Source organism: Nipponia nippon, unplaced genomic scaffold (genome assembly GCF_047370975.1).
Source record: "Nipponia nippon isolate SJK-2023a ecotype South Korea unplaced genomic scaffold, ASM4737097v1 scaffold_30, whole genome shotgun sequence".
Lineage (NCBI taxonomy): Eukaryota > Metazoa > Chordata > Aves > Pelecaniformes > Threskiornithidae > Nipponia > Nipponia nippon.
In genome coordinates, this window is record NW_028262348.1 from 2,152,043 (window position 1) to 2,370,764 (window position 218,722).

At 44.2% G+C, this 218,722-nt stretch overlaps 5 protein-coding genes and 2 long non-coding RNA genes across 24 annotated transcripts; 3 read left to right on the forward strand and 4 right to left on the reverse strand.

The window, feature by feature from the left end:
* The first annotated feature begins 4,170 nt into the window (after nt 1-4,170).
* On the forward strand, nt 4,171-18,907 carry RAB35 (RAB35, member RAS oncogene family). Its single transcript, XM_087768699.1, has 6 exons — nt 4,171-4,294; nt 7,998-8,048; nt 8,826-8,949; nt 15,711-15,835; nt 15,935-16,059; nt 16,610-18,907. Exons 1-6 carry the CDS (start codon nt 4,243-4,245, stop codon nt 16,736-16,738), a joined length of 606 nt encoding a protein of 201 aa, XP_087624825.1. The 5' UTR covers nt 4,171-4,242; the 3' UTR covers nt 16,739-18,907.
* A 511-nt stretch (nt 18,908-19,418) lies between these two features.
* Nucleotides 19,419-72,713, reverse strand: BICDL1 (BICD family like cargo adaptor 1). The gene is made up of 10 exons (XM_087768700.1): nt 72,375-72,713; nt 67,453-67,668; nt 40,307-40,423; nt 38,109-38,255; nt 36,919-37,098; nt 36,390-36,608; nt 35,072-35,215; nt 31,962-32,092; nt 29,184-29,304; nt 19,419-24,444 (listed from the first exon to the last, which is right to left on the reverse strand). The coding sequence occupies exons 1-10, from the start codon at nt 72,711-72,713 to the stop codon at nt 24,244-24,246; spliced, it is 1,815 nt and encodes a 604-aa protein (XP_087624826.1). The 3' UTR covers nt 19,419-24,243.
* A 10,488-nt stretch (nt 72,714-83,201) lies between these two features.
* On the reverse strand, nt 83,202-92,968 carry LOC148054399 (uncharacterized). Of its 2 annotated transcripts, XR_015707217.1 has the most exons (6): nt 92,830-92,968; nt 92,258-92,355; nt 91,772-91,954; nt 90,364-91,586; nt 88,642-88,909; nt 83,202-83,361 (listed from the first exon to the last, which is right to left on the reverse strand). It is a non-coding gene; the product is annotated as an uncharacterized LOC148054399 (long non-coding RNA). The 2 variants fall into 2 exon arrangements; XR_015707219.1 differs by lacking the exons at nt 83,202-83,361; nt 88,642-88,909 and adding an exon at nt 89,268-89,884.
* On the forward strand, nt 84,082-91,778 carry LOC148054400 (uncharacterized). Its single transcript, XR_015707220.1, has 3 exons — nt 84,082-84,210; nt 90,753-90,914; nt 91,540-91,778. It is a non-coding gene; the product is annotated as an uncharacterized LOC148054400 (long non-coding RNA).
* A 1,193-nt stretch (nt 92,969-94,161) lies between the features above and the next one.
* CIT (citron rho-interacting serine/threonine kinase) lies at nt 94,162-166,527 on the forward strand. 9 transcript variants are annotated; one of them, XM_087768686.1, is made up of 48 exons: nt 94,162-94,284; nt 94,665-94,790; nt 95,555-95,696; nt 96,958-97,133; nt 98,473-98,574; nt 98,789-98,931; nt 99,873-99,966; nt 101,041-101,244; nt 102,455-102,608; nt 110,073-110,253; nt 117,496-117,601; nt 118,473-118,616; nt 119,958-120,077; nt 123,671-123,841; nt 124,114-124,173; nt 124,729-124,782; nt 125,977-126,117; nt 126,448-126,573; nt 129,514-129,609; nt 131,362-131,478; nt 131,923-132,032; nt 134,980-135,154; nt 136,562-136,759; nt 138,958-139,011; nt 146,866-147,063; nt 147,562-147,755; nt 148,262-148,397; nt 148,825-148,929; nt 150,314-150,454; nt 150,629-150,736; nt 151,427-151,589; nt 151,836-152,000; nt 153,272-153,409; nt 153,686-153,866; nt 154,075-154,166; nt 154,463-154,567; nt 155,445-155,614; nt 156,573-156,653; nt 156,850-156,985; nt 158,250-158,389; nt 159,267-159,359; nt 160,918-161,026; nt 161,159-161,287; nt 161,986-162,066; nt 162,656-162,734; nt 162,850-163,032; nt 163,782-164,115; nt 164,553-166,527. In XM_087768686.1, exons 2-48 carry the CDS (start codon nt 94,695-94,697, stop codon nt 164,574-164,576), a joined length of 6,249 nt encoding a protein of 2,082 aa, XP_087624812.1. In that variant the 5' UTR covers nt 94,162-94,284; nt 94,665-94,694; the 3' UTR covers nt 164,577-166,527. The 9 variants fall into 9 exon arrangements, with proteins under 9 accessions (XP_087624812.1, XP_087624814.1, XP_087624813.1 ...); XM_087768688.1 differs by having other exon boundaries at nt 163,812-164,115; XM_087768687.1 differs by having other exon boundaries at nt 124,120-124,173.
* On the reverse strand, nt 166,202-179,080 carry PRKAB1 (protein kinase AMP-activated non-catalytic subunit beta 1). 9 transcript variants are annotated; one of them, XR_015707216.1, is made up of 11 exons: nt 178,958-179,080; nt 177,432-177,606; nt 176,370-176,536; nt 174,529-174,622; nt 173,416-173,530; nt 172,195-172,328; nt 171,614-171,682; nt 168,534-168,717; nt 167,512-167,967; nt 166,417-166,467; nt 166,202-166,318 (listed from the first exon to the last, which is right to left on the reverse strand). XR_015707216.1 is itself a non-coding variant. In XM_087768698.1 (9 exons), exons 2-8 carry the CDS (start codon nt 177,594-177,596, stop codon nt 168,667-168,669), a joined length of 795 nt encoding a protein of 264 aa, XP_087624824.1. In that variant the 5' UTR covers nt 177,597-177,606; nt 178,958-179,080; the 3' UTR covers nt 166,668-167,579; nt 168,639-168,666. The 9 variants fall into 9 exon arrangements, 3 of the variants coding, with proteins under 3 accessions (XP_087624824.1, XP_087624822.1, XP_087624823.1); XR_015707215.1 differs by lacking the exon at nt 166,202-166,318 and having other exon boundaries at nt 166,329-166,467; nt 167,512-167,579; nt 168,645-168,717; XR_015707213.1 differs by lacking the exon at nt 166,202-166,318 and having other exon boundaries at nt 166,329-166,467; nt 167,512-167,579; nt 168,639-168,717.
* A 7,313-nt stretch (nt 179,081-186,393) lies between these two features.
* Nucleotides 186,394-203,587, reverse strand: TMEM233 (transmembrane protein 233). Its single transcript, XM_087768547.1, has 3 exons — nt 203,330-203,587; nt 196,055-196,189; nt 186,394-188,212 (listed from the first exon to the last, which is right to left on the reverse strand). Exons 1-3 carry the CDS (start codon nt 203,516-203,518, stop codon nt 188,201-188,203), a joined length of 336 nt encoding a protein of 111 aa, XP_087624673.1. The 5' UTR covers nt 203,519-203,587; the 3' UTR covers nt 186,394-188,200.
* Nucleotides 203,588-218,722: the final 15,135 nt, after the last annotated feature.

The following is a 218,722-nucleotide window of genomic DNA, read 5'->3' on the forward strand; positions in this document are numbered from 1 at the left end:
CTTGTCCACAGACCTTGAAAGCGGTTCCTTTTTGCAGCAACTGCATCGTCACTTCAGCGTTCTCACCCCTGGATGGAAACAAGTTTAGATTTTCTAAGCCTTTTCTCATAGATTTTCATGTTTTCTAAACTTACACTGTTGCCCTCCCTATTTGTTCCATTCTGATTCACATTTGCCTCGTGGTGTCCGCTGCTGGACCAGGTCTTAGCCCTACGTAACACACTGTTGTCTACCCCAACGCAAGGTCTGGGTGTTCCTTTTCTGCAACAGCACGGTGGTCTTGACGTGTTTAGTTTGTGATCAGCTATGAAGCCGAGCTACAAAATTCCTCTTTGGCTATTTATTTCTAATCTTGTATTTATGCAGTTTGCTGTTTCCACAAAACTGCAGTTCTTTCCAGTTGGTCTTACTGAAACTGTATTCTACTTATTTCATAACATTGATCTGCGTTCTGAAGGTGGTTTTTAATTCTGATTTTTGCCTTCCAAAATACTTGCAAATCTTAAACCATCTTGAAACTGTGTGTTCTGCACTGAAGTGGTAATAATCAAAGAGTAAAAACTCAACTAAAGGCTCTCAAGGAATTGGCAGTCTCAGGGCACTGGACTGAGTTTTGCCTATAATGAATTAGCCGTGTTTTGGGATAACAGAGGAACAGCAGTTAAACCATGCAATGCAAAAACTTCCATGCGCTGAAACATGTACAAAATTCTATGCCATTCAAAACCTGTTAAATAGGTGGCAAAAAGCTCCGTGGTTGTGTTGGAATCACTTCATCGCTGCAGACAGGAAGGAAGGAAAAAATGGCAAGTTTCTCTGAAGAATGGCTGGCTGTGCGCTCGGTCGTGGGCACCTTGGCTTACCTATTTTATCTGGGAGTCTAACTGATGCTCCACGTAAACACGTGAAAGAAAATTACAGTTAAATAGAAGCCTTTTTTATTAACTTGTTAATTTTAGCCAAAAAGATCTTTTGTTATTGAGGGTATTTTGATGGTTTGTATTTCTACCTTATGTAGCAGCAAGTGGAAAAACTCATTCATCTTTCCATACAGCAGCTGAATTTCTGCACTCTGTTTCGTTGTTTCTGAGACGGAGGAGTAAAAGGTAGGAGCTCTCTCACATTTACTGAGAATATGCTGATTTTTCAATTACAGCAAAACACTGAATTTGGATTTTGATAGCTACTTTTCACTAACCTATACACTGCGATATAATACATCAGAGAGAAAATACCCTCATTTTTGCCACAACATGAGATCCAATAAATTGATTGTGCCAACTCGGAGACTAAAGAATTAATTTCTTTCTCATTTCAAATGTCTTAAAAATACCAGTTGTCAGTAAAAGATAATTTTTCCCCACAACTGACTGTAATAACATCATTGAACTGTCAAGCAACTGTCTCTGAGTGACAGCTGAACTGTGTGTATTTCAAGAAGATCAAAAAATAATTTATGAGAGATGTTTAAACTTACAAGGTGCTAAAAATTTCAATGGAAAAGAGACAAATGTGAAAGCATAAAATATTCAAATATTTTGATTTTTTTTTTTGATAAGTCACAGTTTGTACTGTCCATTTTACTAGGTAACATCATACCGTCTCACGCTTTTCACATGATGAGGTTTCATGAGCTTAAAAATAAAGGTAATGGGAGTCGCTGTCATTTCGGGTTTGAGCTGGTGGTTTGTATGCTGGATTCGAGCAATCTCCCTGCAGCTGTGCAGCGCCCTCAGTTACCCCGATGCTCGGGGCACGTGTTGGGTTATAGGATGGGCTGCCCAAGTGCTTTACCGGGGTGGGTGATACGTGGGGGGGGGGGGGGGGGTTGCTGTAGCACTGGGCTAGGCTTGGGCTAGCTGCAAACCCTTTTCTAGCAGGGCTTCTGTGAGCGTAAGTCTGTTGTTAAATAACACACGCTCATGTCTGGTAACACTCCAGCCTTTCTCCCGCTCCTCAGTTAGCTACATCATACATCTGAGGATAATGGAGAATGAGCTGTAGGGTGTGGTGTTTTAAATGCATGAGTTGCAGAGTGAATGTGAGATGGAGGTCATCTAAGTGGATTTCAGGATGTGCAGGATTTGACAGGGGTGAGCTTTGAAGGCTAGAATACTTTTTTGAAGGTTGAGATTAAGGAAAGTTTATAATTAGACCCACAGACATTAGCCATATTGTTGGTCAGAAGTATTTAGAAGGTGCAATTTTATGTGCTAAAAAAAAGAAATCTTCAACCCAGACAGGCTATTTTAGCCACACTGGGTTGGTTTGTTTCCAGATAAATTGCATACAAATTGGACAAATATAACTGTGGAACCACACCACAATATCCTATGCAGAAGAAATAGGAAGTGAGAATTGGTTAGAGACAATTGCCTTAAAAAATATCCTTATTCCTCTTAACCAAACCCTATTGTACAAATCCAGAGAAAAGAGTCTACAGCTTTTGAGTCAATGTCAAGGGAAAAAGCAACACCGCCAAGAACTGCCCGTCATTCTCTAAGAAACACTCACAGCTCACAGCACAGTTGCGGCTGGAAGGCACTTCTGGATTTCAGCCAGTCCAACCCTTGCGCTCAAAGCACGGTCGAGCAGAGCAGGTTGCTCAGGCGCTGTCCAGGCCGGCTGGGCTCCACAGCCTCCCTGCGCAACCTGTTCTGGTGCGTGAACACCCGCGCAGTGCCACTGACGTGGTCTGCACTGGTGACATTTCACTGATCTCAGTCTTTTACTTGTGCTTGGGTCCCACCAAAAAGGTCCGCAAAGTAGGCGCATCCTACTCTTTAAGCATCTTTAGAACAATTAGACTGTAATTATCAAAAGCATTATGGATTGGTATTTTCGAGTTAACTGTCCTTGATTTGTGTCATCTTTCCTTTGCCTGTTTATAGGCTCAGTTGACTGTAAAGGTCTGGGTTCTTCAGTGCTAATACAGCTCTCCCCATTTGAAAGACAAATGCATGTTAACGAGATACTGGTGTCAATGAATTGTAAACTTAGGGATAAAATTAAAACAATCAACTTTAATTGAATAATCATGTCAATATTTTGGTTTGAATCTATGCTAAACTAAAATTACTTTTAAGACAGATGCAATACCTAGCAAGTTGCCTTTTGTTATTGTGTTTTTATGTATGTATTGAAAAGCCTTAATAACTGGGAAAGGAAGTCCTAAGTAATTTACATATTCTACACCAAAACACTGCATTGTTTGATCTCAGGAGTTCAAGTACCAGCAAGAACAAATATTTTTGTAGAAAAATAATCAAAGAGAAAATCAGCACTCTTCTTGTGCCGTGTCTCCACCCAAAAGTGGAGATCACCTACAAAGTGATCACGGGCTCGCAGTTTGTTTAGTCAGTATCTGTGCAACTGACAGCAAAATGACTCGGGCTGTTTGTGTTAGACAACCGCGAGAGTGCTGCCTGAAGCCCTGTGGATGTGGCTGTGGATGGTGCGGGCACAGCTGCTGCTGTGGCTGAGGCCAAGGCCCTGCCTCAGCCATACGTAGCCCAGCTCTGGATTAAAACCCCCGGGAATGGAATTCCAGACTGGCCTGAACCGCCAGGCCTGCGTGACACACCTGGGCGTTTCGTATCACTTTGCTGCGGCCTTCCTCACCTGCAGGCCGGGCTCTGGCGGGAACTGTGCTTGTGGCTGTGCGACTTGCTGCCTTGGTGCACAGGCACCTTGTTGAAGAAGCAAAACGCCTTCCCAGCCATTGCGGCCCGCTCCTGTGCCTTCCCGGGAGCGGAGCTGACAGCGCCTGAGAGCGCTGGGCCTCCCTCACGCCTCTGGCGCTGGCCGGGGGCGGCCTGCCCTTCTGCTACGCCCGCAGGCCTCACGCGGGCGCCTGTGGGAGCCGAGGCGGACACGCCGCTGCCTGCCGGAGGCGGCCCGGCGGCTCAGCACGGGGAGCCGAGGAGCCGAGGAGCCGGCAGCGGAGGGGAGGCGGGCGGAGGCGGGCGGCGGCCCGTCCCTCGCAGCTCCGCCATGGCCGCCGAGGAGCGCGAGCAGCGCCCCGCCCGCCCCAGCTCCCGCGCAGGCGCGGCCAACCGCCGCCGCTCTCCGCCGTCCGCGCAGGCGCGGGGCGCGGGCGGCCCGGGTGGGCGGCGCGCAGGCGCGGCGGCGGCGCTGTCAGTTCCGGCTGTTTGTTCGGGAAGTGGATCCGGCCCGCCGCCGCCGCCGCCCCCCCCCCCCCCCCCAGCTCCGCCGCCCGCGGCCGCTCCCGCCGCCCCGGCCATGGCCAGGGACTACGATCACCTCTTCAAGCTGCTCATCATCGGCGACAGCGGTGAGGGAGGGCGGCGCGGCGCCGGGGGCGGGGGTAGGCCGCTGGCGGGGTGGCCGCCCCTCGCCTCCGCCCGGGCCGTCGGGGGCCTGAGGGCGGCGGAGAGGGCGGCCCTCTCCCGGGGCCGTTGCGGCCGGTGCCCCGGCTCTGCCGGGCGGGAGGCAGGGGCACCCCGCGCCTGGAGCGGGGGGGGCGCGTTCGCCTGGGCCCTGGGAGCTTTCATCGGGTGATGAACCGGGCGCCGCGGGGTGCTGTGGTCGGTGGCGGGGCCAGGATTAGGAGAAGGAAGACGGGGCACGGATGGGTGAGGCCCTTGCGAGCCGCCCCTTCCGAGGGCGCCCGCTAATTCCTGCTGGGACGAGGAGGGAATTCCCTTCCCCTGTGACAGGCGGTTTAAGGCATCGATGGGAAGGGCTGGCTGCTCCTCAGCCCTAGGGACCATTGTTTCCAGCGTGGCAACTACTACGTTTTAATACTCTTTATTATCTTAATTATTCCTTAAGACTCTTCCCGTGCTTCACCCTGAAGTCTCGGTTTTAGAGTTCGTCACTTTTTTTTAATAAATCCTTGAAGAGCTGGTAGCTTTGTGTACTTCTAGCAAAGGATGCAAATACCTAAAATAGTTATGGATAAGGGGTAGTTACAGATTTTTGAAAATAGACCTGTAAATCCTTCTGCAGCAGTTTCAGAAACTTCTGGAGGGCTGGCGTGCAAACTCAGCCTGTGTCTGGTGCTTTAGTCTAGGTACATAAGAACTGGGACTGGGAAGATTCCTGTCTTCAGTCCAGTTCAGTGTTGGTAACGCTCCAACAGCTTACAGTTTAATTTCCATAAGCTGGAGAAGATGGCATCCACCCTCTTCTTTTAATAGAGGTGTGGTCCATAAGGCAGCAGGTCCCAGCATGCAGCGAGGCACGGCTCTTGGGTGAAGGTGTAATGTTGCATGATCTTGGCAGTTGTCACCTCCAGAAGCTTTAGCTGTATGTAAAAATATTTTATTCTATACTAAACTGTGTCTGCATGAAGGGATCTAAAGAGGGAGAAAGGGCAACACCTTCAAAACAGCTTAAAACCCTACGCACTTTTGGGAGCCTGTGGATTATTAAAACCAAATGTTGCATTCTGAGTAAAGCAGCAATTCTGTTGCTTGCTGATGAGTTTCAAAACTGTTCAGGCAAGATAAACAGGATGGTGAAAACTCTGAGGAGGACTTCTCCTCATTTGGAACAATTAAATGAAGTTTCTTAGCTGAGTCTTCTTGAGTCCCTGCAGTGTATCCAGTGAGAGGAAGAAAGCGTTGTGAGAATTGTCGGGTTGCCTGTGGTTCTCTGTTGTAATTAAATCTCACTATGTAGTTTGAGTATTGATTTTTTTTCTTTTTTGTTTTTGTTTTTGCTAACCCCAACAGGAAGGCTTTGTCCCTGCTTTCACAAAACAGTTTGCTTGCCTTGTTTATTGATGTTTATTCCTTGCAGTAGGAAGTAGACTGATACTGGATAGGATGATTATGTCTCATCTGCTTTCCCCTGTAGGCAAATACATCAAGAGGGTACTAGGTTTGTGTGTTTGTAGAACAGGTCATCTTGAGAAGCTGCTGGTGATCTCAGTTGTGCCGAATATTTAAAAATAATACAGATGATCCGTGCTTTGCATGTGCTTCTTTAATTCGCTCGTGCTTCTTTAATTCACTCTACCATTCAGTAGGATATGGGGTTTAGAAACTGGTACGGCCCAGAATTTTGCTTTTAATATTGATTTTGCAAAGCCCATAGGCCTTTTTTTTTGTTTCATTTTGCTGTCTTCAACAAGCAAAGAGGCCCTGCTAGCCTTCTCTTTTCAGCTCTTGAAATAACTCTGTGTAGGAAGTGGACGGTCACGAAGAGTGTGGTTTCTCTATAGGTGACCAGTGCAGGTCAGAGGCAGCGTTTGCTTAGCGAGATGGTTGTCATCGGGAGCGTGTAGACCTTCCTGAGTTCAGGAGGTTTCTCTAGAAGCTGCCCGAGTCCCGGGAGCAGCATCGGCAAGAGCGTGGCTGTGCAGCAGTGGACAGTCTGACGGAGCGGTGGTCCTGTGCGGCCCATGCAGCTCTGCAGCGTAGCCTGGGGCTGACTGACGTTTTAAGAAGGTGGTGTGGTCTGACAAGGCTGTGGGTTCCACCATCTCCTTTCTTTTTATTAAGCTGGAGGCCAAGGCTGCTTGATCAAGAAGCATAGTCCTTGCTGAAACCTTTTTTTCTTTTTTTATACCTTAGTCAGGTGGTATTTTGCAGGGTTTTAGCTCTTGCTAAATAACCAGTCCTCTGCTAAAGTTTAGGAACTGCTCTGCTACCTTTTTTTGAGCTCAGAGGTATTCAGTGTATGCACGCTGTAACTTTGTATTTTTTAATAGCATTCTTTTTTTTTTTTCTTTAAGATTTGTAATACTCAATGAGAAGTGAGCATGGCTTCTTCAGATGTCTGGTGATTTGAACTCTTTGCAAATGAGATCTGGCTTACTGGAATCATGCAGATTTTGAGTTTTGTGCTTTTTTTTTTTTTTTTTTTTGTGCTGGTAGCTATCTTCAGATGTCAGCAGCTGAGAACTCTTGCAGTTCTGTATTCTTTGCACACGCCTTTTGCACAGGTCTTCTATTAAGAAGAACTTGCAAGTTCTACATCATCTAAAGAATTAGTTTAAATAACTTCTACCTGAGAAGATTTAATAGATAATCACCCTGGTGAAGCTGAATTTCCTCTTCATGACATAGCAGACTTCTTTTCTGGAGGGGAAGGGACATTAACAGCAGAGATGTTATGCAGAGATAACAACTTTGAGGCATTCTGATACCCAGATTCCCTTGGTTGGCTGTGCAGGAATGAGTTTCTTACGATTCTTGTCTGAAGCACTGTGAAAAACGCTTCCCTGCAACAGGGTGTGATCAGGGCGCAAACAATCGTGTAAGGAAAACCTGGATGAAGTGCTGCTCAAAGCACTTAGAGAAATGTTTGATGGAACAGTTTGGCAAAAGGTACAACTTCAGAAAGGTATGTGTCCTTCCTGTTAGGTGTGGAACAAGCCTGTTTTGGATGGCAGTATAGAACAATGGTTCCCAACTCCCCTGTTTGGTTTAGGCTTCTGTTAAACTGTGGCCATGATAACATAAGCTTTATAGTAGCAAACCCTAGTCTGATTGTCTAAGTAGTCCAAATTCCACTGCCGTTGAGCACGGCATAAATGAATGGGAGGTAGGCAGTGGTGTTAAGAATGATGTGCAAGTGGAACTCAGTAGAGTAGTGTAGAGCAGTGTCCTGAGTACTTGTTAATTAGCGTGACATACTCTTTTTTGGATCTTTCCTCAGTAAAAGTAAGTCTACTGATCGTAAACTTGCTTTTAGTTATTACTCTTTTATGACCTCTTAGAACTGACCACAGTTCAAAAGCTACTGTTGGAGAGTTTGCCGAGGGCTGGAGGAAGGAGGAGACAAAAAAAACCCCAAACCTGTACTGCTACAAGAAGCATACCAAGTCTTGGAGTGACAGCAGTGTGCTTGATCAGATCTTCAAGGAGAGTACCGAAATGAATAGTCAAGGTGGATGGTACTAAGTTATCGGCTGAGAAAAGATCCTAGTTAGAGTTAAAAATGCAACAAACGGGTAAAATACTGTTATGTTACCTGACGCCCAAGATGACTGTATTCAAAGATCTTGCTGTCTTTGTTTGTCATAGGTGTGGGCAAGAGCAGTTTGCTGTTGCGTTTTGCAGATAATACCTTCTCAGGTGAGTGTTTTGTTTACTTCAGTAACTGAAATGGTCAAGGTCTGCTCCAGTGCTGCTGGTTGGCAAGGAGTTGTTCTTCTGCACTTCCCCACTGCTAGCTGTACGAGGAATACATTCTGTTTCTAACTTTGCTGCTCTTGCTATAAGCTTATACAAGCCGTCCGGTCTGATCTTCGCTTGCAACTGAAAGTCCCACAGTATTTAAATGCTGCCATGGTTCCAGAAAGAGCTTAGGTTTTTTAGCTTATGCTGTGCTCTGTGCAGACTTCCTATTGGCCACTGGGCATTTAGATTGATTGAGTATTGTGGCTAAATAACTTACATTTGGGACATAACTAATTGATTGGGAGAAAACTCTTAGAACAGACTGTGTTCAAAATAAGCGATTGCACAAGCAAGTAAAGCAAAGCTTTGTCTCAAAATTTTCGCAAATGAAATACTTGCATAGTTACTGTCCATTTCTTGAGATATTTGGGTGCTTACTCTTGAGCAGCAATGCGGCAGAAGAATAATTTTATTTTGTAACACTGAATTTTAAATTTAAAGGGTGGCATGGGAGAAATGGCTTTATGGCTAGAAAAAAGAAGCTATTAGCTGCAGATGAAAACATGCAGATCAGCATGACCTGATAGGGCATTTTGAAAGATAAGCAGATAGGGGGAACCTTGTTCTCCTGTCCAATCTGAGAGCTACTGCTAAATAGCATGCAGAAGCGTGCTTTGGAACATCCAAAACAAACAAGACTTAGGTTCTCACTTACCTACGCTTTCCCTTCAGGCAGCTACATAACCACAATTGGAGTGGATTTTAAAATCCGGACAGTTGAGATCAATGGAGAGAAGGTGAAGCTACAGATCTGGGACACAGCTGGACAGGAGCGCTTCCGGACTATTACATCAACGTGAGTATAACTGGGCTTAATGATATGTAGCTTGGTGTATGGATCGTGTAGTTTAGAGTTAAGGTTTGGATATTTTAATGTTGCAGTTGGTTAGCTAACGATAGCTTTGCTGTCTGTACAGTGGGACTTCTCTCAGCTGGTTTAGGACCGATAGCGGTGGTGATACTGTGGTTAGGTTTGAAACTGGAGTTTCAGATTTCCTCACTCCTCTCTGCATTTCCACGATGGCTTTGTCTTATTCCTCTGCTGCTAGTTTCCAAAGGGTAGAACCGGAGTTATTTCGCTGTTCTGCATACGCTAGAAAACTTGTCTCTGAAGCGTATCCAAGAAGGTCATCCTCTGATTGTATGTATTGCAGAAGTACAGAGTGCAAACCCTCCGTCGGTGTCGTATAACTAATGAATAGCTTTGAGATCGAAGAATGGGATTTCCGATATTTAGTTTTCTTTTAGGACAACTGCATTTTAGCGGCTATCTTTGTGTGGAGTTCTGTTGAGGCAGACGCCCACATGAAGTTAACCTTTTCCTTGGTTCGAGTTCAGTTTCATGCTCATTGTCCTTTTGAACAGCTTTTCCTGTTCCTGAAGAAACCACACCCAAAGCTGCAGCAGTGGGAACTAAGAATAAAATTCATTTGTAAACTGATTGCATTAAAGGTGGGACTGCTCACCGTGGCACTAGGGGAAGAGGAAAAAATACGCTTGGAAATGGAACTTTTGTTTCCTTTGGGTATTAACAAAAAATAGTAGTTCTTGAAAGACCTAGGTGGTTCACTTGGTCTTTCATGACTGATTTCTCTTTTGACTCCTATTGGAGAGGAGAATCGTTTTCAGCTGATGTATTGGTTAACTTACTCAGACGTAAAAATAATGAGATTGGATGCATCTGTGTTATGTCTAAAGAGCTAGAAATGGCAAAATCGAACCTGATGCGCGCGCCGCCCCTTTCCTCTGCGCTTCTATACGGATATTACTGGATTACTTCCATTGTTTCTTAAGTGTTTAGCTTGAAAAAAATGGGTTGCCTCTTGTAGGGTTCCTGTGTGTGACATCACTTCTTGTTTCAGTGCTGCAGGTGGCGTGGGGCAGGAAGCGGTGAGGGGCAGGCAGCCGTGCACTGCTGCGGCTCCCATCAGCTGTGCGCGCGGGCTAGTCACAGAGTGCCCCAATTAGTGCTGAGTCAGCACATGGCCTTCCTGTTTTCAGATTCCCTGACACGACTCGGAGCTGCGTTAATGAGCGTTGGTTAGTGGGGCTGATGCCAGCTAGTTTAGAAAGCCGTGGTATCCGGCACTGAGCGGGGAATACCAGGAAAGGAGGCTTCCTTTTGTGAACGGGAATAGCTGCAGATGGGACTTTGCGTAGTGTTTCATGTAAATTTTTTCCTTCGATTAACATTTAAAATGGGGAAGCTGAAATGGTTTGAGGGCATTTGTGCCATGACCTGTTTGAACTCTGCTACTACTTTCTTTTGCATAGCTTTTTACCAAAGTGACGTATATTTTACTCTTGGGGAAGTGAAGGCCCCAGTTTTCCTGCCTTATCTCTGGTGAAGTAGTTACAGAATCTTCCGTGGTCAGGGAAGAAAGATTTGAATTTTGTGCAAGTTTAAGCAAAGAAGTTCCTGTGTCCGAGTGCATTTGAAGGGTTGAGGAAAACTTTGGGAATGCTGGTTACCTTGTCGTGAGGGCTCTTCTTGCTGCTAGGTCAGCTAGCTGTGACGGTCTAGCGTTCGTTGATATTTTTCAAGAGGCGCTCTGGACCTAAACATATCACCTGTAAAAACAGGAGATAAGATCCTGATTTTTAGAAATGGTTCTATATATATATTTTTTTTTATATTGGCAAAGTAATACCGTACCTGATTTGCTTAGCCCAGACTGAGTGACAAATCAGTTACCATGCTAGTAGTTAAAAAAGGGCTTGGTTAGCAAATCGTGGGTGGAGTGCGAGTGCGCTGTCAAAAGTGTAGTAGTCTTTGTCTACTCTTTGACTTGATTGAGGTTTAGATTGAGGTTAAGACTATAAAAGGTGTCCTTCAGTATTACTGTAGGCCAGGAAGTCCCTTCACAGTTAAAGGTAGAGTCCAGATTGATGTTGAGCCAAGCCTGGCAAGCAAGTCTGAAATTAGAGCCCATCTGGTAATAATAGTAACAGGTTGGAAGTACTGCTGTGTAGACCTGGAATTGCAAAATGGTAGAGGTGGTAGGAAGTTAATAGTAGAGAATTCGGAAACATTAAAAGGTCATTCTATTTTGATTTTACTTGACTATAGCTACAGAAGCTGAAAAACAATAAAACTGTGGAGCAACAGAAATCAAGGTGACCTGGAGTATTTTACAGAAACTCAGGAAAAATAAACCACATCAGCATTTCAGACTGGGAAGTATAAAAGATAGCAGCTGGTTTTACTGTCTATTAAATGTGGAAGTACTGGGATAGCTGGTGCCTAGTGGGAGGAGAGGCCAAGTTGTGTGCATTTGGTTGGCATGGAACGTCATACAAACTCTAAATTTGATTTAAATTCACCAGAGATGTAGCACGCCAGGACTCAGCTGTATTAGCAGGAATAGTTAAGATGCGTGAACTTTTGTGTACTTGATTTGTTGTTGTAGGTAGGATGCTCCGTCCTGATTCAGGACTGTGGTTTTAGGATTTAAGCTTTAAATAATAGTTGTCAGATGCTAGCACAGGATGAATAGCGCTAGCAGAGGGACTTTCTGCCATGCATTTGCGTGGAATGGCATGTTCAAGAGAGGGATAAGCTTTTTGAGATGACAGAATTGATGTGTCTTGCAAACCAGATATGATGGTCAAAAGACTAGTCAACTGACCTGTAACAATACATGTGCTTCCAGGAACCTGAAACAAAGATGAGTATGAAAACAGATTATTAAAAGTCTCTGGAACTGGTTAGAATTCTAGAAGAATGAAACATAAGGAAACATGTATACTACAAACTAGTGAAATATTAACAAAGATGCTGGATTAAACCAATGACCTATCTTTCATGTTGGGCAGTTACTTTTTTTTTTTCTCCCCCCCCCTGGAAAAATGAACATACGTGCCCTACTGAACTAATACTTTCTCTCTTCTAAATCCGACTTAGCTACCGTCATGCTTCATGAACCTAGTTATTATAACTCCAGATGCTAATCTTGGGAAGCATTTGCTAGAGGAAATCTGAGCACTTTCTTATTGGTATCTGTAGTAGGGAGTACCACACTGAATGGCAAAATGTTCCCTTCTGCTTAGAACGGCAGCCTTCAGAGAGGCGCGGGGCGAACGCAGATGGCTGAAGGACACGATGGGTTTGGTGAACCGGTTCTGAAGCTTTTCTGTATCAAGTCTTCAGTATTAGATAATGTTTCAAAGGCAGTAAGCTTCTGTCTTTAAGCTTCTTTAAATATAATTCTACAAGTAGAACAAGCAACTTAGGTGTTTATTTCAACTTAAATGTTAACATTCTTAAGCCTTTTCCACACCAAAGCTAAATGTAAAACTCTTCCAACTATATGGAAGCTAGTTGGCTGCTACCAAACATCCAAGGGCGTATACAGGTGAAGTTTGGTTGTCTTTCACCTCAAGGGGATACTTTCATGGGCACTCTAAACATGAATAACTGTTCTATGACTTTTTTTTTTTTTTTTTTATTCCATTAATGTATTTATCACTAGGAGCAGTAGCAGGTAGTGTAGGGCACATGGCACAACGCTCCTGCCAAATAGAGGACAGCTAGCGTCAGTCATTTAGTCCTTGAATGGGAGGCTGAGATTGAGAACTTCATTTCTCTTCTGCTGTCATTTCTATGGTCTCCATCTTCCTTAAAATGTGGCTGGGAAGAAGAGAAGGCATTCTTTCCCTAGTGTCAAAGCCTCAACTACCTCTTGGTTGCCAAAAGCACAAAATTTACACCTACTCCTCCCTGAATGCCAAAAGCCCCATCTGTTCTCTGCTCACCAAAGCCTACAACTTGTTATAAAAGCAATTCTGCACTGCATCATTCTGAAATCTGAAGTATGGGGTTGGATAAATCAGATTTTGTTTTCTGGTACTGCCCTGCACTTGGGGTTGGAGAATCTTTCCTGTACTTGTTAAGCCTAAAATGTTATCTAGGTCACAAGGCTGTATCTAACAAATGATAGAAGATAGCATGACTGGCTTTGTGAGAAAAATGTGTATTATGGGGCTTAAGAGAGAATAAAAGGTAGTCGTGGTCTTATCTCTTGGACTGCTAAAAGGTAATGTCAGCCAATGGAGAAAATGACATTTTAGTGTAGATGAGGGGTTGGCAACCTTTCTAGAACGACGTGCCAGCCAATTTTCCCTTCCAAAAATAGTAGCAGTGTATGCTGGTAGGAACTCAGCAGGAGTCAGGGGTTGCTGTCTTGCACGAAGGAAGATATTTCTGAGGGGTGGTTGGTAATATTAGTGCTTTGTGGCAGGAGCTCCCAGCTCCTGCAGAGTTTTGAATGCCGTAGTGGTCTGTGCTGCTTGGTCCAGCCCACAGCCCTCATCCCTAGGAGCAGACGACGACTATGCTGACGACACGTCAGGAGTGGGATCTATATGTGCAGGGCGCGTGCTATTCTTCTTCCCCGACATCATATGCTTTGCTTAGAAGAAAACCTAGGTGCGTGGGCAAGGTAGGAGCAGCAGGGTGCTCCAGTGGGTCCTCTGGTTCGGATGACTGGGATACCAGGCGTGGTTTTATGGTGTGCACAGCAGACTGAAGCAGCTCTGCGTAGGTGTCACTGAACCACTGCGTGTCTCTAAAGGCTGAATGCTGTCTTTGCAAATACAATGCTCAGTGCTAGGGAGGAAGTGGTGGGTCAGCCTGAATTAAAAGACCATTAGGTGACATGGGAGAGTTTGAAGATTAGTGGCCAGATGTAGAGAAATCTGGTGTGTTGGTAGGATCGGAGATCTTTCCCTTTCTGATGCTTCACACAAAACAGTAGTCATCCAAAACTGTGTGCAGTACATGTTAGTGTCAGAGGATGGATTATTTTTGCAATGTGTGGATTCAGGCTATGGAATACTTTTTCCTCTCAAGGATCTAGGTTATGAAATAAAAGTTGAGCTTGTAACGAAGTAAAGCACAAATGCAGTGCTGTAGCAAGTTCTAAAGCCATTGAAGGAACTGATTGCAAATGGGCTGGAATATTTGAATGTGCAGGATCTCGTATGGGCTGGGAATAAATAATTCTTACCTGAGTTAGTTCTTGCCAAGGAAAGTGAATGTACAGCATAAATTACGGTAAAACATGGCATGGAAGAAATATTTGGTTGTCTTCTGCAAGTGCCCAGATGAGCAAGAGGAGCGGGCTCTCCGACGTCTGTAGAGTATGCGTGGTATCACAGAGGAGTGTTGATACCCGGTGACTGTCACCGCAAAGTGGTCATGAGAGGATAGGGCCGGGGGAGATGCGTGCGCTCTGTACGTGACACCTGCCTGCCCGTGGCAAGTCTGTCTTGATGGTTTATAAAGGCAGGTGGCTTCTCTTACGGCAGGGACGGTGAGGCTAAAGGTGAGGAAGAGAGAGTGACTCGCTCAAGCGCATCAGTAGCAGAAGTGAGCCGAAGCTTTGAGGTCTTCTGTAAGGTAGTGCGTTTGGGTTAGATGAAAAGGCTTTGAAGTTTAAAGGTGTGTTCGCTGAGTGGGAATAAACTATCAAAGAGGACCAGAGTGGTCACAGTGGGCATCTTTAAAGTGCGATGGAAGGGATGGTGCTGCAAGGAGTGCTTGCACTAAGAGATCAAGCTCTAGAAATGCTGTCACAATTGAAAGGATAATCTTTGATTTTGGTATGTTGAATTCTTGAATTTGTTTTCAAGAGGAGGAAATGAAAGGGAAAGAATAAAGCTACACAAAATATTCCTTTTTTTTTTTTTTTTTTTCTTTTTTTTGGTCAAAGCCACCTAATTTGCAATAGAGAAAATACCTGGTCGCCCTGTGAATGTGGCTGAAAACTGAGAAGGTGGAGCTTGCTTTTTATATAGCATTCTCATGGTGCGCATACCGCCTGCCTTTAGTAGGTTCGTGCAGGTGATAACGTTGGAACTTGAATTCAGGTGTTTTCCTTGCATATCAGAATTGCTCATCATCTTTTAAAGGTGCTGGTTGCCCAAGACTAATGGGAATAAACTGAAACGAAGCTTATTTTTAATGGCTAAAGGTAGCAGAGCGCATTGAATGCACATATGGCGTCGATCTGTTGAGTAGGAAGGTGCGATCAGAACACAGTCGCTCAACAAGACAGAAATTTTTGTGAGCTGAAGAGAACTGTGACTGGGGGTTGAGTGTAGCTGGAGATCCGCTGAAATTTTAGCCTGTAGGTGATCTTTCACAGATAACAAACTCACTGCAAAAGCTTGCCGTGGCTCGGACAACGCGAAGGTTCGCATCACAGCCAGTTCTGAGGACGTACTGGGGGCACCGCCACCTTTTGCTCACGTAGCCGGAGGACAGGATTCATCTTTGAAGATCTTGACAACCTGAACAAGGAAGTAAACGGCAGTCTTTGGACTTTGAAGCCTGCTTGTACAGACTAAGTGAGCAGGGAACTCTGTAGGTTTAGAGGAACAGCATGTCATCTAGCTGTTGTAAAAGAATTAAGTGACTCCCAGCGGAAAGAAAATGGGGGCACTTGATTGCTGTAACGTGGGGATTTGTTATGAACCTTGCAGAAGCTAAGGGAAAGAGCTGAGAAGGTGATGCATAGCTTGAGTTAACGTTTATTGCCTTTTCCTGCTCCCTAGGTATTACAGAGGAACACATGGGGTCATTGTTGTCTACGACGTAACCAGTGCAGAATCTTTTGTGAATGTAAAGCGGTGGTTGCATGAAATTAATCAAAATTGTGATGATGTCTGCCGGATACTAGGTAAGTTTCTGATCAGAGAGTGAAGAGAATCTTACTTAGCGGGCTGACCTGCTGCAGTACAAAACTGACTTTTTTTTTTTTTTTCCTTTCCTTTTTTAGTGGGAAATAAGAATGATGACCCAGAGCGAAAAGTGGTAGAAACGGAAGATGCCTATAAATTTGCTGGGCAGATGGAGATCCAATTGTTTGAGACCAGCGCCAAAGAAAATATTAATGTGGAAGAGGTAATATAATATGCAGAAGAGTATAGATAAAATGACGTGGGGATAATGGCTTGGGAAAAAATAAGAATTACATTCTTCCCACTGAGGAAGAAAGATAAAATGCTTTATACCAGTTGCAAGTGAGTAGGTAAAATGTCAAGAAGAGACGTCCAACTGCATTTGGAAGAGTTGGGAAGCGAAATGAAGGAGCCCACGTTGCCTTTTCCCTAGCTTTGCAGCGCTAACGTACTAGGCCTGGTCTCCGGAAAGACTTCTCACTAGGGAGGGTGCTGCTAGGAGGGAGGGCTGCCCGATCTTCACTCCTGGCCTCGGTTGCCAACCTGACCTGGTTTTATTTACTGGTTTGGGAAGGGGGACAGAGGTGTTACTGATTTAGCTTGGGAGTGGGTCGGGAAGGTACTGGATTTCCGCTTGGCCCGTAGTGGGTTGGGGAAGATCTCTGAGCCATTATTGAACTGCCTGGAGAAGTGGAGTTGCTTCAGGAGAAGAGCATCCCACAAAAGCTAGCCTGGGTTCCTGGGTGGTCTGAACTGGCTTGTTTCTCTTGCAGATGTTTAATTGCATTACAGAGCTAGTCCTGCGAGCAAAGAAAGAAAACCTAGCAAAGCAGCAACAGCAGCAACAGAATGATGTGGTGAAGCTAACGAAGAACAGTAAAAGGAAGAAGCGGTGCTGCTAATGCCCTTTCCCTGCTGCAGAGACTCTGCTCTCAGACAGATCAGCCCCTCCAGCTAGACTCGGGCAATTCCACTGGGGCAGGCTTCGGGAGGACTTTCTCAGTTTTGTGCCGTTATTTAAAGATGATTTTTTCTCCATGTTTTCTATCAAGAGGCGCTGGCACCTTACCACTTCAGTGCCAAGAAGGTATCGGATGGAATCTTGCCCCCCTCTCCTCCCCTGCTCATTCCAGTGCGCCTTGTAGACAAGAAAGGACGTTGCCTACCAAGTGGACTAATTAACCCAAGAGTTTGTATATAATGTATATTGCTTTAACCAGCCTCGCCTCCCTGTTGTCGCTTTGGCTTATGCCTTCTTAATGTCAACCAATCATGGACTGCAGAGTTCATCTTTTTAAAGAAACAGTGCAAAGTTCTTAATGCGAGTTGGCCCCAGGCTGGCAGCAGCGGCTTCCTGGGGCCTCCGGCTTCATTTCTGTTGGGCTCCAGGCTGGCGACTGGTGCCCCTGGGGCCTATGGCTTCACCTGGAGTTCCAGGCTTTTACTGGGGCTCAGGCTTTGTTTTTCTAGGTACCAGGATTGCAGGTGTTGCTGCTGGAGCCTGGGGTTTCACTTCACCAGCCCCTGGGCTGGCAGCTGGTGCTGCTGCTGGGGCCTCCAATTTCAGTTTGCCATGGTCCAGATTTGCAGCTGGGTCCTTGGGTTTCACCTTCTTGTGCTGCAGCCCAGCTGTACCTGTGCTCTCCTTTAGTTTGTATCATGATACTGAAAAACAAACTGACCTGCAGAAGTGGGATTTATTTGGGTAAAACTTTTTTTTTTTTTTTTGAAAAAAAAAAACAAAAACAAAGTTTAACTCCTTTGACGTCTGCTTCTGGTTCAGCCAGGGTCCTAAGTCAGGGTCCATTTCTTTTGAGAACAACAAAACCCATGTGAGTCTGCCAAAAACCCCCAAACTTCTCCTTGTTGCCCTGTCCACAAGTAGGCGATCTGAACTTGAATGTGAACTTTGGTGGCGAAGCTTTTGTTTTTGAGAGAGAAAAGGCATGCAAATAAATCCAGCTGTTCTGGATTGATGTCTGAATATGAAAGCTGCTGCAGGATCATTCCCAGGATTCTTCTGTTAGAAGGGAGGACTGCTGTTTAATGTCGAGAAATGGAAAGCTTGCTCGCTTGGGTTATGTGGTGGTGGGGGATCACCCTTGGAAACAAACTGGTCTCGCTATGCTCAGCAACGTTTTCCTGGCCCTTGTTGGCCTTTCTGGGAAAACAAGGGCTCAGTTCATCAGCCTGAATAGGTGTAGTTAAAGGTGGAGAGTGTACGTGCGTGTAACTAAACGATCAAGTGTCTGGGCTGAAAGTACGTGCTCAGCACCTGAATAATTGCCGAAGTAATAATAAAAAAAGAATTTTTCCTTAAAATGACTAAAAGGCACGGAGGGTATGACTTCCTTTGAGACCTTGAAGGTGGACGTACTCGGTTTGTCAGTAAGTGGCCCTCTGGAATTGCTGGCCATGGTTCGGTAGGATGTGATTCACCCGCCTCCGTGAGCGTTGGATCAGCCCACTGCTCTCCCTCCCTCCCCCTCCCCCAGGAGAGGCTAAATTTTAGTCACTTATTTTGCCTGCATTTTTTTAGATTTCATGGGTTGTGGTAAGAGCCCTAATCATACAATCACGTCACAATCAATCACTTTAAAGACTTTTTAAAAAATGCAAACGATGAATGTGTAACACACCTGTTTTTTTAATCAGTTCAGGTGCTGGGAGTACGTACCCAGCTGCCTTCACCCCTCTCTTTTCTTCACATATCTTTCGTTAGTAGCCCAAGACTAAGAATGAGCTGGCATGATATTGCTAGTGTGAGCTCTGATCGTTGTAAGACTTGAGCGGCTGTGGAAAGCGGCGGCTTAGGTGGCCCCGGTCCATCCCGCCTGCTTTCCGACGTCGAAGGTGGTGCGCGCCCAGGGCAGGAGCCTCGAAGCCCTCCTGTTGAAGTGAAGCTGTCCTGTGGCGGTGGCCGCTCCAGATTAAAGGGCCCAGGTGCGTTACTGTGGGACTCCTGTGGTAGCGTGCGTGCGGATCTAGGAGGGAGTAACTTCATAGAGGCAGAAGTAAAGAAAATGTGTGACTTTACTGGAATTGATGCAATAAAATGCGGAAATGGTGCACCCGAGCCTGGAGTGTTCTCTTATATGGGAAGATTGGTCCTCTTTGAGTCCAGGGCTTTGTGGCCACGGCTTGAACTCTGCCAGTCCAGGTGCCCAACCTCCTGGCTTCACGTGGGATTTCTTTTTTTTGTTTGTTTTTTTCCTAGAGCTGGCTGTAGAGGAGCAGTTCTCTCTCTGCTCTTGCCACTGACTTCAATTGGAAGGGGTGGGGACTGTGTCTCTAGTGGTGCTGATGTGAAGTTTCCTAAATGTTGAGCAATGGAATGTCTAACTGGTTTGCTAGGATTATTTCTGTAATGAAAGTTTCTAATTATGCTTTTTAAATAATTTTAAAAAAACTAAAAATAAAGGTTACAAGCTGCCAAATCTTTTTCGAGGCTCTGTTTCCTCTGCTGTCCAGCATCTGGAGGTGGAAGGCGGCAAGCCAGGGGTGAGCTCTCCTGCTCTACGTAGAGGGGCTTTTTCCTGGGAAGGGGGGATTGGCAAAACCACAATTAATGCTTTCAAATGGTTGGTCGCTATTCTAGTTTTAAATGTGAATGAAAGAGTAAGCTGGAACTGGAAACCTTATTTCTGCAGGGAGGCGAGATGCTCATGATTTTACAGTAATCCCTCGTCTTTCTGTTCAACCAAAAGCGTTGGGCGAGCTTTGAAGGCTTCTCCTCAGAGGCAGCAGGGGTCAGACCCGGAGCTGATTACAAAGCATCTGGAGCCTCTCCTCGCTTTCCCAGGAACCGAACGTTTGCTTTCCCGCGTAGGAACGCGCAGCCGTCGCTGTGCTTGCTGCCCTTAGCATTCGCCTACCCCTGCCCGCCCTCGGCGCGCGAGCGGGCTGTGGAAGGCGAGGCCCCGCTTCTGGAGGAGCCTGCCGACAGCTTGCTGTGGGGAGGCGCCGTCCCTGCCCGCGCTCCTCTGGTCTGAGGACGTAGAGGGGAATCCTGAGGACGCGTAGGTGGTCTCAGCTGCAGCTGGCCAAGCCGGAGGTGTTTCATTGTCCGTCTGTTTTGTGTCTAAACTCATCAATGTCTGAATATCCCTCCATCGAAAGGCCAGGAAATGATAGAAATGGCTGGAAGGTAGAGAAGGTTTCCGAGCTCGCCCCTCTCTTTTCCTCTGTGGCAGGAGGGGTAAATGCTTCAAATGTTCTTTCTCTGGGACCCTTCTGAGCATGTGCAAGTGCTTTACGTGGCTGAAGTTGTTGGGATGATGCAGTGCTAAAGATGCTGTTGGGTGGTAAGGTTCAAAAAGTGAGCTTGTTCTGCAGCTAGGCAAGATGAGCAGTGACTCGAGAGCTGAGACGGTATCATAGAAATGATCAGTTTTATTCTGAAGAGAACTATTTACAAAAGAAGTAGAGCATTGTTTTTACTAAAAATATGCCTTTATAGATTTTTATAATATGTATCTTATAAAAACCATACATTTATTTACATTACTGCTACATACAAAAATTACAGCACTGTGGTATATGTACATATCTATAGGTACATTCTTTCTGCTTGTCCCTGCTGTGTGCTTTTCCCCTCTCGATCCAAGGGAATCGTTGCTGCAGCACCCAGACACTTCCTTTCTTGGCTTTTTGGTTAAAACAATCTTGCTTTTTATAGCCGAGCGGGGAGTAGCGAGTTTGCCTGATGCAGAGGCCGATCTGGAACTCACCGTTGTAAGTAGGACAAGTGCATGCAGCTATCGCGTCCTCGGGCGTGCCGCACTGCCTGTCGCCTCGCCTCTTGCTTCTCTGTGCAAAACGATTCTGTTGTCGTTAATTGATCTATGGTTCATCTCGACGGCAAGTTGCTGATCTAAGTTTGGATAAAGTGCTAGTGACTTGCCTTGCGTTTACACTGACGTGTTTCTTGTTTACAGTTGCTTCCCTTGCCGAGTTTACCAAAGGGAGATTGATCCCTTTTCCCGCCGGCTGGCATAATAAACGCTTGCCCGACCAGTCACCTGGTACCCAACTGTGGGAAAGTTCTTTGTAACCTTAATCTCAGCAGGCATCTCTTCTCTGTGCAATATTTGACGAGTGACTGTGCGGCACTACTGTTGTATTTACCATTATCTCAAAAGCAAGGCCGAGTGTTGTATTTAGAGCTGCTGATCCCGCTCCTTAAATCTGCTGTGGGATCCTGAGTACCTGCTGGATTCCTGTGCTCCCTCCATCTCATTCTCTGGAGCCGACGTCTCCTTTACGCTACACGTGCCCTAGAAGTATCCGGTATCGCAAGTGGAGTGTCTTCTCACCCGGCACTGCGAGGACGATTGCGGCTCCTGGCTGTGACAGGATGGAGATGGGCGTTTTAATGACGGCTCAAGGTGAGATAGTCAGGACCTTGTTAAAACACAACGTGACAAATGAGGATGGGAAGGACTGCATTGATGAGGTTTTTGAAAACAAAACAACAAAACCTAGCTGCTATGTTAAGGCAGTTTCTGTTCCTGTTGAGTAGCAGCTCAGCACAAGGAGGTCTCCTTTGGTGTGTTCTCCAGTTCGTTAAACCCAATTCTCTTGTATTTCTGGGTTTAGTAGTGCAACTAAGTCTTTAGGGTTAAGGGGCTAGCTTTAAGAAACCATACCCAACTGGCACCTTACAACATGCTGACTTTCCTCTTGCAATCTCTTCCATCATTGTTATTAAATAAATAAAATTGCAGTGGGATTCAGGTAGGTTCCTCCTTAAATGAAGAGATGCGCCGTGCATTTCAATGGCCTGCCCCTGCAACTGAATGAGTCACTTTCCTCTCGGCAACCGTGGAGCAGAAGGCACCTTTCTTCATCTCCTTACTGCGTCTTCCTTGGATAACTGAAGGCCCTTGCCTTAGGATTGCATCCGTCCGTCCGTCTGTCCTCACGGCGGGAGAGGCCCCCACAGCTGCTGGGCGTGTGGCTTGAAGGGAGCTGTTGGGGCCTGGGAAGTAACAACTGACGGCAGAAAAAAGGTCCGTGAGGACCCAGGTGTTCACGTGGCTCTGCCACAATAAGCAGAGCATCATTTTCAAATAGCGTGTAAGAGAGCTGTTCACAGGCATCGCTGGCATCCGTGAACCCACGCCGAATTTTGCAGGTATCGAGGTTTCTGTTAATACATAGGGGCATATCGGAGGCCTGACAGCAGGAGATGCGGAGCGTGCGCCTCACGTCTCTGCCCTAGGTAAGACGAGAGGACGAGGACTTGGCATGGCACCAAGTCCCTTTCCCTCACTCGCATGAGTGGGTACAAGCAGATACTCAACAGCTGAGCGTCGCCTAGAGAGGAGAGGCCGAGGTTTAGTTTCCTTCCCTGCCCGTGAGACGCCAGGCTCCTTTCCCTGTAAGCAGCAAGCTGTATTGGCGCTTTACCTAAGCGTTTCCCGGAGCAGGCTCTGCAACCCAGGTTTCATTGCTTTCAAGTAAATGGGTTTTACCATCGTTTTCAACCCCAAAGAGTGTTCTGCCCCTTGCAACATGAAGCTACCTCAGCGCACGAGGATTTCATACCAGTGTGGTAGTTTCATGCTAACAAGGAGATACGGGAATGCTCAAATCTTTGTAGGCAGAGAGGATATCCGTACTGAGGTACTACGGGTGTCCTATCCCATAGATAAGTTGAAGAATAATTAAAAAAAAACCAAGCCACCAACCTCTTACCTGCTTCTTAAAAGAAGGTGTTCGATACCTAATTCTAGCAGAAAGCTTGTTACTGTAAATAGCGAGAGCGATAGCAGCTCCCTGTGGGATGGTGTTTTAGCACCTAGGTGGCCGAGCAGGGCAGAGCGGAGCGCGCCCCTGGCTCCGTCTCCTGTGGGACAGCGTAGGTGGCAGGCTCGCTAAAGCAACGGGGAAGCAAATCAGGGCCTGTGGGTATCGTGAGCTGGGAGAACGCGTGAAAATTGCATGACAGCAGCAGGACATCGCTGAGCTTCGGCTGGCGTTCCTCGCTGGTTTATGACGGTAGACTGTGTTAAAGAGAAGAGCTGTAAGGTGCCCATCCAGTGCGTAGGGAAGGTCCCTACTTAAGTATTGCAGGATTTCCAGCACCGCTGTGTGCATACGCCAAATAAGCTACGTTCCTTCTCGTTGATCAAGTCATGCTTACAGCAAAGCCGGCTCTGATCATCTTCGGCCAAAAGGCGATTTGGCTACCTGCTTTCTGAAGGGCTGAGTAGTAAATGACCCACAGGCAGGGACAAATACTCAGCATTTTCATCAGGCCGTAGCTAAGGTTACTGCGTGGGGCACAGTAAGCTGCAGAATTTCCAGTGCTTTGTAGACGCACTAATTGCCTTTGGCTGTAGCGAAGGTAGATGCCTGCGTGCTTTCTGAAGATCACGTCTGCCAACCCAGCCTCAAAGACCTACGGACGTCATTATGGGTAGGCTGTCAGTGAATTATTGGTTCGGCTCTTTGGGGGCCTATCCAGGGAAAATGACAGGTTTCGTACTCTGTTTGGGAGGGGTACATGGCTTTGGGGAAAGGTGTGTGACTTGCTGAAGCTCCACAACTACCTTTGGCCCTTGGAGGGACAGTAGGTGCCCCAGGACTGAACATCCACAACTCTTATCCAGTTTGTAATCCGTTGTAGATGGTCGGTCTCTTGGGGAGAAATCCTTAACATTCTGTGTCACTACAGACTGCAACTCTTATCTCTGCAACAGGAGGGAGCGAGAGAAGACAGTAACATCAGCAGTCTTACAACTGCCCCGAGCTGCGAGGAGCCTGGGCTCCCAGCGAGGGGTGAACAGCTACGCAGAGCTGCAGGGGAGACGGCGCCCCGGCGGGATCCGCAGTGAGCGCTCGGCTTCCACCACGGAGAAAGCGACGCTTGTCAAACCAGGGCAATGCTGGGGCCAGAGCGACTCCAGGCCCCATGAGATGGATGAAGGATATCGGTAGGGCGGTGTCGGTGACTCCCCTCTCTTCTCTTGCATTCAGCCCTCTTCTTCCCCCTGTGCTCGCTGTGCCGGCAGTTCTCAATCCCCTGGGCTGCTTTCTCTTGGGGCTGCTTATTTCCTTCTCCAGCATGAGAATGCTTTTAAGACAATCAGATTATTCTTCACAGCAGAAACTGGACTGTGTCAAAGCGCCTACAATATACCCTGAAGTTTATCACTTCACTTAAAGAATAAGAAAAGTTTCTTTCTATTAGTATCACATTGTCAATTTGCAAATCTCCAGTTCATGTAAACATTTGGTTCAGACCAGGTGCGGTGTAAATAGTGCAGAGTCTCAAGGGTTAACTCCTTTGCCCCCTTCTTTTTTTCTTAGTGGATCAGAGCTGGGTCCATCAGCAAGCTGGGCAGCTGCCCCGCTCCCCATCTTGAAGCAGGAATCGGTGGGGAGGTTTCTCTTTTTCAAATTAATTTTTCTTGAAAAAGGAAAAGAGACGGTTCCCTTCTGCCCCAACGGGCTCGTTCCCCTGCTGCTCCGGCCTGAACACGGGGCAGGGTCTGGCACTCCGCTTTGCGCCATAGCCACTGGAGAAGGAATAAGCAAGCTGGCTCCATTCCTTCGGGTGTTTGTCCATCAGCTGCTGGTCAATGACCCTGTGCATGTCATCCTGCAGCAGAGGGAGAGGAGAGGGTTGTCAGCGGCAGCTGATGCTCGAAGGGAGCTCGCGCAGGGACGCGGCTGAAATGGGTGTGAAACGTGCTGGGATGAGATGGAGGAGCGATGACAAGAGTGGGGACAGGTCTAGCTCCCCGCCTGGCAGCAGGCTCAGCCTTCTTGGCTGCCGTGAGGCTTTTTAGTGAGCGAGGAAGGTAAATTGCACAATTCTGAGGGATAAATTGCTCAGGTGGTCTCGCAGAGGAGCATCACGCCTGCTTGGGACTCTGCGACACCCCTAAACTATGTTTCTGTGCTGCCTGCAGCTTCCAGGTGTCCCCTTTGGGGGGAGAAATAAATAAAAAAGAACAAATGCAGCTGAAAGCAATTGGCAGAAAAAGTAAAGATGTCTGTCCTGAGCAGGTCTCTGCTTGCCACGTGGAGCAGGCAGGCAGGCAGCCATGCCAGAGCTGCCTGCACCGCCACTGCTGGGGCTTCTTCAGGGAAGGTGTCGCCGGGAGCCGAGGGGCTGGGGCCAGGCGTGGGCCCGCCAGACCCCACGTGGGGTTTGGGCCAGGCTTACCAACAGGAACGGTGTGCGTCCCTTAGACCTGCTCCTTCCCCAGGGCCAGCAGAGCGCTGGCAGCTCTCTGCCTGACAGCTTGGCATGAACTGCTCTGGGCTTTTTTAGATGTACCAGAAATGCTCTGGTTTAATCCATGTTTGCAGCACAGTGAAATTGCTCTACGCAAAATAATTAGTCAGTTCTGTTGCTGCTAATGACATGCTAATGTGTTCCTTGAAAACCTGGCTATCAATTCTACAAATTTTAAACCTCCAGATCCATTATTTCTGCTATAAGTGCATATTTAAACTGTAGCTTAGTGAAAATGTGTGTACACAAACTAGCCCTACAGGAGAAATCCGCAGTTCTCCAGCAGTTTGGTCCCTGATGAGGACGGAGGGCAGTACTTGGTGAGAACAAGGACACTCTGGACGGGCCGCAGCGGTGGAAGCGCTGTTCGCTCGGCACCTCGTGCAGGGCAGCCCCCCAGGGCCGCGCGCAGACGGAAGGGAAGGTGCTGCCGTGGCCCAGCGGGTGCCCCAGCTGCTCTGTAGCTCGATGTGGAATAAAACCAGCCAGCTTGGGACTGGAAACCCGAATGATGGCTAATCTCTTGTTGCAGCATTTTCTGCAGGGAAAAGGATTGATAGCCATGGCCTGGACCTGAATTTAGTACGGGGACCTTCCCTGGGGGAGCAGGAGGGTGCAGAGCTACGTGGACTGGGGAAGCTTTGGATCTTTTTAGAGCAGGGCTGGAAAGGGGAAAGACAGAGGGAGAGCTGAAGAGGTTAAGGTAGACATCAGCATTCAGGTGAAACAGGTTTCCAGAGGCGAAGCTGCCGTGTGAAAATGTATGGCACTTGGATTTTGAAGGCACCTCTTCTAGCAAATGAGGTAGGCACTCAGGCTCCAGCATGGCAGATCTGTGTCCTTGGTTAACCACATCACAAGGGATGAGTATGACTTTTATATCTATTTTTATATATATATATATACACACACACAAAAAAAAGATTATATATATATATAAAAATACACTATTGAGAGTGCACTGTGTTTGGGTCCCCGCCTGTCCGACGCGTGCATCAGAGAGCACAGCACTTGGCTGCGGAGGTTTGGGGTAGGTGTGTGCAGCGAGGCTGGGGCAGAGCTGCGGTCCCTGCCTTGGCACTGGGCAGGGCCACAGCGGGAGGACAAACACCAGCGGTACGAGACCCGTCTGATAAAGAGGTCCCATAAAGCTGGATAACATGGTACCGGTGTGCTCTGGGCATTCCAGGCAGGAGTTTCTGCTCTTTGCAGAAGGGGTGAGGCTGAAGGAGGTGCAAATAGCACTTACCCTCTTCGTGAGCTGGAGCTGGGCTCCCTTGCATGAGATGAGGGTTGGAGCTGCCCAAGGCGGCCTCAGAGGCTGGTGGCTGTGGCCGTGCAGGCTGCAGCTCTCTGCTGGCACTGCAGCATTTGCTAACCCGACGGTGCCCCTGTCACTATTGCACCGAGCTCTCATTTCAGAGAAGTAGCCCTCTCCACTTCCACGTTTGCTCCATATTCCTTCCCTGCTCCCAGTAACGCCCCTCCTGCCCCGAGCCGGGGAATGAGGAATACCAGCGGGGGTCAGGTTAGGCACGGGGGTGAGGCACACATCCACTCCTCTGCTACTCCTGTGCTAGGCTCAGGTGTGCGGGATTTTGCTTGTGGCATATTTTATAGCCTGCATGATTATGTGCTTACAGAAAAGTGTAATCTTGTTGATAGTCCTTGGGAAAGCGCACGCTAGAACCGGGCAAGAGCAAAATTGTATCAGGTTAAAGCCTCACTTTATGCCCAGCTACAGCAGAGAATCTCATCCCATTTTATCAGAAACAGTCAGCTTTGCAAAATAGTCCCCAAAATACATAAATCACCTGACTTGTTTTGTGCCTCTGTGGTTGAGCTTCTGTTCTGGGGACGCTAGGTGCTTGGAAACTATTTTGCTACTGCGTAATAACACTTTAGGTCAGTCTGCTGGAGACAACTTTCTGCAGTGCAAGCGGGCCTGAGCCTCAGCTCAGTGAGCCGAGGGGAGCAGGACTGGGGTTGCTGTACTGCTGCAATCAGACGATATAGCGTGAAGTGAGAAAGCAAATGCCTGTTGTTAAAACCCTAAGCTGGGGATATTCCAGCACTGAATACTGAGTGTACTAGTAAGTAGGTCTCAGTTTATAGCACCCATCCAGACTGAAGCAGAACTTGGATACAGACAGCTCCTATGTAGAGCACTGAATGTCACTCACTAGATAACGAGGCTCAGAAGTAAAATCCCCGTCTGGATTTCAAGAAGTTTTCCAGATACTAGATACGCTGAATGCAGAGGACGAATGGTATGTGCGCCTCAGCCTGGCTGGCCTGGGCTGGCCTGGGGGGCTGTCCTGGTTCTGGCTGGGATACAGTGAGTTTTCCTCCTAGTAGCTGGCACAGTGCTGTGTTTTGGATTTAGCGTGAGAATAATGTGATAACACACTGATGGTTTACTTGTCGCTAAGCGGTGCTTATACTAAGTCAAGGTCTTTTCAGCTTCCCATGCTCAGCCAGCGAGGAGGTCCCCAAGAAGCTGGGTGGGAGCACAGCCAGGACAGCTGACCCAGACTGGCCAAAGGGCTATTCCATACCATAGGACGTCCTGCCCAGTATAGAAACTGGGAGAGTTGGCTGGGGAACAGCGATCGCCACGTGGGGACGGGTTGGGCATCGGTCGGTGGGTGGTGAGTGGCTGCATCACTTGTTTTTCCTGGGTTTTGTTCCTCTCTCTCTTTTTTGTTTTACTTTTCATTACAATTTATTATTATTATTTTAATTATTAAACTGTTCTTATCTCAACCCATGAGTTTTCTGAATTTTGCCCCTCAAATCTTCTCCCCCAGCCCACCCGCGGGGCGGAGGGTGAGCGAGTGGCTGGGTGGTGCTTGGTTGCCAACTGGGGTTAAACCACGATGGGGTAAAGCCTCACCACGGGGTGCAGGATGCTGCCCCTCATGCCCTGGCCTGGTGCTGGGGTGGGGGGGTGCATGTGCAGAATATCGGTGGGTGATGGAGACCCCCCTCTGGCCAGATGACGGTGAGGACAGAGACGGACGTGAGTGATGGTGGCAGCGAATGGAGCAGGCGAGGGGATGGCGGTGCTTGGCGAGGGTGCAGGGAGCTCACCTCAAAGGCAGGAGGGGTGTACGACTAAAGCTGTTGGTACAGGAACTGAGAAAGGCCACTAGATCAGAAACCAAAGGAGCCAGATAGTAAAAAGCCCTGAGGAAGCAAACTGTAAGCAGGAGAAAGAAAAGAAGAAAAAAAAAAAAAAAAGAGAAACGAAAACACAGTGGAGTTGAAACAGGAGCGAGGTTGTACGGGAGAGGTTTCTACTGGTCAGGCTGGTTGTTAGTAGAGTCGGGGTCTTGCATGGTCTGCAACAAATTACTATAACTGGCCTGGACCTTTTCACTTGTATCTGCTTGTTTTCTGTTAAAGTAGCCCCCCCTCGGTGCTAGTTTCTGGGAGGAGACAGCTTTGTCTGCGCCCAAGGGCTCTCTGCCTTTGCATGGTTTTCCCCGCGGACCCCAAGTAGAGCATCTCCAGGGCAGCCGCTGAACGGCCCTGGGGTTGGTTTTTTTTTACCTTGGCGGAGAGCTGGGATTTTAGCTTCTCCATCTTGCCGGATCTTCGGAGTTGATGAAAACAGTGCATCCACACCGCGAAAAAATCGCCACAACCTCTCTGTCTCCCGCCTTTCTGCTCCGTTATGGAAATACAAGGACGTGCTGTGCCCACACGTTCCCATGGCTGTGCCTGGCCAGGACATCTCCTGCATGGACACTTTCCCTCCCTGGGCCATGGCAGGTTATTCTGCAAAGCGTACGTTACCCATGCTGCACGCAGCCATGAGATAGAGCTTGCTTCTCCATTTTAAATGGGTATTCCTGTTTAATTAATTAACAGCTCACAGCTGAAAGGCTTTGAGCAGGGGAGGGCCGTGTTTCACCCCCCTGAGCACCCCTGCATCACTGGCTCCTGCAGAGCCAAAAGCAAACGCTGCTATCTATGGATGCTTGGGCTGAGAATGCAGCAAACCCACAGGGAGGGGGGAAACGTCACCCCAAGGTGCCTCCTGGGCCGCGTGCCACCCAGACCCTGCCCTGGGGCGACCGGGGGCTGCTCACCTGCCAGGCCTCCAGCTGCTGCGAGAGGTTCACCTTCTGCTGGATGGCGTCCAGCAGCTGGCTGTTGAGGGACATCATGTCGATCTTGCACTTGGCCAGCTCCACCTCCACTGCGTTCTTCCTGCGGGGAAAGCGAGAAATTGGGGCATGTGACTTTTTCTTTTTGGTTTTAAAGGAAGTGTTAAACATATCCTTGAGGAGAAGTCAACAATTCCTTTCGTTTGCAAGTCCCCACATCCTAAGCTGTTCATCTCCATTGTATTCTGGACAATCTAGTCATCTGAAGAGCGGGACAGAACCGTAGACAACGTTACCATAAAACCAGCAGATTTCTGGCAAGCATGCTATGAAGAATACAAAAAGATACTCTGATACACTGCCGTGTAAATAATGTAGTATGCCTGGATAATGTGCAGGATCTGCCATTAAAAATGGAGATCTAAAATGAGGCAGAATCTACATATAAATATATTTTTTTTCTTCTGTTTACTAACGCATAGGAAAGGAAATGGTATGTGCTAAAACCCAAACTTGATCGGTAAGTTGCAATATAAAACAAACAAACCAAAAGCCCTCAAAGAGCACAGCCCTGCTTTCAGGTGGGACTTGGGCTGAAGGAAGGAAGGAAGGAAGGAAGGAAGGAAGGAAGGAAAAAAGTTTATCACAGCGTATGCGTTTTAAGAATGACAAATTTTTAAAGCTGTTCGAATTAATTGCTATGCTTCAAGGAAAGCTCCCAGTTTCAAGGGGTTGTGCTGGCCATTGTGAGCGCTGCTGCTGTGTTTCTTTCCAGGCATTTGGTGGCCACTGGGCATGTGATGCCATGGCCAAGGTTGCCCAAAGGGCCTGAGTGCTCAGTGGCTGAGGTGTTCCAGCTGCTACTGGCTAGTGGTCTAGGAAGGAGCAACTTCCTAAGCTGCCCAAGCTGGGAAATGCTGCTCGCCGTGCTGGGAGCACACAGGTGAGCACAAACCTTACGTTTTCAATTAACTGCTGTGTGATGGGAAACTGCAACGTGGCTTGCTGGGAACCATCTTTCCTTGCAAACATTTTTGGGAGAAATAATTGCATCTTATTAACTGTAGCTAATTCATCGCCTCCTAATAGCTCCCTTGTGCTCCCCTGCAGAAGAGCAATTTGGGAATTTGTGTTTATATTCCAGGTTGCTTAACACCTCCTATTATAGGGTCCTATTTTCCTATTGCTTCCTGCGTTGCCAAACTTCAGCTTCCAGCTAAAAATTTTCCATGCCAGATGTCTGCCTCAGGCAGTGATTTTATTTCTTTTCAGAGTTAGGGCTTTTTTTTGGGAGGGCTTCAACGAAAGCGACTTAACCCTTGAGGTGCGAGGTGGGAAGCAAATCACGAGCCTCCCAGGCGGCTCGCTGCCTGGCAGCAGCCTGCTCAGTCGGTGGAGGGATGCTTCCATTTCTAGCAACAAGACGCTCTTGTCTGCTTTCACTTGCAGCCGCTTTCTGCTCGTTAATCACCCGCCACTCACCCATGCACGCTTGTCACATCTCCCTTTCTCTGGGCTCCTGCTGCTGCAGGACAGTCAGCCGTAAATATTAGTGCTTTGTCCCAGCAGCGTCATTAACCACCGTGGAGAAGCTGTACCCTTCCGCTCCCGGCTGTGGGTTTGAGCACCTTAAATAGCCTTTTGTTGTGAAGCTCCCCATTGCTGCTCGGATATTACCGGGGGATCTATCACAGCGGCAGCGCGTTGCCATAGCCACAGCAGAACCAGCAGCCCACACGCACTGGAAATGTCAGAACTACCTCTCTGCACCCGGCGGTGCAGCTGGGATGCTCCTGATTTTTGCCAACAGATGGAGGTGTTACAGAGGACAGCGATTGGAATTTGGTAGCCGGCTACCCGAGTGAGAGCAGCATGGATGATTGGGTCACTTAAAAAAAAGATGAAGGGATTGCGCATGATTTAGCTCCCCACATCCTCAGAGGTGCAATGTTCTCGTGCTCCTCCTCTTGCCGAGGGCTTGAGTACTAGGCGTTTCCATAAGGAGATGGACTGGTGGTGTCCTGGCCCATCTGCTTATTGAAGAGATTATCAAATGTATCCCTTCTGTCTAGAGCAGAGGGGGGTGAATGTTTCTGCCCCTCTCCTCGGAGCAAAGACTGTTCAGGGCAGCGCGGCAAGCCCAAGCACAGAGCCAGGGAAGGGGGGCACGGGGTACAGGGTGGCAAAACTGCACAGGTCTGCAAGAAGGATAGGGAAAATAGAGAGTCAAAACAGTGGGAGAATCCTGAAAGGAGAAATAGAGAATTACAGGACTGGAGATGCAAAAAAGACCCTGGAACAGGAAAGGAGAGTGGGTGACCGGAGAAAGGGTTTAGGGAAGAAGCCCAAGCAGGGCTGCAATGGGGATGGGCAGGAAAGCAGGGTTGTGTGTCTGGAAGAGCAAAAGAAGAAAAATATGGCAAATAGGGCAGACCTAGTGTTTCCATTTGGTTCCCTGAAGTCCTCTCCTCCTTGCTGTGACTCAGACCAGCACTAGGGATGGCAAAAACATGGTTCACAGCACCCTCCTAAATGCCCTCAATCCTGCCACGGGGCAGCTCTGGAAATCCGCATCTCCTGCCCTGCTCCCAAGCTCCTGGCAGCACTTCCCAATGCCAGCAAAGCCGAGACTCACTCCATCACTTTGTAACAGCTACTGAAATTCATGGAGGGTGGGAGAAACCCACCCTGGAGGCATCTCCTGCTAGGGCAATCCATAACTGCTAACTCAGCCTGGCTTTGGCAGTTCATACCACTTACTTGGCAATGGCCTCATCTCGGTCCCTGATGGCCTGCAGGAGCCGTTCACTTGTCTCCTTGTCTTCAGCAGCACCTCGCAGCCGGTCCCGCTCCTCCTTCAGCGTCGTCATTTCCACACTCAGCAGCGTGACCTGTGGGCAGAGGGAGGGCGTGAAACCCGGGGTTGCTCAGACAAATTCAGAACAAGTGGAGGGGGAGACAAAGCCACGTGGGCCACCCTGGAGGCTGAGCTCCCCTGCTTGTAGGAGAAGCTGTGTCTGCTGGGAAGGGGCTGTTAGTGCTGGTGCAACCCCCCCATGAAATGTGCCAGCTCCCCCGGCATGCCGGCAGTGCCGGTCTGAGCAAGACGGGTCACCAGGACGGCCTCAGTAACATGCAGCGACAGCACTGAGAGCTGTGCAGCTGCGCGGGGCAGGACTCGCCTGCAACTTTGCTGTCACTATGGCACCAGCGCTGAAATACTGCCCCTCTCCAAGCGGTTTGTCTTGTGGACGCATCCTCTGAGTCTGCCTGTTGTATTCTGCTCTTCCCAGGGTTAAATTATTGCAGACATCATTTAGCAGCAAATAAGATTTTTTGGAGAAGGCCGTTATGTCTCTTCAAGTAGTATGAAGCTGAAGACAAAGGATGTGAAAATTCCCTTTCACGCCATGGAAGGTGTTACTGGCACATCTTACAATTTTAATTAGACTTTAAAATATGTGCGGAGTCTTAAATAGTCTGAGAAATGATCTGTCATTTTGGTCCTGTGCAGAGTGAGTTAATAGGGTGTGAAATCATGCAAGGATTGCATTAGCACAGCTTTGCAATATTTCATACACGTTTAATTTCTTTGTCTAGGGCACACACATGCTCTGTTATGCTACTCTACCACCTGGAAACCCTTCCAGCATTTGATCCACCTCCTTTCTCTAAATGCAGCTCAGCAGTGCTCGAATCCTCAAAGAAATCTTTAAATAGAGGGCAGACAGTCAAAAAGGGCTCATCACATCGACGGCGTGGGAGGATCTGCCGTTAGCGCGGCAGGGCTGGGTCGGGGGGGAGGAGGGTGCCAACGCGCCCTGTCTGCATGCAAGGCTCCCCGCTGCGTGCTGGGGCTGCCAGGGAATCGGGGAGCTCTGCCCGAGCTGCGCCCTCCCGCAGCCCAGCGTGGGATGCACCTCAGAGCAATGACGGGATGGAGAGCAGCGGTGGGAGCTAGGTGAAAGGTGCTGAGCACGTCTGCTGAAATCCCATGGGACAGTGGATCAAGAGGGCCAAAAAGCTGCACTTGGGGATAGGTTTGGGGTTTTAACTGGTTTTTTCTGTGTTTCAGGTAAGAATGGGATGCCACAGAGGGAGGAAACGGACCAGGCAGAAGGTGTGAAACCACTTTCCAGAGTAGGCAGAGGCAGGGGCCATTCCTGCCTCCCCCAGCTCACCTTGCTCTCAGGCAGGAGCAATGAATGTGCGTGCTGCTACAAGGTCCCAAAAGCCGTTTAGGAGGAGTTCCCCCTTTTATTGTACCAATACCAGTGACAGCACAGAGGGGTGCGGAGGCAGCAAAGCACTGCTGCCCGGGGTGGACCAGATTTCCATGTGCATTGATTTTCTTTAGTACTGAACTGAAGACAATGTTGCCCCTTCTATGGGAGGTGAGAATAATTATTAACCTTGAGCAAGTGCGAGGCTGGGTTATGGGCCAAAGCTGCAGGAGATGTGTACTTGCTGCGTGAAGCCGGAGTGCTTCTCCAAGAGCAATGTCTGCTGCATTTGTAGTTATGCCCCATCTTTTTCTATATAACACAGAGGTGTGAGAAGAAAGTAGAACCACAGTCTTCCCTTTGCTCCCTAAATATGCCGAGCTTTGGTAGTCAGGGACCCCTAAAAGCAGACCGGGGTCCAGACTTGCAATCCAGGGCAGGTCCTCTGGTCCTTCCTGCTGGGGAGTTCAGGGAGACCAGCCACAGTGAAGAACACTCAAGTGCTGCTCCCTCCTGGTGTCCTGTCAAGGCCTCGCGTGCCCGGGAGCAGTGGTAAGGAGGTGGTGTACGGATGGTACACTCAAAATCTGTCAATAAGCCTCTAATGGTGTCTGTCAGCACAGGACTATGGCAGCACGACCAGAGGAGCGTCTGGGCTCATGTCTCACTGGGGGCACAAGTTTGCTCCCTTGCTGCAGCCTGCCTCTGTCAGACACCAGGTTGTGCTGACTTTCTGAACAGAGATGTGTTTTCTTTTCTCTTTGCCAAATGGGTATGGCGAAAGGGCGATACAGCACCACTGGCAAGACCAGCCAAGGGCATTAATCCCATTCCCTGCTCCAAAGCAGTTGGTGCTGCACAAGCAGCTGCGCTAAAGGCTGCTTCTGCTGCAGCCTCCAGATCCCTTCCAGCATTTGGAGACTTGCCCCACAGAGAGAGGGATTGCAAAGCATCTCCTTGAGTGCCTGTCTCCATTTGCTGCTTTTGGCATTGGACCTCAGACACGGGCGATGCTACATTCAGTGCGGATGCAGTGTGATTCTGTGCTTTGGGCATGGCCTTGGTTTCGGGGTTGGATCATTCGTTGCTGTTGAGATTGTCTTAGTGTGTCCCTGTTGGCCCCGGAGAGCTGGATGGTGCCAGGCTGGCCATGGTTAAGAGTCTCTAGGTGTGCATTTATGAGGGTTTTGTGACCTTGCGCCACGCACAGCAGAGCAGCACCGTTTTGTCCACCCAGTGGCTGGATATACCCTTCACGATGGCTTAGTGCAAGCAAGATGGGTCAGACTGGATGCCCATGGGTTTCCAGTACCCCATATCAAGCAGCCTTGTACTTTGGGGTCTTCTGCTGAGAAGAATTTAAGCGAGACAGGTTGGCTGAAAAGCAGATTGGGGGAAAGGTTTAAAGGAAGTTTGGCTGCTTGAGATGGTGTCTAGGATGGGCCCCAGACAACTTGTCAAAAACTCTGATCCTAAATGCATGAAGCCTCTGCACTGGGTTTAACAGTCTCCCTCATCCAACCATAACTGGTTTTGGCCCAAATCCTCCTGGGTTATTTATCATGTTGATCTCTTCTATGGAAGGCATGTCTTGGAGGATGAACACTGGTGTTACAAGACCACAGATAAAGTGTGGGAATTGCTAACCTGGCTGTGCAGTCGCTGCAGCTCCTCCAAACTCTGCCTCAGTTTCCCCCGTTCTCCCTCCATTAATTCCCTCAGGGCTCGCGAATCCTCGCTTGTTCGCCTGATCTGTTCCTCTAAGGTGTCATCGTCGCTTCGTCGAGAGCTCTGAGAGTGGGAGAGAAATCTCTTGCTCAGATTTCACTTTAAAAAAGGCAATTGCATTAATTTGACACTGGTTTGGGATGGGGGGGGGGTACTTAACAAGGAAGAAGAAAGTGTGAGTGTGACTTTGGTAGCGTTTCCGTTTTGTTTCCATACACCTCCACAGTAGAAACATGCTCAGCCAAGGGTAATGCTTCGACACATGATAAAAGGAGCATGCAGACATGTTCTCACCTTAGCATAAACCACCTTTACAGAGACCTACTGACCACTTGGTAATATATGACTACAGTCGCCATGTTTGTAGACCTTTTGCAGGCCTCTCTGTTTGTTATTTAACAAATACAACTTAATCTCTATGCTCAGCCTTCTTACCAGCTCCTACAGGTACGAAACGAGGAGGGTGAGTACTCCCATGCAGGTCTGCAGCTGCAGGGTCTGCACCATCTTCCTCACCATGGCATCTCATGTAAGTCATGCTGGCAATGCAACCAGCTTGTGGGTGGCGGAAATAGGCCTGATTTGAGCCATTGTAAAAAGTGAGTTTTCTTGTAATTCTGCACTCCCGTGGGTGCTGAGTGGTCCTCCATGCCACCCCCCCCGCCCCAGCAGCCCCGGGACCATAACCCACAGACACCATCTTGTGCCAGCAAAACCCTTCACCTGTCAACGGATTTGAGTCTGGCAGCTCTTGCCAAGACATTTGTACCAGTGTCAATTTGCGGGGGCAGAACCCACCCACATAGGGGTTACGATGTTTTTGTGATACTGTTGCTAATAAAGCAAGGTTAGGCAAATCCTAAGAGAAATAACTGAACTGTGATATCTAAGACAATCTGCAGTATTTCCACATTGAAACTCCAATTTACTGCAAATCTCAAAGAAGCCTACTTTCATTAATTTTCCAGACTGACTCCCAGACCAATGACGGTTGCATGAGCTTGAAACTTAGGGTGGTCTGACCACTGCAGGCTGAAACCCCATGTGCTGGCTTGGCTCTTGGCTGGCCATTTGAGACACATGGAGCAGGCTGTGCACTGTGACAGCCCATCTCTGTGGGCCACAGAGGTTTTCTCGGAGATCAGGGACTTCAGGATCCAGCCGAAACCTGCAGCAAGCTCTGTGACTGGGCAAGGGGACATGCACAAGCCACGGTCTCTCTGTGCCACCAACTTACCGTGGAGTCTGCCCCATCCAGCACATTTTGTATCAGTCTTTTCAGCTCGCTGAGAGCTGCCCGTAGGCTGCCGGCTGGGACATCTTTGGCTGATGAGGTTTCTGAAGACTCATCCATGGAGGAGTCTGTAGAGACTGCTGAGTCTGCGCTGTCGTTTCCTCTGAGATGGGAGCAGAGATATCGCACTTGGCAATATGCTTCCCAGAGCTGCAGCCTCAGCTGGAACAAGAGAGCCTGACATTAGCCTGGGACATCAAGGCCATGGAGAGCCTCCTTCCACAGTGAAGTGAGGCATGTGATTGCCAAACCTCACAAATATTTGTCTAGCTTGATATGTTGGTTTTGAAATGGATGCAGAGATTTACTTTCATATGGTCAAAAGGGTGTTGAGACCAGAGCTGAGACCGCAACCCCAATTTTCTGGCTCTCAGTTCAGCTCCAGATCCAGATCAAATGCATCAAACTCTCTCTCCCTCTGGGGCTGGTCACAGAGGTCCATGGGCTTTCCCAGGGGCTGGAGGGCAAATACCTGTTCTCGTTCTTGTTCCAGCTCCTCTGCCTCCATGCTCTGCTCTATCTCAGATAGCAGGGACGTGCTGGTTGTGTTGAAATTTTGGAGACTTCTCTCCTCACTGAGCTCTTCTACCTTCCCCTGCAGCTGCCGGTAGGACAGCCGCACCTCCTGGAGCTCCAGCTGGCTTTGGTGCAGCTTGCAAAGAAAATCAAGGAATTTGTCAAGGAAGCAGGAAAAAAAATATTAGTGGAGGTGATATGGACTGGATGAATCTCTTGGTTTGTGAAGGAGCTGAGAGGGAGGAATGGGTGTCACGAAAGAGGGTTTCCAGCCAGGAGGTAAGTACTCTTGGCTGGTATTGCTATTTATTGGAGCTTAATAATCTCCAAATGTCATTAGACATTGTTTAGACTCCAGAATATCCTGAAAGATAAAAATAGCAGGTTAATCAGCACTAAAATGAGGAACATTGTGAAGAAGTTGGGACTCAGGTAAAAAAATTTGCTGAAAACAACACAGCAGGAAGTGAATCCAAAAAGAAAAGTAATACAGACATGTTTTAAAAAAATCTATACACACATATAAATACAAATATACATGAAGAAAAGGGAAAAAAAGATTCAAGGCTGTTTTGGAGAGCTGGGGATCCAGTGGTTGTCAACCCACAGAAGAGAAACGAAAAAATCTTGCTCTCTGCTAAGATGCCTGAAGCCACAGAGGTGCCAGCTTGTTCTTCGGGGAGTGACGTTTGGTGACACAGGGCTGCGAACACCATGGGGCTTGTTGGGAAACCATCTGAGCAGTGAGAGCTACGAGGGCAGTTACTGCCCTCTGGGACAGCAGGGTCTAAAGAAGCCCCTTCTGAAGCCAAGGCTGTTATTAAAAAATTAAGTAAAACTAACTGCCACCAGAGTTCTCTGGTTCCTTTTACATTTCCCTCATTTCCCCAGCACCCTGTCCCACTCCCTTGCTCAGATCTCCCTCCTAAGCTGCTCTTTGCTGTCAAGATGCCCCATTGCGGCTCCTGTTATCTGTCCCTGTGAGGAACACCCAGGACCTTGCTTGCTGCCGTGCTTATATGAGCCATTTTATTCTTCCAGTTGTTTTGTCTCCCAGTTCCTGATTATCTTCCTGGTCAATTTTACCCTCAGCCATGTCTTTTACTCTATTTCCCCCTCTTCCCTGTCCCATCGCTGCCTCCTCACCTGCAGGTCCTTGTCATGGCTTTGTCTCTCCAGGATGAGGACTCGGTCCTGCAGCTCTTCCACGGTTCCTTGGAGCAGGTCGTTCTCCTCCATCATGGCACTAAGGCGATGCTCCAGCTCCCGCTTTCTGTCCGTCAGCATTTTGATCTGCAGAGGAAAGAGAGGTGATGTCGGACCCTGCACTTTCCAGGGAGCAGAGAGGAGGGAAATCACATTCCCAAGAGAGAAATGAAAGAGCAAAAAGCGAAAGTATGCACATACGTATTCTGTACCTGTATGAGAGAATCTGTATCTCTGTGTGTGGTTTAGGAAGGCTGTGAAAGGAAATTCCTCCTTCCCCAGGCTGCAGGGGCAGCTCCAAAGGGGCTGGGTGTGCGTTGGCAGGAGGCCAGGGAGCCGGCAGAAATGTCCCAATGGATTAAGGAGAGACCAGCCCATCCCTTGTACCTTAAAATTTGCAAGACTGGGCAAAACTAGTTACTTCTCCTGGCTGGCCCCGACTGAGCATGGTGACATTTTCTCCTGTATGGGTGCTGGAGACCACAGGGTGAGCCCACGGGATCCTGCTCCCCGCAGGGCTGTGCCACAGCACTGCCCATACGCTTTTCTTAATTGCTGCATGTTCGCCAGGTCCTCACCAGGGATTTTTCTTTCTTTTTACTTGTGAAGACTCCTTTCTGTGCCATGCTTATTTTTAGTCTCCCAGTGATGGGTTGCCTTTAAAATTGGTTCATTTCTTTTAATTGTCAAGGGCAGCGATTTCAGGTGAAGAGGGACAATGTGCCAAGCAAAACCTCTGTGATTCAGTTAGCTGGGAACAGTGCACAGGATGAATCAGCACTAGCCAAGGTCACTTCTTGTTTAACCAAGAAAAAGGAGCCTTTTCCCAGATTAGTACACCCAGGACCTCTGGGGACTGGGTATGCCATTTACCAGTCCAGTATAACCCTAAATATTCCCTATGGCCTCCTTTCAACTCATGGACCATAGACAAATTCAGCAACTTCCCACTGCTTTCTTGGCCTCTTTGGGACCTTGGCTCTTTGCTGCTTTCCAGGTTGCTGGAAAAATTTGGCTGCATGAAGGAATATTAGCAAAGTGCGTGGACTTGTGTTTCTGCAGGGTAAAGGCTGCTGTGGGTATTAGAAAGCTGCTCTTAGGTGACTAATGGTTTCTGAGGTGTCTCTTCCCACCACCATCATGATTTGTGTGGGCTGGAGAAAAGGGGTGCGAGAAAAATAAGAGATATAATACAGAGATTGTAGCAAGAGTTCATATTTGGTATCCAAACCAAATGAACACCCTGTGAATGACTGTGTAACTGAAAAACCATCGCTCTGCTGTGGGCCATACGAAAGGCACAGGGGGAAAGGATTTGGAAAGCAAGAGACGGGAAGGAGGCGAGGAGGCAAGGTGAGGCATGCACAGTGACAGGCATGCATGATGACAGCAACGCACGCGCCGGCAAACCCTTTCCAAGCCTCTATACTTACTTCAAGGACCTGCTGCTCCACACCAAGGGGAGGGAAAGAAAAGGCGAGGGACCAGCAGGGAGCAGGTGGGAGGGGGAGAGAAGAAGAAATTGAGACATTTTAGGAAAAGCTCTTCCAGACAGCTTATAAATAAAAAAAGTGGTAGGGTAGTAGAGTTGGACATCTTCTACCCCTCTGGTTGCTGCCTACATGGTCTTCAGTGACCCTCATCAGGGAAGGGGAGAAGGAGGAAGGTAATATCATTCCTGCTAACGTACCAGAGCTAAAACAGGCAGGGACTGCTTGCTTTCCCATGTGTGTAGCTCAGAGACGGGAAAGGATTGCTGCTTTCCTTGTGAGTGTGAGAAATAGAAAAAAAACCCTTGCAGACCTTCCCACGATGCCCCAGAGTTTAATCTGTACTGGGCAGCAGCCCTGCAAGAGCACAGCCATGGTTTAGCTCCTGGAAGATCCTTCTCATCCATTCATTTTGCAGGAGTGCTTGTGGCCGAAGCAGCGGTGGAAGCTGGCCCGTGCCACCCCAGCCAGCCCTGAGTTGCAGCAAAAATCCTCACTGGGGGAGTCCCTTGCCCCACAGCTACCATCCTTCTCTTCGTTTGCTCCAAGCAGTAGGTTTTGTTTACCCAGTTCAGAGGGGTTCATTATACAATTTAAAACAGCCCTGGCCACCTTTGGAAAGAGTGAGGCCAAGCGTGGGTGACTCACCTCGGCCTGGAGGCTCTCGAGCCGCACGATGTGTTGGCTGCTGGAGGAGTTCTTCTCCCGAAAGTCCTCCCGGAGGGTGTGGACCTGCAGGGAGAGCTGCCGCTCCACCTCCGACGCCTGCAAGGAGACACCAGCTGGCATTATCCCGGGGGTCGTCCCATAGACGGAAGGCAGTTATCTCCTCCTGCCCATGGGAAGATCTGCCCCAATATGATTTCTGCAGAAACTCTGAAGCCTGCAGAGTCTGGATGAGGGAAAAGCTCATCCTGGATGGACATTGAGGAGAGCAGCCATTTAGGCCATGGTGATTTTCCCCCGGGGCAGCCAAAGGGACACAGCCCATAACTTTCTTCCATTGCAAAATAGCATGATGACTCCCATGCCCTACAGGGAATTTAGTTTTCCTCAAAAATAGTAGGCTGATCGGGGTTGAGGAGGAGACCAGGCCACTCGCAAAGGCAGAGCGGAGGCAATCTCCATAGACCCCCAGGAAACACTGCTATTAAATTTACACTTTCCAAACCTCTGAACATCTTTGGCACAGCTCTAAAATAACAAGTGCTCTTTGCCTCTGATTTCTGGCTCCCATCAGGACCAGACGGAGAAGCATCCTCTCCCCATGACTGTCGGTGCAGGATTGCTGGCCTTGGCCCTCTTTCCCATTTCGAAGGAGGGATGCCCCATTTATGCGGGGTGGTTTGAGGACAGTGGAAAGGCCATTCCTACCTGCAGGATCCAGGCTGCAGACAGCTTGTATAAATGACAGCTTAGACATGTTAACTACTCTCCAGGCAGCTTTATGGCTGATTTTTACAGGGTGAACACACTTGTTTAGGCTTGTAAGAGACCATAAGGTTTTTTATGACAAATCCCTAATGAGACAGTACAAATGGATGGTTTTCTATTTAATTAGCCTCCATCAGGTTCCATTACACTTAGGCACAGACCTCCCCCTCCGGCAGATTAGCTGGAAGTGAACTGATCCCCCTTAAGAGGTGGCATTGCCTGCTCGGGGCACACAGAGCTGTATGCCCAACGGCAAATGCCATCAGCCGCCACAACGCCTTAGACAGGGAGGTGAGATGGGAGGGAGGGATGGGGCAAGAGGAGAAAAGCTGCACTGGGGTCAGCAGCTGTGGGCGGGTTTGGGAGTGCATCCTTACGTCTGGCAAACGCGGGTCAGGATTTGACCCAGGGTGCTCTGGCTGACAGGGTGCCCGAGGCAGCAGCTCCACCAAAGGGTGCAATGACTTTGCTCTAGCAGCTTGTGACCTGAGGAATGAACACACAGACCCAGCCTGAGCTGCCCACAAAGGCAACACTACCCCTTTTAAAAAATGGTCCCTTATTTTGCACAGTCTGCAGCAAAGTAATCCAGATCAGAAGCAAGAGGTAAAAGGCTGTTCCAGCTCCATCAAGTGGAGGAAACTGTGGTTGCCCCCAACACTGCTTGCTTGCAGGGGCAGCAGAGGACAGAAGCGCGGCCACTAAAATCAGCCAGGCTCTGACCACTGGCTTCTGGAAAGAGAAATGGTTTCCAGCAATAAGAAATAATCTTGTGTACCAATTGGTTTTTAGTTCCCTTCTTATCCTGGCTTAGCATAACTCGTCTTTTCCCCTTCTTTAAAGCCTCACATCAGAGGCCTTTGCATATCACCCTCACCTCATTTATTTAATAAAGCTTCCTTGCACAGGCAGAGTACACAAAATATGATATCACAGCACTATAGGAAGGGGTTGGTTATTTTTCTTCCCTTAAGCAGCTACAGATTTCAAAGCATCCCGAGCAGCTATTAATTGGTGACACTAAAGAAGATGGATGGATTGTGCTTTTTTTGAATGATTCACTTGCTTTTGTAAAGACTGCTGAAACATCTTCATGCTGAAACACTCTGCGGGATCTATCAAGGATGAAAAGGCACCAGATGAAAAGGACCGAAGGATTTTGCCTGCAAGATGCTGACCACACTCCCAAGGAGCACCAGTGGTACCAGATGAGATGACACACCACTATTTGATGGTTAGCTGTATAACATAATTTACATGCTAGAACAATTCTATGTACAGACAGTGTAAATGTACAATATAGCAGTAAGAAACAAGGGAGTGTTAATGGCATTGTAAAAATCCCTGGTAAGACAACATATAGCTGCTGTTGCTGGTTCTGGTCCCCATGCTCATATTGGAGCAAGTGGAGGGATAGGCTGCAAGGGTGATCCAGATAGTGGAAAGTCTGTTAGATGAAAGGAGACTAAATAAAGGATGGCTTGTTTTATCTCATGCAATGAATGCTGAGAGAGGACTCCCTATAAATATATCATGGATAAGCACACAGAAGGGAGAAGTGCTATTTAAGCAGAAGCACAATTTTGGCAGAAAAAATGATGTGAATAAACTGGATAAGAGTATATTAAGGCTGGGAATAGGAAGATTTCTACATTTCCAAGGAGCTGCAGTAGGCTTCCTCCTCCTGCACCGTTACAGTAGGAGAAACGGTGGCAAAAATTAATTTTGTGATGGAGCTGGATCACTTTATCATGCAGTTTCTTTCAGAGGGCTGCCTACGACAGAAGGGAAATGAATTGACCTCAAAGGTCCTTTCCGGTACTAGATTGCTTGCAGGACTGCAAGGTTGGTATTCACCAGCTTTAAATCATCATCTGGAATTTATCTACTTGCTGCTCAACTTACAGGCTTACACATCTTATTCCTGCAGTTATAGCCCACGGGGAGGGAAGAAAGGATTCACTTATTGTTAGCATTTAGGGCCCTAATGCAGACAGACTGTTACAGCGTCACCTCAGCGTACACCATTCACATCCTATCTCATGCAGTAGAGTAAAAATAATACTTTCTTTAGCCTCATACAGTGCAGAATACTCTCTGTGACCAGACGTTTAACAGAAGTGAACAGAAATGACTGTATCGTGTTTCCCTCCACAGGAGAAGGAGGAAAAGTCTTCATCCAGTTCCTCTAGACAGGGAAATGGCTGATACGTTTAGTCTCACCTTTGCAAAGATTTGATTTTTCATAGACATGAAACAAAGTCTTCTGAGCTGAGCTCTGGTTGTGGAAATCCCCTTGTCATGCTATATTTGTTTCAGAGGTGGTTAATACTGCTGCCAAACTACCCTTTCAAATTGATTATGAAGTCTAAATTTTAACATCAGTTGGCATTATTTTATGGAAAGCCACCTTGACAGTGTCCAGTATTTGCCAGGCTTTATGGCGTATTTTCATACGGCATATACCGGGGTTCTCCACACTGCTGTACACGTGTCCATGTGTGTTTTAAACCATGAGCTCACTACCGATTACTTTGAACGCGCTCTTTTACTTAGTGTCATCGGAAGATGTCACCTGCTATCTACATTTTTCCCTTTATTGCTCAAATAAGCTATGGCTTTTGTTGAATTGAAGCGAGTTTCTTCTGCCTCAGCCAGCCTGGCTCTACTCGCATTATGCAAACTGTAGGGCTTTTCTTCCCCATCAGTGTTTTCCCAAACATTAAAAGCTAAAACCTTTTGTGGTTACGTCAATCATGTAGTGATGCATTGATTTTGCTAGAGAGAAGCAATATTCTTTCCAAAAAGGCAGACATATATCGCCCAACATCATAGCCTTGCTCTGTAGTTAAGAAAGAATTAATTTCCTGGGTATAGGCAAATTAGCCAACACAGCCAGCAGGCAGAGTTTGAAACATATCTGCAAAAGCATAGACATCAATTCACAATTAGATGTATTCAATCAACTGTGAGATTTGTTTTCTGGACTTCAGGCAAGGTTTAGATGAGTTTTGGGCAGTGCAAGAAGAAAGGAAGAGCAGGAGGACGTTCTGGCCTCTGCTCTATTTAAGGGCTTTTTTTCATTGCAAACCTGATTAAGTTTCTCTTGTGATTAATTCAGAAGTGCTAAAATACACAAACCTGTGTAGATATTTGGCAGAAAAATATGGCTTACCAGTTACAATAACTCTGTGAGGTTTAACATCTGGAATACATAAGCAATAAATAAATTAAATTAATGTAAATAAATTGGAGCACTGACACTCCTGTGAAGAGGGGATCTTTGAAATGTTTGGAATGGACTGTGAGAAATGAATGGCCTGTAGCTTAGTCTCATTCAAAGAAAACCCTCTTTTGGGGGAAGATTTGCTAAATAAAACTAACTGCATACAAAATATCCAGCTCTAAGTCATGTCAGAAAGAAAAGGAGAATGGAAAAAGTTTAATAGACTGTAGCTGGGTGAAGAAATGAATGTTTCCGTATGATTTACTTCTACAAACAAGATGATTCAAATTTAACAAAGGATATTCAAGATTTTCTTGCCTAAAATAGCTAAGAAAGAGAAGTCCTAATTAGTGCTAAATTTGTAGCACTCAGGAGAGCATTACCCCTTTTATTAATTTGCTAATAGCTGAGTTCAAGGGACTCCCCATTCCCACTGTGGTACCATTAATGTTTCAAACCACTAATCACTGCCTCCCCTGGCTTCAGGTTCCACGATTCCCAGCTCTTCTCTGGGAGGAAAATATATTTTGCTACTGGAATGCAAGCAAAGGAGGAAACAACAAACATCTTGCTTTAGAATAATAATGAAAAAAAAATACATTAATCTGGCTGCCGAGGGAAGCCCCAGAGGACTGGGATTGCTGCCTCGCCACTGCAGCCAGCACCCCGGCACCCTGGTGCCCAACGGCCATGGCAGGAAGCCTGGTTTTCTGGGCTAGCCAAGCCACGCCAAGAAAGCGGTGAGGCCATGGCTATTTTCCAGCCCTTGGCACGCTGGCACCATAAGCAACCATCTATATTTTTTTATACCTGGAGGTTGCCCAGTTTAGGAATCTTTGAGAGATTCTTACCAAAGCTTTTAATTCAGGTCAACTTTAAATTGTTATTCGAAGAATTAGTCTATCCAGGAAAGTGCTTACGTAATAATGCCGCTTGCTGTTCGTCGCCTTTTGAGGGCTTCAGTTTGCATTTGCTGATTTATGTGCACAGAGGAGGGATTCCCCGATGGACGGCCCTTGCGTCGCGGCACCCTCAGCCCCGTTACGGCAATGCTGCCGCACGTGTGGAGAAGAGCAATGGCACCGTGGTGGGTTGGCCAGATGCCCACCCAGCCGCTCTCTCACCCCCCCCCCCCCCCAACAAGACAGAGGAGACAATAAGATGAAAAAGTTCATGGTTTGAGATAAAGACAGGGAGATCACTTACACAAATCCAGAGGAATTTGAAATAAAAACAGTGACTGGGAGACATAACAGGCAATGCTCGGACTGGTCGTCGCCAGGGACTGGAATAATAGTGGGGATTTTTTTGTTGTAAATTGGTGAAGGGACGAGGGGTGGAGCCGTGCTGTGTATATTGCCTCCCTTTGCGGTGTTGTGACGATGCCACTTCAATTTTGGTGCGAGAAGATTTTTTTTTTTTTTGTGGTTGATGTCATCAGTGAAGTTTGCGAAGGGTGTGCAACGAGTGTCTATTTTAATGACAATTCTTAAACACGCGTTTCACCGAGGCGAGGGGTGGAATTTATCGGTCTCGCTGTCCGGGCACTGGCAGCGGGGCTGCTGGACCTCTGTGAGGAGAGGTGGGCGCTGCCCCACACCAGCCACAGCCGGTTCCAGCCGGTTGCCCAACAGCCCCACTGCCAGGCAGAGCTGAGCCTGTCCGCGACGCCAGCGGTGCCTCTGGAAAAATGCACTTAAGAAGGGACAAAACACTGCGTGACAGTGACGAGTGAGGTAAAAAGTGTGAGAAACAGGCCCGTGAGCACCCAGGTTGAAGGAGGAGGAGGAGGACGACCTGGGTAAGCCTTCTCCAGAGGACCTCTTCCCACAGCTCCCCAGTGCGGCGCAGGACATTGGAGCTGGGGAGTGTTGTGTATCATGGCCGGGGCCAGCATCGTCCCCATCTCTGCCAAATGCTGCGGCGGGGCTGAATCCTCCTCTCCTTGCCTCATCCCTCGCTCTGCTACTGCCCAGGTATGAGGAAATTTAACTACACAAAGTACGTAGCAGCTTGGTCCTGGTGTGAGAGCTGTCACTGTCTGGAGAAGTTGTGTGGAAAAATGAGAATTGAGGAAGCCTGCAACACTTCCCAAATATTTTGGTTGTAAACATCCAACAGAGACCATTAACATTGATCTCATGGGATAATTTTAGAAAAAATGCATTTTTAAGACTGTAAAAGTGCTAGGATAGTGCTATGTAATAGATACCTATCATATATCCAGTAGCTATAAGCAGACTGGCAGGTGGATTAAATACCAGTAGCCAGAGTGAGTATATCTGCTCAGCTTTTGCAGGTAAGATTTACTTCCTAACACAGGTTTCTTTCTGCTCAGGAACCACCTCTGCGACCTGCCATAGCACCCGTCAGCCCCCTCCCTAATGTTCTTCTTGCTTTTGCCCCCCAGCTGCCTGCTGCTTCGTTTCGGTGAGATCTGCGAGGCGGCCATGGTGGGGACATGCAGCATCCAGCCTGAGCTGTCCTCACTGGGGCCTGGCACTGAAGTCAGACATCTATGTGAAATTGTGAGCGGGATGTGGCACGCTGTTTCTCTGTCACCTTTTTCAGTGCAATTCAGGCAAATTACTTCGTATCTGCCATTTGGTGCCTTTGTACCACACACCTTCACACTCAGCTACCTGCAATGGTCTTTAAACCCCTGCAGGTCTCCTGGTTATCCCTTCTCTCTTCTTATTCAGAAGATCCAATAAATCCATATCTGCTTAGACAGAACGGGTTGATTTTGTGGCACACTGCCTGACCTCCTTTGTTACAGCCGGACAGGCTGGTGAGCCTTCCCTTCAGCGGGAAGCAGGCTGACGTCGAGCACACGCCAGCTAGATTGGTTGGGGAGTCCTATATTGACAACAGAGCAGGTGGACAAAAGAGGAAACAAATGAGCATTTATTTAGCACAAAATGGATCTGTCAAGAAAAAAGGGAATCAAAGATCTAAAGGATGAGGACCCTTAATTGCCAAAGCAAGGAGTCTGAGTAATGGAGCAGAGGCACTGAAATTACTCTTTTATAAGCATCAGGCTCGGGACACATTACTGATGGGAAAAGCCTCACGGCTGTAGCGTTAAACCTAGTCTGAGAGGATTCTGTGAGACGAAAGGACAGCAGTGGCATCTTCTGCTAAGATCTGCACTACTTCCACAGTCGTGATATTTTGGAAATATGATACTTTATGGCTTGCGTGAAAGCGAGAATTCTTTGCTGCAGATCTGTTCCCCTTTCCCTTCTGCAGGACAGGTAGGAAATGCTTAGCATGTCCTTTGACCTCACTCCTATTTACCTGAGTTTTAAAATAAAACAAACCAAGAACGTGAGTAGTTTCCTCTCAACGCACCCCAGTCCTGCAGTGGGCTCTTGTGGATGGCAAGGAGTTAATGCCCCATCAGCTCAGATGCCTCACACCTGAGAGGCAGAGGCCAGGGGGGAGCTGGCTATAAGAGAGAACAGGGAGCAGCTGGGCTTTTTTCTGGGTGGGGCTGGGCTTGCACCTGCCCACTGAGGTGGAGAAGTGTTGTTAGGGTGGAGATGTTTAGCTCCTTGGTGGAAACCTCCACAAAACCTGAACCTGCTCGGCCTGAAGCTGGATTGCCTGTTTTGGGGGGGTGAAGCGCTTGCGTTGGCTGACTGGTCCCATGTTTCTTGTGGCTGCAGGGCTGGAAGTGCTGCTGAAGATAACTGCTGTTACTACTCAGATGCATTAAGGTACTGCTACTTTTGTCTTTCCAAGTGTCCTTGAAAAATCCTTTTCATAGTGAACTTTTGCTGCATCACTAAGCAAAGCATGAAAGAGTAGATAGTCAGGGTTTTCCTGGCAATGTAATTGTTCTTCTTTTTCCTTCCTATAAGGCTAGCTGATACGTGAGAACCAGTTTGCAAGGCAAACATCTGAATGCTTCGGCAAAGAGCTTGGGGGAATGAATGCAAAATGGTGGTCTTCATCTTGTTTTTCAGTAAGTGCTCAGGTAACTGTTTGGCTGAGGCCAGAAGCCATTAGCTTGGGCTAAATCATCTTACAGGATTAGGAACTGCTGTTTAGAGCAGAAGCAAAGGCAGTTGTGTGCTATATGGGTGCAACTCTAGCTGGGTGCGATGTCTCTAGGTTCATTGTTTGAATGAAAGAAGTAGCTTCACAAGTGGATGTGGGTTGTTCACGTGTTTTAGGAGGTGCTTAAACACGAGCCTCCCTTTTTTGTGGTTTATTCTTGACCCCTAAGCATTTGGCTCTTGTGGAGAGGAAAATACAGTGTGTGGAAAAATGAGTCAGCCTGCTTCCTGTGGGAGGGACTGCCGGAGGCCCCTTGCTTTCAATGCTGCAATAAATTAGCACTGGAGATAACTCAGAGGACAAAGCGTGCCTGGAGGACACGCGCGGCAAAGTAGTGGCTCTTGCTCTCTGTATGCAAATTCTGCTTGCAGAAGAAATGTGGGAGATGAGACAGCCTTGTGCAGTGGCTCCCAGGGCTGGCATCTGTTGTAGGGCTCTGAATGCAGGCTGCGTGGCTTGCGGGCAGCAGCTTGGCTCTTGGTTGTTGAGAAGGAATAGGGTAATGAAGTGTAACACTAGCAGGCTCTTCTAGTTCTGTGTAGATGCTGCACATGACCTTGAATGAAGCATTTGTTCCTCTGCACTTTAGTTACCTATCTGTAAATGGAAGCAGAAAGGCTTATGGCTTAACTAATCCAGTCGGGTGATGCTAAAGTGGAGCTGAGAGGAACCACCACATCGATTTCAGTGGAGCACAGCCTGGGTCCAGTGTGTTGCGAGGGGGTCTGGGACCTGCAGGTTAAAAAGTCTGTTATCGTCCCCCCCCGCCTGTGTGTCAGACTGCAGTTTCTGAAGTTTTGCCTTGGCCTAGCAGAGGGAACCGGTACAGTTTGAAAGCTGGATGGTCTGTGTTTTGCATCAGTAAGTTCAGTCATCTGCTCTCCTAGATAACTTCTAATGCATTTCTAATGATTAATTTCCATGAGTAAGTTATTTTTCTCTGACAAAAGGCATATTTTATCTTGATAGAGCATTTTGGCCAAGTTACCTTTGATGTGGGTTTTTAATCCAGATTTTTTGACCTTGGTCCGACTTCTTAACTTGAGCTAAAGGATGAAAAATATTTCTTGCAGTAAATGTCTAGTGAGCCATAAGTGTGGGTCAGATGATAGCCTAATGAAATACAAAATGGCTGACTAGTTTGGAAACAGCTGAACTGGAAACATGAAGACTTAACATGGTCACTAAAACCTTCTGAAAAAAGCAGCAGAAGCTTATGATGGTGGAGGCAAAGAGAAATGTAACATACCCTCCTGCTCTGAGAGGCTTTGCTGTCTTCCCCTGGCAGTCAGAAGTCAGGACAGCCAATCTCCATTCTTGAATTTATTTTTTTGTGAAATTGTTTTAGTCTAAGACTTTAAACCTGGAGGTGCTCAAACTCAAATGTCTGTGCCTGGAAGCAAGACACAATAATTAAGCTTCTTGCAGTCTCTTACTCTGGCTTTAAGCACTGTATCTCCTTTATTTCAGAGAAAATGAACTGAGTTCTTTTGGGGATATCTAATACGTGATGGCAGTCTAGCAGCTCTGCCTGCTCTTGAAATCTTCATCTATACACCCTGTTAAGCTCAGAATATACTCTTTTAGGATTTAGTAGTAATATACAAACCAAAAGCTTTCCAGTGTATGTAGACCTGATGCTCAAACTTGCATTTACAGACACATCTGAGTGCATGAAAATACCGGTGTCCCTTCCCATACATGTGAAATAAGTGGATGCCAAAAAAGATGAGGCAAAATTCAAGGAGTTGGCTTAAAATATATTAAACTCTATCAGGAAGCCTTCAGACAGGAAGAGAGAAAACATTTTCTAAAATGTAGATGTATATTTAAACTTTATGGTAGATTGACCTGGGAGGTGTTTATTAGCTTTTTAAATCCCTGCCAAGTCTGACTTGCAATAACTTCCATCAGGCTGCTTCTTAAAAACAGTACTGATGTGTTTGCTTATTTCTTTCACAACTTGATAAATTTATTTCAAAACCCAGAGGAGGAAGAGCTAAGAAGTTGGGGTTTTTTTTTGAGTTTGGCTTGACTAAAGCAAGACGGAAGATGTTCTGTGCAGAAGGCTTATTTCTCACAGCCGATGCAGTAGAACTTGTGGCTGCTTTCTGTAGAAAAGTAAGGAAACCCAAATGCTGTAGTGAATATTGGCCAGGGTGGGAGCTACAGCTTCAAACTATTCCATTAAAGCTTTCTCTTCACTAAATGTTTTTAGCACTGATAGGTGCAGTAAGGTCATAAATGAAAGGTGAGTGCCATAAAAGGGAGCAAGTGCATCACAAAGTTTGGGGGGGAAACAAACACATGGCAGCATGTCGCAATTGCAATGCTTAAATAGAAAGGTCCAAATCTACTTTCTTGAAGGCTTGTTCTGGAGCTGTTAGGTAACATTTTACTTAAAAATATTTCTTGGTCAGCTAGTATGTGATCTGTCATTCTAAACACAACAGAACTGTGCTGGATAGCTGCAGACAAAAAGCTGCTAGAGGTGCCATTTAACTTAGCAATATTTCTTCCCATACTTCCACAGCCTCCAGCTCTTCCTGAATTGTTCTCCCTTGTTGGCAGCATGAAAAGACCTGTTTAGAGCATAAGGTCTTTGGAGCAAACTTTGAGCACAAGGCAGACCTTGCTCCTGGTGATTGCTGACAAAAGATAATTACAATGTGTTAGTAATAACATCTGAGCACTCTGATCTGCTGAAGTCGAATACAGATCTATACTTTGTACATTACCGTATGTAGTAAGTACACGAACGCTTGTCTCCTCTCAGCCCAGCTTTGCTCTGTTCCCACTAAGGTTCAGCTTATGACTCAGTGCAGCAGATGCTTGAACACAAGTAGTTGTTTAGCTTTTTTTGCAGTGCCACAGATGTAAGCACGAAGCGGATTAGGTCTTTAAGTTGTAGATCCTCAGGGCAGGGGCTTGGCCTTCAGAGCTGTCTGCACCTCGATAGCAGTATGTAGTGGCAAATACGAAATAGTAATTTCTAGCATGAACCAGAGCTGCTAAATTAAGCCACAGCAGGTGTATTCAAAGTTGAGGGTAAATTTTCTCAACAACACCTGTAACCCAGCTTTTGGGAAGCTGCTGAGCACTTCTGGCCACGGACAGACCTCCTTATGCATTGTGTCAGCTCGGCAGGTGAGGCGCTCCCCTGAGGAGGCCGCAGGGGTGTTGCTGTGGCCAGAGTCTCTGGATGATGGGAGGGTCCAGAAACAAGAATGTGGATCTCTCCTTGGAGCCTTGTCCTCCTACAATCTAGCTTTTAAAAAGTTCTTGCATGAATTTATTTAAATAACAGCTTTTGGCAAACTCACTGGCATTTTGGTACTTTAAGTCCTACAAAATACTGTGCTTGAAAATAAAAAATAAAGCAAGTAGATGGGGACAGCAAACTTAGCTGAAAAACAAGGTGGGTGCAGCACATACTGTAGGATGGTGTATAAAATATACTATGCTCTGCCAAATCATACACATGCAGGGGAATGCGTTATCAGGGACTGGAAAGAGCCCCTCTCTGTATGAGTTTCAAGCTTTGGTGCATCTGTGAATGTCACTTAAGGTAAAGCATGGATGGTACTGTATGGGGCAAACCACCTCAGTCACAAACCCTTCATTTAATCAGTTATTTTTCTGATGGAGGAAAGGTGGAGTGTTGTCAGAAGAAAAAAAAAACCAAAAAACTGTTGTAGCAATGTCCCAACAGCTGTGTTAGAGTAATGGCATGTGACCCACAGTCCACTGAAAGCATTGCAAAGGCTCTGTGCTTGGCTGTGGGCAGCAAATTTGGCGCACACATGCTATACTTGGGCTTGCATCTATAGCCAAGGTTTTGCAAACGTAGGCTCAGGCATCATTGGATCGAAAGCCCTTTCCCCTGCAGTCCGAGATGCTGCTTAGTGATAAGAATCATTCAAGCTGTGTCTTTTTGGCACTGAGGCTGCTGCTTTCTGACAGCTGACCCATGCAGACGCAGCAAGCTTGCGGAGAGCCTGGGGCTGGGGCATGCAGCAGAGCGGGTGCCAGGCAGACATGGGGACTGCGGGTGATCTGCAGCCCAGGTTTCTGGGCAACCAAGCCATGAGGCTGCCTGCAAGCCAACACTGGAGTGTGGCGACCTGTAAGCACTGCATGAGATCTTAGATTGGGAAACATTGTACTGACAGATGCTGTGAGAATCAGCAGCCTGTCCTGTGTGTCTGATGCTGAGAAAAGATGCTTTTTCCCTGGTGGCTGAAGGTTTGATGGCTGAGGCTTTGTCTGGAAAGCAGCAGTATCCTCGATACAGCTGTCACGGCCAGAGAAAGAGGAGCATGCTTCCTTCCTTCACCAAAATTCCCCATTTCACCCTCCGTGATTTGTCTTGGAGAGGTAGAGTGTGTAAAGGCCTATGGGTGCCCTTTGGGAGAAAGGGGAGAGGGTGGGGAAAATGCTGTTGGTTTTGGCTCTGGAGCTTTTAAGCAAATGTCAGCACTGATGGGTGTCGTGTACCCTGTGTGTGTGCTTTCCTAGGTAACAGGAGACCAGCTAAAGTACACCAAGTAAAACACCACGAAAGTGGTGTGGCAGCGGCTGTTCTTCAGCTTCAAAGTCTCCCTGACAAGTTACTGGGTTGTTGGCGTGTGCTTCATGTTGAAAGCCCTGTTCGAGTGTGCTCATACTTTAACTGCGGCAGCTTTCATTGTTTTCTAGTTATGCTCTTTTATCACTTTATTGTCAGCAGAGAGGGCTGCCTTGCACGAGTGCGTGTGGATTATCCTGCACTTGAGCACGGGCTGATCTGCTGCTCCAGTTCTTAGGCTACTACAGTAGGATTTTAAACTGGGATCTTCCCTAGAATCGCTGCATATAAGTGATTAACTTTCTCTTCCTCTTGCTGCCCAAAAGCAAGAATAATGTGATCAGTGACAGAGGAGATCATAGTATTCAGCTCCCAGCAGTTTTTATTCCTCCTGCTGCTGTAGCTGAATTTCTCTGTGCACAAGCCTGTGGTAGCAATACTAAATCTATGGAGTGCTTGCTGTGTGCAGGACTGTCTAAAATGGTGGTGTTTAAAACTTCTGCCAGTACATAGGCATGCGAGTTCGTTAGGAAGACTTTTATCCTATCTGTGCTAAAAATCACCTGCCTTAAGCCACTGACCCCTTTTCCCCTCCTGTCTGGCATGTCATGAGGTGTGTGCTGGAGTTGGCAGAAGGCCAGGGAGCAAAGAGGTCCACAGAAGCATGCAAGGAAATCACGTTGCATCATTGCTAACCAGCTTGTGCCAAGGCTTGGGTTTTCTTCTGCCTGTCACTACCCTGCCTACACTGGCTTCCCCATCACCGCTTGGCTGTTTTGTGACCTACCTCCTGGAACAATTTGGCAACCTTTTTTCCCTCCTCTCTCAGCTCTCTCTAGTTATTAGTCTAATAGGTACCAGCCATGGCACATTGTTGAAGTCATATATAGACACAATGCTGTGCCAGAGATTTATTTGCTTAATTACAGAAATACTTTTATTTCTGCTGTCATGTGTCTGGTTTTGGTGTTCCTGCTGCTTTTAGCCTCCTTTTCCTTTGTTCTGTTGAATTAGAGCAGATCTCCCCAAGCTGGGACATTATAAAGACTCAAACAGACTGAAGAAGGAACAAGGAGTTTAACTGTGTCACTTGTGCACCACAGGCTGTTTGTTATCACTTAGATACTCCAAGCCTTAACGCTTATGTACAGTGTAGTGCTGCTCGGCTCGCTGCACTGGCACACTCTGCTTTTCCTACATGGGGACAGGTCTCATTTGTGGGATGTTAGTACCACGCGTGGTAAAAGCCTCCTCTGGGTCCCCAGGCAGGCCAAATGGGCTACCAAGGGACAAAAAACTTCTTCACCAGGCCCAAACATGGTGTGGAGCAGAGAAATGCTCCACTTGCAGAAAGGTTGTGGTGTTGGGGCTGTACCTCCTTGACTTGATGCTTTGGTCATGTCTGCTTGAGCAGCGGGGAGGAGTGGGGCATGAGGGTGCAGCCCATAGCTGCTTGCTCAGAGGCAGAAAGTCTCGGTACAACGGGTGTCAGACAGAGTATGCACATGGATTTCAAGTGTTGACCTGAATCCAGGCTAGTTTTCAGAAATTAATAGGTTAAAGCGTAGCATGAGTTTAAGCTCTTGCGGGGATTTGGAATTTCCCAGCGTGATCCTCACTAGCACCAAGGGACAAAGGAGATAAAGATATTAGAGCCCAAGTTTTCGGCACAAGCCTTCTCTTAAATACTGATTCAAAACACAGCTTTACTTGTCAAGTTGTGAAATGCCAAGTATATCCATGTCTCACTTATTTGTTTGGAGGACAAGACAAATGGTACCACTTCAAAAGCTCCATAGTAGTGTTCATCCTTACTCAGGTTTACTGAAAGGTTCCTGGATTTAATATTGTTTATGGAAACATTTTAACGTTACCAGGAAAGAAGAGTGTTTGACCAGGTCTCTTCATAGAGTAGGAATTTACATGAGGGTTGTAAGGCTCATTGGGGCTAATCCCTGCTAGCATTATACATCATCTGACGGTTGCCAAGGAGACAAGGATAATCTCAGTGAGACAAGATATGAGAAGGGTATTTATGGACATTTGCCTAACGATGCTGGTGGAGTGCACCAAAAGTGATTATTTGAGTGCCTTTGAAGTACTGCCTCTTCTGTGGTGAATATGGGAGACTGTTGGTACACAAGCAAAAAAACTTCCCTGCGATATTAAAGCAGCAGTAACTTGGCCTTGATGTTTCCAACTTAACCCACAGTGGCCTCATCCACTGTTGCGCAAAGGGGCAGACAGAGCTTTTGTGGTGTTGCGAGATGGCTGCCCATCTGTCTGCACTCTGCGGCATCAGCAGACTGTGTACGTACAAACGAGCCATTTCAGCCTGTGGTGCTGACACAGGCTTAATGAAAACTGTCCACTTCACGTGCTTGAAATGCTAGCAGGTGCCTCACGGAAATGTCTTGTATGCCAAGTGATGTGGGGGGAGGGAAGAGTGGAGGGGGGTATATGTATATATATATAGGCATAGATGTGTGCCTTGGCAATGGCTTTCCAGCATAACCTGCTGTTTCCTCCTTCCCTGTCCCCAGCGTGAGCCCAGTTGCACCATGGCCAGCTGGCTCTGGGTGCTTATGTCACATTCCCTGAGCGGTGGGAAGGGTTAACATCACGGGCTACTTGGTATGTGAGTCTGAACAGGCATTTTGGTCAGATTAGTCCGTTTTCCCTGACCTGGGGTGGCTTATAGCTCTGCTTAGGGAGATTAAAAGAAGCAGGAAAGCTAATATCTTCATTTGAACAAGTTCATGCTTGGAAAGGCTTCTACATCATCTGTTGCACATAGCAAAATATTTTCTTGGCAGTGTGCTCCCTGGCCATGAGAAGGGGCAGAGACTGATGGGGGAGGCCCATATCTGGGACCAGAGGCACTAAAGCTGTGTGGTCTGGAACTGGCCCACACTGGGCCAATCTTCCCTTCCTGTGTTGAGGTGAGGCAGTGCCCTGTAAGGAAGGGAGAAAGGCTGTGGTCTCCTTCCCTCTCCCCCAACTTGACCTGCTTAGTCTGTGGTACTCTCTCTTGATGGAGGATTATGAAGGATGGGAAGACAGAAGGAATTTCCCAAGTTTTCAAAGCCTGATGCAAATGACTTCTTTGAAAGGAAGGAGCTGCTGAGAGCCAGGCTGCAGCTGATGGGCTGTGTCTCGTGGTGCCAGAGTTAATCTTGGTAAGCAGCTCTGTGCTGCTGGGTTGGATAATGCCTGGAATGGAGGAGGCCTCTTAAATGAAGTAAATCAACCTGTTAATCCTCTGTAGGTGGGTTTTGAGGAGTTGTTTTAGATTGTACAAATTGGTGGCTACAATCTCAGTAGAGGTTTCTGCAGTGACACCTGCCTCCCCTTCAAGGCGTTCAAAGTAAAATGGTGCTTGGCCTGTCTATTCCAGCCAGCCAAGAAAATTGCCTGTGAGCAATGTTTCTGCCTGCCTCCAGTCCTGCTCTTAAACGGTGCCATTCTCTATTTGCTTGTTTTGGAGTCTGTGTCCAGCGTGGGTTCCGTGTGAAGGCAGGGTGCTGCCTGGGAGATCTTGAGGTGCCTGTGTTTACTTAGCTTTAAAAGCACCAGGGATATCCAATTGCATCTGGCAGGGGAAAAAAAAATAAATAATGCTGTTCCCAAGTGTGTATTATCTTTTTCCACCTCTCCCTCTGGGCTGAGCTCATTCCTCCATACCATGAAAACAAGCCAGATGAGCCTGAACGGGTTGAATAGTGGCTTTTTGGGCTGTCTTGCCTTGGCTGGGATGAATATGGGGTAGCTCAGCAGATCTGGGGGTAGTGGTTTCCTGCAGCAGAGGTTGATAAAGCAGCCCAAGACTGCCTGCAGCTCTGCAGGGTAAGGGCCTGTGCCCATGGCACCAGTGCTTCAGGCACAGAAAGGCCCCAGGAAGAGGCAGTAGTATTAATGAAATCATCAATTTCATAAGCATTTGCCTTGAGCTCTTAAAGCTTTGAATATTTATTAGTTAGTCTTCACTAAGATGTCTGGTCCCTTGTGCTAAGGTGTAGAGGGAAATAGAGTGTAAGAAGCACAACATTTAGGAAGAATTTGTGCACAAAGTGAAATACAACATCCAGTGAAGCCTAGGGAAATAAATCTCTCTGGATTAGAGGCAAAAACTACAGAAATAATTTGAGTTGGCAAATCCCTGTGCAACTTAGTAGCTGATCAATAGATGTTATTTGGACAAATATTGTACTGCTAAACTCTACAAGCAATCTCTTTTGAACAAACACGGTCATTTCAGGCTTTCTCATTAGGCTTCATCTAAACATAAATCCGCTGGAAAGCATGACTCCCCCAGTATCTGAGTCTGTTCAAGAGCTCATGTCCAAGCAAAGGTTGGAACCTACTTCTGAATAGTCCCCTATTTACATTTGTTTCCACCCCTCACCAGTTACTTTATGCCCATGTAGAGTGAAAATGCAAGTCTGTTCCAAAGCCTTAGAGATCCCTTATTCCTTGTGAGTATCCCTTCAGGCTTCTCTGCCTCTTTTCCTTCAATATTCATAAATAGTAGGAAGACTTGACCTGATGTTACTGAAAGTCTTGCCTGCATAAAAGAGAGAAACCTCAGAAGTCCTCTTTCAGACTTAACTTTGCCTAGGTCTTCTCATGCCAAGGCAAAAATTGGCCAGCCCTGCCTGACTGGTGACTACGTGGCCACTTCCCAAAAGCTTCCTTTGAAGGAGACCTTGTAGAATCTCTGGGCCATCTGTTCTCCTACTCAGCTAACCTTACAGCTAGGATGTTTTTCTTCATGTCCAGTCTAATTCTTATCCTGCAACTTATACGCATCGTCCTTTACGTGACGGATATGGAGAATAAAGCTTAAACTCTAGAAAGGAGTCATATGTGGACTACTAGCTTTTTCCTGGGGTGGTACACTTTCGGTATGGGACATAGCTTACTAAATTCTAATCCACACTTTAAACAAAAAAACCCTCAGTTCATCCCCATTCTGTAAGATCAAGAGAAAATCTCACTCTTGTGCAGTCTCCCTAAGCGGAGAGGAGATTTTTTTCCTTTACTAGGGTCTTGTTTGTCGGCTTACACTGACAATTATTGCCTAGTCTCTCAGTGCCTCAGTTTTCTGGTGTTGCAATGAAATCTATGCAAAACACTTGCTAACCAAATAAAGAAACAAAGGAGAACTCTAAAACTTGCAGGTGTTCACTTGGTCCTGAAACACTTCACCTGCAAAAGCTAGTGGGACTATGGATCTTTTCTGTAAGTACAGACCCTTTCCTCTAGCAAGTCTTAAGGTTTGTACCTGCCTCGTGGCCCTGGCGTGAGCAACAAAGCTGCTGGTCTATACTTGAGTTGCAGAAGATTTCAGTTTTCCTTGATCTGAGCTTGTAGGCAACCAAATACAGTGGTGCTTTGTTCAACAAACAAACATGAACAACTTAGGCTAAAGAGTTGCCAAATGAAATAGCTTTCTAAGAGCACCTCTGTTACTACAAAACTGTGCCAAGTCTGGAAGTGGTTTCCGGCACAGACTTCCAAGGATGTAGAGAACAAGGGAATCGCAAGGCTGAATTTCCCCTCTTAGTGTACTGAAAGTGGAGGCCAAGCTAACCCCAAAGGAACTGAGGGATACCATGGTCTCACATCAGCTTAAGGAACAAAACTGCAGAGACAACTACCAGCCTGAGGCTGGTGGTAACTTAAGCTTCAACTGATTTTTGACATGTATCTGGGAGGGGAGAAAGACTGAGGGATAAAAGGGAAGGGGGAAGCAGTGAAGACAAAACACAATAGATTTTTCTTTAAGTCAGATGAACTACACAGCAGAACTAGTAAATGGTATTTAAAGGGCAAATTCAAGTGAGCTGGATGCTTTAGGTATGCATGTATCCCCAGATCTTGTAACTGTTCTGTTAGAACTCTGCGTTTATTACACATCTGCGTTACTGTGCTAATCTTGGTAGAATCATAACCCAGCTGAAACTATCCAAGTAATTCTTCCTCTTAAAACTGTTCTTTACATGCTTCAACATTAGAACCTTCCAGGGAAGAACAGTCAGGAGATGGTGGGACCAGTTAACGGAAATGTTCCCAACACTTCTGATCTGGGTGGTCCACCCCTGCCCAGGCACTGCTGGGGATCCTGTCTGTGAAGGAAATCTGGTGTGGATCTCTGCAGCTACAGAGCTGAGCCTCTGTAGGAGGATACCTGATGCAATTGTTAGGCCAGCTGTGTCTCCTCCAAATGAAATGCTCTCTTGCTTTCCTTATAGGCAACCTTTTACCCCTGTCACTCTGTCATGCAGGTCGCTCGATTTATGTCCCAATCTGTCAGTTGGTTCCTGTTGTACTCACCCCTAGGCAGCTGCCTGTTCCCATCCACGCTGGTGTTTCCCACCCCCATAAGTGGTGCTGCCAAGCATAAACCAGCTCTGTATTGCGTTGCAGCAGCCAGTAGAAGTCAGCAAGAGAGTCTTGCTGATCCTGTATCTGTGCTCAAAATAAACTGGGTTTTGCTAAATGCCATTCTAAACAAAATGTTGATTAAGATCTAGGCTGTTTTGCAAGGGGCCTCTATGATATCATGGGTAATCAGAGCACCTAATACAGCTGGCAAAATAACCCTCAGTGTAGAAGAGACGTCCCTCTTGAGCTATTGTCTACTAAATTGCACTTAGAAAAAGCAATCCTACTTAAAAAAAAAGAGGAATTTAAAGACTTTCATTATAAGGTGTGCAAACTTTATAACCTGGAATGGCTCTTTAAAGATCAAATGCTTTTAATTGGGTTTTTCTTATGTAGATATTTGCAAAGCCTTCAATCACGTTTAGCTCTGGTTATAGCTAGTAATGCAGTGGCTGGATGCGAACACCTTCTGTGTCCTACTTTCCAGAATCTCCTGGAGGAAGTGTTTACAGCAAGTGTGAATAAGCAGAAATATTTTGAAAAAATCTCTTCTGCCTACGTGTTCCTACCTCTGAGCTACCGCATAATAAAACAATTCCTATAAAGACTTGGACCCAAACAGAATAGCCACATAAAATTTTTAGTGCAGTGCAAGAGGGGAGGAAGGGACTCATTCAGATTTTTATCTTCTCACCCCAGAACAAGTTCATCTTCAGTTTCATATTGGATTCCTGCTTTCAGATGTTCATGGCTTAGTGGTGCTGTTAATGCCTCAGGGCAGAAGCCTTGCAGAAACTCCCAAAATCTGTTCCAGAACCACTTGCTCGAGGTGAAAGCTGGGCTGTAAGCTGGGCTCGGCTGAAGTGCGGAGAAGAGCAGTGTATGGCTGCCTACCAGGTGCTGAACACTTTGGTATATTTGTCCTAGATAGCGCTCCAGACGCTCGTTCCGTGCTGATGTGCTGCCCAGGGAGTGGGCAGCAGGAGGTGTGGGCTCTGGGGATGTCTCACGCGGCCAGTCTCGGCTGCTCCGTCCAGGCACCACGAGCCTCTGAGGATGTAAGATGAGCCATACGCAGCGCAGAGGTTAAGTGGCTCTGGCAGATAATCGTTTCTGCTGCGCTGTGCTCCCGAAGCCGGACTTGGAGGGGGAGATGCGCTGTGCCAAGCCGTGGCAGAGTCACCTTTGTGTGGGCTGACTGACCCGTTCACAGGCAGTTCTTTTTACCAAGAAAATAAAACATTTACCTTTCCCCTGGCAGGCTCAAAAGCTCATGGTGGGTGGTGCGGACAACAGGCTGCCTTGGGCTGGGAGATCTCCAGGGTGGGTTTTGGGGAAAAATGGCTGTGAACAGGGGAGGAAACGGGGTGGGATGAATTGGTGGATGCTGGGGACGCATCCTGGCAGCAAGCTGAGCTCACGGGGGTGGCAGACGGGCCTCTGCCACCCACCCGCCTGCCTCCGACGTCACAAGTGCGTCTCCCTGCGTGTCTGCTGACTGTCACGGCATTACAAGCAGAGAACTCACACCCAGTTGCCACAGCAACATCACTGGCTGGGAGCATGGTGTGCTGTCACCTAGCAACCAGCAAGGGGTACCCGGGGACAGCAGGGTACCTGCTCCACTGCCCTGGGGGAGGATGGGGGTCCCACCCAGCCCCTGGGACCCATCCATGCTATCCTTTTCCCATGAGCAGGGATCTGTGTAGTTCCACTGCCTTAATAGTAACATTTTTTTTTTTTTACCTTCATAGTAATTTTTTAACCCCCTCCCTAGGGAGGGCTTTGCACCGTGGTTGAATAGCAGTGTGTGCCCCTGTTTTGTTCTGTGTACTGCTTTCTGCCTGTTCCCTCAGTGCTCGCCAGTACTTAAACCAAAGGATGCAAGGGTAAAAATCTGGCATGAAATGGGTGGGTGCAAAATCTTTGGGCAAATGCTCTAGGGGTGCCTCCCCACCATCTTTGCTGAAATTACTTCTTTGGTGTTTGCTGCATTTATGCCTTGGTGTCCAGATGGCCCTGTTCCAGTTGGCTCCTGAAGCTCTGGGTGCCCTAAAATGGGGTTAATGGGTGCTGCAAGCTTGGCCAGACTCTCAGCAGAGGGCTGAGCCTTTCTTCCTGCCTGTCTCCTTTCCCCCAGATGGATGGTGGGTGAATGCTACTCAGCAGTGACCTCGAGATGTTTCTTCATTACCTTCTAGGGCACTGAATCATTTCATTGAAGGACTTTGCAGGCGAGAACACACAGCTGCAGTCACGTCCTATATTTACAGCTTTAGCATAGGAAGCCTCAGCACTCCAGTCTTGATGTGGCATGAAGCTGAATTATTAACAAGTGCTCTCTGCTAGGGGAGAAGTAGCTGGTGAGAAGGAGCCTTTCCTGCGTGTGCACTAATCAGTATTCACTGGGTGATCGGCGATCTGGTTACATAGTACTGGGATCTGCTGATGCTCCAGAGGGGCAGGGAGCTGGAGGGTGCTTGATGTGGTTAATGGGAGGTTTGCTGGCTTCAGTGTCTGGCTGTCTTGTCCTGGTATCTGCTTTCCTCTCACCCCACCATGTGTAACATAGGTGTGCCTTATGCCAGGCACAGAGCATGAAGGAAGGGCTGCCTGCCCGCCCCAAGGAGTGAGCAGCCCTGCCTAAGCTGCCATGAAACGCAGGTACTTCAGCCTCTTCCACAGGAAGGGATGCTGCCTTTTCTCGTGCGATCTCCCCCTCCGCTGAATTTAGACTGCTCAGAGGTGATGCAGATCAAGATTTGCCATGCAGGACTCCATGTGCTATTGAGTAGCTCAGTATGGAGTTCCTTACGGTCAGCTACTCCTTACTGAATGGGTTCAGTAAACACCTCCAGCCACAGCAAAAACCAGAGACTTTTAACAAAAAAGAATTCAGTGTAGTGACTGATGTGCACCTTGAAATGTGGGGCTAGTCAAAAAAACTCTTCTTGAGCCTAGGTCCACTCAGGATCCTCTTCTGTTCAAAAATAGCGCCCCTGAAGCAGCACTTAAATTCAGCCTGACTTACTTGCCTCTGTGCTAAGCATGGAGTTTCCCAATATACTCTGCTGGGCTGCTGGAGACAACTTAATAAAAAAGCAACATAAGGAGGCTTGTATTTAGCATCTGTACAGATAAAATAAGGAATTAAAGACAAGCTAGCTCATAGTGTAATGGCTACAGATTTCTGGCGTGGCAAAAGCAGTGAATCTTGCCCAGCACACTTGTTCCAGTAATGTTTTTTTAATGATTAGTCCGGTTTTCTTAAAACCAACATTGTTCCTATGCTGATAGACCCAACAACCAGCCATTCAGAAAAAGCTCTTCAAATCAATAATTGACAACAGAGCTGCCTCTCTTGTAAGTATGTTGTTGACCACAAAAGGATGCATTTAAAGTAAAAGTGATTTGGAAAGGTGACTATAATATGGTCAGCTCATTCTTGAATAAAAACATGTTTCTCTCCAATCAAAGCCAGGCAGCGCCTGCCAGTTCTCTGAAGCTATGCCGCAAAGTTAGAAACAGAACTCCTTCAACTGAAATATTACTGAAAGGAAGGTTTTGTGGCTAGCAAATAAAACCTCCTTTGGAGACTTGTGGGCTGGCTGATCATTTTCTTGCTGTACCAGAGGGATTGACTGAAACACCTCGTTCTTTGTAGCAGTATGTTGGCACTAGATGCTGAGCGAATATAAGAACTTGGTGATTGAGGGCCCCTCCAAGGGGTGCTGTGGCAGCCGAGCGCTCCTCTCGAAACACAAAGAGCTATTTCAGCGGTGCAAGATGACATGCTTCTTCCTGCCACTGAAAACAGATTTTCATTGCAAAAGCTACCTGAGCTTGACATTGTGAAATTACCTCCTTATGCTCTATGTACCATAGAAGCAGCCCAACTGAACTGGGAAGGATACATCCTCGCCCAAGCTACATGCAGCAAACAGCGACAGGAGCCCAGAGCTCGGTAGCAGGAAATGTGTGGGAAAGCCATCTGGTGAAGCCACTTAGAAACAGTGTGAAAGGCTTTTTTCATTCACTTCCTGACAAAGTAGTAATATGTTGTCTCGTTATAGGAAGAGGGCTGCTTGCTATTATTATTTGCATTAGTAGCTCGTAGAAGCCCAAAGGTGGGGACAGGACTCTTGCTGTGTTCGGTGCTGTGGGCACGTGTAAGAGGAGACCTTTCCCTATACCCATTCCCCCCAATTTTATAATTTAAAAAGGCAAAGCATAGGATTTTTTTTTTCCAAATAGGGAACTGAAACAGATGGGAGAGACTGAAGGAGCTGGAAACAGAACACGTAATAATTCCCAAGCCTCGACTTTCTCAGCAAAACTGTACTTTGACGCCTATGCTTTATCTTTGAGCATTTATGGTGAGCGGTATGTACCTTGGCATACGGCTCATAATGTGCTCTGCAGTTCTCCTAGGTAAAATGGGCATTTAGCTTGGTGTGGACACGCTGCTGAGAGTTACTACATGCTTTGCTGTGCTGAGGCAGGGGGAGGGAAATCAAATCAATATGCAGAAGGGATTTTAATCATCACTTAGCAAATTAAAAAATAAGGTTACTGTGGAGACTTTAAACTTTATCTTAGGCATCTGAATCATGTCTTTCACTATGAGCTCCCAGTCCAGCCCACCTAATTTCCCCATGGTTTAATACTGCTATAATCCCAGGCAGTATCTCCATTCTGCTAAGAGCAGAGAACCACACAAAAGGCTGTATTTCAAGAGGAGGCAAAGGTCCTTATAGCCTACTTACTATTATTAGATATGTAAAGTTCTCCTGTATCATCTCATCTGAAGACCTCAAATCATTTTATGGACCTTATTTTAGCCTCTTGGCGACTCTGAGGCAAGACAGTTATCCCCATTTTTAGAGACTGGAACGGACTTAAAATCCCCATCCTTGAGTTTTCCTTATCAGTCTTTGGCAGAATTGAGGATGGATTTTTTCAGTCCCATGCTTTAATTGCAAGGCAGAGCTTTCCAGGTCCCTTTGCTATCCTTGTGTGGGTGTGCAGGACTGCGTGCTCGGGTGGTTAGCATTTGTGCCAGGTTTAGCCTGGAAAAAAGTATGTGCTTGGGCTGGCCTTTTGTCTCTGGGGAAGGGCAGGGTTAAAAAAATGTCCTAAAGCTTAATTAGTTGGTGAGAACATCACAGCAGCAGGAAGGAGGAGGGGGAGGAGGAGGAAGGGGAAGGAGATGGTGGATGCTGCCCTGCTTTGAGGTAAAAGGGGCTGAAGCCCAGGGACCCTGGGAGGAGCAAGCAGGACCATGTGGGCTGGCAGCTTGTGAGGCTGAAACTGTCATTTGACATGTACAGCCTGGTGCCAAGGGAATACCTTCCCCAGGAGACAGGTGCTCAAGTATTGTGAAATTGGGCCACGAGGTGTTAATTGCTAAAAACTGTAGAAATTCAGATTTAAAGAGCTAGTACCTACTAGTGTAGAATGACTCGTACCAGAGAGCAACCTTTCTTTCTGTCCTGGGAGTGAAGCCTCTAGTAGGGCAGACAGCGTCAGATGGGGCAGAGTTGAGGCTCTGAATAAGGCTTTTATTGCCTTATCACAGGCTTCTCATAACCCTCTCCTCCCAAACAACCTACTGTGATGCAAAATGCAGAACCAGGAACGCAAGGAGGATACCAGCAGCACCTCAAAGTTCACAGAAGCTGTAACAGCGCTTCTTTGTGCTCTCCTCTCCCAGTGCTCAGTTCATGATCCCCAGCAAGACTCCAGCCTGTGGCAATACAGCTGTAGGCAAGCGCATCCATGCAGCTGTATTTGTCCTTTTCCTTTACTGAAAGCCTAAGTAGTAGCAGGAGCCAGAACCATGTGGGTGCAGGGTTTAAGCACTACCACTGCCTCAAGGATTACATGCATAACCTCTTCAGAATAAGAGACCAGACAAATAAGACTGCAGTTGCACTTTGGAGCAGCAAATGTGGAATACTAAGCACCCAGTAATCAAGTGCTAATTTAATGCTGAGATTTTAAAAAGCCTCAACCAAAGCCCTGGGTGAATGACAACAGACCGTTTCCAACTCTGTTTCAATTTGCCCAGATTCTCAGGACCCTAGGAAGACTGTTTCCCCCCTTGCTATATCCATTGCTTATATCTGAGTTACTAGCAAGTTTTGGCCAGGTGACAAACTCACTGAGCACCAAACTGTGCCTCAGCAAGTGTAAGCGGAATCCATCTGTCTGCCTCGCCTGTGTTGGAGAGCAACAGTCCTCTTCACCGCTGGAGCAGGGCTGGCCTGGAGCAGCGAGGGCAGCACCAAGACTCAACGTTTTCCCAGGATGTGGCAGTTCTGAAGTGGGTGCATAAAGACTTTTTCTGGCAGTAATAGGGAGTTAAGGGAACAAAACCCATGCTTGGGCATTGCATGCCGGTAGACCTAACATGGTGGTTCCTTTGCGCAAGGCTTAGCTGAGCAGCTCTCTGAGCATCTGGGCTGCGAGAGGCTCCTGTAGCACAAGTGTCATATGAGGCTAATCCCATGCGGTTTAAAGCCCAAAGCAAGCTGTCTGGTTTTCCTCTCCTGTCTTCTAGATTGGTCTTTCAGTTTGTGCTTATGCCGAGACCATAACAGATCTTAGATTTCCCAGCCAGTGATGGCAATCATGCGTACACAGAAAATCTGAGGGTCACCAGCCAAGTTCTTAGCCCTGGATAAGAAACCTGACAGAACACAGGAGCTCTGCAAGGGCTTGGGTGGAATCTCTCATCCATGTTAAATGTGAAATGTGCTCTGTCCAGAGAAGAGGTGAAAGATCTTCACTAGCTCATCTGCTACACTTGGGAGATATTGCTTTAAAAACATGGGTAAACTTAGCAGTGTTCCTGAGTTAAGGAAGTTGTGGGGGGGTTTGTTGGTTTTTTGTTTGCTTGGGTTTTTTTTAAAGCCCATTAAAAAACAAATCCACAGACTAAGTGGCTTTTTTAGTACTTGAAAAGAAAATCTATAGCAGAATGAGGAATGATTTCCTCCAGTGCCAGTACAGAGTGTTTTACCCAAGACCTGCTCTTCTCACCTCCAGAGGCACAGGAAAACTGCATACCCAGATGGAGTGAAGGCAAGTGAAGAGACCTGTACGCTTGGCCCATTTCAGAGTCTTCTGGTCCTAGTGCTGTGATCGAGGTTTTGACCCTCCCTTAGGCGATCCCTGTGTCAGCCCCTGAGACTCACCTCTGACAGAATCCAGTCTGAAATGTGCTCTTACAACATTAGGTGGGCCTCTTCAGCACGAGTCTGTGACGCGTGTTTTTGTTCTATGCTATTTTGGTGATAAGCAACTGGTGAGAAGAGAATGCTTTCATCTGCTGGAGTAACTGTGTTCTCAAGCATTAAAATTATGGTTCGTACTAACTGTCCAGTGGGGTGAAAAAAAAAACAAGGTTCTTAATTCTAGAAGACAAGTTAACTTCTGGGTGAGGAGGCAGAAATGGTTAAGTCTTGCTGTCAAAACGAAACCCATGCTGGAAGTGTTCTGTCAATTAGGCTGATTTGTAGCAGCCTCACTATAAATCCTCTTTCATTCAGAGGCAAGTTAATCTCTTTGCTGAAACATGCCATTCCAAGGAATTTCAGTAGGTTCTCGCACATCTAACCAAGGCAAAGTTATCTGCAGGGACACGCCATCTTAGAACGACATGGTATGTTCAATTCTACAACATTATAGCCAATATATGTCAAAAAAGGGAGGCCAGCAAAAAGCCTTTCACCTCATTGTCACAGATTAGCCTTTCTTGTGTCCTACACTTGTTCAGCCTATTTGTAAATTAGAAACAGATTTTCTAAATCAGTTTTAGATACAAAAACAGTTGAGAGAGATGTCTATTCAGTAAATGACCACTCAACCCAGAAGTGTCACTGTTTTGCCAGTGAAATGCAGCACTCCTTAAAGGTGTAAAACTCAGTTTAAAGGCAGAATGTTTTATGGGACACCTGTGTAATCTGACCAGATGCAAACCCATTTTTTTTTCCCCGTAAAGAGGAAGCTTTCCCACTCATTTGTCTGAAAGGTGGTTTATAGCAGAGCTGTGAGCCTTTCCCGTGACCAAGGCAGCTGGGTGCCTGCCCTCACCGTGCCGCAGCCACTCACCCTGCTGAGCTGGTCCAGGAGTCTTTGGTTCTGTTCGGAGAGTTCCTGGACGGCCCGCGTCTTCTCACGGTCGGCTTCGCGCAGGTGAACCTGCTGCCTCTCCAGCTCGTCCTGCAGCTGCTTCACATCGCTTTCCAGTTCAGACACCCTTCCTTCCCATTCTCCTTCTCTGTTCTCAAATCGCCTCCTTAGTTCGTGTTTCTCTTGTTCTAGGTGCTGGATAACGGGGGGAGAAGAGGTTAGGAAGGGAGGAAAAAAGTGAACACTGCCTTCTTTTCCTCCTCTGTGCTTAGGGCTGAAACCTTTTGTGCAGGGAAGAGAACGGTATGAGAGCGTGACAATGCCACGGAGGTGGCAATCCCATGTCAGGGCAGGTCACTGGCACTAAACTTGCTTTCCATTTCCAGCAATTGGCCTATCCTTGGCCTCTGGGGATCAGCACATTGAATTTTTACTGAAACAACTGCCAAAAGAGTAAAGCAGGCTACACGTCAATAGGCGGAATATATAGGTCAGGCGGGCCAATTGATTTGGCAGAGCCTAGCTTAACTCCAAAGCAATATTTCAGTGGGCAGTGGCATAATTCTTTTAAAAATTGTCTTTATAATCAAAACTATACAAACTGTATCCTTCCTGCTGATGAGGAATCTAGATGAGGCATCTTTCTTGTCATATGGGTCTTATGACCAACAGTTCAGTCATCTATCCGTTTGCTCCTTCTATTCCTGACCTAATTAGTTGTCTGGTAGTTTGACAGTGCACAGCAACTCCATTGTTTGATGCAGTCCGCTCTGGAACGGCAATGGATGCAATGAAGTAGTTTCTACAGACATTACATACATGCCTGGTCTGGGTTGCAGGTTCTTTAGAAACCACTCTCGGTTCTGGAGACTCTGCTCTGCTTAGGACTGGCTGGAAAACAAGGGACAGCACGAAGCCGGTGGAACTTTTGCATGTTTTACCGGCTCAGTTAAATGAGAGCTTGACTGAACCAGAGCTACAAATCAGGTCAAAACAGATTTATGTTGTGCCCGTTTGAAAGAATCCCAGCTCTGAAACCGAGCTTGAATTTTCCCTGGTGACTGAAGCTATGAGCACACTTGCAGAACAGTCACAGACTGGGGACATGGGCACGTCCCAAGATTAGCAGGGAAACCTGAAGAGCAAGAGCCCTCTCCTTGTTGGTTGTCTTCTGTCCCCCGGAATAACCTGCTCCTACTCGCTGTCAGATTCACCAGCCTTTTAGGAATGTGTCTTAGCAAAGAACAGAAACCCACTGGGCCCAGCGCTGGCAGCGCTCGCCCATTTTTCCCAGGGTATCATCCCCCAGTGAGCAATCCCCATGGCACTTAAGATAGGAGGGGAAAATAAACCTGCCAGGAGGAAAAGAAAATTGCACTGCATTTATGTGAAGTGGCTTTTTATTGCTTGTTAGAAACACAGGCGGTGAGGTGGCTGTTTCCCCTGGGTGCCTACTGCTGATGACACACAGCCTCCCTTGCAGGGTCTCTGCCACCTTCCCAAGCAGGTCTGAATGTCAAAGCTCTCCACTTCTCCAGCAGCCCTCTGGCCTGCGTTATCACTGATCTTCCACCTCTTGCTCTGCAGAAGATGCCATGTTTTCTCTTTCTCGACCTTATCTCCAAATCCTTCCCTATGCTCCTTCCAGTGCAGTGTAGCAGCACCCTGCTTGTGCCCTTCCAAATCCTTCTGCAAATTCAGGACTTTCTGGAAAACCCTCAAATGTGAGGGAATGCTGATTAAAAACACTGGCCCAAAGCAAAAGTATTTCCCTGTGTTTCAGACACTAAAAGCGTGGGTGCCCCTTGCAAATGAGAGAGCTAAGTATTATTATAATTATTTTTTAATGCAATAGGTAGGCATGAGATCCCAGCGCCAGGCCCATGACAACCATTGCGAAGAAAGCTTGTTTGTAGCCTAAGCCTGGCTGGAGCAGCCACAATTTCACTTTTAGCGGCACACTGAAAATGCTGTCTTTTATAGCTCTGTCTCCTTCACTGCTAGGCAACGTTTAGAAAGATCCAGGGTCTTCTCTAAATGGCAGATGAAACTTCAGCCTGCTGAGGAGCAGCACTGCAGCCGAAGTTCCCCAGACATACTCAAATGTGATTTAGAAGCCACTGATAAGCCGTGTCAATCATTTAAAAACCACTTTAGTCCTTTACTGCAAAAGAAAATCCATACTACATACAGCTCTAATAAACAGCCGTCACCCAGGCTGGAGTTAGAGGGAGGCGAAGAATATCAAGTTTATTCTGTTGTGATGGAGAAACCAGAACAGTGCAGTGGGGCCCAGAGAGGCTGCTGCAAAGAGGGAGGATGAACCAGACTGGAGATCCCGACCGATTCCTCCTGCCCCTTCCTCTCCTGCAGCCGTCTCCCCTCGCCCCAGCACCTGCACGGCTGCAGATCTGGGTAGGGGTTTATTTTCATGTAGTGATGACAGGGCAAACTGCTGTCCTCAGTAGGGGAGTTTCTTGTTTTCTGAGTGTCTCTCCATCCACCAGCTGCTCACTCATTTTTATACAAAACTGCTTTCTAGATGATGTCTTCTTCTGAAAGCAGCTTCTCTTCAACTTAACTGAGCTGGGCTGGTCCTCATTTAAAGGGATGGGAGCAAGAGGGAGGTTCCCAGCTGATAAAGAGGGTTCATACTGTAAAATGCTTGGACACGGCAAGCTCCTCTGTGTCAGAGGAACAGAGGCATTAGCTGTTTTAATCCCTTACAGAGGATAACACTGACTAGGATCACATCAGAATTTATTACAGGGCTTCAATTCCATGATTAGAAATGAATTTGAATTCAGGCTGTGAAGTGAAAGAGTTGCCAGAGTAGGTGTATGGCAGGAATGCTGCACTCCAGTAAGGAACCCACAAAACCAGACCACATTTAGTCTTGAGGCAAAGCACCAGAGGAGCAGGCCAGCGTATTGGCTGTTGGGAAACGGAGAGGCGCCACTGAGCTCTTGTAACCAACTTTGAACTGCTAACTGGGAGAAAATCTCTCCTCCTAAATGCTACTTAAGCATCGCGACATCAGGTGCAATTGTCACCAAGGATCTCATCTGAGGCTTTGCTTCTGGTCAGCATTGGAAAGTTCTCAGCGTAGGGAGGGAGGTAACAGATGTGGGTCCTTCCTCCCTGCTCCTCCGGAATGGAAAAGCTCATTGTGAAATTTTGTTCACTTCAGTGGCACCAGGAGGAGGCCGACGTTTAACCTGCAGAGGCTAGGATTACCAGGCTTGTGTTGTAGAAGATTAATGTTCAAGTTTGATTTTTTTTTTTTTTTTTTTTTTGGGGGTGTGTGTGTGAAGTAGCATCATCTTAGATCTGCAAAACCCAGCGGAAAAAATCTGACCCTTAAGCAGATAACACTAACTCCTATCGGCTGGGTAGCCTGAAACGCAGGAATCTGTTATTCAACTGGAAAGCTTGCGTGATAGTAATGGGATGAAAAGATGTAAACAATTGGCTGTGTTTACCATCCCTTCGTTCACCTTCTGAATGGACCCGTAGGAGCAGAGGTAAACATTTGGGGGATGTTATTTAAAATAACATAAAGTCATAGTTTTTCCCCTCTCCTTTTCATCTTTACATTTTGCAAACAGCGAGTGGCACCTGAGACTCCCGAACTCCCCAACAGGCAGCTCAGCGAGCGCCTAAACTTGGGCATTTTTCCTTTAACGGTAGGAAAGGTTCTACTCCAACTCGTCAGGAAAACCACGTCAGCACAACGCTGCATACGTCTGTTCTTGCTTAAAGATCAACCGGAAAACATTCGCTCTGGGAAATTTTAATCTGATAAATAGTGCCACTAAACACAATTTGAGCAAATGTCACCTTCGCTATTGTTTCTATCAGAATAGTAAATGCAGAGAGGTTTCCCTGCAGAGAGGAAGGGATCAGCTAGGGTAAAGTGCGAAGTTTAATAATAGAGAGGAATTTTGTCAGGAGAACAAAGGCCATACAGTAATTTCACAAATCCTCTTGAACTTGAGAGATGTAAGTCCGTGAGGAGGGAACACAGGAATATGCAGGCCTGTGCAGAAAGGGCTGTGACTTGAAATGTGGATGTTAATCCAGCACTGTTCAAACTCTCTCCAGAAAGGTGAGAGAGGCTTTTTCTCAGCCTTCTAAGCAGTATTACTTGCTGGGAGAATTAAAATTTCAAGAGTATCTCTGAGAAAAAGAGTGGGGGTAAGAGTGGCTCTCTTACATAGTTGTGCAAGAGAGTTGTTCCAAAAGAAGCTGCCTGCCCAAGTCGTCGTCTTTGTAATAGCTCTACATCATCCTTAAAAATCAATAAATAGCTCGATCCACTGAGCTCCTGGCAAACAGCTCTCTCCAGATACCTGTAGGTATTTTTCAGAGCAGCCGGCTAACAGAGACCTATCATTAGGGCTTATCTCCTGCCGTGCCTAATGCCTTAGCTGCAACAGCTTAAGCATAAGGGTTACATATGCTCTGTAGCTCAGTACCTGCTGTATAAATTTAACTTCCGAGGCATTTCCGTGACGAGCCAAGCACGGCGCGCGTCTCCTCGCCCAGGTGCTACCTGAGGCAAAGCGGCACCCGCAGCAGCCCCTGGAAGCAGGGTGCTGCAGCCCGTCCCCAGGCCGACGCCCCAGCTCGCAGCCGGGGAGGGCGAAGGACAGCGGGTTTGCCTCCCCCAGGCCTAAGAGGGTTTTCTTAGACCCTGTCTTCCCCACCACGGCCTCGGGGAGTTCCGTGGGCTGCCCGGCAGGGCCCTGCCTGCCTGCCGCCCCCGGGATTTGTCGGGGAAGGGGCCGCTTTCCGCCGGGAAGGACCGCGGGGCTCCCGGGGGCCGCGGCCCTGAGGCGGGGGCTCTGGCGGAGCGCTGCGGGCCGGGGGAGGGAGGGAGGAGGGCGGCGGGGCCTCACCTCCAGCTTGTCGGTGAGCTCCTTGTGCATCCTCTCGTACTGGCGGCTCATGTCCTGGTTGCGCTCCAGCAGCGCCTTGCCGAGCCGCGCCGCCAGCACCAGGTCCTTCTCCTTCTGCCGGATCAGCGAGAGCAGCTCGGGGTCGCGGGCGGCGGCGGGCGGCGGCTCCGGCGGGTCCCCGGCGGCGGCCAGCAGCGCCAGCTCCTCCTCCAGGGCCAGCTCCAGGGCGGCGGCCGCGGCGGCCCCGGCGGCGGCGGCGGGCGGCTCCATGCCGCCGGCGCTGTCCGCCTCCGCCGGTGCTGACCCGGCGGCGGGCAGGCGCAGGCACGGTGCCGACATGGCCCTGCGCGCCGCCGCCGCTCCGCTGCGCCCCCCGCGCCCGGCCCGCGGCTGCGGCTGCTGGGCGGGGAGCGCCGCCGCCCCCGGCCCCCGCCCCCCGGCGCCGGGCCCCGCCGGCGGCAGCTCCCGCGCACCGCGCTCCTGGGCGCAGGGCCCGGGGCGGGCGGCGGGGGGAGGCCCGGGGTCTGCGGGGGGAGGCTGGTGCCTTTCGGCGGTGCGCGGATCCTGCTGGAACCGCCCGCTGCCATCGGGTCGCACCGTTTCTGCTGCAGGCCCAGGCCCAAAATCCCCCCAAAACATGGGGGGGGGGTGGGGTGGCTGAAAAGCCCAAGGAGGGAGCTTGGCACTCCCGAAGGGCCGCAGCGCTTGCTTCCCGCTCGCTACCTGCTCCTCCAGACCCCCAGCGCGTCTCTTTTGGTTACAAGAGCAGCTCTCGGGATCTTTCTACTCAGTGGTTCACCCCTGGAGAGCTGACTACAGCTTCCAACAGCCACTGGGGCTTGCTTTCAATTTCAGATTGTTTAGGATGCTCCTGGATAAAATTCGTCTTAAAAGCAGCCTCAGTGAACGTTGGGAGTTGTAGTCAATTCTGCTCATAGCACTCTTCTCTCTGGGAGGAGACTCTGTTGGGGCAGAACCTGTTGATTTGTCGGTTTTGGCTTTGTTGACTTTCTCCCCCCTTAGATCCAGGCATCGCTTTCCTTCTTGCCACGGGAGGGAGGCTGAGACAGAATAAGGCAGGGTAAAACTGTACTTTGTCACGTTTGCTAAGACTGTGTTTCCTCGATTTCTGATTATGCTTTAATTTCGAGCGAGGCTTTAACAGTGCTTGAACAAAAGCAGTTTTAAGGAAACCTGTGCTTTTGACTCCCAGATTCTGCAGAAAGAAATGATGAATTTTACAGCTTTTCTCTTCCGGCTCTGCTTCCGTGGGGCTTGCTTTCCTTCCTCCTACAGAAGATTCGCTTAGACCACGTTCATCTGTGTGCACCTGCCCCAGCACATCGGTCCAGGGATGCTTTTGGCTGGGACAGTTGATGGCTGACGCGGTTTTCTAGCAGGGCTGGCTCCTGCCTCGTGTCCGACCCAGGGCCCTGGAGAACTGCTGATTATTCGGAATGGTTAGAGCATGAATTGTGGGAATGCAAGCTTCCCTCTGGCCATCTGCCGCTGGGACCTAGCCTTTCGGGGGGGATACGCCCCAGCAGCCCAGCTAGTGGGACCTGTCGATACTTGGCCCTTTTCCTGGCAGTGTCAGTTAACGCCAGTGGTGCTTTTTGTAATGTGAGCCCCTGCTCTCCAAAGGCCAGCAGAGACCTGGTACCTCATGCCATGCGGCCTGCCAGCACCCGTCCCAGGATGCTAACTGTTGGCTGCTGCGCCTGGGATTTCTTTTGCGCTGGTGACCCAGAGGTGACGCCTTCTTTATCTCGTAGCAATTCCCCTAGGCACCGATTTTGCTAGACCTTTTGTCCTTGCAGTCAACTGTCGCTTACGTTGCTGGAAAGCAGGACTCGCCATAAGGCAAGAGGATTTGAACAGTATTGGCCCTTTTAAAAGAATCCCCCTGCCCTGACGCGGGAACCATGCTTTCGCAGATTTGATCATCGTTAATTAAACAGAGGAAGGCGTTTAATATTTAAATTGATTATGAGCACCTTCTGCTGGAAGTGCCTACTACAGCAAACCAAGCCTTCTGGTGTGATTAATGAAATCCATTGTGGCATTAATTTTCATCTCTAATGCTTCTTTCAGTGTATAAAACAAAAATAGATTATACTGAGATGGCTTCAATCCCCCAAACAAAGCCCAAAACAAAACCCATAGCTGCAGCTGTTAGGATAGGGAGTGGGAAAAAAGCTATTGCCTGGATGGAGAGAAAAAGCACGTATAAATCAGCACTACATATTGTAGGCATGCCAGCAGCTCGGTCAGGCACCTACGCAAGCTTAATGCTCATTTGGGGCCTATTGACTGCACAAAACATAGCGGTATCTGGAGTAACCTTGGATTAAAGCTTTGTTCACAGCATGGCGCGTTATTAACTTCCACTTCAAAAAAAATCCATTGTCCTGGGAATTTAATTATTGATTGGACTTTTTAGAAATAGACTAGGTTACTGTGTTTTAAAACTCCTTTGTATGTTACTTTACTAGTATTTTATCTTGTATGTGTTATCCTGATCAAATACCCATGACAAACTGTTAAGAATACAACAGCACGGTTTCTTTACAGTTATACGGTGGCATTATCCATTAGGATCCTAAAGTGTATTTCAGCTGCGAGCTGGGACAGCTGCTGTCCATAGGTGGACACCCAGCTCCCGTTTCTGCTCTCCTTCCCCCGGTTAGGCTTGGTTATGTCCTTTGGAGAACCTCAGCCTAGAAAAAAGATTAATAAGTTAAGTGAAACAAGTCAAACACGAGGGTGTTTTTTAATTGCACTGCTCAAGCCTGATGCGAGACTTCACTGCTCGGGTACGAAGAACTGCAAATAGTGGGCAATTCTTGTGGAGATTTAGATCAAGATTTCAGGAGCTGATGCTCTCGTAGTGCGGAAGGTTCCTGCGTGTACAGTGCAAATTATCTTTCAGCGTGGAAATCACCACAGGGATGACCCTTTCTGAAAATGCAAAAAGGCCAGGCTGATTCAGGCACACAGCTGAGAGCAAGTGGCTGATGCAAGCGATGTCATCACATAACACAAAAATGTCACCTTGTCCAGGACATATGAAGGCCTTCTCTGTGGCATTAGGAAACGAGGGTGAAAATGAAGCATCGCTATAACGGAGTGCTGTAAGATTGCCTGGAAGAGAAGTAATCATTCTTTTCTTGCTCAGGTGAAAAACTTACAGGGCTGCAAAAGAAAAGCAGGTAGCAAAACGTTCTGTCCTGTACGGGGAAAAAGGACAGCACTGACTTTGTTGCTAAGTAATTTCCCCTTCTTGCTTTTCCCCATCCCACAATTACCCAACTCAGTAAACGAGCCATGGGGATGGTGGGAGAACTTCACTCGAGGAGCCATTCAGGGCAATCCGCCAGTGCAACTCACTCTGCGAAACAGGTTCCTAAAGGAGCAAGATACTGAAACAGGCAATCCAGCTTAACCTATGGATATGGCAACCAGTATCGTCCTCCCCAGAGGGTCAAGGAAATGTGAACTCCAAGCTGTGCAGGCTCTTCGAGCCCAGTGTCGAGTATATCGTTAAAACTGATGCTTTGAAATCAGTATTCGGCCTTCCAGGGATTTCACAGGTTGGTCTCTTCCCAAAGGCAGTGTGGCAGAGGGTCTGGACCTTTGGTGGTTACACCGACAAATTCTGGAGTAGGTAGGACTGTACGAGTTAAGCAGGACAAAACATTTTTCACACATCAGAAAAGCCGCAAATCCCATGAATGTCCAAGTGCTTCAATCAATACTTCACCTCAGCTGTGAGGGCAGCACTCAGAAAACAAGCACTGCAAGGGATCATCGTTTTTTATTTAGAGTAAGGGGAGACAAAGACGTGCTGCGGGAAAGCCACAGCCAGACCTGTAAAAGTAGCTTATTGTCCTGTGCTTGTAAAGCTGACTGTGGTGAGAAAGGAATTCCCATCAGCATCCTTAATCTTCCCGTCAGCAGGCTGACAGCCTTCCAGGGGAGGCAGCACAAGCGATCAGGTTTCTTTTGCCGTGCGCGCGCTCTCTTTCTCATCTTTTTGAATGATTAATTGCTTTATTTTTCTCTTTGCTTTACTGCACTTTATTTCTGACAAACGTTTTAGTTATTCTGGTTGTTTGTGTACCTCCGTGCTGAGGTGTTTCAGCGTAGCACAGCCTCCTGCTGCTGCAAGGTGGGCAGCAAGAGGTGCAGGCAGCCTAAGAGAGTTTGCTCGGAGTTTGCAGTTGCCTAAATGAATAATTAAAGGACATATGTGTCTTGCTTTCGAAGCAGGCCAGAACTGCAAAGCCAGAGATAAGACTCATGTGGCCTTTGTTTCTCTTTGCTTCTGTGATGTCCAAAGCTCTCTGGTATGTCTGTGCCCAGGTTTTCCCTGGTGCTGCGTAGAGGAAATGCAAGACGGGAAAGTGTATTTGCAGAGGCTGGTAAGGGAGAAGAGAACTGAAAATTCTGGTTAAACAGAAGGGAGTGTTAGCCAAGCAACATGTAGTAAAATAAAAACCCATCCTGATTCTTCCCAAGGCTCAAGGTGCCCACAGAGTTTCCAGCGAGTTTGTTGCTTCCCAGGGTTATCAATATTACGTCAGTTAGAGAAGAAAAAGCACTCATCCACCAAGGTGACTCATAACACCGAAGTCAGGGGAAAAATCCCTTGACTGCGAAGGGTATAACGCGTGGCCTGGGTGAGTCAGGACTGCCCGAGGACAGAGCCGACACCACGCTGTGCTCACCCTACTGCCTGCATGTGAGGAACAAGGGATGCAAAGGGAAAACAATACGGTAATAGTTTTAACTTGATATATGGCACATATGAGTATTGTGCTGAGGCATCTATGAGTTAGAGATGTAAATACTTTGTATTACAGCTTTTAGTCACTTTATAGAATCATAGAATCGTTTAGGTTGGAAAAGACCTTTAAGATTATCAAGTCCAACCGTTAACCCAGCACTGCCAAGCCCACCGCTAAACCAAGCACCATATCTCTCCATCTTTTAAATACCTCCAGGGATGGGGACTCAACCCCTTCCCTGGGCAGCCTGTGCCAGGGCCTGACCACCCTTTCAGTGAAGAAATTTTTCCTGGTGTCCAATCTAAACCTCCCCTGGCGCAGCTTGAGGCCGTTTCCTCTCATCCTATTGCTTGTTCCTTGAGAGAAGAGACCGACCCCCACCTCGCTACAGCCTCCTTTCAGGCAGTTGCAGGGAGCGATGAGGGCTCCCCTCAGCCTCCTCTTCTCCAGGCTGAGCCCCCCCAGCTCCCCCAGCCGCTCCTCCCCAGCCTTGGGCTCCAGCCCCTGCCCCAGCCTCGCTGCCCTGCTCTGGCCACGCTCCAGCCCCTCCATGGCCGCCTTGGGGTGCGGGGCCCAGCGCTGAGCACAGCATTCGAGGGGCGGCCTCACCAGTGCCCAGCACAGGGGGACAATCTCTTCCCCAGTCCTGCTGGCCACACTATTGCTGATACAAGCCAGGATGCTGTTGGCCTTCTTGGCCACCTGGGCACACTGCTGGCTCATGTTCAGTTGGCTATTGACCAGCACCCCCAGGCCCTTTCCCGCCGGGCAGCTCCCAGCCGCTCCTCCCCACGCCTGCAGCGTTGCCTGGGGTTGTTGTGCCCCAAGTGCAGGACCCGCCCCTGAGCCTTGTTTATGCTCATATAGTTGGCCTGGGCCCATCAATCCAGCCTGGCCAGGTCCCTCTGCAGAGCCTTCCTACCCTCCAGCAGATCGACATTCCCAGCCAACTTGGTGTTGTCTGCAAACTTAGTGAGGGTGCGCTCGATCCCCACATCCAGATCATTGATAAAAATATTAAACAGAACTGGCCCCAATACTGAGCCCTGGGGAACACCACTTGTGGCCGGCCACCAACTTTAAGGTGTGAAGTTTGGAAGCATGCCGTAATGGTCTCTCCAGAACAAAGGTGACAGTGCTGGGAACAAGCAGAACTACTCTGGAGCTAGTGGAGTTGCATGGCCAATATTTCAGGCCAGCTTGATTTGTTAGGGGTACCACACCGGCAGTTTGACTTTGTTTCACACCTGGCCCTGGCCATATGACATACATGCTACTTTGCGCCTAGGGCTCCTTCTTGGCTTACCATGCTCCAGGTAGACTCCAGACACAGACAGGGTCCAAGCTGGCTCCCTCTTACCGAGCCAATCTTCCAACACTTATCCCAGGAGCACTCCCATCCTCACATACTCTTGCACCAGCTGCAAGGATTGCCGTTGTGTGCCTTCAGCGTCGTGTTACAGACATATGCTGCTCAGAGCGGCTGCAGCGCTGCTTCTCACTGCTTCAAGCTTTCTCAGCTGGAGAAGCTGGAAAGAAACAACAAATGTCCCAGGGACGTGGCGAGCACAATAGGGTGCAGAGCAGAGCTGGGACAGGGCTGTGCAGGGTGGGCACCGCAGGCCCACTGGAGAGGTGTTAGGCCTGGGCACTTCCACACAAACCTGGCCCTGGGCTTGCTGCTTCTGCAGTCCACAGAAGGAGTAAAGATGCATCGGCTCCATGGGTAGATGTAGATCTACATCTAGACTAGGGCTGGGTTTTTTTTAATGAAGTAGGTGTTCTCAGCAGCGGGTGTGAGCTACTCCCTCTGGAATCTTACAACATGACAACGTTTGACAAGTCTTCGTGGAACAAACACTCCTATTAAAAAAGAAAACGTAGCCTGTGCCTTTGCTTATATGAAGACACAAACTGAGTGAGATGTTCCTGCTTGTATTTCTTTACAGGAAACCATTAGGTCCTAAAATTACCTGTCATAGTGTTGGCCATGGAGTTCTGCAACCATTAAATGATTAGACGTGACTTTGTGCTTTGTTGTGGGGAAAAATATTTGTTCGCTACCATCTTGCTCTGCTTCTTATGTACATGCCTCAATTCGTAGTGACTCACGTTGGGAACGATGTTCTTTGATCTAGCGTTATTGGATTGTAATTGGCCATGTTGACATGAAGCAATCTTGGTTTTAAGGCAGCCTCCTTCACTCACTGTTGTGGTCAATTATTTCGTGATAATGGCAACTCTGCCAGGTATTTTTGCTTCATTGAGCAATTATGTTGTTATGGAAACTGGTATTCTATAAATTATCTGATGAGAGGCCTGATTCACTTCTTGGGAACAAGAAGTTTGAAAGTAAAAAGTACAGGATAACAGTTTTTTAATTCACTATATATTTATTTGTGTAATTACTAATCCTTAGGGCCTATTAACTATTTGATGCAAATACCAGCACCTTCACTCTGCGCAGGATCTGGTCAGTTGTTGTCCCTCATTAGAGAATGTGTGACCAGCGGATACGCGCAGCTGAAGACGAGCTTGTTCCCGCCGATGTTTAGGTGACCCCACGCCAACCTGGCCGCATTCGGAGGACGTTTCCGTGTTCCACCTGCAGGGCTCGTGAGCCTTGCCCTGGCTGCGCGGTGGCCGATGCTGCATGTGGCTGTGGCAGGAGGGATGTGTCCTTTTGTCTTTGATACCAAGATTTATGGGGGACTGGACACTGCAAGAGATTGATGCAAGAACCTCTTGCTCCTGTTCAATCAGTTAAACATTTCCGAGAGGCTGTGTGTGCAGCAGTTTCCTTCCCATCTACTGCTAGTTTCTTGCCTTAGGAGAAAGGAATGGGCAGCCTTGAGGGGTTTTTGGTTTAGGGTATTTTGTCCAAACAAAACCTACCTTTTCAACTGGTGTGAAGGGATCCCCTTGTTTACTAATCGCAAGCACTGGAAAAAAAATTACAGAGCCTGAACTGTCACATCATTAGGAGCCAGAAAATCCTGCCCAGATGGAGGCATCCTGGATACGTGCAGCACAGAAGCTTTCAGAAGGAGTTTTTGCAGCACCCATTACCTGTGAGAGGAGCAGCCTTTCATCCCCAGAGCTGTTTCTTCAGTGCTTTTCAAGAGCGCGAACTACGATAAACATGTAGGTGGAAAACCACGGAACAGAAGTAATTAAGTTGCTCCTGGTTAGCTGAAGCTCATTCTGCATGGCTGAGGGACCCAGCATTAGCGTGAGTTAGTCAGTGCTCTTCCCCAGCATCCTTCTCCTTTTTCATGCTTTCAAACTGCGGTTTCTTGGCTTCTGTTTCTTTTAAACAGTTCGGTTACTAAAAGGAGCATTGTTACCTTATACGTGTTCATCTTAAGCCTGAAGTGAAATGCCTGAGCTTCTCGGCATCCGGATGCAGGGGCCAGGCGGGGGCAGGCAGGCTGGGCTGTCTGTCAGCGTGCGTTCTGGTAACAGGATCGTACTTGGAAACATTCTTGGTTTTCACCTTGCCCATATCAGTTCAAGCTGGAAAAGCCAGATATTGCTTCTTAATATTGACTAAATACTAAATTGCTTAGTATTTACTAAATTATTTAGTATTATTTATATTTATAATTTATATTTATATATTTATAAATATAATTTAAGTATAAATATATGTATAAATATATTTATTATATATTTATATTTATAATTTATACTAAATTATTTAGTATTTAGTATTTACTAAATACTAGCTCATGAGAAACAGAGTTCTCTGGGTTGAAGCAGGTGTTCGGAAAGAAACCAACACTAAAAAAGGAATGAAAGAAGCAACAGAACTTCTTAGTATTTAAGTCTGAGAAGTCCAAGTGTCTTCAATTCAAAATGCCCATTCCTCCTGAAGCAGCTTTCAGAAAGTGAGGTAGCGTCTGTGGACACCGCAGGGCAGGGGCCGCACAGGGACATCGGCCTCCCTGGGCCCCGGGAAAAGTGGCTCTGCAGGGTGGTCCGGAGCAGGAGCCTCTCCTCCTCTTGGATCTGGAGGGCACCTGGAAATCTGTCTTTCCTCTGCCGGCCTGGCCATGGGGAACACTGCAAGTACTAGGAAAAGAGCTTCCAGAGGATAATTTGTTTCCTTGTCTGAGCAGTGGGGTTCGATTTGGAGGTTGCAATCAACCTTGCTGTAAAAATACCTCCAGAAAAAATCTCTCCAGAAAAATGAAAATCCCGTGTCTTCTCATTCCAGTTGCTAGTTTCCAAATCCCCTTCAGTTTGTCAGCACCTTCCCGCTTCACAGAATGGAGAGCTGCCAGACTGGTGGATCATCTCTCCGGGGCCTGCTGCCCACATAACAGGTAGCACATTCAAATGCAAAATAGCAGGCTTTGTGGAGTGCAGGTCAGCTTCAGCTGGCAGCAAGAGACATTTGGTTTTTTTACCAATGTGGCTGCATGTTGCTGTATGAGAACAATTCACAATGAAATAAAACTTGTTATAAGTAATTTCCATTTTAAGCTCATATTTATGTATAAGAGTTTTCAAGAGAAAAAGAATTGCCAAGTAATAGCTAAGACACACTGTTGAATTATGGGTATTGGTTTGTGTTGTTTAATTACCTGCAGACTGCACTATCCTGCTGGAAAGGCAACTGCAGAACTTCCTATACTTCAGTTCAGCTCTCCTTCATCTGGCAAATGTCTTTCTTTAGGATTAAAAAGTAAATTATTTTCCATCATTTATACTGCTCAAAAAAATAATGCATCTTTTCTCCCCATTTGGGGACCTGTATCACTAGCAGAAGCATGACTTTGAAAGCTTTTTTATTTGTCTGCTTTACTGCTAGCAGAGGAACTCCTCTGTCCAGCGCTGTGCGAATATCCCTGAATGTTACACATGCACGTCATCTGCCTTTGGAGAGGCAGCAAAACCAGACTTCTCCAAAAACTACACACCATCTCTTCCCGTACTGCCTGCTTTCCAAAGAGTCCAAAGCTCTTCCTAGGAATGCTAATGAAGCAAGGCTGGGGGCAGCACTGTCCTGTAATCACTGTTCCCCTTTCCCAGAGGGATGAAGAGAAGCCAAGGCAGTAACTGGCCAACAGTCCCAGTGCCAGGTCATGCACAGATCTCACACTGAAGTTGTGACTTCCAGTCTTAGCCCTTAGAACGCGATTTCTCTTCAAGAGCCAAGTCGCAAGAGGAAAACAAAAGAGATCCCGTTAGTATCTTCCTGTAATGACTACACTTTGGTTTTTGAGACAGACCCCCGAGGATCGAGGAAGGAGACGCTGTAACGCAGCTGAAGTCACAGATGTGCAACAGCGATGGTATTAAAAGAACTGAATAGACCATGAGCGAGAGAGAAGACTACAGCTCCAAAGAGCTTGAGATCAGAACGCAAGACACATGGAAAACATGAAAGCGATTAGTCTTAAATACCAGAAAGGAGAAGGGGAGGGAATGAATCCATATTACAATAATTTTACTGGTCAGTTTTTAAATTGCGAGATAAATTGTGTTTGTAATTTAAAAAAGAAAAAGTATTTCTTTATTCCTGCTGGGAGGACCTAGTTCACACTGGCTGTAAATGTGTTGGGACAGAAAAATCAAAGTGTTTAACTGCTGCGAGGCACTCTCATCATATCACAATGCCTTTTGAAGCGGTAATTCAATGATTGATCAGCAGAGATCTAATTAACTAACTACATTATATGAAAAAAACCAACCATGGAGAAAGTTGTGATCGTCTGGGTATCACATTCATCGGAATCTTTGCTCTGCTGCATGGGCGTGGGTGTTCTATGGAAAAGCCAAACCTTCATTCAATACATGACCTAAAAATAAACCTTAAGATTAAAAGTTTCCTTTGTCTTTCTGTCTTGCCTTTTCCCGTATTATTGCTTTGCACACTTCTAGACATTTTAGGAAGAGCATAGACCATATTTGTCACTAACATATTCAGCATTCAGTTAGCTGCTTAAATCTAATTTCACCCACGCATGAGCTATATGGGGGTGAAATTCAGATATGAACATTACCTTAATAACATATCTTCCATTCTTGTTTCTCATCTTTAAATTTTGCTTGATAGCATTCCGTGCCTGCAGAGGCTAGGCAAGCTCAGTCTCATCGGAAACGACGGTGATGAACGTTTAGTGCAGCCTCAGTCTGCGTTCACAGTCAGCTTCTCCCATGGGGTGTGGGAAAGCAGCGCGGCCTGCAACCTGACAAACGAGAGATGTGACAAACGTGAAGCCAAATATTATTCATGGGGATCGATGAATACTTTGACGTGCTGTTATAAAAGGATATACAGATCGCGTGCATGTTTTGCTTACTTGACGGCCTTTCATCTCAGATGCAGAGACTATGATAAAACTCTGCAGGAATCCGGGCTCTCCAGCAGAGCTCGGTTTGGCTGATGGCCCGTTCATACCTGTTGTGCTTTGGACTGTGATCCTCCTCTCTCTTGGACATCAGGTTGTTTTACAAAGCTTCCAGACCTTTGCCTGACAAGATCTTTTGAACCCCATGAAATCAGCCTTGTTGGGCAGGAAGAGTCACCAAAAGTCTTCCTACGTGCATTATTTCAGTCCTGTGGGCCAGCTTGCATTATCTCCCACATATTTGGGTATCTGGTTTCTTTCAGAAACTTTACTATTAAAAAAAAAAAATCTTAGTTTAAATGAATATATTTTTTGCCTATTTTAATCATCCTCTTTTATGGTAGTGTCAGATGTAGCCTTATTTGAAGAATTTAATTAATTTTTATATTTGCCCTCACTGTTTTGATTCAAGGACATGGCACAAATAGATGAATATTGCTTCCCCAGATTTATGTTTAACTCCAAAAGAGTAACCCGTATACAAATAACGGAAATATTTATGAGTTTGCCCTTCAAGTGTTTTTGTTTGTTTAGTGTTTCAGAAGTTACTCTGCGGGAAAAAGAAGATGCTTCCACATAAAATGATACGTCTGCAGAGCTCATGAAATACTGTCTTACTCTTCGGAGCACACCAACATCCCCCTCCTGTGCAGAAGCCTCCCTAGGAGCTTGCTGTGGGCATGAAGGGTAAGAGCAGGCTACCGTGACTTTTATTGCATCTGCACATGTGTCACCCTTGGTTGCTTCCCTTTTTCTCCTGATGACATACTAGCTCAATAAGGCGTAGCATAACTAACCTGAAGTGCTGTAGCCATCAGGAATTGGAAAATCATTCAGCAGCAGAGTCGGTAGTTAGCCTAAGAGCCTACCCCGGCTGATGGGGGAACAGGCTTGTGGGTGAAGGAGGTTATTTATGGGAATCATTTGCTCAGCTGCGGTAGAATTAGGTCTTGCAGTTGGAAAGAGAATCTGTAATAAAGGAATCCACATCTTTGGAAAAATGCCTTGCTCTGAGCTACAAATAATGCTGTGTTTAAAAAGCTGGAGTTTTCTTTGTATTTACAGAAAATTAAACCAGGGGTTCCCCTGTGCTAGCATATGCTCTGGAAATGATCTTTGTGTCTGGTATTTTAGCATGCTTCTATTTAACTTTGTCTGGCTTTCTGCTACCATTAATTGTATCTATTAGTCATTAGTCTGTTAAACTCTTCGTATATCTCGTTTCTTTGGAGAATAAGAGTAATTTGAAATAGTTGGAGAATGCTGGCTAGGCAAGTGATTGAGTTTATAAAACAGAAACGTTACGTTCCTCTTTATTTACAATTATTGTAAATGGAAAATGCATCTATTGTTTGTGTTTCTCTGAAATGACATACCACTCTTTCAGACACCTGAAGACCCATTATCACCTCCATATTTTTTGTGTTGCTTTGTCTGTGAAAGAAAATGTCCTTTATTGGCCTATCTCAGAAATAGCATCTCATCAGTTGGGAACCGATTTAGCATTCTTTTAATTCAGCAGATCATTAGAATATATATGGCACTTCCAGGGAAAATCAAACCACGTGGAAACAATAAAGACTGGCAGTTGTGTCTGATCAACAGTAATAGTCCAGCATCTAGGGAAAAAATGATGATGCATTTTAATTCTGAAGCCTATCAACATTTAACAAAACTGGTTTTTGTATTTTTAGGCCATTACAAAAATACCAGTAGTTGGGTTTCTTTTTTTTGGGGGGGGGGGGGGGGGGAAGAGGGTGAAAAGACAGACAGCTGCAAGGACTTGCAGCAGATTCTGATTCTTTATTTTGTTTGACCTGATTTAACAAGCTTCCTCTGTTGAAATATCATAGTCTATGTTGGGATTTATGTCAGGAAGCACAATATGTGCAGTGTGGGTGAGTGAGCTTGCATAAACTGTCAATGAAGATCAATTATAGGAATTATTGAATTACACATTAGATAAGAAGCAGATGACTTCTTTTTGCATGCAAGTGCGGTGTTAACTATTTTTGTCTAAATTAAAATATAGCCATACAGGCAGTGAAAATCTGTCACTAAGCGTCACAAGCTGCCCAGGCTTATTGATTATTTCTTTCTTTACGATTGAAGTCCTGCAGGATTTGGCATGAAGCGCTGTGCAGATGAAGCAAGAGAGCATCAATCTACTAACAACGTACAATTTATATGCAGCTTGGGCAGAAATGGCCCCTTACAAAAGACTTGACAGGGATGGAAAGGAAAATGTTAGTTAGCAGTTGCCATTTTCTGCTGTGTCGGTACTCCCGATTCACGCCGTGGGAGTTGTGTGCCCTCCTGCTCATACCGCAGCTGGGCAGTTGACAGCAGGGTGGCGAGACGGGCTTCTTCCTGCACGTTCCTCATTTACAAATACCTTGTATCGGCCTCTTTATTGCCTCTTTTTGGATGCCTAGATGGCATTTTTTCCCCAGGAGGCTACATATAAGGTGGGAAGGCTGGCTCTAGAATAGCCATCCTTTAGCTGGCTCTGCACAGCTGTTGAACACCGCTGCCAGCACTGCCTGTCTGTGCCTCTGGCTCAGCGTGGTGCTGAAGAATCCCAGCTTGTCAAAACAGAAAACCAGTAGGGTTTAAAGAGCCCTTTCCAAGAGAAAAATAGCTGTTCTTATTCACAGGAACTTTGATGCTGGGGTACTGAAAGGCATCAGAGCGAAACCCAGGAGAATATAGAGAGGACAGAGGTGCAACAAACTGCACAGCCTGTGTGCAAATACTCTTTTATTCCAGCATCCTGTATTCTAGAATGTACAATCTTTATTTCCTAATATCTGTTCATGGTGGGTTGAGTTGATGCAGAACCCAGCCTCCTTCGCTGCTTTTACCGCTGTCTTCTGGAGGATTTTAAGTGGTAGCTGGTGCTTTAGAAAGGTTGTTAGCAAATAACAATTACTTAAAATAGATTTTTTTGTTTGTTTTTTGTCATTTTGAGGCTGGCTGTTAGGCTTTTTCTGATAATTGTTTGATATGAAAAGCTGACTACTTTCCGCTTCATGTTTAAAAGGTTTGAGAATTGTAATATTTACTATGCCCCGACAAGTTTGCACCTCTCCCTTCGTTTCCAAGAAGGTAATTGCTGTTTGCTGTTTTCATCCACCGGCACAATTCATAAATGCAGCATCTGAGCCATTTCAATATTTCAGAGACTCAATGCACAAGACTCGTTGCTCTAAGGAAAACTGGATAGCCGAGTGATGGGAAGAGCAGAAAGTAGAAAATATTCTACCGTAGTACTTAGGTAATTCATTCAATTATAGAGGAATTTGAAACAGTAGCATAAACCTGCCTTTTATTAAAAAGTGATTTTTAAAACTTTAAGTCCATCTGCAGTACTTTAAAAACAAAGGAAAAAAGAAAAGTAGCCTTAACCTTTTTTTGCAGGAAGTGTTTATTCCACAGAAACTCATGGAGTTTCCGTTCCTCTTTCAAGACTTGTATTTTAGTAGCCAGCCTTTGGCTAAAAATGGCTACATGCAATTCCTTGGCAGACCATGAACACTGCAACAACCTCCCACCATGGGTTTTTTGTTTTGTTTTTTTTTTTTCTGTTTGAGGAAGAATAGACTGGTTTTGTAGCCTTTTCCTTCCAGGTAGTAAAGGAAATTTAAAAGTGTAAGAAAACAATGTGAGCCAGGCCACTACCACGTCAGGAATGGTGAGCAGTGCTCCAAAAAGAGCGACTTGCCCATGCAGGGACCTCCAGAGCAGCCAGAAATTGTCATTCAGTCCCTGTATGAACATTAAGTTACTTCACTCTTTGTCAGTGTTCTCTCTTAATCACTTATTCATCACAATTCTTAACATGGAAAAGCTGTTTAAAAATCAGAATCCCACAATAGTCACTGTAAAGTATTTCTTGGCCTCCAAGCAAACAGTATAGAACTAATTCTAGAAGAATTAAATAAAGTAACATGTAGGCTGTCATTGCCGAGTTCTTCAAGACAGGAATGAACACTCCCACTCAGAGCAAGAACATCTTAAATCTGTAAAGTACCAAAATCGTGATTCCAAATTAAAAAATAGACAGGCAATCATATCTAAATCTCTTTTAGTCTTACCTGGAAGAGTCCTTCTACATTCAAGCTGTCATTGCCTCATCTGATGCTTTTATTTATACTCTGAACAAAGCGCTACTGTTGTTCTTTTCTACCCTGTTCATTCTTGCCGCCATGCCTATAAGGCTGCAGTGCACAGATCACTGTTTACTAGAATTTTTTGAATAAATCTTCAAACGAAAAAAGATAGAATTTCTTTCAAGTTCAGTTATGTGAAGAAGCCAAGTCTACCTCTGTATCTTCATTCACCAGAGTTAGTGAAAAGTTGTTTGTTTTTTTAAAAAGAGCTTACATAATTTTAACAGACATATTTTGTTTAATCTATTTTAATACTTATTTTTGATGCTTCAGTCTGACAGTATTTGTTCTACTAAACTGTAGGTAAGGGCAAGTGGTTTTATTTTGCTTTTACATAACAAATCTTGGAACTCCATAGTACGTTGTGGCTACATCTGCCAGCCACCGCTGGGCTGCAGGAAAGCACCTTATACTTCCCAATGACTTCTGCAGCAGGGACGACTGGAGCAACTGCCTCAGTGTGTGGATTTGATATGAGCAGGCTCTTCCCCACTAAACTGTAGTTTGTAACTGGCACTGAACTGACCTATTTTTAAAAAAACAAACTGCCAAACATCCCTGTTTCAAAAAGGGGGATGCTTTCCACTCCGGTGGAAAACTGATTTAGCAATGCTTTCCCTCCCCAGATGGCCGCCTGCCATTTTGTTATATAGTGTAGTCTCAACATCAACCTAACCTTCTGTATTCCAGAAAACTCCAAACAATAACTAGACCTGTTCTCCCCCAAATCACAATGCTATAGCGACATATGAACGTCTTTCAACGCCATCTAGCTAACTCCTAAATGAATTCACATTCTTACACCTTTCTGGAAGTCAGCCAAAGAGATTTATGGGTATGCATGGCTCTGCTGCTCATCAATATTGGATAGGGAGATGTCTGTCTGGCACACCTCTGCTTCTGGCCGGTCTCAGGGACAGAGATCCACTAAGAGCCTACTACTTACATTAAGACAGAATGAATCTTTCTGGGCTCTTTCCCTTGATGACGGTCAAATTTCCAGTTTCCGAATATAGCGCACGGACTGGATTGAGTCAGAAATTCTTTCACCACAAATCAGGATACACAATGTTCCGCGGCCCACAGGAGGGTGGGGAATGCCAGGTTTCTAAATGGAATTCCAACACATGGCAACGAAGCGCCGATGACCATCCCACAAGCCAGCAAATTGTGGTTTGTTGATTGAAGGCATGGAGGAGTCCTCCTGTGAACATCTAGAATTCATTTGTCTTAGGACCAATGTAAGATTAAATTCTAATAATAAGTTTTAATTGTGCTCACAAAAGAATTTGGTATCTTCACTATAAAGGTATCTCAGTTCATATCTTCTCCTGCAATCTAGGTAAAATATACTTGGGTGTGGCCATCTTTTACATGATTACCATATCTAAATTCCAGAGTAATCGAGTATTTTGTTATATGCAATTTCCAGATGATAAACCGTGCCTGTCCCATTCTAGGCTTTATCTTCTAAAACAGAGTTCAACATCGCCTTCCTTTCCACATCAATGAAAACATGCAAGTAGTTCTGTAGCTACATTTAAAACAAAACGTTTATTATAGTTGCTCAGATACTTTGTCAGTTTTGCTTTAATTAGGCCCCATCACTTGTTGCTCTGCAACATATAATTCCCATTAAGTCATGAAAAATTTAGTTTTCAGCTGCTCCAGGAGATGTTAATGTGAACACATCAATATTCATGTGTCTTGACAGATCGTGAGGTTTAATAAATTGCTTTCTATAAAACAATTTTTGTGGAATCAGGGGTGTTCCTGTGATAGCACAAAGGCAGCCTAAAGCTGAGATAAGTAAAAGATCATTTGCTTTTCACTGCATCTAAAAATTAAAAAATTATTTCACCAGTAAGTAATGAAGTATTTGTATTAGGATAAGTATTAAAAAAAAATAACGTGGAGGACAATTAGGATTAAAAACCCCCTCATTTTCATGTGGTTAAATGCTCAGTTCGCATATAAAAAGGATTGTTAGTGACCCAATTCAGTTACCATTCCGTTTTGGTCACACCAGAAATTCAGCGTGATTATGTTGGGCCTTAAAGAGCAATTCAGCACAGGGCTGTATGGTGGGAGAGTCTGGGGAGAAACCACGGGTACTCGCTGCACGGCGTGTGCTGCACGAGGAGCCCTCGGAGCTGGGATTAGGCCTGAGGAGCAGCACGCATGTCTGTCTGCATTTTTAGAAATAAGTAACAGATAGATGATGGCTGTGTATCTAATAGGAAGGCTACCATGTGTATTTAAAGCACTTTTAATGGATTTTACTTCTGCAAATATAAAGAAAATAAAAATAAAGTATAGCCCCCCAGCGAACATTAGCACTTCTATAATACTGTTATTAGCATATTGCTAATACAAACAAAAAAGGCCTTCAATATTTCAATCAAAATAACCTTGAAGAATATGATCAGGTGTAGCTCTGCACCTAACTTCTAGTGGAAGTCTACGGAAGAAACACCTAACAGCCTTTAGGTCTTTTACGGTTTCATTTCCTCCCTGCTTATCCTAGGAGAATGATTGCAGAGTGTTCTTTTCCCAAAAATTCTAAGGAGGAAATTAAAAATACTGCAGAAGGGAAGACAATATAATTGTTTTCCTGGCGATTATTTCTCTTTGCCTTCATATCTTCTCTGAAACGGAATTTACTTACCTCTTCCATAACTGTCATTCCTGAAGACGTATTGTGCAAATATTTACATCCCCTGTAGTGCGCAAGACTCTTGCATCGAAGGTGGATATTTTGTGATAGTTTGGGAAAACAAAGCGGAAAAAAATGTGCCTAGGATCTAGGGATTATTTAGCCCTATTCAACAATGGTGAGAGCTGCCGTTAGCAAGGGTTTATGACAGTATTCCAGTCAGCCAAGTTTAACCCTTTATTTTGATGCAGAAGGTGATAACCCAGCTACGATCAGGGTTAGGGCTAGGAAAAAAGATGGAAGAGCTTGGATTATTACAGGATCTTTTAAATACTGGCGAGTTAGAGAAAGGAATAGAGCTGCCAAGGGAGAATTCATTTTTTGTTTTCATACGCATATAGATCAGCTACGGTGAAGGCCAGCCGTAACATTCAACAAAAGAATCACTGACAAACACGATTTATTTCTGGAGTCCCCATGCTCTGGAAGCCTACGTTGCAAACTGCTACCAGTCTGCATGAATGGATTAGCATTAAAAGGACAGAGCTGAAGAGATTTCCAAGGTAGGACAAAAAATAGGAGGGTTTTGGTCATGCTCAGCTCTTAGAATTGTGATAGCACAAGCCTTTTTTATTACCTTCTAGCCGCATGTCAATCTCAGGAAGTTAGCCTTGCTGCTCCAAAGATGGAGATATTGAAAAGTGATGCTGTTGTAAATACGGAAGTTCACAGCCCGATGGTGTTGGGGGGTTGGCATCGCTCTGCCCATTAAAATATGGTGATGTTAGTTTGGATGAGAACCTGAGTGCCAGGTTCTTGGCAAAAAGCTGGCATACCTCCATGCCTGATCTTTTACTTTTACCTTTACTTAGTGGCTTAGACCCTGAGCAAGCCTGAAGGGTGTCACGGTGACACGCAGTCTTTGGAACGCGGTCACCTTGGCGCACTATGCAACAGCACGAGGGAGGAGAATTTTGGCCGAGGAAATAAAAGGAAACCCCTACTCTTACAATAAAAAAATGCCAAACAGATGGTAACCAATTCAGTGCATGGTGAGATGTCAAAACACGTCGAGCACTGTATTGGGCCCTGTTTAGGGAAAATCATAGAGCTATTTATTCTGTTAGGCTTTTGAATGACCTATTAATTTAATAGTAGGGAATAAACCCTTGTTTTGTACAATTGCAGGTCTGCTGCTGATCCTTCAAGTTTAGTGAGTTGATCCACAGGAGCAGCTGCCAAGAAAAAAGAAGCGATATATAATTTGACCGTTATAAAGACAAAGAAGTAGTATCAAGATTGCTCTCGATAAAAATATCAAAAGTAGGAAGGAATCTCCACTTTCACTCTGAAGACTTCAGACCACCAATTTAAAGAAAAACGAAATACGGGCTCTTCGGAAAAGGTATTTATTTTTTACCTGAGACATCAGAAATGGGTACTGAGGTTTTATCGCTGAAACTGCACAGCTTTTCTCTCTCTCCTCTCCTCCCTCCGTCTACCGCTTCAGCTTCTTTTCTTAATGTTTGATAACAGCTCTGGTGCAGCTATACTTTCTTGCAACTATTTCATTTTGCTAGTAGATGTTCTTGTTTATGCGAGTCTTTTACACAGCAAAGAAAAAACAGTAAGTGATCTTCTATCACATGGCTGCTTCTAGCGAAATAGGTGCTTAAGGGCCTTCTTGAAGGGAAACGGATCTAAACTGAGCCCTCACTGAAATTCTGAGGAAAACCAAATCTGCCCCAAAGAATGCTTTTAACAGCCAGCTTCTTTGCTTGCAAGCACTCAACAGTACACAAACAAGGAAATCCTTATTTGGGAAAATTAAGTTATAACCATGAAAATCGTAGCAACTGAACTCATAGTGTAGTCGAAGCTGCTGGGCGGCTGAGAGGCCAGTTACCTGAGGCAGACTTGCTCGCCAAGGAGCGCCGTGCAACGCACCTGGCCGGTGAAACCGATTCGGGCTACGGTGTGGGAGACCCTGAAGTAGTGTTCGTGCTGTAGAAGGGAAAGAGTAACTTAATGCGGACGAGGTGAAACCTTTAATGACCCATCTCCTCGTCCAGTTTGTGATGAGCTGTTCTACACCATCCTGCAGAAAAGATGGAAGGAGAATCAGCCGCACCTTGTTATTTGGACACAATATGGGAAGGAGCTGTCAGAAAGAGAACTCAGCTCTTTCGCTTCTCCCACTTTCTAAATCTAAACTAACGTACAGACACGGTCATTTCTCAAGTGGCATTAGAAACAGCGTGGATATTTAACAGTAATTTTGGCAGTTAAAGGAGAGGGGGCTAATGGCATTTGTGCAGGAGAAGGGGAAGGGCAGAGGAGCCTCAAGTTCCCCTCTTAGTTTGGATGGCAGACGAGACTTGTCCAGATTCTAGCAGAGAGTACCCTTAGACATGGTAGGTTCCAGCTATCAAGGCAGGATGTGGTATTTTACTAAAATGCATCTGCATGAAAACTGACCTGTTTATGAAAAGGAAGCTCTTTATCGCACTTCTTTTTAAGAGCTGATGTCTCCTGTGCAATGCAGTTGCGGATGAGACATAGACAATGACAGTGTCCTGAATGGAATCCAAAAAGCAAATTGGCAGTGCAGGTGGTGGACAATAAATTAGACTTTAAAAATTCTTTCAGGTTTAATAACTTGAAATGAACCCAGATATGTAAGTCTGAGACGAGAAATACACCGAAAATATGTCAGTGTTCCAGGGGTGGACTGGAAGAGGTGGAAGGAAGCACAAATCTGTAAAATGATTTGTATAAAGTCATGATATAATAAATCCGTCAGTGCATTACTTTATCAGCTAGATGCCAAGCCCGTATTAGCATAATTAAAAGGATTGCTGGATAGCAAAACATCTTGTTTTATGTCACTACACAGCAACGTGATTATTTTTAAGGAACCCCATCACCTAGACTTCTGTTGCCAGCTTAAATCCTGCCAAGACACTGTGCAGCAATGAAGTCCACTTTGAAATAGCATCCTGTGTTTTGCAGAGCTGGGATGTTTGCAGATAGCATCACCGCTTCATGCTGATCTCCGCCGCGGACATCGCTGTACTGATCCATTGTTAAACAAGGTCACGCTGCATTCCGCTTAGCATTTTGATGGATGGCATGTCGGCACTTCCGAGGGGATGCCGAGCTGGAACATTTTCACCAATGCTTCACTTGAAAGCTAATTACCCTATATAGGAATAAAACGGCCACACAGATCACCAAAAAAGGGGGGGGGGGATGACGACAACATAAAGGTCAAATAAGCATTTTAGAGAGGAAAATTAAAAGCTGCTGCAAACATTTTTGTTTCCCCTCTGGCTGTCCTACCCGGCAGGTAGCTGCTGCCAACCATGACGCCTAGTCTACGGTTGAACCAGCTCCAGTCAGAACTATTAAGAATGAGTCATTTTTGCCTTTCAAGACCTGGCAAAGAGAAGGGGAAGAAAAAAAAACAAAAAAAAAAAAAAAAAAAGAAGAAGAGGAGGTAAAATACAGGACAAGTGGCGTACGCTTTACGGGAACCAAACCGTGAGAGCAGAGCAGCCCCCGAGGGACGGCACCCGGCAGCCGCGGCCCGGCGCAGCTCAGGCCCCGCGGGGGCCCCGGCCGAGCGAGGACGGCTCCCCCCCGGCCCGGCCCGGCCCTCCTGCGGCCCCGGCCCCCTCCGCGGCGGGCAGGCCGGGCAGACCGCCGACTCGACGGTTAAAACCGTTAACCGCCCGCCCCGCCCGGGGGAGTGACGCACAGCTGACGTCCCCAGGGGGCCTCAGCCGCGCCTCTAGGGAGGCCGCGCCTCGTCACGACTGCTCTTCCGCCAGCCCGCCCTCGGGATTGGCCGAGCCGGGGGCGCCTGCCGCGCGTCATCGGAAGCGATGGTCGCCGGGATACGCCGCGGGCTCCGTTCAAACCTGGATGGCGGTAAAGCGGGGCGGCAGGTGGGGAGGGCGGCGCGGGGGCCGGGGGTGGCTGCGGGCCGGGGGGTGGCCGGGGGTCGGAGCGGCGGCGGCAGCGGCAGCGCGGGCTCCTGCGTCGCGGGCAGCCGCTCCGCGGGGCGCAGACGCCGCCGCCGCCGCCGTCTGAGGGCTCTGCGCCGTCGGGGTTTGTTTCCCGTCTGCGCCTTTCCCTCTCCCCGCCTTGCCCAGAAAACGCAGTCGTTGCTGTTAGGCTCCGGATGCGCTCAAACCTGCTAGCTTTAATAACTTTTGTCTCCAAGGAAATACAAATGTTGCTTAAATTATGCTCCCTTCATCCCTCTTTTTTTATTGTCTCTGCTTGAAAGTCCTGGTTCTCTTTTTCAGGTGATCTTTTCTACAAAATAATCTGTAAAGATGTTGAAGTTCAAATGCGGCGCCCGAAATCCGGTAGAGGCAGGACCGATGGAGCCCATCACCAGCCGAATTTCTCGGCTAAATCTTCTCTTTCAGGTAAAGAGCATCTGGCATGGGATTACCGATCTCAGTTTCCTCTGTGTCCGTACCCGGCGTATCAAAATACAGTTTTGCTTGTTTGTGTGGACACGCAAAGCGTGCTTGTGTGGCCCCTTGGAGGAGGGGGTAGAAGAAGGGGATAACTTGTTGAAGTTCAAAGTGGGAATCTAGTTTGCACAAAGTCCAGTGGATAGTAGCTGGTCTTACGTTTATGTGCATCTGTTAATGTTTTAGCCGGAGTGGATTTTCCCACGTAAAGAAGGAATATTGCGTTCAATGTCCTGTAATCTGCAGTTTTTTCATGGGTGGTGTAGCTGGGGGTTTGCCGTGGGATGGATTTACCTAACCAGCTGCTGTTTGGTTATCTGAGGTTCAGCAGCTTTTCCTTCTAGAGCTAATATTGATACTGATTGCTTAAACTATTTGTACCATGAAAAAACCCACATGGTACAATGTCAAGAAAAAAGCTAGTCAGATCAGAGTCATCAGTAGGATGTAGATAGTTTCAAGAAAGCTGTGATTTGAACTTTAACAATCCTTAAAGGATTGCTTTGTCGAAAAGTAAAATACCTGTAACAACTATTACAGATAGATATAACGAGTTGATATGTTTACCTCACACCTCTGCATCGTTTCTCTAATTTCTGAAGTAGTGATTTTTAAATGGATAATATATAATTGCTCTATACATATGTTATTGATTTGAGGGTTTTCATTGTTGTCTGAGACTCCATCTGCTGTTGCTTTTTTTTTTTTTCCAGGGGAAGCCACTCTTTGTGACTCAACAGCAGATGTCTCCTCTCTCCCGGGAAGGCATCCTTGATTCTTTATTCGTTCTTTTTGAAGAATGCAGAAACCCCGCTTTAATGAAAATTAAACACGTTGGCAACTTTGTCAAGAAGTGTAAGTTTGTTGAGACCAATTTTCAGGTGTCATTTTATAAGGTAGTGCTTAAGGATCTGAATGTTTAAATAATGCTTTAGTTGCTTTGATTCAGTAATGATTGTAAGCCAGGACTTTGAGCATCAGACTTCTTGTGGACAGACTCAGCATTGCAAAGGGGACCTTGGCAATCTTAGTGGGGCTTTGTTCAGGTCCAAAAAGGTCAAATGCCAAGTGGCTTTTGAAGTGCTGTGACTCGAATGTGCATCCTTCTTAGCCTGTACTGTATTTATAGTTGAGGAGGCACTTTAACAGTGCCTGAGTACTGCATAAGGCAAAGCTCCAAGTCCGCACAATAGGATGTCAGAAGTTGAGAGCAGGACAGTAACTAGAGGTATGGGGGGGGGGGGGGGGGATCTAGAAAGGAACTTGGTAATACTTGGCTCTTTCAGCTTGAAGAAATCTTTTGGCTTCCACGTGTTACACAAATTTTGCATGTGTAACTTGTAAATAGTAATTCTGTGCTTCAGAAATATGATTTCTGACAGAGTATTTTACTGATGATGTGCTCAGATTCTTTGTGGGGGGAAAAAAGGGTTCACGATTTTTTCTATTAAGATATACTAGAAAGACGTTTGGTTAAAAGTAACTTCTCATGCCCCCTGTGATAGTTCCATCCAACAGTTTCTGGATATTATTAGCAGAGAGTCATTTTCTGCTCGTCTGAAGAATTTTTAGAACAATGTACAGAGAACAATTGATTATCACAGTGCATGCTGGTTGAAACTAGTCAATGGAAAACTTGAACGGAACATCTGAAACGTCATGTCTACGGTTATTTGTTAGACAATAGACTGGTGCCTCCCACAGGTAGAGGAGGAAACCCTGCCACTTGACTTGTAGAACTCGGCTGGGTGAAGCCCTCGTATTTAGAGAATGCGCTTTGTATTGGTAAAGGATGGTTGGAAAGAAATTAGAAACAAAAGAGGCTATCAGCCTCTGATGTTATGAATGGGACAGAATTATGGTTGCTATGGGAACCGTCTTAACATTTCCTGATTCCTTTGTAGGTACCATATTTCAGTCTTAACTATGCATTAACACAGTCTTTTTCTAGTTCTTATGCATACTGGTTTTTTTAAGAAGCATATTCTGGAATGATTTAACATTTCTTGAGAGTCTGGAACTAAATGTTTTTTTTGTTTTATTCCCCATTTATGATGTTGTGTTCGTTATGAAATGCCAGTTGGCTAATGTAAAAATAAGTGTTTTATTTTTATAGATGCAGAGACTATAGCTGAATTAAGGGAACTGCAACCCAGCGTGAAGGATTTTGAAGTAAAGAGTGTGGTTGGCTGTGGTCACTTTGCAGATGTAAAAGTAGTAAGAGAGAAAGTTACTGGTGACGTATATGCCATGAAGGTGATGAGCAAGGAGTCCTTGTTGGCGCAGGAGCATGTACGTATATTTCTCCGTTATGACAGTAGAACGATAAATTACAATTTATCAAACATTTCCCTTTTGTCACTACTATTAGAATTAAGATAAAAATATATCTCGAGGAGGATCATCCTCCATTTCAGTGAAGTAATATATTTGTGTGTAGTTTTACTGTGTTTAAAAGCCATTGTCACAGACCATGAATCTGTTGGGTGAGGTGCCATCCAAACCAAAAAATGGCCCTTGTCTCAAAGAGCTTACCATCTAATTGCAAGACAGCTAAAAACAGATTAAGAAAATACTGGATCAGTATCGATCAGCTTGATGATGGCTTGAATTTTCAGGCAATCTAGTCATTAAGGTTTTTTTTATTTTAAAGAGCGACATAGAATGTCAAGAGTGGGTGTGAAGGCAAACTGTGGTGACTGGATTTTTATGGAGAGCCTCTCACTAGCTTGAGAAATGTGTTACTTGAAACTTAAAAAAGGGATAATGGAGGTTGTTATCATCGTTTGGTGAGAAACAGAAGTTAATCTTTCACTGACATGAGATGACAAGTAGGACAGAGATACTCCATGAAGGACCTTGTGAATTTATACAGCGATACCTACATCAGTTGTTCCCAATATTTGGTGCAGTCAGGTTGCTCCTGGGATCCCTTAGCATTGTTTGTGGCTATCAGAAATGAAGATAAACTGAAATTATTCTTGCTGTGGTACAGGTTGACAAGAAAGCAAGGTACGATCCTACCCTCGATATGATACTTGCTCAATCTTCTTGCGTGTGGGTCAGTGAAAGTAGGGAATGTTGATCTAAATGAACTGGCAGTATCTCTGTAATAAAATTAATTCCTCGTTGTCTGGCTGCACATCTAAGTAGTTAAATAGTCGCTAGAGGATGATTTCAAGAAAGCCTTGTAGTTTAATACCTTACAATGAATTTATTACTGAATTAGCTGTAAGATGCTACCCCATAATTGTTCTAGCTTCTTTTTTGCCTGTCTGATTCTTTTGAGATTAGTTTTATTAGGGCCAGTCCAAATGAGGTTAACCAAGATTGCACTCCAGACTGGTAGATGCTTCACCAGCTTGAAGGGGGAGCAGGCCTTTGCTGCAGCGACTATTCAGTTGAAAGCAAGCTAGACAACAGAAGGTGGGAGGGGAATGGAAAATGCAAAGGAGTAAAATTACTTCTTTAAATGCGCACATCATAAGGAAATAGCATTTAATATTTTCTGTGTACTTTTTCTGTGACGCGTGCCTTTGGCACAGACTCAAATCGTTCTAAAGCTAGGGGATTCTAGTGTATTCTGACACATTTTCATCATGATATAACTGAACACTTCCTTTTTTCGTAGGTGTCATTTTTTGAGGAAGAACGCAGTATATTATCTCAGAGCACCAGTCCATGGATTCCACAGTTACAATATGCATTTCAAGACAGGAAAAATCTCTACTTGGTAATGCCTTGTCTTTGTTTCTTTTCTCCTCTATTGAACACTATTGCCATTGTTACGCTGAAGAACAGTGTGATGGTTGAAATGTGCTCATCTTCTGTAAATTTTCCTGCGTTACATGCAACTGTTTGATGTGTGTCCAGTGTCTTATGGAGGAGTTGAATGGAATGTGCGGTGTATATACGGACTATATCTGTTCCTTTAAAATTTTATGTAGGTGATGGAGTATCAGCCTGGAGGGGACTTACTGTCGCTCTTAAACCGATATGAGGACCAACTAGATGAGAGTATGGTGCAGTTTTATCTTGCAGAGTTGGTTTTAGCCATTCACAGTGTCCATCAGATGGGTTACGTACACCGGTAGGTAAAGACTGCTTGCATTGCACAGAATATTTGATCAGTATCATTCCAGAAAAAGCGTTCTGGAATGATACATTCCTGATTTTTTTTGTATTTTGTCCTCTTTCAGGACAGTATTTCACATGCTGTATCAGAAAAGAAAATTGGAAAATTAATCAGACTCCAACTATAATTGTAGCTAAAGGCATTAACTTTGATGTAAAGTTCAAACTAATGTCGAGAAAGGATTGTTACATATATTTTCTGGAGGCTTAGTAAAAAGAAACCTTAATGTTGCACTATAAAAAATTTAAATCTTTTCCAGAGATTGTTGCTTTTAGCACCAGGTAGTGTGGGAAATTAGTGTAATTGTTAAAACTTGTTTTGTGCTGATTGGTGAACAGGGCAGTATAGGATGTTGGAGTAGTTAAATATCAGAGAGCTTTCTAAAGATCATATCAAGGCTTGAAGGCTGTTACTGTATGCATCTTCAAGTCACGGTGGTGTTTAATAAGCGTAGTCCGTTCTGAGGCTTTGGAAATGTTATGAAGTGTTTTATGTTCCAAGCAGCTGTAGTGGCTGCACTTAGAGCATAGGCTGTGGCTTTCTAGTGCAAGGTAGCTGCCTGGGTTTGAAAGATGTGCAGAATGAGTTGTGAGGAAATTTGGGAAGAAAGCTACCTAATACTTCACTGTAACTCAGTTACAGCATAGTCCAGGTGTGAAACCACCTTCTCTTTCCATCTTCTGTCAATACTTTTTAACTTTGCATGGAATAAGGGGAACTTTACTACTTTCCTATTTGCTTGGAAACAGAATGACAGTTGGAAAAGATTCCCACTCGTTAAGTTTTATGCAACTGAGCACACAGATGAGTGTGGCTGAAAAGGGATAGCCTGTTACCGAGATATGACAGTGGGGAATGGTGTGGAAAGGTGCCGATTGCTTTCTTCTTCCTTACAGAGATATCAAACCAGAGAATGTTCTTATTGACCGAACAGGACACGTTAAACTGGTGGACTTTGGGTCAGCTGCCAAAATGACAGTGAACAAAACGGTAATAACGTGGATTTAAAAGGACTTGTTTGGATAGTCCAGTCAAAAAGGGAAAACTAACTTTCTATCTGTTCCTTGATTACTCCTTTGTTCTTCTGCCTTTCCTGTCCAATATGGAATCTATTCGCAGTGATATTTTTCCATTTATGAATGGCTTTTCAAATAGGAGGTCGAGCAGCTTTTGCAGCTCTCGGTAGATGTGTATTTGCTTATTAAAATTTTAATACACAAGAAAGGTAAAGGCAAGTCTACTTTCTCGTGGTGCTGTACTGCAATACAAAATCAAACTTCTAGAGATTCTTACAACTGTTCAATGCTGTGTTTAAAGAAGGACATGGATTTATGATTGTTCATAACTGGACTGAAAATTGTGTTTGTTGTAACCGAGGTGGCACAGTTTTGAAGACCGGGGAGCTCTTGATTGTAATGAGTCACGTTCCAGTGTTCTGGTCTTTACTCACCAGAAAGCACTATATTGAAAGCTGTGAATCGGTTGAGGTTTTTTTATAAGTTGCTTGTAAGTTTAGGTAACTGCATACAATTTCAAGTGATAATTTGGAATTAAAATATATCTGAGCGAGAATATGAAGTTCTATACCAGATTCCTGTCTTGTTTTACAATTTTGATTTTTTCATAGCATTTTCTTAGTATTGTGAGTCTTAATATTCTGTTTTCCCCGTTCTTCCCTTTTCAGTGCTTCTCTGCATTGCATTTTTCTTTTAAATTTTTTCTCCACGTTATCTTTTCAGTCAGCTTCAGGTTTTTGTGTTAGTCTGCCTGCTGTTTTGTTTCTTTCTTTATGCCACTGGGTGCAAAAATGATTGCGGTTTTGGCTCCTGAATTACCTTTTCTAAGCACTCCCGAAATTCAAATACTAGTACTCTGCTGATCATGAACACAAAGTAAAAAAAAGTAGGGACGACACAGAATGCAATGCGGGCAGGGAATATTTATGTCTAAATTTGACTAGTTTTGAAATTTAGAAAGAAAAAAAAAAAAAGAGGTATGTTTTATTACCAAGGTCACAATGAACAGAAAGTGCTGTAATTTCACTTGGTATATCTTCGCTTCTAGGTAAACGCTAAGCTACCTGTTGGCACACCTGACTACATGGCACCAGAAATGCTGACGGGCTTGAATGGGGATGGCAAAGCTTCTTATGGTCCAGAATGTGACTGGTGGTCCCTAGGAGTCATTGCGTATGAAATGATTTATGGAAGGTCTCCGTTTGCTGAGGGGACTTCAGCAAAAACTTTCAATAACATCATGAACTTCCAGGTAGAGAGGACTCCTTCCACGTTCTTGGGTAAAAAGGCTGTAACTGAAGATCATGTTGTTACAGTTGAAAAAAGAAGCTTATGGCTGGCTCTTACTTTGTCATGTTCGTAAAACATTTAGCATGTATGCTTTATGTTGGTTTTATGTGTCTCTGTATTGTAGATATCAAGTTATTTTTTGTAACAGGTGTTTAAAAATAACCGTCTGCAATGCCTGAATTAAAAAAGATTTAGCTGCCCGTCTTAGGCAACTATAATTGGAGCATTTCCAAAATAATCTCGAAAAGGGATTGAAAGGATGAATTGTGGATTGATAAAGTTCCTGAACCTTACTAAGTGTTTCTGGATAGTAAAGACAAGGGCTAGCTATGAAGGGCTGCAGAAAGGCTTGAGGATATTGCGCATCTGCATGATTAAAACATCGTGTGAAATTCAGTGTAAATAGATTTAAACTAATGCATATGAAGGGAAAAGTATCCCAATTTTACCCAGTGGTGGGCTCAAGAACAGTATCTCAATGTTATAATCTATGCAAATGTTAGTTTAGTTCTTAGTAACAGTCCAAAAAGCAGCTGATAGAATGGTAGGAGGTAGTAGGAAAGGAAAAAAAAAATCGTGTAGCTGGGAGGAGGTGAACAAAGAATGGTTGCCTCTTATCTCTTCTAACATGGGAATTAGGAGCATCACATGAAAGTAGCCAGCAGTAACTACATTACAAACAAAACCGGATGCTTCATATAGCCCATTCTCATGCTGGGGAGCTCTTCGCTGTGAGTTTGCAGCTACTGGAGTAGCTGTAGTAGTATGGCTTCAAGGAGTGACTGGAAGAATCCATGGAGATCAGGCAAATACAAAGACATCACCCATGGTTCAGAAAATCCTAAGCCACAAATCCTTGGGTGTCTGGGAGAGTTTTCTGGGAAAGTGTCTTGTTTTACTCTTCCATTTGTGGGCACCATTGGCCATTGTTCAGCATAAGATGGTGATCTGGGTCTGCCATTTGTCTGATTGGGTATGGTTGTTCCTGTGTTTTTATCTTTACTGCAGTAAATGCACATCAAAGCCTCTTTGGGAAAAATGCACAATACTTTTATTTGTACACTATAAATATTTATCCTTTGTGCCTTACATATCTCAGAATAATGAACCTTAATCTTACTGTTCTGGGACTGCTTTCCTACTGAGCAGAAATCCTTTTCTTTCTAATGCAGAGATTTCTGAAGTTCCCAGAGGATGTGAAAGTTAGTAGTGAATTTCTTGATCTGATCCAGAGCCTGCTTTGTGGGCAGAAGGAAAGGCTGGGTTATGAGGGACTCTGCTGCCATCCATTTTTTTCTAAAATCGACTGGAATAATATCCGTAACTGTAAGTAGAATAATACTGCATTTATAAACAATTTCCATTTCTTTGGGCAACATGAAAATTTGTACAATGTGAGTATTTAATTGTGTTTGATCTGAATAATTATTCATAATGAGACAGGATTGTGTCCTGGAGCAGGTGTTTTTAACAAAACAATTCATTTTGGCTTTTGGATAGGATATGTTAACATCTCTCAGGTGAAAATTGTAAAGTCAGATGAAGTTTAATACAGTTCTATATGAATTTCTGATGCAATTACCGTATTATTGCAGGCACTAGACTGGAAAATCAAAATGGTCCTTTCCATGTCTTTCCTCAGATTAAAATGCATCAGGATGTTCTTTCAGGCCTTTTCCACCTCAGTTTGCTTAATTTTGGCTTAATCTTATTATTTTTTCTTGTATCTTCAGGTTTCTCTCTACCATTGCTTGTGATCCAGCTTCATTTAATTTTGTTTGTTTGTTTGTTTATTTGGTTTTTTAGCTCCTGTAGGTGATAAAATGTCAGTGGTCATAGGGGCATTGGAGTTTTTCTTCAAAGTTAATGTGGCTAATATATGATTAATTTTTTGTCAAAAAATCTGTTCATTCCACTAGGAATGAAATAAAATCAGTGAAACAGATAATTTTCTATGCAGAAAATTGTTTATAATACTACGGAAGCGATGGAATTTAGTATTTGGAAGTACTGAGGCATCAGCTCCATGGCAAAAGCAAATATTTCACAGACCATCAATGATCTATGTATGAGTGCCTGACTTGTGTTGGATAGTATTTTAAATTATTTGGACTGTAAGATTATCTGGGCAAGGAACATGTCTGCCTTATATTCTTTATCAAATATGCTGTAAGAGAAACGATTGTGCTCCATTTTCCATGATAAATTGCTAAGCCAGTGCTGCTACTTTTGATGACTATCTCGGCACTTCAGCTGTCAGCTCCGCAGAATGTTTACTCGCTTTTCTGTTGATTCATTAATTTTGAACTTGTGGAGCTGCTGTTCTGTTAAATTCCATTGTTTCTGCCCTTTGAGAGCCATTGAGCCTTGAGTCTTTTTCGTCATTCTCGGCGTACGTTTCCCAGACTTCAGCTCACTCTGCCTTCTTTCCCCAGAACCCTGCCTAAGCCACCAGTTTCTGTTTCTGAAATTTTTGTATTGCATTTGTATCCTGTTACCTCAGATCTGGAAAAAAATGGCACGTGAGCGTAAGTTCTGGTGTTTCTTTGGCAATTGTCTGTCCAGTATTCACACAACCGCACAAGTTAATTGAGTGTTTTGCCACTTCGTGTGACAACGGCGATGCTGATGGAGAAGCTGGTAGGCAGCGTCATTATAACATTGAAGTAATCATTCGGGATTTTAAAAATCCCATTTCTGTCTGCAGCTGGCCAGTGGATTGCATCATTCCCTGTAATATCCGGACCTACCTACTGTGGAGATTCATGCAGTTTTGACCCCTGACTTCGTTGTTATGTCTCATGCTTCCTAAACCCCCCCTTGTAACTAGCACAAAACACAGCGGTCGTCTTTGCTTTTAGTAGCAGGTTCAACGTATCACCTATTGCTTTGCTCTCGGCAGTGGTTCTCCATTTGCTGGTTTATTCAGGGCAGTGTTGCTGTCATTCTGTTCAAAACCCTTGTCGGGTTTGACCTGGGCTATCTAAAAGCTAAAAGTTTCTTTCTTATCTTGGCCTCTGCTGACAGTGGTGTTTAACTGGAGCAATGGCAGCCTGAGAAAATTAGGAAACTAGAGAGTGCTGGAAGAGGTCACAGGATTTAGATTTAGATTAAAGAATCTCACTCCCTCAAGTTAATCTGGTCAAAGATTTTGGGGGTGTGGAATGTTGGACTCGATGATCTGAAAGGTCTTTTCCAACCTAAATGATTCTATGATTGTTAAATAAATTCTGTGTCAGCGCAGTCAGACTTTCTTCTAGTCTATCAAAGCAATGATGTTATTTCTATTTCAGACTGAGAAAGGTAGGGAAAAAATTGGCACCATTGCCTTGCAGGTATTAAAATTATCATGCTGGGAGCTCCAGAATAATCATTCTTCATGCACCGATTTTGGTTAAGAATGTGTCATTATGGGGTTTTGCAGTGTTACATTTTGTTGTTATGGTAACGTATGAACCACTTCACTTTTCAACCTATGAAACCCCTTCCCAAAAGGTAGTCGCCTCTAAAAAAGCTCCCAACTTCCTTCGGTTCAAGTGGCGTGTGTCTGTAGAAGCAGCTCTTCAGTTACAGAAACAGAATCCAACCACTAAACCTAAGGTCGGGTTTAACTGAATCTCTCTCAGCAGGTAATTTTCCCCTTCCTTGGAGTATTGTACTGAAACATACGTATAGATTTTGCTCTCTGTATTTGTTGATTTCTGCTATTTAATGACTTCTAAAGCTTCTAAAAAAACACCAAACCCTCAGAACCAGATACCATCACATCTCCCCCCCCCCCCCCCCCCGCCAAACAAAAGAAAACAAAACTTTTGAAAGATTGTGTTGATTTACTTGACAGAATTTTCTGCAAATATTTTGGAATTTATTTACCTAGAATAAACATATTTCTATCTGTGTTTCAGCCAAACAATCAGGATTTTAACTAGAAAGTTGATAACAGAACAATTTGAGTACTTGATAAGTACCTAAAATCAGGGGTAGAGAATGGGGGATGACATACTTGAATTATTGGCAACAAGGCTGCATTCTGTATAATTTGGGAATTTTGTTAATCACCTTTTGTTATTTGAAATCCGTAAATTACATCAGTTGTTTAATTTGGAACCAAAAATCTGCCTGCTGAAGGCTAGCTGAGAGATGGTCAGAAGACTTTTATTGTCATCTAAGCGATATACATGTATAGCATGCAGTACCTTTCATTTTAAGAATTGTTTTGTAACTGCAATCCAAGAAGTCTTGAAAATGGAATGGCATGTTTGGACTTGCATGAGGAAATGATATATGTGAGAAGAAAAGACTTAATGTCTTGTGCAAACAGAAGGACTTGAGAAAGTGTTGAAGACTGATTTTTTAGGCTGTCTTCTGCTATTAAACAGGCAGGAACCCAAATCTCGTTGTTCATAAGTCCAAGACTCTTTCTTAGGAACCCAAAGTTTGTCGTTCAGTCTGTTAACAGGTAACGGTTGTGTTGTTTCATTTAAACGCTTGCCTTCAGAAAAATGTGTTGACTTGTTTCTCTAAGTGGGGACCACTTTCATGTCAGCTTGAAGATCACTTTTATTGACAGAAACGTATGTGTTGGATCATCATCTTGACAGAACAGAGGTGATGTTAAGGTAATGTTGTATAGATTGGTTAGAACTAGTATAATGCCTATTTTTTTAAGTGGTCTTAGAGAAAACATCCTTAAATTACATCACTCGGACTTTCTATTTTCTATTTTTCTTCCATACCACTTTACTCAAATGGGCCTCTTAAAGCCTGAGGAAGAGTAATGCCTAACCTACTTAAAAAGGCCGTGTGGATGCTCTTCCTCAGAACGCATGTATAGATCACCTTGTAGATCAAGAGAAGACACGTTTTTATTCTTAAGAAATGTTCTGTATTTCCTTTAAATTTCCTATTTCAGTTAAGTCTTTCACTGTCCCAGGGGAAATGCAGTATCTCTTTTCTGAATTTGCCTGAAAATATTTTGAAAGGATGGAAAGACCCGATTAAGGCAACGTTCCTTCAACTAGTCAGAAAGACACACACTAGTGCAGAGTTTAAAAAAAAAAAAAGCTCCTTTCCATAAGAGACATTTTCTCTAATCTTAATGATAAACTGGTTAAAGGACTGCAGTGTATGTGTGGTGTTTTTTTTTTTTCTTTTTTTTCTTTTTTTTTTTTTTTTTTTTTTAAACTTAGCAACCTACAACACCCCCTTTTCCTCTGAAAGTCATTCTTTGGAACAGATGGAAGAGGGCTACATCCTTCCACAAGTGGGGAGGTATCTAGGCAAGCAATTCGCTTTTTTAAAACATGCAGTTCTCTACCAGATACTTTAAATGGTAAACAGAACATGTACGTTCGTGTGTAACATATCGGAGACAAAAAGAGGTCTTTATAGCAGTTTGTACAAGTAGAAGCATCGGGTTTACTGTCTTTTTGAGTAATAGTTTTGCCTCCCGTTTAGGTGAGCCTGAAAAAAGTGCAGATTTTTCACCTTGTCAGATGCAATGGCATGGTTTTAACATTTAGTTCTCGGAGGCTTATCTTCACCTCTACTAAAGGATTCTTCCCTTTAAAGAAGCAACTGATAAGCATATCAATGTATTTGCATTCACCAATCTTCATCTTCTTCTGAAAATACTATAGTTGTGTGACAGTCCTCTGGTTTTAAGCCAGAAATAATAATTTAACTAGAGATTATGTCATCATGTGACCCACGCTCGAGAACAAAATGGCTCGTCTGTTTTAGCTTGTTTTTACAAGACTGCTCCGTTCATTCTGTAGATATTTTGGACATTAGACAGAGGATTCCTTAGTCTTAGGAATAAAAAGCCTACGAAGAAGCTACCGATTAATTAACAAAATCAAACAGAGTGTGTCTAGCTTTTTTTTTTCTTAGAGCTATTCCCTCTTACTCCTAAGCGAGTTTTCCTCCAGTGTCCTGAAACTTCTGAAGAAGTTCTGCTTCTCATCTTCAGTCACCGTTGGCAGTTCAGAACGGCTTAACCTCTAGAGGTGTTTTTATTGAATGGCTGTTCTTTCTAAGTTTTTTTTTCAGTTGCTACTATTTCTTGATACAAATATTGTAACAAGGTTGTACTGCAGCGTCGCAGGGTTTTTGGGCTGGTAGTCATGGATTTTCAGGGAATGCAAAACAGAGGGCAAATGACTTTCTCATTATTTTTTAATGTAGTGTTCACAATTTCTCTTCTTCGTTCACATCTTTTATTAAACATTATAGGAAACTGTAGTGTAAAACATTGTGCTCTTTAAGCTAGTTTCCCACCAGCCCCAAAGGTTTGCTCTGTCTCGCATTCAGTTTTATCTTTTTGCATCCATTGTTCCCCTGTTGAGTGCTTTTCATCATCACGTGCATACTGATCTTAGGCACGTTTAAATTATATTTTCCTTTATGCATGTGGTTTGACTAGGAATTCTTATTGTGGGTAGGAGGAAAGACTTGCTTTTTAATTGCAAAGGCTTGAAGATGATTCTTAAGACCTTCTTAGCTAGTTTCTGGTGAGCAGTGAGGCACTAGATCTCTCTTTCAAAGATGAAGTTATCTGTTAAACTCTGAGGAGTTCCCGACAGGTTGTTATACCCTTATAAAAAGGCAGCTGTATTGGGGTTTGCTGCCTCTTTAAGAAAGATTCTAGACTTCCCCAGGCGAGGTGGCCAGTCTGCTGTTTTCTCTGTCACTTTACCTCACAGACAGTACCTGTCTTCAGAGCCGACGTTCAAAACCCCACAGCAACCCCTTCCTGTACGAGACGTGCAGAGGTCCTAAACTAAAAAATACTAATTCCTGAACTCATCCTCCTCTGCTATGAATTAACTGCAACTTTGGACTTATGTTTGCATAAAAGATGATACACTTACAAACTGTTTTCTGTTGCTTCTCTGGTTTTAATCATTAAAAGCATGTGAAAGAGTAGCTGGACATTATCCTGACATTAAGTGAATTTAAAAAAAAAAAATACAGATCCTAATCAACAATCTGTATTCCAAAATTATGTTTACAGTACATAAATGTCAGCATTATACTGGATCTAAATTTATATTATAACCAATAAAATAGCAGAAATTAATAAAGTCATGATATTGACAGAAAACTTAAATGTTCTGGAGCCAGTAAGTAAAATTGCTTACTACAGAACCGATTTAATTTGTATATTTTCCCCATTTATCTCATTCTAATGTACTTGGAACTGCTGTACGTGAGCAGCATCCTATCTGCTTCATGGAATTTCTTCTCGCTTCCCGGCTTGGGAGCGGCGTCAGAATGGCTCCTGGGGGAGCTGCTAACAAAGCCTGCGCGTGTGGTTGTGATTTGGCAGTTTATACAGACAGATTGGGGGTTTTTTGGCTGTTAATACTGGTCTGGTGGGTAGTTTAAGCGTACGTTTGTCTAGAGAATTAAGAGTTAAAAAGCGGGCTGTGAAAGGCTTTGGCAACCTAGAGGGAGCTAGCAGGCTCCAGCCCTGACTCACTCCGCCCGTGTCAGTCAGATAAGCATCAGCATCTGCCACGACTGCAGGCAGGTAGGGTTAACCGCCGAGCATGCAGGAGTGAGGAGCAGGGAGCCTGCACTGCAGGGGTTGTAATGTTTGTTCCCGGTTCTTCAATTCTCATCAGCCCTCCAGCTACAGGAGATCTATACTGGATCCATGGTAACGGTTTTAGCACACTACGCTTCCATCAGCTTGTGACAATGGGCTGTGTTCTCGTTGCTGACTGAAGAGCTGTCTCCTTTACAGAGCAAAAAAGAGATCAGTAGACTTGCACCTGAGCGATGAAATAAATAAATAAATAAAAAAAATCTTAGAAAACGTGATTTAATGAGGTAGAAATTGCACAGCAGGCTTTTGCATTCATTCCTTCCGCACATGCAGCCAAGCCAGCAGGTAGCTTGGGTGCTGCACATCACTGAGAAGAACTTGTTCTTTTGTTCTGTTGGTTAATTAAACTGAAGCAAACACGAGAAAATCAGCTGAAATTAAACAACTGCTTGACAAGTTAAGCGGTACCAATTTAGAAATTATAGTAAGAAATACATTGTAATTCCTGCTATTTATACCTCTCTTCAGAGCTGATTGTATCGGAGCCAGACTGCAGTGGTGTCCCACCAAGAGTTCCAGATCTTTAGCAAGCTCTTTTAGAGAAATAAAATCTTACTGATATTTCTTCTCTTTTTAAAGACCAATGAGCTTCTAGTAGCTATACTTAATAAAGTATAGAATCTTCCGGGAGAAAGAAACCGGTTTGCTGTTGATTAGAAGCCCATGCTGGGAAGATTCCTGGTAGTATTAAAGGGTAGATACACCCCTTCGCTGACTAGCGAAGGATCAGGCTACATTCTCATGTAGTGTCACTAACCGGATAGGTTGGAGACATTTTCTTTTTCTAGATGAATCAGAATTGAATTACTTTTAGCTATATTACAGTAATGATTTTCTTAGCCTGGTGCTTTGATTTGATTCAATGTATGTGTTTAAAATACCCCCAACCTGAAAAAAAAAAAAAAAAAAGCCCCAAACCCAACAATCCTAAATCCCCAACCTAAAACTCAGTTTAATCAGTGTGGGAGATGTTCTGCCTGCAGAGTGGTAGCCATGTTGGTAGCTTAAGGGTTAATCTCTTGTTGCTGTAATACGATTTGAGAGCAGCAGCTCAGTCTGCTTGTGTTAGCAAGATTAAAAGCAGGAGCTGCAGTGCCATTGCAAGCACTGAATGAGTGGGGCTGTTGCAGAGTGAACTGTAGCTGAATTTTGTCTTTTCTTCTTGCTTTTTTCACCAGCTCCTCCCCCCTTCGTTCCTACTCTCAAGTCTGATGATGACACCTCAAATTTTGATGAACCAGAGAAGAATTCGCGGGTTTTATCCTCTACGCGCCAGTTGAACCCAGCAGGCTTCTCGGGTGAAGATTTGCCGTTTGTGGGGTTTTCATTCATCAAGACGTTAGCGACCCTCAGATCAGAGTAAGTAGGAATTATTGCTTAGGTGGATAGGGCTATTGGAAAAAGGCAAAGGTTTGTTACAGTGAGGATGGTGTGAGTGTGGGGAAAAGCTGTTTTAACTGGCCTGTACTCTGCTTTAGGGAAGCTGCCAGATTCTGGCTTTATCTGTTGCTGCTGTGGCTTGTGCATGTCCTACTGTTCTGTGGTTATTTCTGGGATGAGGGGGAGGGAAGGGAATGGAAAGATTGATTCTAAAACAGTTATTGTTAAAATTGTTGTTCAAATACTTTGAATTAGTTGTTGCTGTTAACCAGGGAGCAGTAGGCGATTGCATTTCTGGTGTTGCAGATCCCTGAAAGAAGGAGAATACTGAGGAGTTCAGAGATGGAAAAGGGGGGTTGTTGTTTTATTGGGTCAGAGAGTGGGCACCAAGTGGTGGGGATGTGTAAGGCTGAATCAGTGATCCACAGAAATGGAGCTCCACAAATCTGGGAATGTGCAGTGATGGGTCAGTGTACAAGAGCAGGAGCTTCACAGCAGCTGACTGCGCTGTGGGATCAAGTTAAATATGAAGACTGCTGTATTGTGTGTTAAGAGACTGGAGATTCAGATGAAGTATGCAGGGTATGTGTTTGTGAGGTAAAGGTCTAGAAAAAATGGGTTTCAACTGAAAGAAAACATGCTTGCCGGGAGAACGGAGTCAGAGAAAAAGAAGAATATAAATAGTATGGTATAAACCATTTGGTGTGGTGGGTGGTTAGTTCCTGATGACAGAGCTATTGAAAAAGTACGTTAAGTTGCGAAGTCCTTACCTCAGTGTCATGAGGCCTCTCAGGAATGCAATGGCTTTAGCTGGGTTAGTGACTCAATGCACTAAGGCGCTGTGTTTTTGTGTCAACCATCGTTCATTGCTGCTAGTTAGTTCCCTTAAGGGACTTCGTTGTCAATCTGTCTTAATTAAGTTTTCATTTTTTTGTCATACTGGTTATGATAGTTGCTCTGCGGTAAGTGTGTAACCAAATCTGGTGATACTGTTGACATCTTTGATCTTGCCCACATTGTGAATCAAGGTTATATGATGGTTATGCCGGTAATAAAAAGGGAATCTTTGATTGTGCCTCCTTAGCAGAGTTGCTTTTATGACAAAAGAGGAAGGACGGGAGAGGACATAACAACCCAAAAAGTATTCTTTTGGTGAAATGACCTAATAGTCAGCAGAATTAGAATAAACGGAATGTTATGTCTGTAGATACCTGGGGTTAAAATCTATCTTGATTTAGGAGTGACATAACTTACAGTGTTATCTTTTCTGCCTGGGGAACTGCAATCCATCTATCAAGGCTACATGACCATTCATGACAGCCAGAAGAGGCTCAACAGTGACCGTAGATGTATGGTAAAAATACATATGTAATCGGGGCTCAGGACTAGAACTGAGGAGGAGCATGAGGTAAAGTCTCAGGAACAGTGGTGTAACTGTGCTGGAGGTTGAAGGTTGAAAAGTAATATAGATATAGCCGATTGATTGATATGCTTTCTTTGTGGAGCTAGTACCGAAGATGCGTATTGAAGTTATATTTCAATTTTGGTAATAGATGAGAAGGGATACAGCAAAAGAATATAGAGATTAATGTGCTCTGGAGAAATTTTGACTGAAGTAAAATTTCTGCTTCATGTGGCCTGTTTTTTTTCCTGAGCTGGAACAGAAAGACATCAGGTGCTTAATTTTCCCCCAAATAATTTTAAGATAAGTAGATCTTACTGGTTTCTTTTTTTTGAATGAGATCTCGATAAAGGCACTTTGATATTTTTAGTGGTAAATATGTGCATTTTGTTCTAAGAAGGTGATTTAAATATGGCACAGAGTGTACGGAGACTTGAAAATATCTGTATTTAAATAATGCAGTGACTAGTTTATTGTCAATATCACTGCAACACTGTGTCATAAAGATAACTTCTTACTTACAAAATATTGTGTCGTGTATGTTTTACTTGAGGAAATAAAGTACTGTTTCTGTCCACACTAGCTTTGAATATCAATTTCTAGATGGGGAAGAGAACAGTAAACGGGGGTAGGCTTATCTGTTGTGAACCTCGGGCTGTCTTCTCTGGAAGGTCCTAAGTCATCAAGTTTATCAGTCCAGAATTTTTCTTCTGAAAATCTTTCCTCCGAAAGTCTCACCCTTATGGTTGCTAAGTGATGCAGACCTGTTTTCCTGTGTCTGCAGCATGATAGCTCTAATGCCTCTAGTGCTGCTCACAGTCAGGCCAGGCAGCTGCAGAGTGCCATTACCAAGGTCCTTGGAACTTTCATCGCTTTTAATTTGAGGGCTGTTAAGCTATGAAGTTTAGGGTTATACTCTTGCCCTTCTTCACTGGACAGTAAGAAGCCATAGCTGAGCTAGGAATTTGGAATACTTCAGAGAAAGGATGGTTCAAAAAAACTGGACAGAAGAAGGATGAAAGGAGCTCTCTTCCATTCTCCTCTTTCTCCCAACCACTTAGGGTAAGAAGGGTTCACCTAAGTCACTTAGACCTGTTACAGAACTTACATAGTCGGTGTGTAGTTTAGAAGGGTCCACTGAATGAAAATGTTCTGTATGTTGTCCCATACCACGAGTTTCGGGAAGAATTTGTGACCCTATAACGAATGTAAGATCTAACAAAAGAGCAAAAGCTATGGCAATAATGTGTCATAGGAAGCCATCAGGAGAAATCAAGGGCATTGCTTATGTCATAGGTTCCTGTGTTAGCAAAGTGTTTGTTAAATAAATCTCCTATAGGATTCTAAGAACTGGGATCAGGCTGCAGAGAAGGACCAGCTAAGTCCTTCTCCCATCATGGCCTCTGAATTCTTGATTTAGGGGAGAAATGCCTGTCTGACTGCAAATTTGGCTGCTGGTTTGGCTGCGAGTGTGTGACTGTGACAAGATAACAGGCAACTGAGAGTTTAATTCCATTAAAAGCCAGCCCCACCTTACTCCCTGTCCCTAACTGTGGCTGATCTCCAGTGCTTAGCACAAGGGAGAAAAGCCCTCAGATGCCAGAAATATGCATCAAGTGGTGAAAGAAAATTGTTCTTGGCCTTTGCAGGTGACTACCAGAAGCCCTAAGGCATAAGATAAATACAGTATAAATCCAGGGCTAACCAAATATACCAAAGTACCTAATAAAAATAAGTACCTAATGAAATATACCAAAATACCTAATTAAAAAAATAGATACCTAATTAAAAAATAGCTTATGATATACATTTTTGCCTGCCTCTGTCCTTTTCTAGACTGGAGTAAGGAGCTAAAGGGGCCTGACTACTTACGATACAAAACTTAGGTTAGCACAAAATACTTGCTAAACCAGAACCTAGAGATATTCACAGGCAAGGCTGACAGTGGGACTATACGTAATTCCGTTGCTGATATATGTTGGTTTTGGTTTTTTTTTTTTTTTTTTTTTTTTTTTAATTGTCTTACAGAATATAATAAGTGTAATCCTAGTAATTCTTGAACTGTGGTCTGTGAGGCTTTGGTAGATGGTCCAAATCTTTTCTGTAGGTTCCTAAGAAGTGATATTTCTCAAGATTTTTTTTTTTTTTTTTTTTAAATTCTAAAATGTATTTTAGATTAGCGATTGTCATTATAAAATGCTGAGAGTTAAAATGGGTCATTCTTCCAAAAGGAAGGGCTACTGATTTCTTCCAACAGTTTGTCAGGTTCTGGTAAACTCTTTCACCAAAGATAGATTAAAGAGGAAGCAGAGGATGAGCATACCAAAAATATGCTTTGCTTCAGCTAGCTCTATTCACAGATTGATGGTATCACTGTTTGTTTTTGGTTGGTTTTTTTTAGGCCTGAGCAAGCATTTACGAGGGGGCGGAAGGTACAGATGAGTATAATGCTAAAAAGAATAGAGCATGAGGGACGGGGGATGAGATTATAGGCATGTTGTGTGGGGGCCAGGATTAGGACAGATGGTGTCAATCGTGAGAAGAAAGCAGCACAGGTGAGTTGGGGGTTTGAGAGTGGCATAAAAGGCCAAAGGAAGGTACGAGGTATGATGCGCAAGAGACGTTCGGATACGAGTTCGATACCTCCGAATCATCCTATGGCTTTTCCTATATTAACACTTTTTTCCTCCTTCATCTCAGCCACGTTAAGACCGGAGGAGCTTTTACACAACTAGCACCATTTCTGATAGTTCTGCGGGTTGAGGCTGTTGCTGATCTAGCTGTGAAATCACTAGATAGTCAGCTCTAAGTTAACTTGTTTTTTAGTCATGCAGGCAGTGCTTCTTTTGAAAGTAAATTGGCACAGCTAGTGCTATCAGCGCTTGGTGCTACAGACTTGGCTTTGGGGTTTTTTGTAAATCTTTTATTGCAATTTTCTTGTTGATGTATGCTGGTTACCTTTTGTTAATCTTTTTTTCACGCTTCAGAGGAAACAGGAGAAACTGCTCTGTTGTGCTAAGAGAATTGATCCAGATTTAGCAGTTAATTACATGAAATAATCTGAGATGGTACCAACCCGAATGACAGCTTTGCATCATGGTTTTTGATGTTGGATTGTATGTGTTTAATTTCTGAGATGATGCTGACTGAGGAAGAATGTAAGTGCCCCAGCAATGTGGGTATTTTCCACCTTGTCATGCCGCGCTGAGAGCTTATATCACCATGACAAGGCTTATTAGATTAGTCAGTATTCCATTTCTCTTGATTTCCTCTGTCTGCCCCCTTTCTGATACTTTGAAGGTTGTATGGATGTTCATGAAGTTGTTCTAATACAATTTGTACACAGGAAAGAATTACTGGGAAAGGCTGTCTCTTAAAAACTCTGTGTCCAGTGCTAACTGAAAGCGGCTTCGCTTGGGGAGATGATGTGCTGTTTCCATGGCAGGAGAATCATTGTATCATCAGGACATATATTTTTAAGGAATTTCTTCCTCCCGTTGGACAGGGATGAGGAAGAAAGATTGTAGTTCTATAGTTTGTAGCCTTCTCTTCCCTTACAAAACTGACACCAACCCTGAGGAGCAGCTCCCTCTACAGTCACGTAAGGAAATTCAAACTTTGGTCAGTGCCAGTCTCCCGTGCCCCGTCCCATCCCGTCCCTCCTGGCTGAGGAGCGTGGCTTTGCAGAGCGCGGCATCATCTTGCCTGAATCTGTCCTGTTAATTCCTCTGTTGCAGTGCACATGGATGCTTTAAGCTGGCTTGCTAGGAGAAATTTCTGAAATGCAAAATGGTGCCTGTGATATTAGGCTCTGATTCTTTTAATAGCAAATAAAATAAATGAGTAAAAATAACAAATAAAACTAGTCCCTTTAGGGAGGTGAAATAGAAGCAGCAAATAAAACCAGGTCTGTGAGAACTGGCTAGAGTTTTCTTAGGTAATGTCTCAGATTTGGAAAGAATAAAAGTAAAAAGGTGATGGTTAATGTTGAAACTAGAACTTTAAAAAAAAAAAAGCTTTAGCCAGTACAGTTCAGACCTGTAAAGCTAAATTTTTTATAATAAAAAGATTTTCAGACTTGTCTCAGTACGCATTTGCAGTTATTTACATATATTCGATTAACATTTTAAAGCAGATTCCTTAGTGTCTTTTTTAGTTAATGTGAGCTTTAATTTGTATTTTTAGACCGCCTTTCTCAACTATTCATTTTTAGCCTTGTTTGTACACCCAGCTGTTATGGGATTTAATATGCATCTTTCTCAGATGGCTGCCTTTTCTCTGTAGGAGTATAGACATGCTTTATAAATTGATTTTTAAATATGATAATCTGATGGATTGGATTGATTGGACCAAGACTAAAGGAATGCTTTACAAAAGCATTCATTCTCAGTTTTTCCACATCAGGTTTCTGAAGACACAGTAATATTTGACCTTTCAAGGCAGAATTGGTGGATTTTGCTATGTATGTTTGCTAATATCAAAACAGCATTTCCTAATGACTGCTTAAGGTGGTGGTACTGAAGATCTATTTTGATACGGACATGTTGCTGCAGCATTTTCGTGAAAATCCATGTGTCTCTTTCTGTGACTATCCTGCATATCTCTTTGGATTAAGGAGTAGATTTTTCTCAGAAAATGGTGGTGATGGAATCAAACTTTCCCTGGTGTTAAGAAGAGACTGCGCTGCTGTGTGTGGGTGTATGGCTATATGCAGAGAGCTGCTCAAAGCTCATTTCTCTCCATGGGGATAACTGGCTGCATACCAAACTGTGGCCAGGAGAAGCAGAAAGCAATGTGTGGGCAGACTGTATGATCTTTTATTAGCACCTTCATTGTACTTCTGCGTTTCCATCTATCAGTTAACACTGGTTCCATCATTATCTGCTTAAATATCTAGTTTGAATCATTTTATGCGAGGGAGAATGTGATTTTTAAAATTATGTTTTGATGTGTGTAGTTAATTTTTTGGTTGCAAATTACATATTTAAGACTGCAAAGCACTAAAAATATGCTCCAAAACATTGAGTGGCTTCCTATCCTTTTCTAGAAAGAATTTAGGCTAATAGAAATGGTAAACTTCTTAAATGTTGAGTCCCAATTAGACAGAAAACATGAAGAAGAACATGTAAATATTTTCCCCAAGTTTCTGGAGTCAGATTGTTTTGAATAGTACAGTTAAGTTGTGTCTCATGAAAAAAATTACTTACAAGTGGAACTCTGAAGTTCTGCAGTGTGACTAATCATATTGGTATTGATTGAGTTCGTAGGGATCATATGAATTGGGTTAGGAAAGTTTTTCACTTCAATTTTGATGCACAGAAGGTAACTAAGGATATTAAATTCTTCCTCCTGTGGTGCAGATTATGACATGTTAAAGTTTTTAGGGCTTTTGTACTTTGATGGTAATTTTAAAACCTGTTTAAAAATAAAGTACAAAATAAAAAGCCATTCTCTGAAAATTTGTTATCTTTCCAAGTGGTTACATTGACTTTATGCTTTGTTTTTGTTACACTTATAAATCCGTACAAGTTATGCAAAAATGTTGCTGTGATTCACTGTTTTGCACTCTGACATAAAAGGCACTCATGGAAAATCTTAATATTCTAACTAGAAGTACACATGGATTATTTAATAATGATATACTGTCATCAGGTTTTATGGTATGTTTGGTCTGAAAGGATGGCTGTTAGACTGCAATTGCTGCTCCTTTCTTTTATCCTGGTATAAGTAAGTACCCAATGACTTTACCAAGGCTGCATAAATGCAGATTTCTGTACCTTTTGCCTATATTCATGTGCTGTTTGGCTTTGCTCTTTTAGATCTGTTTTTTCAAGTGTGGATTCTCCAGCCAAAGTCAGCTCCATGGAAAAGAAACTTCTTCTCAAGAGCAAAGAACTCCAGGACGCCCAGGACAAGTGTCACAAGGTATTTATTTATGCGGTTGGCCATCTCCATTGCTCCAGGAATCTGCAACCACTGTATGTCCGGGGATCTGTCAGATGCTGCTGATCATCCAGACTCGTGGTGGGCAAAGTGCTTTTCCTTCAGTGAGGTGGCTTCCTGTCCAGTGCGAAGGGAGATGAATTTAGGCCATGCTTTTGCTCTAGATACTTTTATCTTAACAAGAAGCAGCTCTGGATTTTAAACAGTCCTTTTCTCAGCGTGACACAGACGACTCCTTCTTCCTGCAGGCCGTGCCTCTTCATCGTACGCACAATTACAGCAGTACTGTTCTGAGGTTCTCTTCCTAACTCATCAGCTTCTACTTACATAACTGTTGTCACGTCACTGGTTATGGTGAACATCTTATAACAGTTGCTGTGCTCCAATAAAGGGAACCCAGTGGAGTCTTTTCAAACTTACTGCTTGTTTGAGACTTTTATGAGAGTTCGATTACTTTTCTCCCTTCTCTGTTCTGGATTTGACCATTTGCTCCTGACAAGGAGATGGGGGGAAACCATCTTCTGGTCCAGCATGGATTTGGGATAAGGTTAAAGTGACCCATCTCTGCGAGTCAGGTGAAAAATGATTGTGTCTTCTTTGCTGACTGGGGTTCGAAGAATGACTGAATATGAACAAGCAGCTTGAATGAATGGGGTGACTTAGACTTACTACTTGTCCTTAAGAAGAACTGTGCATTCCTGGAGCAGAGACAATGGTATCGGAATTTAAACACCCTTTGGAGAAACATAGCTAGAAGTCTCTTGGAGACAAATTCCTTACAAACAGAGCTCTGAAAGTAGCAGTTAACAAAGCTTCTGAAGCCCCCTTTATAACCTCTTGATATTTATTGCAGATGGAGCAGGAAATGACGCGGTTGCACCGGAGAGTGTCAGAGGTGGAGGCTGTACTTAGCCAAAAGGAGGTGGAACTGAAAGCCTCTGAGACCCAGCGATCCCTCCTGGAGCAGGACCTGGCCACCTATATCACAGAATGCAGTGTGAGCCCTTACACCAGTCCTTTCAGCTCTGAAGGCCTGAAATCTGGTGGTCTTTGCCTTTCTCTTCCATCATGGTTTCAGCGGGGTAGTTGATGGAGAGAAAATAATATGTGAGAGGATATCTGTTCAATACGGAGCCCTGAATTGTGTGCAGAGGCTTGCTTGGTAGTTTTATTCAAACTTTGTTTCATGGTCATGTGCTTACAACATACAGGAATAACTACTGTCCTGGTCTTGCTGAAACTATTTGTGATGTTTGTCTTACTGGCTGTGCTAGAACATGCTTGGGTTTTGACTTCTTGCAGGTTTCTTAGCCAGAAGAGGATGGGGCCTAATCAGTACCTAGACACAAATCTTCAAGGACAAATACGAGGAGTAGGAAACAATGGTGTTGCCTCCATCTGTGGTAGTCCGAGTTCAGACTGATCCAGTTCCCCACTGTAATGTCAGGGATGATGCTAGGACAGGTGCTACTTTTCAGACAGAATATAAAAATGAGGCCTTAAAACTGTGTCTTCAAAGATCATTTGGCATTTTTCATGGGAGCTGGAATGTCTTCCCAGTTGTCCTGGCAGGATTCCAGTGAGGATATTTTCATTCTAGTTAATAGTCTCTGTATTTTCAGTTGGATATCATATTCTATTTCCTCTCTTGTACCAACAAAAATCCAGATAATACTCTGTTTCAGAGAATTGAAAAGCATTTCTGATGGGTTTGTTTGTTGGGAAGCATATCTTAAAACGGGGCTGAGTGATTTTCCTATACCAGATGCTACTAGGTAAATAAATAAAATGAAGTTTGTACCTTTCTGTTGAAGAATAGTATATAGTTGATAGGAGGACCACTGGTCTGTCCAGATGTGCAGGTAAGGTATGTGGTGAGATACAGAAGCAGCTCTTCTGGTCTTTGTAGAAGTTTAACGATGATTAAAGGATTTAACTTCCTTAACAGCAACAAGAAAAATGAATAGGCTTGTTAGTAATGTGAAGTTGAAGGATTGTATCTAGGTTGTGAATTAATAGTGCTAGTGAAATATAGATAAATGCTGTCAATAATGGATGCCTTTTGTGATCTCTGTTTGGTTTTTGTCCGAAACCTGATGTGAGGAAGTAGAGATTTGAACTAAGATTTCAGTGTAGTAAATGGTATTTGTAAAATGGGCTGCTTCTATCCAGATAGAAGCAGCGCTGGCCATGAATTTCTTTAGGGTTCCATCATGGGTGCCTCGATTCTTTTTGATGCCTCGCTGCAGTCAAGGAGGCATTTGTGTAGCTAAAGATCTTTATTATACAGCCATCTGAAAACCCAAAGACTATGTATTGAACACTTTGCTTTCTGCAGAGCTTAAAGCGAAGCCTGGAGCAGGCACGGATGGAGGTGTCTCAGGAAGATGATAAGGCACTACAGCTACTTCATGATATCAGAGAGCAAAGCCGAAAACTGCAAGAGATCAAAGAACAGGTATACCTGCTTCTTCGGGGAGCAGAGTGGCTATCCACAAATAGGCGTTCTTGGCATATTCTAGCTCTGTTGCCAGGATTACGTTTTATGTTGGTAGGCTGTGATGACTCCCAATCTGTGTGTTTTCACATGGTTTCTTAAACAAAATGGGAAGCAACAAAATCACACTTTTGTCTATATTGCAAGTAAGCACAAACTCCAAAGTTCAAGTTTTTCTTTTCCTAGTCCTGAAAGTACTTTGTCTATAAAACCAGCTTAGGAGAAGGTTGCAATGCTTTAGTAATATGCTGCATTAGAAATGAACTGTCCATTTTAAATGGCCAAGCTATACAAATTTCACAAGTTCATGAATCTTCACCTGGGAGAGAACTGAGCTAGCCTTAGTTTTGCGTTGGTTTTTTCTTTTTTTTCTTTTTTTTTCTTTCTTATCTGGCCATTTAAAATGCTTAATAGTCTTTCAAAACAGAATCTGTGTTCCCTAACTGTTCTTTTCCTAATTTAATCTATTTGCAAAGTAGATCTTCATAATTTTTTTCCACCAGAAGAATGTTGAAAATTCCTTAATCTATATGGTTGTTCATAAGGAAAAAGAAGGTCAAAATTAAATGAAAATATGGTGACGAATGTGGGCATTTTTAGGATTTAAAATGGTCTACAAGATAGAACCCATTCAGTTTTATGAATCAATAGCAACATATTGTATTGAGAAAAAGAAATTGAAATTTGCTGTGGCGTTCAAACAATTCTTTGCAATTATCTGTTGTTTTTCATCTTCAAAGCACTTTACAAACATTAACTGACTAATTTCATAGTGTTTGAGACAAGAAAGCCCAGAAACCTTGGTAATAATTCTCCAGACATGAGCAGCTCTTATGTAAAAAGTAATGAAATGCAAAACCAGCCCTGTGGAGGTAGCAGGCCTCCATAGGCTTCTACAGCATTCTTCTGGGTGGTGGTTTTATGTAATAGAAGGGATCTAAAGCTCATTGCTCTGTGTTCTGGTGCTTTGTTAGCAAAGTTGCTTTTAGATATTGAAATGTGGAACATTTTTGGTGATGATAAATATCAATAGATTCTTAGGCAGTACAGACGCATGTAACAGAGGAGAAATAATGCAGATAGTTTTTAATCAAATATTTTGTCCCAGAATATTTTAATCTGGCTTGTGAAGATTCGCAATGACATAAAAAGGCTGCTTAGGTCAACAAATGAATTTGTAATATCCTGCAGACTTTCATGTCTGGAGTGGTCTTCTGAGCTGTCTGAAACTCATGTGCAAGAGCACCGCAACAGAATATGCAGAGATGTTTTTGCTGACTCACGCCAGCAGGTGGATCTTCGCCATTAAAGACTTGGATCATTATTTTTAAGTCAGAGGGAACTGGGAGGTGAGATGGAGGAGGCCCTTAGAGTTTTGCTGTTGAAAACCTGAAGCTTGAGAGAGAACAAGTAAAATTAACAGCAAATCAGAATCTTCAAAACCCAATAAGTAGGTATTTGGTGTTTTCAGGGCAAGAATGTAGGTTCAACTTAACCCCAGGTACTTGAATAGAAGAACATGGCGGGTTTGTGTTTGGTTTGGGTTTTTTGTTTGGGCTGTGTGTTTGCTTTTTGTTTTGTTGTTTGGGGTTTTTTGTTTTGTTTTGTTTTAACTAAACCTGTGTTCTGGTCGTTACTTGATGAAGGCCCACATGAATGGATGAACTTGCAGCAAATCAGGATCTATATTTTTTTTGAAACGCCCACTCATTTGTATGCAGCTACCCTGATGTGGTTTGCTTCAGGTATATGCCCGGAGCATATGGTATATGCCCGTTAATAAGCGCTTAAGTACATCTTGATAGTTTTAAAACTATGACCAATGCATATGCAAGAGGCATCGTTCTGTGTCGCCTTGAGTGATGCGGCCTGTTCCTCTGACCTGACCATCAGATTTATTCAAAGATAGCCTTGCAAACATCCAGAAACAAGAAAAACTGAAATATTACTAATTATCTCTTCTTCCTTCTTTTCTCCCTCCCCATTCTCCCCCCTTCCCAAACACTCATTTTCACAGTGGCAACAGTAGCCATACTTGTAATTCTTCGTTCAAGTGTTTGCTGATATGAAAGCTGAGTATTTTAGGAAGGCTTAACAAATACGGTTTCTGAGCAGCACATGTACTCCTTCAAGCCATTCTGCCTTTTCTTATTCACAAATACGTTTGTTTGAAATGAATATTTGAGTTAATGTATGCTCACTTATTATAAAAAGGCTCTAATTCTTTCCAGCAAGAAAATAAGATCATCCATAGAGAGACTAACCGGAAGGAGTAGGTCCCCTGTCTGCCTCACAAACTGGAGAACCCATTTGGGGATTGCAAACCAAAGGGCCATTCTGCCATGCTCCCCGTAACGGAGAGTAAAGCCATCTGTTAAAGGCCCAGCTTCTTTAGATATCTGCATGGGCTCTCCATGTTGCTAGAGAATCGCAGGCTGGCAGGAGGGTCAGTGTTCATGCAATCACTTGTCTAACTAAAGACAGCTGGCTGTCTGGAAGGAGTGATGACAAACCTGATTTTGTCATGAGACAGTTACTCTCTTGAATATGGGGGTAGTCAGGCGTATTGTAAGATATTAAAATGGAAAGAAAGATAGACTCCCCCACTGTCAGTCCTTCGTAATCTTTTTTCCTAGCTCTTGATGTGCATGTTTTCTACTTCTTCTCAGCTTCATAAAAAATACTTTGTTCTTTTTTTTGTTTTGTTTAGAGTAATTTTATAAAATGTATACTTACAGGACTTAGTGAATGCTAAATAAACATAATCAAATTCTCTTTTTTCCAGTAAAGATACAGGAAGCAATCTCACGAGCTAGTCTCAGTTTGAGCACCCAGTCACATTGAGACAGTCACTTCAAATGTTCTTTTCTTCTCCCACCTTCCCCCTCCAAACGCCTTATCTTGTAGTGTCCTGCATGGGGAATCATTATTTCTGCCGATATAGGCAAATATGTTTTATGGGCAATGTGATTTTTAGACAGTTTTTTCGAAGTTAATATTTGATTTTAGGTTGTCTCCCATACAGAGCAATATGATCCTTTTTAACTCTGGCAGGAGAAAATAACTGATGGCTAGAAGCCACAGTATGCTACCCCTCTGCTTCTCCTCCTTTCCTTTTACCCAAGCTGTGCAGATCTGTGGTAGTTGTCATGTTATCAGCCTGAGAAAATATATCTTGAGGGAGCATCTGGGCATTTGCTAGAGACATCAACTCAAAGACACATTTCTGTTTCAGAAATTAGAAACGTAAGCAATTTTTATCATTTGTATGTAGATGTATGTATGTGTTTCTGCAGTGAAGCCACTCTCAAAAAGTCAATGTTTTGTCTTTTATAAGGTATCGACTTGAAAATGGCAAGCCTCAAACCAGAACACCATGGATATGTTATTTTATTCAGCTCTTAATGTTTTATTTTGTACTTTTCCTTTTCTTCCACATATTCTTAAATGCGCCTCTTGCCTGCAATCAGTATTCTGGGATCTGCTGCTCCAAGTAATTCCCCTGTTGCCTCTAAAATATAATACCTTTTCCTTCCCTTCCACCACAACTACAGGAATATCAAGCTCAAGTAGAAGAAATGAGGTTGATGATGAATCAATTAGAAGAGGATCTTATTTCAGCTCGCAGGCGTAGTGATCTTTATGAATCGGAGTTGAGAGAGTCCCGACTGGCAGCTGAAGAATTCAAACGTAAAGCTACTGAATGTCACAACAAATTGCAAAAGGTAGTTTAGGCTTCACGGGAGAGGGGACTGATGCTTGCTTGAATTTCTAGTGCTGTTTTATACACACACACAAGTTGTGTTGTGTGTGTGTGTCCTCTAGAGATTAGCGTGGTTTGTACAACTAATACAAAATGTCTTTCAATTGTGCACTCGAAATAATGTAATTTATACCTTGTGTAACTGCTTGTGTTTAAATTACATGTGGCGATGACTGGATAGAAGACCAGTGTACTACAACTTTTCCTGAGACTTTTATATATTTTATATTTAAGTTACAGGTTAAAGATCAAGGAAAAAATGAAGCAGGAGAGTTGTATTCCAAATTGGAGAAGGTATGCTGCTTCAGTGTCCTGGAGTTTGCTTCCTGAATCTTTCATGTTATGCACAGAAGCCAGGAGTGTCTTTGGCTCGTCAATGGCATGCACAGCCTCACATCCCTCCCTATTTTATTTATTTATTTTTAAAAATCTTTTTCTTGGCGCAATTCACTGTTCTTTCTGATTTGATCGTCTGGATATCCTGTTAATGGATTGTGTTCAGAAGCTAGCCAAAGACAGGCCATTCTGCGTAATCTGAGTTTGGAGTTAGGTTAGTGATACATAAGGGTTTTATTTACGAATAAAGAATAGCAAATGAAAAATAAAAAAAAAATCTGAGAGTTCTCACACTGAACAATCTACTTGGTGACTAAAATATGAACTCATCCAGTCGTTAGTAAAATGGGAGTAGATTTGCCAAGGAGCATTTTAGTGTATTGGAATTCGTATGGAGAAACAAAGATTTTTGGGAAGTGAATTAAAATGAATGTGGTATCATAAGTAGAGAGCATTTTTTTTCCTTTTTGGTTTTATGACACTCTTTCCCCCCATCTTTTTATTTAACTGTAGATCAATACAGAGCAGCAGGCCAAAATCCAGGAGCTGCAGGAAAAGCTGACAAAGGTAATGTCTGCGTGGTGAAAGTGAATCTTTCACAAGATTTTTCAGTGAAACGTTAACACAGAGGAGGGATGCACTTTGTTTTATTCTCAAAAATAGAATTAGTCATAGCATGGGGGATGATAAGGAAAAGGGGGAGGGAACTGGTATCTGAAAGCATTGGTGTTCTCAATATGCTTTTGGCTCTTGAGACATGTCAACAGTGTTTATTTTTACAAATGAAACTGAGTCAGAACTGGAGTAGCGTAGAGAAATTCTAATTAAAAGGCCAGTTTGGGTATGCCGTATGCAATGCACTGGTCCCTTGCTTCTGAAGACAGGGTTCAGATGTTTTTAACTCAGTAGTAAAATACATGTTGGACTTGGTTTAGTCTCCCAGTATACTCTGTTTTGAATTGCAAAATCACTTTCCAGTTCAGTTATTCACAGTAAAAAGTGTTGAATGATAAGGATTCACAACAGAATTAAAATACCTTAGCAACGTAAGCTGAAGGGAGTGCATAATATCTCCTGTTTGCAGCTGTGGTCAGTCTGTCACTTAAGAAGGCACTGTAAGGACAGCAGAGGAACTTCTCTTATTGGGATCTTTCAGCAGAAAAGAAAGGGGTTGTCATCATAATCTGCTGAGAGCACTTTTCAAACTTGGCACCTGCTGAGAGAGAGCTTTTTCAAGGGTTAGTGATCTAGAATATGAATAAGAGGCCAAAACTGTGTAGAAATAGTACTTCTAATATTGCAAAACAGTCATGTTTTAATCCTCCCTCCCCTTTTCTCCTTTCGTTAATTCTAAGGAATTATCTGTAGGCCAATAGGTTATTGTCCTAGTGTTTTAGTAACAGTATTTTGTGAGTTCTTTCCAAGAACTTGAGCTGAATTTGGGGGTAGACTTTGCTTTCAGTACGTAGAGACAATTAGAAACTCGCGGTACAGCAAGACAAACATGTAGATCTCCTAGATTTTCAGTTTTTTGTGAAACGGAAAAGAATTATGTAATAGAAGTTAGAATTTGGGTTCCTGCACATGTTTGTAGGTTGTCTTAATTTTACACTGCTAGGCCAAAGTTCTGTAGCAATTTTGTTCAGAATGTTGCCCATCTCGAGGTTATGAACTTTTTCACATACCAAGTTTTTGTGTGTGTTTTTTTCTTATAATACCTTTTTTTACTTTTTTTTTTTTTTTCTTCCTTTGGACCTTTAGGCTGTGAAAGCTAGCTCAGAGGCAACTGAACTTCTTCAGAATATCCGTCAAGCAAAGGAGAGAGCTGAGAAGGAGTTAGAGAAACTGCAGAATCGGGAAGATTCTAATGAAAGCATGAAGAAGAAATTGCTTGAAGCGGAGGTGAGTGGAGAATGTCTGTCTAGAGGAAATTAGTTATTGGGCTGTGTCTCAGTTTAGTAACTATTCATGGGAAAGTGATGTTAGACATGAATCCATTTTTAATTAAAAAGCATGTGTTTCTCTGAAGAAAACAGAGAGGCTTTTTATTTTCTGTGAGGAGTCAATGAGGACATGTGGTTAGCATAAGGGATTTGAGGCATGATGAGGATTTCAAACATGAAAGACAATCACATATTGACTGCTTCAGCTGACTTTTTCTAGAAACTACTCATTGCTTTGTGATAATGCAGAGTTGGTTAGCCTAAATGGCAGTTAATAATTGCTCTACAGGAACGGCGCCATTCTCTGGAGAATCAGGTGAAGAGATTAGAGACTGTGGAACGAAGAGAAAACCGACTAAAGGAAGATATTCAAACTAAATCTCAACAGATTCAACAGATGGCAGAAAAAATTCTGGTGAGCAGAGGTGAAAATGAAAGATAAGGGTAAGAGTTTGTAAGAAAGGGGTAGGAAAGGAACAGAAGACATAGAATTGCACTGAATAAGGTGGAAATTGTTGAATAAAGGGATTTGTTTCTTGTAGCAGTCATACTGGGGAAAGCTTAAGTGCTCAAATTCTGTTTGCACCTTTAGTTACAAACTCACTCCTGTACCTTTAGCCGTAATCCTATTTTGAAATTTTAGTTGTCTCAGTGGGAGCACTTTTAAGTCAACTTTAAATTCATTACCTAACGATTGTTTCAGAAATAAAACTTTCTCAGGACAGGATACTGCAACAATAAAAACATTGATATCTAGCTTTTAAACTAAATTGCAAAGGAATTTAGAGGTCAGATCTACTTGAAATGCTTACATTTTGAAGCAGAGAGAAATTAGTCATCTAAACTGTTCGTCTCCAAAGATAATATTTGTCAGGAATCCATTTTCACCCACATACCTTCTCTGTTGGCAATTTCTTGTTTCTCTCCTTGTTCAACGTATTAAATCTTTATAGCGAGTTGGTACGTCAGTCTACAGCAAATCAAGCAGAGGGTGTTTCTCATACTTTTACCTCCCTGGGGCAGGAAGCATAATTTTGTAGTGGAATAATTAAATTCATTTTGTGTTTCGCATGAGTTCTCTTTCTGTGTTGCCAATATGACAAGGAAATAAAGATTACGTTTTATTGGTAGCGATCCTGAGCATAGATAACCCTGAGGAAGGCCAAATGGCAATGTATAAATAACCGTATTTGGAGTCAACAGATGACCCATGCTTGTTCTGGGTAATCGCTGCACATGTAGACTTTAGCATCAGAACGCCTGAGCGCTCTCAAGAAAAGGTAGAATCAGTTCTTTAGTAGTGCTGTTTCTTTCAAATTGTTTTGATAACATGAGTGCATGGTGAGTGGGAGTCTATGGTTTTGCTGAGCCCAGAGCCAACTTTATGTTTAGAAATAGTGTAAAACTTTGAATTGTTTCATAAGCCTCGTGTGTGTATTTGGGGATTGTTCCTTGGTGTTGATTACGTTCTCTGTGGAGGAAAAACTGGAAGGGAATGCAGAAATATCGACTAATTGTTTTACACCATGGGATATGTTTAGCTCTTCTTATGGATAGTTTCCATGGAGTTCTGACAGAATGTTGGAGAGGCACAGAAGTATTTTATAAAAAAGTCAAACGGGCATTGAAGAAATAATGCTACAGAGTCTTTCCTAGTCCCTTGCAGCTCTGATCTGGGAGCACAGGGTAACAGTTGTCTTTTTTCCTCCATTTCTACCCTGTTTGTTCCCTCAAGTTGATCTCTTCAAACACTTTTGACTTTTCCTGGTATAGAAAAGTAGGAAGGAAGGGAGCTGAAGATACAAAATTGCATAGAATAAGGTGGAAATCATTGAATGAAGGCATTGGTTTCATGTACACTCATGTAGCAGTACCTGAGAAGTACCTGCTGATCTGCCTGTACAGAACTGGATAAGAAGTAAGAAACAAATTAGAGAAGATGCTTATTACTGCTTGAAAGTGTAGCTCATTGCTATGATGCTAATAACAAAGTTAGCGCTACATAGAGAACACTAAGCGCGAACTGGAATGGTAAGAGATTACCTTTTTAAGCCCACACTGGCTGTTAAGTGCCACTGCAGAAACTGGTGAAGCTTCTGCTACAATATGAGCAGTCTGATGCTGGTAGCTTTGAAGCTGCTGCTGATCTGATTGTCTGATTCTCTGCCAGGACCTGAAACGTGTGGGCTTCTGGGGGAGGTGAGTTGTCCCTCTTGTTGCTGGGAGACATATTTCAATTGCAAAAAGCAGCAATCTCCATTCCTTGCAGAAGTGTTGGGTACGAGGCACTGTAGATGACCTACTTTTGGTGAACCTCCTCTTTGATTCGCACTTCTGGAAAAATAGGTCTACTGCAATTACTGGAGCAAAGAAGTCTTCATACGTTTTCAAGATGAGGAAGATCGGAAAAGAGAATATGAAAAGAGCTAAAGTAGAAATATGAGGAAATTCTCCTGTGCTATGCAGGAACGAAGGCAGAGAGTGGACCTGGGTGCATCCCAAAACCTGAACTTGCTGTGCAAGAGTCAACCCAGTGGTAGTGAACGACAGACCTGGATCTGCCTCTTGTTCTAAGGAAATTGTTGGAATGGCAAATATGACAATGAACGAGCATAAAGTTCTAAGCTCAGCTCTTGTGAGGTGTCCTGTTGAAAGGCGATTATAGATATATCCTGGATAATATAGTCAGCAGCAGAAATAGCTAACTTCTGAGGTACAAAATTATTTAAGTCCTTACTGTGCATGGCTCAAACTATCTAATGTGAAGTAAGGAGATTAAAAATATTCTGGCATGTTCTACCATATATATTGCATCCTGCACTTTACATTTTCCAAGCAATTTATAGTTGTTCTGACAACATCCGTCTGAGGAATATAGCAAAGTAAATTCTATTCCCACTCTATGAATGTAGAATGAAAAGCACAGACAGCAGTGCCCCGTTATTGAGGTCTTCTGTGAGAAAACAAGTGAGAGACCTTGTTAAAAATAGATCTGAACTTCCTGTGATGCCACTGCAGCTATGAAGTGTTTATAACTGCTTGTTTTCACAAGCCATCCTTGGCCCATCTTTGGGAATATTTACTGGGAAATGGAAATTTTTACCGCCGAAGTAGAAATCTTTGTCTTTAGCAGTGTATCTGCTCTACAGTAGCTGGGTCAGCAGCAATATGCAAAGCTTAAATCTGCGGCTCTCATAATGTTGTTTGGTTTTTTTTTTACTACGACAGCCCTGGTCTTGGGATTTTTATAGTGTGAAGCCTTAAAAAAGAGAATGAATGAGTGTTTGATACCTGTGTAACACATACACACAGCACCTACTATTTTTTGTGTCTGAATATGAATCTCTGCTTTTAGGAGCTGGAAGAAAAGCATCGTGAGGCTCAGATCGCAGCACAACATCTGGAGTTGCAGCTGAAACAGAAGGAACAATTCTATGAGGAAAAACTCAAAGTAAAAATATCTTCTTATCACCTTCCTACAAGCTTTTGTGGGTAGAATGAGTTCAGGGAAAACCAGTTGCCCTTAGGCTCTGATTGCTTTGTCTTATGAGTTGCCTTCTTGCTTACCCCCACTGAAACGTTCAGAGAGCTTGGTGGAATCTGAATAAGTTTTTCTTCTAGTCTGTGCCATTGGACCTTATCTGTCCTTAGCACTGCACTAAAAGAGGTGGCATTTGAAGTCAGAACTATAGGCAGGCAGTTGTTGATTGTAGTTTGACTATTGCTGACTAAATAATACTTACTTAATGCTATTGGATCTCACATCCTGAAAAAGCTTTCGGTTCCTACTGATGATTTTCTAAGAGTATTCACACAGCCTACCTGCAAGTTTTAAATTTGGCAAATACTAGAGCATTTCCGAAATTCCATCTTCTTGGAGCTGTAACATCTGCCAAGAAGCCACAGAAACCACCCACTTTGTTTTTGTCTTTTCCAGGGTAGCATAAGACTTTAACAAACAGTTAGAAATAGAATCATAGACACCATCTAAAATTAGGAAAAACAAATTGGGAAACAGGAGTATGTGTACTGGCTAAGGATTTTTCTAAAGAACCTGCAGTACGTCAGCCAGTGAATGCATTTTGTAAGAATCTTTGTTTCTACTAAGCATAATCTGTTTTCAGCAATGTTTATCTAGCACGTTTACCTAGGGCTTTAATTCTGTATTTCAGCTTAAATGTGAGAGGATGTAGTATTTAAGAGGAGAGAAGGAATTTCTATGGGAGAAATACGAAGGGAAAGAAGAGAAGTGAGAAGGTTTCCTGGAAGCCCAGAGCATGTGGTAATCAGTAATGAGAGGACAGCGATAGAAAGCAGGGAGATCAGAGGCAGATGTTGGGAAAAGAGAAGTGGTGACATAAAAACCGGAAAAGAGGATAGGGATTGGAAAAAGAATTAAACGAAAAAGGGAGCCAGTGTATTACGGGGACGTATGATACAGGGGTTAGTAGGAGGAGTCAGGAAGCCAGGTGAAAAAGGTTCAAAGGGATGAAAGAGGACATGGGATGTTTGTAACTGGAACCGTAAAAATTACCCTGTGGTGTCCAGACTTTGTGCCTTTGAAAACTTGTCTTTGAAGGAAATGACCTTCAGTTTAACAACTGATTTAAAGCTCCGGACATACATACATAACATGCGTTTTTAAAAAAATGTAACAGTTATTTTAGTCCTGTTCCTAATGACAGGTATTCGTGCCACAAAAAGAAATCTTTTCCTTAGCTGTTTCATTTGGTGTCTCCGACTTGAAGAATTCACGGGGTCTCAGTTGCCTTCTCAGGCGTACTTAGGGAACTTACGGATGACTTCTGTGAGCCATATTGGTAGGGCAGCCAAAGGATGTGCGCTTCCTTGCTTCCTCTACCGTACATAGTGGGGTATAGAGTTGTTCTGGTTTCTGCTGCATTAGTCTGGAATATTTCCTGAACACAGTTTATATGACTTAATAATTAAAAAAATCGACAGTATTTCCATGTCTTCATAAAATTCCATCATTAAATTCAATCTTCAGAGATAACTGAGGGAGTGCTCTTTTTTGGAGTTTGCTCCTCCATGGATTTCATGCCATTGCATCTTGGGTTTAATTTTGCTCGAGATATGATCAATAGCTTCAAAAAAATTCTTTCTTTCTTGATGATTTTCTTTCTGCTTGCCCTTTACCCAGTGAAACAGATATAATTTAGACAAAAGAAATGTCTTCATTTAGGTGTTGGAAAATCAGATGAAGAAAGATCTTGCAGATAAGGAAGCACTTGAGAATATGCTCAGAAGACATGAAGAAGAAGCACGTGAGAAATGTAAAGTCCTGGCTGAACAGAAGGCGGTATGTATAGTTGAATTGGAAATCAAAGCATTTTAAGAGCAGCTTTCTGAGACTCTGATCTCAAGCAAGATAATCATGTCTGAGGTTTTGTAGTGCTGCTGAGCTGTTCTGGAGAAAATCCACCAATTAATACTAATTTTGAAAAACATGGGTTTTTTAATTGAAGGTATCTTCAAGAATATTTCCTTAAAAGTAGCCACGTAGCTTGCTGCGTACCCATCATTTTGTGCATTGATAATGTAATAGTTGCTTTCTCCTAATATTAAAGAAGTAGAAAGCAGTTGTAAATAGCTCCAGTAATTGCATTTGTGATGCTCTTTTGGCCATTTGATCAGTTTTCTTTTACTTTTTTTTGTTTCTGGAGAAAGTTCAGGCTTTTTTTTTTTAAACGTTTTTATAATCACTTCTATTGTGCAGTCTCAAAGGCACATTGCTCTGTTTCAGATGATCAATGCAATGGATTCAAAGATTAGGTCGCTGGAGCAGAGAATAGTGGAATTGTCTGAGGCCAATAAACTGGCAGCAAATAGCAGCCTCTTTACCCAGAGGAACATGTAAGTACAGCAACTGCTATCGTACTGGTCACTACTGAACAGTTCTCAGCGAGATCCGTTCTCTTCATGTAAAAGTGGTTCTTTTTCGCCGGCCTGCTGTGCTCCCTGCTTGTTTTTCAGTGACGCCAAAGTACGCTTGTTCTTCAAATCGTTGTGGTTCACTGCGTATTTTGTGTTTCCTCAAACATGACTAGGAAAATTGGTTTGTATTACAATGTTTACTTTGGAGCCTTTCCTAAGGCTGGTGCTTTGTGCAGGTTTACCAAACACGTTAAATGAAAGCTAATAATTTTAATGTCTGAAATACCTCTGGAGAAGCATATATTCCTTTTTTGATCGTACATATTGCTAGCATTTATATTTTCCTTGATTCCTGTGACAGTTACATGATGTTGAAATTGAAAACATTAAACACTTTTCTTTCACAAACGTTCCATCCTGCCCTGATGGGTGAGAAGACAAGTAAGAAAACTAGATTTTTTTTTTTTAAGCCAAGAGTTTTTTCTGCATGTTTTTGAATTGCTGATTGCGAGAGTGAGATATTTTGTTACTGAGATGGGCAGAAGTAATGTGAAGTAGGAGATATCCCAGCTTCAGAATGCTGCTTCAATTAATTTTGTTTTCTTCCTAACCCAGATAGCACTTGCATATATCTGTTGCCTTCTGGGCTTCAGCCTGTCTTTAGTTCTCATCAACGAGCAGTGAAATAGTTCAGCGTTTTTGGGGTGTCCTACTGGTCAAGGTCTAATGTCATCTTGAATCGCTGTGTAATCAGCAATTGTTTTTGTGGTGAATTGTTATTTGTTAATCACAGAGGAAATCTGTGTCAGATCTTTTTGTCTGCCTGAACTTTATTTTACTTTGGATTTTAGCTGAGATTCCTTGTCCTTATAATGATATTTTTCCTTCGTAAGTGACAAAGGCATTCTACTTCATGTGTAGGAGAAAGCACGGATTGTTTGTTATGTCCTGCAAGGTAGGCCTAAAGTAGTATGTGCTCTTACTGAGTTAAGAGATTCATCAGCTTTGGCTGTCTGCAGAAAGGTTTTCGGTGTCCGTCAAGTGCTGGATGCAATATCAGGTAGTGTCTCTGTGGGAAGCGCTTGGATAGATTCACCTATAATATTGAATAGAATCAAGCAAGGATGAATTTTGGCAAAGAGTTGCTTTGGTTTTTTTCCTTTTCAGTGGTGATTATGCATCCAGATATGTAATGGCTCCAATTTTTATTGTATTTCAAATATCTGGCAAGTTATGTTAGTCTGAGCAGCCAAAACTATTCACAGAAATAACTGAGAAATTTAATTGTGTTGCTTTATGCTCCAGATGACCTCCAGTTAATCACCCAGGAACTTTGTTGAGGCAGCAAAAGCCATAACTTACTGTCAGTCTGAAATAAAACAGAAGTGTTTTCTCACCGTGTACCTGGGAAGTATATGTAAGGTCTAATGTCGCAGTCATTGGTGCTGAACTGAGTGTAAGAACTTAGCTGAGCTAGATGCATCCTCTGAGAGCAGGACACTTGACTGGAGATCCATAGAAAATAACAAAAAAAAAGAAAAAGTTTTAACATACGACTTAGAGTAGATTATTGAGAGACATATTGGCAAGAAACATAATTTTGCAGGATTCGTAGAAGATAGTACAGAATTAACAACGTTTTAAGAGAAAATTGCTTTATTATGCATGCAGATAGCTAATGAATTTGTGCTTATTTTGTGAAAACGTATAAATGTGTTGTTGGGCTGTATTTTGAATCCACAAAAGCTGCAGCTAATCTGAGCATGTTTGAAGAGGAGAACTAGTGATTAAACCCTTCAGAGGAGAGGGGAACTCTGCTAGCTTTTGTTCCATCAGTGTCTGAGGAAACTAATGATTATCAGGTTCCTGAGAAGATAGCCCAGTAAACAGGAGGAAGCGAAATAACACCGTTTGACAGTTCTGGCTGGCAATAATCTGTAGAGGTAAATTAAAAAAAAAAAAAAGAGAAAGGGTGAAAGGGTGGGTTTGTGTGCAATGCACAGAAATGTGAGTCAGAAGACTTAAGTTCTATTTTTAGTTTTGTTAAGTCTTCCTATTTGATCTTGGGCAACCCACATAATTTCTCTGGGATAGGATTAATAACAGCTTATCTCACAGTGAACTTCTTAAAATATTAATTCATTAATATATGTAGAGCTTTGTGAGACTTCTAAGTAGAAAGCGCACTATGACACAGAATATTCCAATGCATGATAAAATGATTCCAGGAATTGTAAATAATGTAGAAAGACCTTTTTTTCCTTTTTCCCCTTTTTTTTTTTTTTTTTTTTTTATGAGGGTATCCATTTCAAATTCTTAGGGTAATAATTAATCGTTGCCAGCTCTCAAAATTCTTATGAGCACAAGTAATTATTTTTGTTCACTTTGTAGATTGACTTTGATCAGAGACAACAAAGCTTCGCGTCGATGTAGGTCAAGTTCGAGGTCCATTACAACTTACAAAAAAACCCCCAGCAAAACAACCCACAACAGACTGCCCCCCCAAACCCTAAACCGTAGGGTTTCTCTTATCTCATGGAAATACATTGTGTGGAAGTGACTATTCTTAGCATTTATTTTTCTTGTATAGAAAAAGATGTAACAAGGAGTTGGTGAAATGGGAAGAATGAATTGTAGCTTAAATATTGTTGTGGATTACCATGTACAAGATTAATTTTTCTGTGCAACTTGCAAACATGGAATTTTAGTGCTCTGGGCATATGTTGATGAATGCACTAGTACGCGGATCTTTTGCAGACAGGAATAAAGAGCTGACTTTTTTTTTTGGTTGGGATGTAGAATTTAGGCTATGAACTTAACTATTCTACTTAACAGGAAACTTGTACATTATGCCTTACTTCACCCCGGTGAGAGGACATATGTTAAGGACATTTTGGGTTTGTCACTTGTGCCTTTCTCCTCTCAGGAAAGCCCAAGAGGAGATGATTTCAGAGCTCAGACAACAGAAGTTCTACTTGGAAACGCAAGCTGGAAAGTTAGAGGCCCAGAATCGAAAATTAGAAGAACAATTGGAAAAGATGAGTCACCAAGATCACACTGACAAGAACCGCCTGCTGGAGCTAGAGACGAGGCTGCGAGAGGTGAAAACTTGGCTTTAATCCCTCCAAACAAACTTACTTGAACGTACCCCATTTTGAGTATTATAGCGAGAATAAGAACTAAGTTGTTTTAGTTCTGTGTGTCATAAAAAATAGTATTTTAAGGTGTATTAATGTAGTTTGGTCTAGCAGTACTTTTTTTCCCCTAGGAGGAAAAAAAAAACCAAACCCTAAAAAAAAAAAATTCAAGTTGCTCATTAGCAGGAGATAAAAGTAAGTATTAAGGATTTGTCATTCTTAGGCCTCACTGAATGTGAGCTTTTATATCATCTTGCTTTCTCAGAATCATGGGTTTTGTACACCATATCCTTATGATGTTGTCCAGCTAGAGTAGCTATGTACAATGACCATCTTAACCGTAGCCTTAGAGTCTACAGAATAGAAAGCAAAGGACACCGCAGAATTGCTGTAAGAAAACAGGAGACCTGTTGCTTTGTGCACATTTTCCGCAAGTATTCTGGAAAGGAAACGTTACAGTAATATGAAAATCTGCATTTTTAAAAATTTGTGGGCTGTGCTTCATTTTTAATTTTGTATCGACTAGTTTGGATCCACTTCAGATCTTCTTTTACCTTCTCCAGTCTCACTCCACTAATTTTCAGCTAAGACTGAAATCTTGCCTTAGGCTACGAGGGCTGGACGACCAACACGTGTCCTTGTTTGACTGGAAGTTGGTTGGGAGCAGGGTAAGATTGCTGGCAGGCTTGTCGCGCATCTACGGCACAACAGACAGATTCACTTGGGATAGCAGGCAGCCTGAAGAAGGTGCTAAGGTTTGGAATTGATTTTGAGCACTGAGATCTGTTCTGCTGCTTGTTCATATCTTATCCGTGTCTGGAAATGACATGTTTATCCCTGAGTATGCCTCAAGAAAACCTTCAGCAGAAGCCATTCGAATAAATCCGGAGCCAGATGATCTGGTTGGTTTACTTAAAAAGAATCTGAAGGGAAAATGAAATATGGAAGTCAATTGCAAAATGTATGTTTGCATACACGTAAAGATTAGTATTGATGTTTATGCCTAAGTTCTCAAATAAAGATTCTTAAAGATTCTCAATTTCAGTGAAGAAAGTTCATTATAAACTTCTTCAACTTTCATGCTTTTTATATCAACGTTTGATATGTGATAGTGGAGTCACAGCTGGAACTACTCTTGGGCACTTGTTTCAAAATGCCGGGTTGCTTTTAACCTTTTTCAAAGCAAACCAGCAGTTTTTAGGTAGTAGACAAAGCTGCGTCCTGGACTTGTCAGTGACTTGAGCAATCTGTCAAGATGTGATTTTTGGGATAGACGTGGCAGTGGCATCTTAAAGTGAGGTCTGAAATGAGATTACACTATCTATATTTTCTTTGTTAGTAACTTAGATTTGGATGCTGCTTTTTCTTCAGGTTAGCCTAGAGCATGAAGAACAAAAGCTGGAACTCAAAAGGCAGTTGACAGAATTGCAGCTGACGCTCCAGGAGCGGGAATCTCAAATTACTGGGCTGCAGGCTGCACGGACAGCCCTGGAGAATCAGCTCCGCGAAGCCAAAACTGAACTAGAGGAGACCACAGCTGAGGCAGAGGAAGAGATTCAAGCTCTCACGGTGAGCCCTAAAATTCATACTGTGAACTATAGATACGAATTAGAATTATGTAGGTGCATGTTTCATAAAGAACTTAAGATGAATTTATACTGTTTAATTTTTAATTTTCAGAACAAGATATGACTTGTGCCTTGTGTTGGTAGAGGCAGGAATGGCTAAAATGTCAAATTTTGTCTGTCTTACTATCTTAAACCATATGAATGCTTCCAAGTAGTGGTTCATTGCTGCCAAAACTGATTGATTGTTTGTAAAAGCATTATTACTTTTGTGATGAAGTGAAAGTTGCATACAAAGTTGTTATTTTTGGGAGTTTTACTCTGTGATTTACTTATTTAAATAATATCTCATGAGTTTGAAAGTACTTGATGATCATAAATGTTTTTTGATGATTTTTTTTTTTTCTGTCAGTTACCCTGCTTTGAGGATACTTATTCGGGGGGGGGAGGAACCCAAATTCCTAGGAAAATAGTGTGGTCAGCACAGAATTTTATCCCAATGCTTATCTAATTAAAAATTGTCATGCGTGTCTTTCAGTCTCTGGTGAGGCGTGTGAACGATATAAAGGAAAAAAAGAAGTTCAGTTCCCCCCCACTCCCAGTAAATGGAATTCTAAATTATATGCCGCTGGTTGCTGTCTCTTGAGTGCAAAAAGATGCTTTCAAACTGCTTGATTCTAAGAAATATTTCCTTCATAAAAGATTCACAGGGCTGTGGGGGGAGCGAGTGGAGAAGTATATGACCTGCTACCAGCTAACCCCCCTTGAGCAGCAGTTTTAAATGACCTTCAGATCCACTTATTTTGAAGTGTTGAAAATGTGCATTCTCTTGCTCCAGTGGCATTTGATCAAAGAACTGTTCCGAATATTTCTGCCATTGCTATTTTTCGGAACGGATGGTGAGCTGAGCTGAGATAGGTGCTTGTCTTTTGTTGATGCTTTGGGAAGATGAATGGCAGAACCGTTCACTCAGAGTTGTTCTAATGTGGGTACATGCTGGGAAAGTGCAGCAGCAACATCAAGGCTTAAGAATAACTGAATAGAACATGGCATCAGTTTTGCTCAAAACTGAGGTGGTCCCCTCCCAGCTGAAAGCTTTGCTTAACAACCGATATCACTGCCAAGGGCATGGCGATGTGCTCGATATCCTTACCCTACACCACCAGATGAATATTTATGACCTGTGTTCACTCAGTTATTGCTTCAGTTAATTTGGCAAAATGGTAGTGCTTTTGGACCAGCTGTTGTAAGATAGTCCAGTTCGGTGGGCTTGGGAGTATTTCTGTTACGGATTTTTTAATATCCTTTTTTTATTTTTCACATTGCCTGGTGCGGTAAGATAGCTTTTCAGCTCTCATATTTGACTTCTGCTGAACAGTTTTTTTTCCTGTTTAGTCTCTTGGCTCCAAGGAAAATGTTCTGAATGAAGAAAGGTGGCTGGATGTGCTAGTGCACTAACCTTTCATTTGTTAAGTTTTCAGATAGCATATGACATTAGACACTTGTTAAATCAGTTTGAATTTTGAGAGAGGCCATGAGGCTGAAACAAGAACTTTTGCTGTGTCATGCTTTGCTTGTAAATTAGGAGGTAAAATGGTGCATGCAATACTGCATTCTTTAAAATAAGTGTTTGCACTTTTCCATACTTTGGATGCTGTCTTCCAAAGAATTGATTATTATGTTTCATTGCTGCTTTTTAGAGAGGCTCAGGATTAAATGGTACTTTGTGGTAGGACTCAGGTAGATTGGCAGAGCTGTTTGGGATAGCTTGCATACTACTTCCTTATAGTTTTTCTTTGCAAGCGTTAAATTGTATGCAGTATTTATTTTATATGAAATACCAATCTGGATATGGAAGTAAAACCAACTCAAAGCTAAATGTCAAGAATGTACAAACTTAACACGGAATCGACGTGTCTTCTGGTGACCATTTCAGATGGAACCTTTTACGTAATTCAGTTCTCAAGTTTGTACATTTTTTCTAAAGTAGTTCAGAATTGGGAGCATAAGTGCATTTTGATTAAGTAGGATGTGACTTTTGCTAATCAGTTCTTTGCCACTACAGAGTGCTTTCATAGCCTGCAGCATCTGCCTTCCAAACTTTGCTTGCTGGTAGATTGTTCTACAGTTTGTTTAGCAACAGCTGTTGGATTCGAATTCTAATGTATGAAAAATTGATGATTAACTTCTTACCTCCTTTAGGCACATAGAGATGAAATCCAGCGTAAATTTGAAGCCCTTCGTAATAGCTGCACAGTGAGTATTAAATACAGATCATTGAATTATTTTGAAATTAAGGATAAAGAAAGAAACAATTTACTGATTTAATCCTTGATGACACTAGTTCCTCATGTGGACTTCTGGCTTCAAGGTGTTAGCAGGAGCTAGACGGATTGGATTTGATTTCCTTTAGGTTTCAGGTAAACCTCAGTTTTGAGGTTTTTGTCTGATCATGAAATTGATGCTATTCTTCTTTTTGGAGAAGAAAGTAAATTAAAATATCTCATTGCAGTGCAGCTAATAAGAATGGTGTAGCAGCTGCAAAAAATGATTGTAGGTGAAGATCTTTTCTGCTCACAAGAAGAAAAGATCTGCCTGTCCAAATCCTGAGCTGCATTGTAGATCTAGGCCAGAGTGGAAGAGCCTTAATGCTACTCTGGGTTTTAAGGAGGACTTTAACACTGTTTCAAGAGGCAAGAAGTGTTATGGTTCCGAATAATACATTGACACGTAGTCATCTGCTCAAAGAGCAGAGGGGACTCTAGGATCTTAATTTGAGATCTTTTGATGTGGTGTTTAGATTCATTTCATCAGTCTAGGAGGTGTCCGAGGGTTTGTCTATCAATAGGGATTCTTGCAGATTAGCACTATCTTCAAACTTGTTTATGATGGTCGATGGAGAGCATCTGTCCTCCAATGACATGAATTACAAAAGTGGTGAATAAGGACCACAGTCCTCTGGATCAGCGTCGATTGCCGATCGTTCTAGGCTTTTTCTCCTTACCTCACCCTGGAAGCAGGGCTCAACAGCTGTTTTTTTAATCTTGATTTTTTCCCTACTTCCAGTGATTTCCTCAAACTTAATTTTTCATGCTGTAGGACTAAGTATCTAATGTACAAGTTTTCATCTTTCAGAAATATCTTTTCAGGATGAGATTACTCTGTTTTCCTCAGTTGTTCTTTAGCACTAAGCAAGGGGATTCTTCTATTCTGTTCATAGAAAACGCTGATATAAAGAAATGAGGAAGTAGAGCTTACCAAAGTGTGGTAATCTCTATCTAAAAGGAATCCTGCACAAGAAACTTTACTTTTTTTATGTAGATGGATCCTCTAGCTCCATATGTGCTGTCATGTATCTTATTTCAATAGCTATCTTCTTTTGTTCTGTCTTGCCCTTCATGCAGAACGACAGCTTTCTATGAAAATGCTTATGTGATCTCCGTGCAGGCAAAAACCAGCTGTGGAAAATCTGTAGCTTCTTTTCACTGCGTGGTAGGCTGCCTTTCGGAGGTTGTAACTCGTTATCTAGCAACACTTTGGCTCTGTAAGTGTGGTGAACAATCTCCAGCAGTGAAGAGGGACCCATAACATTTCAAGAATGTCGAGAGCTTCAAAGGTTCTGCATAAAAGGATCTCTAACAGTGTTGTGCATTGTAAGGCCCTTCAGTGGGATAAGTGGGATCAGACATCCTCATCAATAAGAAATTAATTAAATAGTTCCTAAATGAATAATACGTGCTCATCATACATTCTCTTTCCAGCCCAGGAGAATGCATGTATAATTTAATTGACCATGGATAGAAACTTTCCTGTTCTGTGTAATGAGTAGTTCTAGCTGTCCATCCTGGCTGCTGAGGAGCACCGAGAGAAAATCTAGGACCATCTTCTATTGACAGTGAGGGATCAGGGAACGTTTATTACGGTGCCTTCACCACATGTTTCAGCCTCATTTTTATCTGATTGTGACCAGTATGATGCAGGCTTTGCTTTTGGCTGACCATGTGATGCTCCTTGGAGGTGATTAGAATTTATACGCCTTTTAATATAAGATAACACTTCAAGGGAATAATGGTAATACGCTGCTACTTATGCAGCATGATAATGAGTGGGTTTATTCTTTTAGCAAGTTTTCAAAAGATATCCCTTTTAAGCTGAAACAAACTCCTTGAACTAGTCTGGCAAACTTTGGTATGGAATTATTTTTCATTTAATCTTATTGAGAAGCCCAAAACAGCGTAAGAATTATGAAAATAAGATGAGACGGGAAAAAAAATTGAAAGGTTGAATTACTTCAGTACTTTCATAGTGTCCAACAGATAAATAAAAATACTTAATGTGCTTTCTTTGGTATTTCTTCTGTTTCTCTGGCTTCACAAAGGTCACAGCTTCTGATTGTAGAGAAGGCTTACACCTCAAATGTGTGTCTGCTTTCCTTGTACCCTCATTGCACTCTTGTTCTTCCTTTTGCTGAGGTCTCTGACCACGTAGACATTTTTTAGGTTCTCCTATTTGTTTATTTTGAATTTGCTGTGGCTTGGGATGCATACATAGAGACCATTGCCATGTTGTCGGTCGTAATTTCTGCCTTGTTTGTGAATTTATATTCCGTTGCTCTGATAGCTGTGCATTGTTTCATCTTGTGACATCTCTCTTTGACTGTTGGGGGTCAAAAAGAAAATGTTAGCATTTGCTTTCTCTGTCTCTCGGTTGTGCAAGAAATAAGAGGATACATAATTACAATAAAAATTGTAAATTGTAGTACCTGCTGTACACACACACAGATGCATGTGGGCAAACACGAAGAGCAATATTTTATCATAATCTTCTCACAATGATAGCTGATCCCGCAAATCTGTTGAGGGAGAAGGACTAGTTCCCGACATTTAAAGAATTATTCTATCAAAAATGTGATCCATTTGAGTGTTAAAAGTATTTTCCAGGCAATCAGAAAAAGATCTAGAAATAAGGCATTTTCTTAAATAGGAAAATTTATGTATTCGTCAGTTGTTTCCAACTGCCTCTTAATTATGGCTGCTTGTTGGATCATCAACACATTTGAAGTTAAAAATACAACTAAGTTATCTAAATAATAGTAGAATTGTTTGAAAAAGAAACCATTCAGTAAGCAGGGGGTAAAGTCTATAAATATTTAGAAGAAAAGAATCCTATAAAGTATTTACACTCAGCTTAGTAAAATACTATTGCTATTCCAGCGAACCACCATCTGAATCTTCTCGGTTTTTTCAGGTATGGGCTGTTGCTTTTACTCTAGCAAGGAGAGTGGCATTTCATAATACTAATTGGGTATTGCATTTCCATTTATTCAAGATTTCTCCAATAAAACAAGGTTTATCTTCGCTCCTTGAGGTTCTTTTGTCATCATCTTGTGTTCCTATCGGAAGCATTAACAGGCTTGATTCTGCACTTGCCTATGAGATTGGATATTGAGGCATTAAATCTGCAAGCCCGTTAGGCACATGTATCATTTTAGTCACGCATAAAGTCCTGCTGACTTCGGTCCAAGATCCTCATTCCATATTGGCTCAATGACTTGGCCTACAAGAATAAGCTGTGTTCTTGAGAACTTCCAAAATTCTGTCTAAAGATGTTACCTACTTTGATGCTAAATGATGTTTCAGAGTAAAGGGATCTTGCCCACTTGTAACAAGGCTAATACCCAGGCAAAAACTTTTATATGGCTTTGTTAAATTTGTAAAAGAAGAAAAAAAATGGCTGTGGGGTGGGAGGGGTTATCCCTGATTCTTATTTCACAGAAAACGTGATGGCAGATGCCAGCTATAGGCAAAAATGGAGCTTTGTAGTTTTTGTAGCCTGGCAAAAAGTCAGAGACTTCTAGGGCGTTGATGAGGTGTTACTGTGAGAGAGGCTGATGGGACCTTCACCGTGGACAATGACACCGTCGTCATTTGGGGCTGAGGCTCATGGTTGGCAGAGGCAGCTCATCTTGTGGGAACTAGGACGGAGGAGTGCAGGAGACTGTATGTTTTAATGATGGGTTGGCGTGGGAAGGAGAGGAGTGCAGGCTGTGCAATGTCCTCCTCGGCAGCTCCTAACGAGAGCAGTGTCCCTCAAGCGAAGCCATGATGAGTTTTTGGAGACCGAGATCTCCGTGTAAGGCATGTTTCAAGTCGCAGATGTTGTCTGACTGTGGAAAGGGGAAGAAAGTGAGGAGTTCGTTGGTATATATCGATCAAACAGGTAGAGACACAAGACTGGTATCTGGCTGCAGCGGTGCTCATTAAGAGGCTTCGTATTCTGCTCCGTTAGGATGCTTGGTATTTCTCTGCTAGAAAAGCTTTGTTTCTCGGGTCCAAACGTGAGTAGGTGAAGACGAAGCGAGTCTGATGCCTGCTCTTGCTTCCTCCTCACAATCATTTGGGGCTGAGAGAGAGCTTTTTCTTTTTTCCTATTCACTTCTGACGGCTAGCTTCCTAGTAAAGATTAGTGGGGATGGGGAGGAGTGGAAATGGAGAGAGTAAAACTATGGATTAGTCTGGAAGTTCCGAATTAAGGTTGTACGAAAAATTGCATTAAACTCCAAATAACGTACTGCATCCTGAAACAGTTTACCTTGCTGTGTCCTAGCATTTCCCTGTGTGTTTGTTGGTGCCATCTGAGAACTGAGGAGTCTTCGTGAGGGAATAAGGTTATGGAGAAGTTTGCAAGCTGCAGTTAGCAGTATTCTAAAGCGGCTTCCTTTTCTCCTTTCCCTCATTATTTTGCCTGTGGTTTTGATAGGTAGAGCATATGGATTAAATTTTGTACATTGTGTCTGATATGCACACCTAATCATCAAGGCCCCGAACCGCTTGTTGCCGTGATGTTTAATTTGTGGTCCGTGCCTGGGAAGTTTGTAGGGCCCGGTATAATAGCTGCGAATCTGCGCAATCTCGCAATAGAGAAACACTTTGCTTTTCTGAAACTATGCAACGGGGAGGGAATTGTGTTGAACGTGGTCACTTTGGCCGAAGAGCTGTTGTGCTTGGGTTGCTCTGTAATATCTAAAAATGAGATACAGTCTTCTGGATCAGTATAAAGACAAGTTGTGCGCTTAGATGTGGCATGTAGTGAACAATCTGCCGAGATTAGCGTGGTGTAGTTAGATTATATCTCTATTTTGTGGATTAGTTGTGATGAAGATGTGCATAGATTGAAGAGAAAATTTCAGTTGCGCTGTGAGTGATGATACAGTGGCATAGCTACAGTCGCTGCCCAGAATTGCTTTTCCAAGCTTTCAAGTGTTGGGTTGTTTTATAAACTTCAAATTTGAAGATTTTTGTAATTATATTATGGGTTTCTAAAGGATAAAGTAGTGTTTCTCACAGACTTTCCTTTACTATACTTCAAATTTAACTCCAGAATAGCTCAGTGTTGGTTGGGTGGTTGATTTGTTTGGTTGTTTTTTGGTTGTTTATTTATTTTTTTTTTTTTTTTTGCCTGGGGATTTCCTTAACTGTAAAGAAAAATACCTAAAGCTATTAACTCTTTTCAGGTGCAGGATTCTGGCATAGGCTGCATGTATGTATGTATGCCCAAGACAACATTTCCTATCAAATGTGGTGGTCTGATCTGTGTGTTCTTTCCTCTAGGTTCCCAGGACAGGCATTTATATCACACTATGTCCCATTTTCCTGTGTCAGTATTACCCAGTACTATTTAGGCTTTATAGCATTTATAAACTCTGTAACCCTGTTGAGTTATACATAGCTGCAGATAGCTTTCAAAAATTGGATTTGTCAACAAATTTCCTCTTTCCCCATGCAAAAAATAAAATTGTACTGAGAAGAACAAATTTTTTCTCTTAAAAAAAAAAATAAAAATCTCTCAATCGACATGGATTACATTATATGGGTTATACCATGTTTGGAATTTAAGCCAAGCCAGTTTGGAATTGTCAATAAATATACCGTTAGGAAACTATTCAAGAAAGGCGATAACGTCACTTCTTCTGGAACCCTTCTTTCTTATCTGCTTTGTTATTTGTGTTAAGTTTTCCAGAAATATCCTACTAGATAAAATGGAACAGTGGAATATAAAATGGTCTAGTTTAATTTTAGTGATATTCAGGGAAAGAAGTAAAAGTCTCAGCACATAGAATAAAGGTGAATTGGAGCTTAACTTCCAGCCCTTGAGGGATAAAATCAACTTGAAATACAGGCAGTTTTAAAAAATTAAGTAGTTTGACACGTTAACTCTGCACGTCACCTTCTCGATCCATTTTGTGTTTCCCCCATCTCTGCTTTCTTGTATTTCAAAACTAATTTGATAATTTTTATAGAAAGTGCTTGTATTAATATGTAAAATATATGTGGAAGAAACCATGGATGTATAAAATATATCTTAAAACTGCCTAGACATGTGGTGTGGTCAAACAGAAAAAGAAAAACGAGTAGAAGAAAAAGAGAGATTATCTTATCTGGCAGTTAGAAACCTCAGATGTTATTTGTGAGAATGGTAGGTAAAACACTGTAAAAAGAAATGCTCTTGTGTTCCTTTTTGTTTGTATAAATGCATTTCTAAGGTCTTATCCCTACAGCAATATAGACACTGACACATCCTTATGATACGGTCTGTGTCTTTTGAAAACTCGACGCATACAATACAGAATAAAATGTATACTTTGACCAGGGCAGTACAAGTGCTCAAGAAACAACCACCCCATCAGATTTTCATTAGAAATGTTGTGTTTTAAAGTACGAAGCATTTTGATTTGACCCTGAACATATGGGTAGCAGGAACTCCCCTTCACCCAGCAGGGAGTAATGGCAGTTGGACTTTTTCTGTTGACAGTTTAGAAATCAAATACTGTTAATTTAGATCTAGGAGAGGCATGGTAAAAGGCTGCCAATATATGCGTTACGGATTCTTCAAAAAGAAATGGTTGTCATCTTTCCAGATAGCTGAGAAGAGCTGTATGCTCTGTGCTCTGCTGCTTTAGATATTTAAGTCCTTGGCTTGTGTAGGAAATTGGAACATTTAAATTTGAATGTGTGGCCAACTGTGCTTTGGGATTTTACTTTTTCCCATTTAATGAAGTATCTTATTCACTTTTCTTTGACATCTAGGCAAAAATGCCTCTAGAACATATTTGTAAGAGTTGAATATGAATTGTATGGAGCTTTCCAGTTTCTGAAATTCTCTTTATTAAGCTGATCTCAAGATTATAATGAGGTTCCTTTCTCTTCTGTTGTGATGACATTGTTTTTGAGTTAGGAGGAGGTACAGGTATTCATCCATCCAGTGTTCATGGCCTTTCATTCATAAAAATCAAATGGGACTGTGAAAATGGCCCACCGTGTTCATATTTTTCCTTAAATTGAAGGGGAATGTGGTTTAAAGCATGTAGTGTAATGCTATTCTGATTAAAGAAATGGATGCTTCCACTTCATTAAAGGCAAGGCTATTGTCCTTGTTGAATTTTTGCTTTTCATTGGTTTTCTGTTAGTCTTTTGTGCTGCCACACTTTTTTCTTTCTTCATATGTCCCATGCTGCCATCCATAATGCTGTTACTTTGATAGAATATATTTCTTAATTTTTTTCTGCTTTTCCTGGTTACATAGAGCGTTACATACAGTAATATAAACGATTGCTAGGCAGATTCAGCAGATTGTGCTGCCTCCGTTGCACCCCTTGTTCAGTTTTCTTAAATATCAGGCTTCGAGAGCCTCTCTGAGAGGTATTACCCTCACTTCACTTGAGGGGAAATTGAGGCAAAAGAAGGTAAAGCGCTTTGGCAAAGGCACGCTGTAAGTCAGCAGCAGATCTGAGAATACGAGCTGAACTCCTGGCTCCCAATCCAGTGCTTTAGATGTGACAGTTCTCTCTCAGATAATAAATTGCATTGCAGCATATTTATACTCTAAAAAAAAAGAAAAAAGCTATTTTCTCTAAGAAACAAAACACTATTCCTAATCGAAGTACACTCCTGTGCATAAAATCTACCAGATAATATTGCTTTTGTTTAAATTTGAAAAAATGTGAAAGTCGGGTTGTCTCCTTGCTTGGCAATAAATGGTTCTGTGAGAGGAGAATACTTTTTCAAAGATCTGTTCTCGCTGACATGTAATTTAATTTCTTTTTCTTTGCAGGTGATTACGGATTTGGAAGAGCAGCTGAACCAGCTCAGTGAAGACAATGCAGAACTGAACAATCAGAATTTCTTCCTGTCCAAACAACTCGATGAGGCCTCAGGGGCCAATGATGAGGTTGTCCAGTTGCGAAGTGAAGTTGACCATCTCCGTCGGGAGATCACTGAGAGAGAGATGCAGCTTACCAGTCAGAAACAAGTAAGGCTTTACAAGTCTGGATCACAATCTCTTTGTGAGAGCTAGCACATTAGCTAGCTAATGATCTGAAAGGCAAAATAATTCTTCTAAATCTGGAAACCTATAAGGAATGAATATGCTTCCAGGGGCAATGGCTTAAACCATTTATCACTTAAGCCTTCCTTCCCAGAGCAGTTGAGTGAATGGACATTTTTGGTATTTCCCATTGTACTTTTATGGAATTTTATTTAGAAATTTTGCACTCTGAAGATATTGTAATTTAGAATTATTCATTTTAATTTAGTGACCCTGGAAATTTCAAAATTTTCATAATGAGGTAGAACTGACATTAACGGCAATCACAAGTGAATGTATGGAAGCCTTGAAATAAATGGGTTGTGATTTACCAGCTTATGTTTGCTGCCAATTTGCATGTACTGTAATTTAAATGGTAAGGCTGAAGCTTAAAGTGCACGCTTGATGTGGGATGTGAGAATTGATAGGAGGATTTATTTTTAGACTATGGAGGCCTTGAAGACAACATGTACAATGCTGGAAGAGCAAGTAATGGACTTGGAGGCCCTGAATGATGAACTCTTGGAGAAAGAGCGTCAGTGGGAAGCATGGAGAAGTGTTCTAGGGGATGAGAAGTCCCAGTTTGAATGTCGAGTTAGAGAGTTGCAGAGGATGCTGGATACTGAGAAACAGAGCAGGTCTCTCCCCCCTCCTCCCCCTTTTATTAATTTTTATGAAAATGCTCTATAGAAGCTAGTACAGAAATTATATTTAGAATAGGATATGGGAGTTGGAACTAAATATAAATTCTTGTGAGGTAGTGCTAAAAATGGTTTATTAGTTAATAGTCATTCACCAGTGATATTGTTCCTTTTGTTTCTTTGCAAGTGAGCGATTCGTGGGGAGTGGTATTTATCATTGTAATTTATAAAATGTCTTGATTTATTATCTTCCGCTTTATTGTATGGAATAATGGTCTTTGCTCCTCACTGTTCCTGGGGGGGTCTTGAAATTTTCAGGCTGTAGTTTAGCAGGGCAGGAACAGGGTTATATAATAGGAAAGCGTTGCAGCAAACAGGCTGGCTTTATAAAGTAACATCTTGAATTTGAGGCAACCCCCTGAAAGTTATGGATGCCACTGCATGCTAGGAAGAGGTCAAGCCCAGAAGGGAGTTAGGTAACATTATTTTCCATTTTAATGCAGAGTGAGAGCAGATCAGCGTATTACTGAATCTCGCCAGGTGGTAGAGCTAGCTGTCAAAGAACACAAGGCAGAGATTCTAGCCCTCCAGCAAGCACTAAAGGAACAAAAGCTCAAAGCTGAGAGCCTTTCTGATAAGGTAAGTAACTTTCAACCCTAGACTTCCATAATTAGATGAGATACTTTTCTAGAGATAGTACTTGTAGAAATGTGGTCTTGAGCAGCTTTTTCAAGATGTTAGAGCAAATTAAAAAGACTGGAGGTCGTAGAATAGAATTCTATCTTCAAGCCAAAGACCTCGGATTTCCTTTTGAGAAAGACTAAAGCAGAAAGCAGCCTGTGATGCCTGGAGTGTACAGCAAAGTCTTTCAGTAGCTTGATATCTGCGTTTGAGCCAATGGCGTACCAAAACGTTGTTTGGTTGGTTTTCCCCTTATAGTAAGTAAAGGATAATTGTATCATTTTTCTGTAGTGTGTGCTTGGTGAAGGTGAAGGATTTTAAAATTGTGGAACGCTGTATTTATTAGTGTTTGATCTTATCCTGACCATCTATCCCACCTGCCTAGCTCAATGACCTGGAGAAGAAGCATGCTATGTTGGAGATGAATGCACGCAGTTTACAACAGAAGCTTGAGACAGAAAGGGAGCTCAAGCAGAGACTTCTGGAGGAGGTAACCTTGGAAATTCATGTTATAACTTCAGAAGGAGGTTCCACATCTTGAGGGGGGAGAAGTTGTGTGAATAGCAGCGTTATACACCCATCCTTCTTCTGTATAACTGGGGAGATTAAGAGTTGGGGTTTGTTTTTACTTAAAACTTTGCAAAGTGTGCGGCCGTGTCGGGGAGCAGTAAAAGTGAACTGCTGCTCAAGGGAAGGTGAGCGGGGAGCCAGTCGGGCAAGGACAGGACCTTGCAGCCCGTGGGCACAGTCCCACAGTCCCTGAACAAGAAGAGCAGTGCAGGTTTGGTGAAGGTCATCAGGTTCAGCCAGCAGCCCAGCGGTGATTACAGAAGCCTGTAGTGATGAGGCACGTCCTAGGTCAGGCCTGCAAGGCCAGGCCCGTGCCCGGGCACAGCGTTCTTGGAGCACGGCTCTGCCCAGGCCAAGTGCAAGGACCACAGCTTGAAACCAGCTCTGGAGCCAGTCTGCTGAGGGTCCATGGGTGGTGCCACGGGCTCTTTTTTCATAATTTAGCTTGGTTCACAGAGGTCTGATCCAAGGTTACACACCTGCACCACATCAGTGAGATGCTGATTGCGGGCAGCCAGAGCTGGGTAGCGGGGGAAGAGGTTGCAGAGGAGGATTACAAAGGAAGGGTGCTTCCAGGCAATTCAAGAGGGCAGTCAGAGGCTTTCGGTGCGCTCGGAGTGCTGACAAATTACCCTAGAGTTCAGAACTCCATCATGCATCACAGTGAAAGATTTCTGGCGCTTGCTTTGTAACATATGAGCATTAATGGTTTTCATACTCGGGGACTTTCTCATCAAGAGAGTACAAAACCTGAAAGAATTAGGAGTAGTTTATCATGTGCCCTTTTCTGTTGTTAGTTGAAGACAAAGATGTAAACAACTGGACAAAATTTTCCTTATCTCATATGACTATAGAGGAAGGAGTTTATCCTGGTTTATAGGAAAGATTTTTATTTTTTATTTTTTTTTTATTACAAAGTACTGAGATGGCTTCTGGTGATTGTATAGAGAGCTTGAGAAAATTGCATCGAGAAATTCTTCGTGTATGTGCAGTCTTATTAACCATTACAAGATTTTAAAAGCTTAAAAAAGCAAATAACTTGAACATGCAGTTGAAAGAAATAGTGTTGCTACAAATTAATGTAAATACACTGCACAGAAATGCTTGTTTAGTCATAATGCATTCTGAAAAGAATGAAAACTTCTAGAATATTGTAATTTTTCCAGCTTTTAAAGAATTGTCTGTTTACTTTTAAGTTCCGCAATGATGCATATTTTACAAGGAATGATAACATTTAATAGCTTTTATTTAAACACAAGCAAGCAACAAAACCAAAACACTGGCCTTTGTTTTCCCGTTCACAGCAGGCAAAGCTGCAGCAGCAAATGGATCTACAAAAGAATCACATCTTCCGCCTCACTCAAGGCCTGCAAGAGGCTCTAGATCGGGCAGATCTTCTGAAGACTGAACGAAGTGACCTGGAATATCAGCTGGAAAACATTCAGGTGAGGGTGGGAAGCAGTGGGCCGGACTCCCCACTCCCTGGGGGGTTTAGGATGTGATCCACTGTTTCTGTGTGACACTTTCCTTGTGCTATTTTTTAGCTCTGTTCTGTTATTGAGTTATCTGTTTGTTTCTTCTATTAAGATGAAATTTCTTATCGTGTGTGTGGTTCACAGGTTCTCTATTCCCACGAAAAAGTGAAAATGGAGGGCACTATTTCTCAGCAAACCAAACTCATTGATTTCCTGCAGGCAAAGATGGACCAACCAGCGAAAAAGAAAAAGGTGGGTGAAAAAGGTTTGAGAGGCACGGAATTAAATGATGGTTTTGTGATTAGTTACGTGCTGTGTATTCATAATATTCTGTTTTATCTTTCTTTGTGTAATGCAAATGTGTCCTCATTTAAAAGCATTCTGAGTTGCAAACTTTACTAGGCAGGATGTGTTCTTTGTGGCTTTTCCAGCATTTTGTTATTCCTGCAATACCTAGGTTACAACCCGGTAGCTACACCTGAGTGAGGCTGTAGGAATACAGAATTTTAACCATGCTTTTTTTTTTTAATGGTAAGTATATATGTGTGTGAACACATTGTGTATCTAGAGTGCTTGTCTTGCACTTACAGCATAGGATTGCTTAGTCAGGCGATGTGACCTGTGTCGCATCTTTGTCATAAGCCGTTCTGTCATTTTGAATTAAGTAATTCAATTTTAACCACGTATTTTGAGATCCTCTGTTTAGATGCTTTCGGAAACTCAAGGTGTGAGTACTAACAGGTAACGTACGTCCCTCTTTAAATTAATCCATATCTCAACATTTTTCTCTCCAGTGCCAATATGAACTAAAAATCCATCCTTGCGCATATCAGAATTACCATTAGGCCCTCTGGCCGGACTGCCACTAGCTAGTTTCACTTTGCCTAGTTCAAGCCATCTCTTACTAGGAGTTAGGAGTTGTCTGTGTGTTTCTGTTGCTAGGGCCTGTTTAGTCGGCGGAAAGAGGACCCTTCTTTACCCACACAGGTTCCCCTGCAATACAATGAGCTGAAAGTGGCACTGGAGAAGGAGAAGGCTCGTTCTGCTGAGCTGGAGGAGGCTCTACAGAAAACACGCATTGAACTCAGATCTGCTCGTGAAGAAGGTAGGGTTTAACAGAAAAGGTGAATCTGGAAGGAGACGCACGGTTTTGGTCTGAAAACGTGCCTTTAATTGTGTGCCACTGTAGCAGTAACATAGGTTGTTTAATTCTTATCTGCTGCTGGGAAGGTGCAATAAGGCTACGCTTTCTTCTGCGGGTCGTAACCACTGAACGGTTACGCAGAACCACTGCTATGAACTAGTGTTTCGTATTGGTTATGTTAATGAGTGGCATTTATCTGATCTATAGCTGCTCATCGGAAAATATCAGACCACCCTCATCCATCTACTCCAGCCACGGCCAGGCAGCAAATCATCATGTCTGCCATAGTCCGCTCACCAGAGCATCAGCCTACGCCGATCAGTTTGCTCGCTCCGCCCTCCAGTCGCAGGAAGGAATCTTCCACGCCAGAGGGTAGGTTCTTGCTGAACTTCTCTGTTACTGTTTTTCTGTCTACTATTTCAATGCTATCTCCTTTTTTTTTTTTTTTTTCTAAATTGCAAACCCAGATTTTTTTCATGATACGAATATTAGATGATAAGTTTCGCTTTTGTTTTTGGTTTAAAATTCTCTGTGTGGATTATACAATTTATTTCTGAAAACGTCAGCAATAAAGTAATTATTAGCATGAATTGTTTTAGGAGCATGTTTTTGTCAAAGGAGTATGTTTTCTGTACTACTCTCTGCATTGGTGAAAAGGATTTATGGCTGTTTCCTTAGCAGTTAACATTTTTACTTGTCTAAACTGCAGATTTGTTCTGCTGAGCAGAAAGATTCTATCAAGACTTTTGGTAAAGGGGAAAGCCTTCGGTTAGGCATAAAAGGAAGATACCAGGTCAAAGACGACATTAATATCCTATTAACTAGAAAAGGGGGATACCCTTCTATATCCTCGGGAATGGAAGGGAGAGGATTAATTAAGAAAAAATGAAAGGATTGAGGGCTCTGTTCATTTATTCTTCCAGTTAATCAGTATTGCAGAGTGAGTGTTGAACCCAGAGACTCTGCACTAAAACCTCCAGCCCTTAGCTGGAAAAACCCAGCAAGTGGTGCAGCTGTCAGAGGTGGCTGGGGGGGCCCAGGGTGCTCTGAGGATGGGTGGCAGCGGCACGGGCAGGTGTCCTCAGAGGCAGGGCACGGGCAGGGAAGAGAATCATGTTCATCAGTAAAAGACCATGCCTTGAAGGATAAACTTTGCTCAGTATAGAGCTGCTAACAGGGATTTTAGGTAAGCTTTAAGATACGCTGGCACTGATGGTTAGCGTGAAGGCTGTATGGAGAAGGCCTGCTGCGTATTGATTCCAACAGTCTAGGTGTTGAAGGGTTTGTTAGCTGTAAGCAAAATGGAGAGATTAGTTTAGCACATGGTAAGAATTGGAGCTGAGTGCAGACTTGAAATTCAGATGGTTTGATTGACATAATCTTGCTACACCAAACATTAGCCATTTCAGTTCTGCAGTCTGTTCTCAAGCGGCACATTCTGTGCATCTGTATAAGGTAATTACTGAGGTGGTAATGTAGCTTAAGATTTGCAGATTGCAAAGGAAAACAGTGCTACGTTCAGCAGGGCTTTGATAGCGATACGTAGTCACTTTATATTACCTTGGCCATAAAATGCCAAAACCTGCTATAATTTTCATCCCTATCACAGTTTTCATCCTCATAATAAATGTGGTCCCTTCCAGAGTACAGCCGACGCCTGAAAGAGCGAATGCATCATAATATCCCACATCGGTTTAACGTGGGGCTAAATATGAGAGCAACAAAATGTGCGGTGTGTCTGGATACTGTGCACTTTGGACGGCAAGCATCTAAATGTCTCGGTAAGAGCAGAGCGTGTGCGTAAACAAAGCGTAACTGGACGGTAGAATGAAAAAGCATCAGCCGTCCAGAACAGATTTGCAGTGAAAGCTGAAGAAAGGACCGAGGATGAAGACTTCGAAGCTAGCTGGTGCAAACGTTCTCCATTAGAAAACATTTGATGGTTTAGAGTAGAAGGAGATTCTTGGAAAAGCTGGGGTTTGTGCACTAGAAGTTGAGGCAGCTGTGTCATGATTTTTTCGTCATTGAACAGAAGTTTTTCTCTGTCCTTTTGTCAGAATGCCAGGTGATGTGTCACCCAAAATGCTCAACTTGCTTGCCAGCGACTTGTGGACTGCCAGCAGAATATGCCACGCACTTCTCTGAAGCGTTCTGCCGGGATAAAATGAATTCTCCCGGTCTGCAGCTGAAGGAGCCAAGCAGCAGTCTGCGTCTTGAAGGATGGATGAAAGTGCCAAGGTATAAACATGGATCTTGGTGCCATATCAGGTGCTGAAACATTTGGAACGGTTCCTTATATTATCCTGGCTCTTACAATGTGAGAATTGGTACATGCCCGTTTCAGTTACTGATTAGCACCGAAATTTGTCTTTCTAGGAGTTGCATGCTTGTTTTATTCAGAATCCAAGCAGAAAATCCAACATGGCTTTGTGCTTGTTTTCTTCAGGAATAATAAACGTGGGCAGCAGGGCTGGGACAGGAAGTATATTGTCCTGGAGGGAACGAAAGTGCTCATTTATGATGCAGAAGCAAGAGAAGGTAACTTAGCATTTCTAGGAAGAACATTTTTTTTTGTACTTCAGATATTGTTTGGTGAGTTGAGAGGCTTAAAGATCGTTACTGTTTGCTGTGGCCACACCTAATTTAGCTAAATCCTCTGTAATAAGGCAACCTTGTTGTTTTTCTAGACCCTTAACAGTTTTACTAGCTGGTATGTCGTAATAATCCAGCTGTGGAACATCCAGTGTGTATCCACTTCATGTTGCTGTCACAGTTATTTTCTTGCTATTTACTTGTGTGGTGTTCTTACTTCTTTCTCCCCGTTCTCCCTGCAGCCGGACAGAGGCCTCTGGAGGAATTTGAGCTCTGCCTTCCTGACGGTGATGTGACCGTTCACGGAGCTGTAGGAGCTACTGAACTTACCAATACAGCAAAGACAGGTGAGAATCTTATGTAGATGAGGTCAAATGGATTTCATCTGGCTTGCCATCAGTTGGCATTCTGGTTGGCTGAACAGAATTTTCTCCCTTTAACTGTCACTCTGTAACTGTGTAATTTTGAGGTGACCTCTGTCTGAGTTAGGTGAATAGGTCAGTCATCTAGATTTAGTTACACATGGGCGGCTGCTTCTGTCATGGTAGTTGAACTGTGCATAATATAATCATCAAGCCAAATGGAAGTAAATTTTAAGAGTTTTGTAACATACTTAAAAGCACTCGGTCTATTTAAATTTCTTCTCTCAATGCTCTCTATCAAGTGTGAAGTGTGATAATTCATGCCACCATTGTGCTCTGACCAGAAAGTCATTAACTTAGAAATACTGTGGGGTGTATACAATCTCTCATTCTGAAAAAATGTTGATGTTTCGATTTGTATGTATTGAATAGAACTGATGAAAAGAATATGTATGTCTTGACTTTAACATTAAAGGATACAGATTGTTAAAAACAAAGGTTTCCATAACCGATTTTTACAGATTTTTCTTGAACAGTACAGGGAAAACTTTAGTCAAGTGGCTGGTTTTGCACTTTTTTTCACAATGGTATTTCTTTCCCTTTCGAATAAAAGGCAAGAAATTATTTCTGTTTAGTGGAGCCAGCGTTGTATGTATGGATTGCATACATCCAGCTAATATTAGCTTTAAGTAGCTAGCCTGTGCAGGACCTGTAAAGGAGAAGCCTATGTAGAAATTGCCATGGTAACATGTCATGATAAATACAACTTCTCTCCAATGAGGCTGAAAGGTGTTGATTTTGAGTCCACTGACAATATTCCAAAAACTAATCTAAGTCTTATTCTATCTATATAACATCTCAGATGTGCCATACATCCTAAAATTGGAGTCTCATCCACACACCACTTGCTGGCCTGGTAGAACACTCTACCTGTTAGCACCCAGCTTCCCTGACAAACAGCGCTGGGTCACAGCACTGGAATCAATAGTGGCAGGTGGGAGAGTTTCCAGAGAAAAAGCTGAGGCTGATGCTGTGAGTATAAAAGTTTCATTTAATAATAAAATATTCTGGGAGGGAGCAGAGTTTTGAAAAATAATTTTTCGGTGTTTGACATACTGAGGTTTAACTGAAGGTAAGTTATTACTTCTGCCTTATGAGGTACCACATGAGTACCAGGAAACCACTTCGTCGTGAGACTGGTGCTTCTTATCACAAGACCCTTCGTTAGACTTGGGGAGTGTAGTAAGAGGATCCCAAAATTATACCTCTGTAATTCCAGCGAAGGAAGAAAGAGCAGTTAGGACGTGGGTTGAACCGGTCTCATCATGTACCACATCGAATGAGCAAACCTTGAAAGAAAGAAACAAGCAGAGAGCTCCCTCCTCTCCCGTTCTTACGGAGTCAGGGTTTTCTCTTTCTTGGGGGGGAGGGAGGTGTGTGGTTCTTAGTTTAAGTTTTATTCCTTACAAGAATAAGAGGTTAAATGGATTTGTTTTGGTTTTGGATAGCCTTTTTCATCACTGTTGCACTGATAACCCTGTATTTTCTGATAAAGGGAGATTTGATTCTATGGCATTGCATATCAGAATGTTGCTCTGGAGGCAGGGAATATCTGACTAGCGGGAAATCATCTCTCTTCCCATGCTAGCGTTCCTTTTGTCTCTGAGGAAAATACATGCTCCCACCCACATTTGGACTTCTTTTTATTCCTTCCCCTAGGAAAACTTCACTGCTCCATTGCAGGAGGCAGGGGGAAATGGAAAGGATAGGGGCAGTTTAGGTTAATTCTGGTCGGTTTGCCTGACTCTGTTTCAGGTAGATAAAAGTTTACTGTAGGCGGTATCCCTGCAATTTTTGGCTTTCTGAGATAAAGAAATCTGTGCCAAGCTTTTTGCCTGTCTGAAATGATGACCTTACATTGTTAAAATACCAATAGAGAAAGCGATGAAGATTAACTCAACAGAACAAAAAATCTTGTTGTCATTTGCAGAAATTGCTCGGAAACTCCCTGCTGAAGCTAGAGGGTGAAGACCGTTTGGACATAAATTGCACAATGCCCTTCAGTGACCAGGTACTGATAATGTTCAGTTGGGCCTTTCTGAGTACTGGGTGTTTCATCCATGGAAATGGTACCTTACGAGCAGTATGTGTCAGTTGGTTTGTAGTTCCTCTTCACCGGTAAACAGTATCGTCCAAGCTTGCTCTTGGCGCGTTCCTTGTTCTCCTCACGTAGTGCTGCTTTTGTTTTTTTCCTGTTGTCACTGTAGGTAGTACTGGTGGGTGCAGAAGAAGGTCTCTATGCCCTGAATGTCCTGAAGAATTCCTTAACGCACATCCCAGGAATGGGTGCTGTCTTCCAAATTCACCTCATCAAGGATCTGGAGAAGCTACTCATGATAGCAGGTAGGGGCTAGGTGTTACCATTCGGCCTGCAGTAAAGGCCTGGTAATCGCTTTGTGCTGTGGGAGTACTGCCCTGCCAAAGGGCCGGGCTTTCCTTCAGGTTCCTTACAGGCTTATTTTATCAGTATATTGTCAGGAATCAAATACTGTGGTTAACGCAGCGTTGTCTGAGGCTTTCTGGTAAATGCAAATGTGAATGAAGGCTCAGTTAAACCTTCACCAGACAGTGATTTCTCAGCTTCCAAAGCTGAGGGAGGGAGGAGCCAGAGACAAAATATTTCCAGCTCGGGGGTTAGTTGTCATTTTAAGTTCAGTTTTAAAAGTGTTGAGCTGATCAGTGAGGATAACTCTTCCTAATCACTACTTCTTTTTAATGTAGTTAACCATTTGAGGAGCACAATGTGATCCCTGTGGCCTAGGGCCAACAACTTAACCTCTCTTGCTCTAAACGCTAATCCATGTAACAAAACTGGGACTTCCTTCATGGTTTGTTTAAGATTCCCTTATGAAAGGAACACCAGCTTTAATCTCGCCATCTGTGGTTTTCCGGAGCTAATCCCTCCTACGCTGACGTAGCCATGCTGAACGTGAGGGCGTTGTCTTCCTCTGAAAGCCCAAACTATCAAGTGTCCATAAGACATTTGTAGGGAATGAAAACCAAATTCTCTCTCTTGTTCTGTTTGTTCTGCATTTTTCCACTTGTAAAGATGTAAGCCATCCATGCTTTAGTTGTTTCAGGGTGGTAGAGAAAAAAGCAACTGGAAACAAGAAAATCTTGCAGAAAATTAGGAGAGGGCTACGTTACTGTGTTGCTGGACTTCTGAGAGGACGGGGCTTGGTCTGTACTGCAGTTTGTTGGGGCGCTGCTTGGAAATCCATTGCCAGCTCTGTTGGCAGAGAGGCTAACGCACCTTCTACTTTTAAGAAGTTCTGAAGGGTAAAATAAAACTTCCTGGCTAATTTTGAGTAGCGTCCTAACGAGGCCGCTGTTACTGTGATTTACTAGACCTTAGCAACACTAATAATCCACGCCGAGAATGGCTGTTCTCCCAGCGGATTTACTGCCTGTTGCGTGTTGGGTTTTTGTAAGTTTTCTGTTTCACTTTTAACGGGAATCATAGGGAATGAATTCTACGTGGTGCATTGTGGCTGTTACCACAGTAACAGCCTGTAACGATACGCTGCTGCTTAGGTGGAGGAGGAGGAGACTTTTGTAGAGAATAGGGAGTTTTCCCTTGACAAAATGTAACCGTTTTTGTTTCCAGGAGAAGAAAGGGCTCTGTGTCTTGTTGATGTAAAGAAAGTGAAGCAATCTCTCGCCCAGTCTCACCTCCCAGCCCAGCCCGATATCTCCCCAAATGTCTTTGAGGCTGTCAAAGGATGTCACCTCTTTGCTGCCGGCAAGGTAGGATGCGGCTCCCTCATGCCCCCAGACCACCCTTAGACTGCACCCAGTTTAGTGTGAACGAAATCAGCAGCTTTATTTCACTGGCAACAAATCCAAGATCTGTATTCTTCTAAACCTTTTTCTTCAAAGAAGCAGCGTATAGGGGCTGAAGAGAGGCTGAGCTGGAGGCAGTATGGAGGACCTACTCCTAATATGACTAAGTTCGGTCAGGAGGACGCGATGGTATAGCCTAAACGGCTACATAATAAGAAATACAGCGCAGCATAGTGTAACTGCCTTCTCACGGTTGACTTCAATTTTGACCTTTATAATTAGCGAATTCCATCCACTGTTTGTTCTGGAATGGCACGGAACAGTTTCCAGGCGAGCAAATTTACTTAGGTGTTTGCGTCACTCGCTAACGCTTGATATTTACATTAATTCCCAATTGTAGTACGGAACATTTAGCCACAGCAAAAATCCTCATTAACGATTACTTCTACAGCCTACTTTGATAACAAACTGAACATCGTTCGTTTCACAGTGATGTTTAAGATGACAGTTTCAGGGGTCAAAACTCAGACCTAACCTGTGTGAATTTCTTATCCCTTTTTACAAAACGTTTTTCTGTGGAAAGCCTTTGAATCTTTTAATTCACTTCTTTCAAGTATAAAAGAAGCCATAGGAGCAGTTCAAATTCATGTTCTCTTTTGTGAATGTGAAGAGGCTTTTCATTATTTCACTAACTCACAATAACTACCCTCTTAAAAAGGTACTTGCCTATCTCTGCCAAGTTCTCTTTGTGGCAAGAGGTACTCGGATCCGTTTCACGCGCTCGGCGTGAGGTGGTGCTCTGGATTACCATCCTGAACCACGCTTGTCATCTCCCTTACAGGTTGAGAATGGTCTTTGTATCTGCGCAGCCATGCCCAGTAAAGTGGTTGTTCTGCGATACAACGAGAGCTTGAGCAAGTTCTGTATCAGAAAGGTAAGCTCGCCAATTCCCTTCAGCGGCTAAGGTAATTCACATATTGCGCCAAGACTTTGCTTTGGAGCAAACATCTTAAACCTTTCTGCACACATAAGAACATTTGTTTGTCAGCTAAAGTGGTAGCAAATTGCAACAGGCACTGACTAAAATTAGAGTCGGCAGCAATTTCCTTTAGTGTAAGAGCTGGCATCTTTGGAGAGATGCAGAACAGAACTGTGATTTTTTTGAGATACTGGACTCGGCCGTAATCATACCCTCGCTTATTTACCCCAGGAAGGCTTTCTTCTTAATTATCCGGCAGTTTTCCCTCATCTCTGTTGTCTTTGGAGAAATCCAAATGACACCTCTCTTCTTTGCAGTCAAGGAAGCAATGGGTGTCTGAATTTGTTTACTGTATTTGGTGTGGTTCCGTCCCAGGACAGGCAGCTGCTTCCCATGCTCGCCCTGATACACGGGTGCTGCTTCATTCTGCCGTGCACGGGAAGGAAAAGCAGAACTACGGCGACTCTTCAGACAGCCAGCTGCAGGCAGAGAATGCTCCGAGCATCTACCTGCTACGCCTCTCGACATCCGATGAATGAATAAATTTTATATGCTCATACACATCCAGAAAAAAACCAAAATAATCGGGATGTCTCCTCAGAACAGAGAGTTTAAACACTGCCCGCCTTAGAAGGGGAAAAATAGAAACTCCTCTCCTTTCCAGTTTACAAATTAAGGGATGTTCAGGTCAAACTACATATCCCTGAGTTTCTGCAGGTCACTTTGAAGGCACTGGCTCAATTTACAGCTTGACGGAGGCTTTTACCCCCACTGAGTGCTACACTGGCCCTGCTGTAAGGAAGCAGAGTCGGCACGGTTACTCAGATGCTGGCCTCCTTGGAAGTAAAGACAAGTCTGATGGAGAAGATCTTGGCACAAACAATGTGGATGCCAGGAAGCCTGGAACATCTACAGGCATTGGAGCCGATACCAACTCTCGCTCACAACGGAGCAGCCGTCCACCTCCCTAGTGCCACGTGCCTTGACAAGGGCTTACATACAAAACGTAAAGGCGTGTTTCGGAAGGCAGGTTTTCCTTATCTTCGCTAATCCAGACAACTGAATTTAGATCCTAACTAGATGGCAGTGCGCCCAGAATATGCGCTTCCGTTCTGCCAACTAAATTTCCAGATAAACTAGGAATTATGCAAGGAGTCCTGTCCTCAGAAGATCTGGGGCTCTGTGTGTTGTGTCAGGCCGACCGGCAGCGCTATCCCAGCCGTTCAGTCACAATGCAGATCTCGGTGGGCAACAGATCTGCCTTACCTGGTGCAAGGAAGGGAGGCAGATCGTGTATGATAGTCTTCCTTTTGCTTAAGGAGCCATCAAGCTAATTTTGTAAGTTAACAGTAAAGATACTTTGCTTTTTGAGAGACAGTTAGTGACTTCGAGGTTGCTGTCTCTCCCTTTTAAAGAGATGATTAAATATGGCAATATATAATCTTCTAGAATAAGAAAAATCTGTAAACTGTTATAGGGAACTAATACTGGTCCGTACTGTCCTCTTTTCCAGGAGATCGAAACCTCTGAGCCTTGCAGCTGCATCCATTTGACCACTTACAGCATCATCATAGGAACCAACAAGTTCTATGAAATCGAGATGAAGCAGTACACCCTGGAGGGTAGGAGATGCTTCCTGAGGAACGCCCCGCGTGGCTCCACATTCCTGTGGGGGAGCTTCTCTAAAGCGGTTTAGGAAAAAAAAAAAAAAACATTGGTGCTGATCAGGCTGCTTTTCTCCATTCTCTTTGCAGAGTTTCTGGATAAAAATGACCACACGCTGGCCTCTGCTGTGTTCGCTGCTTCCACCAACAGTTTTCCCGTCAGTATCATCCAGGTGAACCCAACGGGGCAGAGGGAGGAGTATCTGCTGTGTTTCCACGGTAAGCGTGCTGCGTGGTACGCGCGCTGTCAGAAGGCACCCAAGTCCTGCTGCAAAGGAAAGCTGGGCAGAGGTGACTTTTGAATTTTTGTTGACGATTGTGAATCGAACAGCCTTGGAGGATTTGTGGTTTAAACAGTAAGCTGCGCAGGGCACCGGCACTAAAGCAGCACCTGCCGAGGTGCTTTTGGTCAGCTTGCTTCTGCCTGTAGTCGATGCTAAGTGCAAACGGGCATTTGATTATCCGGGTAAAATGTTAAGGGGTTTTCCAACTTGTCTGGTTTCCATACAGACAAGATGTTGTTAATCTTCTTGTGATGAAATAAAAGAGGGTGTTATTTTTTTTGTATAGCTGCTTTTGTTGGCTCTAGGATAGTGTCCTGGAAACGCACGGGAATTCTTCAAAAGCCCACTAGCAGTAATGTTGGGTCTCGTAGCCTTCCCAATTGCAGATTAAATAATGACCTTACCTTAGTTGGTAGAGAGACCTAGAATCGCAGTACCTTTTGGTACTGAAAGTACTCCTACATCGAGCCAGTTCGATGTCAATTAGCGTAATTCCCGGCACTCTAGGATTTGCAAGATAGCGAGCCCCCTGTTCCTGTTAGAAAGCCCGGGGTCGGTTGCCTTTGTCCCTTCAAAAATAACTGAATAAAATTCAGGCACGTGCTCGTGATGTGACACTACTTTTCTTGGCAGAGTTTGGGGTCTTTGTGGATTCCTACGGAAGACGCAGTAGGACAGATGACCTGAAATGGAATCGCTTGCCCTTAGCTTTTGGTAGGTGTTGAGGGATGTTCGCTGGGATTATGGAAATTATTGAAACCGGGAAGCATCCTTGTGGGAGAGGTATTCTTCACTCGGCGCTTCCGCTTCCTCTTCCCTCTCCTAATTCTCCCAGAAACTAAGGAGATTTTCCTGATTTAAGAGCTTTATAAATCCAAATAGCAAACCTCCTGAAGTATAAACAATTTGAGGAACACTAAACCAGTGATTGAACTGGCTAGTGGAATTTTTAATGATGCTTGGAAGTTTCTGAAATAGCCAAGAATATAAAATGCCAGTGTGGTTCCCTCAGGCCTTTCGCGCTACCTAATGGGATTTTGTTCCGTTCATAGCCTGGCGTTAATGCCTTTTTCGTGATGCTTTGGTTAGTAAAATTCTTGAGCTACAGATGGTTCCAAAGCAGCAGTTCTTTAAGCTTGCACCTCCCTCTTTAGTAACAGCGTCTGTCTCTTATTGCAGGAAGTACGTTCCCTTTGTTTTCCCAGGGGGCTGTGAGGCCCTGTTGTGCTCGCTGATGCTTTTTAGAAGTTTTTAATAGAGAATTTTATTTTGTGTTTTTCCTCCCTCTGTGATGCTCCTTCAGCCTACAGGGAGCCCTATCTGTTTGTCACCCACTTCAATTCCCTCGAAGTGATCGAGATTCAGGCACGAGCTTCTCTAGGGTAAGCTGTTCTCTTTTCGTTACGTTGAAGAGCGTGCGCTGCGAGGCTCTGGGTGCTTCCCTGGAAAAGGTACGGTGTTGTCATTGTAAAGGCTTTTTCCTGCAATTTTACCCAGAACTCCTGCACGAGCCCACTTGGAGATACCAAATCCGCGGTATCTAGGGCCTGCAATTTCATCTGGAGCTATCTACTTGGCCTCCTCCTACCAAGACAAATTAAGGGTGATTTGCTGTAAGGGCAATCTAGTGAAGGAGACCAACAACGAGCAGCACCACAGAGGATCGTCTGCTACGCGCAGGTACGATGAAGTCCGTGTGTTGTGGTCCTTGTGCACCTCGTAAGCAAACTTCACTCTGGGTGGCTTTTTTTCCCCCCAAAATGTTGGGTGCCCTGAGATAGAGGCTGGTGTTACCCCATTATTGACCCGCTGGAATGGAACAAGGAGTAGAGTCAGTGGTGGTTTAAAGTCTGGAAGGCAAAGAAACGTTAACTCTGTAGAAATACGTGGGTGATCTCCTCCACAAATGCTTTGCGATCTCCAGCTGGTTTACTTTGATGTCATGGTATAGCTGTGACTTCAAAGCTTGGTGAGCTTAGATGCTATTGATACATCGACACAAAACATCCACTGACGTAACAATCTCTAAAGCAAGAGCCCCTTCCCCCGGGAAGCTCCACTGGGAGCTGAGAAACCGAGGTGCGTAGCTCATCCTGACCTGGCCTGAACATCCTGGGGCCACTGAAAATTTTGTGTGTGAAAAGGCACCTATCAAACTTCAGCGTGCTTTTATAGGGAAAAGGATACTGCTGAAGTAATGAAAAAGCCTCATTTTCTGGCCCGTTACACAGCCGTGACTTACATTGGCAATTCATTAAGGCCCTTCACTAGCGCTGCTAATGTGATGAACACCCAGCTATCAAAGTATCGCTGCGCTTTCATCCTGGCTCGGGGAGGTCTGATGCTGTTTCACCCGAACACTGCTGCGTGTTTGGGGAAAGTTACATTTTGGCTAAAAGAAAATGTAACGTGAGGTTTTTGTCGCTCAGCTGTTCGCGTCCATTATTTTTGAATGACAGTAGCCCTAACAAGAGAGGTCCGCCCACATACAACGAGCACATAACCAAGCGGGTAGCGTCCAGCCCAGGACCACCAGAAGGTCCAAGCCACCCTCGAGAGCCAAGCACACCACACCGGTACCGCGAGGGAAGGACGGAGCTGCGGAGGGACAAGTCACCTGGGCGACCGCTGGAGAGGGAGAAGTCTCCAGGCCGGCTTCTGAGCACCCGCAGAGAGAGGTCCCCTGGGAGACTGTTCGAAGAGAGCAGCCGAGGCCGAATGCCTGTGAGCGGTGCCAGAACTCCTCTTGCTCAAGTCAATAAGGTAAGTCAGGAGCCTCGGGAAGAGGCCCGGACTGCAGAAGAGCTGGTGGTACTGTAAAAAAATCTTGCCCCCCTGCCTCAATGTCTATTAAAACAGAGCACATCTGGGGTAACTCACTGGCCCTTGTGCTGCTTCTGTGACTGCAAAAGCAGCTTGGCTGTGGAACAGGCGAAAGTCCTCCAGCTCTGAAAGCAAAGGTGCCTTTACCAGCAGAAGTCAAGTCACTGAGGACTTGAAGGGGAACAATGTCTGGAGAAAGGAACGTGGGAGCCCGCGGTGTTCAGAGCGACGCTGTCAGTCAGAACTCTGCCGCCTGGAAGCGAGCAGGCACACAGCACTCGCTCAGCGGCAGCAGCAGTAGTTGGGTGCTGCTGGCACCTGTGCGTATGCGAGAAAAGTACGTGCAACCTGTAACTGTCGTTTTATTTCCCCGCCAGGTCTGGGACCAGTCTTCAGTGTAAGTCTCAGCCAGACAAAGGTACTCATCGTGACCCGCAGGAAAAAAAAAGGAAATACACTGAGCATATGCACTCCATATGTCTGCTGCCCAGTTACCAAAACCATTCCTGGGCCCAAGCTAGCTCCGCCTCGGGAGACGTGACGCTTCTGAAGATTGTTCGCATCTCAGTTAATTTCTCTGCACTTTCCTGCACTCCTGTTTTTGCACTTTGTACTACTGTTACTCTTTCGAGCAGTTAATGAACTTTTTGTATTCACTTGGAGTCCCTAGTAGTTCATCAAGGAAATTAAACGGGACTAGAGTCCCACCCCAGGTCTTTAATGTGGTTAGCACCCCTTACCAGAGAATTGATCGTAGTTCTGAGACGTGCTGGGAATTCCTGACGGCCTGGAACCAGAAGGGCCGAGGTGAGTGAGCCTTTCGGTAGAAGGGGTGATTGGATATTCTCTACAGAACGCAAGACAAATTACTTCTGAGTAGTCTGTTCACCTGCCACTTCTGAAAGTTATTTTGTTCTCACTAAAATTGCTCTGGAGCAGCTCTGAGGGGGAGGGAAGAACCCTGCTTTAAAGGATCCCATGTGCCCGGCCCCGAGACAAAGTGCATTACCTATAAGCTACTGGGGTGTAAGACTTTATCCAGGTCTTCTGCATGACAGTTCACTGCATGCTGCTGCACCATCACTGGCTGCTCTCTCCTTTTAGGTTGCTTTGCTGAGTAGTGTAGTGTACCTCACTTGTAAATTAACCGAAACCTTTAGATTACGCTGCAAAATAACCGGTAATTACTCCGGAAATTTGGCAACGAAGAGTTAACAAGCCTTATTCTATGACAAGAATTACAGTCACGCTTGTGTCCTCCTCTCAGCATTGACCACGGTCCCCTCAGAAACGGCCCCGCGGTCCTGCCAGCCCCGCGTCCCCCGGGGCTGGCTCTTCCCGTCACCTGTACCTTGTCGTACAGTGAGACCCAAATGTCACGGCACAAGAGGATACTCACAATGAAGAGCTTTAGCGGTTACCGAACGCGCCTTCGCCTTTGCTTCCGCGTATCTAACCTCGAGCCGTTTATTGCTTTCTATTCTCTTTTGCTGTGAACACGAAGCAGAGAGCAAATGATTTTCAAAGCAGGTTTTGACCACGCAAGCTGCAATAGCAAGGTTCTAAGTGAACAACCATGTTCTTTACAACTGGAAAGAGCAAAACTGCATCCAATCTTCCCTTGGCCACACTCTTTTAAACTTCTGCTAGTCCCTTGCAAGCCTGTGCTAACCTGTTCTAGAAACCCATCATCAAAATTCAAATGCCTTGTCAGTGTCCTTTGGCGAGTTCCATGAATATTGTATTCCGTTCTCTTGTCTGTTGGGTTATTTTAGATCAGATGATTTGGCAGGAAACTGGCTGAAAGTTTGTGTCTCCTGGTCTGAGTATTTGGAAAGGTCACCGAGATCAGTCTTTAAATCTTTGCATCTCATGGAAGATCTTCAAGGCCTCAGAAAGGGGCTTGTTGAGTCCTGGAAGTGTATATCTTGTGTCTCGTTCGTGAAATGCTTCCTGCTATAGAAATAGCTCAAAGGACTGTACATATTTACAAGAAACTTTATATTCGTAACAAAAGGGAATTGAATTGGTTTCTACTTTTTTATTGTAAACTGTGCGTTTTTCAACACTAGCTTTTTGTTTTAATGGTGGTTGTGGACAGCCATCTTCCGACACTGGAGGGGCCTCAGCTTAGTCCTCCTCGCTCCCATGAAGAAATATTGTAACATTAAATTGCAGTCGAAGCTTGTTAGCATAAATGAGGTTTTAGGTCTCTAAAAGTACAGGATTTTTCTTCATTACCTTTTTCTTATTGACAAGGGAGGGAACCAGCGGGACAGTTCAACGCTCCACCTGGAAAGTATTGAACTTTGTTGTTGAACAATAACCAAATAAAACAAATAACTATCTTGACTGGCATGGTGACATGAACGCTTCCTTCTACGCAGAGCGACACTGAGCCGCCCTCCCCCTGCACCCGGCACGAGAGGCTGTGCAATCTATAGGCGTCAGAGCTTACCAAAGAGCTAACCTTGACCAGATTTAGCATTTTAATAGTGGTTATTCCCCGAAAAAGTACCATAAGTGGCTTCACAAAAACAAAGCTTGTTCATATGAACTAAAACAGGTGCATTTCTCCAAATATTTTACTATAGCAGCAGTCGGCTGCCGCCACCTACAGCTAAACTCTGCCCTCGCGTACTTAACCAGTGCTGCGGGCAGAGGCAGGACACGCGCGCGTGTCTGGGAAAACAGTCTCGCCCTGGTAAACCATCTTAATTAACAACAGTGTGATCTAACGACAGGTTTGGGATTCATCCCAGCAGTGTACTGGTAGCAAAGCGGACGGAGAGAAGTTACTCATCCCACCGCTGTAACATGCTGGTGCTTTAAGGCCTAATAGCTGCAACTTCAAAAAAAAAACAAACCACCACACATTCACAAACCAAGTCAGATGGAGTACAACCTGCAGAGTTACTGTACATCTTAACTTACACCTGCTGGGAAAACTTGCTAGATCAGACTTAAATGTAAATACATCTATTTTTAACTGAACCAGTTTTTACAGGGTCTGAAGTATTCTTTCACAGGAAGAGGTTTTTAATATTCACACTGCTGCCTACAGTAACTTAATTTGTCCTCCTACTGTTGAGTGTTTTGGGTTTTGTGCACAAACCCCCCCTTACTCCCAGCACCGGCCCCGGCGGAGGGGGTGTGGGCGGGTTACTAACAGCTCCTCTTACATTTCGGTCTACGTGACATTCTTCATGAAAACGCTCTACATCAACCCGAGCTGCTCGATTTCTCTCTTGTGCCTACCATCCGGTGTGTATGATGAAATGCTAACTTGTTAAATGTTCCTTTCTTTCTATTTTACTGTGCACAACGCATACTTACTCAAAGCTCATTGTTGCAGTCCTATGATGCATGATCAGAATTGTAACAAAACTGAAATAATCCAGAAACTGGTGGAGTAAAAAAAAAAAAAAAAAAAAAATTATTTATCCAGATTTTTGCTTACCAAGAACCCTGCCCAAATCCACCGTCGGCTCGCCCTCCACGCGCTGTGCTGACACGCGGGGGCAGGAGCGCTGGGGGGTGCCGCCTCGACAGGGGCTGTCAGGGCTCACTCCAGAGTCCCCAAACGACTGTGACAAAAGGCTCTGCATCTACCTTACAGGAATGCGCTCTCCTAGCAACAGCCGAGAATAAACCTAACAGCACAGACTGTGGGATGTGGGTGTGGAATGTAAGCGAGCTAATAAATCCAACACTTGATCCAGCTTTTGCCTTCGGAGGGATTTGATTCATCCCGTTACAGTGAGGGAACGCAGATTAACCTACTGCAGTCACCTGTCAAGCAGAAAACAACCTAGCAAAAAAACCCAACCCAAACCAAAAAGACCTCCCCCACCCACAGCAACCCCCCCAACCGGCCCCCCCCAGCCCCCCGCCCGCCCAGGGGGGCTCCCGCTGACGGAAGGGACGCGGGGGCTGAGGGGCAGCCGCCCCTCACCTGGGGAAGGCTGGGGCGGCGGGGAGACGTCCGCAAGGCCACGGGTGCCGGGGAACACGGCCCCGCCGTCCCCTGCCCTGCCCCTCGCCGGGAGAGGCCCCCCCCCCGGCCTCGCTCACCCCAACAAGCGGCGAAGGGTGGAGCGGTGCCCGAATGCGGGCTGGGACAAGCCCCGGGGGGGGTTTGCTGCTCACCGCCGGGGCCCCGCACCCTGGTTTCTGAGGCAAAGCAACCCCGCGTGGCTTGGGCTGCAAAAGCCACTGGCGCAGCGCTGGCTGCACACCGGGTACAAAGGGCCCTGTGCCATCTGGGACAAGGGCTATGTCACACTGAAAACTAACTAACAAACAAAAACCCCAAAACCCCTTCTATAAACAGGTTCTGTCCTGCGGTTCCACCATACCGACACCGATGAAAAGCCCGGCGCGAGTCATGCATATGTGTAACTGGAAAAAAGCCACAAAGCTTAGCAAGAACTAAGGCGACCGAGTCCGTCAGTCTTGCGTACTTTCACCTTCCTTTCTGTTCTCCATTTCTCAAAGTTTCTGCTTCTTTAGTCTTCGGCTTGTGAAAAATTTGTTTTGCAACTGAAAAAAAAAAAACAAAAACAAACCAAACTTATTAAGCTACCTCTAAGTTCCTCTTTTCTTCTAGCAAAAAATTAATTCTAGGTCATTCAAGTAAGAAACCTGTGCTATCATTTCCCTGCTGGCACTAAAAGCCCTTAAGAGGCCTCACGGCATGACTTCTGTCTGCCAATACATTCTCGCATTTACTTTTCTTCGCACACAGCTGAAAAATTCCTTCCAACACCACTCGCGTCTCCGCTGCTGACGCGTACCCTACCACACAGACCCACTCCTGCACGAGGCCTTCACCCGCTTCGCTTCCCCAGCACGGCAGCCGCGTTGTTGGGCATCCTGCAGCGCACCACGCGTCGCTATTTAACGCTGCTCAGTCATCGGGTGTCTCCATGGCAGGGAACTGACAAAGAGCGGCTGCGGCCACACATTTATCTACCAGCATCTGCTTCTGCATTCAAACTTCTAGGTGTTTTTGACGGAGCTTACGTTTCAACAAAAGGCAATCCTGTTAATTTACTGAACTGGAAACGTTCCAACCTGCTCTCCTTTTTCTGCTTTTGACGCATCTCTTTTTATTGCCCCGACGCAACCACAGCTCAAGCCCAAAGGAACCTCCAGGCCTCCCTGCTGCCCTGCAGGTACGCGCACCGACCCCGCACCCCGCCGCCTCTTCCCTGACCGCCTCACAAGTCAGCGTTTTCTGCTGCTGACACAAATTACCGAGGACGCAGGCCGTGGCGCTGCACAGCCCAATCCAGCGCCAGCCACGTGCCCGTGACAGCACAAACCATACGCAACCCGCAGTTACGCGCCATCGAGGAGAAAGGCTTGGGCGAAAAGGCCTGCCTTACGCCTGGCTGGCTGGAGCAGAGAAGCCGCCAGGAAGCTCGAGGCCAACACCAAGGTGTTCAGCCCTCAGGAAGTGACTGATGGAGTTTCCAAGCAACGGGACTCTTGTTCTCCTGTAAAGGTCACATCACCAATGCAAACTAACACCTCCCTCCTCTTCTTCACTGATGGACTGCAAGCAGACAAAGTGTTTCAAACTGCATCTATGAATGGAAAGATCGCACAACCCACCAAGGCATAAAACTGCAATCAATCAGGCAATCACAGGTTATAAAAAAATAACAGCTCGAGGAAGCTGAGGTTCCCAAAGGTGGGAAGGAAAATAACAAAGTGAGGCACCTGCTTTTCTTGAAAATGTTTTATTTGCTTCTAAAGAGGCTGAAAACAAAAGCAATTCCATATTTCAGGATACCAAACACTATCCATAGCACAGAATGAAGAAGGAGTTTTCAGAGAAAACCATTGCACTATACCCAGATCTGCCCAGGACATGCAGCAAGGCTAGCGAACAGAGCCAAGGAGGGCAAGCCACCCTTCCGCTGCGGCTGGTTCCGCTGAACGCTGCCGCTCTTATCCCCCCTCGAACTCCTTACCGATTTGCGCAGCGGGCTCTCCCCCGCAGCCGGGCGGGGGCTGGTTATCGTTGGCACAGTCACCGGCGCTCTCGGGCACCAAAAACTGAACAGCGGGAAGGCCCCAGCGGGTCACCTCCGGAGCTGGTTCCTCCAGGGCAGGCCCGAGGCACGCTGGCAGGCAGTTTTGCATTAATGTTGCACTTGTTTTGGGATAAAACAGGCTGCGCGTACCACGTACAGGCAACCTGGCGTTACTATAATCACTTAGAAAATAGAATAAAAAGTTGCAGAGATCCCCACAGCCCCGGCTGCGGAAGCAGCAGGGATTTTATACCCGGGGTGAAGGCTGCAAGCCGGAGCGCAGGCCCACCTCTAGCCCTGGGCACAGCGCTGCTGTATCCGGCATGCTGCAACTGCTTACGCCACGGGGCAAGTTTGGCCGCTGCGACACAGGTGACTTACAGCCACCTTCAGGCTGCTGCTGAAGAACGAATCCCTAAACTGAATACATTGATTTCCTTACAGCTACCCATCCCAGCTTAAGGAAGTCCTTATCAGTGACAGCAAGAGAAATTGGTTTCAAAAAGCAGATCACTGCAAGACAGATTTACGATTTACAGAAAAATCCAGCCATTAAAAACAATTGTCTTTACCAGAAATTCCACAGGGGAAAAGCTGTATTTCAATTCTCATGAAGAGAAAAACTACAGAGCTATTCACGGCAGAAACAGTGCGCTCCAGTCTACCGTAAAATAAAAATGAGCTTGTCGGTGGTTGTGTCACGGATTTTTGCCCAGAAAGGCTGCTACAAAAAGATCATCAACATTCACACTTATTTCAGCCACGCGAGTTTGGAACTTGCTACTGAAACAATTGCGTGTTTGATGAGTTACGACAGCAGTAACGGGCTTTTGCTGAGCGTTGAGGTCAAATAAGATTCCACGAGAATCCTGAACTTTCTAGAGTTCGGGCTGGCTTTTTTATTTCTTACAAGTCTGCCTCACTGCTCACGGTCTTGAATCTGTTGCCGCCCTCACGTTTTTCAGCCTAATTAAACTGGTGGTTTTTTAACTGAGCTGATAATGGGCACTGACACCTTTGCCATCTATCTAGTTGCCATGAAGCTGCCATCTCCAAGAACTTCCAAGGCGGGACTGGGAAAATAAGGCAAATATAGGAGAACTTGGAAGTCTCAAACAACACGAAATCAGAGTTCATTTGCTACAGCACAGAGCAGGAGTACATTTGGTTAAGAGAAGAATTTGTTTCTGAGACTGCACTGGCCCAGAACAATTGGTCCAAACTACTACGATGTTCATATTGGCTTGTACAGCAAAGTAGTCACGTATTTCTTCTTGTAACGATGCGTAGCACTAAGCACCATCACTCCATCCTACAGGAGATGGAAAACAAGTGAGCATATTACGTGCTTATCTAAAAGCTGCAAGCGTGAAGAACACGCCCTGGCCTCTCACCTTGATAGAAAGCGCGTAGAGGTGGTTCAGCATGACATGGTTGGGTTCAGGGAGTAGAGCGGGATCGCACTGGGAAAAAGAGAAAGTGAGAGAGTGTGAAAATAACAGAACTCACAGTTTACTCATCACAGCTGATGGGTGATAAACACCGCCTGTAATTAGCCAAACCCTTAAACACATCACACTACTTCTTACGCTGAGTCCATCAACAAATGTAGACGAAGTTTCAGAACAACCCAAGATCCGTCCAGGGTGAAACCCTCTGCATCCTCACTGCGATCGTGAAACAGCCCCCAATTATTTCTTACGTGCTTCTGACATTTTAATAGTGTTGCAGTGGGAAGATTAGGGCTTCTGGGAGGAAAATAGCAATCTAGTTTTCTTTTCAATTTTGAAGAGAGCGAAGTAGAAAAATAAATTTACTTCAGATAGATCTATCTGGACATATGTAATAAGGAATTTACCAACATGGCAACTATTCTAAGGTTTTTCCTTGCCTGTCCCCTGACTGTCCCCAGGTTTTTCCCCATCTGTTCCCACCCTCAAGGCCCTTATTCAGCAAAACAAACTCAGGTACTCACAGAAATGCCAGTGTCCTTATTCAGGATGACCTGCAGCAGGTGGGGGGGGAGAATAGGCGGTGATTTAAAGCGCTCCTCTGCCTTACAAACATAGGGCTCCTGGTGGTACGGTCCTGGGGGTGAACTTGACAGCTCTGCCAGAGAGATGTGAGGTATTTATTCTTAAATAGTCTGTAAGAATAGATGCTCTTTATAGGTACGCTTTTACCGGTATTCCAAGTCGATTTTCACATCCAGGAACATACGGCCAAAAGAAATCAATGGGATGTAAGTACAAGAATTGCAGCAGCTGGTGCAGTGCCAGAGGATCAGTCACTGCCCAAGAAGTGATTTAAGGTGTCCAAAGTCTGTCTGACTTGAGACTCGCTGTGAAGACGCGGGAGGTGGCGTTCTGAGGGCCCTACCGCACTCCAGAACTTCACTGTCATCTCTGCCCAGCTTTCTCCAGCAAACACTTAACAGTAAACATTGCTCCACAACGTTACCCCCGAGGGGAGCACTAAAAGCACGGTACGCACATGTAAAAGGCAGGTATTATTCCTGTGCAGGGACAGGGTAATAGAAAGAGCTCTTCAGAGTCTAAAGCAACATAAGGAAAGGCTGTTACAGCACGTGAGGGGAAGGCATCTACTAGAATCTCCTCTTGGCTTCTTGCACTGTCCAAGTCTCACAAATCGCACTCTTTCTCCAAAAAAGCTTTGTCGAGGGGAAAGCGGCATATAGCAAAAATCAACCAAATGCACCTCCTGCCTCAGATTCAAAGGACAGGTCTTCTGAAGGAGGGCTTAAGGTACTGTTTCAATCGTGGTCTCCATCCCTACAAAGGTCTATAAAGAACAGGTGGCAAATCTCAGAGATGACTCAAGCTAAATCTTACCTCTCTTCCGTTACACTGGAATGTGAAACGTAAGGCAAAAATAGCATTTCTGCATTATTCTAAGATATAGATCATTTACACTAAACTGCGAGGATATATCATATTCCTGAGCCTGTGTTAGCACTATTAAGATGCACCTAATTTCTACCTGCACTCTGTCAAAGGATTCCTGCTTTATGCGTTCCACATTCTTCCTTTGTGCATTTGTGATTCCTGCACACGTCCACAGGGCCTGACAAAAGTGGAGATTAATCTACACTGGAGCTTTAACTCCAGATAAAAAGGAAGATGGAAATTTTAATAGCTCTAAAAAGTGTGATATAAGATTATCAGTATGCTCATACCAGACATGTCTGAACATTTTTGGGAGTCCACCATCAAAGCATCGAATACTTCAAAGTCAGTTTTCTTCACCTGTATGATGTTGTTGACGGTACCTAGCTGGCTGGTTACTACTGGCTAGGAAGAAACAATAAAGAAACAGAATAAAAAAAGCTTGCAGGCCTGTCAGATTCTCAAAACCACACAGTCAGCATTACCAAGAACGAGATATATTGCTTTTAAAATATGCTAGTACCAGGTATGAAAAGAGCCCACCGTTGCTCAAGCCAGCGTTAGGTTAAGGGCAAGCGCAGGATTTAGGACTGGGAGGGATGCATGTCAGTTCGACCTGCTAGGTCCACAGCACTTGATAAATTCTTGGGCTATAGATAAGGCTAAGATCAGGTTTGGGCTAAAGTGAACAGTGAGGACACAAGGAGGCAAGCTTTACTTTTAGCTTCTACAGGCCTTTCAGAGCCAGGCTAAGGTCTGCACGGCCTGATGTAGGACAGAGCACGGTTGGTGTCGCTGGTTTACTGCTGAAGCTAAGACGAAAATCTAGGGCAGAGAGTTCTAACAGCTACGTTTACTGCAAGGTAAATTCTGCGAGGTTTGCCGAGATGGCAAGAAGACTGGAACCAGCAACAGTGAACGATTAACTCTGAAGCAGGTAGGGACGGCTGGGCAGCTAGGATTAAAGGTCGTTTTATAGCCGAGGAGGAGGAAAAGGCCTGGTAGATTTTGGCACAATTACTGGACTATGAAAATATCTAGAGCAGCAATAGCAACGTTCTGGCACAGATAGCAAGTACAGCACAGAGAGACTTGGGCTGTCAGCAATGCTACAGTCCTTTAAGAGACAGTTTGGCACCAGACAACAAAAGCTCCCCATCTCTTATAAACCAATACCAAGAGATGTTGTCACCCATTTGTAGCCTCCTGTCCTTTCAGGCTGCCAGTCCGATGCCACCACCTAGGCCAGCTGGGATCAGAAATCTCTCTCTCACCAGCTTACAAAGTCAGTTTCTGTTGTTAACGTTCTCTCTGAAACAGCCAGCTATGGCTAGAGAAACCAGCCAGTTTCTCAGCTTCGGATACCTCAACGAATACATACAGTGAGCCGAAGAAAACATTACCTCTGAAGGATCGTGCGTCCACTGCCCATCCACAAAGAACTTGTATTGGTGCTCTCCTTCTGGCAGGTCCAGGATTGCCACAAAGTTATTGTGACTGGAATTTAAGACAAACAATCAGCCCTGAAACATTCTGAAAAGTACATCAATCTATAACCTGTGACAAACACTGTAACACAGAATACAAGCCTTCTTAACATGCAAAAACTTAAAACATCAGTGCCACATTTAAAAGAATCTCGTGCAATCTAAAGGTAAAGAATCAAACTAAGGTAAATGTTAACGATCATTTCTTCTGTGACAGCAAGCCCAACACATCTAGTATCACATTCCTGGCATCAAGGAACTGGCACTGAGCTTTTGTAAAGTCACATCTTCACATTACTTGTTAGTATGCGAGACCTCATTTTATCTGCGAGACTCCTGTTGATGGAACAAAATCAGCTTACTCATATTTCCTGGCCTTTCAGAACTTGCCATCGTAAATTGCATTTCACAAACGCCTATGAAATAAATGAACAATGACTAGAAGATGAAAGCAGCAACTCAATACTTCTGAGTTACTGTGGGTCTGAAGAGCTGCTGCTTGGTAATTTTGATACTCCCGGGCCGTGAACTTCCTGATTCTTCAGAAGTCTTTACCAGCATCTCAAAGAAGCTGAGAAACAGCTGATGCTATGTGAACAGTTCAAACAGGCCACACAATGCCAGTATCCTTCTTTACTTCTTCTCCGGTAAGGAGCGCAAGCATACCACCACGGAGCTGGATTTGAAATTCCAGTTTGGAATAATGAACTCTTCTACTTGAGCATATTTGATTCAGTAACAGGATTTTATCCAGCCTCTAAGGAGGTGCAAATATCTGCTTTCCCAGAATACCTAATCTGACAAGAGATAAACCTGTCCTTTTTTTTTGGTAAAAAGACATTTTCACCCTTCTTCCAGATTCATTTCACCATTTCCCATCTCCTGGACTTTCTACTTAGAATAACAATACTACTGATGTTCCACTGGCCTTTTTTCCAGCTCCTGTCTTGATCGCTTATTTCACATTGTTCATACACAGAACAATCCTCCCACACCATTTCATCAGGCCACTAGGCTCCTCTCTCAAGTTTCCTAAGGAATTCAGACGCTTCTGCGACAACGACAATGCAGGTAGCCACTCGCTGAGATGAGAAACACCAGAAACTGGCAGGAGACCAATCGTGCATGGATGTGTCATCGTTGACAGACAACAGGGCTCAGATGAACAGTTAAATTCAGACTCTCTAGCACCCATTAATTTTTAAATTTTTGAAAAAAACATTGGTTTAAATTAAATACTTACTCAGGTACAGAATTAAGCAGAGCTTCAGAGCTCTCTGGCAGGAAAAAGCACTTAGTACCTGAACACAGATTTACTCTCTCGTTCATGTAGCTTACCAGCAGGTAACCCAGGCTCAGAATTTCCTAAGCAGAATCTGGACCCTTTCGGCTGGGCAAAAGCCAACGATGTGGTAAGAAAGTACATCTGCCATCAGAGACGCTGTGCTTAAAAGCAGCTTCACCTTATACACCCCAACTTTATCCCAGGTAGCAGACTGTGCAACAAGGATCGTTTTGGGTCATTCACGCATGATGCCTAGTGAACAAATCACTCCTTCAAAACTGACACACAGATCAACTTTCATCCTGTGCGATCCAGGAATCAAAAAGTCAGATTCTCATCAAGGGTTTGAGAAGAGAAGCAGGAAAGTGGTAAATCCAAGCACAGTACCAATCTATCAGCTGATCACCTTTCTCACTGCACTTAGCATTCCCCGTCCATGGGGAATATCGCCGATGCAATGGCAGTTTATTACCTCCTTGTCAGAGGAATTTTACTCCAGTTGTTGAAGGACCCAGATAAATAAACTTCTTTCCCTCCTCCAGTCCAGCGAAAGACTGTTGGTCGAGCTTGAGTGGGAGTTTTATCGTTCACTTCCAGATCTTGTTGCCAAGCTAGGAATTCTTCTTTCTCCAATGGAGCCTACAAGTACAATGTCTTAATCAAAAGGAATTCTTTCCTAGCAGACTTAGAAAACCTGTATTTTACTGAAGGCATTTTTACACTCAGGCACAATTCTCTAAGGTACAAGTCTACAAGTAGTTTTTGCCGGATGGAGATTAGAAACTGCATTTCTAGATGCTCGTCACAAATTCAGTTGCACAAATTCTGCAAAGATGTTGAAGCCTTTAAATTTGCAGAAAGATTGGAAGGCAAAATAATCCCCCTCCCCCCAGCCTAAACTAGGTTAAAAAGAAATGACTTGAGCTCACAAGAGTTTTCAAGATACACAGATGCAAGAAGAGGAAGAAAAATAATTAAGAAGAAATACACTTAAGAAGCATTTAAATCATACAAATACCGTAGGCACAAAATCTGTAGTTGGCAGAAAGATTATGAGTCGTCTGTAGGAAACAGCTCTGTCCAACGGTCAAAATCTAAGCGTAATTTTCTGTTAGATATTCTTTTGAAACATGATACGCAGCAAGACATTTCTAACAATCCATCTAATACTGAGCAAAAATCCAGTTAACAGATCTTTTAATATGGAAAATAATAAACGAGTAAAACGTCACTGGTGACAGCAAGAGCATTAAGGATCCGAAGGAAGCTGGAGCACTGTACCTAGAACTGGGGAAGAGCTTTGAGCCAGTTACATTTTAGTTTTTTTACAATTAATTCTTGCTGGAAACACTAACGTTATACTCATTATATCTGCCTGGATGTCAATGTGGTATCTCTCCTTAGCATGAGAAGCAAGGGAGACAGTTTTGTGCGTAAACTCAACGACAGAATTACTGCAGATTGCTAACAGCACCCCAACTGGACAGCATTCCCAAGCGAGTAATGCTAGAAGACAAAAGCAACCCAGCAATACCTTCATTTCCTCCGAATGGAACAAGTCTGCATCTTCAGGACTGTCCATTAAAATTTTTGGTCTATCACCGTCTTTCGTACTGATGGCTCCTCCTGAGTTGTCACCTCGGGATGCCTTATGCCCATGACGCTCCAGTCCTGCTCGCTCACTGCTTGTGTTCCCCATTTTTAAGGGCCTAAAAGAGCAGGAAAAGCCAGATTAGCACATGTACTTTTGAAGGCAGAACACCAGCAGGCAGGAAAGCCCGCCCATCAGTAGACCTGGGCTCTGCTTCTGAGTTGAAGAGTCTAAGAAACTTGATTACCCCAAAATGCTGGCATCCTAAAATTGTATCACGCTCAGAACAAAGACACTAAATGACAATTTTTAGCTACTCTTAATAACGTGCTACAGTTCCACATCCTAGCATCTCTGCAAGAGCCAGCTACTCAAAAAGTTGAACAAGCAGGTACCCGTCACGGCAGCACACTGGTATTCTGTCTGCCCGAGCTAAGTGCTTGTTCTTCTGTCTTCTGAATACCTGTACATATAACGCTCTACCGCACCAGCTGAAACATCAGTAGAACTTTCTGTCAGCATGCTTCAAAAAACCAGCCTACTAGAAATGCGACTCTGCTAGAATATAAGGTTATCTCAGGTGGCAACCTGCCGGGGGGATCCTTGCAGCAGCCGGCTGCGGCTCTAAGGCAGCAACAGCCCAGCCCCGCTGATGCTCCACTGGATGCTTCCTCCAGCCTCCGCTTCCCTCTGGGAGAGGCAGGGGCCTGCTGTGCAAGAAACGCAACGCTGCCTCCCGCTCCATAACCCTTGAGGCCACATCCACGGGCAGAAGCGATGAGACTGGACGCGCATACTGCATCTTATCTAAAAGACTACTTGTAGGTGAAGAGCGACGACTTAGAGGTGGCCGAGGGGGCCGTGAGGAACCGTACAAACAGGGCCTTGCCGAGCGCCCAGCAGGGTTCAAGTACGGTTGTGGGATGTTGCCCTGTTTCCTGTAAACTCAAATTACGGACGTTGCCCAGCTTTCAACTGTAGAGATCTCAGCTCAGTTGCAACCTGAAACCCGCCTCAGCATGCGTGACTTCACTAAACAAATAAATAATTTAACTGGTGTGATAAAAAATAGGCGTACGTGCAAAAGCTAACTGGCTACGTGAAACTGCAACAGCTTTGAGCGTTCCGTCTCCCCGTTAAAGGGCGACTCGCTGGCTCTGCGAGACGGACTTCTGGGAAGGCCGGAATGACACCGAGCAGCGGCCGAAGCCCCAGCAGCAAACGCAGCCGTGCACCGCACCCGCCGAGCCGATCCGCGCCCCGAGGCGGGCAGCCGCAGCCCCGCCGGGCACACCGGCGGACGGCACAGCTCCCCGGCAGCGCCTTCCAGAGGCCGCCGGGGCTGCAGCCGCCCGGCACCCCCGCGCACCGGGCGGACCACTCGCTCCTGGCGCGGAGGCAAAGCCGAGGGGCGCCGGGGCGCCACAGCACCCACCAGGCCCCCGCCTCTGCCCCGCTCCCGAACCCACCTCCCGCCGCCGCAGCCCGCCGCCGCTCCTCCGCCGCTTCCGCTTCCGCCCGGCAGCGCCCGGGCTGCCGCCCCGGGGGAACCCGAGCCCGGCGCGCAGGTTCCGAGGCCGCCCCCCGCCCCACCCCATGCAGGCGGCCCTCGGGGCCGGCGCCGGGCGCTCTGGGGCCGGGCAGCCTCCGGGCGGCGCCCCCCCGGGCCCTGCGCCGACGGACCGCGACTGCTAAACCGGTGCCTCAGGTACGAGGCCAGTAGCGAAGCACGGTGGCTCTCTGGCGGCCTCTCAGGGCTGCTTTCTCCAAACCACCACCACAAGGAGGTTGCGGGTGAGCTCAGAACTGCAGATGAGCGAGCGCTGGGACGCTGCAACGCGGCAATACACGCGTGTCCCCTCTTCGTGAAAGGGGAGGAGAGCCAGCTGCACGGCTGCTGCCCTTAGCTGGGCAAAGCAGGCTCTGAAAGCACCAGCACACGGCTGTCTCTCCTCTGAGGAAGCACAGATGGAAATTTAAGTCCTTAACTGATAAACGTTTCCCAAATTAAATTACGCTCATCTATTTCTCTAACATATTTCTCTAACATATTTCTCTAACATATTTCTCTAACATATTTCTCTAACATATTTCTCTAACATATTTCTCTAACATATTTCTCTAACATATTTCTCTAAGCAGTCTCGTTTTACCCTTTGCTCTTCATCAGCTGTCGCTGTCTTTCTTCTACTTTTCTAACAGGCAGCCGCAGGCTCCTGGGTCGGCAGTTCTCTTTACAAGGAAATTGTTGGGTTTTTTTCTTAACCAATCGAAGCAACCTGCAAACAGACAGAAGGATTCCTACCACATGGAAGTCTATCCTTGTGGCATGCTGCTATGTTGTGGGAAGAATTCTGCCGGGATAGACGGATTCACCGTGCCTAACCGCGAGCGCACGGCTGGCTCCCGCGCTATGTTTTGAGGAACAGCTGCTCCCAGTTGCTCTCACGGGTAGAATACCTCGGCCCGGGCCAGCGGGGGAGCGAGGGGAATGCCTGTGGGCAGCTCTTCCCCAGCCCCTGCAGAGCACTCACCCCGCTATAAAATGCAGCTGTTGTTATTTTGCTATTTCACACAGCTTAGCACTCCTAAATTCTTTGTCTCCAAACCCGATTGTTCTGTCCTCCCCGGTTCTTTTTTGGCCAGCACCAACGCACGTGCCTCTGCGTGTGCTGGTTCTGCCTGCAGAACCGTCTCCAGCGTAGGCTGGAGATGCACGCTACCACGTCTTGTCCAGCACTTGCCCAGCAGGACCATTGTGACCATCTGCACAACAGCCAGGCAGACTCGCTGCAAGCAACGGTACCTTCCATTTGGGGCCCATCCTCGCTTCTTTGCAATGGTGTTTGTTACTTCTAAAAACCACGGATAGATAATAAACTGCAGGATAAGGACTGCTAATAGCTCATGGGGTTGCAGTAACTAATCTATGGTCGGTCCAAGCATTCAATTCAAAGTTCTGGTATTAAAATGTGATGGTTCCTCCCTCCACAGTGATGAACCACCCATCCATGGCGTGCTACATACCAAAACCTTTGGGAGTTACTGGCCTGTGGACAGGACAGAGGCAATGGACACAGGCATCTCAGCTTTTTGGTGGCTGGGCTTCGCTGTTGCTGCCTTCTCCTCCCTCTTTTCACCGTGACTGCTTCCTCTTCAACCCCGATTCTCGTCTTCCCTCACTGTGTAGTACAGTCCTAGAGCCATCAGCCTGTAACTCTTTTTGTGAGGTGCCTGGTCCCTGTGAATCGTGAGGGCTGGATGACATTACACCAGGAACAACGAGTCTTACGTGGGGGGGCTTACCGCTGCCGCCCACCGAATCGTCACCCTGCCTGCTCACGGGCACGCCTGTACGCGCGGGCCTCGCTGGAGTGCTGTTTTCTCCTGTCAGCTGGAGTGGGAGCTCAGTTCCCTTACAGCTGTTAACGCAGCTGTATGGAAACACCTACCGATGCAGATGTGGGAAGCGAGAGATCAGCTGAAGACATGCCACGAGGGCCTGGCCGAGCTCATCCACCCCCCTATTTTCTGGAACCCTGGAGCTTTGCTCCTCCCTTTAACAGCATCTGTGACTTTTTGCCTCCTTCCACGCTCTGCAACCTGAAGGGCATAAAACCTCCCGCTCTTCCGCTCCATCCAGGAGCAGCCTCCACGTTCCAAAGGAAGACTACAAAATACCTTTTCTACTCCTGTCCCTTTACATACCTGTCTTAACCTTCCTTTGCTTACTGCCAGATGAGGATGTAATGGACGGGGAGCTGGTTCACAGTCTTCCATCAAGACTTCCATGTGTCACAAACGAGGCTCCCGGTTAACTTCCCTAGTGAGAATGCCAGAGGTGTCACTTGCCATTGAAATAACTGATCACGACAACTCTCTCTAGTTTTCTGAACTCTCATCTCTCTCAGGCGGGGCACGCAGCAACAGGCCGCTTCGGCTGAGCCCTCGCTAAGCACTCCTGACATTGGTACCAGAATAATTTGTTCCTTCGTTGTTTAGCTGTGTACATTGCCTTACAATTTCGGGGGATGCCCAAGAATTGTGACTGTAAGCATTTTCAGTGAGAAGGAGAAAAAGAACTAGATAAAAATCTCCTTCTTGCCTCTGACTCTAACTGCCAGCATAACCTTCACGAAGACTCTTAATCACTTTTGCCTTTAGCTATTAGCTTTCCATCACCCAAAGGAAGGTGATGCTAGGTTGGGTGAATATTGCAAAATCTTTTAGTTAAATACAAATTCAGAACTGCAGATTATTTTGTTCTGGTGTATTCAGGACCCTGCTTGTGTTCACTACCCACATTTCCACGGAACAAATACCTTAAGTAAACGCTAAATTTAGACATCACAAAAACAAATACAGAATTTTGTTATTAGCAATCACAACAACAATGTGAATGCCCTAGGATTTGTGGTTGTCTGCTCAGGAAAAAGAAGTGGTATCATGGAAATTGTACGGTGAATCACAACAACAGTTTGAATTGCAAATGGCAGGCTGGAGGGTTAAAGGATCAGGGGAAAATGTAACTGAATAATTTTGAATAAGAAATTCCCTTGGAAAAAAAAAAAAAGCACAGTCCACTTTCAGGCTGTCCACAACCCATAAGACGAGATAAAAGTACTCGATTAAATGCTGTATCAGGTATCATGACTGTGCTACACCACCTCATAGGGCAATGCGAGGTTTTAAGAGGAGATGCTTGTAAAACACCTGCAGGATACAAAGAGCCCCAGTCTCCGTGTTATTCACCATGTCTCTAGCCACAAGCAAAGGCCAGCTCCTTTTTCCCTTACTCACATCTACCTTCTTTAATAAACATGAACTAGACGTGGCCTGACTATTAGAACTCACACAGAGAACCTTACTCAGAAGTTAATTTTAAGGCATTTTGGTTCTCGGCTCATCAGACCATGGGACTCAGCAGAGTCTGTCAAAGTTCTAACAAGCATGACAGAGCACTTTTGGCGCTGCACAGGGTGAGGGGTCAAGTGAAGTGACATCTTACAACTGAGTCATTCTACCCCCTTGGAGATATCACTTACCGTCTGTCTTCAGCAGCTGACTCATTTTTAAGAAAGTAAGGACCAAACAGGATAGATCTGAGGGCAGGAGACACCTGTGTCAGGGAAATGTATGTCTCTGATTAACTGGGGTGAGGAATGGCCTTACAAACCTTTCAGGCACAAAATGTCGAAGCTAAACTCTTGTGCTAGCCCCAAGGAAGGGATTGGCACTCACCAACTACTTGTGCTCTAGGCCAGAATCTCCTTTTCACTCTTCGGATTATCTCCTGGAGTTAGTTAAAATCAAAAGGCAATTAAGCCCCCACTGAACACTGGCTGAGATACGTGCACAGCAGGCTGCCATGGCTCACCGTTACCACACAGCTGCTCTGGTCTGCATCCCTTCGTTTCAGTGGAGTTTCCCCTTCTCTTACCCCAGAGTATGTGTTGAAACAGAAATGCAGTGGCCTAAAGCCTCAGACTGTGCAGTTTAAAGTCCTGATGAATCCGCTGATATCTGGCAAAGTTCTTTTTCCTTGATGTGATGCAAGCTTATTTAGCCAAAGAGAAGTCATTGCAAGCGAAGTGGAAGCTGACTCAGCCCTACAGCTAGATACGACAAAAACAGAAGAGCCATCCTCAGTCATGAGCTGGTAGATCAAATTCAGACATGCCATAAATCACATTACAAAGGACACATGAGCAAGTGCTTCTTGTAGCTTCTGTGCCATGGAGAGTGAGTTAGGTGGTAACAGCAGCAGAACTTATCCTAGAGTTCAAGACAGGATAAATTTAACTGCAGAAACCTTGCGGTTAAATTTCTTACTATAACCTTCCTTTCTACCTTGGGCTCCCAAGTTTGTTCCTCCATCTTTACGCTGGCTGAGTGATCTGTTTCCAAACCCCCTCCTCCTTTTAGGTCACTTCTGAATTTAGCCCATTTTGCCAGGCTGCCAGGGAGTGATGCAGAGGAAGCTGGGCAGCCTCCTTAAAGGCTCACTCACATTTCAGGGACACATGCCGTCGCTGTGCATGCAGAACATGCCGTTGTGCTTGGGAAACGGAAAATTGTGAGCACACGTAAAAATCACTCATAGACCACTGCATCGCTTCTTGACTCTGCTACTCCAATATAATGCTGCACACCTTCAGAGATCTACTAATTAAAAACGAGGTTGGAGATGGGAGGATAGTAGAGGAAACCAACGTTCAAGTAGTGTTTCAGCGTGAAGGTACTGCCCAGGAAAGACCGCGGGCTCAGTCTCAGAAGGGCTGTGGGTTAGGCAGCAGCCATGCAAACCACCCGGCACAGGCCTTCTGACGTCTCTGACTTTGCCTGGAGGTAACTCCTCCGAAGTCAGGGTAGGTTCCACATCTACTCAGCTTCCTCTTAAGTTTACTCCATTGTCAGGAGCGAAGGTTTAGCGACATGGACTCTTCCCTCCACGAAACAACACATTCTGTAAAGGCTCCTGAACAGCTGTCAGGTAACCAGGATGTGGCTTACCAGCTTGGCCCCAAATCAATCCAGTGACTTTCTTTGTATTTCAATCTTACTTGCCTTGGGGAATCCAGTCCTTCCAACGCATCCTCTTGTGCACATGTGCACACACAATGCACACAAAGTCAAAACTAACTGGGAAGATGACCCAGTTTCTCTACTACTGATGCAAATCAGTAACAAAATCCATCTTAAATAACTGGTAGACAAAGTTAGGGTCCAGGTAAGGAAATGAGCCTAGAGAGAGATGCCTGCACCCTGTTCCAGCAGATGCATCTGGACTGATTCTGACAGCAATGGACACCGTGAGAGCAATCAGATACAACCTATCACCAGGCTGAGAGGCACAACACAGTTCACACTGTGAGCACATATCCAAAGATACAGGTACAAAAGCAATAGCTTCTGGAGCCTCGAGCCACACTGTTACACGGATTGTGGTTACAACCACATAAATTGAAGAGCCAGTGTAGATCTTCAAGTCACAAGCTGTAAACTCCTGGGTGTGCCTGCAGGGAGGCACCCTAAGAATTTAATTTCATATTGTCCCCTTGATGGTTTTTTTTTCTGCTGTGCAATCTGATGAAACATACACCACATTTTGTTTAAGTGTCTGGCTGACCCCCTTCGTACGGCAGCAAAGAAACTCCTCTTATATTTAGAAGCCCTCTTCTAGGGTTACATATCAAGATACGTGCACACTGCTGTTTTGCAGAATGCAGCTGCCCTGTAAGAAGCGAAAGATGCTAACATGATCCAGGAGCTGAGGCCAGCAATTTCAAGTTTCCATCTGTCTCTGCCTGTAATACATGCAGGAAGGAAAAGGGAGCTGGACTTCAGGCATCAGTTGGTGCCTTCAGCACGCAGGAAGACAACATCAAAAAACAGAAGCCTGGAGCAGCTTTGTGGAAGGGAGACTCTGTTCACCTGCCCAGGACACAGACGTTGAGTTGAAATATGTTTTACTGCTCCCCCTCCCCCCCATTTAATGAAAAAACATCATTCATCGCATACATATGACAGCTCTTTTTTTCCCCCCCCACCAAAAAATAGTAGATGCAATGCAGAATAATAATGGGCCAAATCCAAATCTACATGCATGACGATGAAGAACAGGTAATTTCCAGAGCCTGTCATAAATAATGAAATTTGTTTATATGCCCCTCAAAATATAAAGCAGGCACTAATTCCTCAGTCAGACAACTGCATTCTGCCACTGCTGTCACCAGGGGTCTTGCTGATTTGGGCAGTAAAATGTCATTTAGCTTCCCTATGTTTGATACCTCACTTCGTATGGCGCTGTCACACCTACAACAGAATGAGTTGGCTGTGCAAGGACCATATTCATTTCCAGCACAGGCTGTGTTTGACTACATTTCTCTCAAACATGGTTGAAAATTTATGTATACATAAATAAATGAAGAGAACTGATACCAGTACATTAGTAAATCAAAAATAAGATTTCCTACGACATAGAAGCACTAAAGGATCTTAGAGGAATTGCTGCATTTTCCCCTCTCTGTCACATTAAGTGGTTTAATATAAAGCCTTTATTTTTATACCAATCAATAGCACTGTAAGGTAGCAACACTTACCTTCAGAAGCACTGAAGACGCAACGGCTCAATTCTCAATTATATTAAGAGTGAGGCTTCAAAGATATTTATGAGCATCAAGATACAAGTTAGATTTCCAGTATGGTTTTCAAAAGCATCTGAACAAGTCAGGTGCCTAGCTCCTATTGATCCTTGTTAGGCACTTTCAAGAAATACTTCAAGTTGCCTATCCCTATCCTCTAGTGCCCAAATAACTGTGGAAATCTTTCTCCCCTCTCACACCACTAGCTGTGCTTTAGTTTACAGTACTGGAGTTTCATATTTTGCAGAAGGATGCAGCTTTTTGTACACGCTTTGATTTTTAGTACGCTGACGTAGAAAACTATTACTACAGCAATACAGCGGTGCTTACTTTGAAGCCAGCAATTCAAGGTGGTGGAAATCTGGCCTCTGTTACCTCCTTTGGTGACCTCATTTGACCGCTTTCCCCTCATGGTAGGAAAGGCCCGAAGAGACCACCGAGGGACCATTTTGAAAAGGCCTCAACACTCTTTCTGGATGCTGTTTTGAAAATGAAGCAAAGAGCCTACCTTGCTGATATTTTGAGCATTAACTGATCTCTAGCAACTCCTGAATGTACTGGCTATAGTACAGACTGCTTGTGTAGTATCACGTAGGCCAGAAATCCTGCTTTTGATTCACTTTGTTCTGAAACTGTCCAAGGGGTTGGAAAAAGGGATATTACTCTAAAATAGAAGAGGCAACGAAACTTAGGAAAGACACTTCCCACATACCAGAATGGACATGAATTAAAAGTAATTTTATTCCACTTCTCAACGACAGTTCTATCATAGCTGATAATAAGGCAAGCTACTAGCAGTCCTACAAGACATATCAGACCATTGAAATAGTATTCAAAAACCAGAGTTCACAGAACAGCCAGTTCTTGGGATCATCAAAATCAGTGGCAAGATTCCCACGTGGACAAATTCGATCAATGTAAACGCTGAAGAAATCAACTGATTTCACCAGTGTTCGTGAAGTTTTATACTGGAGTAATTAAGGATAGGTGATGCATCACTGACTTCAATGAAGAACAGAGTTTGGCAGAAAGAAAAGCGAAAAAGCACATTAGAAGTATAACATCAAGGCACAGAAAATACATGCTACTTCCAGGCATATACTTTAACAGGTAAAGGTTTCTGGGAGATTATTATTGCTTTTAATAGGTAGCTGTACTCCTGCCAGGCATGATTCTTCTCTCACTTGCACCTGCAAAACTCCCATGCATTTCTGGGTAGTTGGTCCAGATTTATGTTAGTGCAAGGAGAGTAAGTGTGAGTTGGCATAGCTTGCTTGAAGGTGTAGTAACAATGAAAGCAAACGGAGCAACAACCGCTGAAGATGTAGCCATCTGTCTTAATGCTCACCAGAGCTTACTCCTTTTAACGTGGAATATTTGTGTGACAAAACAAATACATTCTTTTCAAACAGTTTTTAGCTAATAAAAAACAGCTGTCCCATACTAAATTTTCATAAGGTATCAAGAAACTGCAGCAATTTAGAGGCCATCCATTCTGTAACCTAAGGCTGCTCACTGAGTAGTATCTTAGGATCAGCAAGAGTGTATGTAACTACGTAAGGGTACAAAAGTCTGTCCACCTCTAACTGCACTTATATATAGACTATTCATAGCAAGATGAGAGGATGAACTAAACAAAAAAAAAGACATGAACAAAGCAGAACGCAATGAAACTATGTGACTTGCTAGATGAACAATAACAAAGGGATGAAGAAGAACATCTATTTAAAAAGAAGATCTTTTGTCAGATAAAAAATAGGAACTTTTTACAAACGTGAATTTTAAAGAGGAAAATATGATCAGTGCAACTTTAATGCAGGACTGGAGCCAAGTCAAGGGAGTTCAACAATGAAAGACAACAAAACAAAACCAAAACATTAAGAAAAATATGGATGCTAAGGAAGAAGAGTGTCTCTTAATAATCAAGTGATTGAAATGGGTCCCGGGTGGTTAAAAATCCAAGGTAAAGACCTAAAAGCTGAGGATGACAGAAGAAAGCAGCCGCCGAGTCAGAGTACGCCCACAGTATTATAAAATCACATAGCAAGATAAAATCACAAACCCATGGTTACGATTGTGTTATGTTCAGACTATTTTAAAGTAATAAAAAAACCCTTAATGGTCTGATCCAAAACCCACTGGAGGCAACAGGAGTTCTTCTACTAGCTTCAGCGGGCTGTGCATCAGATTTTACATTGTGCACTATGAACAGTCTAGATACGTTGGCTTTGCCTGGCTAGGGTCAGCCAGGGAACATCACGGATCCAGCATACATTCCATATAAATGAGAAAGAAAAGGGAGTTGTTAGGGCAAGATCTCATTATACATTAGGGTAAAAGAGCAAATGCTGCTTTATACTAGATTCCTTATAAATAAATAATTTTGAAAACCTGGTCACGCCATGCTGATTAACTAACTGGACTATCAGTTCATCCACCAGCAACATGCCTCTGCAGACTTGTAGGTCAAATCGAACAGTCTGGAATGAAGGGCTTTGCTTCCTCCTCTTCTTCTTTTTCCCCTCCCAAGATTTACATGATGATATCCTCCAAGTGCAGTCCTGGACTTCAGATAGCATGCTGCAAGGACACAGAAATATGTATTTTTAAAGGAGGAAAAGACAGAGAGTTTGCCTTGTGAGTTTAAATTATTAATTCTACAGATCTAATGGATACATTACGCCACATTAGTGGCACTTGTTCTCTTAACAAACATCCCTCTAGATTAGTGGTTCAATACAGTTTTGAATCAAAGAGCTAAGTTTCTAATGGCACCAGTCATCTGTCAATCTGAACTGAATTTTTAAACTGGGTTACCTGAATCAATGCAAGTTAGGATCTTTCATTGCCAGGAAACGGGCTCTTATTTGACAAAGTTTCACGAGGTCAACAGCATCTCTGCTTCCTTGAAGTGGTACGCAAAACAGGCAAGAACAATACTTTCAGCACTAGACAACTCGGTAAATACAACAGCAATACACGGCAGACGTTTTAAAAGGACTGGGTAACCTCTCTTGTGCATCTGCGTTAGGAGAGGAAAGATCTGAGAAGTTCCCTCAAATTCTTGTGTTGGGGGTAGGTCTCAGACATTACCCGTGGAGGTATGATCTCACCGGCTTGTCCCTGGATGCCGGGCTCTCTGCTGGAGTCTGAGTTACCTTATCCACCAAGCAGCTACCTTTTAGCAGCTCCTTAAAGAGAGATCTAGGACACAAGGTACTAAACAGTAAACATATATCCTGCAAAGAGCATTAACTCCTTTGTTGATTGTCTCTTGGATGCTACTCAGGACTCCGATGGGCAGAATCTATTGTGGGGACATTACCTCCGTGCACAGATGAAACAACTGGACCAGAATTTTTAATGTGATTTGCTAAGGAAATGAGGCTGATTGTAATCACGTTGCCTCTATCCCTCTACATGGGTCTGCCCGCTACCCAGCCTCTGAGCTGGCTGTGCAGGTTTGACAGTCAGGTAGAGGACTTTAAGCTCTTACGTTTTTACAAATCCAGTAAAACGAGGTAGGGTATCATGGAGATAATCAGCGCCCTTATTGATAGAAAAGCAGCAGTATGAGCTCACTGGCTAGGTGGACACCAAGAATGAATGTGGGTAAAAGACAACAGGAATGCCCCGACTTCAGACTTTGTGCTCTATCAGTTACTGGCAGGTCAATCCCTGCAGCAAAAGGCAGGTAGTCTTCCTTGACTTTTTTTTTCCTGTGGTAAGGCACAGAGAACAGGATTGGCAGTGTAAAGATCTGGAGGCTGACTGTGTTATTTCTGCCATCTTACTGGCCTTCAGTTTATTCTGTCTCTGAGAGACAGTCACTCAGTGAAATGGCTGCAAAGGCTTTTGAGGACCTCAGGAAGGGGAGAGCAGAGATATTAAAAATAATCTTGCGTGCCTTTTCCTCCAAAGAATTATTTCTAAGTTAGTAAGAAAAATGTATCTATACATCTGTCCCTGGTACACAGTCTAAATGCTTACTCCTTTTCCTTCTACCAGTAATTACCAATGTTGCATTACTGCACATATGCTTGATTTAAGACCCTACCGATTATGAAACAGTATAAGCTAGCACTTTCCGCACAGCCTGGCTGTCTCTGTCGTCCTTCGAAGCCATGCTGACAGGTGGTATTTCTGTGGCTTCCTTGGGGTGAAGTTCTAGATCAAGTGAGATTAAGAAAGGGGTCAGAAGTTCACACTCCTCTACGAAAGCATTAAAATATCATAAGGGTTTGCATTAAATTCCAAAGTCGCCGAACACAACTACCCTTCTCACATAAGTTATTACCAGAAGATAATTCTACCCTGCCCGTGGCCCGGGGTTCAAGATAAACAAAGACAATGAACTTCGGATGTGAATTAAAAAAGTCTGGGACACCGGTCCATTGGCAGGAGTTTCTTGCATTCCTTTCCTTCAGTACTTTGGCTACCCTTCCTCATACCAAAACCGTCGCTATCTCAGAACTCTGCAGAAAAGCTTGTGTCTTTACTGCACTCTAACACGGCTTACTAGTTCTCCACATTTCTACTTGACCACTCCTACTTGCCTAGACTGCAGAGAACCACCAGAGGTGCACAACAGACCTGGGCTTTATACGATGTGCCCTGTGGCTCAGTTGGGAAGCAAAACTCCTGTGAGCTCTAGTTCTGCCCTGACCAGCATTGTCAAGTGTCAGACACTAGAGTCAGTCTAGTACGTGCTGTAAGAAGCTGCATATTGTTTCAGACTACTAACAGGCTACGCAGCAAACCCAGCAATGGAATAAGAATGCACGATTCCCATGGTAGCATGAAGTACAATATGACATGTTGAGATCCAGTTACAAAAAGGGTTTGGGATACCTCGGGTCTCCTTCACTTAAGTAAGGAGGTTCCAGGCCAGGATTATGTTTCCTTAAATCCTGCCAGTGGGACTCAAATGAAATCCAAAGACACCGAGCCTCTTGTGTTATCAAAAAGCAAAACAAAACAGAATTTGGAATCTGCTCCAAAAATTTGGAGACTGCTCTGAAAACACAGATCGTGAACTACTGGAGAGCCCTCGTCCACTGACAAAATTATTAGCTTTTGCTGATCAAAATACTCTAGGAAGAGATGGGACGGCTGACTCCAAATCCATCCAAGTCAGTGGAAAGGCTACTAACAGGCTTCATGAAGGAGTACAAGATAGTGGTACTGGGTCGGAGCAAAGAGCCATCTTTGCAGCGTCCCATCTCTGACAGTGACATGTTACAAATGGCTAATGGGACTGTACAAGAAAAGGCTATGTCCAGGGTGATATTTCTCCCTTTACTGCCTTGCAGCTCTGGCAATCTGCAGCTTAGAAACTTTCTGAGCCTGAGATTATATCTGCATCTTTGCATTTAAGCTATTTTTGTAACTTCACTCATTGCTGTTTTAATCATTTGTATTTTTTGTATCCACAGCAACCAGAAGGAATAAGTCCCACAGTTGCATTGTATATCACATGGAAAAGTACCTCCTTGTTTAAAGCTGCTTTCCTCTGACAGTCCTTCATCTCATTCATAACAGACCACAAGTAATCACTCTTTATTTCACTGCCTTTAACTACCAACTCCTAAGTCTGTCTTTCCCAAGCCAAAGAGATTGTGTCTATTTTGTGTGTCCACATATAAAGGTTTTTTCCTACCTTGCAGCCTTTTTTTTTTTTTTTTTTTTGTTTGTGTGCGTGCATACCACACCTCTCTTAAGACAAGGACATCAGAACTAGAAGCAGGATTAAGGATGCGGTTCACAGCTCAGCATCACCTGTCATGAGGTATCTTTATTATATTATTACAGCAGACTGAGGCCACACGCAGGCTATGGCAGACAGCTCTGCACTGTTTCAGTTCGTAGTGATGTCTCCTTACGGAAGACAACCATGTCCCTTTCCTCACTGCAGTTCTTGACGGCCAACATGCCTATGGGCGCATATGCAGGGCTAGCCTCAGTGGCGACACAAACACCAGTTTAAGTTACATCTGAGCAAGCAGTGCAAGTGTAATTCAGCATTCAGGACTGGCAAGGTAGGAGTGCAGGAGAAGCTGACAGGAGAGGGTAAAAGTTACAGAATGAAGTAAGAATAAATTTGGCCTAGTGTGGCATGAGGGACAGCCCTGATTCAGCACACACCGCAGCTTAACACTCAGCGATTCCTCAGCATAATGAGGAAAACACCAGTTTACATTGATCCAGACAGACAAGTTTTATTGCTAGGCTGTTAACCCCAGTGATGCAACTGATGGCTTCCCCTTGTCTACATTATCACTATATATGTTAATGTATATTTGCTAAAGATAACATGTCAGTGTTAAAGAAAAATGAGGCTCTCCAAGGCAGCAGTAGAAGCCTCGAGTTGGCTTAGCACCGAGTAAATCTTTAAAATGAAAAGTCAAGGCTGTTTCTTCCATGCAGACATAGGTGACGCCTGCTGTTATTCCTGTGCTACCGTTGCTCTGCAACTGAATAAACGAGAGAAGGCGTGCAAGGAAGCTCGGGGCTCAGAGCCCCCTTTTTCTGAAAAGTGAAAGGGTCTTCCTCTCCCGGAGTCTACCAGTATTACTGGGGGTATTACTGGGGCTATAATGTCACTGTTTGTTCAAAGCAGGAATTTCTTGCACTTCCTCTCTCTGCAGCTTCGACCATTTCCACCCTCAACACCCCTGACTAGATGTTTTTCTCCTGGCTGAGGCATGTGGGGAACCATGGGAGCCCTCCTCAGCTCTGCTTAAAGCACAGGACTTAAGCCCTTTCCTAAGCAAGATGGAACGCGTAGTAGGTTTGGGTACTGAAAAGCCAGGAGTGGAGATGTGGGAACAAACGGATAACTTTGGTTGGAATTTTTAATAGGGCATGTGGGTTCTGATACTCAGAGGCTACTGAAATTCAGCAAGTTAGGCACTGACCTCAGTGAACTGGTCTTCTAGACATACCATTCCTAGAGACAAAATTACTTTCCAGTGAATGCTGGAGGAATCTGGGTCCAGAGATGGAGAAGTATTTGAGTGTTCAATTCACACTGGTTTCAATGAGAAATGCTCAAGAATGGCAAAGAAGGTTTTTAGCAATTAAGCTGTGAGTTTGCACAGAAGGAGACCCAGAAACTCTGCTGAAGACAGCAAGGGACTGCTTGGGACTGTGCAACAGTGGTGGTGATAAGCCACAGGGCACCGTCCCCAAAACTGCTGGAGCAACTGCCTGGCATATCGGATGCCTTGACCCAGATGGAGCTTCGGAAGGAGGGTGTAGCTGTCCGGGCTGCAGCCGCAGGGAGCGCCTGCTGCCTGTCTTGGGGGCTGGGATGTTGGCGGGAGCTGTGCTCTGACTGAAGCACTGAGTCTCCAGGGAAAAGGCCTTCAGAAGGAGGTGAGCAGACTGCAGACCATCAGGGTGAACAAACAGGAGACCAACAGAGTCTCCACAGAGACTTTGGAAAGCGGAGTGCCAAAGCTCCACAAAGCAAAGGATGAACAACTAAGGACTGCACTTGAACAAGAACTGAATGGAGACTTCCATGATGGGGAAGGCCTGAAGCTTGTGACTTCTGGCAGAAGAAGGAAGATTCCTTCTCGGCCTGCAGATCAGCATTTCCAGGACATGTGTAGCCAGCCCCCTGAGAGAAGGTGAGGCGTTTTTTGAAGGAGACTTCAGAGCCAGCTGAGCCTGAACCCAGTTTCTGTACCAAGAAGAACAGTTGTGTAACAACCGATGGAGATCCCCTTCTGCCAACCTGACTTGGATGTCTCAGGTTTGTTGCTTTCCAGAAGCGCAGACCTAGGACGTTGTGGAAGAACTCCTGAGGCTCATCCAGCCCTCAAACTCATTACACCTTGCATCTTTGATACTGTCAGCAGAACCATGTATAAATCAGAATGAGGTAGTGAAATTTATCAAAGGGTTTATGAATACCCAAGTAACACCCTCTGGGAGAGAGGAGAGAACAGATGGGAGAACAGATAAAGTCCTAACACGGACTAGAAATGGGATGGTAGGTAAATAACAAGCTCTAGGGAGAGATACATAAGAATACAGAAGGAGAATACAACGTGGTAAGCCCGATGGTAATTTGTAATGAGACTTGTTATCCTTTGAAGACCAAAAGAAGTCACGAGGAATGTCAGCAGGAGCAACTGGGTAACATGGTAGCTGATGAATTTCATGTGGATAAAACACACAGTAATGAATCTGGGAAGGGTCAAGCTTTTCATACATATTGCTGAAGTCTAAGTTAACTTGCAGGAAAAATGCATGTGTATGTCATAGAAACATCAAATTTGTGCCCAATGGTAATCAAATAAATCAGTTACAGGGCTGACTGTCATGTTATTCTATTAAGGCTATTTTGTACTATCTTACTAATACTGAAGCATATACATTAAAGTTAGCGTAGAAGTAATTTACACTCACTTCACATTAGCAGAGTGCAAAGTGGCTGTTAGTAAACAGCCATGACCAAGGTACAAATAGATGTGAGATAACCACGTGGAGCATGCAACGTCATCCACAGCAGTGGCAGGTCGAGCTCAAAGACAATTTACCCTAAAATATAAATGTCCAAGAGTAAGGCAACAAAGGGGACTCAGGTAAGCATGGAGGGTGCAAAGGCCAGTTGGGTGCTCCTGTTGACTCATTTTCACATCAGAAGAATAAAGAAGGTTGTTGCTCCCATCAAATACTTTTTTAGAAGCAAGGGCTCTTTGGAGGGTGACAGGTGAGAGCGAGGAGGGGAGTAGCAAAGAGACTGCAAAGCCAGAGAGCAGGGTGAATGCAGGAAACCTTGAGTCCTCACAAAACTCAAGGTACCATTTGGCCAAGAGACTCTATGGAAACTATTCAGTAAGTATAGAAATTAATACCCCAGCAGAGTGCTGAGGGTTCCTAAGCACCTGGCAATGCTTCCATCTAACACAGATTTTTCTCTTAAAAAAAACCTACTCAAAACCAATTTAAAAAATCATCAATAGACAAAACTTGGGGAAAAAACATAAAGTCGTATTATACTGATTTACTGCTGCTTACTTCCTTGAGGGTAGGAGAGAGGTGCTTACAAATGGCAGCTAGATGTAAAGTGCTAACTACCACTAGCGTCTGGCAGCAGGCACAAAGCAGCATTCGCACATTCAGCACATGGGGTCCTACTGCAGCAGAAGTGAAATGTTGACTACAACTACGTCGAGGTAGTGTGCCCTGGTTAATATGAATGCTTCAGGGCCCCTCTCTCCTCCTACTGAAAAATTATTGAGCTGCTATCCTTGTCTGAGAAATGATGAGTAAGGTAGTAGAAGCGAACAGAGGAATTTACTGCTGCTGTCAATTACAAAACTTGGCACGCCCAGCCTGAAGTGACTTGGTTTTAAATCTGTGAGGGCTGAACAAACTGAACACAAGCTGAACCAAAGAGAGATTCATGCTTGCAAAACGCACGGGGAATTAATGAATATACAGTAAGCTTCTGATTCTGCGGCACCATCAACTAATATCCTACAGAAGTGGACCCCATCTCCACCGACTTCCCTGCAGTTCAATGTGGCGTACTTCCAGGTTTGTCTGAAAATGTTGTACCTGTTTAACCAGCTGCTCCATCCCAGTCCTCAGAGATGTCTGCATTTCAGTGGTGGATGAGGTGATCTCTGTTTATAGTTTACACATGAGCTTCTACAGTGCACTGAAAGGCTCTCCAACCAAAACAGCCAATAATAAATTGATTTAAATTGGTTATTTTAATAGGAAGTGCACATTCCTACAACATTAAGAAAGGATATCAATACCCTAATTACTTCTGTCCTCTTTTCCAAATAAGCTTATAATCCATCTCGGTAACCACTGTGTCTACAGAGATTCATTTGTCAAGCTCCTTCGCTATTCCAGGTGCACGAGGGCAGGTCAGTTACACAGCACTGAGAGCAAACGACCTTTTCCCACAGCAAGCCACGTCAAAGTTACATTTGTGGTCACTTTTGGTCACCTTAATATCAAATAGTAAAATAGTAATTGACTGTCGTCTTTTCCTTGCAAACTTAAAAGATATATTGGACAGATTATGAGACTGAAAATTACCACCTGGAGACTCTATTACCTGAAATCCAAGGATCTCTATGCACTTGGCCTAGCAGCTGGTGAAACTGAGGGGCAGAAAAAACAAAAAGCAACTGGCCTAAATTGGAAAAACCTATGGGAGCTGCAAGAGTTCCTAGAAAATCCACTGCTGCTAAGACACAGTCATTTGCATTTAACCACAGACAACAGAATTTTCTAAATTGCAAAATAAGTAAAAATTGCTCTTTTGGAAAACATGCACGCATCCCTAAATCTTAACATTAGTAGATAGTTCTGACAATCTTTAGTTTCTTATTCTGAAGCCTGTGCACAGAGAAGAACTGCTCACGTTGGAACCAGCCGCATTTTACTTACCGTTGTGAAATGAACCACGCAATAGATACCAATGATGACAAGGCCAATGATAATTGATGCAACAGCAACCCAGAGTGCATTGCGACCCAGTCTTTTTGACCCTTCTATGTCTCCTTGATTATAACTGTTTAAAGCCTGGAGAAGAGAAACAGAGAGTTTGTGACTTTTTTTAAACAGAAATCTGTACACAAACCACTGTGACTGCTTTGAACCAACATTAAGCTCTGTGCACGTTGGCACTATAGGAAGGACTTCAGAGAATGGTGATTTGCTTTGTAAAAATAAACATCCCCTGCCGACAGCCCAAGGGGAGCAGGGAGCCCAGTTTTCTGTTCCACTCATTTTCAGCACCTTTCATTGCAACTACAGTTCTTTTATTTTCAGTGGTGAGGCTATATTCGTATGATGAGTTTTCTTGTACGCACCAGCATAAGAGCTGTCGGATCAACTCTAATCCACCCACTTGCATGATCCACACATCGGTGGCTTTTATCTCTGGAAATATTTTTGTAGTACATGTGAACTGTTAGTTAGCCACTTCACTAGCCGTGAAATAAACCCTTACACTTTATAGGACCACAAGCATGAAAAGGAGCATAAATAGGCTACATTTTTACAAAAAGCCTCAGGAAAACTTCTTAAAAAAAAAAAAGCTTATTAGTTTCTTGTTTTTCCAATGTTTTGCTCTTCAAAACAAAGTTTGAAGAATTAATAGGTAGTTTGCTGGTGGTGGGAAAAAACAAAACAAAACAAAGAAATATAGATCATACGAATAAAACATCTGAGTGCCATCGTCATGGGCTAGAAATTCTGTCCCTTTGCATTTTTGGAACACACTGATAAGTACTATCCTATACATCCTGAGGTATGCATCAGACATACGGATCTTATCTCAACAGACTTGAGTTTATTTCTATCCACCCATGATGTAGCAGATACTTTATATTCGTTACATGCAGAGATTGCAAGGTGTGATAGAACCACTCTCATCTTCCAGTCTTTTGTGAGACAGACTGGAGGATTTTCTGAATTAATTTTTGTTTTAACCGGACCATATTTTTAAAAGAAAAGATTCAGTGAAGGACAGTGAAGTATTCTAGTACACGAGCCTAACGCAGTTTGTAGTAACATTTTCCCAAGAATAGGATGCTATCAAAGAATTTGTAAAAAGAGTATTATTACTAAAAATTATTTTGTAAGATCAGGAGAGTTTGAGTTCATAAACCATGACATTGAGTCCAGATTTCTTTATCAGATTGCACTATTGAACTATCTCAGCATACTTCCTCGGGGAATGGGATCAGTCATAACCTGTTCTTCGGTATCTCGTAAGTATTCCAGGAAGCATCCCAGAAATGGGAGGTGTGGGGGGAGAAATATGGGGACCTGGGCAAATGAACTGTTCTGTGGACTAAATAATTCAGGTTGTCTTTAGAAAATGACTGCATGAGGTATCAGCAAGCGCTATTACAAAAGTGCTTTATTTGTGAATCGCTTTTTGTAGCAAAGACAGAACAGCAGCTAATTCAACAGAGTGAAGTCCTGAGACCGCGGGGAGCAGGAAAGGAATGAACTTCAGAGGATACCAAGCATTGCTGTAGAGCTTTTTTTTTTCGCCAAGCAGAAAAATAATTAGGGACATTATCTGTGTGCGTTCTGTCGATTAGCGAGCACACAGAAGTTAATGGGCTAGCTACGTCCTTGGTGTTAGCGCTGCAGTAAGATCACTCGTGCCAAGGTAGTCCCAAAGCAATGAAGCCTATATTCCTAGAATTGCATCTCAAAGATAAGTGCAAGTACTTATTCTTGGTATGTAAGAACGGCCGAGCTGCTGATGCACTCTTGCCCTTAAAGAGAGCATCGATACATTTCTTCTCTTCCTGGAAGCCTACGTGCCTAAAGATTTCTCTATTTTATTTCCCGAAAGAATATCACTAATACCTCTGCTCTGCTTGTCAAATTTCATTGAGGTTGGCTAGTGGACTTAAAGGACATAGGGGAGAAAGAGGGAAGAGATGGAAATGAGAGACAGACACAAACACGTAGTCAAATAGGATGATGTCACCTCTGCTTCTCCACCAGTGCGGCCTCCTGTTACAAAGGGTGGCTGGCACGGTTCCTCTCACCTAAGTTACTCCACTGTTTTCAGCAGTCCTGTCTACAGGAGAAGAGCTTTCTTAAGTTTTCTGAAAATACACTTGGGAAGTTCAATAAAAGGAGTATCAGGAGAAACATGGCTTGGCTTGATCTTGAGCAGGCTGACTTCTCCTCCTGCCTCTGTCAGCAACTGTGAATGTGACTGGGGCTACAGCGAGGAACAAGGAGACTTTGTTCAAAGGACTCGGTCTCCATGACATCTGGAGAGCGGTTCTGCAAACCCTCTAACTCAGTTCCCCAATACACGTGGTCTCAAGACTGAGACAGAGTTGTAAGCAAGACATGGCAGCAGCAGCTTGCAGGTCTGTGCAATTTTACTAATGTATTTAGGAAGTCTGGAGAATGTCCATGTGATTTCCGCAGGTACTGCATAAATAATTCACCCTGTGCACTTTCATAAATAATGTCATTTTAATACAAATCCACGATGAAGAGGAGGAAAATAGCATTAATGATAAGGAAGAGGATTTGGGAGAGACAGGAAGACAACAACAGTTTCTTTATTAAAAGGTTTAAATTAAACTCAGACAGCGTTCAAGAAAAAAAATAAAAGGTTTGGGGGAGCTGTTGGGGTCTGATGCAAAGCTCTTTGAAATTAATTTACTTCCGTCTGCTTCAAAGGGCCCTTGGATCAAGCTTCCAGTTTTCAACCTTAGACATAGACAACATTAACTGTTAAAGCCTTAAACGTTACATCTGCTTATTTCCAAGGGCCAGGCAATATATACAGAATGCAGCGCCTATGTGTGACAGATGGTCTGTCCAACTTTTAAAACAAATTTCAGCCATTTTCAACCGAATACCATATGATCTCTCAGGTTTCTGCTACCTCGCTCACTATGAAGTCATAAACTAAATTAAAGCCACAGTTCTGCAGCTGCTTATTTACTGGAGCAATCTCAGTGACTTCACCGGGTTCACACACATCTATTTATAAAAGATATTCCCAGTTCAACAATGAAGCAACTTAACCTCATATAAACAGAAATTTGCCAAATTAGCTACAAACTATTAATGCCTTTTAATGTGCATTTTCTGTTCCATGTTCCCAGAGCACCTTTTATGGCAAAAGCAGAAAGAATACTGGATTACTTCAGAAATCCTCCTCTACATCTCTTACAAATCTGGGCAGACCAGACCGAGATTGTCGGATCAACATTTTCTACGCTTTCCATAAGCCAGGCTGTAATGAACCTTATTTGGCTGTGCCTGGAAATGAGACACTCTCTAGTTCATGCTGGCTCAGTATGACTCCTCACTGTGAGCAACTTACAGGGAAGGAGAAAGAAGAGGGGGGACTCAGCCTTCAACTCCGCTTTTTGGCAAATGAAACAGGCAGGTGATGAGCAGGACCCAAGGAAAGGGGAGTTTGCTCTGCAGGCTTTAGAGCAGCATGCAAACAAGTGCTGGACTTCTGCGTCTCTGGGGACAGGTTGAAAGCGTTCTTGCAGAGGAGAAGCTTACCAGTTTGCAAAGGGCCATGCAAAAATGCTTAAGAACAGCTGCTGAGCCTTGTTGTTTAATACTCCTGAAGTGGGTACAGGCTGTCCCATATGGTATTAGGTGTCCAGGTACCTACGAGCTACTTTAAAAAAAAGCTGTATAAATAATAAACTTTCCAACTAACGAGAAGTACAGCTGTACAGGAACATCAGTCACTATGCTAGTCACTGACCTGACCAAAGCCATCACCCTGTACGTGGCTCGTTAGGATCCCAGTTAGAAGAGGTGACTCCCTCAGAAAGCAAGTTCCATCCTTTGCTGTCCCATGACTTCTACCTCCTCCTTGCTCGTTGTCTCTGCTTAGGGAAACTAATATACAGACAAGGCATCCGAAGCCCAGGGTAACAAATGCAGTCAAAGAACTTGTTACTATCAGAGGGAGACGAGCCAAGACTGTCACAGCTTGACCACACATGTTGTTTGAAACATGCAAATGATTAAACAGAAATGTGTCAACAGAAAGAGGGAGTTAGGAGTAAACAACCAGGGAGAAACAGCTTTTGAGAGACTGTTTTGAAATGGTTACAAATCCAAGGCCCTATGGAATTAGTAACTAGTCTGACACACAGGTCTTTGAAATAAAGACAACTGAAGGTGCTGCACTGAGAAAGGCCAACAAATAAAAGTTTAAAAATAAAACAGTTTGTTCAACTATCAGACCTCAGTGCTGGCATTAGAAATACCTAAATGATTCTCTTTTCAGAGTTGTCCCACAGCCTCCCTCTAGCTCCGATTCCATGAGTCGGACACAGCCAGCCCACCTGAGCCAGTTCTCAGATACCGCTGCCAGCTCACTGCTCTCTGGGTTCACAACAGGGGAGAAGATAGGACTGCAGATAAGGAGCCAAAGAGCTCAGCGACACGCTGCCCAGCCACAGCCTCGCACCAGGGAAGTCTCTTCTGTCGCGTGAGCCTTCTGACTTGGTACCTGCACCCCACACTCCTGCCCTGATGCCTGTGGTCTCACCTATGTGAGAAAGAATAAGGGAAGTCCGAGTGAGGCACCTCTGGGGTTGAGTGAGCCAACTAAGCATACAGCAACACGATATAGCTGCTGGAAGCAACAGGAAGCAGGAGAACTGACGGCATCTGGCTGGAACTGCAGAAGAGTACAGAGGAGAACAGTAATCCTACAGCCAGGAGTCCTGGCCAGGACCCTGGGGAAAACAGAGCTCCGTTTGCTAAAACTGCCAAGCAACCTTCACACCTGCAAGCGGCCAGCAACTAGGTTGAGGGGGCTGCTCTTGTAATGCCAATATATTGGCAATGACACTGATGCCATTAAGCATCCATTCTACTAGCTATCCTCTTACCCCTGTCACAAGAAAGAGATTTCTTTCACAAAGGAGGTAAGGAACAAGAAAAGGTTATTATCACAATACGGAGAACTTGGGAGAGGTTGATTCTAAAAATATAGTCAAGGAAGTTAAGATCTGAAATGGTAAGGTTTGTGTCCCCAAAGGTGAGAAAGAAGTGAGGAAATCAGTGCTGGAGCTGTAAATGGGGCAGCAGAAGAGACAGAAGAGACTGAAGACGAATCTGTCATTTAATTCAGAGGTGTGTTGGAGCTCAGACTCTACTTTTAGAGTGAAAACGTTGTCTCAATTGAGAGCACTTAAGGAGGACACGACACAGGCAAACAGGGTGCTGAACCATGCCCCTCTAGAAGCCAACAGGACTTTTCCTTCCAGGCCCATTCTAGGAAGCAGAAATTTATAAAGAACTCCACTTTTATGGGTCTTTATCTCTTCTGACACAAGATCTCAGGCAAGCTCTGCAGACTATAAAGGTATCTTCTGTAAGAAAAGAAACTAACTCACTCTTGTACCTCAGTGTTAACCCTTAGCAACTCTAGGAAACAAGCTGAGAAAGAGAGGGGGGATGTAGATCCCAGCAGAAGTGGAAATAAAACCAGCGTAGGTTAAAATGCAGAACCTGGAGTTGAGGTTAACGAAGTAGTTACAGGTTGCAGGGGAATCGGGCTGTGGAAAAGAAGTTGGACGTGTTATTTTCATGGAAAAGGAAAGGTTTTAGGTAAGAAAGATGTTGAAACAGAAGGCACTCACATACAGCGGAGATTAGTGGTTTGGTTTTTGTTTCCCCCCTTTAAGGGAGTGGGCAGCTGAGACCTGCACAGACTGTTGAGCATTCAGGAAGCGCTCTTCCCACCCCGGTTCCTACATATCCCCTGGTGACAGTTACCTCAGCCTGACTCCAAAAGCCTGCGTGAACTTCAACTAGGGTGTGGGTGGAGATTTCTCCATATGGGGTGCAAAAATCTTTAGAGGCCAAATTCTGTCCTTGACAGTTAACTTCTGTGCAGCCCCAGTGCTTTGGTAAAAGCACTGTCACAGTGAACAGATGCTCACAGCCCCGGATCATCAGCTCTCATTACTTTATATAGCACCCTAAGTGTCCACAGACAGAAAGGATGCTGCGTACCAACAGAACCAAATCTTCTCAAATCAAGGAAGAGAGCATATTGCATAGTTAAGTTAACAACAAAGAAAATAAACATGTAGAAAAAAAGAAAATGACAGCTAATACTCATCTGGACAAAAAAGGTTGTGAAGATAGCTTTACAATAGCTCCTTTAAGTAATTTTCAAGCTTAAACATGTATCCCAATATTTAGGTGTGACTTCTGTGCAATCTTACTAGTTTTAAAAGAGTGTGCTTTAGTATATTTTAGCTATAGGTAATTATACTTAATTGCAAAAAGAAGCAACTGTGGTTTTACTTACCTTTTCAGCCTGGCTGTCAGAGAAAAGGATGAAAATACACAACATGTTTTAAACACTTTTCAGCTCCTAAACAACAGAAATACATTGCAGTATTACTGATTACACTGATCATGTATCCTATTAGAAAAGTCTGGATCTGACTCTGCAACTTTTAACTCAAAGAAGATTCTAACAATCCCTTTGAAGTTAATGGGATTGCTGGAGTATTAAGGACTATGCAAATCATTTATGGCTTGTAGGAATAAGGCTGTTCTCTCAGTGTACTCGATACTCAGTTTTATAAGGGTTTTTGCCAATAACCTACAATCGTGATTGTTGTATTATTCTAGCAAGTAGTTAATATCGGGCTAAAGAACGTGTTTACTGGAAAAAAGGCACTTCTATCATATTTGATTAGCTGAAACAGAAGCCACATCTGTTCCTTTGCAAATCTGATTTCTGCTCCCCAGCTGCCACTTTCACACAGAGATACTATGTCCAATTCAGCGTGCAAGTTAACGGGATTTGTTACATCAACTAACTGGGATAAACTTCCCTCCGTTATACAGCCTGATACTGAAAACTTGATTTGAACTGCCTTTCACTCCACATTTTATATCTGCTGCTGGGATAGCCAAGCGGACACCCCGACCGAGCCGCTGATGCTCCCCGCCTCGCCTCGCTTTGCCCCCAGGCGCCAGGGACAAGCGGTTAAAGCGGCGGGCGGATGCCCGCTACCCGGGCGGCCGCTCCAGCCCCGCTTTGCTCCTGCGGGTCCCGGGCCGGGAGCGCGGCGGCTGGGGCCGGGCTAGCGCGGAGAGCCGGAGGTCGCCCGCCGAACAACCCAGCCCCAAGCCGAAGGTCGCCTGGGCACCCGGCGGGGGGCTACTCACCATGACGGCGAAGACGAAGGCGACGATGTTGACGGGATAGGCGGGACAGAAGCAGGCGAGGATGCTGAGGAGCAGGTAGTTCTTGGGCCGCGGCTGCGGCGGCCCGTCGGGCGGCTCATCCTCGATGTTGGTCTCGGGGCTGTTCTCCAGAGCCCTCTTGATGTCGGCACCGGCGGGGAGCGCGGACATGGGGCTGCGGCGCGGCGGGCGGGCGGCTCGAAAAGCCCAGCGCCGCGCCCCGGGCAGGCGGGACCCCGCCGCGGCGCCGAGCCAAGGCAGCGGCGCGGCGCCTCCCCGGGCCGGGCAGCGCTGCAGCGCGGGGCGGGGGCTGCCCGCCGACGGCTCCCCTTGCGCCAAGTCTTTTAACCCCGGGGTAGATTCACTCCGGGGAGGAATCGGGGGGGGGGAGGGGGGAGAACCCAAACAAAACCAAACAGAAGCTGTCGAGGGTGCCCAGCCCGGTGGCCCGGCTGCGGCGGGCGGGGTTCCCCGGGCTGTCCCGGTCCTGCCCCAGGAGCCTCCCCCGCCGCGGGCACAGCGGGGTCCGGAGCCACGTGGCCCTCGGCTGTTCCGGTCTTTTCCGAAAGTTTTTAACTGTTGGCAGTTAAAGGACTTTAACCGAGTTTGCATCGCCCCCGGGGAGAGCTTCGCTGCCTTCTTAGGCTCTCGTTTCTAGCGTCAGCGAGCTCCATCGGCAAGCGGTGTGAAGTCTGCACAGGCATTTCCTTGTCACCTCCTAACCCCAGTGGCTTGCTAAACTTCGCAAAAACCATGAAAGATTGGCAGAAAATAAACAACTTCAAGCATTTTGATGGCTCAGGCCCAGAGTATTTTGGCCAATTTTTAGCAAGTGATTCAGTCCTTACTGAACATAACATCTGTAAGGTGAAATCTGCTTTGGGGGATGCAGGGGGGGGGGGGCAAGGAAATGAATCTTTATTATTTCCAAAACCTACTGTATGGAAAAAAAAGCACAACCACAAAACAAGTAAATAAAGAGCTGCTTCCATCATAGTTTTGAAGTTGGTGAGGAAAAGTATGACAGCCTGCACCCAGAAAGGAACAGGCTCTGTTTCTGCCATGTGATATAAGAAAAAAAGAACTTTATACCTGCACGGAGCTTCAGCAAAACAGAGACACTTCTGATCAGATGAAGGCTGGAGTTGAGATTTTGCTCTGTCTGGCTCCTCCTGAGTGTATTTCATTAATTAAAGTTACAGCAAACAGTAAGGTGTGCTTGGAGCTTTATGAATGAGCTCCTTTCGTCACAGGGAGTTTTGCAATAGACTTGAATGGAGCGACGGTTTCCTGTTTCTGGACGTCATCCTACAAGATAAAATGCAGTCAACACGGTAAAGACAAGAAGTATAGATGCTATATTTTTACTTTCATAAACATTAATCATCTCTCAGCTACATGCCTGAAATATAATGTGGAATGAGAATCTGCTGATCTATCAAAATGTCAAGATTCTGTATCTTCAGGAAAGATAAGAAATACTAAAGTTACACCTGCTTGCCAACATACCCATTAGTCTTCAGGCAGAAGCTCTTTGTAGCTGTAAAATCTCTGATCTCTTTGTTCTCAGGGGACTTTAACCGCAGTTACCAGACAAGCTCAGAAAAGACAGTTCACATCACACCACGCAATTACTTTTAGAATTGATTTCAGTAGGGGTGGAGGCCATGGACTTACCCTCTGCAAGGGGTCAGCGTCTTCAGGGCCACTCAAGCCTTTAATCCATGAGAACGCTTTCAGGGAAACATTGGAATGGCTTAAGGAGTTTGAATTTGCTTGTAATTGAAACACTCACAGGTAAATAAGAGCCTATTATCAGGCGTGGGCATGGGAAGATCCAGCTCACGTGGGGCAGTTTGAGCCGTTAACACTGAACGCAGACAAGCACAACAAAAAGCTGCTGGCACATCAGCTCGATAGAGAAGGCAAAGCCGGGTGCAGAAATTAGCCAGGGAGACTTCAAACTGGGGCGTGAGGGAAGGATGTAGATTCTTACTGTCTAACATCAGACATTGAGTTTGAGTGCCTTTATGGGGGACCACCAAGAGGGCGATTCAGAGACTGGTGGAATTGCCAGCCACAACAGCCTGCACTAAATCTTTCTCTGAGGACCATGAAGTGTAGGAGGAATCCGGGCTCTGTTAAGTTAGACCATGCGAATCCCTTCCCAGGTCTCTCAAAGACACACATCTAATAGTAGAACCCGGAGTTCCTTGTGCATTTCTAGAAACAGCAATGTTTAATTGTTCAAATGAGGCTGCCGAGGGATGCTAATGGATTGTAAAGAAAGCAGGAGACAGGATGTGGTGAGATGCGTGGAGCTACAAAAGATATTATGGATATTCAGGGGCAATTTGTGATAATGAGAACTCATTAAGAGGTTCTGAGACGAAGGTTCTGTCACGAGGCAGTTAGTGTAGCTGAATTTAGCGGTTGGTTTTATGTAGAAGACGGGTTAAAATCCAAGAAGTATATCCTGTTAGGACAAGATTGATTAAATTTTAAGTGGCGCTGACTCGTAGCCACTTACTGAGGTAAAGCAAAAGGAGGTATTCAGCCAAACATTTGGTTTCACAGACTGCGGTGATGGAGGGCAGTTATATTCCTGAGAACCTGGGAAAAGTTCTTGCCTCAGAGGGAAGAACCACTGTGCTGAGATAGCTCAGCAGAAAGTTGTGAAAGTTATTTAAGAAATTAACTGAGAGTTTTAAGATGTAGTTCGGTGGAGAACAATCACAAAAATAGCCCTCCAAGAGAATGAGTCAGAGTACCCAATATTCTTGCTTTTACAGCCTTGCATTTTAAGCTGAGTCTTGAAAAAGAAACCGATCACTCTGCACAGAGTGGAGATTTTCCCAGTGATATGAGTAAGGCAAGATGCTGGATATATTGCTTATGATGGGCAAAGCAGATGGGCTAGAGACATGACAGTTTCAAGATTATTTTTTTTTTTTTTAAAGGTCGTCTTCCCCTGATTTCAGAGGGTGCTATCGCTTGACAGCGGGATTTGTTGTAAGGCAGAATATGGTCTCTCCACCACGCTTTGCTGTGTTGCTGGCTGGTAGGACTCTCCTCAAAGGCATGTTCATGCTCACAGTGGTTCTTGAAAGAAGTTCCAATGTCTGCACGCACAAGTCAAAGTCCACATAAAGATCAAAAATGGTAGTTTAACGCTCAGAGATTGTTTGGGACTAATATGTACGTCCAGACAACAGGATACAAGGAGCTTCCTCACTGGTTCTCCACAGCACTAAGAGAGCAGAGTCTCTGCAAATCCTGGGCACTAGGAGCTCTTCTCAAGTGTAGAGTCACACTAGAAGGAGCTGGTGGGACCTTGTACTGGCCTGAGAGACTGGTCAGATGGGCTAGGCTTCCCTAGCTCGGTGTAAGGTGAGGGAGGCATTTCCAGATCACGGTTCTTGCTGGAACAATGTGGCAATGTCACCAAACTGTCCTCACGTGGGACTGTGCTTGATTAGCACAGTCAATCCCTATTCAGCAGAGCTGGTGATGTTCAACAAACCTAATTTCAGATCAGGCTCTCTGCTCTCCTATGGCAAAATGAGCACATTGCTCTTTCCCAACTACTCTTAGAAAAAAAGAGTAACTGAAAGTTTTTAAGAGTGCAGTGTGCCCCACAGAGGAACAGTAACCTGACAGTAACGCAAACGGTGTCTTTCTAAAACAAACTATCTGTTATTTCCCAGTATGGTCACACAGCTGCCTATCACTGCCTCTGTTTCCAACCCTTCTGGGTTATTAAGCAGAAAAAAGGACTATAGAAATAATAAAGGAGACCTGTGAGCAACACTTTGATACTTTTCCAAAGAACTGTTGTTCTCCGGCTAGATCATGGACTCAAGCCTTTCTGAATACAGCAGGCAAGATGTTCGCAGGAACCTTTCTCCACCCAGACTTAAACACCACTTTCAGGGAAGGAGGTCACAGTAACAGTCAATGGCCATGTAAGGCTCCAAGCTGTTCTACCTATCTGAAGAAAAAATCCTCCCAAGCATCTTCCAACATTTAGCCATACTTTATCCTTCCTGAGAGAACAGTTAACCTGGCTACTATGTAATCCCAAGGGAAGAGAAAACTATAAACTGGAAATTAAGTAATTTGATGTCTAAAGTTCTTATACTGAATCCATTGCACAGTAACTTAAAATTCTTCCTATACTTCATCACAATATCTCACGATAGTAAAAACCATCCCTGTTTTACAAATGGAACAAGCAAGCCCATGGGGATTAAGGCTACGCGTACACAGCAGGGCTGGTACTCCTGTCATGTAGCTCAGCGCTCTGACTCTCCCCGAAAAGGGGGATCACCTGGAGATGGGACACATGAGATTGGATGGAGGCCTCCCATATTCCAAAAAGTTGTATTTCAGCTTGTTTTAACTGCTTGTACAGAAGTATTCTTCTACAGGGAGCAGGGGAAAACTAATCCACCCTTTTGTTTTTAAAGCCAATTCTGCATCTGGTCATCCTGGTCTTGACAAGTATGTGGGAACATCCCTTCTCTGCTTGCTGTTCATTCTCATGCTTGTCAGGCCATTGAGCAACACTTCACAAACTCCGAGACCGTGGCTATGAAGGAACAACGACAGAACTGCATTACTGGTTCTTGTTGCTACTAAGTTATAAAGAAATCTGTGTCACCCAAGCAGCTATTGGAGGGAAATGGCTCCCTGTCTGTTCCCAGTCAGCAACACCAAATCAACCAGCATCTCCAGGGTCTTCAGCTTTTCCTCTTTACCCGCTTACTGCTAAATCAGTCCTTTCTTCTGTACATTTTGTACATTTCGGTGTCCAAATTTGCTCTGCACCGGTAGGTCTTTGCTTAGAAGCCTCTATTTATAGGGAACTGAGGTGACTTTTTTACTTCTGCCTGAACTTCACCTGCAGAAAACATTGGGTTTTGTTGGTTTTTTTTCTTTTTTCTTTTTTTTTTTTTTTTTTTTTTTGAGGCCTTAAAGCCAAATACCGCCACAGTTTGGGGTTTTCAAGTTTTGGACCAGAACTCTGTGCCTGGTGCTTAGCGTTAAGAGAGAAGCCATATTTTTGCTTCTATATCGCAGTTAGAGTTGAGCAGAAGTTACAGAGGATCCTGAATGGGGTGAGATATAAGAAAAGAGCTGCCCTGGTGGTTGTTGATCTTCAGAAAATCCTTTCTAATCTTATCTGGTTGGCTCCTAGGAAACTTATTACAAATACAGAATGTTTATGTGAGTGTAACATTTTGTCCTAGACTCAGAACAGGGCATCAAGTAACTCAGAATAAGGAATAAAGAAGTAGCCTCAGTGTGATGGCAGTGAATATCCTACTATTAACCAACAGAAAATTTGGATAAAAATGGAGGTTTTGTTAATGACTAAAACAGGCACAGCAGATGACTAAGCGGTACTAAGGAATGCAGGACTATGACAGTTTCAAGAAGTGCAAAAAGAAAGAAATCTATTGTAATTCATTGTCTTGACCCCAACGCAGCTGTACCATGGAGGTCTACTGGCAGGCTTTGAGAAGTAGCCATTATGCTTTTGATTTCAGATGCTTTGGTATCTCCTAGCTGCTGTTCGGGTGATTGTGTTGTTTGTATAGTAGAGCTTGTAGATAGAAGCAATCTGTACAGGCATGTTGAAAGCACTAAACGTACTTAAGCATGAAAAATGAGAAGGGAGAGATTTGGGAGGCTGCTTAAGGCTGCTTACTGCTACCTATCATTTAGTGAATCAAAATGAATATTTGGAAATTGTTGCAATAAGCATGATAAAGACAGTTGTTCCTAGCTCTGAAGGAAGTTGCTCTATTGACAGTATCACAGAAAGTTCATAAATTCCATTCAGGCAGTGCCGGATAACGACTAACTAAAACCCCTTTATCCAGGAGACAGAACCTAAGCTTACTTGAGGGCCCTTAAATTCCAGTTGATTCAGTGGGAGCCTAGCAAAGGTGGTGTTAATTTATGAGGTTGAATCAGATAGGTACAGTTTACTGGTTTTCATACATATTAAATATTCACACAGTTATACTTTTCCAAAGACAGGGAGCTGCTCTATTATTTAACTGAATACTGTAGTCAAGGAGTTACAAGAATAATCTTGATGGTGATTTCTCATGGAAGGCACAGTAGTGGGTGGACTTACAAAGAAGACAGAGACAACTTGTCTGAAAATTATTGCTTTTCCATGAGAAACAGGTCAGAGTCAATATCTGTGCATGGCACAAATGTTGATTCGAGAGGTCTGTCTGCCCTTTAACTCTCTGCCATAAATAAATGAGAACATTCAGGAATCAAAGGCTGAATTCCTGTTGGTGCTTTTTTTTTTTTGCCAACTTGCATATATTTGCATTACATTACACTTCAAGAATTAATTTAGACCTTTCTGTAAGTCTATTCATATCACTGTCATTATTTCTTCCAGTATATAACCAGTTAGGGCACAACAGGGGCATGTCTCATTTTTCCTGCTTTTGAAGTGGACGGAGTTTAATATGTGTCATTTTAAATAGTAGGAAGTGTAATGGCTGGAAGGATGCGTGTTCCCTTCCTTAAAAGTGGTGGATCAGGACCCTTTTTGCTATCATATTTCTGTGGGTATTACCGAGTCAGCAGTGTCTGTGGGGCTGATGCATTATTCTACCACTGGGATTAGCGTACGCTGAAGCTGTAAATAGGTTTTGTGAGAGAAATGCCTTTCTTAGTTTAAAGATAACTTTGCAGTTTTACCCTTGCAGCTATATACTCTTATTTTTCATTGCAAACATCAAAGGTCCGTGATGAGCTGTTAACTTTGGTAAATTATTCATGGTAAATAAATATGTGAACAGGGAAATGTTCAGATAAAAATGAAAGTTTCCTTCACAGTCAGAGTGTGTTTTCATTCACTGATAACCTTCTGAAGTACCATCATAATTTGAAGCCAATAAATAAGTTGACTGTGCAAACCTGCTAGCACTTCAACACATGTGAAGATGGCTTTGTATGTTTTTCATGATCTGTCCTTTTCCATTCTATCTCCTGGCTTCTGACCTGTCTCATTTAGTCACAAACCAACATGAAAGGATCTGTTACACCAGCTCAGACAGCAATGGGCATCTGTCAGTGTTGTGGGTGATCTGTGTTGTGCTGTGAGGAGCCCTTGTTTTATCTCAGCGTTCCACTTCCCTGCAAATGAGTTCATGTTCTTGGAAGCTTTTCTCCTTGTGACTGACAAGACAGTCTGTTGTTGCAGTCCCTTTGTAGCACTGACACGGCAGGATTTATCTTACCTCACTTTAACCATCTGAAAACAGAGCATCACAGCTCAGCTCAGTCAAATTTCCTTTAGAACCCATGTGGAGAAGAATGCACCCCAAGTGAGCTTGCATGCCTTAGAATTAAAAGTTAGGGGAGATGAATCCCAGGCAGAAATTTTGCTTATAAGTCACTTCTAAAGCACATTTTGAGTCCATTACCATGCTAAGAAGTGTTCTTAGCAGCTGCCTTCTGTAGCATGCCTGAAAAGCTAGAAAATTTAGGCTGTGCTGAACAGAAGCAGTTGGAGACACGAAGAGCCCTTGCAAAAAGAACATTCAAGCCTCTCTTCTAATGAAGGAGTCCAGCACACGTCCTCCGCATCCTCACTACCTCTCTTCTTGGGCCAGGTGGCTATCGCCAGGTAGGCTTATCCCTGGTTACTACGGGCCTGCCTGGGATACGGGACGGCTGGGCGCAGCCAGGACCCTTGTGCACTGGTTGACAGCTAGGCAGAGACCAAAAAGCATCACTGTACTGTTAAGTTTGACTGATCAGGGACTGGGACATGCTTTTTGACCAAAGAGAGAATATTCGGGGACACACCCTGTGGTGCACACACTCTGCTGCCATTAACTTAATTGCTGGTGTTGACTTAATCGCTTTGACTCCAGCTCTCACCCTGCCCTCTTCCTTACACATTGGCAATAGTGAGACTTTTCTTCTAAAACAAAAATCCCACAGACCTTGGCGCATACTTATTGCCTGACTGAACTCACGTTTGGATTTGCTGCTCAGAGTTAGCAGTTATTAAAACTCTTAGCTATACTTATGCAAGTTTGATTGTGCTCTGCTCATGTTTTGCAAGGGACTGAAGTATTAGCAGTTTAGCTGAATGTATTTGGAATATGTTAAAGTAGACTGATTATGTTTTGAAACTTTTCTACAGCTGAGAAGTGTAGTGGTTTCCAAATTTAGACCTTCATCTGCTAAGAATATTATCACACACTCAGGTTCCAGTGCTAGTCTCTGGTGGGCAGTATCATTTATGTAATCTAATTAAAAGAATGTTGATATAGCATTTATTTAAAGTACATCATAAAGAAAATATATTTCTTTCTCTGTCACTGTGCGTGGACAGCCTGTACTATGTTAAATCTAATTTTACCTGTTTTCTTCTAGGAGTCGTTACTACTGGGGGTTTAATAGCAGACACCTTCTCAATTATATCTATCTTTCTTTTAAACTGGACACCTAATTTTTCAGATTTCCTGCTATAAGAATTGATTTCAGACGTGGCTGTGCAATGCAGCACTGTAAATTCAGCCCTCTGGAAATATTAATAAACATTTATTTTCTAGGAGTTCCTGAAAACATTTATAATGGACCTGTTAGTTTAAGAATTTCAACAATTTTGCCAACTTGAGTGGTATTTGTATTATCAAAGAAATTGCAAAATAATTTGTACTAGCAAATAACTGAAAATCGCTGATTTGAATAGTTTTCATAAATTCAAATGTTTATGAAAGTGTTTCAGGATTATTTAATATTATTTAATCTCATTCTGTTAATTAAGGCACTTGATGCAGACAATGAATTTAATTAGTTCTCGCTCACCCCACAGTCAGTCTGGAATCTCGTCATAGGCTTCGCTGGGTCCGCCCCAGCTTCACACAATACAAACCAGAGCAAAACACGGGCATGGCTACGCATGTTGTTCTGTGGCTGCACTAGGTCCGTTATCTTACTTAGAAGTAGGGTAGGGCTTGAACCAAAAGGCTAAATGCACCCATTAGGGAAAGTCTGGATCTGGACTCAGATCTGAACTTGTGGGATAAGCTGAATACTAATTGTTTTATAAATAATTAATATGCTTAGCACTTTTCCATTGTGTAGCATCCCATAGGAACCATCTCTCCTTCTCTCACACATATATACACATGTACTCTTCTTTCATTAAGGATTCCCAAATACAGTAATTAGAACAGTCATCAAATTTGGATCCGACTGATCAATGCCACTCCAGCTTTATTTCAATGTAATGGCAGTGGCCTAGAGCGCACTGGTGGACATGGCCCAGAACCCATTAACTATTGCATCAGGAGATCATTTCATGGAAAAAAAGCAACCGAGACGCTGTTTCTGGGATACGAAGCCCACCAGGAAATGACCTGGATGTAGACATAACAGGACATGATTCTTTATCCTAATCTATACATTACGTTTATCATAATTCCAAAAAATGTGTTCAAATGTATAAACTCAGTGCTCACTTTTGTCCTGTGATGTCAAGTCAAGTTGCAGCGCAGATAAAGCTACTGATTGGGTAGACACCAGCACAGACTGATAAATGTGCAAATATTCTATTTTGGCCATGTATTGCCATGCTATGCTCCATGGCTGTCAAAAATCCAGATGCAATACTATCACAGAAAAAATGCTCCATGGAGGGCTACTCAGAAAACTGAGCTTTAGCCACATACCTCTAGTCGGGTGATTTCTCTTAGCCCTCTCTATAGCTAACGGCAAGGGAACTGCTTCTCCAGAAACGACCAGAATCCAGAGTACCTACACTAACTTGTGTGGGTGTAGGTACTTCTGGATTTCTGCGTGGGTGAAGGGCTTCTCATCCCCTTTAGCAATAGAGGGGGCTGTAACTGTAGAGAAAGACTAGCTAGCTAATGCTCCTTGCCTATGGCTGAGGAGTCTGATTGCCCGTTGCTCATCCCCACGCAACTTCCATACTAAATGATTGTTTTGTTTAGTAATTCCAGTATTTTCTTTTCATACTTCATGCATGAGAAAACCTAGTAATTCTCTTGTGGAATTTAGAGAGGGCTTTTAAAAAAGTTGAACAATATTTAGTCCTTGCTCATGTCCTGGATTCTTTTTACAAGGGTGCAGCAGGATGTACTGCAAGCCTGCAGTAATCAAGTCTATCTTTTTTCAAGAGCAAAAGCTTGCTTTTTTGTCATTTTTATCTCAGCTGCTTAGATTATATGGGTCACAGTTCTTCCTCTTTTCCTACAACAAATGGGAACAGTTGGACATTGTAGTCTTCCTTCCACACTTTTTGTGCAAAGTTTTCATTGTAGACCATACGCATTTCCCTTAGCTGCAAGCTGCCCTACTTTGTAAACATGGTTTGGAGAACCATGGGTAGGCAACAGCCTCTTAAAAGCAAGTATTTGTTAGAATATTCTGAGAAACGTTCTAATAAACTATCTGTGCAAGATGATGTTTTGATGACTGTTATAGTAATCTGGCACTAGAAATAAATTAGATGCCCCAATTGTCAACCATGATGGGTTCTTTTAAAAATCCACTACAATTTATAGCACAATGATTAAATCCATCATCTATAGTTGGGTGTAATTTACAATGTAATGTACTAAAACATAGCTAATAAAAAGCTATATAAATCACATAGAAAACAAACAACCATTTGCCAGGAAAAAAAAGACAGACATGCCAACAAAGAAAAAAGCCTTTCTTTTTTAGCCTTTCCCTCCTTTAGAGTCTAATTCTGCCCCTGTGAAGTGCGCTGCAGAAGTCTAGTTCAACAATGGAAAATCAGAATCTTGAAAACTGACATTGATAATCAGGACTGACACCACTGAAAATAATGTCATTGAGCGGGGCTAACGCAGTAATCAGTCTAAAGCCTGCAGGAGATTTGCCAGCTCCTTTGGAAGGCGTATTCCGATGGGAAAGAGTTAACTTTGAGGTTGTTCTGCTTTGTGCAAGAGCAAATTCTTTCTCTTCCAGTGGAATACGCCCTTTATTTCCCTTCTTGATTGCAGAATAATCTAGAATCTGCCTTTTATTTCTCAAGACTGCACTTTAGTATGGAAATGGCCACTTACCGCAAAGAGGAAGAGAGTCACAGTCAGCTGTGGTGGCACCCTGAAAACATGGAACTCGGTGGCTGGTTCAACGGGATGAATGTTGCTGTTTCCCTGCCATTCTGGCATTGCAGCAAAAGAGCATTCCTCGCTTCTCACTGTTGAAAGGGCTCCCGAATGAATATCCATTCTGCTCCCCGTTACCCTGGAGAATAGACAAATACAACTTCAAACATGCTATGGTGACACCGGTATGTTGGACTGTTACCCAACAGTCTCAACTTTCCCTCCCTCTCCAATTTTGTCATAAAACACAAGCATCAGGTAGATCAAAATGCATCTACATCCCATCTTTGACATTGGCCAATGAGAGATGATCAAGAAGAGTACAAGAAACAGGACAATTTCAGGGTGTTTCAGATCCCGGTATGTCCTGCCAGCTTCTCACGATCAGCTGTTTATGATCTTTTCAGGAGGAAGATTGCTTTTGATTTCTTTCAGCCAGTAGTCAGTTAAATCAAGGAAGCTGAAGTTTTACTAAAGCAAAACAAACACCCAAATACAGGGCTGCAAATTTAAGAACAGGAGGAAATTACATTTCCTACCCAGAAGAACTGAGGGGTGGGATAGAACGAGCCATGCCAACCCTTGTGTGGGTTATAGCAGAAATGGAGAGGGGAAGATGTCTGCTTCCAAAAACTGTTCTTCCAGCTTCTCTAGAAGATGAGCCTGGTGGGCTGGCTAAGGTAACCTTCCCTGATGCAGAGCTCGCTAGTACTTTCAAAGTGCGATTCAGTTCCAGCCAAAGTGGGAAAGATTAAGCTTTACTTCCGCTCGTTGCACTCCAGGCAGTGGATTAAGAACAGTCCTATATACATATACATTTGGCGTCATTATTTCTACTCTGATGATCCAAAGCAGCTCTGATAGTATTTTCCATAAGCCAACTCTTAATAGTACTAAATCATTAAATCATTACTCGGACATGCTTCCCAGTAAAATGCCTCTTGAATGGGCCTCTGAACCTTTTAGCAACCAGAAAGGAGAAATCAAGTCTTTGGAAGTCTGTAGACAGAGGAGTAGGATGGGAACTTCAGCAAGACGAATGTGTCTGTACAGAAACCTCTCTGCTGCTGAACAACTAAAGGATTTGTCCAGATCAATGACCTCATGGTCCAAGTCCAGCACTTGTCCTTTGGAAGCCGCTTTTAGGCACATGAGAAGAAATCTCACCAGAGACAGGCAATCTATTAGGGTTAGGGTATCTGAGAATCCTTCCCAGCTGCATTCCTCCTGTCACACCTTTTTTCCTCTTTGATCACCTTCTTTTGGTGGTTGGTCAGCTTTCCTACTGGGAAGCACATTTTTATTTTGCTTTGTGTAGGCTTGCTGCATAGCAAAAAATATGGCTACAAGCACTCAGTTAGTGCCTTGAATAACAGATCAAGCTGCTGGGTACAAGATGAGCCTTTGCACTTGTCATAACAACCTATTCTGATTTTACAGTAATCAATACTCAACAGGGTCAATAAAACCCTTCCATTGACCTTAGTAGGAGCCGGAGCTGGTCCCAAATATCTGGGGGTTTGTTAGCCTGAGCTTTTATCTTCTGCAACACTACAACAGTGATATTTAGTAAAGCTTACCAAAAAGAATTGCTGTTATTAATGTGTGAGGCCAAATATAGTTGCATCTCTTTAACGTGCTGGCATGGTGCCATTAATTTACAAGACAGCAGAGTGGTGACACAAAGCTGAAATTCCAATTAGAAAGCCGTACCCCGATTTCTGAATACCCCTACAATGATTGCGACATTTACTTACAATAAAACAGCTTATCTCCAAGAAAGACAGAGATGTTTATTTTATAATCCCTATTTATAAGATGCTGCTTTTCATCTCTAATATAAAACACAGTGGGAGTATTGTTGTTGATATAATAGGATAGTTGGCTGCTTTTCTGCCGTGGTGAAATCTTTCCTATGAAAAGACAGTAGAGATGACAATTTCATGACCATTATGAAGTGGAAGGGAAGGGTGAATGGTGACAGAAGCATTACTTATTACTTTAATCGATGAGTTTTCCTGTAACACTTATCAGCCTAATGTCCAAGCAATTCTCATGCAACAATAGCTTTCTGCCCTGCTACTAGTGAGACCCAGGAAAATGTTCTTCAGTTTCACAGAGGGGTAATCTGAGGAGGGTGGGGTTTGGATGACGCTGGGAACACATCAGGCAGCAGGAAACAGGATCAAGATTCTCTGTCTGCGAGTTCAATGTCTGCATCCCCCAAACATCCCTCCAGTGCATGAAGTAAGAGACCAACCCAAGCTTGCACAGTTTGTTTTGGCTAATGGAATTTGTGAATGACTAGCCCAGCTGAAATTGTAAAGGACCAGAACAGAATGGGAGGAAGGATGAGCGGGCAGAACACTAATCCAGCAGCTCTACCACACGCTCTCTTGACCTTTAGCAAATTGCTTGGACTCTTGGTGCATCCATCTCCAATGTGTTAAGTGGGTTACTTTGAACCTACCTTGCAAGGGTCTACTGAAGCAGAGTCAAAGGTTGTGAGATGTTCGCAGAAGCATTTGGGAGAATCCAAGATATCTGCACCAAAAAAAAAAAAAGTTTAGACAGACCAAGTCTTCTTTTATCTGGGTATGGACCTCTAACCTCTTTGTACTGTTTCAGTCCTTTAAACTGGCAGACAAAGACTCGAGTAGGGTTGAGGATCTTGCCTGAGGAAACTGTAAGTTTGTCAGGAAGCAGGAAAAGGGAAGCTGCTATTTTGCTCCAGAGGAGCTCTTCACCTCAGAGTAAAAGCAGCAGAAAGTTTTCATTAGGCTGGTGCTGGAGGAGGAGAGAAGACAATCTATTTTCTTTTTAGAGGAGGAATCCCTTTTGTTACCTGGTGGCAATAGGAGAGAGAAGAGCCATTGTTAAACAAATACATACATAAGATATTTCATAATCCCACAAAAACATTAGAGACTCCTAACATTCACCATTGGCATCCTGCTTTGGGAGCTCAAAGAGCTGCTCAGACATTAGCTAATTACATTTGGCACAATCATCTCATCTTACATGCAGGCAGACACATTAGGTCACGTGCTCGGCTGGTATGAAGTTTTGATTTTGGCAGCATGGCTCACGTACTCCAGCTGAGGACAACCCCCTTTGTTTCCATTCCTTATATGTAAGAAAACTCACAGCCTTATATCTGCAGTTCCGTGTAGCGAGGAAGGACCAACACAAAGGTTTCACCTTGTGTAACCACAGTTCAACCAGGAGCTCCCAAGCTGCTAAATTAAGATTTCTTCTTGCTTGCATGTAATATCAGCTGTCACCACACGGTAACACAAAAGCACTGACAATGAAACTTCACTCAGGTCACGATGAAATGATGCCAAAAGAACAGCAGAACTAGGGTTTCTCAAAACATATGGAGGGCTGCAAGGAAGTTAAAAAAATGAAAGAATACAGTGAACAATGGAGTTGAGGTCTCACAGGTGAGGGTGAGACCTCATCCTGCTCATCTGGCAGAAGCACTGCCACCAATTTCACTTGGCACTAGATCACTCCTACAGAGTTTTGGAGGGAAGTTTGCCACTGGATTTTGAGATGGAGGGAAAGAAAAGCATGGACAGGAAAAGATGGCTTCACTACCTGTACAAATGCTAGCTTATCGCTGCCACGTATAGAATGAGAAAAGTGGGAGCACAACAGAACTTGAAGAGCTTACTTTTTTCTGATGGCTGTAAGTCAAAGAAATCTGTGTTCTTGGCTCTTTTCCTTGACAAACATTTCTCTCTTGATAATGAGGAAGGAGACAAGGCCATTAATCAATGCCATATTACACATCAGTAGTCACTGTACTCACCTGGACCCTAAGCTGGCATTGTTTCCCCTTATTGCAGCTGAAGGATCAACAGCATGTCTCCCCAGTGGGTCCTCTGGAAGCTTTGACAGGCAGGTAAGCAGCTCATTAAGATCACCAGCTTAGAAGGTCACTGGGTCACTGATTCCATCACCCAGCAATAGTGACGCACCATGAAACACAGGGTTAAGCCCAGACAGGTTCACAAAGGTCATGCATTTATCACTGTCTGAGTTCAGGGCTGTCATTCTATTGTCTTACCCAGCAGAGTAATGGCAAACATGTGCTACGGTCATCGGGGGAAAACACCTCTTCAGGTGAAAACCTGGGAAATGCATCTAAGGATGCTCGGTTTTTCAATATGAATTTTAATAAGGCAAGAATTAATCCATAATCACAGAATAACTACAG

Coding starts and splice junctions, on each gene's coding strand:
- RAB35 (XM_087768699.1), top strand. CDS start 4,243: ATGGCCAGGGACTACGATCACCTCTTCAAGCTGCTCATCATCGGCGAC. Junction 4,295..7,997: donor GCTCATCATCGGCGACAGCG/GTGAGGGAGGGC, acceptor TGTTTGTCATAG/GTGTGGGCAAGAGCAGTTTG. Junction 16,060..16,609: donor AAAATATTAATGTGGAAGAG/GTAATATAATAT, acceptor TTTCTCTTGCAG/ATGTTTAATTGCATTACAGA.
- BICDL1 (XM_087768700.1), bottom strand. CDS start 72,713: ATGTCGGCACCGTGCCTGCGCCTGCCCGCCGCCGGGTCAGCACCGGCG. Junction 67,669..72,374: donor AGCTCACCGACAAGCTGGAG/GTGAGGCCCCGC, acceptor CCCGTTATCCAG/CACCTAGAACAAGAGAAACA. Junction 38,256..40,306: donor TCGAGAGCCTCCAGGCCGAG/GTGAGTCACCCA, acceptor TTTCCTCTGCAG/ATCAAAATGCTGACGGACAG.
- CIT (XM_087768686.1), top strand. CDS start 94,695: ATGTTGAAGTTCAAATGCGGCGCCCGAAATCCGGTAGAGGCAGGACCG. Junction 97,134..98,472: donor CCTTGTTGGCGCAGGAGCAT/GTACGTATATTT, acceptor CTTTTTTCGTAG/GTGTCATTTTTTGAGGAAGA. Junction 99,967..101,040: donor AAATGACAGTGAACAAAACG/GTAATAACGTGG, acceptor CTTCGCTTCTAG/GTAAACGCTAAGCTACCTGT.
- PRKAB1 (XM_087768696.1), bottom strand. CDS start 177,596: ATGGGGAACACAAGCAGTGAGCGAGCAGGACTGGAGCGTCATGGGCAT. Junction 171,683..172,194: donor ATAAGGACACTGGCATTTCT/GTGAGTACCTGA, acceptor TCTTTTTCCCAG/TGCGATCCCGCTCTACTCCC. Junction 171,532..171,613: donor TCTACGCGCTTTCTATCAAG/GTGAGAGGCCAG, acceptor CATCTCCTGTAG/GATGGAGTGATGGTGCTTAG.
- TMEM233 (XM_087768547.1), bottom strand. CDS start 203,518: ATGTCCGCGCTCCCCGCCGGTGCCGACATCAAGAGGGCTCTGGAGAAC. Junction 196,190..203,329: donor CCTTCGTCTTCGCCGTCATG/GTGAGTAGCCCC, acceptor TCTCTTCTCCAG/GCTTTAAACAGTTATAATCA.